The 214,198-nt window shown below is 47.8% G+C and overlaps 6 protein-coding genes and 1 long non-coding RNA gene across 20 annotated transcripts; 3 read left to right on the top strand and 4 right to left on the bottom strand.

Moving 5' to 3' along the window:
- Positions 1–885: 885 nt before the first annotated feature.
- On the bottom strand, positions 886–21,400 carry DAP3 (death associated protein 3). 3 transcript variants are annotated; one of them, XM_080984758.1, is made up of 15 exons: positions 21,273–21,400; positions 18,559–18,587; positions 18,483–18,525; positions 16,319–16,368; positions 15,252–15,374; positions 10,426–10,527; positions 10,043–10,151; positions 9,099–9,191; positions 7,480–7,610; positions 5,505–5,585; positions 4,352–4,510; positions 4,155–4,214; positions 2,567–2,656; positions 1,949–2,066; positions 886–1,066 (listed from the first exon to the last, which is right to left on the bottom strand). In XM_080984758.1, the coding sequence occupies exons 4-15, from the start codon at positions 16,358–16,360 to the stop codon at positions 981–983; spliced, it is 1,194 nt and encodes a 397-aa protein (XP_080840884.1). In that variant the 5' UTR covers positions 16,361–16,368; positions 18,483–18,525; positions 18,559–18,587; positions 21,273–21,400; the 3' UTR covers positions 886–980. The 3 variants fall into 3 exon arrangements, with proteins under 3 accessions (XP_080840884.1, XP_080840885.1, XP_080840883.1); XM_080984759.1 differs by having other exon boundaries at positions 21,268–21,388; XM_080984757.1 differs by having other exon boundaries at positions 18,483–18,587; positions 21,268–21,400.
- Positions 21,401–21,917: 517 nt separating this feature from the next.
- Positions 21,918–97,802, top strand: ASH1L (ASH1 like histone lysine methyltransferase). 2 transcript variants are annotated; one of them, XM_080984481.1, is made up of 28 exons: positions 21,918–22,295; positions 31,464–31,991; positions 42,812–47,636; positions 58,666–58,767; positions 61,803–62,505; positions 63,387–63,566; positions 69,723–69,817; positions 74,184–74,257; positions 77,517–77,562; positions 77,820–77,928; positions 78,620–78,826; positions 78,944–79,090; positions 79,931–80,039; positions 80,894–81,055; positions 82,203–82,297; positions 83,926–84,083; positions 84,660–84,812; positions 85,671–85,725; positions 85,857–85,989; positions 86,531–86,779; positions 87,628–87,714; positions 88,002–88,092; positions 89,347–89,485; positions 90,740–90,912; positions 92,978–93,144; positions 93,811–93,851; positions 95,483–95,787; positions 96,533–97,802. In XM_080984481.1, exons 2-28 carry the CDS (start codon positions 31,566–31,568, stop codon positions 96,622–96,624), a joined length of 9,123 nt encoding a protein of 3,040 aa, XP_080840607.1. In that variant the 5' UTR covers positions 21,918–22,295; positions 31,464–31,565; the 3' UTR covers positions 96,625–97,802. The 2 variants fall into 2 exon arrangements, with proteins under 2 accessions (XP_080840607.1, XP_080840606.1); XM_080984480.1 differs by having other exon boundaries at positions 90,740–90,916; positions 92,982–93,144.
- On the bottom strand, positions 50,425–50,720 carry LOC308465769. The gene is made up of 2 exons (XR_013980564.1): positions 50,684–50,720; positions 50,425–50,630 (listed from the first exon to the last, which is right to left on the bottom strand). It is a non-coding gene; the product is annotated as an uncharacterized lncRNA (long non-coding RNA).
- Positions 97,803–102,592: 4,790 nt separating the features above from the next.
- On the bottom strand, positions 102,593–134,372 carry RUSC1 (RUN and SH3 domain containing 1). 4 transcript variants are annotated; one of them, XM_080984515.1, is made up of 11 exons: positions 134,258–134,372; positions 123,972–125,679; positions 118,729–119,253; positions 115,649–115,747; positions 113,333–113,409; positions 111,323–111,497; positions 109,278–109,383; positions 107,296–107,342; positions 105,087–105,960; positions 103,995–104,126; positions 102,593–102,798 (listed from the first exon to the last, which is right to left on the bottom strand). In XM_080984515.1, exons 2-11 carry the CDS (start codon positions 125,587–125,589, stop codon positions 102,630–102,632), a joined length of 3,822 nt encoding a protein of 1,273 aa, XP_080840641.1. In that variant the 5' UTR covers positions 125,590–125,679; positions 134,258–134,372; the 3' UTR covers positions 102,593–102,629. The 4 variants fall into 4 exon arrangements, with proteins under 4 accessions (XP_080840641.1, XP_080840642.1, XP_080840643.1 ...); XM_080984516.1 differs by having other exon boundaries at positions 103,995–104,123; XM_080984517.1 differs by having other exon boundaries at positions 123,972–125,701; positions 134,258–134,357.
- Positions 134,373–136,559: 2,187 nt separating this feature from the next.
- On the bottom strand, positions 136,560–163,378 carry FDPS (farnesyl diphosphate synthase). 2 transcript variants are annotated; one of them, XM_080984776.1, is made up of 10 exons: positions 163,306–163,378; positions 156,633–156,784; positions 154,351–154,491; positions 152,855–152,935; positions 150,012–150,134; positions 148,513–148,601; positions 147,923–147,995; positions 145,656–145,733; positions 140,358–140,492; positions 136,560–137,722 (listed from the first exon to the last, which is right to left on the bottom strand). In XM_080984776.1, exons 1-10 carry the CDS (start codon positions 163,361–163,363, stop codon positions 137,522–137,524), a joined length of 1,131 nt encoding a protein of 376 aa, XP_080840902.1. In that variant the 5' UTR covers positions 163,364–163,378; the 3' UTR covers positions 136,560–137,521. The 2 variants fall into 2 exon arrangements, with proteins under 2 accessions (XP_080840902.1, XP_080840903.1); XM_080984777.1 differs by lacking the exon at positions 163,306–163,378 and adding an exon at positions 160,512–160,668.
- On the top strand, positions 160,978–180,656 carry LOC308465031 (uncharacterized protein). 5 transcript variants are annotated; one of them, XM_080984835.1, is made up of 7 exons: positions 160,978–162,098; positions 164,158–164,419; positions 169,761–170,096; positions 172,471–172,779; positions 175,306–175,431; positions 178,552–178,598; positions 179,567–180,656. In XM_080984835.1, the coding sequence occupies exons 2-7, from the start codon at positions 164,383–164,385 to the stop codon at positions 179,609–179,611; spliced, it is 900 nt and encodes a 299-aa protein (XP_080840961.1). In that variant the 5' UTR covers positions 160,978–162,098; positions 164,158–164,382; the 3' UTR covers positions 179,612–180,656. The 5 variants fall into 5 exon arrangements, with proteins under 5 accessions (XP_080840961.1, XP_080840964.1, XP_080840962.1 ...); XM_080984838.1 differs by lacking the exon at positions 160,978–162,098 and having other exon boundaries at positions 163,524–164,419; positions 169,818–170,096; XM_080984836.1 differs by lacking the exon at positions 160,978–162,098 and having other exon boundaries at positions 163,524–164,419; positions 169,764–170,096.
- Positions 180,657–187,958: 7,302 nt separating this feature from the next.
- Positions 187,959–210,508, top strand: PKLR (pyruvate kinase L/R). 3 transcript variants are annotated; one of them, XM_080984680.1, is made up of 11 exons: positions 187,959–188,095; positions 191,923–192,102; positions 194,296–194,387; positions 195,739–195,870; positions 198,257–198,443; positions 201,926–202,196; positions 203,488–203,638; positions 204,791–204,943; positions 206,488–206,654; positions 208,143–208,324; positions 209,585–210,508. In XM_080984680.1, the coding sequence occupies exons 2-11, from the start codon at positions 191,949–191,951 to the stop codon at positions 209,689–209,691; spliced, it is 1,596 nt and encodes a 531-aa protein (XP_080840806.1). In that variant the 5' UTR covers positions 187,959–188,095; positions 191,923–191,948; the 3' UTR covers positions 209,692–210,508. The 3 variants fall into 3 exon arrangements, with proteins under 3 accessions (XP_080840806.1, XP_080840807.1, XP_080840805.1); XM_080984681.1 differs by lacking the exon at positions 187,959–188,095 and adding an exon at positions 188,529–188,552; XM_080984679.1 differs by lacking the exon at positions 187,959–188,095 and adding an exon at positions 191,622–191,701.
- The last annotated feature ends 3,690 nt before the right edge of the window (positions 210,509–214,198 follow it).

Here is a 214,198-nt window from a genome sequence, read left to right as displayed (position 1 = left end):
GTTTTTCGTCTTGCGAGGCATTCGTCTTGCGGGGCACCACTGTACACAACATATATTAAAAGCACATCCCCCGCTGCAGGGGCCCTGGCAACTGTTGTTTACCCCTCATAGAAATGTAATTCCCAGCACCCTGGTTTCCTTTTTTTGGGGGGGGGGGAGTGCTTACACAGCTTGGTTAAATGTCCTAGACATCCTCCCACCTCAATTTCAGCACTCATTTATATGCTGACTTAACACACAAGGCGGCCACGCTTCTAAAAGTTTCTTTAATACAGTGGTACCTCGGGTTACATACGCTTCAGGTTACATACGCTTCAGGTTACAGGCTTTGCTAACCCAGAAATAGTGCTTCAGGTTAAGAACTTTGCTTCATGATGGGAACAGAAATCGTGCTTCGGCGGCACGGCAGCAGCAGGTGGCCCCATTAGCTAAAGTGGTGCTTCAGGTTAAGAATAGTTTCAGGTTAAGTAAGGACCTCCAGAACGAATTAAGTACTTAACCCGAGGTACCACTGTAAATGGATTTTACACAAAACAAGGTCTGAGTTAAGAAGAGCATGGTCTCCCATATTTGGTGCTCTGGGTTTCTGTGTTGCCCCATCAAACTTAATGCTACAATCCTGAACTGATCCACTTTTCTGTCTTATGAGCAGCTTCATTCCAACTGAGAGAGAAACCCATCTCCACTTAACTAAACTTTGACTCTAACTACCATCATCCTTGACCATTTGCCATGCTAGCTGAGGCTGATGGGAGCTGGAGTCCAAGAACCATGGGAGGACCACAGGTTCCCCAACCCCTGTCATATTGCTGCAGCAAGAAATACCCCCTGCCCCTTTCCTAACCCTATACATGTGTACACAGAGAGAGCATGCTAAAACAAAAGTGGCTTTCTGTTTGGTTTTTTATTGAACAGGAAGGAGTTCCTTGCGCTGTGACGCCAATGTTTTTGGGATGGGGGCGGGGAGGAGGGACACAATGTCACAAGAAGGAGCTGATTTGGTCAAGCAGTCCAGGGTTCTGCCCACTGAGAAAGCGAAGCTCCTTGCGGCCTTCATCTGTGCTGGCTGGTGCGGCAGTGTAAAGAGAGTTTGATTTCAAAGGCAAAAGAAGAAGGGGGGGGGGGATGGAGAGAATTTATGTCAGAATGGTTGCAGCTTGTTATGTACACACAACCAAGAAAGCAGGACATGCAGAAGCTACACTTCCAGTTCTGTTGCCTCATCTCCTCCCCCCTGCCCCATTATCTAGTTAGAACAATCTCTCCCCCCCCCCCAATGAGGGAAACATTCCCTTCATGGCCTAGGACCCTCGTACCTACGGGACCGCCTCTCCTGGTAAGCCCCATGGAGACCCTCAAGGTCCATAAATAGCAACACCCTAGTGGTCCCGGGCCCTAAGGAAGTTAGATTAGCTTCAACCAGAGCCAGGGCCTTTTCAACACTGGCTCCAGCCTGGTGAAACGCTCTGCCTCATGAGACCAGGGCCCTGCAGGATCTGATTTCTTTCCGCAGGGCCTGTAAGACAGAGTTGTTCCGCCTGGCCTTTGGCTTGGAGCCACTTTGTTTCCCTCCCCCTCTTTCTTTTTTCTTTTCCTTTCTCCCCCTGCGATGAGGCTACATTTTAATATTTTAATGTTTCAATATTTTAATGTTGTATTTTAATTTTGTTTTTAAGTTGTATTCATTCAACTTATTTTTATTATTGCTTGTTAGCCACCCTGAGCCCGGCCTTGGCTGGGGAGGGCAGGGTATAAATAAAAAAATATTATTATTATTATTCTCTGCAACCTTTCGGGATCCGCATGCTGGTGGCAGGTTGGACCAGAGGCAAAGGTGGGCAGAACAAGGAATGTAAATTGCACCTCTGCCAAAATATTCAGGATAGTTTCCATACAACCTGCTCTCTATCCTCCCATACTTCACTTAGCTCTCCCTTCCGTGACTCACCTTTTTCATGCTGAAGCCACTTGCGCTCCAGGTAGTACTGGTAGCAGCTCTCAAACTCCCGGTCATTGTAGTTGAGAACATGGATGGGGATGAAGGGGTCCAGGACATCAAAACCCTCCTGGGGTGGGGGCAAAAGGGGCAGAGGAAGAAGAGCAAATGGTTAATCATATGAGATCTGACAGTTCTGTTTCCCTCCGCTTATCCAAGAGTCTTGGGGGCATGGCGGGGTGGTGAGTTTGGGGAGAATCCCTTCAAATCAAAATGAGGCAGAATACAGAATTGAATAGCAATAAAAGGTCCTAAGCATGGGATTGGGGGGGGGGGACATGTGGGCATTCAGATGCTGCTGGACTTCAGCTCCCATCATCCCTGACAGTTGGCCATACTGGCAGAGGCTCATGGGAGGTGGAGTCCAACAGCACCTGGAGGGCTCCGCAGGGTCTTCATCCCTGTTCTAGACGCTGTACGGAACGTAAAAAGCACTACAGCTTCTGCTTTGAAGCTGTAGATCAGGGATAAGGAACCTGTGCCGCTCCAGATGTGGCTGGACTCCATCTCCCATCAGCCCCCACCAGCATGGCCAACTCAGAACTGGCAGCATCCCAGGGCCAGACTCACCTTTCCTAGCAATTCTTGGGGCCTGTAAGCTTTGCGGGGTTGGAACAGAGCGCCTGTCTGGCTGAGGGTTGTCACGATGGCTCCACCAGTCTTTATAAAAAAGAAACCACACAAAGAGAAAAAAACAGCACATCAGAAGAGGCAATCCTGTTCTCCTCTGGGGAGGGGAGAGACTTTCTGTTAGCCATCAGGCAATGGCCTCCACCTCCCTTGCCCCACCCTCCAGCCCAAGGAGCCTTCATGAGGGAGCTGTTTCCAGAGGAAGAACTGTGAGGGGAGAGAGACTCTGTTTGCCATCATGAGCTGGTTGGTTTCACCTGTGCTGCTCCACCTCCAGCCCTAGGAGCCTTCAGAACAGAGTTACAGGCATTATTTGCATGTGTCTTTTAATGAACTAAGTAAAGTGGAAGATTTCGAGTCATGGGGAGAGTGTATGAATACAACAGTGCTTAGTTTATTTTTTGGCTGCTAGTTTATTAATGTTGTTAATGTCGTTTTACACATTATAAATGCGCAACTGTCAACTTTTCCCTTTTCTTGCGAGGAATCCTATTCGGAATAAGGGAATGTCCCTTTAAAAAAGGGGAAAGTTGACAGCTATGTATAAATGCTCCAGTACTTGGTGAACCCTATATGCCTTTTGTTGCCATTTTGCTGTTTAGCTTATTTTTTCAGTTGTTAATAGTGTTTTTTATAGGTTATAATTGTTCTACCGATGATCTGTTAATTATTCTGTATGACTTATGTTGTGTTTGTGATTGTTCTTGCTATTCATCGTTTGTAAACTTCTTTGCGATTCATGTGAACGAAAAGTGGCATAGAAATGTGATAAGAGATCAATCAAACTAACCACCTACCCATGCAAAGTATTCCTTCTGGGAAAGTTTCCTTTATCCATCAACGGCTGCATGGAGGCAAGGATCCCACTGTGGGTTACTCAGCTTGGTGACAGAAGCAGGGTTGGAGATGTGGAACGTGTGTGACCCTCTAGATCAGGGACGGGGAACCTGTGGCCCTCCAGATGTTGCTGGACTACAGCTCCCATCATCCCTGACTGATGGCTGTGCTGCCTGGGGATGATGGGAACTGTAGTTCAAGAATCTTGTTGAGATGCAACTCCCATATACGTGGTTATTGGCCATACATATCCAACTTACGTTGGATGGATTTCCTCTAAGCACCAGTGACACTATGTTCAACGCCATAAAACCAGCCCCAAGCGTTCACACAGAGCTGCTTGTCAACTGGAATTGTCTGTGACAACAAAATGACTTGTAAGTGGATATGTGGTAGGCAAGCAATGGGCAAGAGGCAGTGCTCTGTATCTCCAGACATCTGCCTGGCCCTAGTGACCACTACCCTACTTCCATAACCAGCTCCTAACCCGGGGGTAGACAACGGCACAAATCTGGTTAGTGAGCTGGAGGTTCCCCATGCCTGGCTTAAGCAAACCATGGTTTAGCATTACATGCAAACCACAGCCCTGCCTATATAGCTTGGCTGGTCTGGGACCATCTCCCAAACAGCTTTATCAAGTCATTGGATTTCTACTGGGAAAAGAAAGGAACTCCAGCCTCTTCCTCCTCACCCAGTCATTAGTCACCATCTTCTTCAGGTTGTGGACCAGCGTCAGCTCCTCTGGGGAGACCTAAGGGCAAAACAGAGAATTGGACAGAAAACCCAAGAGTACCTTTCAGCTTTCCCCTTTCCCCCCATGTTTTAGGAGACAGGCTATGAGGCAGCCTCCCCCACCCCTGCCGCTCCTCCACAGCTTAGATGTCATACATTGCTCTTGTCTTGTTTCTTCAGCGTTGTGCTTCCCCAAAGGGCGTTGACCCCATCCACCGCCACTAGCAGCCTGAAGGACCCTTCTGGGCATTGCTGCTTCAGCTCTTTGAAGACCACTCCTACTACGTCGCTGGAGATTTTCACCCGAGTTAAACCCTAAAAAGTGGGGAGGGAGAGAAAGAGATGTGAGATCCTGGGGGTTGCAGCCCCATCCTGTTCATTTATTTCACTTTTTTCCTCCTCCAGGGAGCTCAGTGTGGCATACATGGTTCTCCCCCTCCTCATTTAATCTCCACAACAACCCTGTGAAATACGGTAAGTAAAGCTGAGAGGCAGCCCATCATGATAACAACAACAACAATAATATTTATACCCCACCCATCTGGCTGGGTTTCCCAAGCCACTCTGGGCGGCTTCCAACAAAAGATTAAAAATACATGAAAACATCAGTCATTAAAAACCTCCCTAAACAGGGCTGCCTTTGGATGTCTTCTAAACGTCAGATATTTGTTAATTTCCTTGATGGGAGTGCGTTCCACAGGGCGGGTGCCACTACCAAGAAGGCCCTCTGCCTGGTTCCCTGTAACTTCGCTTCTCGCAGTGACTTCTGACTTGAGTGAGGATTTGAACCTTGATCTCCCAGGCCCTAGTCGGACACTCTATGCCACACTGCCTAGCAGCTGTGACTGCCATACCCATCCGCCCCCAGTTCTCCCCCCTCTGCAGCTTCCTTGCTCACAGACAACGGACTAGATTGGGTGTGAGACGGGAACCTCTCTCAGCCTGAGGGCTGCATTCCCTTCTGGGGACAGGTGTGTGGGGTCAGAGGCAAAAGTGGGTGGAGCCAGGAATGTTAATTTTGCACAGTAGCTTCATTTCCACACATCCCTCCCTATACTCCATTGGGGCACTGGGGAACCTCAAGGATGTATTCCAGGCAGGCAAAAGCGCTTGAGGAGGGGGCAAAGCCTGGAGGGGTGTGGCCTGGAGAGAGCAGGTGTGGCCAGATGCAGATGCCTGGAAGGCCCTCATTTGGCTCCTGGGGGCCGAAGGTTTCCCCACCCTTGTTATTAAACCATGCTTCCTCCCCACACCCTAGCCCCACTGTCCAACTCCCCAGCGATCTAGGGCAGAGTGTCCGTTTCCTCACCTGCTCCACCACTTCTATTAGGGGCCGGCCTTCCTCGGTGCTGTCTCGTTTGCCCCACATATACTTCTGCTGCGTTTTGATCTGCAGTGTGCAAAGGTGACACAGGTTAAGAAGGGAATGTTGCTCCCACGAGAGGCAGCAACGGTAGCCACTAAATTGGATGGCTTTAAAAAAGGATTAGACAAATTCACAGAGGATAGTCAATAATAATAATAATAATAATAATAATAATAATTTATTATTTATACCCCAGCCACTCTGGGCGGCTTCCAATTGAGTGTTAAAAACAATACAGCATTAAGTATTAAAAACTTCCCTAAACAGGGCTGCCTTCAGATGTCTTTTAAAGATAGGATAGGTGCTTATTTCCTTCACATCTGATGGGAAGGCGTTCCACAAGGCAGGTGCCACTACCGAGAAGGCCCTGTGCCAGGTTGCCTGCAATTTTGCTTCTTGCAGTGAGGGAACCGCCAGAAGGCCCTCGGTGCTGGACCTCAGCGTCCGTTAATAATAATACACCTAAAGTGTCAAAAGCCAGGGTAAAGAGGTGTTTTTAGCGTTCATGGGAAGCTATACAATGAAGGTGCCACTGTATAATAAGGTTCTCAATGGCTACTAGTCCTCATGGCTATGTTCCACTTGTAGTGCTGTGCCTTTGAATACCAGCTGCTGGGAATCCCAAGTGGAGAGAGTTGCTGTTGCAATGGGTACCTACCTGCAGACTTCCCACTGGGGCATCTGGTTATCTGCTGTGAGAACAGGATGCCGGACTGGATGGGCCTTTAGCCAGATCCAGCAGGATTAGACAAATTCATGGAGGGTAAGGCTATTGTGGCTACAAGCCAATAAACCTTAACACTTCCTGGGGTTACCCTGAGATTCTGCTTGCTCAGATTAAAGAGCTGCCTTTGCAAGCTGCGGTTGTCTGGTTCAAGATTCTCGCTCAGATTGTCTTCACTGCCATGACAAATAGTGAAACTCGATAGGCTACGTACAGTGGTACCTGGGGTTACAAATGCTTTGGGTTACAAACACTTCGGGTTACAAACTCCGCTAACCCAAGCAGTACCTCGGGTTGCGAACTTTGCCCCAGGATGAGAACAGAAATTGTGCACCAAGGCATGGTGGCAGCAGGAGGCCCCATTAGCGAAAGCGCGCCTCAGGTTAAGAACAGTTCCGGGTTAAGAACGGACCTCTGGAACAAATTAAGTTCATAACCTGAGGTCCCACTGTACTCATATCCGCCAGATAATAATAATAATAATAATAATAATAATAATAATAATAATAATAATTTATTATTTGTACCCCACCCATCTGGCTGGGTTTCCCCAGCCACTCTGGGCGGCTTCCAACAAAGATGAAAAATACACTAAAATGTCACATATTAAAAACTTCCCTGAACAGGGCTGCCTTCAGATGTCTTCTGAATGTCAGGTAGTTGTTTATCGCTTTGACATCTGGTGGGAGGGCGTTCCACAGGGCGGGCGCTACTACCGAGAAGGCCCTCTGCCTGGTTCCCTGTAACTTGGCCTCTCACAGTGAGGGAACCGCCAGAAGGCCCTCGGAGCTGGACCTCAGTGTCCGGGCAGAACGATGGGGGTGGAGACGCTCCTTCAGATATACTGGACCGAGGCCATTTAACAAGGAATAACAAGGAAAGGACTATATCCTGTTTGAACACCCACTATATTGTGACAAAAGATAAGAACTTTTTTTCTAGGACAGGCATGCAAGTGGGCAGGATCCTGACTCCTGCCCAGCACATGCAGACGGAGGCTTTTGCGTGTGGGTAAGAAAGAGATCTTTTATTCAGCCAAGTAATGGTACAGGCTTGGCTGCAGACACAGAGTGCAGGAGCCACAATACAGGAGCTCAGGAGTTTATCAAGACATTCAGAACTGGACAGAAGCAACAACCTAGCCAACCCCTAAGTACGTCCCTGCCGACCGCACCAGCCATCATTGCCACTGACCTCTTTCAATAGGCGCTCGTTGGTGATTTTGAAGTTCTTCAGCCAAGTCGTGGCTTCCAGAGGCTGGTCAAGGCGCTCCTTGTTGTAGGAAGAGGGCAGCAGTTCTTTGCAATTCTTTACCCAGAGGTGAGCTGTAGCGTGAAGAGGAAGAGGCAGGGCCATGGGCAGCAAGCGTGTGCTATGCTCATTTTACAGTCTGAACAACAGCACTGGTTTCACAGCTTCAGCCAGGAACCTTAAGGCAGGGATGGGGGAACCTGTGGCCCCTTCAGGGGTAACACTGGACTACAACTCCCATCACCCTTGATCATTGGCCATGTTGGTTGGGGCTGATGGGAGATGGAGACCAACAACAGTGTGAGGATCAGAGGCTCCCCATTCCTGTTTCATTTTTATTTTTAAATTTCATTTCATTTCATTTAGACATAAGAAATACAACAGTTACATAAAATGAGAGTCAGAATAAAACAGCAGTACATGCTCAAATAAATGCCTCTGAATATACTGACAAAGTTGAGTCAAAGAATATACATCATAATTAATTACAGATGTGAAATGAACTATAATAATAATAATAACGACGTATATACTTAGATTGTTGTTCATTATTTTCCTTCAGTGACCATTTATTTTATGGGGCTTTATAGGAATTTATAGGGAGAAAAGGGAAAATTAAAATATATGCTTCATTCACACCAAATTGTGCTATAAACCATGGGTACTGTTCTGCCATATGCCTCATTATTCATATAATTAATAATGTTACACCAAATTGTGTTTCTTTTGATTTTTCTGCCAACAATGCAGTTTGCCAAATTGCACCATATACCATTGATCCATGGTAAATAATTGCAATGGTTTCCATGTCCTGGGAATGGTTCTTCTTGCAGCGGCTAACAGATGAGTTATGACGCATCCCTATTTTTTATACCACTTTAACTGCATCTAATAAATGCTCCTTAATGGGTTGGGATATGTGTGTCAGACAGGGGTGGAAAGGCAGGAAGTCTCTCCCAGCCCTTACTGGAGATGCCGGGGATTGAACCTGCGACCTCTGGCGTGCAAAGCAGATGCTCTGCCCCTGAGCTATGGCCCTCCCCGTCAAGATAAAGTAACAGTCCAGTCCTCATGGTTCTGAGTGAAGGGCTGATTTAACAAGGAAGCTGCGTTCTGCCACTGGGTCCATCTAGCTCAGCATTACATGCACTGACTGGCAGCAGCTCTCCAGGGTTCCAGGCAGGGGATACTCCCAACCCCACCTGGAGATGCCACCAGTGACTTAACCTGGGACATTCAGCATGCAAAGCAGTTGTTTCCCCACTGAGCAGCAGCTCTTCCCCTTACAATCTGAACCAAAAAGCCCCCTTTCAAAATATTTATACGCTGCCATTTGTGCCTCACAGCAGGCCCTCCCTGGCAACCTGTGACAAAAGGACAACGTTAAGAACACTCATTAGAAAAGCGTGGGGTTGGAATCGAGGCAGCGGGGATGGAGAGAGGCACTGGGAAACACACAAATGCTAAGTGTGATGCAGCTTCAACGATGCTTGTTAGAGACTCTGGCTGAAGGCCAGGATACAGACCGGCAGGCACAAAGAAGAAGACCCCTTGGTCCTTACCATCTGGAATGTGCAGGATGAGCCAGTCCTGCCTCGCACAGTAATGGATGGCGTGGCAGAGGGCCATGGTCTTCCCCGTGGTCTTTTCGCCGTCTTCAAATAAAAGCTGCTAAGGAGAACATGTGTATCCATGCACCCGCCCTAATACCCCCCACTGCTTTGTGACTCAAGTAAGAATTAAGGGTTGCCCTGTTGGGCAATGAACGACCGAAGGTACAAACAGCAAAACAAACACAAGTCGAGAAGGAATTTTGCCTTTAAAAACAACAACAGGGTGGGGTATCACAGGCCCAAGGGTCAAATGCAGCCCTCCAGGTGTCTCTGTCTGGCCTGTGGGATTCTCCTCAGACCACACCCCCTCCACCTAGGCCACACTCCTCACAAGCCCCGCTTCCCACTGTCCTTTGAACGTTTATGCATGGCAAAATGTCTGCGAATTCTGATCACACTTCTTTGCTTTGCCAGGACGGAAGGTAAAGGGGTTTGAGAGGGTACGTAGAAAGCAGGCTACAGTACGTAGGTAAAATTTACATTTGTTGCTCCGCCCACTACAAGCATGCGGCTCCTGGAAGGTTGTCCAGGCAGGAATGCGGCCCCTGGGATGAAAAGCTTCACGCTCCTAATTCTTAGGGAAGTTTCTAGTCCTCATGAATGAAGGTGGAGACTGGGTAAATGTGCAAAGGAGACACAAAGCGAGGGAGATTAGGGTCCAAATCCTTGGCTGCGCCTTTCCCCAAATGCCTAGGTCTCCCCTTTGCCAACCAAGGCCGCTTGAGCCTCTTTTCCCTGACGGTCTTCTCATCCCTGTTTTCTCTTGCTTAAATGAATTGATCAGGCACTCTGCTCACACTCTGTTTCATGAGGACAAGAACTTGCCTGTTACCAGAATGCTTAACTGCAGGGTGGTCTCAGGAGAACGAGTGCTGCCCTGATTCATAGGATACAGATGACATATCGAATGGCTGGATGAGCAAAGTTGGTTCGTTTTAAGCAGCTGAGGAGTTCGAGAGCGGGTTCCCTCACCATGAAACAGGCCTCGCCAAAGGTTTTAATCTGTCGTGAACAAAACAACAACAACAAGGAAGCAGTGAGATGCCTCACTGTGTTTTTGTATTTTGTTGGAAGCTGCCCAGAGTGGCTGGGGCAACGGGTGGAGTACAAGTAAGAAAATTATTTATTATTATTGCTGAGACAGAGAAGAGCTGCGTACAGCCTCATTCAAGGCAGAGAAAGAGGACTTTAATTCAGACGGGGACCCAATATTTTTGTCCCATCCCGCCTTGCAGCTCTCCCCTCCACTTTTAGGCCTGCAAGGAAGACACATAACCTGTAACTTGAAGCGTGCTGGGAGTCCGTGAGGAAACACCTTCTTCACCTCCTGGAGGGGGAGCGTGTAATATTGTCCCACGTGCTCTTCCGCGTGATTGGCCTGCAGTGTTGGGAGGGTGGGGGGAAGCACACACAATGCATCAAACAACCAAGTGCAACTGTAGCTCTGTGGGTACAGCACCTGCTTTGCATGCTGAAGGTGCCAGGTTCAATCAAAGGCATCTTCTGGGAGGGATGGGAAAGATTCCCTCCTGCGTGAATTTTTGGGACAGCTGCTGCCAGGCAAGGTAGACGATTATGATTATCCCTCAGTAGAAGGCAGCTCCCTGTGTTCCCATGACCCTGCTCTTTCTCTGGCCCACTTTGGAGGGTGACAGAAGCTCCCAGGTGCAACTACCAGCTTCTCCCCTGACTGAAACCCCAGAAAGCCCTTGCCAGTCACTGTGTAGACCAGGGGTCAGCAACCTTTTTCAGCCATGGGCCGGTTCACTGTCCCTCAGACTTTGTGGGGGGCCGGACTGTATTTTGAAAAATATATAAAAATGAACCAATTCCTATGCCCCACAAATAACCCAGAGATGCATTTTAAATAGAAGGACACATTCTACTCATGTAAAAACATTCTGATTCCTGGATCATCCGCAGGCTGGATTGAGAAGGCAATTGGGCCGGATCCGGGCCCTTAGGTTGCCTACCCCTGGTATAGACAATCTTGAGCTAAAGGAGCTAAGGCTCCAACACGGTCTGATGGCAGCTTCCTGTGGAAGTGACTGGGGGTTGGCATGTCAAGATGCCAACACATGGGAACGGCTTCTTTGCTGGATTTTGAACAGCAGGTGCTCCAAATCGGTGGGTGGGGAAGCTTTTTCGGCACCAGGGCCACATTTCTTCGTGTTTCACCTGGCCCATTTGCAGAGGCAGAGGAAAAAGCTTGGTCCCAGGCCTCAAAGATTCCAAAAAAAGCTGAGCCCCAAGTCAGAAAAGCTATGACCGCTTATATCTCACTTTGCAAACATTGTGAAATTTCTTTTTGCTTCTGCTCATAGTGGGGGTGGCGCCACAGTTACTGTATGCAGCACGGTACAGTATAAATAGCTAAATGGAGCCTCCAGGTCCAGGGGATGGGATTGAATAAGAGAAAAGAGCTGTTGCCTTTCGAGTTCTGATACTGGGATTCCCAAAAGCCATCAAGGATGGGGAACCCGAAGTCCAGGGGCCCTCTAAGATTCTCAAGACACTCCGGGCACACTTCACATAGGCCCTGTTTGTACCCTCTTTTGGTGTTCTTGCCTGGCTGGAATGTGTCCTTATACCCTGAACATGCCTCTTCCATGCTTGGCTAGAGGAGTGTGTGTCTCTCTGTGTGTGTAGAAACCAGCCCGCTGTACAACAGTAATAAAATAAATAAATCACACCCATTGCTCCACCCACTTTTGCCTCTGGCCCCACCTACCATTGGAATGTGGCCCCCAGAAAGTTGCCCAGAAGGGAATATGGCCCCTGGGCTGGAACAAAAAGGGCTCCCCCATCCCTGTTTTAAATGAAAGCCTGAAGATTCTCCAAAGGCGAAATTCCATAGGGAATACCCACATGCAAAACACCACGCCAAAGCAGAATTCCCCAAGTTCTTCCGAACCTTGCAGTTTAAGCAATCAGGTGCTGAACTGGGAATGCAGATGGGTGGTGGGCGGGAAGGACGGCAGGAGGTGTTGGAGGAAGGTGACATTCTTGAGTCTGCTTTCAGCTTCTGCTGCCTGAGCCCAGATTGTATATGTTGCCGTTGAACAAATAAGCCCAGAGGCCAGTTGCCTGGCAACAGCCACCCAGACTTGAGAGGGCAAAGGCAATCCCTTTGCCATCTGGGCATTTTCGGCACTGATGCTTGGCGGTGGGGGGGGGGACTGTCACGTGGCGGGGTCCGCCTGCCTGTTGCCGTTTCCATGGAGACCCCAGAAGAATCGGCAGTCAAAAGGCTCCCAGCGGGCACAGTAAAGCACCTCCGGAGGCCGATTTACCCAAACAATTTTTTGTGCCGTTGGCAGGGGGCGGGAAAGGAGAAACCGAGGCAGGTTTGAGCTTGTGAAAAAGGAAGGAGCCCCCACCAGCAGCCTCCTGAGTTATTTTACTTGAAATTTTTGTTTAAATGTTGATTGGTCTCTTTTTTTTGCTGTTGCTGCTGCAATGACACAAGCGATAGCCTCTTATGTTGGGCATTTGTCTGTGCCCAACACACAGCCCACCGTTCCTTTTCATCTGCATTAAAAAACAAAACCCAACAGTACAGCTTAGCAGCTGCAATGCTAGCACAGCTATGTCTGCTATCGAACGCTGATGATGATTAGCTTTCTTATGCACCCTTCGACACATGGCCCCAGGGAATAATAATAATAATAATAATAATAATAATAATAGCTTTTTTACCCACTCTTCACCTAAAAGTCACAGGGAAGAAGAGTAACAACAGCTTGCTTATGCACCCTTCCCAGGGTGGGTTACAGCAATGCAAAAATACTATCTTAAAAATCAGTTAAAACGATTTACATCAGAAAATTAGGGCAGGTGTTAAATATGTACATATAAGTTGTCAAAGGCTAGGGTGAAGAGGTGCGACTTCAGCATATGAAGTGGTGTTTTGTATAGAGAGGTATCATATTTGTGCCCAACACTGATCAATCAGGTGGGGATTCTTAGCTGACATTCAAAGTTGCCTTATAAGAAGACTTGCAAAGCAGAATTATATGCAGTCAATCGATCGGTTGACAATGATGGTTAACAAATGGGAATCCTTTCAATCCTAGGCAAACATTATTTCACAGCAAATGATATATTACATAGTAATTAAAACTGGAGTTCATTATTATTGCAATAACAACATGCAGGGTGAGCTCTAGCACAGGAATGGAGAGTCTGCAGCCCTCAGGATGCCCTTTGACTCCAACTCCCATCAGTCCCATCCAGCATGGAGAACGGCTGGGAATGATGGGAGCTGTAGTCCAACAACATCTGGAAGTCCTGACAGGCTCCCCTTCCCTGCTCTAGAACAGACTTCCCCAAACTCGGCCCTCCAGATGTTTTTTCAGAATACAGTTCCCAGCATCCCTGACCACTGGTCCCACTAGCTAGGGATCATGGGAGTTGTAGGTCAAAAACGTCTGGAGGGCCGAGGTTCCAAAATCCCAAGAGTTTCAAGGCTGGGGAAGTGCTGAGCAGCGCCCCCAACGTCACTGTCTTTCTCTATGAATATCTAATGAACATATATGAACATCTGCTTAGATCACCAGTGGCTCTCCATGAAGTCAAGCAGAGAAGGGTCTTTCTCATTAGCCATTTAACCATCCCTGCCCAGCAACTGTGCTCCTCTTGGATTTAGCACTGCCATGGGCCCCAGGAATGTGCTTAACTTGCACTGGAATCTGGCCTTTTAGTGCTGCAGGCCCAGCCCTCTGGAATAACTGACCAAAGCAAAATCAGACAGGTGTCTAATGTCATGATGCTTAGGCGTCTACTGAAGATATATTTTTATTCAAGGCGGCTTCCCTTGATGCATGGCCTAGTCACTTATGGAACATTGATCACAAAATTGTAGATATGGATTTCCTGGGTTTTTAGAGTTTTAGATGAATGATTTGGGGCTGTGAGTTTTATCCTACTTTCATCTTGTACTCCACTTAAATGGCCTCTGCCCATGATTTATAAATCTGCTAAATAAATCTAAGAATAATAGATTGACCAGAGATGCCAGGGACTGAACCTGGGACTTTCTCCAATCCAAAGAAGATGCTCTGTTGCCAGTCAGTGTAAACAACACTGAGCTAGAGAGCCGAATGGTCTGATTTACTATAAGACAGCTTCCTTTGTTCTGAATTTACCAGAGTACAAAAGCATTTTAAAGGTAAAGGTAAAGGTAAGGGGACCCCTGACCATTAGGTCCAGTCATGACCGACTCTGGGGTTGCGGGGCTCATCTCGCTTTATTGGCTGAAAGAGCCGGCGTACAGCTTCCAGGTCATGTGGCCAGCATGACTAAGCTGCTTCTGGCAAACCAGAGCAGCGCACGGAAACGCCGTTTACCTTCCCGCTGGAGCGGTACCTATTTATCTACTTGCACTTTGAGGTGCTTTCGAACTGCTAAGTTGGCAGGAGCAGGGACCGAGCAACGGGAGCTTATCCCATCACGGGGATTCAAACCGCCAACCTTCTGATCGGCAAGTCCTAGGCTCTGTGGTTTAACCCACAGCGCCACCCGCGTCCCTTACAAAAGCATTTTACTAGTCTGCTAAAAGGCGAGTAGCCTGCATTTCTATGCTCACTGCAGAGGAGGGTCTTCAGTAAGCTAAAAAATAAAAGCATTCTATGAAGCGGGTGCGAAGAAAGATGCAAAGTTCTGTTGCTTCTCTGCCATCCCACTCACCCACCAGCATAGAGTTCCTTGTCACCTGCAGCCACCAGGCAAGTTATTAAACACAAGGCTGGGCTAGAAGCACAAAGCAACATACTGAGTCAGACCATTGGTCTATGTAGCTCAGCAATGTCTACACTGATTGGCAGTAGCTTTCCAAGGTTTCAGACAGGGGATAATTCCCAGGCCTGCCTGGAGATGCTGGGAATTGAACCTGGCAACTTCTGCATGCAAAGCAGATGCTCTACCACTGAGCTACAAACCTTTCCCAGGTTGTACTTGATCCTTCAAGCAGTATGGTCCTGCCTGTCTCACCAAGTTCACATGCATCACCAAGACCACCACTACTCTCATTCTGTCTGCAGCCACCTTAAGACAGCTGCTTAGAACTCTCATATTTCTACCACCTTCCCGACAACAACTTACCGGGTCATTCTCGCTGGTGCGGAAGATTGCTCTGGGCTTTTCTGGTGCAAAGTGGGGATCCTGGATAGCAGCAGTGCTTTGCCAGTTCCTGGCACCGGCTTGTAAAAAGCAGTCATGTTCCAGCTAGGGAAAGAAAGAGCACCGTATATATGGCAAAACTTTGTAGTCTCCTCCGGCAGAGGATGACAGCCTCCAAGAGAGTGGCTTCTTAATCTGAAGAGTATTTGAGGCCACTTTTGTTGTGGAGGGATCTGCTGGACCTGTCTTTTATTTGTATAGATGTGTGGGGGGGTTTTTTAGGTTCTGATTTATTCCTTGTTTATCAGCCGATTGGTGGTGACAGCAAGCGGTGCAGAGATTGGGTGCGCTCAGGAGTTCCTGATTGGAACTTTAGAACGCACTCCTGATTCTTTCCTTTGAAGTTGGGTTACCTGATTTGAGGGGATTAACAACCAGGCATGTTTGCCCACTGGCCAAAATGGCCTGGGGGTGGGGCAGCTCAACATTATATACAGGTGGTATATAAATAAGATTAAGGAGGGCTTTCTCCTCATAGTCCCTGACTTACTCAGAAACCTTTGGTGAAGGACTCTTATTAAACTGAGAGATGTCAGGAACTGAAGCTGGGACCTTTTCCATGGAGACCAGGAAACCCTGCAGGTGAACAATGTAGCTAAGGCATAATGAATAGCAACCTCAGCTAAGACTCACCAAATACGAGCTAGGAAGTCATGCCACACATGGGAGGAGAAGCAGCCCTTGCCCAAGATCCGCTGCCAGCAAAGGCTGAGAGCCTTCCAAAGGCAACCTAAGCAGCCATAGGGTGAAACTGAGGCTGCCAAAGCCCATAAGGTGGAGCTGTTTCCACAGAATCTCCAGTCTTCTATTAGCTATTTGAATTGTGCAGAAACGCATTAGGTCAGGAAAGTGAGATTTCCTGTTTTTCCAGATGGGAGGAAAGAAAGGCTAAAAGAACTGCAGAAATTTGGTTCAGTTCCAGCTAGATATATATCCCAGGAGCTACATTTGTGCTGCCCTGACAGAAGGGGATGTGTGGGTGGGCTCACCTTGTATCCCCGACAAACGAGTCTCTTCAGATTCCTCAGCATTATTGCCCCTGGCAGTGAAAAACAGCAGAGCTTATTCGGAACAGAAAGCTGTTATGCATTTCTTAAAGTACTTGCATCTTAACTTTCTGAAAATTCAAGGTAGCTCTCTAAGAACATCCATTAAGAGCACATAACTGCCTTGCTGAAGTGGACCAAAGGCCTATTTTTCTTTCCAATAGAAGGCAGGCAATGGCAAACCAATGTGGTGCCCTGACCACTGTCCATGCTGGCTGGGACTGATGGGAGTTGTAGTATTTTAAAAGTGTGAATGTCAGCCTGCAATATTCTTTGTTGTTCTACCTGGTGTTAAGTTTAGTAACTATTCCACATCCTTTTAGGGCAGGGATGAGGAGTCTGTGGTCCTTCGGATCATGTTGGACTCCAGCTGCCATCAGTGCTAGCCAGCAGGGCCAAGGGTTAGAGATGATGGGAATGGAAGTCCAACAACAACTGGAGGGCCACAGGTTCCACATTCCTGTTTTAGAGAATACAAATTTTTGTCTTCCAGGCAAGAAAAAACAAATAGCAAGGTGAATGCATCCTAACCAAGAATTCTTGAGGTCATTGCAGAAACATAAAACTGAATAAATAAGGCATTCTCAGTACAGTGGTGCCCCGCAAGACGAATGCCTCGCAAGACGAAAAACTCGCTAGACAAAAGGGTTTTGCGGTTTTTGAGCTGCTTCGCAAGACGAATTTCCCTATGGGCTTGCTTTTCAAGACGAAAACGTCTTGCAAGTTTGTTTCCTTTTTCGTAAAACCGTTAAAACCCAAGGTGCATAGCTTGAAGAGGTGCAGTTGCGACTTGACTTCGAGGAGCAACTCATAGTACGCGGTGTGGTAGCCTTTTTTGAGGTTTTTGAAGACTTTGCTGATTTTTGAAGCTTTTCCAAAACTTCTTTTGCAGCCATTTGGTAAGTTAAACTTTTAAAACATTTTTTGGGGTTTTTGGATTTTGGGTTGGATGTTTGGAATTCAAGGACTTGGTGTTGGGGAGGGGTTTGCAAGAATCTGGAAGCTTGTGTGGTTTTTTTCTGCATTTTTATGATTTTTTGTGACCATTGGGCCACTCTGCTGTTTTTAAAAAAAATTCTGGGTTTGAATTTCTGTGTGGTAGGTGGCTGGGGGAACAGTTGAGGAGGGGTTTGCAAGAATCTGGAAGCTTGTGTGGTTTTTTTCTGAATTTTTATGATTTTCTGTGACCATTGGGCCACTCTGCTGTTTTTTTAAAAAAAATCTGGATTTGAAATTCTGTGTGGTGGGTGGCTGGGGGAACAGTTGAGGAGGGGGTTCTTCAGCAAGAAGCAAAGAGTGGAAGAGGAACCTTCTTCGAGTTGTCCCCCAGAGTCTTGGAAAATGTACTGTACACTTTGTTGATTTTTAAATGTTTTTCTGTCATGTTTAGAAACTTAATTTATTGTTCCTTCAATTTTTGAAATGCTCTTTACAGTATGTGTGACTTTAAAGAGCACTTAATAAACTCTTGTTGTACCAAATTTGGCTTTGTTTGGACTTTTTTTGACCATAGGAACGCATTAATTAAATTTCAATGCATTCCTATGGGATTTCGTGCTTTGCAAGACGAAAAATTCGCTAGACGAAAAAACTCGCGGAACGAATTAATTTCATCTTGTGAGGCACCACTGTAAAAATATGGAAATGGAAATCTTCTTCGTATACAATAATTTATTTCATAAAATTTATATACAGCTTGATTGTAAAAAAAGAAAACCTTAAATCTTCTTAGGGGATAATTCCCATTGAACTTAATTGAACTTGTGTAGGACTGAATTGCTTGAGATGTTATTTCATTTTTTTTTTTAAAGCTAGCAGCCATCACCACATCTCATGCAATGTGTTCCATTAGTTAATTATACGTCCCACAAGCTTCTTGGTGTAGATGGAGTTTTTAGTTTGTTAGTTAGTAGCCCACAAAGTGAGCAAGAAGTAAACCAAAGCATTTTTGGAGATACCCAAGTCATACTTGCAAGCAGACCCAATGAAATTAATCAACAGGCAAGTCCATTGGTTTAAATGGGTCTACTCTATGTGCAACTAACACAGGATATCAGAATTTGCTTCTGAGATAAGCCAAATTGTAATGGATAGCTTCAATACCAACCTTCCAATGAGCAGCAGAGTCTGAAAAAGCTTTCATTGACTCTATCTGTAAATGGAGGATATGGGTTATGATTGCTTTGGTATAGCTTTCTCTTCAGGACTCTTCCTGTGTTGGAAAACAACAACAAAAATAATTAGTTGGACACAAGGTCAGATTTCCCAAAAGTATATTTGACCATATGCAGCACACATACTCCCCAACCAATACAGGAAAACAATACAGGTTTGTCACTTTGAACAGGAATGCTATGAAGCTTAATTCCTCGCAGTTTGACTTTGTAAAGTGGGTTCATGCTTATGGACATTTTATCCTACAAATCAATTGGTTTTTGAGAAGCTACAGGTCTCGACTTTAATAATCCCAGCATTTAGTAGGGCAGCGGCACGTAATGCTTCCTGATGAAACTCAGAGGTTAGCCAAGTGATGGAGAATCTGTAGGTCTCCATGTTTGCTTGCTTATTAAATTTCATCCAAGGATGACAAGGTGGTTTACAGTCTAGAAACAGGTAACCTCCCATCCATCTGGTCTAGGGAACCCACCCACTCTCCCCATCACAACAACCCCACGGAGGTAGGTTGGTCCACGAGAGAGCAACTAGCCTAAGGTCACCCACAGGGAGTCTCAAGGGCTTCTTTGTTTGGATGTGCATGAAGAAAGAAAGGAAATTATGTGCTAAGCAGGAGAAGAAGGAAAAAGCTTCTCAGTCCTGCTCCCTTGCCTCAGAGGACTTCAGTGGGAACTGTTGCCTGGCAACTGTTAACTGTCAGCAAGGGAAGACTTGCCCCCATCACAGGCCTATAGAGGACATAGTGGGAGCATAGACGCTCAAGATGTTACAGAGCTTTCCATACTTTTCATGGTGGTGACACACTTTTTGGACATGCATCATTTCGTGACACAGTAATTAAGTTTTACTAGCAAACCGTAGGTTAAACTAACACATTTGCAGCCCCCGGTGGAGGGCGGGGAGCATTTGCACGACACACCTACACACTGCAGCCAACACACTAACGTGTCGCAACACAGTTTGGAAAGGTCTGTGTTAACTGTGGATGAGAGTCAGAGGTAAAACAAGTGTTCTGAGCCCTTGGTTGGCAGTTCTATCACAGGCAGAAGGGTGTTCCTCATTGTAAAGCCTACGCATGAATACATGGTTCTTCTGAATGCCCTCCTTTCCAGAAAAAGGTGTAGTTCTTCTCTTGGAGGCAGCCATTTGAAGCTAGTCTGGTCTTCTATAGAGTGGCAATGCCACTGTTGAGTGTTTTCAGCTCACAGTCAATGGTGGCCATCTTCTGTGAGTCATTGACCTGCAACAGGTTGGTGGATAAGCCAGGACATATGGTCCTGATGTCCCACCTTGCTAGGTGCAAGAGGATTTGTTTATTTTCTTTTTTGCCTGGTGCAGAAGTTCAGTCTGCTTGTTGAATGATACTCTGAGCTCCAAGCACCCATTGAGGCAGGCAGACAGTGGCAGGTCAGCACTTTATTGACTGGTGGTTGCCCAGCTTAAGGCAGGCAGTTGCTGACTAGTGGGTCACAATGATCTCTTGCACTGTCAAAGGCAACCTGTAGTGTTTGTATTTTACACCGATCAGGCTGAGCTTATAAATTGTAAGTGAGTTCTCCAGGGTGCAAGCCTGAGTAGTGTGTATGGAGATCCTGGATTGCTCAGACAAGACCCCTCACTCGGCTTCGCTGATGTGGTCTTTTGGCACCAGCTTGGCTGCAGGAGTTTCAGGAATGCGGCATGCAAAACACCATTACCATCCAACCACAAACACCATCCAACCACCTTAGGGACTCCACTAGTTCCCGCCCAACTCCCTTCTTCAGAGAACCCCTAATGGGCTCTGCTTCCTAGTAGGCAGAAGCCAGAGAGCAGCACCAAAAAGGAAGCGGAGGGGTAAATGCTACCTGAATGATGGTGGCAACGTAAGACCACCAATCCATATCTATTCCCAATATTAGACATTGGGTTGAATAAAACTAAGTTATACTCGGAAAAGGCCCATCAAAAATTAATGGACCTATGATAGCCATGTCCATTAATTTCAGCAGGTTTACTCAGATACAATACACTAACCCAATTTCGTTAAAATAAATTAAAAACATTTAAAAATGTCCAGTAGCACCTTAGAGATCAACTAAGTTTGTTCTGGGTATAAGCTTTCGTGTGCATGCACACTTCTTCAGATACACCACAAACGTGCATGCGCACAAAAGCTTATACCCAGAACAAACTTAGTTGGTTTCTAAGGTGCTACTGGACATTTTTTAATTTTTTCCCACTGCATCAGACCAACATAGCTACCTACCTAAACCAGTTTTGGTTGTTAGATTATTGTATGTTGTGAAATGAATGAGACTCAGTGTGATGGAGTAGTTGAAGTGCTGGACTAGGACCTAGACGACCAGTTAAAATCCCCTCCTCCTCACCTCCTGGGCCAGTCATTGCCTCCCAGCCTTACCTACCTCACAGGTTTGTTATGGGGATGAAGTGTGAAGAGGAACTATAAACACTACCTTGAGCTCTTTTGAGGAAAAGGTGGGATATAAATGCAATAATTAAATAACAGCAAAATAACACTCCGTTTTGGAACCCTCCCTGGGCTATGAAGCGGGATAACAGCCTTGTAAATAAACGTGAAGAGAAGCGACTCCGGATTAGAGAAATTGGAAAAAATTAAGGAAACCGGGGGTGGGGAGAGAAGCCGATCTCCCCAGAAGAGTACGCAGCTGGCAACTTTATCACCACAGACGAGAGAACCTCAGAAATGAACCCACCTCACCTCAACACGTTATAGACTTTTTCCCTCCACGGGCGCCGCCATGTTTATATATCTCTCACCGCACATATACGCCTGCGCGAAGGCTCGAGACTCAGCTCCCTAACGTACGAGTGCCCTGAAGGGACACACTTCCTCCAGAAAGCAGGCCGACTAAACCCGCGCGCGTATTGCCAGTCCGGCGTGCCGTTGTGATTGGCAAGCCCGGGGCGGGGAAAGAGTGAGGGAGTCACGCGTCGCATAGGCCGGCTGGGTTGATTGATCGGCCAGGCGCGCGGCATGGGCCGGTTTGCTTCCACTGATTGGCTAAGCTTGAGAGAGGAGGAGGAGGCGGCGCTGGAAGGGAGGGAAAGGAGGGCAAGGCTCTCGCGCTCCCTCCGAGATAGGAAACAGGCGAAGGTCGAACGCGGAGCAGAAAGGCGGGGGGGGGGGGAGAGAAGGGGGCGGGGCAAACCACACACACACACACACACAGGTAGAGAGAAAGAGAGGGAGAGAGGGGAGTGGGCGTGGTTAAGGCTCCCTCGCTCGCGCCTGCCTGTGAGAGAGAGAGAGCGCGCGCGAGAGAGAGCGCGAGGCGGCCGCGGCGCGCGAGCTTGACGCCTCGCGCACGCGCCGAGGCAGGAGCGCTGCTGCTGCTGCTGCTGCTAAGGCTGCCGCCGCCGCCGCGCCGCCGCCGCCACCAGCAGCACCAGCACCACAGCCGCTGCTACCGCCGCTGCCGCCATTTTGGATCCGCGGCCGCCCTCAGCGCAGCGCGAGGAGGATCAGGCTGGAATAAGACGACGACGAGGAGGCGGCGGAGGAGGCAGAGGCGGAGGCCTGCGCCCGCTGAAGCAACCGAGAGGGGCGAGTCTCCTGGGGTGGGAGGGGGAGGGACGTTGGTTTTCCCTCAGCAGCAACCGAAGCAGCAGCAGCAGTGGCGGGTCTCGCCCTGGCCTTGCCCGCCCGCGAAGGCGGGTTGGCCCCGGCCTGGGAGGATGAGGCGGGCGCGGAGGAGCCGGAGCCGGGCCTCGCTGTGACGCGGTGAGCGAGGGGAGGAGGAGGAGAAGATGCGGGGAGGGAAAAGGGGCGGCGGCGGCGCTTGGGGGGCTCTCGGTCCCTGACAGTCGGGCCCCTTCGCCTGGGCGCGGAGGGGGCTGAGCTGCGGAAGGGGCTCCTCTTGACAGGCCCTTTCCGTTGGCCGTGATCCTGGAAGCCTCGCCGGCTGTTTGCTCTCCCTCAGGGGGAGATCCTGACAGCCAGGCCTTGGAGGGAGGGAAGGGGAGATCCTCGCAGCTGCTTTTTAATTATTATTTTTTTGAGGGGGGGCGTGTTAGCGAGACAGTAAAGGGAATATCTTTTGCATGGCTGCTCACTGCTTTCGGGGGACTTGGGTTTCAGGTGCAAGGCTGGGTGTGTATGTAGACGCACGCAGCGCACAAAATCCTTGAGAGGCTGGTTGTTGCTTTCGGTGGGCGGGGAGAGGGGGATCCTTGCAGCTATATTTGGGGGAGCATGTTGGAGAGAGTAAAAGGCAGATTGCTGTGAGTTGGGTTACTGCTGTGAGGCGGTGGGTGGCTCAAGGTGCAAGACTCGATATGTACACACACACACACAGACGTGCAACGTTTCCCCTTTTGAAGAGAGGTCCTTGATCTTGTTATGCGAGCGGGTGGGTGGTGTAGGTGGCTGGCATGCTCTTGGAGCATGACTTCGGGGGTATGTGTGTGAAGGAGGTGTGTGTGTGTGTGTGTGTGTGTGTGTCTTGCATTTTTATTTTATTTTTTTGCAGCTTCGTTATTGGGTGGGTGTGTATTTGTAAACGTTGCACCCTCGTTTTGTGAGGTTTGCTGTTCAATCCTTGTGGCTTCATTTGTGGAGTTTTTGCAGCCTCCGTTTTGTGGTGGTGGTTATGTATTCTTGTAGAAAAACGACCACAAAAACTGGGAACCACAATGCTGAGCAGGGTGGGGAAGCGGAAGGGGCTCCAGGTGTTTGAAGGGAAAAATATTTCACATATATTTTTCTTCAAACATCCTTTCCTCTCTCCCCCGCCCCCCCCAATGTATTCGAGTAACTTCACCTTTTTGAGAGGGACGTTATGTATGGAGTTTTGTAGCTTCATTTTGGGGGCAGGAATAATACTTAGGGGGAAATCTTGAAGCTTCACTTGCAGAATTGTTACAGACTTGCTTCTTGGTGGGAACTCATGGATGGCGTTATTCAGCTTCATTTCCCTCCTCTGTGGCTAGGAATGAGGCAGATTGACTCCTGTTTAAAGTGAATGTTTGGTGTGCTGATACACTCCTTGTCCTCTATATTGGGATGGGGAATTAATTCCTCTCTTTTTTTAAGGGAGGTGCTTGATTGTTTCCTGTGTGTGTAGATTTCTGGCAAGAACCTGAGTGGGTTGGCAGCTGAAGGGGAATCCTGCTGGATGAGCAAGATGGGAATCCTGGTGGCTGCACCCTGGTAGTATGTGGGTGGGCTTCCTGACAGCTTGGCCCCTGCTCCCATAGCTGGAATCATTGACGGGAGGGTTGATGGATAAGGCTACTCTCCAGGAATGTTAGTTTGGTGTGCATTGAGACAGATCCATTTGTGTGTGTGAGTGAGAAAGTGATTGATTCTTTGGTACCGAGGACCCCCTCAGAGATGCCAAATTTCTTGCACAGAATGTATTCCCTTTGTAGGAAATCATCACAGTGTGTGATGATTTTTCTCATACACAAACACATGTGTTTGGCTTCATGTACCAGTGTTGTTAAACTCGCAGCCAATCGCTGCTTCTCAGCATGACTACACATGGCAATAGATCATCACACATGACAAACTACATGAGGCTCGCCATCTAATTTGTCTTTTCTGAATTGGCCTCTGGCTTCTATGAGGCGGAAAGAGGTTCTTGACAGTTAGGTCACCTCCTTAGAATGGCAGGTGAGAGGTTGAGGATACTGGACACGTAGTTTTGTAGAAACCCCATGTCATTGCGGACAGCTTTCAGTATCTGGGAGGGTCGTTGTCCCTTGCCTTGAGAAACTGCAAACTTTTCTCAAGGATTAATGCTTGGATAGCTCTTTATTTAACCCTAACCCTTCGCTCCTCACTTCAAATGACAAAAACCAAGCCTTAAGTACTTGTGCATATTCTTTCTATCTTCCTTACCTCCCCCACCTCAAATATATATTCTTCTGCCAGAATTTACACTGTCAGTTTCTCTGTACAGAGGCCTGTTCTCTCCCCTGCACCACCACTTTTTGTTTTAGTGTTGTATAAAAAAGTATTATCTCTGTAGAGAAGGCCTGCCTTAAGAGGTACCTCTTAAATTATTCCTCGTTTGTTTGGCAACTGCTGCGGTACCTCTCTTAGCATTTTGCGTATGAGCCCCCCTTTCTTTGATGTCTAATACATTTATCCTTTTATCCATTTACTTACAAGTTGTGTTGTGCTTGGGACTATAACTGCTTAACAGTCAGGTTTTATGTCATTTTCAACTTGATCTTTCAGACTTTCAGTTACAACTTTTCTGTTTGTAACTCCTCCAGGCAGAGAACATGCCCCTGCTGCGCTTTCTACAATGCCTGATGTAACTATTCAGTACCTGCTATGTAAGAGCAGCTGCTATAGCTCATCCTTCCACTAGAAAGCTTAAATGGCACTACCAATGGTCTTCTGTCCAGGCCACATTTCCTTAGAGTCATAATTGTTGTAGGATTAGGTGCTTCCAGCCCAGTTTCTGGACCCCTTGTTAGTTATGTGCCTTTCAGCAAATCTATAACTTCTGACCCTCTTAGGACTGCTTTTTTGTGTTGCTTTCAGAAGTTATGGCTTGATGTATGAATGTGTAATTTTGAAAAGCTAAGTGCATGTATCTGTTTCTGAGAGTTGAGTGTCATTCATACTTCATGTGCATGTGGAACTGAAACAGTGTTGTTTAATTACTGCACCTTCCTCTAAGGAGCTCAGGGATGGGTGTGTTTATCCCATATTATTCTTCAGTTGACTGGCAGGGTAGGGTAGACTGAGGTTTGAACCTAGTTCCAGCACTCTTGTCTTCCAATTGGACTTTCTTACCCCTTACTTCTATATCTCACCTGTAATTATAGAGGGATGCACTGGGTAGATGGCTACTCTTACCAACCGCTGATGTTGGTTTTCTGGAAAATTCTGAATTGGGAAATTTTCATATGCAAACCAGGGTAATCTTCATAGGATAATTTGCAGTGGGGAAAAATTTATCATGCCCTAGAGAGTAATCTAATTTGGCATGTTTATTTTACTTGTATTTAGTCAACAAAGCTAAACACGTTGAAACTGCCAAGCTTGCCTAATATTGTATTTGCAGTTGGCACCTATTCATTGTATCTAATGAACATATGACATGGGAAAACTTCCATGGAAAAAGAAAGCACTTGGAACGTTCTGTGTGTGCAAACTTTCCCCACCCCACATCACTGCTCTCAACCCTTATTAGCAAGATTGATCTATACAGCTCAGAACTGGCTCCTTTCCCATTTTCTATGATGGATAGGGGCCCACTAACATTAGCATGGCTTACTAACCAGTCATCATTTGTGATATGAAGAAGGTGCAAAACAGTGGAAGTCTTTCCTGCTGCTTGGAAGAGATTCCTGCAGTCTTACTCAAAAACATCAATAGAAATGAGACATTTGGTGTAAAGATCTGTGTGGTGCTGGGTCTCCTGCTTGCAAGAGGGCTGGGTGCACTTGCCTCTTGTGAGTTTGTAGGTAGATCTGTAGATGCCTGCTGGTGGGCACTAAAAAGATTTCATATTCCTACATCAATGTTTGGTGGCTGGAAAGATACTGCCTTTGTTCCACTTGGTACCTGCATGGCAGCATCAGTCACTTCTGGCTCATGCTGGCCCAAGGAATCCTAAAGGATCAGGTGGAATTGTCAAGGAGAATTGCTGATAGTGATATTTGCAGTCTTGATGGGGATATTCTATCCATAGAGTTTCTTGTGGGGGGGAGGCCTTGCCACAGACAGAAAGTTCCTCATTACTAATTTAGAGTGAACTGTTTGAAAAGTTAAAGAAATCATTTCTATCTTTGTGCTATATTTCAGTAAATGCATTTGGAGCAGGATTGTTAAAAAAAAAAAGTCTTAGGTGTGGGCCAGATGTGGAGCTGAGGGCATAGGAGAAAGTCTGAGATGGGGAAATAGTTTTGAATGGCAGAGGGGTTCCCATGGCATTCATTTTATTGCCTGCTCTAGATGGGTATTATACTCCCTTTGAAGGAGCAGGTTTGTAGCTGGGGGTTCTCCTGGATCAATTGCTGTCACCTGAGGCACAGGTGGTCTTAGTGATATGGAGTGAATGCCATCGGCTTAAACTAGTGGCTTAACTACGATTCTATCGGAATAGGGATAACTTGGCTGCAGTAATCTTATGTTCTGGGAACCTTAAGACTGGGCTGTTGCAATGAACTTTATGTAGGGCTGCCTTCGAAAATGATTTGGAAGCTTCAGTTAGTACAGAATGTGGCTGCCTGATTGTTGACAGGTTTGAGGCAAACAGATCATATATCACCAATTCTGTTATAACTACACTGGCTGCCTGTAATCTTCTGGGCCCAATTCAGAGTGCTGGTTTGATCTATAAAGCTATTTACAGCTCAGGACCCTAATATTTTTTGGAACATCTCTCCTGGTATGAACATAACCAGACCCTTACATATTTTACTCAGGTCCTTTGTGTGAGGGAGGATCAGAGAGTGGTGACAAGGGAGAGGACCTTTTCAGTTGTGACTCCCTGTTTGTGCAATATTCTCCCCAATGAAGTCCACCTGATGCTATTTTGGCTTCTTGACTCTTGATAGACTAAGATGATACTGTTTTGTTATTAGTGTGCTGCCAACAGTTCTTGTGGTTGTTTTATGGTATAGTGTATTTATATTCATGTTTTAAGTGCATTGTAAGTCACTAGGAGGCCTTCAGTTAATAAGCAACTAACAAGTCTAATGGTTCTGTGCTTGAACTGAGAGGGAATGCCAAATGTGTATGAGATCCTATGCTTGACCAAGGCTGCAATTTTGAGTACCGGCAGCTCCCCTGCCCCCCATTTACACATGTTCAATATGTGTGTGATTGCATCACACTGAACCCAGAAGTGACTCGAAAACTTCATAAAGACCTCACTGAAACGTCACTAAAAGGGTGGAGCGATGTGCTTCCAGGCTTTTTCAATGGCTTTCATTTATACGTGATTTCACTGATGTGCACGGTGCCTTGGAACATAACCCCCGTGTAAACGAGGGGCTGCCTGTATGTTGATAACCTTTTAATGCAATCCTAGGCATATTTATTTAAAAGTCCCTTTGAGATGATTGGGGCTTCTGTCGAGTAAGTGTGCATAGGAATGCAGCCATAGCCCTGCTAAAATAACTATTAACCTTAAAAACATCTCTGCAAAAGATACTGGTCCATTTTGAAAAGTATAACTGCCCCCCCACCTGCATTTTTTTGTTTTGTTTTGTTGATACAGGTGCTAGGGGGATCCTTAACTCTTTCAGCCTATTAAAGTAGAACTATCTGCTCACTTGAAGGGAATCCTTATTTGCCGTAGTTGCCCAGATAAATTTCTGTTTGTAAAAGCCTGAATTAGTGGTATGCATTTTTGGGGTAAAGGATTGAAATTGGTAATGCTCACAAGGTCTTCCCCATGTCTTTGTGAAAATAATTATAGACAGAGGTGCCTCCAGTGAGCACGTGTAATGGGGACTGAGAATCACAGGAAGAAACCCAGATGCCTGGTCACTTAGGATTTAACATTTGTCGCTAGAGGTTTGAAGTGTTCATCCGGCTCTATATGGGGCTGGCACCTTGAAAGCATATCTCAAAAGTAGCAGTAGCATAATAGCATTATTAAGGCCAACTAGAAAACCACAGAATGATGAACAAGGTCTTGAATTCCCCACAGCTCTTAATCCAGTTGTGGTGGGGAACTCAAAAGCTTACTTGCTGCTTCATAATACTTTTAGTTGGCCCTGAGAAATGCACTGCCCTGTCGCTATTTTTGGATCTGTTTTCTTTCTCTCTACCTCTCCCCCCTCCCAACATTAGAACTACATGTCTACCTGCAGTTTTCATGTGCTATTAGTTCAAATAACTATATTTCCAGTTTCAGCAATTGATCCAGAGAGCTGAGGACACAGATAGAGAATGGAGGAAAGAGTGGCTTGATTGGGGCATATGTGTATATACCAACTTTCCTCCGAGGAGCTCAAGATGGCATGCATAGTTCTCTGCTCTATTTTCTCCTCACAGCAACCCTGTGAGGTAGGTTATGCTGAGAGTGAGTGACTGGTCCAAGGTCACCCTGCGAACTTCATGGCTGGGTAGGGATTCAAAACCTGGTCTTGCAGTAATAGCTGTTAACAGTATTATGCAGCCAAGCTTGTAACTAAGGGGGAAAAGAAGTTTGGCAAGCCAGATTGATAGCTGCCTAAATAAAGGCATAGAAGCACGTTGTTGTGGTATAGAGCTGGCATAGTACAATGACCAAGAAACTGAAATATAAATTGGCATGTCCTCACCTCTCACCTCTGACATGAGCTCACTAGGTGTCATTAGGCAAGCCACTGTCTCTCAACCTCTTACAGTACTCCCAGTTTAACACTATGAAAGTAATAATATTGACAACTTGCTGTAATCCTTGCAGCTCTGTAAAGTAACACATGTGAAGCTCTTTGAACACTCAGAATCATAGCATTGTAGAGTTGGGAGGAACCCTGAGGGCCATCTAGTCCAGACAGATGGCCATCCAACCTCTGCTTAAAAACCTCTAAGGAAGGAGAATCCACCACCTCCCAAGTGAGTTTGTTTCACTGTTGAACAGCTCTTACTTGTCAGAAAGTACTTCCTGGTGTTTACCTGGAATCTCCTTTCTTGTAACTTGAATCCATTGGTTCAGGTCCTAGCCTCCGGAGCAGGAGTACCAGTATTAAATGCTATTTAAAAGACACAAAACGTCTGAGGGAACAACCGTAAATTCATCTATTTACGGGACTGCCTCTCCTGGTATGCCCCGCAGAAGACCTTAAGGTCCATGAATAACCATAGTTTAGAGGTCCTGGGCCCTAAGGAAGTCAGACTATCCTCCACCAGGGCTAGGGCCTTTTCAGTGATGGCTCCGACCTGGTGGAATGTTCTGTCCCATGAGACTAGGGCCCTTCAGGATTTAACCTCCTTCCGTCGAGCCTGTAAGACAGAGCTGTTCCGCCTGGCCTTTAATTTGAATTCAGCCTGATCTTTTATTTCCCTTCCCTTCTCTTCCCTCCCCCTCCCCTTTAATGAAGATTACCCACTCTGAGACCCCACAGCTAATTCTCCCCTGGCCTCCTCGCTGGCCCAAGTAGGACTAATTCAGCCAGCTAGCCCTGGTGATTATCTAATGCTTATTAGATGGATTTCCCCTAAATTGATTTCTGAACTTTGAATTTTATTGTTATTCATGTTTTTATACTGTATTTTATGCTGCTTTTACAATTAAGTGTTTTAAATTTGTTGTTAGCCGCCCTGAGCCCAGTTTTTGATCCTGGAAGGGCGGGGTATAAATAAAAATTTATTATTATTATTATTATTATTATTATTATTATTATTATCTATTACCAAATGTGCCTTGTATGTGTCAAAACTAGAATTCAAATAAGAATACATTCCAGGTGTTCCAAGTAATGCACCCCACTCCACCTCACATGCTAATCATAAATATTAAGAAATGTGTTCAGAAGGAAGCAGTGGGCAGGAGTTTGGAGCTGGAGAGGGGATTATTGGAGAAGAAGCAGTGACTGTGTCTTGTGACTTGGTTTTTGATGTGTAGCTCTAAGGCAGGCATAGGCAAACTCGGCTCTCCAGATGTTTTGGGACTACAACTCCCATCATCCCTAGCTAACAGGACCAGTGGTCAGGGATGATGGGAACTGTAGTCTCAAAACATCTGGAGGGCCGAGTCTGCCTATGCCTGCTCTAAGACTTGAGGTACTGTGGCCATCTCTGTTGTGTTGGAAATCACAGGGTTTCTGCCTCAGCTCACCTGGTGAAAAGTGATACTATAGGAGGAGACCACTAGAGGGCATCTCAGGGACTTGTGCATCAGAAATCAGTCTGGATGAATGAAGGAGGAGTGCCCTAGGCATTTAACAACAAACACTTAAATACCACTATAGAAACACTTAGATAGCAGTATTGCAATTACAGCTGTAACAGGTATTATGCAGCGGTCTTTGTAAGTTTGGCAAACCAGATTGACAGCTGCCTAAATAAAATAAGCTTTAGGTGGAAGAGAGGAAAGTCATAATTAGTGAGAATTTTCGTCAGATGTAAAAATACATGAGATGCAAATAGTTAACTGGGAAGTGAGGCATTTATAAGCCGTGTGGAAGCTCTTAACATTGGATGTCTTTATTTATCACATTTCTGCCTGTATCCTTCTTACTTCAAACATATCTCTGCAGCCACAAGGACAAGAAACTTGTTCTTCTTTTCTAAGCACCATTTAACATTATATGCTTGTCCTCCTATGCAATGGATCGGAGCCTGCTGTCAGTTCACCAGTTCAGGGAGCTCTTCTGAAAAAGTATTTCCCCTTTTATGTGGAAGTGGCTACTCTGTATGTACATATTAAAATATTTATTTCCTGCTTTTCTGCCCCATAACGGGACCTCCCAAGGTGATTTTCAAAAGAATGAATGTTTCAAACGTAACAACAAGAACTTACGAAACAAACTACACATGCCACTTGGAAATGTATGGAAGAAAGATGCCATATAAATTCAGTTTATAATACTTATTGCTGTACAGCTCTCACCCTTCTTCCCATATTAACAGAGCAACCTGCATTTGTTGGACCCCATGATAACATCATGGCATGTGTGTGCTCCAGACTGAGCTCATGGGTTGTTTGTTTATTGTAAATAGTCACTTACCTGGTCACCTGTGATGAATAAGAGCTACCTCCAGGCGACCATCCTGGGAAGCTTTACACTAGTGAATTTTTTTGGGGGGTGTATTGTAAATGGCTAAAAATAAATATGTATAGATGGGCTATTCACTTTGTGCGCTTCTTTGCAAGGTCCTGTGTGTTCCCTTCTTTCATTTCTGTTTGAAAACAAACAGCACAGAAACTGTATTCCTTTGGCTCTTGAATAGTCTATATTCTGACTGTCATCCCTTCCCTTTCTCCCACAGTGAGAAGATGATGGCTGCAAGATTCTGGAAGGATCTGTCCATGGACCACACAACCGATCTGCTGTAAAGTAATAGTAATTATTTGCAACTGCACGTACTGTAATGGACCCTCAGAATACTGCTATGTTAGGGCTGGGCTCTGGTTCTGAAGGGTTTTCTGGGAAAAGCCCCTCTGCAGTTGCCACAGGCGCGGCAGGAGGCAGGAGGGAGGCGGAGCTCGATGGTAGTGCTAAGGAGGAGGAAGAGAAGAAGAGGAGGAGCTCGGAGGGGAGCGGCGGCGATGAAGTTGGCAAGGATGAGAGTCTGTCGGATGCCCAGCAACAGTTTTCTGTGAAGGAAACAAACTTTTCAGAGGGGAATTTGAAGCTGAAAATTGGCCTGCAAGCCAAGAGAACTAAGAAACCCCCTAAGAACCTGGAAAACTATGTCTGCCGGCCTGCAATAAAGACCACTATTAAGCAGCCCAGGAGGGTGCAAAAGGTTGGGAAGATGATGGAGGAGAAGAGCGACCCTGGCCCTGCAAAGCAAGTGAGTCATGTTTGCAATTCTCAGATCTGGGAAAGGAGTGGGTGGGGGAAAACAGAACAAAAATGGTTACAGGTGCTGGATGCCAGTAGCTCCGCAGGCACCAATTATGCAAACAGAATTTGAAATCAAGGGCAGAATTTAACATCTGGAAAAACCTTCCAATTTCCCCCCCTATTTTTCTTTTTTAAGAGATGCGGAAGAAGAAAGAGAGCTCTAATGGAGCCTTCAATCTTGGGTCACCTTTAAATCTCAGCCTGTTGTGTGGGACCCATTTCTCTTTTAGGATGATGATGATTAGTGCAACGCCACACACCTTGCAACCAAGCACACAATGTAGCCTGTTCTACCTGCTACGGTAGAATGCTTATTTGAAGCCTAGTTTGCAGGGGCTGGGGAAAAGACCCTGTGGCTTTCAGGGAATGCCTCTAGGGATCCTGGTGTGCCTGTAGGCACTACAGTGGATGCCCTTGCCCTAATGAGTTTAGACCATAGCCTTTGCTAACTCCTTGTATTTACTGTGGCTATGTTAGTTTGGTAGTGACAGGAGTAGCAGCTGAAGCCAACATTCCATTTTTCAAAATGAGCGCAAAAGTTTGGGGAAACTAGGGCAGCCTGGCGAAATCTGCCATGTCTTCCCCAGCTTTTTGGCACTTTAGAATTAATTTTGGTTAAATTGCTTTCTGTCAGTCGTCGTCCTAGCTGATGTTATTCCATGTTAGCTGGGCCATTTGTTGCCAGCAGCTCCTTCTTCAGATTCTGCTACTGGATGTAGCAGAGTAGAGCCGCAACCTAGTCATTGTAGGAGGTCATTGTGGCATCTGTTTGGCTATTGTGAGCCTTTGGATTGATTTTACATTTTTATAAGAGGGCAAAATTCTTGGTTTCTCAGTTCTTACATTGTGGAGTAATTCTTTTATTTCCCCAGGGGTTGATTTGAGTGTTGGCCTTATAAGGGTAGCGCCAGATTAGGAATTGTGGGGAAAGTACAACTCTTGCACTTGTCCCTTGCTGGCTTTGTCTGTTCTTTCCCTCTCATTTGTTGAGATTTATGTAGTAAATTTTCTATTCTTGTACTCTGTGAGGCATCACGAGTGCTAATGATTGGGGCTGCAGAGTTCAGCCCATTTAATCCAGCCTCCCCCAATTTATGTAGTCCTCATTATTCCTGACATGCTGATTAGAGCCAGTGGGAACTGAAAACATCTGGAAGGCACTGCATTGAGAAAGGCTGACTTAAAGTTTTGATTGACTCAAAAGGTGTCCCTAATTAATCAAGGAGGAATTCTTTTAAAAAGGGTGCAGATGTTAAGGGTCATCTTAGGAAGTGATAGTCCCCTGTTTCTTGTGCATAGGAGGGAATACCTCTTTTATGATGAGACATGTGTCCATCACCTGAAAATAAAATGGATATTTTTATTTACATCTGTTGCGCATGGCTATGGAAACATAGCTGATCAATCAAAATTCATAGGATTGATCAAATGAGATCTTTAATTGGGCAACTGTTCTAAGAATAATGATTATAATTACCATATGGGGGATTTAGCATAATAATAAAAGACAATCAATATAAGAACAAACAAAATGCAAATTGAAAGAGAAGACAGAGATCTAAAAGGCCTGAGAAAGGAAAAGTTTTTATACTGATGTCTAATGGATTGGTTTGTGATCGCAACTTCCAGGCAGGTTGCTGTGAATATAAGTGATCATTTAGGAACCTGGAACCTAAATTGTTAATTACACACAGCTGCAAAGATCGGTGGAACTCCTTTTGCTTCAACTAGGTTGGAATTCTCTTCCAGATTTATAATCCCTGCACACACCTTTATACTGATCCTTTAAATCAGAGCTGGGGAAACCTCTGGCGCTCCAGAGGTTGTTGGACTCCATCAGCCCTGGATTGGGGAAGGCTGATCTAGATGTTGTAGGCCTATATTTTCCATCAGCCCCTAGCCAGCATGACCCAATGGTCAGGGATTCTAGGGGGTCTTAGTTCAGTGGCATCTGGAGTGCGTTCAGTTGAGGAAGGCGGCTCTATCAGGTAGATAACTATTCCCAGCATAAATTGGGAAGTGTGAGGTCAGACCTGCCCTGCCATGAAGATGGGTGAAGCAGCTGTCCCAAGGCTGTTCATTTTGGATGTCATGAAAAGACAGCAACTATCAAGTTGTTAGTGATATTTATTCCTGGGGGCATAGCTGTCCTGTTTTTTGCCTCAGGCCCTGAGGTGGAATTTCCTAATGAGGCTGGAAGTTGAACCCAGGGTTTGTGTGGTACAAAAGAGTAATTTAAAGGGAATGACATGGGCCCCTTTCAGTTTGTTTAAGATACACGTTCCAGTTCTGGTGAAGCAAGAGGTATGTTTATGTCTGATCACTGGAGGGGCCAGAAAAGCTGATGGAAGGAAGTATGTGACCTGCTGTTTCATTGTTGTTGTCCTTAATTGCTCTTGTAATAGTTACTCAAATACTGCATGAAGTTTTGCTCCTGGAATTGTTTTTTTAATGGATAACTTTGTCCAGGTGTATTTGTGCATGAACAATGATTGAAAGATAAAAGTGCCAAACTGCAGCATTTCAATACATTGCTTTGGGTTTTTTTTCCTGGCTGTGTGTTTAATATTGGAGCTGGCAGAAAATGGCGACAACATACCATAATTCTTCTTATTTTTTTTAAAGTAAGAGTTGATCAGAGTTGATTCAGACTTTGTGAGGGCTCATTTACATCATGCAGGAAACCAAGGCTGTTTCAGAGGTTTGGTATCTCCTGAATTGGTGTTGTCAGTCATCATCCGCTCTTGTTAACCACTTATGTGCACAGAGCATCTTGTTGGCAGGCATTCTGTAGCTACCTTCTGTGCAGTGGATATACCATTTATCCTAAGTTGTCAGGAATCCATCATTATTTGGGACTCTTTTCTTCACTAGTCCGCCTGGGTTAATCCAGTAGTTAATTTCTAAACTGGTCATTATTATGGTTCAAGCTTAGCTCTCAGCAACACCCTCTGATCTAGAAACCATGCCCCTCAGTGGGGACAGAAATATACTCTGTATATGCTTAGAAGTGCCCTCTTAGTGAGCCACATGTTACAGGCTGGGCCCTGCTTCAAAAAACTAGGACAGAAGCTGTAAGGCAAGGGCAATAATCTCCAGAGCACTGGCAGTGTGGTTCTTTCAACCACGAGGACTAGAAGCTTGCCTTTTTTAATAATAAAAATGAAAACATTACTCTCAGAATGTCGCCCATATTTGATGTTTGCACAGTGGGAATAGCTCATGTGCCCAGCCCTGTTTGTGCTTTTATTACAGTCCATGCAGGCTGCTTTTTAAATCTGTGTACCAATGCATCTGCCCAAGGCCTTGCAAATAAAAAGTAAAAAATCCCTCCTTTGTCTTTGTTTGTAACATGCTCAGCCACTTGGTAGGTATTGGTTGGGGTTGGATTTCTTTTTCTTTTTTTTTTTTTTTCTTTTTTTTTGCGCTTTCCTGGGAAATCAGAATCCAGAAGCTGCAGCAGCAGCAGAGCCGTTTGTTGCTCGAGGCGCAGATGGGCAAACACAGCCACTGGAATATTCTACCTATTTATAGCCAAGCAGCGTTGATACTATTCCGGTCTTGGAGATGATGTAGAGTCACGAAGGTGACAGCAACAAGCTCCACATTGACAGCTGTAGTGTTGATGCAGTTAAGACAATGGAACAAGATGGAACCTTTGCTTCTGTTCTCTCAAAGCTCTCCGTTTCCCCGAGAAACTGCTGAGCACAGGTATCCTTCCGATCCTTGCAGTGTCCTTGGCTATGCAGGTGAATGCTGCAGAAGGCTCTCCGCTGCTGATGCTGCTTCTAGAAAATTACAAGGCAAATGGTGGTGCCCATACATGAAAAAGGGACTTCTGTCCTTCAGCTTTTGTAGCTGCTGAGGGAAGAAGAGGGGGAGGAAGGCGTGAGTGGGAATTGTGTTTTATTCACAGCTAAAGCTCTGCCATGACACCTAAACAAAGATGGTTTGAGAGTTCTCTCTCTCTCTCTCTCTCTCTCTCTCTCTCTCCCTCTCTCTCTCTCTCTCTCTGTGTGTGTGTGTGTTTGCATACATGCATTCAAAGAGTCAGGGGGCAGGAAGATGCCAGGCTGTAATAAACTTGGACTTGTGCGCAGAGCTAATCCTAAAAGTGTGTTCTGTAGGATGCTGTAGATTTAAAGGTAGGCAGGGTGAGGCAACCATCTTGGGCAGCAGATGCTGGGTGCCATTAAGAGCAGCCGAGAGTGAGATACACAGGCCTGAGCCCAAGGGGCACGTTCTCCTGGGTAACTCTCCTAAGCAATCCCCCTTCATTTTAATATGGCTTGTGCGGCAGAATTTCCCCATGGTTGGTGTCTTATGATGGCATGAGTCTGGGCCCCAATTCAGATTTTCTGCCACCAGTACCAGAAAGCCCAAATTTGGCTAACACCCCTGTGCAGATTTCATTCCAATCCTGCTATTGACAGTTTAATAAAAAATAATAATAGTAATAATAATAGTAATAATAATAATAAAAACTTAGTAGTAGTAGCAGCAGCAGTATTCATCATTTAAATTACATCAGGACAGGGAAACAGCACTGATTAAATGGAATCATAGACTCCAGTATGTTAGAAGCTCAGAGGGGGCCACAGCTCATTTGCATGCTATTTCCATAGGGCTCCGTAGAGCTTTTCCTGGCATAGAAGGGAAGGGATTGCCTCCTTTCTCGATAATGCAGCTGAATATTGGATCATAATATTTCACACTTTAGAGTGTTAAATGTAAATTGCAAATGCTCCCTTAATTTTTATAGCAACCCTATAAGGAAGGTCAGTTTTGTTAATCCCTATAGTTTGGGACTGAGAATGAGAATATGTGTAGGTATTAATGTGTTTTCATCCTGCCCTTTCTCCAAGGCGCTAAGGGCACTCAGTGAGCTGCTTGGCCAAGAATCTGTCCCTCCCCAATAGCAGTCCAATAGTTTGTGCAATACACTGTGTTTTGGGGCACCCAGTGAGATCAAGTTGGAAGTTAGAAGGCTTCTAACTAGTAGAAATATGGGAATTGCTTTGCTGGATTAGACCTAAACACCATCTAATCTTCTAATCTGGGTTTTTTACCAGGGTGTGACCAGCCAGGTGCCTCTGGGCAGCAACAACCAGAGCATGGTGGTGATAACCCCTGTTTAGGGATTTCACATCTTTGCTGGCTATGTCACAAGCCATTGTTTTTCCACTCCGCCACCTGTCAAGCCCTGATGATGAAGGGAGTTTTCCAGTTTGGGGCACCACTGTTTGAAGGTGCCCCAACTGCCTTTCGGCAGCAGTATCCAAATCTCCTCCTGTCTACCTTTTCTACTGCAGAGCAGGAAAGGTTGCCAGTTTGCCTTCTACTGCCAAGGGCATTTGGGCTCCTTGGCCCACACAGCTGCCAAGCTTTGCATGCGGACCACCATACAACCACTGGAATGATCCCAGTTCACCACTGCAGCATCACAGAAGGTGGGAAGGGCTGGCCATCCACCAGGGGGCAATACCACACTCACCATGGTGAGGGTAGTTGTTGACACCCACCCCTCTTCTTTGCATCTGGCATTCAGCAGAATTCCATTGAGTTACTGTGGTTAAGAACTGTGATAGACTTATCTTTCATTAGCTTCTCTTTGGGAAACACTCCGCCCGCCACCTGCAGTTAGTTACTATAACTGAAGGTATTGCAGGTGGGACAGAGGGATATGAAGCAGGGGCCAGACAGATGAAGCAAAGAGGGTTTGTATGGAGCAGAAGTGAGGAGCCTCTGTCCTACATGTTGCTGAACTGCAGCTCCCATCATCCCTGGCCGTTGGCCATGCTTGTTGGGGCTGATGGGAGTTGCAGTTACGCACACATAGTGGGGGAGGCAAAGGGTCCCCCACATGTGACATAAATGATCACTGTGAAGGTGTGATGTGGGATTGTTTTCTCTGGTCTTGGGAAGAGTTATGGTCCAGGACTTTGTAGGGCAGAGTAGCTACCAGCCAGTCCAAGTGAGCCTGAAGCAGGTATGTGGTCCACTCCAAGGGCCATATTCTGGCAGCAGATCAGGAAGTTCTGAGTTCCAGAGTAGAAATCCCTGATGGGAGGCAGGAGCCTAGGCAGGCATTGCCCTCACACCAGTGATGGGTTGCTTGTACTGGGGAGCAAGTTCTGAGGATGGTGTTTATAGGGCTTAGTGGACTGGGATTGTCCCTAGGGATCAGCTTGACTTGAGCACCCAGGCAGGCTGGTAACAGCAGCCTTGACATTGCCCTCAAAGTATTGAAGTGCCAGCTATGCTTTCCATGGAAGCAGAATGCTGGTAGCACAGGAGGCAAGACACTGGAGCCAGACCACTAAAAGCCCCAGTTCCAGAGTGGATTCTGTTTGCTGCCTTAAAGGTGGTCCTTGGCTGAGTGCCTAATGGCATTAGGAATAGGTGGGGCATGGTTTCCAAGGCCTATGCATTGCCCATGTTGTCTTGGAGAGCTTTCTCCTCCCTCCCTGACCACAACAAGAGGAAGTAAAATATTCAATATGTGGCCCAGCTTAAGTCTGGAAGAAAAACGAAGCTGGGGGCTGAGAGAACACAGCGGGTAGCACTGCATAAAGGGGGAAAAACCTGTCCAAACAAGCTCTGGAGCCCCGGTCAGGATAGTGTTTTTCCCTTGGGAGTGTGCTGCACTCCGCTGAGCGCATTTACACCGTGCAGAGGCAGGAGCTTGAAGGCTTGTTCCTTTTGCCATGTAAGGGAGCCCCAAGCACCCTTGGTGGCTATTTTGGGAATGAGAATGGGCCCTTGCTTTTGACTCCAGTGCCGTAGGGCAGATTGTGGCTGCCTCCTCAGCTGCCTGTTCCATATGTGCACGCAAAGGAAGCAGAAACCCTTCTCTCTCTGCAAATGTAAGGCTCAAGCAAGAATGTACATACTATTGCAGCTGCCGTGGCAAAGCTGGGCTTGGTGCCAGACTCCTCTCCTCTCCTCTCTCTCTGCTACAAAATCCCTCCAGCGCCAGCAGCTTTCAAAGTAAACAACAGAGCAGGATCGAGAGGCATCCACCCTCTGTCTGTCTGTCTGTCTGTCTGTCTGTCTGTCGCAGCAGGGCCTCTAGTAGCAACTGAGCTTGGTTAGGGTTCAAGGCAAGCAGTTGGCAGGATGAGAAGGGAAGCCCAAGCTTGGGAGGAGATCAAAGCCTGCCATGTTCTAAAGGTTGTACGTTAATTGAGGTGGCTTAAGAGCAGCAGCTGTGAGCCCCCCCCCCCTTTTCCTGGGCAGCATCCCACCTCAGCCCCAAGACTCACTGGTGGCTTTAGGCAAGCTGCTGTGCTCTCTGCCTCCACTCCTCACCTGCAAAACAGGATCATAATGCTGGCTTACCTTTACAGCAGCCTTTCTTCAACTTGCTGCCCCCCCCCCCGATGTTGTTAGACTCCCAAACTCCCATCAGCTTTAGCCAGCATGGCGCAATAGCTGAGAGGAGTTGAACTTCTTAAAAAAAAACTTGTGGTGCACCAAGTTGAGGGAACCTGCGGCTGTAGTAATATAAAGATTGAGATTCTGTTCTGTGGAACACTCTGAATGGTAGCATTTATTATTTTTTGTGTTTTATATCCTACGTTTCTTCCACGAGGGCAGAGTACCTGGTTCTCCTTGGCAAACTCCTATCCAGGTGCTGAACAGATGCAGACCTGCTTAGCTTCAGCAAGGTTTTAGCACCATATTTATTCAGGCCATAACTTTGGCCACTAGCCTTTTCATGCTTTTGGTCAGGGACCTGCTGTTAGCTCCAATCTGCAGTAAGCCTAAGAGGTTTAAATTATTTAATTATTGTGTTTATATCTCACCTTTCCTTCAAGAAGCCGAAGGGCAGATTGTTAAAGTTTTTATATGGGCAGGTAAGAGCTCACCTGCTCCTCCAGGCCTTTGGTTTATTTTAATTCCTACCTGCTTGTGGGTTTAAAAAAATGGTTTAAATGCTTTCTGGTCTTCATGCTCTGATTATTTGTTCAGGTTTGCTTGTAATGTAACTATAAACAGTATTATAAGTGCTAATAACCGAAACATAGGGCCTGCATTTAAATTTCTTTCTGTAAGTGCCAATGTTTCTCTTGCCTTTTCTTAGAAGTCTTGAATAAGCAAAGCAGGTGGTTCTGATGCCGCTGGTGCAACCCGCTTCAGGCCAGTTGAAAACAGATGCTTGAAACCCCTAAGTGGTCCGAGTTCAGGGTACGTTAAGGACCACCCATTCCCTTGCAATACCTTGATCTCCCAGAGGCCCTGTGCTGAGTGTCTCTTGTTATCTGGGACAGGACTTTTCAGCAGTGGAGCTCCCTGGGGTAGTTTGTTTGGTCCCCTCTCTGTTGGTGTTTAGGTAGCAAGCAAAGGCTGCTTTTCAAGGGAGTCTTTATGGAATTCCTGAGCATGAGGGAATGCTCTGCCAATTCCTGCTTCTGCCTAGCTGTGCTGGTTTGTTTTATTGGCTTAATTAGTGACATGGAGGTTTTTCAAGTGCTTTTTTTTTTCTGTGGAAAATCTTCCATTTCGTAACAATGACTTGAAGCTGATTGCAAATAAATATAAGGCAGGCTTGGCAATTTCAAAGCTTTTAGCTTTATTAAATGCATGTAAAATAAGCATGCTGAATTAGGGCATCAGAATTTTTTTCTGCAGCAAACTGAATATTTTCCAATGCAAAGTACCCTTATTTGCATAGGAAAGTTTTCTGGAAGTCTTTCCAATTCAGAATTTGCTGGAAAACCCACATCATTGGGAGTTTTGTCAACTTTCTTGGACATTTTTTTACGGGAAGGAACTTTCCTCCCTTCATGTTCTTGCCCCACCCTGTTAACACTAAGCCTCCCTGCCAGGTGCTTAAAATTACCCCACAATGGATGCTTCCACTGTAGCCTTGTTTCATCAACATAATTACTTGCCCTTTATTTATTACATTAGCACCATTCCCAAGGTGTCAGATCAGCCTACATTTTGCTTTCCCATTTTGTCCTTGACCCCACTCTGTGCAGAAGGCAGGCAAAGCTAACAGGGAGTGTGATTTGGCAAAGAGCTGCTTATGGCCCAGTGTGGGATTTGAGCCTAGGTCTCCACACCTTGGGCCAAAGTAGCACCTTGCGGTGCTCCACTTACTGCAAGCACCTATTAAGCTGCGGGCCATTTAGATCATTCATGCAACAGAATCAGGAGTGTGGCAGAGTGCCGGGACCCATAGATTCAACCCTATTTCACACACAATAATAATTCTGTTTGTCCAAGCTTTTTGCTGAACCTGACAACCATTTCATATTTGATTCATCTCTTGACTTTGGTTCCTGGATCTGCTTTTCTTTAGTTTTTTTTAGCCAGTTTTATTATTTGTTGTAAGCCATCTTAGAAGGCCTAACCATAAAAGAATGGTGGTGTATCCAATAAATAACAAGCAAGTAGTCTTGATTTCCTGGGCCTCCCATTTTTTACTTTGACCTGGCAAGGAACCCGCGTCCCTTTTAATGGCCACTGTTCCATTAGCCAGCCCTTGCTGGCCTGCCTGCTTACCCTCTTAGTTGCCTATAAACGCCTGCAGCTATTAACCTGCTGCTGCTCTACCAGCACATCCACCCTAACTACACAACCATGTACCCTGTGTGTTTCCTTTCCTGGTCTCTTACACTTGCTTGCATATACTAAATCATGTCTCCAGTCAGCCGACGAGCTCCTTGGCAGAGCAGGGGCTGTTTCTCTGTGTGTTCTGGAAATCCCCCAGTGTGCTTGAGGTGCTGTGAATGAAAAATTAATTACTGAAATGTATGAATGGAAGAATTCCTTTGAGTCAATAAATTGTATGGTCCTAGTAATAAGGGATGGGCATGTTCTCAAATAGTGAGAGAAATGTGAAAAGTGGGTGGGGTGAGTAATGCAATTCTTAACCAGCATTGGAAAGGTCCCAAGTACTTGGTTTTCCAAACTTCTCAAAGCTCTGGTTGGCAGTTAGTGTGAGTGTGGGCAAAGGCTCTAACCCCTGTCTCCCACCCCAAAGTCCCCAGCCAAGGAGTCTGTTGAGCAAGAATGGGGAAGCCATGGCCTTATGAAGGCTGATAGACTGCTTCTCTCATCATCACTGACTGTCAGCCATGCAGAGGGAAGTCCAACAATTTTGGAGGGCCATGCCTTCCCCACTGCTGCTGAAGATAAGTTCTCCCTCTCTAGCCCCCTTTCCCTCCCTAAGATTGGCAGCTCAGGTGGAGGGGCCTCTAGTTGATGATTCCTGTTCTAAAATATCTGTAACACATAGTAACTGCAGTATTGTCTCAGCTCTGTACAGGCCATGGTACTTCAAATTTCTGTTCCTCTTTCTAATAATTTAAATCCTCTCTCCCAGCTGTGCCTGTGAGAAACCACTTAGATCCCCCAGGTTTTTGTTTGTTTTTTAAGATACTAGATGTTTGACTTGTGCATGTAGAAACCAAATTCCACTTTTCTTTGTTGGTACGATCCGTTTCCCCCCGTTCCCCCCATATTTGTCCCATCAATGCCTTTTTCCCTTGGCCCCCTGGTTTCCAGCCCTGCAGTACTTCACAAACAGAAATGACCCATTAACCAAATAGCAAAGGCCTGTGTCTGTGTTGCCAGTAGATGGGGTTGGGAAAATAACAAAATCGGATCCTTCTCCTGGCTCACACAGCGTTGGTACCTCAGAAATATTTTCCCTAGGCCTGCCAGTGCAAACCAATATGATACAAGGAATGCATCCTCCCTTGTCGATGCCTGGGTGCTTAAAGCTTTTCTCATTCTTTTTCTTTAAATGCATAGGACCCGTCAAAGCTGTACAAGAAGAGTGGAGAAGCCACAGCGCCGACTGACAGCTCTGCAGCCGAGGGCAGGCCGAGGGAGAGCAGCCCTCTTTCAAAGAAACTTTCGCCGCTGCGCTCCGAAGTGACCGATTATGGGAAGTCAGCACTTTCCACTCCGGCCAGTAGTCGCGACCCAGACTCAAAGGACAGAGCTCAGATTAATGGAGCACCAACGGTGACAGAAAAACTGGCTCAGCTTATTGCAACTTGCCCCCCGTCAAAGTCTTCCAAAACGAAGCAAAAGAAGCCCTTCATGGGAATTGCTTCTGGATTTGCTAAAGACTCCGGAAAGAAGCTGCCAGTGGTTGGGGCTGTGACCGTGCCGGCGAGCAAGGACTTTGTAAAGAAACAGCTTGGAAGCGGCACTGTGGGCGTTGCTTTGAGTAACAAGGACTTTGCAAGGAAGCCACCGGGGATTAGTAGTGGTGCTGGACTAGTCAGCAAGGACCCTGGGAGCAAAAAGCAACCAGGGGCTTGCCCCAGCATGCCTGGGCTAGTTAGCAAGGACTGTGGGAAGAAGCTACCAATCCTTGGCTCCCCAATGGGATTGGTCAGCAAGGAAATCGGAAGGAAACCACTGTTGTCTGGCATGCCAGTTGGGCTAGTCAGCAAGGATTCTGGGAAAAGGCTTCTGGGGACTAACAGTCCGGTTGGATTACTTCCCAAGGATTCTGGGAAAAAGATGCTGGGGACTGTTAGTCCACCTGGAATGGTTAACAAAGACACTGGAAAGAAGCTACCAGGACCAGGCGGTCCAATTGCATTTTTTAATAAGGATGCTGGGAGGAAACATCCAGGGTCAGATGGGCTGATCGGATTGGTCAGCAGGGACTCTGGAAAGAAGCTGCCAGGGCTTGGTGCTTCAAGCGGATTGGTGAATAAAGACGCTGGAAAGAAGCCTCTGGGGGCTAGCAGCCCAATTGGATTGATTACTAAAGAGTCTGGAAAGAAGCCACCGGGGGTTGGCATTCCAGCGGCCTTGGCTGCTAAGGACTCTGGGAAGAAAATGGCAGGGGCCAGCAGTCTGTGTGGGCTGGCCAATAAGGACTCAGGGGCTTTGAAAGCAGATGCTGCTCACCCTTCCGTGGAACCCTTCAAACGGTGTTCTGCGAATGTCATAAGTCACGAAAGTCCTTTGCCGCCAGGCCTCTTGAAAGACAGTGTGGGCAGTAAGCCTTTTGAGAAGCATGTTGCAAGGCAGAGTAAAGAAAGCATCCCGGAAAAGGTAACAGTTCAAAAAGAAGCGTCAGGTGGAGGCAAGGAAGGGGCCTGCAGTCAGCAGGACAGCTCCTCGTCCAGTGAAAGGGGCACGTTTGAAGCACCCAAGCATGATAAACAACTGCCCGTGTATTGCACTTCCCCCGAATTCAGGACTTCAGGAGGCGCTTCTGATGTATCTACAGCCAAATCTCCATTCAGTGCTGTTGGGGAGGGGGGCCTCCCCTCCCCCTCCCCAGCCGCCTCTGTCACTGCTTTAACGCGTAGCCCCACAGCAACCTTGGCTCAGTTAGCTTCCAACCCTCTGCATTTAAATAGCACGCCTGAGCTCTTAGAAGGAATTTCCGAGCAGAGTAGCAAGACCCCGTTTGCCTCTGACAGCACGCGCTCAAGTATGAACCGGGTGCCGAATCCTGGCTCGCACGCTGCTGGCAAAGGGGTCGGCAGGGAATTAAACGGTTCCAAAGCTGTGCATGCCGATGACCCCAAACCGAGCCCCACCTTAGGCAGGAAGCCCAGCCTGGCAACTGACTCTAACACCCGTGCCACTGTTGCCCCTTCGGTGGTTAGCTTCTCCAGCTTGTTCAACAATAAGCCCTTTCTAAAGATTGGTGCCATGGCTGCATCAGGTAAACCCTGCCAGGGGGTGGAAACTCTGAGCAGCAGTGGCGGCGGCCCGCAAGCAACACCTCTGAAGAAAAGGAAAGGAAGGAAGCCGCGCTGGACTAAGGTAGTCTCCAGGAGCACTTGCCGGCCTCCCAAAGGTCTAGAATTGGGGAGGCCTGAGCTTTTCAAGAACATTTCTTGCAGCGTGCTGTCAAACAGTAGCCTAGATCAGGCCAAGCTCTTCAAAAGCGCAGGCCCGCCTTCCTTTGCCCAGCACGAGTTTGTCAAGCGCCAGTTGCCAAAGCTCAGCAAGTCCAGTAGCATACAGTCCCTCTCTCTGCTCGGCAGCGTCGAGAAGGAGCCGAGCAAATTTTACAGCCCCCACATGCAGGCTTCCGTTGGGTGCATCTCGGACGACCTGCTGCCTGAAATGTACAAGTCCAAAAGGGGCAGGTCGAAATCCAAAGAGATGCCTCACCTGGAGGGCCCCCCGAAGCGGACCCTGAAGATCCCTGCCTCTAAAGTGTTTTCAGTGCAGTCGAAGGAAGAGCAAGAACCTCCAGTGTTGCATCCGGAGGTGGAGATCCCGTCTTTTCAGCAGAGCCTCACAGAGCAAGCTTTCCCGAAGAAGAGGGGCCGTCCGAAGAGGCAGATCAGATCAGGGGTCAAGATGAAACCCCCTGTCCTCTCCGTGGCGCCCTTTGTCACTGCGGACAGTTCCAACAAGCTGGATTGTGAAAGCGACCAGCGGCAGAGCGAGGATTTCTTTGAAGTGGCAAGCCCGTTAGAAGGCCCCGAGGAGCCTGGGAAGGCAAGCGCCTGCAACATGACTGACCTTGAGGTAGAGCCGGACCGCAAGGAGAGCAAGCGCAGCAATGGGCAGCTGATGAAAACCATCATCAGGAAAATCAACAAGATGAAGACGCTGAAGCGGAAGAAGCTCTTGAATCAAATCCTCTCGTCTACTGCGACAGAACCAAATAAAGGGAACGTGCAATCCAAGCTCCACACGACAGTGTCGACCCTCGCTGCCACGTTTGGCTCGAAACTAGGCCAGCAGATCAACGTCAGCAAGAAAGGAACAATCTACATAGGAAAGAGGCGAGGCAGGAAGCCGAAAGCTGTCCTGAATGGCATCTTGGCCGCTAATGCTGACAGCTTGACTCTTCTTGAAAAGTCTGCCCAGCAGGCGACGGGGACGACGCTCGGACAAGCAGTGGCTCCTTTGCTCCCTTCAGCCACAAATAACCCTGAGATTCTTCCTTCACCCGTTTGTTCTCAGTCATCGGGGGTGAGCGGAGGGCAGAGCCCTGTCAGCAGCGACATGGGCTTTGTGGAGCCCAACTCGGTGCCCTATCTGCACCTCCACTCCAGGCAGGGAAGCGTGGTTCAGACCCTGGCAATGCGGAAGGCCTCGAGGGCCCGGAGGAGGCTCTCCCCGCCGACTCTTCTCCCCAATTCCCCATCCCACATGAGCGAACTCGGCTCGCTGAAGGAAGCCACTCCGTCGCCCATCAGCGAGTCCCACAGCGACGAGACGATTCCCAGCGACAGTGGGATCGGGACCGACAACAACAGCACTTCCGACAGGGCGGAGAAGTTCTGTGGCCCGAAGAAGCGGCGGCACTCCTTTGACCACATCTCCCTCGTCCCCCCCGAGACCTCGACGGTCCTGAGCAGCCTCAAAGAGAAACACAAGCACAAGTGCAAGCGCCGCAGCCACGACTACCTGGCCTATGACAAGATGAAGAGGCAGAAGCGGAAGAGGAAGAAGAAGTACCCGCAGCTGCGGGGCAGGCAGGACCCCGATTTCCTGGCGGAGCTAGAGGAGCTGATCAGCCGCTTGAGCGAAATCCGGATCACCCACCGGAGCCACCATTTCATCCCCCGGGACTTGCTGCCCACGATTTTCCGCATCAACTTCAACAGCTTCTACTCCCACCCCACCTTCCCTCTGGATCCTTTGCACTACATCCGAAAGCCCGACCTGAAGAAGAAGAGAGGCCGGCCACCCAAAATGCGTGAGGCCATGGCGGAAATGCCCTTTATGCACAGCCTCAGCTTCCCCCTCTCTGGCACTGGGTTCTACCCCTCTTACGGCATGCCTTACTCTCCTTCTCCCCTTGCGGCCGCTCCCATCGGCCTGGGCTATTACGGGCGGTACCCGCCGACCCTCTACCCGCCTCCGCCTTCCCCTTCGTTCACCACCCCGCTGCCGCCTCCGTCATACATGCACACCGGCCACTTGCTCCTCAACCCCGCCAAGTACCACAAGAAGAAGCATAAGCTGCTTCGCCAGGAGGCCTTCCTCACCGCCAGCCGGGCGCCCCTCCTCTCCATGAGCACCTACCACCCCAGCGTCCCACCGGAGATGGCCTACGGCTGGATGCTGGAGCACAAGCACCGCCACCGCCACAAGCACCGCGAGCACCGCTCCTCCTCAGAGCAGCCGCAGGTCTCCCTTGACAACTTGGCACCCAGCGGCCCTTCCCGAACCGTCCTGGAGTCCCTGAAGCGCTACCGTTTTGGGAAGGAGGCCGTTGGCGAGAGGTACAAGCATAAGGAGAAGCACCGTTGCCACATGGCCTGCCCGCACTTGTCCCCTTCGAAAGGCCTGCTTGGGAGGGAAGAGCAGTGGGTCCGGAGGGAGCCGGCAGAGCCCAACTCCTCCCTGGCTCTGGGGCTACAGACGCCACTGCAGATAGACTGCTCAGACACTCCGCCCAACCTGCCTCTGGGGAGGTTCACTCCCAGCTCCGAGCCAGTCAGCAGCGACGAGCACACAAACCTTTTTACCAGTGCAATAGGCAGCTGCCGAGTCTCCAGCTCTGCTGCCACCGGCGGGCGCAAAAAACTGTCTGATGGCTCCGGACTCTTTGGCCCCCAGGAAGCCTCGCTCAGCCGGCCTCTCCGGAAGGAGACGTTGCCCCCTATGGAGAAGGCAGGGCCAACCTTGTCAGGTAAGAGACCTCTTCTCTTGTATGTGTGTCAATGCAATCTTTTAACAGCACCTGGAGTTAGCAAGGCTGAGCCTGCCACCACTTCAGCATGTCAGGTGGGAGGAAAAAGAAGGTTCTGGGGTTATGAGCAGTTGTATGCAAATCTAGACCTGCCCGGGGGTGGGGATGTTTTCCAGCCTGTGTTCCCAGAGATCTGGAGCTTTGAAGTACATCAAGCAGAGGGGTCTGACCTGCTGACCAGGTGTGTCCAGGTTCAGAGCAGCCTAGTTGATCCAGAGGCTTCATGCTCTCTGCCAAATGAACATAAGAAACTGCTGTATACCAGATCAGACCACTGGTCCATCTGAAAAGAGAGGAGGAAACTCCCCATGTTTGTTGTGAGTTTAACATAATGGTTTTTTTGGAGGGGGAGGGGGAAGAGATCTTTACTCGAGCACATTTTTAGCAACAAAATATTGCAGTAACTCCTGTCCCCTGGTCATCATTTCATCTTCTTTTTTTCTTTTTTGCTTGCCTATGATGCTACCCCAGTTTTGTGTTTGGTCCTTGTTGGTTCATCTAGCCCAGGGGTCTGCAACCTTTAAGACAAAAAGAGCCACTTGGACCCGCTTCCGAAGAAAAAAAAACTGGGAGCCGCAAAACTCGTCATTATAAAAGTAACTTTTTTGTCACTTTTTTATTATTTCTTTGTTTGACCCCTCAGAATTACTTCTCCTCATAGAAATAAACGTTAAATTAACAAGTTACCTTTTTTTGTGTGTGTGTTCTTCACTCCCCTTCAAAACAGTGACCAGCTTACATGCCCCCTTTCAATGCAGTGACCAGCGTACATGCCCCTTACAATGTAGCGGGCGGGCGGGAAGGTGACGTCGGGACAGTGCGTGACTAACGCACGCACCGCCCCATGCGATGTCACAGCCAGTACAGCGCCCGCCACAGTGGGGAGTGTCGGGGCGCACAATGCGCCTCCTCCCCTCGCTAGTATCCGCCCCGGAGCCGCGGCAAAGGTGTAAAAGAGCCACATGCGGCTCCGGAGCCGCGGGTTGCAGACCCCTGGACTAGCCCGTTACTCTTGACTTACAGTGAGCCACACTTATTGGTCCACTACTGCCCACACCAATGGGCAGTGACTTTCCAGGGTTTCAGACAGGAAATCTTCCCCAGCCCTACTTGGAGATGCCAGAGATTGAAGCCTGGTCTTTCTGCATGCAAAGCAGCTGCACTAATACTCTGATTGGCAGTGGCTCTCCAAGACTTTTGTTGCATTTATGCTTTAACAATATTGTTTTAGATTGCTTAGATTAAAAAAAAAACCTATATTAAGCAGTTTTAAAACTGTTTTTGTATAGATAAATAAGATTAAAATATTGGGGGAGGTATTTCCCCTTTACCTACTACCTTAGTCGGAGATTTAACCAAGGCAAAGTAGAAGCTCTGCCTCTGAGCTGCAGTGCCGCCCCCCCCCCCACAAAAAAAAATCAGGTCATTTGTGTAAGGACCAAGGCTACATGTCCCTCTTTCCTGGTGTGCTGGCAGCGGGATATGTTCTTAGCAAAGGAGAAAAAGGCCTGATTCTGTAGGGGAGCCAGTGACAACTGGAGAGAATCCCAGGTCTTTTATAATCCTGACACCATAAAAATGTGATTCCATCTCCTAGTAATTGGAAATAATTATGTTGAATGGCCAGTTGCTATTTCTCAAGATCATGCTCTGTTTTTAGAGGGGTAGCTATGTTAGTCACTTGTGGCACCTTAAAGGCTAAACAAATCATTAAACCTTTGTGGTCTACAGCCCGCTCTGCTAGATGCAGGAAGTGTTAACCTGAGTTGCAAGTACATATACATACATAATGGGGCAAGGGAATTGTAAACAGTGACATCAGAAGGGGATTAAGTGTGGAAAGTACAAGGACAATGAGAATGTGCAATAAACAGTGGTAATTAGCAAAACAGTCGCTGATGACACAGACATCCTGGCATTGGTAAACCAATCGACACAGGCAGTGTGCTATTTTGATTAATTCCACATGTGATAGCATTGAACCCTTTTATACGGTGTAATTCGGCAGTTTCATAGTGCAGCCTCCCTTTGAAAGTCCCTTTCTTTCAGGGTGGCTACTCTAAGGTCCTTTACATCATGTCCTGGGAATGTCAAGTGTGTGTGTAAGAAATGGGTTGAATGTGGGATTTATACATTAGATAAGCTGTTACATTCAGATGGAGAATTTTTGTCATTTTTTTATGGTATAAATATTATTTGCCAGTGAGTGCTGAATGACAGTCTCTTCAGTTACAGCATCTGTTGGTGTCTATTTATGGGTGGTTTGCTTTGTTGGAGGAAATCACTGGAGTTTCTCAGAAAACTAAATTCACAATTCCTGTATATAAATGCCTATTTGACCTTTGTAAAGGAGGTCTTCAGGTTGTGGAATAGGGAATTAGGATGTGCTGGACAACCTAAACAATGGGAAATTGCATTAAAATCGATACAGAATGTTTCTCTGGATTTGAAATTGAGACTGATCCAGCAAAAATTGTTTCAGATACATTGGACTCCACTATATTTCCGCATGAAGGTACTGCTTAATGATAGATCCTGGAAGTGTAATGCTGAAAAGGGACATGATTCAGGCATGTCCAGTGATGTGTTCTTTTTGCTCTGAAGCTGTGTATACATTTTGTACTTATGAAGTCTTTTATGTTCCCAAATGTTCAAGTACTTTAAAACTATATATTTCTGTAGTACAGTGGTGCCTCGCAAGACGAAATTAATTCGTTCCGCAAGTCTCTTCGTCTTGCGAGTTTTTCGTCTTGCGATGCACGGTTTCCCATAGGAATGCATTGAAAATCAATTAATGCGTTCCTAAGGAAACCGCCTTCAGACCAGGTCCGGGGACAGTCTGTCCCCCGACCTCTTCTGAAGGCTGGGGGGGGGGGACAAGGGCTTTTCTTCCCACCCCCAGCATTTTAAAAAACCCGGGACAGCGGAGGACTTCTCCGCTGTCCGGGGCGATCTTAAAATGCTGGCAGGCGGCATTTTAAAATCACCCCGGGACAGCGGAGGACTTCTCCGCTGTCCGGGGCGATTTAAAAGCCCCTGGGAAGGCGGGCAGGGGGGACAAAGACTTTTGCCCCCCGCCGGCCTTCAGAAGGTGTTCCTGCCCCGCCGCCCGGCTTCGGAGGAGCCTTCTGAAGCCGGGCGGTGGCGGGAGGTGTTCCCGGACCTGTTTTGAAGCAAGGGGTGGAGGGGAGAAGATCGCTTCTCCGCGTTGCCGCCCCTTGCTTCAAAAGGGGTCCAGGGAGAAAGGGGAAGACGCGTGCCTTTCCCTCTGTCCCCGGACCTGTTTTAAAGCAAGGGGCAGCGGGGAGAAGATTGCTTCTCCCCGTTGCCTGCCCCGCAATCTCCGAGGGGCAGAGGGGAAGACGCGCGCCTTCCCCTCTGTCCCCTCTTTTGAAGCAAGGGATGGAGGGGAGAAGATCGCTTCTCCGCGTTGCCGCCCCTTGCTTCAAAAGGGGTCCGGGGAGAAAGGGGAAGACGCGTGCCTTCCCCTCTGTCCCCGGACCTGTTTTAAAGCAAGGGGCAGCGGGGAGAAGATTGCTTCTCCCCGTTGCCTGCCCCGCAATCTCCGAGGGGCAGAGGGGAAGACGTGCGCCTTCCCCTCTGTCCCCTCTTTTGAAGCAAGGGGCGGAGGGGAGAAGATCGCTTCTCCACGTTGCCGCCCCTTGCTTCAAAAGAGGTCCGGGGACAGCGGGGAAGATGCCAGCATTTTAAAAAACCTCGGGACAGTGGGGGACTTCTCTGCTGTCCAAGGCGATTTTAAAATGCTGGCAGGCAGCAGCGAAGCCTTCGCTGCCGCCCGCCAGCATTTTAAAATCGCCCCGGACAGCGGAGAAGTCCTCCGCTGTCCCGGGGTTTTTAAAAAACCTCTCCGCCCCCCCGCCAGGCTTCGGAGGAGGTCCGAGGACAGTGGGGAAGACGCGCTGCGCTTCCCCGCTGTCCCGGAGATTTCCCTATGGGCTTTCGTCTTGCGAAGCAAGCCCATAGGGAAATTCGTTTTGCGAAGCGCCTCCAAAACGGAAAACCCTTTCTTCTAGCGGGTTTTCCGTCTTGCGAGGCGTTCGTCTTGTGGGGCACCACTGTATTGGGATTAACAGCAGGACAACAAAAGTGGATGTTGCAAACCCTTGTGCTCGTTATGAGTCTTGTAAGTCAAGCTTGGAAGTATAAAGAGCCACTGCCTATTACACAATACATTTAAACCTATATTTTTCTAAACACCAAATTTGTTTTTTGACACCTGGAGGGCTTATATCAATTTACATGTTTAAGTTTAGTGGAAAGTATTGATGACTATAGGATTCTCAATGTGAGCTTTGTATTGTATTTTTCTTCCCACCCCCTTTTTAACACATATCTTTCTGTTTTTGTCTTCTTTATTAAATTGGATACTTAAACATATTTTAGTTTTTAAAAATGTCCTGGGACGTTGCAATGTTCCCTCATCAGCTCTTGAATAGTGCCATTTCTGATGTCAGAGTTTTGTCCATTCTTTTGCACAGAGACCGATTCTCTTTGTTCTTGGTAGAATGCAGAAGGGCATTGCTGGCAGATGATGGCACATTGGAAGATGAGCAGGTGACTGAACCCCCAGTGTTGTGGATGGCATTATTAGGCCCTGTAATCATGTTGCCTTAGCAGACATAGGGACAAAGTTGTCATATGAGTCTCCTGCAGGGGCTGGTCTCTTTGCCTCTGTCTCTGTTACATGGTCTGTTGTTGATGGTGAGTAGCTGTTTTAAGTTGGAGAGTTGTCTATAAACTACTACTACTACTACTACTATACTATTTATATGCTGCCCATCTGACTGGGTTGCCACAGCTACTCTGGGAGCTTCCAACAACTATAAAACCACAGTAAAACATCAAACATTAAAAACATTAAAATACAGGGCAGCCTTCAGGTGTCTTCTAAACGTCATTGACATCTGACAGGAGGGCGTTCCACAGGGCAGGCAGGACTGCTGAGAAGGCCCTCTGTCTGGTTTCCTGTAACTCACTTCTCGCAACGAGCATCCAGGCTGAATGATGGGGCTGGAGACACTCCTTCAGGCATATAGGGCATTATATACAGATCCACCACACAAGGCTTGTGAGTGAAGTGTCAAGTGTCCAGCATGAGCTGTACAGTATTAATGCTATGCTTGAGTGTTTTCAGCTGGTAACTCTGTGCATAAATGGGTACAATTCTGACATCGGAGATGGCAATATTCAGAAGCCAGTGGAGGAACCTTTCAACCTTCCAGGACATTTTTTTTAAAAAATTGTTTTTTATTAAAGATTTTCCTCATTCACAAAATCACATGCATTGTCTCTTTCTTCAGGTTGCGTTTTCTACAGATCAGTTACATTTGTCATGAGACATTGGTGTTATATGCAATATAGGGTTGGGCAAAAAAGAGGGGGGGCAGGAGAGAGGGGGTGGGGTGGTAAAGCTTCTGTTCTTTTACTTAGTGTATATGTGGAGTTTTGCGTCAGTGTCACTTGGATAGGTTCTTTTTCTATTCACTTTTTATGTTTCCTTGGTGGTAAGAGAGGTTGGAGTGGCCTAGGGTGTGGTTGATTGTCTTTGGTTAGCTGCAGTAGGATTTGTTGGGGGGGGGGTTGTTGGGTTAAGTTAGCTATATTCAGTTGTATGCTGTCAGTGGGTTTGTGTTGTTGTCTTGTTGGACTGTGTATGTGTTAAAGGGGAGCCATACCGGAGTCTTCCAGGACTTTTTGCAAGTGACCTTAAAGTGGACTTTATGGAACAAAGGAATTTCAAAGGCAGATTGCATCTTGAAACTGCTGAATTACAATATATCAAGAGGTTTAATGGTTTCACAAGTGGAATGAATCAAGACAATGGATTATTAGCACATTATATATGTTAATTGGCTTACCATTGCCGAAATGTGCCTGTCTTCAACAACTGTGTTGTGAATTACCACCGTTTCTTATGTAACCATCACCATTTCTACTTTTCTGCATTCGTTTTCGCTCTGACCTCACTGTTTACAATTCTCCCCCTCTCAAAAAAAAAAAACATTAAAGAAAATCCCAACAACCCACCCACACACCATGTGTAACTGTAACTGAGGATGACACTTCATTCACCTGATGACTGTAGACTGCAAAAGCTTATGCTGTAATAATTTTTTTAGTCATGAAGGTTCCATGAAACTCTTCATGGTTTCTTCTCTAGGCCTGGTAACCGCACTGGTTAAGCAAACTGAGTGACTACAGTTCCCAGCATCCCTGACCGCTGATTCTGCTACCTAGGAATGATGGAAGTTGTGGTCCAAAAACAGCTGGAGACCCAAGTTTGGGAAACCCTGTTATAAACAATTCTGTGGGCTTGGTTACTGGGTTGAAACACCAAAGGCACAAGTCAGTTTCTTGGGTGGTTTAAAAAAACCAACAAAAAAACTGTGTTGATAACATTTCTATACAAAACAGAGTCTTGTGGCATCTTAAAGACTACCAGATTTATTGAGGCTTACGCTTTCATGGTTCTCCACAAATGTTTATGCTGTAATAAATCTTTTAGTCTTTTAACTGCCACTAGGCTCCGTTTTTGTTCTTGCCGTAATATACTACTAACACCATTACTCCTCTAGAATTTGCCAGGTTTGCTACAGACAGTCTGAAGTTTTTGTTTTTTAACAAGCAGGTAAATATTCAATTTTAGTCATCCTTTTAGTAACACCCATGGATGTCAGTGGACTTAAGAGTGCTTAACAGTGTTTTTTTAAAAAAAGTTTGTTCTGCAAGCTAATTTTTACTCTGGATCCAAAATCAGGCTTTTAGACCTTGCTGAGAAGCCTCCACATCAATATCTAGTGGCACTCTTGCTGCCCTTCTTGCACCTAAAATACCCCCAGATTTGGCTTGTTACCCCTCCTCTTTTCCCACAGGTTAGGTACCTGGTTCCCCCCAAAGCCCCCAGTTTAGCTCCCCTCTTAGAGGCTGAGTGCGACATCCTCCCTCAACGGGTTAAGTCTGAAAAGCAGGAGGAGAAAACAGGTTGTGTTGGTTAGTGCAGTTCTGGGAATTTCCCGAGGAATTCCATTACCGTGAGTGAGCTGACTTGGATTTGATGAGAAACAGCCTTAATTAGAAGGAAAACAGACATTTTAGGCCGAAGCCTGCCGAGTGCCATCTCTGAATCATTGCGTCTCTGCTAGTGCATTTAATTGGTGAGTCAGATGAAAATGTATCGCTTTCAGTAAGTGCGCTTCCCACAATTGAAACCAGCTGTTTTCATCTGAGAGCAGCTTTCAGCTCTGCGCTTGGCTCGTTCACCTTTCCTTGCCACATCTCAGGCATGTTGTGCAGCAAAGGCCCTGGAGGGCTGTGCATTTAAGTAGCGCCGAGATAAACACCTCTGGAACTTTCCTCGTTTGGCCTGCGGCACACACACACACACACACACACACACACACTGTGGAGGCCGTTGCAAGCTTGATCGCCAAGGCTGCGCTTGGTTTCCTGACAAGCGTGCCTATATAACATCCGACGAGACCCATAATTTCACGTGGTGCTCTTTGCATCACCACCATTCACTTAGCCAGAATTAACGCAAAAAGAGAGAGAAAAGCGTCTTCAAGTTTGCAAACATGCCCCCACTTAAAGCATCGATATACAGTCTCCTCTGTAATGAGGTTCTGTTTAATTTATTTATTTTGTTTGTTCAGTTATACTTAATAGCCTACTTTTCACGAATGGTCCAAGGGCAGGTTGCAGAAATGTCCCAATTAAAACGATAAAACAGGTAGAAATTATATTAAAGCCATAAGATAAAATGACAGAACTGAACTAGAAACAGAATTAGCAAAAGAGCAGCACTGAACAGTGCAGCAGGAGGGAGTAACTAATTTTACTTTCATAGAATTGTAGAGTTAGAAGGGACCACGAGGGTCATGTAGTCCAACCCCCCTGCAGTGCAGGAATCTTTTGCTCAATGTGGGGCTCGAACGTTGGTGTTCCTGCTGCCGATTGGGACTGGTAGAGCAGAAGGCAGAGATCCTGCAGTAGGGGGAGCCAGAGCCAATGACAGGCAGAGCCAACTAACTTTGGTTTTGTCTCCAATCCCCTCCTTGCTTAGTTGTACAATGGGCAACACTGAGATTTAGGAAGAGGGAGCCAGTTCGGCAGCTGATTGAGAGCAGATTGAAGCTGGTGGGGCAGTGCTTCATTTGCCGTAATTGGCCAGCCTCCTCTGGGAAGAAGAAATTTGACTTTTGGGAAGAAGAAATTTGACTTTCACAGCCATGAAAGAAAAAAATAAAAAGCCTACCGTTAAGGGTCAAACTATGGGGGGGGGGGGTCAACCATGGTTTTTGTGTTGTTGTTATTATTTTTAATTTCATTTATATCCTACATTTCCTCCAAGGAGGTTAAAGTGGCCTACATGGTTTTTCCTTTTCCCCATTTTAACCTCACAACAACCCTGTGAAGTGAGTTAGGCTGAGAGACAGTGATTGGCCCAAGGTCACCCAGTGAGCTTTGTGGGGCGAATGGGGACTAGAACCGCAGTCTCCCAGGTATCAGTCAAACACTCTAACCCAGGGGTCAGCAAACTTTTTCAGCAGGGGGCCGGTCCACTGTCCCTCAGACCTTGTGAGGGGCCAGACTATATTTTGGAGAGAAAAAATGAACAAATTCCTATGCCCTACAAATAACCCAGAGATGCATTTTAAATAAAAGCACACATTCTACTCATGTAAAAACACCCTGATTCCCGGACCATAAGCCGGCCAGATTAAGAAGGCGATCGGGCTGGATCCAGCCCCCGGGCCTTAGTTTGCCTACCCATGTGTAACTACTACACCACACTGGCTGGCCGTTGAAAAGCAGGGGCTAGACTCTTCATTTTTGCAGGAGAAGCTGACCCCTCCCCAGCTTTCTCCAGGGAGTGTTCTCCCTCAGCCTGGCTAGATGAAGAATGTTTGTGATAACTTTAAATAGGAAGGTGAGAGGGGAAAGTTCAGCTCTTCTCAGACACCCACTCCTTTAGACCCTCCCACCCCCTGCTTTATACATGGGGGGGGTGACTGCCCTCGCAACATCTATTTTGCCTGTCTAGACACCAGAAACGATACTTATGAAAGCAGGGAGTGTGTGAGATAGCAAGTTTCTGTCCCATTTATCTTCCGCAGTACTCTCGATGTGCAACGGTGCTGAAGGAGAGTTACCGCGCAGCCCGAAGACAGATTATCCTTATTGGGAGCATTCAGAAGTTTGTTTGTCCAACCTCCCTCGCCAGTTCCACGGTCACCCTATTTATAACAGGGCTGGGGAACCTGACTCCCCCTAGAAGTTTTTGGACTACAACTCCCATCAGCCTCAGCCAGCGCAGCCCAATGATCAGGGATGGTGGGGGTCCAGCACCATTTGGAGGGTCACAGGTTCCCCCATCCTTGTTCTGTATGCACCGCCATGGATTCTTCCCTTTACAATATGCTTGAAATTACTGTAGATTTCAAACAGGAACTCTGTTTTTTATTTATTTGGGTGGAAGAACCCAAAGACTTGGAAGCGAATGCAAACATGTGCAGCACTTCCATTCTTTATCAAGCTCAACCGCAGTTTACATTAAGGACATGAATGCATTGATCTGTTCACTCAGTGCAGAATATTGTTCTGCTTGGTATATTTGCAAAGGTTTGATAAAGGCCTTTTATTTTAGTAAAAAAATACTTTCAAATAACGCACAGTGTTGGAGATACTGTCCCTAGGTATTACTTAGCTTTTTGCTACTTAGAAGGAGGGAGAAGAAACAAAAGCTGAAAATACAAACCATCAGCATGGCAATAGTATTATCTGGGCTTAAGGGGGGAAAGTATGTAGACATCAGGATTATTATGCAGAAATGGAAAGAAGTTCATATTTTTCGAGGAAGAATCTCAGGCTGCTGTTTGTGATAAGCTGGGGAAAGGATGAACAACGTGTGTGTGTGTATCCAAGTTCTAACATGCTGTTGTGACACTTAAATACTCTCTGGTGTGTTTCCCTCCCCATTCCCCCAAAGTTCCAGGTGGAAGAGTACAAGAGACACTTAGAGGTGGGGGATAAAAAATGCTGTGCGTGGACTGGGGTGGGGTGTTGAACCAATTTCTCTGGATGTCAGTAGAGCAGTGGGAAAAGGAAAACTGAGAAATCGAATTTCATTAAACCAGATGTGCCAGGTGTTCCTTTCAGTGGAAGGATGGATGGGACAGAAGGGAGTGATGGAGAGAGAAAGCAGCCGTGGAGAGCTCCTCTTAAGTGGTGGTTGGAGCCTTCTGACATGTTTTTGTAAATGCTGCCTCTCACCTGGTGGTCTTTTAGATCGAAACATTTCCTCTTTCTCAGCTGCAGCACCGGAGTCCAAATAGAACTTGTCTGCTCTATATTCCATTTTGTGTTCTCCCCCCCCTTTTTTTTTTGCCTATTGTTGTTGCCGTTATTAGACAGATTTTTTTAAACTTCTGTTCCCCAGAAGGATCCAGTGTGGGTTACAGCAAAACAAAATACAGCATTGAAAACAGTTAAAAATAAAGTCACTAGGATGGGTCTTGAATATATCTCAAGTGTCAAAGGCCACTTTGTTATTATTGATGTGCTTGGACTTTAGAAAAATAGCACAAGATGCAAATGGAGGGGAGCCAGGTCTTTGCCCCAAGGTGCTTACAGTTTAAAAGGTGGGGGAGGAAGAGGAAGGAGGAAAGCAAGGGCTGAATGCATACCTAGGCTTCATTTCAGCTGAACACAAAACCACAGGGGTTCATCTAGTGTAGCGTTTCCCAAACTTGGGTCTCCAGCTGTTTTTGAACTACAATTACCATCATCCCTGACCACTGGGGATGATGGGAGTTGTAGTCCAAAAACAGCTGGAGACCCAAGTTTGGGAAACGCTGATCTTGTGGTTCCTTTTGATCCTTTTCTGACATTGGTAAGCACAGCTTAAAAACCTTCTGTTTCTTTTTGACACGCTTTTCTCCTTTGCCAGGAAATCTTCCAGCACAAGACAAACCCTTGCAGAGGCCATCGGAGGGCACGAGCTGCAGCCCCTCCAGGAAGAGGTCTTCATCCGAGAGCACATCTTCTACAGGCAAATAAACCTCCTGCTGCTTCTCAAATGAGGATAGCGATCCCATGGGCTTCCAGATGCTGTTGGACCAGCTCCCATCAGCCTCAGCAGCATGGCCCAGTGGTCAGGCATCATCTGGAAGGCCACAGATTCCCCATCTCTGACCTACGCCTATGCCCCAGCCAATCTGGGATCTCATATTAAACGCACTTAGAGAAGTGTATAGTAGGTGTGGGGAACCTGGTGACCCTCCAGATGTTGGATGTTGCTGGACTCCCATCAGCCCCATCCAACATAGCCACTGGTCATAGATGATGGGAGTTGGCATCCAGTATCATCTGGAGGGCTATAGGTTCCCCATCCCCACTCTAAAATTCTATGCTGTGCTTGTTACTCTGCTAGATAATCTAGAAGGGCTGGTCATGGATCCTTTGGGCACAATCTGGTTCATGGGAGGCAATCAGCTTTCCGTCAATTAAAAACCCACCACGTTGGAAGCCCAGCAGATGCACAGGAGTTGGATTTCTCAGTAGCCGCTGTATTAACTTCAATATGTCAGCAGTGCGGCTGCCTTGGGTGTTGTCTTCAAATGAGTAAAAAGTGAGGTAGAAATTATAAAATAAATGGGGAGTCAGTAGGCTTGTGACTCCTTTTGGAACTTGGTGCTGAAGAATCACAGAATCGTAGAGTTGGAAGGGATCCCAAGGGCCAGCTGGTCCGATTCCCTGCAGTGCAGGAATCCTGCCCACAGCCATCCCTGGGTGGGCTCGAACCACCAGCCTTCTGGTTAACAGCAAGATGGCAATAGATACCGCTCCATGGTGAAAATTCTATTCAGAGTGCATCAGGGAGTAATACAGAGCTCATCAATTAATCCGACTCCTGCACCAGTTGAGTTGTTGTTACTTGTCTTCCAGCTACCACCTTCACTTTAAGGTGTTTTCAGGTGTGCCACTTTTTAGCAGACTTTATGCCAGGTGGGCTGAGTAAAGGTTAATGCTGCATAGGAAGAGAAGAGGAAGTGGGTATGGTCACTTTTGTGGTTGCTGGGCAGCCATGGATGTGCCCTATATTGCTCCCGGGTCAACCACCCAATCAAGTTGCCTAGCCAGTGGCCTTAAAAAATGCACTTTTAGGGTCACTGCAACAGGGAGACATCAAAAGGTCCTTCTGCTTGTGTCATTCTTCACAGGAGGAAGCTTGGAAGAAGTCTTATCTATTATTAATAATAAATAATAATAATTTGATTTATTACCCTTCCCTCAGTTGGTAGAGCATGAGACTCCTAAGCTCAGGGTTGTGGGTTCAAGTCCCATGTTGGGCAAAAGTTTCCTGCATTACCGGAGGGGGGGTGGACTAGATGACCCGCATGGACCCTTCCAACTCTACAAGTCTATGATTCTCCCCTTCCCTTCACCCCTAATGGCTCGGGGTGAGTCACAGCAATTAAAAATGCAACACTAAAAACAAATTACAAATGTACGTATTTATAAATCTGTCTCAATTGCTTATTTTAAAAATCTCTTAAGCAGTATGCAACAGCAGCACAAAAAGCAATAAAACGGCATAAAAACTCTGTTTAAGCATGTGAGTAAAACATCATTATATAAAAAATTGTAGAAACAGCAACAATTAAAAACAGGCCTAAGAGTGTCCTGTCTTACGGATAAGGGGAAGTCCCAGGTGGGATTCTCCATGAACTTTAGTCCACATCTGTGGTCATCTTTCGGTTCCCTCAAGTGATTAATGTGACTCCTACTTTTTATTCATTTTCATTTATTCCTGATTCTCGTCTTCATCCCCACCCCATCCTTACTCTAATTAAACTGAAATAACCAAAGGGGGTTGGGGAAAGCTTATGTTGTGGCCTAAAGTACCGTTGTGCTGCCAGTGTGGCTGGGCTACAGCTGTCGGCTGGTACAGAGAGGCTGAGCCGCAGCTGGAAAGATAGCAGCAGGTGGCATTTTAAGCAGTTGACACCATGTGAGACAGATGAGGAGAGTGAGGTTAGGTTGAGACAGTGTTAGAATTGGATTGCGGTCGGGAGGAAGCGATGTAGATTGGGAGGGGTCAGAATGCGATAATGAAAGCTGCTGATGTTGCCCATCCTCACCGTGAAATCCTCCCTAGGCACCGTAGCCTTACGAAAAACTTCCTTTGTTAATCAAATGCTCTCTGGTCTTCCCTGCCTAGCGCTGCAGCTGTTACCAGGCTCATGCAGTTGGGGTTGCCTGGATCCTCTTGGATCGTTTCCAAAAACGGGAGCACCAGTTCAAGGGCAGACTATCGAGACTCAGCATCTCCCCCCCCCCCCCCAAGCCATGTTGTGTAGCTGGATTAGCATCGGTTAGTGCAGCTGCTTAGGCCCCTCTATTTCCTCAACAGATGGCGTGCTTGCGAGGAATCCCAGATAATTTCACCCTCCTCAAAGGAGCACAGTGTGAGGATGGCCATACACAACCCTAAAAAATCAGAAAGCTTTTAACCAGCTTAGGCTGGCTTACCAGCTGCACCCTTTCTTGAAGTAGACCTCACTGCTATCATTCAAGCATTTGTAATTCCTGATTAGACTACTGGAAAAGAGTCGGGAAACTTCAACTGGTCCAACTCTGATACTGCTGGAATTTGGAGTGCAGCTGGTTGGCTGGAGCACAATGTTGTTCCATCATCATTGGCTAGTTAGTTAGTTACTTGCTTCTGGGCTCAGTTCAGGGTACTGGTTGTTATTTCTAAAGCCCTAGATCCTTTTGCTACCTGCGTCAGGGTGTTATCGGTCATGGCTCCATTGTTGTGGAAAGTCCTCCCCAGAGAAGCCCACTTGGCCCCATCACCTACAGTCATGTGATTAAAGGCCTGTCTTTTTCAGAAGGCTTTTAATTATTGATTCTGCTTTCTGCTGCTGCTGCTGCTGCTGCTAAAGTTGGAGGGTGTGTTTGTACTATAAGTTATCCTATTTCATCTGCTCAAACCGATGTGGCATATATGTATTTAAAATAAGTGGATAAATGAAAATCCGAACCTGCTTATGCTTCCTGATGTTTCTTCTCCTTTTCCAGTGGCCGCGCTTCCTTCACGAAGTACAAGGCTCGGGACTGCAGTGGAAGATCCTGTGGATAATCTACTGCAGCGCATGGCTCAACATGAAAGCCAGGGTGCCCTGGACAAGACCCTTGAGGCCGTCATGACGCACACACCTGTTCTGCCCTCAGGTAGCCCCAGCCGAAGCCCCAGCAGGGAGAAGAGCAGCGGGCTCTTGATTCCGGGCAACGCAGGTGGCGACGGCATCTCGCTCCTTTCAGACCGGTTGTTGAGCGGCTACTCCCCCCATCACCTCAAGAGGAGCATGGTGGAAGCCATGCAGTGCCAGGCGAGGAAAATGTGCAATTACGACAAGCTTTTGGCCACTAAGAAAAACCTGGACCACGTCAACAAAATCCTCAAAGCCAAGAAGCTGCAGAGGCAGGCGCGGACTGGCAATAACTTTGTGAAGCGCCGGCCCGGTCGGCCCAGGAAGTACCCCTTGCCCTCAGTGGTTTCAGTCCACGCCCTCCAGGTGAGCCGCTTTGTCAGCCAAGAACTGGACGGCGGGGGCCAAGGCTGCTTGCTCCACTGCAGTCCTGACACGGTTACTGATGCCATAGAATCGGTGGTTCAGGGGGTTAATGTGAAAGGCTGGAAGAGGAAGAGGTGGCTAGAGGAGGAGCAGGCCAGGAAAAGGCAGAAGCCTCTACCAGATGACGAGCAGGAGAGCAATAAAAGGTAATCCCTCTACGTGTGAACACTACTGGTTGGGCTTCAGCTGCACCAGGTGTGGGGAACCTTTGGCCCTCCCAGAGTTTGCAGAGCTACAACTCTCATCAGCCCTAGCAAGTATTGCCTGATGGCCAGGGGTGATAGGAGTTGCAGTTCAGCAGCAACTGACGAGGCCAAAGGCTTCCCGTATCTGAGCTGCACAGAATTGTTGTAGCTGTGCATAAAAGTTTCTAGTCCTCGTGATCCATACAGTATAAAATAAAAACAAAGACAGCATCATGACCACTGAAGAAGGGAATTATGCACCAGCTGACCTTTGAACACACAAAGCTGCATCAGACCATTGGTTCTTGGGCCCAATCTTGCCTACTCAGGCTGGCAGTAGCTCTCCCAAGATGTCAGGTAAAGGTCTTTTCGACAACGGCTGTCAGATATTGAACCTGGTATCATTGGCAAGTAAGGCCTTGGCTATGACTGCCGTACCTGACCAGGTGTCCTCCAGATGTTTCTGGACTATAATTCCCTTGCTGGCTGGGACTGATGAGAGTTGTAGTCCAAAACATCTGGAAGGCACCAGGTTGGGGAAGCCTGAGCTGTTGGAGCTACTCTGGGCACAGTTTTGTGCAGAAGCAGCATACAGATGATGATGACTGGCCCATCTAGCACAGTATCATCTGTTCTGACTGGCAGCCACCTCTCCAAGGTGTCTGGTAGGCAACCAAGGTTATTTGAACCAGAGATGCCAAAGACTGAACCTGAGACCTTCTGCATGCAGAATGCATATTCTGCCCCTGAATGATGCATACTCCATAATTTTTTTCCTGCCATACTTGCTGCTGGTCTGCTTACCTTTCCTGGTTTCTTCCCCCCTACCCCCACCTTTCCAGCTTTTCTGAGACAACAACAGAGTCCCCTCCTCCTGATGAGGCGATAGTGAAGCCGCGTGAGCTGGAGAATGTTGAGCAGCCTCTGACTTCCCTTGTGCAGCGTGAGAAGAAAGCTCCGCGCCCCCCAAAGAAGAAATATCAGAAGGCAGGGCTCTACTCTGATGTGTACAAAACCACCGAGTAAGTCGGACCTGCTGAAATGTCATAGCCTCCTAGGTCAGTCCATTACCTCCCCCTGAATTAGGACGCTTGGAACCATAAAAATTGAAAATGCAGGCCTGCAATGACACTGCAGACCTTCCCAGGTAACCCTGGTCTGAGAGAGACCTCTAGAAGTCTTGGCCGTGTTGCTCAGTTGCCATCCTTGAAGGAGCTCAAAGTTATAAAGCACATTAAATTTTTTTTTTTTTAAAAAAATTACATCTACATTTTAAAACTTTTCTTTTCTTTTTTAGCAATAACAATCTCCGCAGCTACCCTTCTCTGCCCTTTCAGATCAAAGATTAGATGGAAAGAAAGGGAAGATAGTAGTGGAGATAAAAGCAAATTGGTGCCGGGGGTGGGGAGCATTTAGCTCCGGGATTGGAAACTTTTGTGAGCACATCTGGAATGCTGAGAGTGCCTTGGATCCATATTTTTCTACCATGTTATTGATGGAAAGCACTGGCACTTTGGGGGCCATTTTGCCCAGGATGCCTCACTCTGAGCAAAGACCCCTGTGGCCCTTTCTCAAAGTGTCACAGGAGGAGGAAAGCCATGCAGAGGCATTGCCAAGGCAAGGCTTCTGTGGATATCTGGTAGTGGTGGGGGAGGCATGTTTGAGTGCCAATTTGCTGTGACTTCCACCTGAGACAGTTGTCTCAATTTGCCTTATGGTTGGGCAGGACCTGCTTTCATTGCCCTAGAAGACTCATTGCATTCAGAAGCTCAGTTATATAAACTAGGTGGCAAATGGCTCCTTAAACCAAGGTTACAGTTGCCAAAGCAGAATGTCTAGTTGCAATTTTGGGTCAAGACCCTGCTAAAGTCTTATTTTTCAAATGATGGACTGGCTGGGATTGAATCTCAGCTAAACATCTGGCTAGTTCAGTGGACAACCTTGAGCTAGGTTAAGAGCTTTGAGAACTTAAAGAAGAAAAGTCGATCCAGGGACAGTCCACATATTTATTGGCCTATTATATGACCTCTTTTTCTTAATGGTGACTGTTCCTGCTCGGTCTGGTTCCAGAAATTCATTTTGATTGTGCAGATAATATATAACCGATAGAATTCTACAGGGTGGGGTGAAATTCTACATGGTAGTGTGTGAAAACAGTTCACATCCAATGATCCCCAGGCATGCACCTCCAGATGGTGAAGATCTCAAGTATTATCCTGGTGCCTAGGCATCTTCACTTGATCACAAGTGGTCAAAAACCAGGTGCAAAATTCGCCCAGGGCCTGGCTAAATTCAGATACTGCCCCTGAGTGTCCCACTTTAGCAAACATAATGCTGCACTCTGATCCATTGAGAAAATGAGAGTGGGGTGTGGTTGTAGCATGTGGAAGAAGAATTTCACAAGGCCACAGGGACAGTCGTGATCTTCTGACCGTGTAGCTTCATGTGCTCATCCTGGCCAGATGGCAGACTGATATTGGGCTGGTTAGTCCAGAGAGACACGAAAGGGGAAGCCCCTCTTTATGGTTCTCTTGAGGCAGGTTTTGGGAATCGGCTGCTTCTAAACAACTGCATAAAGGGGCACTTGGAAATTGGAGTACTTTCCTCTCTTTTTTTTTTTTAAATGATATTTATTAAAATTTCAGAGAAAAAAGGAATTACACAAAAACAAAAAGTAAAAATACAAGAAAAATACAAAATACAGAATAAAAGAATAAAAGACTTAAAAAGAAAAAAAAGAAAAATGGATCAATCTTTCCATAGTTTACATTCATATCCTTGTTTCCTTGACCTCCTCATACCTCCCTTTTTTGTATTCCAGTTCAATTAGCAATTTCTTTCCCTCTTTGTTTTCTCATGATCCTTTAACTTAATATACTATAACTTTAAATTTTCATCTGTTATCAATCCTTTTTTACATACACCTTTATAGCATTACTGCTTAAACTACCTAGCTTCATTCCAACATCATTCTAACATTCATTAATTTTGCAATATTTCTGTAAATAGTCTTTAAATTTCTTCCAATCTTCTTCCACCGACTCTTCTCCCTGGTCTCGGATTCTGCCAGAGTACTTTCCTCTCAGTCCTATTTAACCGGTTTCCCGAACAGCGCATAGCAGTGCAGCCCCGTTGAGTGACTGATTTGCCCAAGGTCCCATTTTCAGGAGGAAGTGGGCTGAGGCCCAGTGGCAAATCCTGTTGCCGCCGGGTGTGTGCTTGTAACATACCTTGAGAACATAGGGAAACCATTAGAATATGATTCACATCAGCTTGGCACGTTTGGACCCCACCATCCCCGCAACATGAGTTGCTGTAGTTTTCATACACCAGTTGGCACAAACCTTGGTTTTTTTGAGCATGCATTAGCCCAAGGGAGACAGCCAGTGTAGGCATGCCGTCGCTCTGGGATGCAATCTGATGCAACTTTTCGTCTCCTCTCTGGAGCCCACACGCAAAATTCCTGAATGGTAGCCAAGTTAAAGAATACTTTGCTCACAAGATGTGTGACTCATCAGCATTTCCTTTCCTTTTTTGTTTAAAAGACGGATTGGAAGCATCTCCTCTTAAGACCAGGGAGCGGCTTACTCTCCTGAGAACCCTTTTGGCAGCTCTATTCGCTCTCATAAATTGCTTTTCCCCAAGTGAGGAAGAATTTTGCCACTTGGCCTCTGATTGTTCTTTGGCGATGGCAGAGTTTTCAGGGAGAAAGGTGTTCCATGGGAAGTGAACTGAGTCTGGGATGAATTGTTCCTGCAAAAGTAAAAACACAGGGAGCTTTTAGCGGTGCATTAACCCGAAAACATATTCTCCTTTTGTGAAAGATATGCAAATTGGAAATTCCTCAGGGTTGCATTAAAAGGAAAAACAAACCAAAAACCATGCACTTTGAAATCACATCTCCTTAAAAAAGATCCTAACATTGAAATGACACATTATAGACACAGACATTCATAGAAATAAAAATACCAAATCTTTATCAGTCAGCCTTCTGTTTCCAAAGGCAACTATGTCAGCATTTCACAAACACTTGAGCAGAATTCTGATATTTGAAATGCAAATCACTGTATTTTTAAGTTATTGATGAGGATAAGTCTCATCAACATGATATTTATGGCTCCTGATGAAGAGTGAGTGCCGGGGAAGCTCTCTTTTCTTTGGTAAAATGAGCAAACCTAAGGCAGGCGCTTTCCATGTGTTCACTTAACACTGATATGTTGGAGGTATCCCCAGCATTTATAGGTAGGGCTGGGAGAGACCCCTGCCTGACACCTTGGACAGCCCCTACCGATCAGTATAAGAGACAGTGCTGAGCTATTTGGACCAGTGGGTCTGTATCTGGATAAGGCAGCTTCCCATGAGATAGAGCTCAGCATCACAAACGCAGACCAGAAATGCTGTTCAGTGGGGATAATTGCGGGGTGGGGGGGTGGAAACAGGCCTCTTTGCTTGAAAGTAAGGCTGTTGTGTAGATAAAGAAATATTGCTTCATTGATTTTATTTGGTTATCAGATTTATTACCTGCCATTCACATTAAGATCACAGGGCGGGTTGCAATGGCACAAATAATGCAATTCGAAACCAAATAAAAACCTGATAAATTAACAATTTGTAGGTAGATAACAGAAATACTTTTCAGCTGTCAAAGGCCAGGATAAAGAGAGATGTCTTCAGCATGCAATAAAGCAGAAGAACGATGACACTAGATGTAGCTCTACAAGGATGGAATTCTGTGGTTTTGGCGCTGCCACAGAGAATGCTCTCTTGCTGGCTGCCAGCCTCTGAGACTGGGAAGATGACAGGGCAACTGTGAGGGTCCCCTCCTGCTGATGTTAATGGCTGGGAAGGTCTGCAGGAAAGGAGGTGGTCTCTCACATATTTGAGACCTTAAGTCAGTCATCTCTGTGAACACCTTGAATTGGGCTTTGAAACGAACAGGCAACCAGCAACTGCTGCTTTAAAACAGGAGTTCTAGATGGCACCCCAGCCTGTAACTTGGCTGCTGCGCTCTGGACCAGGGGACAGCCCCACGTAGAGCACATTACAATAATCCAGTCTTGAGCTTACCAGAGCCTCGAGTACATTGGCCAAGTCAACCTGTCCAAAGCAGGCTACAGCTGGCAAGTTAGCTGGACTCATTTGCAGCCACCAAGACCAGCCGGCCCAAAGTTGGGTTCCAGAAGTACCCCAGTTCTCTGCACCCACTCCTTCCAAGGGAGTGCAACCCTGTCCAGAGTGGGGCTGCGAGTTTTAATCTACCGGTCAGCAAATTTGTGGAGAGCTAATAATTAAATGATTTTTCTGAAGGGGGGAAATGTGCACATGTGCCACACCAGCCACTGGTCTCAGGAGAGGTCTATCTTCCTCCTAAGAGAGGATGGTGTCTTGCCACTGGAGAGTTTTGCAAGTACAGTCACACCTTGGAAGTTGAATGGAAACCGTTCTGGAAGTCCATTCGACTTCCAAAACGTTTGGAAACCAAAGCTCGGCTTCTGGTTGGGTGCAGGAAGGTCCTGCAGCCAATTGGAAGCCCCGTCGGGACATTCGGATTCCAACGTTTGCAAACTGGAACACTTACTTCCGGGTCTGCGGCTTTCGGGAGCCAAAACGTCCCGAGTACCAAGGCGTTCAGGATCCAAGGTACAACTGTACTTCTGTTAAAAACTGTGTGCGTTTTGGTGCCCTCTGAAAAGCGTTTAATAAGTGTTGTCTATTCAACCTTGAGGCCCTCCTTAAAAGCTGGGGTTTTTTCAGACTGTCGGAACGGAACTTCATAAATGGTTTTGCCTGCTGTGCGAGAGGGCGGAAAAAGCTGCCGTGGGTGGGTGTGACCTCCATCCCAGTCAGACAGAGGTTGTGATGGTGCAAAATGGGGCCCTGATCCCTCTCAGGACGTCCAGAGCAATGTACCCCCCTTGGCCCTACCAGTGTTTGCTTCTTGTTTGGGGTTGTGCTGGAGAAGTTTTGGGCCTGCACACCTAATTATTACAATGGTACAGTACCCTCTTGTGGCAGTACAGTTTACTGCTGCACAGGCGGTATAGAGGCTTGTTGAAAGTAGGTCAGCAGAGGGCAGTTCTATCAGCCAGTATGTGCTGCACACACTGAAAATAAATTAAGAGCTTTAGGACCACTCCTAATTTGCAGGTTTTAGTTACATGCGGCTGGCTAAATCTGCAGGCCTTTTACCGTGAACGTGCCAGGTTGAAGTTAGTGGACGTAGTGCCCTGTGGCTGTACAGTATTACCATTTAGAGAGTGTTTCTTTAATAGATTATGAACCTGACAATGGAATGTCGAGGTTAGGCTTGGTTTATTTTAATGTCAGTTTGCTCCTCTTTCCTCTACGAAAATGACCTTTGCACATTTCTCTGTAATCATTAGCACTGGAAGCTTGTGATACTTTGAGGGTTTTGTTGTTGCTTTTTAAAAAAAAGAGAGAAATTCTCATCAGTTGCAGAGAGGTATCGCTGCTCTAAGTTCCAGTCCAGCTACTAAGCTCCCTTTAGCCATGTCAACTCATTTATGACAATGGTCGCGTTTTGAGCTATTGCTTTGGGCTGTAGCAGAACGGCACTGTTCCACAAGCATTTAAACCCCTTCACCAAAATTGAGCTTGGCTGTCTTTGGAGTGAGTCTTGAGATTGCTCAGCAGTAGTTATTACCTCACCCTCTTACCCTACCTGAGAGAATAGCTTACCTATAGCCAGTTGTGGCTGGTGCCCATTGGGACTGGTGGGGAGGAAGGCAAGTGCCCAGCAGGTGGTGGAACCAGTGCCAATGACAGGCAGAACCAGCTTACTGTAGCCTTGTCCCCATCCTCCTCCCTGCTTAGTTCTGTGGGGCAACACTGAGGCTAAGGAGGAGGAAGCTGACGGGCATTGCCACCCATTGATTGTAAGGAAGAAGGCAAGGCCAGGTGGTGGGGATAGCTGAGGTCAGACCGCAGTTGGTGTGGCAGTGCCCCTATTCACATTAATGGACCAGCCTCTGCTGCCTAAAGCCGCAAACGGAATTCAAAACAGAGGGAAGATTCCAAGTGGAGATTTGCGGCTCACAGGTCACGCTCTCCCCTGTTGTGCTATGTTGCCTCTGGAATGTGGTGAAGGGTGCAGACCCCGGTGACACAGCATGATCTTCTACGATCACTCAGTTGCTTCTTCTCTCTTCCATCCCCAGCCCCAAAAGCCGACTGATCCAGTTGAAGAAGGAGAAATTGGAGTACACTCCTGGGGAGCACGAGTATGGATTGTTCCCGGCACCTATCCACGTGGGTGAGTGGGTTCTCTGTGCATGCTTTGAATGCGCCCTGCATGCGTCCTCTCAGCCAGAGGAAGTGAATGGCCCCCAGGTTATCATTTGGGTACTTGCGAGACAGGGGGTGGGTGCCTGAATCAACCCCCAAAGGAGGAAATTCCTAGTATGGGTTCAAGATCCTTGTTTCTGGGCAAACGGGCAACCACTCATTTGGGGAGGGGGGTTGTGAAACCCTCCTCTAAAATGCTGTAGGTCATGTGCAGTCGAGAGGGATTTTAGAGACTGCATTGTAAAATAGCTTATTTACTTTCCTGGCTTGTCACTTTAAAGTCCTAGGGGTGCACCGCTTTGCTTTCTTGAGAACAATGCAAGCCCATACTAGTCCAATATTTGTGTGCTTAGATTTGTGCTGGAAATAGGATTGACAGTTGTACCATGCGCTGTGGAGTTCAGCTTTCCCACCCCATTCCTGGTCTGCCGCAAGACGGTGGCTGAAGTTACCTTGCACTTTTCAAAGCTTGCTTTGCAGGCGTGACAGCTGAAACTTGGGAACATTTTGCACTGTAGTGGTGATCTTTTTGTTTTCCAATGCATGTCTTATCAATAAAAAAATTCACTGTGGTGTGAACAAATTTTTATTCTTAAAGTGTGGCCCGGAGAAAAAAGTTTGAGAACCATTTCTATAGCAGGGTAGCTGTGCTAGTCTGTAAAAGCGAAAAGGCAGAAAGTTCAAGCATCTCACTTGTTTGTGGAGAGACTCGAGGAGAAAGGTTTATTTAGTTCCTTTAACTTGAGCAGCCTTGTTAGTGATCCAGCTTGAGCGTATTCCAACCCCAGGGACCGTTTTTTCCTTATTTAAGGGTTGAGACTTGTTTGTGACTTGGGCTTGCACTCCTTCCCCGCCCTGCCCCCCCAATCCCTCGCCAGGTCACGGCCCTCCAGTTTATTTGCGCCAGGAGACACAAACAAACATGTCCTATTAAGATAAGGCAGCTTTAATGACTCTGCCTGGCGTAAAGACAGAGCAGTCTCGCCTCCCCAATCATGTTAGGAGGATTATTTCTCTGCTGGGCTAACTCCTTGTCTGGGTGCCTCCTTTTATTGAGGTGGGGGGAGAGGGAGGGAGAGAGAGAGAGCACTCCCTACTCTCTGGGCTGGCTGCCAGGCCCTTGAAAGAGCCTTTTGTTTTAGCCAGTGAGGTCATAGAAGTGAAAACAGATTCCCAGTGGACTTTGCTGCTTCCTGGAACTCGCCAAGCACAACTTGAGGCTTTGAAAAATAAGAACAAATTTTAAGAGCAAGTTGTAAAGACAACATGACAGCTGCTCTTCTCTCCCCACCAGCCTACCCCCCCCCCCGCACTAAAAAATAGTTTTTCAGAAGCGAGAAGAAGTGCCTGCAGCATCAGAGGAAAGCCAAGGCCAGGGGCGCCCTGCTGACCCCTCTGGGCTTTGCTTGCCTCCCTTTGCTCCCCTTTGCTGTTGCATCCTAACAGAGGGTGAAAGGTGGCTCTCTCTTCTTTTAAGGCTTAGCAGTTTGTTTTTGTTTGAGCTCATTTGCCTTGCTTATCTTGGCATGGTTCAAACACCGTGAAACTCCTTGCCACTTAATGCCTGCTCAGACAAGCTTACATGTGTCTGTTGTCTTGAAAACATTCAGGTTACAGCTCTGGTGAACCTTCAGAGGAGGAAGCTGGGTAGTTCAGTTGGTTGGAGCGTGGAACTGATGAATGCCAAGGTTGCAGGTTTGATTCCCGTAAGGAACAGCTGCATATTCCTGCAGTGCAGGGGGCTGGACCAGATGATCCTCAGGGTCCCTTCCAACTCTATGATTCTAAGTTAGGAGCTGTAATCTCTGTTATCATTGAAGCTGGGTTGTCTGGGACTTTGAGGTCCGAGCTGAGAATGTCCTGGTTGGGGACTAAGGCTGTGTGCACAGCATACATTTAAAGCACATTCCCCTCCACCTCAAAAAATCCTGGGAACTTAGTTTGTTAAGGGTGCTGTGGATTGTAAACTACGGTTCCCAGGATTATTTTCCTGGGAGGGAGGGAGAATGTGCTTTAAATCACATAATTGTTGAGCTGGAAGAGACCCCAAGTGTTCTGTCGTCACAACCACCTGCAATGCAGTCATCACAGCTCAATAATCCTTGACAGATGATCCTCCAAGCTCTGTTTAAAAACCTCCAGTGGAGGAGACTCCACCACCTTCAGAGGTAGTCAGTTCCACTGTTGAGCAGCTCTTACCATCAGAATCTCCTTTCAGGACATTTGAATCCATTGGTTTGGGTCCTACCTTCTGGAGCAGCAGAATACAAGCTTGCTCCATCTTCTGTGTGACAGCCTTTCAGATATTTGAAAATGACTATCATGTCACCTCTCAGCCTTCTCTTCTCCAGCCTAAATGAACTCAACTCAACCATTCCTTAGAATGTTTTCCATATCTTATCATCTTGGTCGCCCTCCTCTGCACACCTTCCAGCTTGCCAGTATCCTTGAGCTGTGGTGCCTGGAACCAGACACAGCAGTGTTGAGCACAGCCTACCAGGGGTCAGCAAACCTTTTCAGCAGGGGGCCGGTCCACTGTCCCTCAGACCTTGTGGGGGCCCCGGACTGTATTTTGAAAAATAAATAAATGAATGAATTCCTATGCCCCACAAATAACCCAGAGATGCATTTTAAATAAAAGCACACATTCTACTCATGTAAAAACACTAGGCAGGCCCCACAAATAACCCCAGAGATGCATTTTAAATAAAAGAACGCATCATACTCATGTAAAAACATGCTGATTTCCGGACCGTCCACAGGCTGGATTTAGAAGGATTGGGCTGGATCTGGCCCCCCGGGCCTTAGTTTGCGTCTCTGCAACTTTCAGGGCTCTCTTCAGGGACAGCGGGGAAAGGATAGTGGCACCCGGGCGGCATGAAGTCTCTGTATCTGCCAGGCTTGTTATAAATAACTAGGGGTCGGGCCTCCAGTCTTGTCTGATCAATACAGTGCATCATATTATTTTCCCTGGCTTTGCTAGCTATCAGTTCAAGTGCCACTTTCTGGCAAGCAGCCTCTGGAAACGTGGGCTGGAGCAGTGGAGCACACTCTCCAGGTCTTAGATTGCGAGATGGCTGCTCATAGCCCAGTCATTGCTGAACAAAGTGCATTTGCTCAGCCTGCAGGAATGTGGACGCTGGTTCTCAGTCCAGGGCTCAGCTGCTCACAAAACGGCACCTTGGTCTGTAAGAAGCCAGCATGGGTCATAGAAGAAGATCAGCCCTATGGAAAACTAACTCTCAGTGCTGTTGTGGTGTTGTTCTGTCTAGTTTAGAAGCAGGTGTGGATATCCTCTTGCCCTCCAGATGTTGCTGAGCTACAACTCCCATCAGCCTTCGCATGCATGGCCAAGAATGTTGGGAGTTGAAGTTCCACAACATCAGGACGGCCAAAGGTCCCCACACCTACTTTAGGGGGAAGATGGCTGCAGAAAGGACATGATAGAGCAGGGCTGAGGAACTTGTGGTCCTCTAGACATTGATGGACTCCAATTCCCATCTGTGCCAGCTAGCAGGTCCAGTGGCCCAGGGACGATGGGAGTTGTTGTCCCATCAGCATCTTGGAGGGCTGCAGGTTCCCCAGCCCTACAATTAGAGCTTTTCAAAACCGCACAAGGCAAAGGGAGAACTTAGTCTTCCCTTCTCTCACATATAGTGCCTGTTCTTTAGGGTTCCCCAGCGAAACCCGCAGGGGAAAAGTGCTTATTGACATTGATGTATAGACTTGGCTGCTGCCAGAGATAGCGATGGCTCCCCACTTAAATTGAAAAGGTGGAATAGGGAAAACTGTGGAGATGGAGAAGCCCCACCCCATGGCTGCTAGCTGGGCTGTTCTTATGAGTACATGGGTCCTTGCAAAGGATTATAAAAATCCACAGGGATAGGCTTATCGGTGACCATTTGTCACCAGGGCTAAAAAAAGCATCCACATTCAGAGACAGCCCCACCATATCTGAATAGCCATTGGCTAAGGGACAGGAGAGGACTGTTGCCTTGATGCCCTGCGCTTTCCCAGAGGCGTCTGGTAGGTCACTGTGTGAGGGAGGATGCTGAAGCAGGTGGTCCCGTGGTCTGATCTAGCCAGGACCGTTCCGTTCTTCCACTGTTCCTCTTCATTTCAATTAAGAGCTGCACCAGGACGAACTTCACTGGTGCATTTTACACCTGGTTAATTAGTATGTGTGGCAGGGACCTTCGTATTTTCTGCCTCAGTCGCCAAGACGTCTTTGGTCTGCTTCTGCCAGTCAAGCTCTGTTCATGGTGCGTGTGTTTAGGAAAGAATAAATGCACGACTTTTGTATTTCTTCTTCCCTCCCCCTCCCCCCACTGCAGGGAAATACCTACGCCAAAAGCGAATAGACTTCCAGTTGCCTTATGACATTCTTTGGCAGTGGAAACATAATCAGGTAGGGGACTATCTTTTTTTAAAAAGTCACATCCTTCCAAGGCTGCATTCCAAGATGCTTGAGGAGAATCAAATGGTTTCTGCTGCTGCTGCTGCTGCTACACTGATACTAGCTGTGCATTCAGGAGTCTTTTGCTGATGTTGCAGCTGAGGGAGGAGGCTGGGTGGGTGGGAATCCTTGAATATATATCTAATGCAGACAATTTCCATTGCCTCCCTCCATCCTTCTTCGCCTGCACACACACATGCACACACAGAGAGAGCGCTGCTTTCAAACTAGCAGCAGTTTTGCTTCTCAGAAAGCGTCCACCCTTAATCCTACCGGGGACTCTTATTCTGATAGTGCCTGCCTGCTTCTGCTTCTGGGATCTTGTGTTGTTTTTTTTGACACGCCTCTGGAGAATTCAGATGTTCTGCCAGCAGTGCTGAAAAATTTCAGGCCTTATTTTTCTTGGACCCAGTCCCGAGCAAAGAGAGTAGAGGTTTGGTTTATTTTTGTTATTGTTATTATTATTGTTATTATTCCAGTTAGAAGCTGATGTTTGGGGGTCAGAAGGAACGCACTGAATAGCCCGCCTTGCGTTCTTTCTAAAGAGCTCCCTCATTCGTCCATGGGCTAGGCTAAAAATAGGGTGGCGTTCCTTCTGACAAAAGGTTTCCACCAGAGGTTTTGCAGTGGGATTTTGCCTAGCCTCTGCTCTTACTCCAGATCAGTGGACTTCAGTGGGCCTAAACCAGGCTTCCTCAACCTCGGCCCTCCAGATGTTTTGAGACTACAATTCCCAGCATCCCTGACCACTGGTCCTGCTAGCTAGGGATCATGGGAGTTGTAGGCCAAAAAACCTCTGGAGGGCTGAGGTTGAGAAAGCCTGGCCTAAACCCAAGACCCACCTTTGACTCACAACCTGCAACATGGGACCCACTTTCACATTTTCACTTTTGATTTATACATAATGATGCTGATGCACATTATTAATCCTAAAATGGTGATGCACTGAGAAGCATACCACAGCATTACTACTAAATGAAAAGCAGCGCTCCAGCTCAGGGTTCCAGCCAGCCCTGCCCTCTCCCACTGGGCTCCACACCTGCATGGTGGGGTTAATAACACCAGCTTCCCTTTGAGGACTATTTTTAGGATTACTGAGGACTAGTGGATGTGGAGCACTTTGAAATCCAGGGCTGCGTACATACCCCATGCATTTGAAAGCACATGGCTCTCCCCCACAAAGAATACCAAGAACTGTAGTTGGTTGAGGGTGCTGGGAATTTTAGCTTGGAGAAAACTGCAGTTCCCAGGATTCCATGTACTGGGCTGTATGTATGCAGTCCAGAAGGGACAATGTGTGTTATAATTAAGCATCTGCTTTTTCCTGTTGCCCACTTTATTTAGCAGTATGCTATAGAAACAAGGAATTGTTCCCACCCACCCCATTCTGTTCAGTGATTCAGCCCCCTCTCTAAAAATATATATATATTTACTAATTGCAAAGCTTGCATGGTTTACAGTTTACATTTCCTCATTTCACATTCCTAACATGTTGCACGGAAACTCCATAATGAGATCTACAGGCATCTTTAAGTATTGTCAAAAGGAGCAGATAGTAGCTGGTTCCAAGCACGTCTGTCTCTGACAAAACTGGTTTTGGATTCTGCTTCTTCTTTTTTAGAGGGAATGATGTCTTTGCCCCAAAATAGGCCGTGCTGATTTTAGTCAAGAAGCTGCATATTTGTTGGATTCTTTGATATGGCGCTCGAAACGAGTATAAGCGTCTGTCTATTTTTTTGCTGAACTGCTCCAGAGGTGCTTTATACTAGGGTTGTGAGAAAGTCTTCCCCATATAGACAAAGCTGCGAGGCTTTGGGAGCCCCGTGGATACTCTGGGACCACCTGGTCCTGCAACATTTCTGAAACTGAAGTTAGTATAGAGCTGGTTGCTCTCTTGGATTGGGGAGCCCTACAGTTAAAATAGGGAAATGAACATTGTGGCTTGGGTCCAAAGATCCTCTTCAGTTGGCATTAAAGTCTGTTCCACTCCCGTAGCTCATGGGGGAGCATTCAGAATCCTGGCATCTCCAGGTAGGGCTGCTTGAAACCTTGGGGAGCTGCTGCCAGTCAGTGTCCTAGATGGACCCGGTGGTCTAACTCAGTGCAGTGGTACCTTGGTACTCAAATGGCTTGGCTCCCAAACAAATCAGCTCCCAAATGCCGCAAACCCAGAAGTAAGTGTTCCTGTTTGCAAACGTTTTTTGGAAGCCGAATGTCCAACACGGCTTCCGCTTGAGTGCAGGAAGCTCCCGCAGCCAATTGGAAGCCACGCCTTGGTTTTTTAATGGTTTCGGGAGTCAAACGGACTCCCGGAATGGATTAAGATTGAGAACCAAGGTTCCACTTTGTAAGACACTTGCCTATGTTCATAGAAGGGCTGCCTCCGTGCATTGCCAGAAAAACGATGACAACCCAGAGAAGCTCCTCCACCCGTGCAAAGTGTTGTGGAAAACTTTGCACATACATAATTTTATTTGTAGACCGCCTTTCCACAGTTGAAACCGTGTTCAAGGCGGCTTACAACATGAAACAAATGCATGACTACAACATAACAAAAGTGGTCATAAGCAATAAATAAAACGTTAAAAAAATACACAACCAAACTTAATGGTTTCCATGTGAATCACAACAAGATCTAAAATAAAGATACAAAAGAACAACAGCAACATCTCTCTCTGCAACAGCAACACCTCAGAAAACACCCCAGCTCACGAGTCTGCTCAGCAGTCTCAGCTTTTTGTAGCTGGAGTCGGCCAGGGCTCTCGCCTCCCAGGGCTGGTGGAAAAGGCCTGCCAGGCAGGGAGCATGTCTTCCAGGATTCCCAGCCAAGATGTTCTCACATGCCCTTTTCAACATCATCTTAATGGCCCCCTGGATTCTATGTGCCACACCTTTGTATCTTCTGTTTTCCATCACAAGTGTAACACACTGAACTGTGGCACTGAACTGCATGAGGTTTTAGAACAGCGCTAAGAAATGTTCTCCTTCCCCTCGTGGCTCTTTGGATCCAGGCCAATAAATGTTTTCATTTTTAAAAAACAAACAAAAAAAATAAGATCAAAACCTTTCTCTGGTGCTCTTGTAACAAAGGCTTTTCTTCATTAGGCTCTGTCAGGCATAAATCAAACCTTCCTTTCTGGGGAAAATGCTAATTTTTATTCTGCTGTTGTCTTGCAAAGCGATAAAGAACACTTATTTCTTTTCTTTCCAGTTGTATAAAAAGCCAGACGTCCCGCTTTATAAAAAAATCCGTTCTAGTAAGTAGCTTTGTGTTTATATAGCCCTGGTTTTATGGTTTCCTCAATTGTGGAGCCTTGCCAGCCTTTTATCTCCACTTGACCGCACCCTCTTTGACCTCCTGGCAGTAGCCCCGCTCCTATGCTGCCGCCTTTTACTCTTTTCTCTATGGACTGAGGTCAACGGGGTGGGCGAGCCGGGAGAGAGGTTTGTAGACTGGGAGGAGCTCTGTTTCAGAAGTTGATAGATACTTTTCACTCCTCCTTTCCCTCTGCAGACGTCTATGTGGATGTGAAGCCTCTTTCTGGTTACGAGGCCACGACCTGCAACTGCAAGAAGGCAGAGGATGGCAACAGAAACGGCTGTTTGGATGACTGCTTGAACAGGTGAGTTGCAGGGCCGCAACATAATGCTGCAGCCGAAGACATGTCCGTGTGCACACACAGAATCACTGGAAATTAAGAGACCTTCTTCTCACACGTAGCAAGGTGAGGCAGCATCACGCACTGGGTGCACTATTTTCAGACTTCAGGGCCCTACATAAAAAGCCCTGGGTGTCCAAACCCTCACTTCAGCCTTAACTTGCACACTGCTAAGCCCTACTCACAGTAGAATCATTGAGATTAGTGGGCAGGTTTAATTTAGGTCCATTAATTTAAGCTGGGAACATTTTTCAGTTGGATACAAAACTGCATACCTGGCCATGGCTAATTGTCAGGGTTTTGTTTGAATGCAGTCCTCCTCCTCCTCCTCCTTATTTATTATTTTTATGCCACCCATCTGATTGGGTTTTATAATTTCCAAAAAATCATAAAACCACAGTAAAACATCACACATCAAAAACTTCCCTACACAGGGCTGCCTAACCTACCTCGCAGAGTTGTTGTTAGGGAAATATGGGTAGCAGAGAACCATATGTACGGTGCTGAGCTAGTTGGAAGGGAGCGTGGATAAAAACGGTTTTTTAAATAAACCCTGAAAATGAGCCTCAAGGTTTGTCGGAAAGGCGGCCCCGATGTTCCTGATGTTTCCCTGCGCCCACGCTGACATGCCAGCCTGCCCTCCCTCTGCTTTCAGGATGATCTTCGCTGAGTGCTCCCCCAACACCTGCCCCTGCGGGGAGCAGTGCTGCAACCAGCGGATCCAGAGGCATGAGTGGGTGCAGTGCTTGGAGCGCTTTCGGGCCGAGGAGAAAGGCTGGGGCATCCGCACAAAAGAGCCCCTGAAAGCTGGGCAGTTCATCATCGAGTACTTGGGAGAAGTGGTCAGCGAGCAGGAGTTCAGGTAAGCCGTGGGCAACGCGGTGGGTGGAGGAGAAGTGTTCGTGGCACAGCCCTTGTTCAGAAGAGCAAGAGGACGGGGAGTATTTCACCAGCTGCACTGTCCCACGTTGTTCTTTAGGAACCGGATGATCGAGCAATACCACAACCACAGCGATCACTATTGCCTCAACCTCGACAGCGGGATGGTGATTGACAGCTATCGCATGGGCAACGAGGCGCGCTTCATCAACCACAGCTGCAACCCAAACTGTGAGATGCAGAAATGGTAAGAGCTTCCAGAGGGGGTCGCCTTGCTAGTTTTCATTGCTTTTGCTATGGCAACAACGGAGCCTTTTAGTACCTTTATAAAACTGATGGCCTACACTTGTGTCCAGTCCCTAGGTGTGTGCATCCGTGTGTACAGTACTTGGTTTATTTTAAAGTGCTGCACACAGAACTCTAAAAGAACAGTGTCTGCCTGAAGGTTGGGGTCCCTCTTCTTTCTCCCCTGCCTCACTCTCTGCCCCAGTTCTGAGTAGAGCTGTCAACCCGTTTAGAGGGTGTAGACCAGGGGTAGGCAACCTAAGGCCCCTAAGCGGCCCATGGGGGTTTAACTGGCCCCCAAGCCGCCCCCGAACCGAGCCGCCCTCTCGGCGAGTCCCCGCGTGCTGCGCTAAACCGGCGCAGCGCAGGGACTCATTTCCGTGGTGCCGGAAATCATGTGTGCGTAGACACCAGAAATCGTGGGGGCGTGTGCTCACAATCCGGCCCCGCAGAGGGATCTCCGCTGGAGTTAACCAGCCCAGGCGAGGTAAACCTTGCCAACCCCTGGTGTAGACGGACGCCGTCTCTCATTCCAGCTGGCCATCTTAAGAACAGCTGTGTAACTTTTTAAGATCTGATGCCTGCTGCTCTGTCAGACCCAGGGAAGCCATGGTTACAAGCGAACTGAGCCACAATTCCAGCCCCTTTCCTGGAGCACCGTTTTGGGGGTGGGGTGGAGGAGACATTGGTTTCCAACTGAGGTATAATACGCTTCCAGGACCTTGGCGGTGCTGAGACAGCTGTTGTGCCTTCCTGCCCTGCCCAGAGTTGCAAGCACATCCTCTTCCCTTTCCGCCTGCAGGTCCGTCAACGGTGTCTACAGGATTGGGCTGTATGCATTGAAGGATATGCCTGCCGGCACCGAGCTAACTTACGATTACAACTTCCACTCCTTCAATGTGGAAAAGCAGGTGAGGGTTGCATCATCACTCCCAGGAAGGCCTGGGGGAGAAGAGCACAGCCGCATTTTTAATTCTTTAGGCTAGTCCCTCCTTATTGGTACAAGTTGGAGGCGCAAATGTATGAGATGCCCCGTGAGATCACTTTGATCACCTGGGAAATTCTGTTAATAATAGCGCAGCACCCTGCAGACTTTCAGGAGACGCTTGCCAAAAAAGGGCCCCTCAAATTATAGCAGCCAGTATACCAAGACACCTCATTTAAGCAGATGTAGGCACCCTAGATGCCCAGCTTGACCCCGCTGTTGGCCCTAACATCTGCTACTGTCGCCCTGCCAGGAGCAAGCAGTATGGTGGAGTCGGGGAAGGGCAAAGGTGAGGCAGAGGTGCTCGCCCAGCAGCAGCAACGGCAGAAAGCTTCTCATCTGAGAGAAGGAGCCCCAGTTTGCCCATATGCAGAGTGGGCAGGCCAAAAGCCCAGGAAATTAAGCACACCTAGCACCATAATACATGCCTCTTATTTGAACACAGTAACGGGGTCTTAGCTCACAGGACAGTGGCCATGAGATCCCCGCATACACTATCCTCCATGCGTGAAGGATAGATCCACTCCGGTTGCCAAATTGAGACAGCAGCTCCAGCACAGTAAACAGAGTAGTCATCACAAAAAAGGAGGCCAGAAAAAAGGAGGCAGAAACACAGAGGCGCCAACAAGCCCATTCATACATTGGCCCCTGCGGTGTCCCATCGAATGGATGGGACTGTATGAGCAGGCAGGAGTTGTTGATGGGTCCTATTGGCCTGGGTTGCAAGCTTTGCCGAGGGGGCGTGTTTCAAGGTGGGTGTTGTCTCCTTTCTCTTCCAAGCAACTCTGCAAATGCGGCTTTGAGAAGTGCAGAGGGATCATCGGGGGCAAGAGCCAGCGCGTGAACGGCCTCCTGAGCAAAACCAACCAGCCCGTCACTGCCCAGAGAAGGCCGAGCCGGTCCAAAGAGAAGAGGAAATCCAAGCACAAGTTGAAGAAGAGGGTGAGTGTGCACAGAGCAGGAGGCAGGCCACACTCCATGCCTACAGTTGCTGCTTGGGTCAGAGGGGGTGAGCGTGGTTGAGAGCTCGTATTTGGCGTGCAGAAGGCGCCAGGTTCAATGCCCGACATCTCTGTTTTAAAAAGCCTAGTGGGTAGCAGTGGTTTCATCTAGCGCGGGACCACTTCATGTGCTCAGTTTGTTTGACTTTTCTTTCAGTAAATCTGCTTGCTACTTGTGGCAATGATCTAACGCAGGGCGGCCCAACTTTCCATACCAAGTGTGCCTCAAGAGTACTTGTGACATGGAACCCATGGGCCGCACTCTGCCGTGTTGTGTTCGGAGGGCAGGAGAGAGCAAGCCCAGAATTCGGTGCCCCCTCCCCAGCCCTCATGCAGCCTTCCCAAAGCTGGGTAAACACTGCACTTGGCTTTAGGGAGGTCTCTAGGACCCTGTCTGAGCCCTCACACCTCCTTCCTGAAGCCCAGTGCCTCAGTTACCTGGCTTTGGGAAGGTAGTGTGAGGACTTGGGAAGCATCAAACGTTGTCAATGACCTCCAAAAGAGGCTTGAGGGCATTGGACCACCCTGATATAATCATGCAGGAACAGGGAACTTGATACTCTCTCAGGGGGGCGCGGGACTTGTGCTCCCCCTTCCACGACATCTCTTCACTCATGTTAATGTTGACCATCACCAGCTGGGATGCTTCTGTCCACCATGAATGTGATCCCCATTTCAGCAACTCTTTCAGATTTTACAAAATGAGAGTGGGATGGGATGCGCATATAACACGTGCTTCCTGTTCTGCAGGCTTCTCCACCCAGACCCAAATCAACCTCCTGTTGGTAATGAGGGAACAGCATGGACATGCCCGTTCCAATAATGGTTTTGAATGAGAGGAACAAAGTGGGGGCCCCATCTTGCTTCATGTACTTACCTTAACTTCCACCCTCCCCTCCCTTCTTTATTATAAACATTTAAGCCCTGAAAGGGAAATAATCTTGCCTGTGTTGGGCAGCTCAGCTATACACTGAGTAGGAATTTGAACCTGCCTGACCCAAGTTCAGGATTCTAACCACTGTCTTTTCGCAGTTGGCTTTCTTTGTTCTTGGATTCTCTTCTCAAGAAGGGTTTGTTTTGTTTTACAGAAGGGTCATGTTCCTGAGGAGCCCAGTGAAAGCTCAAGTACCCCGACTCGGCTGACACCGCAGCTCCAAATGAAGCCCATGTCCAACAGGGAAAGGTGAGGAAGAAGGGCAGCTCCATTCCCTTGTCTCTTCCCAGCAAGTTTCCCTCCCTCCTACTTTGGGCGCAGGGGGCATGAGCTAGGTCAGGCTTCCTCAACCTCGGCCCTCCAGATGTTTTTTAGCCTACAACTCCCATGATCCCTAGCTAGCAGGACCAGTGGTCAGGGATGATGGGAATTGTAGTCTCAAAACATCTGGAGGGCCGAGGCTGAGGAAGCCTGAGCTAGATCTCCCCCAAAGCTTCATTTTGGCTCAGTTTATTTCATTTTGATTTAAGAAATTTCTGCCCTCCCTTTTGACATCAGAAAGTAAGAAGAGCCTATCATTAGAATCTTTTCCAACTCTGAAATTCTATGATTCTATGAAACTACCACAGGATGGTTTGCAACATAATAACATAAGCAACTTTATTTGTTAGATATTTTTTTACCCACACTTTATCATATATATTTTAACAAAATATATATACCACTTGATTGTAATGATACCTTGTAAGCGGTTTACAGGAAATATTGAAATTATGAGTAAAAACAATAAATTATCAATAAAAACATTTAGAAAACTGTTAGCATCAACAGTAAACTAAAGAGAGATTGAAACACATCATCATCCACATTTAGACTTGCCCAAACAAAAATGGTTTCAGCAGGTCTCATAAGGTCCCAGGGCAGGTTACAGCAATAAAGTGCACACTTGTAAAACAAATGAAATAGTTACCACAGTAAAACAAGAAAATTGTAAAAACAAACTGAAACAGTTCCATGTATTGAAAGCAGTGCAAACATTTAAAAACAATTCCATATATAAGAACAGTTAAGATAGTCCCAGTACAGATGCAGACTGTTTGCAAATACAGGACAAAAATATGCATGCAGTATTCTCTCTCCCTATCTCTACATAAAAACCTGTATATATAATTTAATAATTATTGCTGATAATAATCAGTAATACATGATATCCGGTAATGCACAGTGGTACGTAATACATGATGGGCAATACTTAACAAGCAGCTGTGTGAAATTATTCACACCTCATGCCATCCCACAATTGAGAAAGCTTTAGCTATGACTTTGCACAATGTTCTAAAACATGGTTTGTAAACGGCTGGCCAATAAGGATTTTTTTAAAAAGTGGTTTGGTGAGATGTTAGAATTGACAAGCCACAGACTTGTTGCTGCCTCCCCAGAGACAACTGCGTTATATAAAAGCTGAATGGGTGGGGAAATGGAAGCAGACAAGCAGGTCTAAATCATGGCTTTATTAAGATGCTCAGGCTGTGATTATGTGTTCCAAATCACGATCAGAACGAATCATGGATTGGTAGGTCTGAGTCGAGCCTTTCTACAGAAATGGCCCAACCCTTGCTTTTAACCTGTGTCTCCCTGGCATCTGTCTGATGCTTCCCCTGCTTGGTCTCTATTCCTGACCCTTCCTCCTCCTCCTCTTCCCATTCTCATCTCATGTAGATTCCAACCCCTTAGGGCAGGGATCTCTCACTACTATGCTGTGGCGATGTGCTGCAAATATCCCGCGGCAGCCAACCTTGGAAGGTGAAGAAAGCCTTTTATTTCAGCACCCACCTCTTCTCTTCCCCATCCCTCATCTTTATTTGTGCTTCCCCAAGGAATTTTGTGCTGAAGCATCATGTTTTCTTGGTGCGCAATTGGGAGAAGATCCGGCAGAAGCAAGAGGAGGTCAAGCACGCCAGCGACAACCTTCAGTCCGCCTCGTTATACACCCGCTGGAATGGGATGTGCCGGGATGATGGCAATATAAAATCTGGTCAGTGCCCCTGTTGCAACCGGTGTGAATCTCCCAGCCTTTCTCCATGTCTCCTGGATAAGCGATAAGCATTCCGTGAACCTTAACCTTTCTGAAATCAGTCTTGCAAAAAGTTGCCATCCTGTCTGTCTCAGATATTTGTGACCTAATGAACCAAGCTTGAACCTCCTTTTCCAAGTCGCCTAAAAGCGATTCTGCCTTGCCACAAGCAATTGGACAAGCAGTGCCCTGACCACATTTTACCCTTTGCGTTGCATTCAACTAAAATTTGATATCCAGCAGCAGTGGCATGATATATTCAAAGCCCCCACTCTGTACAATGAGAGTTGCTGGTTTTTAAGTCCCTCAGACATACATGTTGTTCAGAGGAGAGGAAATGGGAAGGTAGCTCAGTAGCAGATCAGGAAGTCGCAGGTTCTCTAGTTAGCTGCCTCCCAGTAGGGTTGAGAGAGACGGAAACCCTGGAGAGCTGCTGCCTGTCAGCGCAGACAAAACCAAACTAATTGGGCCGGTTGCTTCCTGTGTTCCTGTGGGCTTTGACTAAAGAGGCATCTCTTCCTCCCCTCTCTTTTTCAGATGTCTTCATGACACAGTTCTCTGCCCTGCAGACTGCCCGCTCAGTGCGGACACGGCGGCTGGCTGCGGCCGAGGAGAACATCGAAGTGGCGCGGGCCGCACGCCTCGCGCAAATCTTCAAGGAGATCTGCGACGGGATCATCTCGTACAAAGGTGATAGCTGCCAAGGAGCTGATCATTTGACAGGCTCCACAATCCTGTGTTGCTGGGTTTCCAGAGGGAGGAGAGCTTGAGTGTAGGATTTCAGGGGTTCAGTGATGAGTGGCTCATGGGTGAGAGCAGGAGCTACTTTGGGGGAAGGCTTTGCATCCCTGGCATCTTCAGATGGGGCTGGGAAGGACCCCGGTCTGAAAAGCTGCAGAACTGCTGCCCAGCCAGCATCAACAGTGACACTGAGTGAGGTGGACCCAGTGGTCTGATCCTGTATTAGGCAGCTTCCCATACACTTCCTTGGCTTTTGCAGTATTTGCTCCGTTAAACTGTGGGGTGGCCAACCTCTGTCTCTCGTCCGTCACCCATGAGGACTGTCAAGTGTTTGATACACATGCTGCTCCCACCTCCTTAGTCTTGAATTGTAAAGAGCTGTAGCAGAAGGGGCTCGAGGTCTAGAAGTAGTGGACAGAATTTGAGGGAGGGGGAAAGGGAGTACACAGCAGGTGGATAAAATTCACCGGAACACCAGAAGAGCCTGGCTGCTGGATCAGACCAAAAGGCCCATCTGTCTTGCCGTGGCCCCACCTGAGCCCCCAAGAAGGGCATGAACTCGAATAGCACTTGCCACAAGGGCCCCTTCTAAGAAACTGTAAATTGCATTGCCTCTTAATTTCGGCTTGTGATGTAGCTGTGACTTAGGCAAGTCAGGGTCTAAGGGGCATGTGTTTCTTTCCCACATATAGTTCCTCATAATTTCTCCTGCCAAATAACGCCCACCCACCCCAAAAACTGCCCAAGACCAACCACACTGTAAAACCCCTGTGGCAACTGCTCTTCATCCTTCTGCTTCCGTTACAGATTCCTCCAGACAGCTGCTTGCAACTCCTTTGCTGAATCTTCCCCCGAAGAAAAAGTAGGTTTTTAGCATTCTCAAAAGGGGGAGTGGTGGAGAATCTGTGATTTTACAAAAGAGGTTTCATGTCATTCCTCAAATACGGGCTTATCAGTAACCTTACACATTCCCCCCCCCCCCGCCTGGTTTAGAAACGCAGATTACTATGAGAAGATCTCCGACCCCCTTGATCTCACCACCATCGAGAAGCAGATCTTGACAGGCTACTACAAAACTGTGGAAGCTTTTGACGGCGATATGCTGAAGGTCTTCCGCAACACTGAAGTGAGTTTGCTGTTGTGTTGGGAGAGGAAGGCACTTGGTTCTAGCCGAGGGTCCCAGCTGGTCCTTTGAGAGTCGAGATGTATTTATTAATTGCCTTGCATACAATTCTCTGAAATGCTCAAGTTCTGGGCTGGAGGCCTTGCGACACCAAATAACACAGTAGAGGAAGGGCCTCAGGAGAGTGGCAGAGGAGGAGAGATGTCCTTTTTCCTTTCCACCACCCCACTCCTGAGAACCCCACCTAACCCCAGTGAACTCATACAACTCCCATTCGAGGCTGGGCGGAGTCTTGAATCAGAAGCCACCGCCCTTGCATCTTGCGGATATGCTGTAATGTTCCGTTGCAGTGCCCACTTGTTACTTGCAGTGGAAGAAAATGAACCAAGCTGGGAGGGACTGGTGGGTAGGAAGGAGAAATTGATGGCACCGGGGCAGGGGGCGCCTACGTCAGAGTTTTATGGCGGCAAAGATTGAAGCAGAAAGGGCATTTCAGTGGGGCTGGGAAAGGCTCTGAGTTTCTGGACTTTTGTCTCCTGCTCAGAAGTACTACGGCAGGAAATCCCCGATTGGGCGGGACGTCTGCCGGCTGCGGAAGGCCTACTACAACGCCCGCCACGAGGCAGCTGCCCAGATCGATGAGATCGTCGGAGAGACGGCGAGCGAGGCGGACAGCAGCGAGACCTCCATGTGCGAGAAGGAGAGCGGGCACGAGAAGGACGAGGACGTGATCCGCTGCATCTGTGGCTTGTACAAGGATGAAGGGCTCATGATCCAGTGCGACAAGTGCATGGTGAGGGCAGGTTGTGCGCTCCTCTCCCTCACAAGACGGGGCTGCGTTCTTGCTGCAGATGAGAAACGTGCTCACATGTAGCCCCTGTACCTGGCCCTGTTCTGTCAAAAAGCAAGGTCCAGACCAATGGCTGGATTCCCTCCTCTATAGCAGCCTGGTATTGGTGGGCCAGAGGAATCCGAACCTATTAGAACAGGAGTGGGCCCCCTGAGGCCCTTCTTCATGTGCCTCCTCCACAAGAGGGCTGGAGGGTAGCAACACGGGAATGGGCCTTTTCTGTGGTGGCTCCCCATTCGTGGAACGCTCTCCCCAGGGAGGTTTGACTGGCACCTTCATACACCTTTAGGCGCCAAGTAGAAATTTCCTCTTCAACCAGGCCTTTGGCTAATTGACATCCGATGCCCTTTCAAATGTGTTGTGCGAGGGAGCATTATTGGTTTGTTGATGGTCTTACCTTTACTATGAATTTTGTAGTTTTTATATTGTAATTTTATGTTGTGAACCACCCTGAGATCTACGGGTGAAGGGCAGCACATAATAATAATAATAATAATAATAATAATAATAATAATAATAATAATAAATAATATAGAATGAGTCAGACCACTGGCACATATGAGTCAGTATTTTCTACTCTGCTTGACATTGACTCTCTGGCATCTCAGGCAGAGAGCCTTATCCATCCCTGATAATCTCTGATTTTAAGATGCTGTTACATTGTTTTTAGGCTGCATTATTTGAGTTAAAAAATCTTAAAACTGTTCAGAAATGCTTTAAAATAAATAAAACTCATCTTCTGATGCTTTGGGGTGGATCTCCTTTTCTGATGTGTCTATTTTCTCCTGTAGGTCTGGCAGCACTGTGACTGTATGGGGGTGAACTCTGACGTCGAACACTACTTGTGTGAGCAGTGTGAACCTCGCACGGTGGATAGGGTAAGCCACCTTCGCTTGCCCAGAACTGGGCAGGGTGACTTTGAAACCCTCACGCCATTGGCCTCTTTATTTTTCACACAGCCGGGCTGTTTCAGTGGCTTTCTCCTCTAAGGAAGCCTGGGAATCATAGCCCTCCAGCGTTCAAGTGTTCTTCACAAAACCACAGTCCCTAGGGTTCCATGGAGGGTGCAGGCTTTATTAGTGCTACGTCCGCGTTCATCTTGGTTTCTAAGCGTAGTCAGGATGACAAGACTTGTCAACGCCTTTTGCCTTTTTCTTTCTCGCAGGAGGTTCCTATGATTCCCCGACCTCATTACGCCCAGCCTGGCTGCGTTTACTTCATCTGTCTGTTACGGGACGATCTGTTGCTACGTCAAGGTGAGTGTGTTGACTTCCTGGGGGGCGGGAGGGAAATTCATAATATTCAAAGTTTTTAAGAAGGCAGCCAAAACAGGTTGTAGCCAAGCAGAAGCATAGGAACATAAACTATACATAAAAATAATACATAAAGATAAAAACTTGACCTATACAATAAATAAAGCTTACATAAAACAGGAACCTTAAATCTCAAGGGCAGTCACATAGATTGTCTAATTTTAGCAGCCTTCTCTGCAAATTTAGCTGCGTTGAACATTACAGACTAGTCCGAACCAGACAACAGATACTGAATCCTATCCATATTACTGAGGATTGGAGTCGCGGCTGAAGATTTCTAGGTGTTTCATACAATTCACAGTATAGCATAGAGTGCCTGGTGCCTTTTCCCCTCCAGGGACTACCTCAAACACAAAAGCACTAATTCTGGGGATTTGGATTAATTAAGAGGCAGCCGAGAGAGTCCTTTGGGACATTCATCCCCTCTCTCGTGACTGCTGTTTGTCAAGGTGCTTGAGCCTGCCTTGCTCACTGATTCAGGGTATCAAAATTAAAGGTGAGACATTAAGCGAGTTAGAAATCTTGGGCCACCTAAGCACTGGGGCCACCTGGTCCGACTGGCAGCAGCTCTCCAGGTTGTTTCCTCAGCCTCAGAAATCAGGGCTCTGTGGTGGTAGTTTGGTAGGAGGAAGAGAATTAGGCAGCTTTTATGGAAAAGTCATGGTATTAGAATCTCAGAATCGTAGCGTCAGAAGGGACCCCATCTTGTCCAGCCCCCTTGCAATGCAGGAATCTCAACTAAAGCATCCATGACAGATGGCCATCCGACCTCTGCTTAAAAACCTCCAAGGAAGGAGAGTCCACAACCTCCCGAGGGAGACTGCTCCACTCAACAGCTCTTAGCCACAAAGACTAAATGGGCCACCCTTGTTCATTGGCAGGATGTCTCTGAATGCTTAATTGTTCAAAACCAAACAGGGGAGACCCATTGCCCTTAAGCCCCTGCTTTGTGGGCTTCTACTTAGCCACTAAAGGAAACGGGATGCTAGACTGGACAGAAGCTTGGTCTGATCTAGCCGGCTTCCTAGTTGGAGACGCCATTTCAGTGAACCTGGCAGTTCTTCTTGCACGCAGCCCATGCTTGCAACTGCTGAGCCACCTCTGCTACCGCCACTCAGTTTGTTAGGCTTCTGTAAATCCACCCTGCTGGGGTATGAGAAAGCCGCTCTGATATGCCCTTCCTCACCCCATCAACAGGTGACTGCGTGTACCTGATGAGAGACAGCCGAAGGACCCCGGACGGCCACCCTGTCCGGCAGTCGTATCGCCTGCTCTCCCACATCAACAGAGAGAGACTCGACATCTTCCGTATCGAAAAGCTCTGGAAGAACGAGAAGTAAGTCCCAGCCCCACCTTGCTTAAAAAAAGCGGAGCTCCATCTCACTGACCTTTGGTGGGAGACCAGCCACATTGGACACCGTCAAAAACGTGTCATCAGAGAATTTTCCCATCCCCGTCCCTCCCATGCATGAAAGTAGCAGGTGGTGGCAGTTCATGAAGCCGTAAGATTTTCCCACCTCTTTTCCTGTCGTGAGCAAACTAAAGAGGTGGGTAACCTATAACTAACACACACACACACATCAAATGTTGCTGGACTCCCATGATCCCCAGCAAGAATAGCCAGCTGCAGTTGTAAGCCAGCAAGACCTGGAGGGTTGGAGGGCATCATTCATTGGGTGACATCATTCTCCTCCTTTGGCGGATGTGTCCAGTGCAGACAGGAGGTTCAGCTAAGCCCTGTCTCCAGAGACCAATGAGAGGTTCACAGGATGTCGTCATGCTCCTCCACTAGTGTGCTCTTACTGCGTTGAGAAATGGCTGCAGTTCAGATCTTTATCTTCAGTCTTAGGCTTGGCTGGTCTGAACTTCAGCACTCATCACCCATAAATATATTTGTTATTTATAATATATATTTATATACTTATGCCACCACACACACACACACACACACACACACACGTGTGCCATCAAGTTACATGAAATATTATGGTGCATGTACAACAATCTATACAAGTTCAGAAAAGCATAAAATGCCATAAAAGCCAAATCATTAAAATGAATGGCTAATCAAGAAAGTTTAGACAGCTGTCTAAATCATTCAGCATAAAAACATCTTTGAGAGATGCCTAAAAGCTGAAAAGTAGGGTGCCTGCCAAATCTCTGCTGTAAAATTGCGTTTTTCCGCATGGCAATGATCAATTCCCAGCTTCTAGTTGAGGCCTGGCAACGAGTACACACTTAAAACTTAATTATATTTAACAGCGATCGTATTAAGCTCCTCCGTAAACACAGATTCATTTGCAGGCAACCAGGAGGGAGAGGAATAAAAGCCAAGCTCCCTTACTGAGGTCACCTTGGGTCTGGCTGGGACTCTCATGAGTCAGTGCTCCATCGTCAGCATCCAAACCACCTCTCCTCTCAGCTCACCTATTGTGTCCGAATCCCAGGGCTTGTGGCTGTCAGCCTAGCAAAAGGGAGCAAATTCTGTAGAGGAGGAGGAGGAGGAAGAAGAAGAAGCGTGTGGGTGCGTTGGGTCCGTCATCTCAGCTCCAATAGAAACACCTCCTTCCTTTTTTCCTCCTTATATCAGGGAGGAACGGTTTGCCTTCGGCCACCACTATTTCCGTCCGCATGAAACGCACCACTCCCCGTCCCGGAAGTTCTACCACAACGAGCTGTTCCGGGTACCGCTGTATGAGATCATCCCCTTGGAGGCCGTGGTGGGCACCTGCTGCGTCCTGGATCTCTACACCTATTGCAAAGGCAAGTCAACACTCCCGGCGGCCTGGAGCCACTTGGTTTTTCTCTCCAGGGGGACCTATGATCCCAGGCTGTTGTGCTCCCCAGCACACAGTGCCAGGTGTAAATAGGTAAAAGCTCCTGTTTGAGCCCTGAAATACCCCTTCGGCAGCCTGTACACACTCTTCACAGTTCTGGTTGTGTCCTGTCTAAAAAGGAGATGCTCGAGCTGGGAAAAGTGCAAACCATAGAACAATAGAACCATTAAGAGTCATCTAGTCCAACCCTCTGCAGCGCAGGAATATTTTTGCCCAATATGGGGCTTGAACCCGCAACCCTGAGATTAGGGAACAACAAAGAAATGATTGGGGCAAAGATGAGGATGATCATCTTCCTCACAAGGAAATCCAAAGCGTGTTTTTTTTAACGGTCAGAGAGGAGGCTCCATCAGAGGTTTATAAAATTATGCAGTGTGGTGAAAATGAATATAGAGAAGTGTTTTTCTTGCCCTGCTGCTTCGAGCTGCAGAGGGTCACACATTTAAATCAATCTTGATGGTAAAGGCCAACGAAGGAGGATTCTGGACCAGACAGGCGGTATCCGCCTAAAATTCACAGGAGGATCGTTGAAATTAGTGGAGCAAAAGCTGTTCATGCCCATTAATTTCAGTGGTTCTGCCACCGTATCTGGTGATGGATGGTGGCTCTCAGGTGACATTAAAATAAGATGGCTGGTAGACCTCTGTGAAGCTTCTGTCAACAGCTGCTTATAGCTGTGATGATTGAATGGAATCGCTGAACGCCAGTTGCTGAGAAGAGGGGGTGGAGGACACAGCCCAGAGGTTGGCAACCTAAGGCCCATGGGCCAGAAGCAGCCCATGAGGGTCACTTAACTGGTCTATGAGCCACCCCCAAACTGCTTGGTGAGTCCCCACGCGCTGTGCTAAACCGGCACAGCGTGGCATGGGGACTTCCTTCCACAGCTCCAGAAATTGCTTCTGCGCATGCCCAGACGCTGGAAATCGCTTCTGCACAGGCGCGATTTCCGGTGTCTGGGCATGTGCAGAAGCAATTTCTAGCACCGTGGGCATGTGCAGATGCGATTTCCAGTATCTGGGCATGCACAGGAGCAATTTCCGGCGCCGCAGACATGCGCAGACGTGATTTCCGGCGTTGCACTGCACCAGTCCGGCTCACGAAGGATCTCCGCGGGAGTGGTCTGGCCCATGCCCAGTAAGCCTTGCCAACCCCTGACACAGCCTTTTGCCTTCAAGCTCTGCCTCTGGTCTTCCCAGGAGCGTCAACTTGGGCCTCTGTAGAAAACTGGCTGCTGGGCCATGCGGACCCTTTTGGTCTCCTCCAACAGCACACGCTTAACTCCCGTTCCCTGTAGAACACAGACCACAGAAAGCTGCCTCACGCCGAGTCATTCCTTTCTGCATCTTACTCAGCGTTGTCAACCCGTTGACTGGCAGCATCAGCAGCTCTCCAGGGATTCAGGCAAAAGTCTCTCTCAGCCCTACCTGGAGATGCCAGGGATTGCACCTGCAAAGCAGATGCTCTGCGACTGAGCTGTGGCCCTTCCATACGTGTATCTGTGCAAGGTTCACTGCTTTAGCCTAGGCGCCAGCACCTGCAGGAGGAAGGCAGTCCTTGCTGCGTCTGTGTGCTGAGGGCTAAGTGAGCCAGTTTTAGCTACTCACCAGGCAGACACACAGAGCAGAATTACCTGCCCTCGGATGTGGCTAACCTGAAAGTGAATTGTGCTGAAAACCAGAAGGTTGCCCCCAAATTCTTCACCACTTCCACATGCTAAACCTTCATTTGGAGGTAAGAATAAAGAAGGAGTTGTTTTTCTTTTTAAATGCGGGGACAAACATTTGCTTCCATCCAGGGAAAGTTACAGTAACAAGGATTAAAAGGACAATATCCTGCAGTTTTGCGAGGGTGGCAAGTTCCTTTAGTTTTTAAAAACCCTCTCCAGCCCTGCCAGGAGGAATTTGGAACAGCTAAGCTCCGTAGTCGTGCTTATTTTGATTCTTGGCACGCTGCCTCACCTGATATTCTTGCTGTGCCAAAACTCCCTACAGGAAGGCCAAAGGGGGTGAAGGAGCAGGACGTCTACATCTGCGATTACCGCCTCGACAAGTCAGCCCACCTTTTCTACAAGATCCACCGGAACCGCTACCCAGTCTGCACCAAGTCCTACGCCTTCGACCACTTCCCCAAAAGGATGACGCCGAAAAGAGACTTTTCGGTGAGCGGCTCCACGACTTCTCTCTCTGGCAATGAGGGGAATCCTAACCCACATGCTAAAACTCTGCTTTCATTTAGTTTGTTACAAGCAAACATCAGTAACCACAAACTGGTTGTTCCTACGGACACAAGGGTGGAATAATAAGGTTAAGCCACAGGCAACTCCAATCAGAGCATCTCTCTTAAGTTGCCACCCTTTGCAGGAAGCTGCCATCTCCTGGATGAATTCAGACCTGATTTCCTTTGACTTCAGATCTGATTTCCTTTGCAGCAGTGGCAGAGTGGGAGGCTCTTCCAAGCTGTACATTGATAAGCACCTGCATTATAGCATAATCACATTCCTCCCCCCTCAATTCCACGTATTTTCCCACTGAGCTTCAAGTAAAATAACCTAAGATGCCAGCTCTCATGCTGCTAATATATAGGGTGGAATTAAAGAGGAGCATGGGAATCTGCCCTCTACCGTGTCAGATGATTGGTTCAGTTGTGATTGGTTCAGCTGTGTTGACACTGATTGACAGCAGGTCTCCAGGGAGCCTTTCCTAGCCCTACCCGGGGATTTGAACCTGGGACCTTCTGCAAGGAAAGCAGGTGCTATTTCTCTGCGCTTACAGCATTAAGCCTCCTCTGAACTTTCACTTGGTTCTCTTTTACTCCTCCATTGCAGCCTCATTATGTACCAGACAACTACAAGAGGAATGGAGGCAGGTGAGTCGCTTTAGCTTCTTTTGGCGCCTTTTTTTTCTTATTCTCTTTTTTAGGGCCTTCAGTGTGGTGGGTGCTTCTGCAGAGACCTTTTTGGAGCTCCTGCTCTCAGTTGCTTAACTGCAGCACAAATGGCACTTCCCTTGCCTTCCTTTGAGTTAGACAGGATGGGAGCAAGAGCAGCTTAGCTTGCCTGCGACACTTAAGCAGTACAGAGAAGGCATCCTGCAAGGCCGCTAGCAGAAGGCTGAGACAGCATGCAAATGGAGTGTGGTGCTCCCTCAGTAGAGATGTCTCTGGGCAGTTCAGGGACAGGATCATAGAAAGAGGGGCTTTGTCCCTCAATCCCCACCCCCTGCAAAGCTGATAGGATGGTGGTAATAAAGTGGGGCATGCCATAACCTAGGATTCCCACAACTCCCAGAACTCAGGGTCACCAGTGGAACTTGGCAGCAAGTTGACAGCAAGCAAAAGAAGGTGTTTTCACTATACTTGTTTAAAGGATGTTTGCTCTGCTCTTGAGCAAATTTTAAAAAAAACTCCGAGAGCAGTAGTGAGGCAGCCACTCTCAGAGGTCTGGAAAAAAAATCACTGCTCCAAATGGAGCAGAAGTGACACGTGTGTGTGTGTGTGTGTGTTCGTTCCTCCAAGCCCCACTCCTCAGTGTGGTGTTCCTCTGAGGATCAGCTGCCGCCTTATACAGAGTGAGACCATTGACTCCTGTAGCCTGGCATTGTCCACAAGGACTGGCAGTGGCTCTGCCAGGTTTCATGCAGGGGTCTCTCCCAGCCCCACCTGGAGATGCCATTGGGGTTTGGAGTGTTTTCAATGCAAAAGCCCAGAGTGCTGTACTAATAAATAATAATAATAATAAGTTTTATTTATACCCCACCCTTCCTGGTCAGGGACGTGGGTGGCACTGTGGGTTAAACCACAGAGCCTAGGACTTGCTGATCAGAAGGTCGGTGGTTCGAATCCCCGCGATTGGGTGAGCTCCCGTTACTCGGTCCCTGCTCCTGCCAACCTAGCAGTTCGAAAGCACGTCAAAGTGCAAGTAGATAAATAGGTACCGCTCCGGCGGGAAAGTAAACGGCATTTCCGTGTGCTGCTCTGGTTCGCCAGAAGCGGCTTAGTCATGCTGGCCACATGACCCGGAAGCTGTACGCCGGCTCCCTCAGCCAGTAAAGCGAGATGAGCGCCGCAACCCCAGAGTCGGTCACGACTGGACCTAATGGTCAGGGGTCCCTTTACCTTTACCTTCCTGGTTCAGAAAACCGGGCTTAGGGCGGCTAACAACAAATTTAAAACACTACTGAGACACACACACTGCTCACAGCCTGAAGTAGTGCAGCCCAGAATTTTGCCGCTTCATTTCTGTGCAGTGCCTTGAAAAGGTACATTCTTGATTGGATTCTGTGACCTCTTATGTAGGAAGACTGGGGGTATGTGGCAGGGGGATTGCCTCCCAAACATGACCCTTTCAGAGATCTAGAGAGGAAGGACAGGGAGCCCTCAGCACAGAAGGAGTGCAAGCTGCAGTAGCAGTGTGCATCCCTCCCGTGTGTGAGAGAGAGAGGGAGGACCATGTTGGAAAGTTCTCCCCCTGACATGTGGCTTGACATCTCCTTTCTCAGGTCATCTTGGAAGTCTGACCGTTCCAAGCCCCAGAACAAAGACCTGAGCCAAGAGGAGGACCCCCTGCCGCTGATGGAAGACGTGATCGTGAGTCAGGACCAGGCTCCCAGCGAGCCGGCGCCCAGCCTGGAGGAGCCAGAGAAAGAGGCGCCTCCCCAGGAGAGTGGCGAGGTAGAGAAAAAGGTGGAGGAGAGCAGCCCCGTCCCCAGGCGGCCCTGCACCCCGGAGGAACGCAGGCACATGCAGCGAGAGAGGCTCAACCTCATCCTCCTCACCCTCCTAGAGAAAATCCCAGGGAAAAATGGTAAGAGGCGAGAGAGCAGCCCCCCTTCTTCTCCCCCCCCCATTCCCCTCTCCAGAAACCTCTTTTAAAGTTAGAGGATTGTTAGTAATGTGTAGCTCCCAACTTTTTTGGGAGCAGGGGAGCTTGAGTAAAGCAGTCCAGATAATCATCACACCAAAAGCTAGCCCAGCTGGTGGTAATAATAATAATAATAATAATAGTAATAATTTATTTATACCCCGCCCTCCCCAGCCAAGACCGCGCTCAGGGCGGCTAACAACCAATAAGAAAAATAATTTGATTAAAATACAACTTTAAAAACAAGATTAAAATACAACATTAAAACATTAAGATGCAGCCTCTTCACAGGAGGAGAAAGGAAAAAAGAAAGAGGGGGGAGGGAATCAAATTGATTCTAAGCCCAAAGGCCAGGCAGAACAACTCTGTCTTACAGGCCCTGCAGAAAGAAATCAGATCCCGCAACGTCCTGGTCTCATGAGACAGAGCGTTCCACCAGGCCAGAGCCAGTGTTGAGAAGGCCCTGCCTCTGGTTGAGGCTAATCTGACTTCCTTAGGGTGTTGCAATTTACGGACCTTAAGGTCCTTTGTGGTACAGAGCAAGGCTGGTGGGGGGCATGGCCTGAGGGAGAGAGGCGTCTGCCCTCTGGGTCTGAGGTTCTTTACCAAGTAGCAAAGCATCTTTCTTTGGTTCCAAGAGCGTTAGCTCTCTAAGTCCACACTGTTATTTTTCTTTGGTCTCTTCCAGCCATTGACGTCACGTACCTGCTAGAGGAAGGTTCGGGGAGGAAGCTGCGGCGGCGCACTCTGGTTCTTCCGGAGAGCAGCTTTCGGAAGTGACGCTGTGCCCTGGGGACAGAGGCTGCGGCCTGGAGTTTTCCGCCGTCGGATTGTGCGTGAGACGGACTTGGACGGGCGAGGCTTTGCCGCCTTCCTGTGCCTCTGCAGTGTGCGTTGAGGGCGTCAGATGGGCAAGAGGAAACTGACACACACACAACCCCCCCCCCACGGTTCTGTAGCACTTAGAAGAAACGGTTGGGCAGGCGCGCCACCCTGCCCCTTCACCCGCGGCCTGCCTGGCAGTGGTCTTACGATGTGTGTGGTGTTGGGCGTGCCTTGTTGTCAATGTTGAGGTACTAAGGAAAAAAACACACCTTGTGGTTCTTTGTCCAAGATGGTCAAATTTTAGTTTAACTTATTCCCCTCCACCCTCCCCACCCCAGTGTCCCTGCGCCAGAGGGAGGGGAAAGTGGGGTGTAAAGGTGGGCGGGTTGGTGAACCGGTTCAGAACCACGCTCTTTCCGAAGGAACCCACATCATTTCTCCTTCAGCTGGCGCAAGCGTCTGATTTCGGAAGTTGTTTGGGAGGGCGGAGGTGACGGCGTGAGGAAGTGTCCGGGCCCTGAGGGGCTGAAGATACGGGGGGGGGGGGGCCGAGATCTTCGATTTTGCGCAAGATGCAACAGAGGAAGTGTGGCGCTCTGAGCGTGAGGGGGCTGTCGGACGTTCTGCGTGGAAAGCGCCCCATCGCCACGGAGGCCACGGACTTGAAATGAAAGCACTTGGTTCTGCGTTCTGCACCTCGGGGTGGGGGTGGGGGTGGGGGTGGGCGGTCAAGGAGAACAACGGTGGTTTTAATTTCTCTCTCTATCCCTCCCCCCCCCTTTTATTTTGCTGCAGAAGATTTTTTATAAAGCCAAGTCCACCCTGTTTTACTTATTTTTCGTTTTAGTGTTTTCGGTTGGGTTTTATATATAAATATATATATATATATAAGAAAAAAGAAAAAAATTAAATAAGCTGTGGTTCTTGTGTGTCCAGTGCATTGTGAAAACTTTCAAAGACAAAAAAAAAAACAAAACAAAACAAAGAAAGGAAAACTGTCAAAAGGCAAACAAACAAAAACCAACCTTTCACTACACGAACCGTCAAGCAGTATTTTCTGAGCGCGTATTTGTTGTGAAACTGTAGACTATTATCCACTGATTAACACTACTCTTTGTGTTTCTTTTTTTTTTTTAAGAAAAAGAAGAAAAAAAAATATAAAACCTGTACAGCTTAAAAGCGTCCCGTCTCTTAAAGAGACAGTGTATTTTACTCTTCCCGCCTCTCTCTCTGCCCTTAATCCAAGGAGGGGGGTGGATTAAAAAGACACAAGTGTTAACTCTCGTCGGCTGCAGCGAAGGAACCGTTTCCTTGCTTTTGACGCAGTAGGGTGTTCAGCGGCCCTAGTTGCTGTCGTCCGGTGCCAGGCCCAAGGGAGGGGCATCACTCCGTGATGACGTACCACATGTCCCCTTCCCTCCGGACACCAGCAACTCACGGGCAGATTCACGGGCAAAGGGAGCTGGCAGGCATACACTGGCCCTTTAAACGTGGCTTTGCTCTCAGTCTCTCTTTGGCGTTCATATGCATATTATGGTCCTGTTTTAGATGTCCTTACGAAAGAATCCCGTTTTTAAATGTGCCAAGTTGTATATATCTTAAATCTTCCTCTCTCTTCCTCCCCCTTCCTTTGCTGTGTGGTTGTAAAGCAATATGGTAGCTCTCTCTCACAATCTCTCTCCGTGTTCCTTCCCAACGGACCAACCTTTGTCCTGATTGTACATTCTCGTTGACTATATAATCCTTATTTTACTCTTCGTTTGGAACAATAACAACAACAAAAGGGTCCATTCCATTCAAATTTTAACCTGGCGATTTAAAAAAAAAAAAAAGTTTGGGGTGGGGGCGGGGGTCAAGAGAGGGGTGGGAAAGAGGAGGAGGAGGGGGGGAAAGCATATTTTATTAAAAAAAAGAGAAGACAAATAAGAAAATAGTTTGGAATATTTTCTTACTGTAGAGAAGCATTGTACAGGAGAACCCTGAGTATTAAATACTCATGTGTGTCGTAGGGGGAAAAAAAGTTTTAAAAAAATCGCATGTCTGAAAAATCTTTTGAGTCGCTCCATTTAGTTCAAAACGGGGGGGAAATCGTCATCTCAAAATGGTGTTAAACACTAAAAAAAGAAAGAAAGAAAACCATGAGAAGTCCTTTTAAAGAAGAATAATGAAAAGCTTGCCCTGATGCGAGACACTAGCTCTGCCATTTTATCTTTCTTTCGTTGAAAGACTAAAAACAATGTTTTTTAGACAATCAAATTCTAGGTAAGTGCGAAGAATTTGTTGGTTTGGGGTTTTTTTTAAGTTTTTGGTTTTGTTTTCTTACTGGTGTAGAAAATTACTGACTTTTTAAAAAAAATTCTGGGTGGGTGGGTGGCTTATTTTGTATTAACTGAGGAGACTGGCAGCGTTTCACCTGATCGCTGATGGAAGCCCAGGAAAATAGGGGAGGGGAGGGGAAAGCACTACGTTTGTTGCAAATATAGATACGAACTCTTTTTAGTCTGCATGGGGATAGGCCGTGTGGTTGCTGAGGAGAAATGCTGCTAAGATATTTCCTTTTTACAAGAGCATATCTAAATAGACCATTGTTTTGATGTTAATCTTTGTAAATTATGTATTACCAATTTTAACATTGGATGTAATTGCATAAAAGGCCTGCATCTCAAATACTGAGAGATTCTAGTATTAAATGGAAAAAAATGTTTCCTATTCAATGGCTTTGGTGTTTTTCTTTTTCACTTGTTCTGCACTTTTGTACACAAACATATCTTCCTATACACATAAAAATGTAAGGTTGTTGTCACGTTTCAGTTCACACAGCTGCCAGTAGGTGGCACATGACTCATCATGTTACATCCCTGGCCTTGTGTGGAGAAATGCTTCCTTTTTTATTTGCTTAATTGGTTTCATTAAGTACACATATCTAATTGGCACAGAGAGTCACATCTCCGAAGCTCAGATTTCATCTAAGCCTTTGTCATGTCTTCACTCCCTGGATTTTATTTTATCTTTCTTGATGTATTAAGAAATCAAACAAGCCTCTTTAATATTTTCTCATTAGGGAAACAGGTGGCACCTTTTATGGATTTTATTTTCCCAAAAGGAGAATCATAAAAGTATGTACAATAGAACTCCACATTTTTTGAAGTTTTTGTTTCAACATATGACCACAAGGGGGAGGTTCTGGTCTTTTGACACATGTCAATACTGTACTTAAAAGTGCATCCAGTATGTTCATTGAGCTTTCCATCTGGATTTGTTTGCAAGACGACGTTGACTATTCAATGCACATTCATTCTGGTTTGCCCCAAAGGGTGGATGCTGCAACATCAAAACAAGCGTGTCGTTCCATGCTCTCCAGTGTGTTCCTGCCTGAACTTTCTTTCCTGCAACAATTCCAAACTTTTGGGGAAGCTGGTTTGTTGTGCAAGACCCTCCCTGCATACTAGAATTGCACAACTTGGATTGGCCAGTGTGTAATTGAATCCTGCCCCTAACTAGTGACCATTCCCCTTAGTCTTCCTAGCTCAGCTTTGGAAGTGGCTGTGACTACAAGATGTTTGTGTTTAGGTCTGCTAGAGCAGGGGGAATTGGGTTGATCTTTATTAAAAGGGGTGCCCAACAGCTCCAATTATATACCTGGCAAGATGCAGGTCACAGAAAGGAAATCTCGTAGCGTAGAAAGAATAGCCATATGTGGCTGGGAGCCTAGCAGGCCTTGATTCACCGTTGGCTTATTGGGAGGGGAGAGGGAAAGTGGGGTGGGCTGTAGCTCAGTAGTAGAGCATCTGATCTGAATGTAGAAGATCCTAGATTCAGCTTCCTCCATCTCTAGGTAGTGTCCCCTGTCTGAAACTTTGGGGATGATCAATGGGAGAGCATTTGTTTAGCAAATAGAAGGTCTCGACACACACATACCCCTCTGGATCCCCGGAGAGCTTCTGCCAGTCAGCATAGGCAATACAGAGCTACCTGGACTAAGCAGTGTTTCCCAAACGGGTATCAGTTGTTTTTGGACTACAACTCCCATCATCTCTAGCTAGCAAGGATGATGGGAATTGTAATCCCAAAGCAGCTGGAAACCCTAATTTGGGAACACTGGACTAAGAGTCTGAAGTCTGCACAGTATAAGGCAGCTTCTTCCTAGATCCGGAGTCTATTTCTATCCTGTCTAGGCGCAAAATGATCCCTGCTGGATCCAACCAAAGGCCAGACTCTCGCCCCATATAGAAATGGAAAACCAGAGCATGAGAGCATCGTTTCTCTCCTACTCTTGCTCCCCAGCAACTGGTGTTCAGAGAAATGATGCTCTCAAACTCTGGTTTTCCATTTCTATAAGGGACTAGAGTCTGGCCTTTGGTTGGATCCAGCAGGGATCATTTTGCAGGCAGAAAAATGGGAGCTGATTGAGGGCAGATCGAGGCTGCTGGGACAGTGACCCATTAACTCTTAAAGGACCAGCATCCTTTGAGTAGCAGCTGGGGAACTCAGAACTACAGTTCAGAAAGGTTGGGCAAAGCCAGTGTGGATTTCTGCCCACACCATATTGCAACCTGCTTGAAACTCGTTTCAAAAGCCACTTGCCACACAGCACTTTGGGGAAGGGGTCAGGCAAAGCTACAAATTGGATCCAAACTACAAGAAAGAAGATTCCACCTAAACATTAGGAAGAACTTCCTGACAGTAAGAGCTGTTCGACAGTGGAATTTGCTGCCAAGGAGTGTGGTGGAGTCTCCTTCTTTGGAGGTCTTTAAGCAGAGGCTTGACAACCATATGTCAGGAGTGCTCTGATGGTGTTTCCTGCTTGGCAGGGGGTTGGACTCGATGGCCCTTGTGGTCTCTTCCAACTCTATGATTCTAAAGCCGATCAGTGTTGCCCGACCTCCTGATGACAGCTAGACTCACTATTCCTTGCCTCCCACCCAGCAAATTAAAATTGCAACCCTCACCCACACTAACCGCCCATGCATCCTTTGGCCTCGCTGAATGCCAGATGTCTTGGTGCAGGCTTGGGAGCAATGGCAAGGGGGTGGGGGGTAGAATGGAGTATCCTGCGAGAGGGCTGCAACATTTCATTGGGGCCCCCCGCTTGCTAACCATTCTTCCTCACGCCGCACCCTTTGGAGACGTGCAGCCTGCAGCAATTCAATCTCACACGGTGACGCCTCTTTGCTTGTCTTTTCTCACAACCTTTATTTCCCTCCCTTCTGCACAATCTCTTAAGAGAGCCTAGATGGTGCCCGTCTTCAGACAGGAGCCGTTTCTGCCATGGTTTTGGGGCTGGGTGGATGTTCAAGAGGGGGCCCTGTAGGGACAGCCATTCCAGACGGGTCCCGATCCACTTGGCTGGTGACCTATACCGCAGGGGGTTGGACTAGATGCCCCTCAGGGGTCCCTTCCAAGTCTCCAGTTCTGCAATCGACATCACTTCAGGGTGGGGAGGGGAGAGAGACGTGAGGATCGCCGGCAAGACAAAAGCAGCAGGAAAGGTGAAATATATAATATTATATATATATATGTATATCTACACAGATATATGCAATATACAAATGAGAACCATAGTTTGGCGGACAGCGTGTGTGTTACACAATCGTGGAAAGCAGCAAGCATAAGCGGTTAAACGTGTGATTCGGGGCGTGGGAAGAGCAGAAGGGCAGTTGGCCAAGTCAGGCAAGAGGCAGGAGAAGAGTTCGAAAGAAGGAAATTGTGAGACGGTGGGAGCCCTGCCAACCCCCTGCGGCAGAATTTGCACCCACAGCCGGAGGGGAGGGGGGAAGAACAGAGACATCGGTTTGGGGCTCATGAGGATAACGGGGGTGCAATCTGGGGGGGGGGGCTAGGCACCCTCAGCTTCTTAGTGTCCATGTCATTTTGTTGAAATTCCTTCAGCGGTGCGTTTATAAAGTGTGTTTGTGTGTTCCCCCCACAACAGCCGCAGCCTTGCCATCTCCCTGCGCAGTTCACAGGATGAGAGAGGTGTAGCCGACGGGGACTAGGCCTCGGCGGTCTCCGTGGCAACACTGGATCCAGTCTTCGTCCACCGTGTCCAGGACCCGCAAGACGTCGCCTTTGCGGAAGCTGAGGTGGTCGTCCCGGCTGCCGGCGTGGTCGCAGAGAGCGCGAACGGCCCTGGATGGAGTCAGAGGGACGACACAGACTGAGCGGGGGGCGACACACGACGAAAACACAGACGGGTCTCCTTTCAAAGTGCACATCCCTTAGGCAGCGGTTCTCAACCTGTGGGCCCCCAGATGTTGTTGGACTACAACTCCCATCATCCCTGAGCTCTGGCCTTGCTAACTAGGGGTGATGGGAGTTGCAGATGTTGAACAACATCTGGGGACCCAGAGGTTGAGAAAGGCTGCTAGGGGAAGGGACAGGAAACACCACCATTGCATGCAGAAGGTTCAGTCCCCAATGGCACCTCCGGATAGGCCTGCCTGAAACCCTGAAATGTCACTGCCAGCCCGTGTAGCCAATAATAATAATAATAATAATAATAATAATAATAATAATAATATATTTATACCCCGCCCATCTGGCTGGGTTTCCCAAGCCACTCTGGGTGGCTTCCAACAAAACACTAAAATACAATAACCTATCAAACATTAAAAGCTTCCCTAAACAGGGCTGCCTTCAGATGTCTTCTAAAAGTCAGATAGTTGTTGTTCTCTTTGACATCTGGTGGGAGGGCATTCCACAGAGCGGGTGCCACTACCGAGAAGGCCCTCTGCCTGGTTCCCTGTAACTTGGCTTCTCGCAATGAGGGAATCGCCAGAAGGCCCTTGGCGCTGGACCTCAGTGTCCAGGCAGAACGATGGAGGTGGAGATGCTCCTTCAGGTATACTGGATGAGGCCATGGTCTGACTAGATATGCATCAAGCTTCTTGTGAGTACTGTTGCTTTAAGTACCCAATATGGCCTCTCAGAAGAATTGGCAGATTCAGGGAATCTAGAGTTGGAAGGGACCCCGAGGGTCATCCAGTCCAACCCCCTGCAATGCAGGAAACTTTTGCCCAACGTGGGGCTCGAACCCACGACCCCGAGATCAAGAGTCTCATGCTCTACCACACCAAAGTCTTTGCAGAAGTACCAAGAAATGTTTAGGAAAGGAAAGGAAAATCCGAAGGAGGACACATCTCCCTCTTCCTAGCCCAAGGAGTACCGAGCATGCTCAGTGGGCACAGACTACAGACTGAGGGGCGGACTGGTGGAAAACCCAGAGTGGGAGGGGTAATAGAGTGGCGTGCCTGAAACCCCCAGCAGAAGCACTTCATGCTGCAACACTTTGTTGCAGCCCTGGGCACGGAGAGAGGATGGCTCACCTGTATGGCTGTTGTGGGCTTGGTGGGACGTCTTCCCATGATTCCTCTGGCCAGCTCTTCTCGGCCGGTGCCCCCTTCATCACCAGAGCCAGGATATTCATGGTGGGCGGCAACCAGCTTGACGGGCGTCTGCTTGGATAGGAAAGAGAATATACCTGACTCATGAGAAAAACCCACTTTTTTGCTGTTGGGGGTACAATTTTAATTAGAGACATTTAGGAAATACTGCCTGAAAGTTGGGCACTTGGTTGGAGTATTAGGCAGGGGACAGTCCTAACTTTTGAGTCTAGAAGGCTTGGGTTCGAATCCCAGTTTTTCAGGCAGAGCGGTGTCTTTGTCCCTTCCTGCAAACCAGGAGTTCGCTGGGAAAAATTAGGGAGAACCACGCTGCCTTCAGGGCACAAGTCTGTCTTACTTGGCTAATTCTGACTGCTGGCAAGGACTAAGTTCGCAAGCGGGAGATGGCGGGAATAACTTGCCTTATATATTTCCTAGGGAGCTGCTACTTCTGACCAGATCGCTTTAAACTCAGGGGCAGAGAAGCTGTTTCCAGCTTGAGGGCCACATTCCCTTCTGAGGGCAACCTTCCAGGGGCCGCATGAAAGTAGTGGGTGGGGCCAGAGGCCAAAGTGGGTGGAGAAACTGATGTAAATATTTCCTTTGTACGGGAGATTAGTTCTCAAGGGGTCCCAATTTCAGACAAGCAAAAATGCTCTAGGAGGGTGGGAAGCAGGGCTGGTGAGGGGTGTGCCCTGGAAGAAGGGGTGTGGGCTGAGGGATAGTTCCAAGGGCCACATAGAAAGGCTCATAGGGCCGCATTTGGCCTGCTGGCTTCAGGCATAGCTGTCAACTTTCAGATTTGAAAATAAGGGATCAGCAGCCTCGAAAATAAGGGATCAGCAGCCTCACCTGTCCCGGGGAGCCTCGAAATTTAAGGGATCAGCCGCCTCACCTGTCCTGGGGACAGTCTACGGGATATCTAACAATCCGGGATAGCAACGGGAAGCGGCTCTGGAATAAGGGAATTTCCCGCAAAAAAAGGGAAGGTTGACAGCTATGGGCTTCAGGTTCCCCCGCTGGCCATCCACTTACCTGGATTTCGACAGGTGAGAATCGGCCTCGTTGGCGCATCCTGGAGCGGCTGCTCCGAAGAGCCACCCTAGCCAGTTTCCCTTTGCAGTTCCAGTGCCCTCAAGCTTTTCGGCTGCCTCCTGGGCATCAGGCAAGCAGGTCGCCTCTGACTTCCCTGCAGCTTCCCCTATGGGTGAGTTGCCTTCTTCGCAGACAGCGGGTGCCCGCCTTGGGTTCTCCACTGAGCTGCTTCCTCTGGGGCTGGGCGCTTGGGGCAGCACGTCGGGGCTCACGCTGGCTTCTCCAGCCCCGCTGCGGACCGCCTCCACAGCTTCTCCCAGAGCCGCCCTCAGCTTGGTCCAGTGGGTGTGAGGGAAGCCCTCCTGCTTCGGGGGCTCGCCGTAGACCCCCGAGGCCCGGCTCAGCTGCTCCCACCAACTCTGCTTATTCTCCTCACTCTCCTGGCAGCTCCCTTCAGCGCCCGCCTCCGCCTCGGGGGCTCCCTCGCCGCCTCGGAAGGTGTGGCTCAGCCGGTCACCCCACCGCAGGAGTCTCTGGTGCAAAGGCGGCCCGGCCTGGGGCTCATGGAGCGGGCTGGATTGGGCCACGGGCCCTTCCGCCAGGCCGGCGAGAGGAGGCGGGCGTTTGGGCAAAGTGACTCGGCTCCCTCCCCGAGCCTTCTGGGAACCGGCCAGCAGCTCAGTCGGTGGGGTGGGACGCCGGGGTGGCGGCCGGACGTCGAGTGGCAGGTGCTGGTGCTCAAAGAGGAGGTCCAGCTGGAAGGTCAGCATGGAGAGCGGTTGGAGCAGCAGGAGGAGCTCGTCGGCCCAGCGGCGGCAGAAGCCTTGGCTGAGTACCAGGAAGGCGGTGGGCAAGTACAGCGCCGAAATCAGCTCTGTGGGGTTGGGAGATGGCATGAACAGGTCAGAAACGCATCCTTCTAAGTCTGTCTCAACTTTGCTGTTGGATTACAAAGCCACTTCTGACCTCAGGAGGAGGTGGTGTTGCGAGCTCATGACCCCAACACCCGCGCAGCGCAGCCCGGGATCTCCCTCTTTGGCCGCTCAGCTTTATAGGTTTCCCGCCCGCCTGCCCTTCAAGGTTTCCTTTCTGACCTTGCTCTGGGCCTCGGTTGGTCGCCCTTAAGGGGTCTGGTAGGAATTTTTTCCACTTGGCAAATTGGCACTGGCCATTTGGTTTTCCGCCTACCTCGTAGCAAATCGTCACAACTTCCTTGGTTTTGGCGGTTAGGCATTGGTAGGGGTATTGTTATGTAGATGTGTTGGGGGGGAGGAGCGCCATCACCTCCCCCAAATATTGAAGGGTAGTCTGGTAAAGGATTCCGGGGGTCGTGGCCTCGTCCGAAGCCTATGGAGGTCAGGGCCTAAAGCGCACCCCCCGAGCGGTGACCCCAGGGGAGTCCCTAGTTGATGTGCATCAGCAGGGCTCCCCCTGCTGGTGTTAACCCTTCCCGGTCTTCAAGCAAACAGGCTGAAGCCGGAAAGTCGGTTAGGACCAATGCCTAAGCCAATACCGCTCTTTACCTATAACCAATAAAGCTGTGGCCTTTTTTAGCCCATTAACCTAAATACTTGTGTCACGTGTCGTTATTTCCTACTGATGGGAGGTGGGAACTCGCCACGCAACTCCCAGCATCCCCGGCTACCAGGACCAGTGGTCAGGGATGATGGGAGTTGTAGTCCAACAGCAGTTGGGGACCCCAGTTTGAGAAGGGCTGGCCATGCAGGGAGTTGGACTAGGTGATTCTTGGGGTCCCTTCCAAATGTACAATTCTGTGATTTTCCAGGAGCATTGGGTGGGGGAGAAGGTAGAGGGTGTGATACCAGGGAGCAGAATTAATCTTCCATTTTCACTATTTAAAAGAACCACCACCACCAAGTTTCTAATTCTTGTGTATTTAAAACCCCCCACAAGTGAACCTAAAAAATTTAAAGATATAAATAAAAACCAGAATTCCCTCTCCCTGCCCCCTGCAGTTCCAAATATAAAAGCTTATATTAAAATACGTGCCTGGGTTAAGATTCCTGCATTGCGGGGGGGTTGGACTAGATGACCCTCGGGGTCCCTTCCAACTCTATGATTCTATGGTAGGCGTGCTTAAACAAAAATGGGTTTTAGCAGGCACCAAAAAGAGTAATGCACAGGCACTTGCCTAATATCAGTACGTCGTGGAGGTGCTAATAAAAAACGTGGGGTGCCCCAAATTTACCTGAGTTCCGCTGCAGGTTGGCAAACCACTGCTCCAACTGCTTCATGCTACGGAGATAAGATAGATGAGATAAAACTTTATTCGCATTAGCCAATGGCCATAGCAACAGTAAAACACTACAGTATACGCAGAAAAGGAAATGTGATATAAGAGCACAATTTAAAGTCCTGAATCAGCAGTCAGTTAGTGGCCCTTATTCTGATTGCCCCTGCTATGAACCTAGCAACCTTTGCTGTTATCTGCTCATTTTAATCTGATAGAAGAAAGGACATTGTGGCAGTGCTTGAGCGCCCTGGGATGGTTAGTACAAGTGGGGTGATGATCTGGTTCCTCAGGTCTTTGTAGAGCGTACAGGACAGGAGGACGTGTGCCGCTGTTTCAGTGCTACCATTTCCAAGGGGGCAAAGGTGTTCCTCAGGCGGGATCTTTTGGAATAGACCCTCAAGTACCGCAGATGGCAAAACATCCAGTCTTGCAAGTGTAAAAGCACGTCTGTATTTTGGGATAATAAGTTTGTGCAGATATGGGGCCAGAGAATCAAAATGGAGAGGTGGAAAATGAACATACCAAGGGCAGAATTTCCTTATAGTGGCCAGGTCGTTCTGATGCTCGATATCTTTTAGACTTTGACCAATTAGACTGTTTGCTTTAGTAGGGCCCATAGTGAGTAGGTGCTGGGGGGGATAGGCCACAAGAGTGAAGTTTTTGATAGACAGTTTTAAGCCAGGCACTTTTATGGGAGTCTTGAAGTACTAGGGATAGTAAACCGGGGGGGATTTGAGTTTTGGCGGAGCCAGAAGTTAAGAGTTCTTTGCCAAGTCCGTACTTCTACTAAAGGGAGACTTGCCTCCAGTCTCAATGATGCGTTTGGGACATCATGCTACGGACGAACAGGCCAAGACAAAGGGTTTTAGCATCAAACGTAGCAATGCCTGAAAGCTGCCTTGTAGAATCAGACCTTTGAGTCTACCTGGCTCAATACTGACCGGCAACAGCTCTCCAGGGTTTCGGGTAGGGATCCTTCCCCCCTCAGGGAGGTTGCAAAGGTTGCAGCTGAGACCTTTGGGCATGCAAAGGAAATGCTCCATCACTGCGCTATGGGCCTTGGCCCTAAAAAGAAAGCAAGACCCTAGTCCTCATGGATTTGAGTAAAGGGCTGATTTAAGTTGCCTTGCAGGACGAATCCGCCTGCTGGACAAATTCAGAGGCTGTTAAATATAAATGAAGGATCGACACTGGAATGTTTCGTTGGAATTACCTGGATGAATTAAGGAATGCAGCACAATGTGAGATCATCATTCCCCGAACTTCAGAGCATGGGGAGTCAACCAAAGATTTATAAAAAAGTAAAGGTAAAGGGACCCCTGACCATTAGGTCCAATCGTGGGCAACTCTGGGGTTGCGGCGCTCATCTCGCTTTATTGGCCGAGGGAGCCGGCGTACAGCTTCCAGGTCATGTGGCCAGCATGACTAAGCCGCTTCTGGCGAACCAGACCAGCGCACGGAAACGCCGTTTACCTTCCCGCCAGAGCGGTACCTATTTATCTACTTGCACTTTGACGTGCTTTCGAACTGCTAGGTTGGCAGGAGCAGGGACCGAGCAACGGGAGCTCACCCCGTCGCGGGGATTCGAACTGCAGACCTTCTGATCACCACCCGCGTTATAATTTGGCATAAAATTTGGACTGTTTGATTGCATTATAATTTGGAATGTTTCCAAAGTGGCTTTTATTGGCTTGTTAAAATGGAAAACATAATAAATATTATTCTTAAAAAAAAAAAAAAGATTTAAGTTGCCTTGCACCGTGTGATATGCTTGGTCAATATTGTCCACACTGACTGGCAGCAGCTCTCCAGGGTTTCAGGCAGGGGACATTCCCAGCCCGACCTGGAGATGCCATTGGGGACTGAACATGCGGGAACCTCCTGCATGTAAGGCAAATGAGTTACAACAACCCCCCCACCCAATGTCTTCTACTCACTTCAGGAGGCCCAGGATGAAAGCGTGGAAGCGCTGCTGGTTGCTGCGAAGGGGAGCCAAGCGCGATACCCGCCAGTACAAGGCGTTCAGCGACCGAGCGTGGGGGCCTGGGCGAGAAGCACATGGAGAAACACCAGCAGATGCCTTCACTTAGTGCCACATCCCAGCTCCCCGCCCCTGCCCCAAAAGACCCACAGGAATGAATGAGCAAGCCACGGCTGCCCCAAATACGAGAGCTCACGAAATCCTTATGGACCAGGAGTGCACCTAGCCAGAAAGAGCCTGCCTCAATCTCCCATTTCTATTATTTCCCTGGTTCTCGAAGACTCAACCTGTTTAGACAAGCGCGCACACACACACACTCCGATCTCCTGACATGAACCTCCTGCTTTCACTGTTTTAATTGCAGCGTGCTTTGTTCTATTTATTTAAAAGCATTTCTCCACCGCTTGACGTCTCGAAAAACATCTGAGCAGTGTGCAGCTTGAAACAAACACATGGCACAGCGTGGAAACAAGAATGCCACCCGAAGAAACCAGGAAAGCAGCTGTATAAAAACACATAAAAATAAATGAATAAGGAAATAAAACATAAATTTCAGAAGATTCAAATGTGTACGAAGAGTAAGCTATATGGTCCTTAAGGCTGCTTAGGTGGGGTGGTTGAACTTAAGCGTGCAACATCACTTTTCATCCCGTCCCCTGGGCCAGAAGAACCCATTCATTCATTCATTCATTCATTCATTCATTAAAATTTTTATAACACATTCATTCATTCATTCATTCATTCATTTCTATGCTGCTTTTCACTCCCACGAGTCACAAACCGGATCACAAACAAGATATAACAATAGCATAATAGAACATCACAATTACAACACAAATCGTCTAGAACAATTAATGAATCATCTGTAAAACGATAGCTCAGTTGGTTAGAGCGTGGTGCTGGTAATGGCAAGGTGGCAGGTTCAATCCCCATAAGGGGCAGCTGCATATTCCTGCATTGCAGGGAGTTGGACTAGATGATCCACAGGGTCCCTTCCAACTCAACATATCAGCAATAAAACAACCACTCTCTATAAATTGCTAAATGAAAGAACTGAAAAGATCCACGCGACGGTCACCTCCAGACTTGATTATTGTAACTCGCTCTACGTGGGGCTACCCTTGAGACTGACCAAGAAACTCCAGCGGGTGCAGAATGCCGCAGCGAGACTCCTTACGGGGTCCTCGCTGCGGGATCACATTCACCCACTGCTATACCAGCTGCACTGGCTCCCGGTGGAGTACAGGATCAGGTTTAAGATGCTGGTTTTAACCTTTAAAGCCCTATACGGCCTAGGTCCCTCGTACCTACGGGACCTCTTCTCCTGGTATGTCCCACAGAGGACCTTAGGGTCTTCAAACAAAAACATCCTGGAGGTCCCAGGCCACAGGGAGGTTAGGCTGACCTCAACCAGAGCCAGGGCTTTTTCAGCTGTGGCTCCAATCTGGTGGAACGCTCTGTCACAAGAGACTAGGGTCCTGCAGGACTTGACATCTTTCCGCAGGGCCTGCAAGACAGAGCTGTTCCACTAGGCCTTTGGCCAAGGCACAGTCCTTTGGTAATCCTCACAGAACTCTAGCCCAATGGTTGCCATGAATTTGATTTTGAATTGATTTTAAAATGAATTGATTTTAGAATGTTGTGTTACTTATATTGTTGTTAGCCGCTCTGAGCCTGGCTTCGGCTGGGGAGGGCGGGATATACATATATTATTATTATTATTATTATTATTATTATTATTATTATTATCAGCTAAACGGCACAACCACAGCAAAAGATTCACAAATCACTACCATAGCACTCACAAGCCACAAAACAATATTAGCGACATGAGAGAACTAACAACCAACCAATTACGCAAAATAAGCAGATTTATCCTACCGGCTTTAACCAGGAAGCTCTGCAAAATGTGGCCTTTAGGGCTGCAGAATCAAGATTTTTGGAAAGGAAAACGACCACCAAACAAACCCACCTCCTGCCTATCTGAGGCCTCCTTCCTACCTGGCTTGGCTGAGGCTTCCACAACGCTCCACGGGGAACTCGGTCTCTGGCCCGTGATGACATCTTTCTGAAAGGGCTTCAGGCCGTCGCCCACCAGGGCTCGCAGGGCAGGGCACAGAGTGGTCAGGACCACGTAGCCGATGTCTGGGCTGAGGCGGCTGTCTCCCAGCTGGGTCTGCGCAGGAGGGAAACGGCTGGGTGTCAGCTGCTGGCAGGCTGGGGACAGAAAACAACCAAAGCCGCCCCCCTCCCCTTGCAAATTGGTAATTAGCACTTTCTAATTAGACCCTCGTAAGCGCAGAGGGCTGCTCCTACTGCAGCTCCTTGCCAGGAAGCCTTTCATACGCCCCCCAAACACCCACTTTTTATCTCTCTCTTTTTTAATATATATTTTTATTAGTTTTTTAACATACCATTCCCAACAATCATTTAACATATTATCTTATACAATATTTTGGACTTCCATCGGCCACATCTGAAGATTTTTCAATCTTTATCACTTTGTCTACATTTCTTAATTTCTCTATTACTTTTAATCATCCTTATAACTCTCTTCATAGTCTTCATTGCAATATTTCGCACAGCCCTTCTTACCAATCTTCTTGCAGTCCTACTTGCGTAATCTGTTTATTACAATTGCTTTTCAAATTGTTCAGATATTTACTCCAGTCCTCTAAGAATCTCTGGTCCCGCAGGGTTTGGATCCTTCCTGTCACCTTATCTAATTCTGCATTGTCAAAACCTCTTTTGTATCTCTGTGTCAGTGTGGCATAGCGGTGAGAGCGCCAGGGACCAGGAGAAACCAGGTGTCGTGGACTGGTTGGGGCGCAGAGGAATGGTGGGAGGAACCAGCTGGGGAACCCCCAGGGGAAGAAGGCTCAGAGCCCGGGGAGTGGTGGTGGGACAACGATGAGTGGTCAGAAGGAGAACAGGGGGTGTTGGAAACTGAAGGCAACAGGGCTTAGTGAGCGGGGAGAGTCTGTGGCAGAAAGAAGCCCAGAATCAGATGCAGAAGCTGAAGAAGGGTGGAGGGAGACCAAGGAGCAGAGAGGATCTGGCTGGCGAAGAGTCACGGGTGTCTCTCCCTCCTGCTGCGATAAGCTCCCCTCCACCCCCACCCCCAGTCTCCCAAAACTAGGCAAGACACCAGGAAGAGGGGCAAGGAGAAATTAGCATCATGCAGGTACAGTCTCAGATTGCTTGGGGGAAACCTTGCAGAGGAAGGTACTTAGACAGCAGCAGGAAGACAAGCACCTTCAGTCTCTGCAACTGCTCCATGGGGGCAAGGCCTGCTGGAGATGTTGCTGTCCACATTAGGCCTGACACCCCTATGTAGATTGTGTTTTTGCTAAGACACATTTAACTCCAACTAGCTCAGTGCGATTTACTGCTGGCTCGCTCCTGACACCGGGGTTCAAATCCCCAGTCTGCTGCCAGCTCACCTTGGGGCAGTCGCTGCCTCTTAGCCTACCTCACAGGGTTGTTGTGGGGGTGAACTGAAGGGGGGGAAGAACCACTATGCCCCTTTGAACTCTTCGGAGGAAAGGGGGGGTAATAAATGCAGGGTGTGTCTCTCTTCCACTGCAGAATCTGAACCCGCAACCAGCTGCAAGGGTAGTGGCAGAGGAGCAAGAGCCCTATCTATGCTGCCTTTAGCTTATTGGAGGAAAGGGGGGGGATATAAAATTAGTGGAAGCTAGTTTGTTAGGGCAAATGGGGCAGCGGCCGACCAACGCTCGGTCTGCGTTCAGCCAGCCCCCACCTTCCTGCCCTCTTTTCTTACAGCCAGACCAAGGGGTCGCCCCTGCTCTCAGCTTCCTCCTCTTCAGTCTCAGTGTTGCCCTTACAGAAATCAGCTGGGGGTGTGGAGAAAGATGGGGGGGGGGACCAACAAGGAGCGGGGACTGCCCATCATTGGCTCTGATGCCGCCTGGGCTCCCTGCCTTCCGCCCCACCACCCACAATGGGGCACCAGCTGCCGGCTGCATAAAATGTAACGTCAAAACAAACCTTCTGAACGAGGTTCCGGGCTGTGCTGAAATGAGCGACGATCTTGTCCACGGAGGCACTGACTGCCACGAGCAAAGCTGGAGGAAAGCCGAGAGAAGAGAGAGGATTACCGGGGGGGGGGGCATTGTTTGCTTGCGCTTCGGGGGCTGCCATCCAGAAGTTTTGATTTTGAATTGATTTTAGAATGAATTGATTTTAGAATGCATGTCAATTAATGGATTGTGATTTTATGTAAACTGTTTTACTTTTATTGTTGTTAGCCGCTCTGAGCCCGGCTTCGGCTGGGGAGGGCGGGATATAAATAAAATTTTATTATTGTTATTATTATTATTATTAAGTCCTTTCTGGTTATGATTTAGGCTTATGGTAGTATTGGGGCAGTTGCGAGCGATCATGCTGCTTGCACCTGCAAACAATATCAGGGCAGACTGCCCGCTTCTTTTCCAATTACAGTGGTACCTCGGTTTTCAAATGTCTCCGTTGACGAACATTTCAGTTTTCGAACGCCATAAACCCGGAAGAAAATACTTCTGTTTTCAAACGCACCTCAGAAGTCGAACCAAAAACACAGCTTCCATATTGAGTTTTCCATATTGAGGCTTCCGTACTGAGTTTTCAGTTTTCGAGCCTTTCGGAACCTGAACGGTCTTCCGGAACGGATTACATTAAAAAACCAAGATACCACTACAGTATACAGTACACATGTCATAGCTTCCTGCTGAAATACTAGCACCATCAGGGAGGCTTGCCTGACACCATCATTATATATGATATATTTAGGTGCCAGGCAAAAATGTTCTTCTATAGCCAGGCCTCTGGCTGATAAAATTGTCAGTTTGCTTTTATTATGTATTTTGTGTTCTCGTTTTGTATTTTTATGTTGTGAATTGCCCTGTGGTCTTTGGATGTGATATACACATTTAATCAGTGCTTTTTTTCTAAAACAAATGTTTAGGGGTACTCTCATTTTCCTTCTCATATTGAAATACTTGCCCTCAATGAGGCCAAACCTAGATTCACAAAATGTTTAGGGGTATGTGTACTCCTGCGTCCCCCCAGGAAAAAAAGCACTGCATTTAATTCATCATTATCATCATCATCATCTTAGCTATACATTCAAAGCACTACACAAATCAGGAGTGGGAGTCTTTAAGGAGGTTGGATGGTGCCTTGTACACCTCCAGCAACTCCTGCAGCCAAGCTGGTGACAAACGTCTTGCTCTGCTTTCCTTTGGATCATATCAGCGAAGCTGAAAAGGGGCCCCAGGTCCCAGCCTTGCACCCCAGAAAGGTCACTTTGGTGCCACTAACGGGGCAAAAACAACATGGGAGGCAGCAGTTATGATTTCCCAGACTCTGCGGCCACAGCAGGAGCTGCGATTCGCCACCCCCAGAGGCACACTCCTTTGTCTCTCGAGACAGACAGATGCCAGCAACAAAAACATTCAAAGCGCTATTATACCACTCTAAGTAGCCGCGGCTTCCCCCAAGGAATCCTGGGAACTGTAGTTTGTTATGGGTGCTGAAAGTTGTGAGGAGGCCCCCTTTCCCCTCCTAGAGCGACAATTCCCAGAGTTTCCTAGGGAAAGGAATTGGTTGTTAAACAACTGGTAGCTCTGTGAGGAGAAGGAGGGGGTCTCCTAACCCCTCTCAGCACCTTTAGCAAACAGTATCTCCCAGAATTTTGGGGGGGAAGCCATGACTATTTAAAGTGTATTGCTGTGCTTTGAATGTATAGTGAGAATGGGGCCTCACTTTCTTTCTCTTTTAAATGAAAGATGGGGATCTGGAAACTTATGTTTGCCCCCCTCTCCGCTGGATGCCCATAGGGGTGCAGATGGAAAAGGAGGTGGCAGACCCTCCCTGTCTCTCTTTCTTTTCAAATCTTCCTGGGGTTTCCTGTGAATAAAACACGTTTCCATGGAAATCCTCATCTCTTTGGCCTCCCTTCAGGTTTTCAAGAATTAAAGGTGCCAGGAGAGACATGGGTTGCCATGGGAACGAACAAGGCCTGAACAGGAGTTGGGAAGAGTTCCCAGATATTGAAGGTGTTTGGGTGGCTCTTTGCATCTCTCCCCCCTCGCCCGTGTTTCCCTCCTTCCTCTCCTAAGATGTCCCCCACCCCAACCTCTAAAGCTGAACACTTTTGTCTAATTTGTTAACACCATGAGGCTAGACATTTCCTAGCACTTCGCAGGTAGTAAGCTCAGTATTGTCAACAATGAAAAATAAGAATTAATAACCAATCCTGATCAACAATTATTGATGATCAATAGTGACAGATAGATAGATAGATAATGTGTTTTAAGATTGTACCTTTCTTTTGTTCTCGAAGTTGGGCAAAGACTCGATCAGCATCGGCCCCCCACAGATGGCTAGTATTTGGGACCCCGCCAAAGGACTGGGAATGTCTGACTGGAAGAAGATGGGACAGAAAGAAGGGAAGTCAACATATGGAGGAGGAGAAGCTATCTAGCTTCTCTGTGGATGCCAGGATTTTCATTTATTTATTCCAGTTATTAGCCAAGCCCTCACAAAGTGAAACGAAGAAAAAGAAATCTTTTTTTAAAACACACACACAGAGAGAGAGTATGAAGTATTGGGCAGATTCAGACAGTCGTGGCTTGAATTAGATCACCTAAACCCTAATAATAATTATAATAATAATAATTTATTTGTACCCTGCCCATCTGGCGAGGTTTCCCCAGCCATTCTGGGCGGCTCCCAATAGAATATTAAACACATGACAAGACATCAAACATTAAAAACTTCCCTTTAGGAAAGGGATAACTGCAGGTCCTGGATCTCAGCTGAGATGAAGATCCTGTGCCCCTCCAGGTATTGCTGGGATCCAGCTTCCATCAGCCCCAGCCAGGATGGTCAGAGATGATATACACCTGGGACAGTTCAACTGGTGCAACATGAGACTCTCCATCTCAAGGACATGAGTTGAAGCCCCATGCTGGGCAAAAGATTCCTGCATTGCAGGGGATGGGAGTGCATATCCCTTGTGGTCCCTTCCAACTCTATAATTCTATGAATATATGGACCAAGGGAACCTTTCAGTGATGGAACAGCCTCAGCGCACCCATCGAACCCAGGTTGGTGCTTGCAGACCAGACCTGGCACTCAGATGTTGGGGAGCAAGAGGGTTGCTTCTACAGATGATTTGAGAGATCGTGCTTTGGCATGACAACAAGGAGGGATCCACCTTACTCAGGCAGATGTGTGTCCCCCTCTCGTCCCTCTTCCTTTCCAACACATCTCCCAGCTCCCTGCTCCCCCCAAAAGCAAGATACCTAGATCATTTCGCCACCAGGCCCTTGTGGAATGCCACTTAAAACCAGAGCTTAGAAAGGTTTTATGATTATTATTAAATGAACTTGTTCTAGTTGAAGATGTCCACACACACACACACACAAAAAGGAACTACATCCCTGTTCAGGTTCATCCTTTTACAAAACAAACTAGTTCAGTTCTCAGTTTGAGTACATTCAAGTTATCCACATCAAAAAGAGAGGGGGAAAAATCAACATTCAGAATGTGGCAAGCTGCGGTGCTACGATATAGAACACACTGTACTTTCAAAGAGGAAGAAAACATCAACACACAAAGCAGAATGTGAATGGTTTCATTTAGTTTCCCCAACAATATATACATACACACACACACACACACACACACACACACACACCATATTTTTCGCTCTATAAGACGCACCAGACCACAAGACACACCTAGTTTTTGGAGAAGGAAAACAATAAAAAAAATATTCTGAATCTCAGAAGCCAGAACAGCAGAAGGGATTGCTGTGCAGTGAAAGCAGCAATCCCTCTTGCGGTTCTGGCTTCTGGGATAGCTGTGCAGCCTGCATTCGCTCTATAAGACACACACACATTTCCCCTTACTTTTTTGGAGGGAAAAAGTGAGTCTTATAGAGCAAAAAATACGGTATATAGTATATGTATATATGTATGTATATGTATATGTACACAGACACGCTGTATATGCGCCAATGAAGCTGTGGGCAGGAGGCATGCAGGTATGGTTTCCCATCAGCAGGAGGATGAACTTTTGTGGTCCCTCTCTAGCTCTTTGAATTGCACCCTCCTTGAAGGAGCTCTCCCCCTGTATTTTCCTGGCAAGGTATATATCCTGACTTAGGCAACCAGTCTGGACTGGAGATGATCAGAAACACGCGACTATTAGCCTCCTCTCAGGGTGATTAATTCTTCTTCTAGCACAGGTGGGGGAAACCTCCAGTTGTTGCTGGACTACAACTCCCATCATCCCTGGCCATTGTTTACACTGGCTGGGGCTGATGGGAGCTGGAGTCCAACCAAGTTATTTGTCAAAAGCATTTTTTACCCAGCTCTTCAGCCCCAAAACACCTCCCAGAGCGGGTTGCAGTGATCAATAATAAGAGAGTCTAGAGAGCATTGGTTCCCAATGTGGATGGTACCACCTCCTGGGGGGCAGTGCCATTACTTGTGGGGTGGATGCTAAGAGGCAAGAGGGAGATGTAAATGATGATCAGATTTCGAAAAGCTCGTATCACTGGATGAAGTTCATCTATTTAGTTGCTTTAATCTAAAGACAGAGACCAATTTGCTATGTTCTGGACCCCCCATGCAGGTCACCGGAGCCACCCCGCCCTGTTCTGCCCCCCTGTCCTGTTCCATCCCTTTTTACGATGTTTTCAGGGCACTTCTGGGTTCAGCACAATGCACATGTGCGCAATAGCACACATATCCCCTAAAACAGTCGCTGCCTGCAAATAGTTTTCATTCTATTCTGAATAGACGAGATGGTTGGATAGTGTTCTCGAAGCTACAAACATGAGTCTGACCAAACTGCGGGAGGCAGTGGAAGACAGGAGTGCCTGGCGTGCTCCGGTCCATGGGGTCACGAAGAGTCGGACACCACTAAACGGCTAAACAACATTCTGAATGAATGTGCAATTGATTGTTACTGTTTTGAATTTCACTGTGTTATTACCCCCTTAGCGGGCCATGCAAACCGCAGTTCTGCGTAATGCTTTTTAGAGATGGGGGGTGGGGGACCACTGGAGCTGAGTTTATAGAACCGAGGGGGGCGGTGGCACAAAAAAGTTTGAGAACCACTGGTCTAGAGGACCTCAAGTCCCCTGTCCAGTTGCACACACCTGATGCCAAAGGGCAGGAATAGCCGTACCCACAAGAACCTGATTGGATGAAGCCAGAACGGCAACTCGCACAGAGTTGCAACGGGCAGCCTCTGTCTCTGTGCGGACAGCTGCTTTGGCCTCACAGCCTTCAACCAAACCCCTCAAGGAGGTGCACAGTTTGGGGGACAGGTGACGGAGGCAGGGAAGGTGGGAAGGAGAAGGAGGGAGAATGAGGGGATAGGCGGCTTACGTTGCTTGGGAGCTCCCGGCTCTCTGGCTTCCATACTGCCCCAGGGCACTCTCCCGAGCCCTGCTCCAGCCTGGCTGTCAAGGGGGGCGCGGCGGGCTCCAAACGGCCGCTCGGGCACCTGGCGGGGTGGGAAAGCTAAGGCGGGGAAGGTGCGGCTGCGGGGGAAGAGGGGTGAGAACAGCACAGCCAGGTCGGGGCTCTCCAGGAAAGGCAGAACGCTCCTGGCAGGGGGGGAGTAGGCCCCAATGGGGGAGAGGCGGATGGGGAGCAGCTCCTCGGGCGAGAGGGTGCCCAAGACCTGCCCCTGCCGCCCGGCCAGGAGGCAGACCTCCTCACAGGACAAGGTCTTGAGCCTGGGGCAGAAGGCCGGGGCAGGAGGGGCAGGGGAGCTCAGCTCCACACTCTCTAAGCCAGTGCAGAGTGAGGGGTGCAGGGGTGCCGGGCTGTCCACCACAGAGAAATGGACCAGGAGAGGTGGGTAGGGCAGGTTCTGAGGCCTGGAGGAGCGGGCAAGGAGGGCGTCAGCTGCAGGCCAGAGCGAGGGCAAGGGGGCCAGAAGGTCGCGGCAGCAGGACCAAGGAGAGAAGCCAGTGCAGAGCGAGGGAAGGATGGATGGGGGAAAGTATGTGAGGTCAACAAACCAGTGAGAAATGCATGGAAGCCAGACGAGCCAGACCAGCGTGATTGATTGATTGATTGATTGATTGATTGACATGGGAAGCGGGACAGGGGTGTGGGAAGGGAAGCCAGAAAGAGGTTTTGGGTGGGGGTCAAGAGCAAGGAAGGAGAGGAAGAGGAGAGAATATGAAACAAAACAAAACAAAACAAAGTTATTTCCAGAAGTCACACAGCAGACAACGAACAAACATAATGGTCATGAGACACGCAACACAAAACAATCCTGTCGCCAAAAACACCCAATCTCGTTTGGAGAAGCTGCGTGTCTTCAGCTGGGAAACGCAGGACCCTAATCCAGAGTTGGGGGACTCTGCCCCACTCGCTCCATACATGAGATACCATTTTAAACATTCATGGCATCCCCCCAAAGGATTCTGGGAGATAAAAGTTCATTAAGGGCGCTGGGAGATGTCAGGAGGCCCCTGTTCCCCACCCAGAGCTCCCATTCCCAGAGCGGTTTTAACAGCCAAGCCCTTTTCGTGGGGGACTCTGGGAACTGTAGCTCTGGGAGGGGAATGAGGGGTCACCCTAATAACTCTCATCACCCTTAACAAGTGACAGCTCCCAGAATTATCTGGGGGGAGCCATGACTCTTTATAGTGCTTTAAATGCATGGTGTGAATATGGCCTGAGAAGCCTTCTGTTTGTTGCTTGACTTCCAGCTCCCATTTTCCCTGACTGACTTGGGCTGAGGAGGGTTGAGAGGCCAACAATGTCTTGAGGGTCACAAGCTTGCCCTGTCTGGTGTAGGAAAAGCCCTCAGGCATCCAAAAGAGACAATCTGCCCCTGCTATGTTTGGATACAATCACACACCATTTTGAATTAAGATGGCAGAACTGAATCTTTCAAAACTGCACTGATTTTAACCACAGATGTCAAAACTGTGCTGATTTGTTTGTTTGTTACAATCCCCGGGCGATTCCAGGTATGAGACTGCTAATGCTTTCTAATCTTAATTTATTTAACAAAATTTATAGACTACTTGTTTGTAGTAAAGCCTCTCAGTGGTTTACGAGAAGGTCCCAAGTTCTCAACTCCCAGCATCTTCAGGTAGGATTGGGAAAATACCCCCTTGCCTGAAGACCTGGTGTGTGCTGCTGCCAGTCAGTGTAGACATTACTGAGGTAGATGGAGAAGTGGTCTGATCTATAAGGTAGCTCTCCGTGTTCTCCAGGTAGGACTGGCAGTAGACACTGTCTCAAACTCTGGGGAGGGCCATAGCTCAATGGCAGAGCTTTGCAAATCGAAGGTCTCTGGCTCAATTTCCAGCATCTCAGGTAGGGTTGGACTGCCTGGAGAGTGGCTGCTGCTGCTGCCAGTCAGTGTAGACAGCACTGAGGGAGATGGACCAGTGGTCTAACTCAGCAGAAGGCAGCTTTCTATGTTCCAAAGCCCCCAATCTGGAACAGAAACTTCCCCACCCTGAAATTTAGCAATTTTGGCTTGAAGTCTCACAAAGTAATCCACATTACAGTGGTACCTCTGGTTACATACGCTTCAGGTTACAGACTCTGCTAACCCAGAATTAGTACCTCGGGTTAAGAACTTTGCTTCAGGATGAGAACAGAAATTGTGCTCTGGCGGCGCAGCGGCAGCAGAAGGCCCCATTAGCTAAAGTGGTGCTTCAGGTTAAGAACAGCTTCAGATTAAGAACGGACCTCCAGAACGAATTAAGTACTTAACCCGAGGTACCACTGTACTATCGGAAGAGAGCACACAGACCTCAATCCACAAAAGACTCTGAAGTCCAGAGTCTAAAATTTCCTAAGTGAACCGCTGCCACGGTGACGTGGGCCGTTGAAGTTACATTACCTTAAAAAAACAAACAAATGATTCTCTCCGAACCAGGAAAAGGCAGCCGATTATAGCTCCACAGTTGCCCCCACATCTTGCCCCGTTTTAGGGGTGGGTGGAGTGGAAGGGGCAAGGATCCAGTTTGCTTCCGGGGAAAGAGAAAGAAAGGGAAAGTACTGCAAAGGTTGTCAGCCCAGGAAGACAAATGCAAAGTGGTTATCTGCTTCCTGCTTCCTCCTGCGAACAGAAGTGCATGAGTGTGTGTTGTTGAGGGAGGCAGGCAGCAGGGGGAGGGAGAAGTTCCCTAGCTCCGACTGACAACCACTTTAACCAATCAGAGCAACTCCTTTTGGTTATTTATTAATTTTAGGCCAGGTAACCAGATTCAAGGTGTGCCTTAGAGGCTGGCGAGAGAGCGAGAGGTGCATTGATTTCTTCTTTCTATTAAAGCAAAACAAGAAACCAACTAAAAACTCACAATAGCAGAGCAGAGATGTAAGTGGAGCGTGCGTGACTGTCAGACGCCACCCTGAAGAAAAGCACAAGATGTCCCTGGAAATGTGCTAATGTTTGTGCAAAAAAAGGACTGCATCTGCGCTGTGCAGTTTGAAGGAAACCTGGGAGCTGTTGTTTGTTAAGGGTGCTAGGAAACTGCAAGATTCTTTGGGGGTGAAGTCCTCTGCTTTAACTGTGCTTTGGGTGAATCGAATGTACACAGCCAAAGTATACACTTGTTCATTTGTATACCTCGACTACTTGAGCGCATAGGTGGCACACTCTTTTGAACACAATAAGGGAGCGCCCCAGTCACAGACCACATTCCTGCTTTGAAACTACCTTCAGCACTCCAGGAAAAACAAATAACACATTGTTATAGGTTTGGGGGGTGGGGTTCAGTCTAGATAATACCTCTGGGATTATAATTTATAAGAAGACACCTGCTGATCTGGTCAGACAAGTTTCTTTGTAAGATCATTATCTTAAGAATACTTTCTAATGGCCTGTTAAGTGCTGCTATTTACATGTCCAAAGAGGTTGCCCTGTTGCCATGGAGACAAATGGATGGCCTTTTCCCCAATTCCCCACATGGGGAACAATAGCCCAAAGTAGGCTGGGAGTGCGGTTGGCTGATACTGGAAGGTGCTTATCTTGCTCTGTGTTGGGCCCATAGTTGTGGCTTGGAGATCTCCCTGGGAATTTAATGGAGTGGGAAGATCTAATGGAGTGTTAATGCTGTGAGAACTGTGTTTCGATGGAGACTCCACACTCTGCTTCCATTCTTAATCCTAGCTTTCCATTTAGGAGAATATACAAAGTGGTTGTGGGGAAACACCCCATTTTACCCCCACAAGAATCCTGTGAGGTAATTTAGGCAGAGAGAGCGTGAGAGACACACACAAAGAGTGATTGGCCCAAGGTCACCAGCTGTGCCTCACCTTCTCACCCCTTGCCTTTTCCTGTAAGACCCATTACAGTCGTTAAGAGTCGTCAGCAGGCTCATCCCAGCTATCTGCCAATCTCCCATTCCCACCACCCTTCTGAGTAATACCCCTCCCCACCTTCTCACTATATAGAAGGATCTGGCAACTTCTGTTTCAGTGTATATGAAGAAGTGTGCTTGCATATACCAAGTGTTCTTGCTCATACCAAGAACTAACTTAGTTGGTCTTAAAGGAAGGATTTTTTTTAGGAAGAGTGGAGGATTTGAACCCACACCATACATTTCAAGTACTAATATACCACTTTAACAGTCATGGCTTCCCCCAAAGAATCCTGGGAATTGTAGTCTGTTAAAGGTGCAGAGAGCTGTTAGGAGACCTCGAGTCCCCTGCCAGAGCTACAATTCCCAAAGTAAAACACATGTAGATATGAAGTTTGAGGAGAACAAGCACCCCACCCCCACCCCGAAGATATATTCCCCCTCTTAGTCAACCACATCTTTTACAATCCCCATACCACACACACAGGGAGTCATAGGGTTATATGGTATTTGGTAGGCTAAGGCTTGTTGGTTGGTGTTTTGGGGAGGGAAGCGGTTAAAAGGCACGTCAACTTCCATTTCCTGACTGAGCTCTCTTTCAAACTTTTGTGGAAATAAGGAACTAGGAACCACTAATGTGCTTTAACCAGTGCCTTCCTGCCCCCATTAGTTGCCTCCGTGGGCCACATCTACACAATACTTGCAATAACCGCTGTGTGAACAGCCCTGAAAGGGTACGGGGTGGTATACAAATTTAATAAGTAAAATAATAATAAAACGGCTAGGATATTTCCAAAGCGATGCAGGGTCTGGTGTGATTTCAAACTAGATGGGGGGGCTGCATTTTGAGATTCCTGCATTGCAGGGGGTTGGACTATACAATCCTCAGGGTCCTTTACAACTCCGCAGTCCTATGATTCACTTTAAACAGTCATGGCTTCCCGCAAAGAATACCCTGGGAAATGCAGTTTGTCTGAGGTGTTGAGAGTCTTTCGGGGGCCCTTGTTCCGCTCACAGAGTCACAGTTCCCAGGCTGATTTATCAAGCAGGGAATTCTGAGAACAGCAGCTCTGGGAGGGAAATAGTGTCGGGGGGGGGCCCTCCAACCACCCTCAGCACCCCAAACAAGCTGTGTCCTCCAATATTGCTTTGGGGGACGCAGCGATTGTGTAAAGTGGTACAAAAGTGCTTCAAATGTAAGGTACAGATGTGGCTCTGTTTTCAGGCACCAGGTCCACCCACTCTCCAAAATCCGAGTCTCCACATCTGGGGAGATCATCTGAGCCTTACCCTCCACAAAACTCCTCTCTCCTCTGTCCTCCTTCCCCGGCATCCAGGGGTCCCTCCTCCCATTGGATGGGCCCTCGGAGCTTCGATCAGACGCCTTCACCTCCATCCTTGCGTCCTCTCCTTCTTCAAAGCCTCCCTCCACAATGGGCTGCAGCCCAGGGCGGGATTTCCTCCTCCGGGGCGGGATTTCCTTTGGGGGCCGGAAGGGCCCGCTTGGTGGTGGCTCCACGACAACCTCTGGCGGAGCGCTCCCGTCGGGAACCCCCTTCCCGGGATCTACTTGCCATGGGGTTTGGGTGTCCATCTTCACGGGCGCTTGGGCCTTCTGCTTCCGGCAGCGCAATTCCTTGAACGTGGTCACCCCTCTTTGGCCGGCGGGGTTGGCTGGTGGCTCTGAGGGTGGAGTCGGGGGCCCGGGTGTCTCCCGGCAAGGGGCCACGCCACACGTCAGCTCATTCGACGGCGGCAGCTCGGTGTCAGGGGAGAAGACGATCAGCCAGTCGCTTTGGTCCTTCCTCGTCTGAGCTGGGGGCCCCACCGACGCTGCGGCCTTCTTCCTTTTCTGCGCCAACTCGTGGAAGGAAGTGATGTTCTTCCGGCTGCCCGCGGCCTGCGGGTCGCCATGGCAGGGCGGCAGGCCTGCCGGGGTCACCGCAGGCTTCCCTGCTTCGCCTCGCCTCAACCCCTGAAGCCCCCTCTTCGTTCTGGGGGGCACCGGCGGAGGGCCACTCAAAACACGAGGCCTCGGCGGAGCAGCCTGGTTCGAGTTGACGTCCACTAAGAGCTTTCCGGGCTCTGCTTCCCAGCTCGGGAGAGCATTGCAGTTTGAATCCAGCTCCGGGCTGATTTTGGGGGCTGGCACGGCTGGGGGAGCCCTGAAGGGACGGGTCGGGGGCGGTACAGGCAGGGGAGCCCTGCAGGAATCAGCGAGGGGCGACTTGACCGGGCTTTCCCCACACGGAGAAGACATGTCAGGCGTGGACCCCAGTGAGCTACCGCTGCACAAGCTGTCGGGGCTGTCCCAGACACGGGACGGGCGAGGCTCGTCGATATGGGTGTTGAGGTTCAAGCTTTCGTCTTTGCGGTCAGCCAGGGGAAGGATGCCACGCGCATCTTCCAAGGGGACAATGTTGGGCTGGTTCTCAGGACTCCTTGGCTCCTCAGCAGGAAATTCTCTGCAGTACACAGATACTGGGCTCTCGTCCAGGCTGATATCTGAGGAGCTGCTAACTGATGAGGAGCCCAGCTCCGACGGGGAACCTGCCTCCTCCTCCTCTTCCTCTTCTTCTTCATCCTCCTCTTCTTCCTCACGTTTCAGAGCCAGGCAGTTGGGCAAGAGAGGCTGACCCTGGAGGCCTTGCTTGAGATCCGAATGCAGCGTGTGGCCGTCGCAGCAGCGGCAAGGCAGGGACGGGTTGTTGGAGTTGGCGTCTACCAGCTCGTGGGTGTTGCCGCTGTGGCCGCGGCAATCCTGGCAACCCACCCGGTCTCTCGGGGGCGCCAACGTGTTGGCATCCTCTTGGAGTTCCGGATGGCGCGACAGGTGGAGACCCAAGGAGACATGCTGCAGGTGGACATGGTTCAGGTTACAGATCAGGCCCTTTTTGGGAGACTGCATGGTCCCGGAACGCGAGAGGGGGAAACGGGTGGCGCTCAAGTCCGTCGGCTCTGCCTGGATGTCACCCGCCAGGGTGCCCTGGGAAGTTCCCTGTGAAAGGCAAAGCCAGCTTCTGAGTGTAGGCAAAATTGAGGAAACAGGAAAATAAGGAGAGCACATAATCATAACAGGGTTTAGCTTTATCTTAGGCCACATCTGCATGGTGCATTTGAAAAGAGTATTATACTACAGCGGTCCCTTGGTTTAAGAACAGCTTAGTTTATGAACAACTTGGATTAAGAACGCTGCAAACCCGGAAGTAGGTGTTTTGGTTTGTGAACTTTGCCTTGGAAGCAGAATATGTTCCGCTTCCTATTGAGTGTGTTCCATTTGTAAATTTAGTCCCCCGCTGCTATGGGAAAGAACGCCTTGGTTTCGGAAAGCTTTGGTTTGAGAAAGGACTTCCGGAATGGATTAAGTTCGTAACCTAAGGTACCACTGTACTTTAAGCTGTCATGGCTTCTCCCAGGGGATCCTGGGGACTGTAGATTGTTAAGGGTGCAGAGCAATGTTAGCAGACCCTTATTCCCTTCACAGAGCTATAGTTCCAAGTCCCCTGGGAAGAAAGGCTGACCGTTGAACTACTCTGTAACTTGTAGCTCTGTGAGGTGAACGAGGGGCAGAGGGGAGTCTCCTAACAACTCTCTGCACCCTTAACAAACTACACTTCCCAGAATTCTTTGAGGGAAGCCATGATTGTTTAAAGTGGTACTATACTGTTTTAAATGTACAGTGCAGATGGGGCCATACAGAATTGTCTATCTAATTATTGTTTTTGTTGTTATTTCAATTTACTGCTTACCCTTCACCATAAGGCTCCAGGGCAGGTTAGGTGGGTTCTACTATGTATATCTCTCACCTGACAAGGGTACTGGTTTCTCACATGCATCTGCCTGACCACTGTTGAGAACAATGTGACGGACTAGATGGGCCTTTGGCCTGTTCTAGCAGGCTATTATGATGCTTTTATTGAAGGGTAATGAGGTGGATCTTCAGCATACAATGGAAACTACAACATGAAGGTGGCTGGTGGGGAGGAAATTCCATGGCTGGTTGGGGGGAGCCATGGCTGTTTAAAGTGGCATGGTGCTGGTTTAAATGTGTAGTGCAGATGATGCCAAACTCATACAGGACTAAAGAGACCGCTGGGATTATCGAGCGACACATTGCCACAGTCAGCTTATGGAACCCTCTGCCACAAGATGTGATGGCGCTAAAAGGTGGGGTTTTTTTTAATAAGGTTTTTAAAATAAATAGGGTTTTAAAAATAAGCTAAGGTGACAGAACAGCCACAAACGTGATACGCCTTTACATTTCATAGAATTGGAAGGGACCCTGAGGATCATTTAAGTCCAACCGCCTGCAGTGCAGGAATAAAAAGCTGTCCCATAAGGGGATCAAACCTGCAACCTTGGAATTATCAGCAGCATGCTCTTAACCAACTGAGCTATCTAGGCTGTGTGAGAAGATGGGTCTATCAGTGGGTATGAGGCATGGCAGATAAATGGAATGTCCAGATGATAGGGGAAACAAAGTCAGGGTTTGTGTGCTTCCTGCAGGCATGTGGTTGCCCACAGTGAGACCAGGATACTGAACTGGATGAGCATGTGGCCTGATCCAGAAGAGCTTTTCTTGTATCCTTTTTTTGCAGCGACGGTGAACCTGTGGCCCTCCAGATGTTGTGGGAGTCACAGCTCCCATCATTCCTGACCGATGGTTAGAGTCCAACAACAACATCTGGACGGCCTCAGCTTCCCCCATTCCTGTTTTGTTGTAATGAAACAGAGACGGGTCTGTTAGAATATAAGTGCACAGGAACCAGAACAGCGTCTCCCTGTAGAGCACAAATGGTTTTCAAGAGCTCCTCCCTTTCATCTCAGAGAATTCTGGGAAATGTAGTTTTTCAAGAGGCAAATCTCTTAACAGAGCATTCTAAGTGCTTCCCTGGGACTGAGGAGGGGCACTTACACACAATTGCCCAAACAGGGGGGAAAACCCGCCTCACTTCCCCATGGACGGAAAGAGGAAACCGCATGGGCATAAAATGTGCATATGCTGTTCTATGTGCGTAGATGCAGTTCAAATTTCAAAACAAAAATTCAGCCTGGATAGCTCAGTTGGTTAGAGCGTGGTGCTGATAACGCCAAGGTTGCAGGTTCGATCCCTGTAAGGGGCAGCTGTATGTTCCCGCATTGCAGGGGGGTTGGACTAGATGACCCTTGGGGTACCTTAAAGGTAAAGGTTAAGGGACCCCTGACCATAAGGTCCAGTCATGACCGACTCTGGGGTTGCAGCACTCATCTCGCTTTATTGGCCAGCATGACTAAGCCGCTTCTGGTGAACCAGAGCAGCGCACGGAAATGCCGTTTACCTTCCCGCCAGAGCGGTACCTATTTATCTACTTGCACTTTGACGTGCTTTCAAACTGCTAGGTTGGCAGGAGCAGGGACCGAGCAACGGGAGCTCACCCTGTCACGGGGATTCGAACCACCGACCTTCTGATCGGCAAGTCCTGGGCTCTGTGGTTTAACCCACAACGCCACCCGCGTTGGGGTCCCTTCCAACTCTACGATTCTATGATTTTTGGTCCACAAGGATTAAAACTTTATCCCAACTTCCAAATTTCTGGCCAGTGAGCATGAAGGCACTGGGATGAAGCCGGACTGCTCTCCTGGATCTGATTGAGGCTATCTTTCAGTTTCCAAAAACTGCCCCTGGGAAGCCCACAAACTGGGCGTGAAGACAACAGCCTTCCCTTGCAACTGGTATTCAGAGCGAGGCATAGGAAGCGGCCTCATTATGCTCAATATTGTCTACACTGACTGGCAGCAGCTCTCGAGGGGTCTCTCTCCCAGCAGCCCTACCTGGGGACTGCACCTGAGACTTTATGCATGCAAAGGAGAGATATGTCCCTTGACTGACCCTTAACAATGCTTGATGGACCAAGCCCTGTTAATGCTCTGTTGGGTTGGACCAATGGGCTGTCTGGCCCAGCACCGTGTCTCTAATCGTGACCAATCAGATGCCTCTAAAAGGCTCCCTGGCAGAGCGTGATGGAAACAGCCCACTCTGCTCTCTAAATATGAATATTCCATTCCCCTGTTGTGGCTAAGAGATGTCAATATGATTTTTTTAAGGAAGAAATAAAGTCCATGTGCTTTCAAAGCCAGCACTCCAGGAAACTGCATTGGGATGGGGGGCAAACGATCACAAACTGAGTCCAGGTCCCTTGCTGCAAGGCAGATGGTAGAAAGGATGGAGGATTTGCATCTGCTCTCTCCTTCTCATCGTACGTTAACCATCAATAATTCAGAAAGAGAAATTAAGTTCTCATGACAACGGGGGCTGTCACATGGCGGGGTGTTCCCCCTCCTCTCTATTCCCCTTCCCCACCTGCCACCATCCCTGCCTTTTATATCTTAATACCCTTCTGCAGAAAGGAAAAGGGAGAATATTTTTTCAAAAACAAAACACCAGACGCTCAAGGACAATGCAGGACTTTCTCTGCAGAAGCGGTAAGAAGAAGATCAAAACATGTATACAGTATTTCACATCCAAACTGGATGCAGTCCTGGAGAGGTTTGGCTCGCCAACGGCATCGGTTCTCCTGCTCAAGAGGCGAGGGGACAAAGAAGGAAGATAGCTCAAGGTTGGCGCAGGGAGATTTCTCACCTCCGAGTCATTGCCAGTTCCAAAAAGAGAGGTGTAATTGTTTCTGCTTGTCCAAAACCTCTTTCTCTCTCATTCCAGTGCCGCATGAGGAGCCTGAAGGAACTCTGTGTAAGTTCAGAGGCACTCTTTACCAAGGAGGTTAAAACAAAAACAGGTGCTGGGGTCAAATGCCAGTCAATTCTGGATCTGACCTATTTCTGGGAATGGGGGAGACAGCAGTCGGTTCCCCAATTTTAGGAAAATATTGGCACTCAGCCAAGGGAGGGGTGTTAGGTGAGGAGACTAGAGTATGGGTAGGCAAACTAAGGCCCGGGGGCCGGATCTGGCCCAATCGCCTTCTCAATCTGGCCCACGGACGGTCCGGGAATCAGCATGTTTTTACATGAGTAGAATGTGTGCTTTTATTTAAAATGCATCTCTGGGTTATTTGTGGGGCCTGCCTGGTGTTTTTACATGAGTAGAATGTGCCCTTTTATTTAAAATGCATCTCTGGGTTATTTGTGGGGCATAGGAATTTGTTCATTTTCCCACCTTCAAAATATGAGGGACAGTGGACCAGCCCCCTGCTGAAAAAGTTTGCTGACCCCTGGACTACAGCATCCAACCTCGCTTAAGTCCAGCCTCACTGAGCTATGAAAGGGACATATTGAATAGAAGCCCATTTATCTTTCCCCCCTAAGTGGTTACTATCCAATACAACCCCTTCTTATTGGGATATAGGAAGCTGCCTTATACCGAGCCAGACCATTGGTCCATAGAGCTCAGCATTGTCTACTCTGATTGGCAGAGGCCCTCCAGGGTTTCAGAAGGGTTTTTTTTCAGCTACCCAGCCTGGAGCTACTGGGGTTTGAACCCGGGGCCAAGGCAAGAGATGTACCCCAGTGACAGAGCATCTGCTTTACATGCAGAAGGTGCCGGGTTCAATCTTTGGCGTCTCCAGGAAGCCTGAAACCCTGGAGAATCATTGCAAATTAGTCCAGATTCAGCTCAAGGGACCAGCTGCCCCCAAAATCAGGATTTTGACTCTTTCCCCAACAAGAGGAGAGCCCTGTTGGATCAGAACAAAGGGCCCATCTGGTCCAGTTTCCTGTTTTCACAGATGCCTCTGGGAACCCTGGAAGGGAGACCTGAGTCCAATAGCAACTTTCCTCACATGATTCCAAGTAATTGGTTTTTATAAGCATGGTGCTTCTGAGACTGGAAATAACATACAGCTGCCATGTCCGGTAGCCGCTGGTATCCTCCATGAATTTGTCTAATCCCCCTTTAAAGCCACCCATGTCAGCGGCCATCAAAACATCTGGTGGCAGAGAGTTCCACAGTTTATGTACAGCATGAAGAATCGCATCCTTTTGTCTCCTCTGAGTCTTTCAACGTTCAGTTTCATTGGACGGACCCATTGGGTTCTAGTGACAAGATTCAGGGTTAGGTGACATCACTGACACCAGGAGAGCAACCGACTTAAGTAAATCTCACTTATCTGGACTGTATGGCCTAGTGGTTAGAGCTCGACCATGAACTTAATTGGATGTGACCTTGGGCCAGTCACTGCCTCTCACCCTACTCTACCCTATAGGGTTCTTTGGGGATTAAAACCCTGTATGTCCTTGGAGAAAAGGGTGGGATCTGAATGCAATAAACTATACTAATGTGGTTTTCTCATAGAGTTTGCCTAAGCTTATTCTGGGTGTAACTGAACCATACCAGAGGAACGTGTGTGTGTTTCTGTGAGAGAGGACGAGGGAGAAAGAACCGAGGATGGTATTACAGTGAATCACATTGGGGTGGCTAAATCATAGATTTTCAAGGAAGCCTAAAGACAATCTCCTTTAACCCTATCCCTGATAGGTGGTTGTCCAGTCTCAACTTGGGGGGGAAACATGTGTATGCAAGTGGTCTTTATATATAATCTTGGCAGCTTGAATAGTAATTGTGACTCAATGGAAAATAGCCCCAAATCTTACATTAGATGCTTAGTATCACTCACTCTGGAATATAGCAATAATGGAGAAAGTTACACATAATTTGAGATTTGGGTAAGGACAGAAACCTCCAGACAGTTTTTATACCATTTTCAAGGCAACCTTTATCACAAGCTTGGCAAATTCTGGGTCCATACTTCTATCTAAACAGGGGTCAGCAAATGCCTTGCAATTCTGAAGCAGGGCAGGATGGGAATATCTTGCCTAGTTATTTCACAGGTAGCATCTTGAAGGCCATGGATATGGATGATCCTTTAGATGCCATTTGCCACCCAGCTCCCATCAGTCCCCAGCCAACATGGCTAACGGTGATGGATGATGGGATCTGTAAGCTACCAGCAACAACTAGAGGACCACAGGATCCTCCTTTCTTATCTAAGATAGGCAGGGATTGGGGAGGGGATGCCGAGGAAACGTTTTATTTATTTCCAACACACCTTTAAAGCACATGGCTCCCCACAAGGAACTCTGGGAACTGTAGTTTGTTAAGGACAGATCCACCAAATGACCCTGTTTTTCAGGGATAGTCCCGGTTTCTGATTTGATCCCAGAAAGTCCCACTTTCTCTTAAAGGTAAAGGGACCCCTGACCATTAGGGCCAGTCGTGGCCGACTCTGGGGTTGCGGTGCTCATCTCGCTTTATTGTCCGAGGGAGCCGGCGTACAGCTTCCAGGTCATGTGGCCAGCATGACTAAGCCGCTGCTGGCGAACCAGAGCAGCGCACGGAAACGCCGTTTACTTTCCCGCCTGAGCGGTACCTATTTATCTACTTGCACTGCATGCTTTTGAACTGCTAGGTTGGCAGGAGCAGGGACCGAGCAACGGGAGCTCACCCCATCGCGGGGATTCAAACCGCCGACCCTTCTGATTGGCAAGTCCTAGGCTCTGTGATTTAACCCACAGCACCACCCGTGTCCCTCCACTTTCTCTTAGGACGTCCCTATTTTCATCGGAGAAATGTTGTGGGGTATGAAGTTATGCGACCCCTAAGCCAAGGAGATAACTAACTATACAACCTTTAGAAGACACCTGAAGGCATCCCTGTGAAGGGAAGTTTCTCACTTTTTAATGTTTAATTCTGTTTTTATAGATGTTGGAAGCTGCCCAGAGTGGCTGGAGCAACCCAGTCAGATGGGCGAGGTATAAATAATAAAATTATTATGATTATGATTAGGGAATAGAATTTTCCTGTTTTCATCGGAGAAATGCTGCAGGGTATGTAAGGAAATTGTAGCTCATTGGGTGGCAATGATAATTTCTAGAAATTTGGGGGGGCGGAATCATGGTGATTTAAATATAGGCTATGGATCTGCCCATAGTTCACTCTTTCCTGAGGGGCTCAAGATGGGTCACAACACGAGTAAATAAATAAAAACAGCAAAAGCAGGTGAGGTTTTTTATATAAAAAAAAAGAAAACAAAAACGTTAAAAATGGCCACCAGCCTGTCCTGAATCAACCCAGAGGTCTGACGTACATTTGTGGGGGAGGCGTGGGCAGAGTTGATGCCAACCAGTGTAGGCAGTATTGAGTTAGATACTCAGAAGAAGGCAGCTTTCCATGCTCCCCATCCTACCCCGGATTTACCACTCGTGGGGTGGCCTTGGGCAACATATTCATGGTCTCTTAGCCCTAACCTACCATGCAGGAATGTTGTAAGGGTAAAAATGAGGCGAGGTCTCACGTACGCCTCTCCCCAGAGGACTGGGCCATAACTGGGAGGGATAAACGGATACAGAACGGCAGTGCTAAGATGGAATTTGCACCCAACAATTGGCTCCTGGCATCTGTTTTCAATCCAGGTTTAGAAAAGGACAAGACAGAGCGTGTGGTCTCTGAGACAGTGCAGAGTGCCTTTCCTCTGGCAAACGGCAGACAGCCCTAGGAATGCATGCAGAACCCCTGTACCCAGTCAGAGCTTTGCACCATCCACCCAGTATTGTCTGCACGGATTGGCAGAGGCTCTCCAGCGACGTGATTCTTTAGGGAAGCAAAGAGCACCCCACAGACGGGAGCGAGATGGAGTATCCCGTGGCTAGAGAGAAAGAGAGACGTGAGGATCTGTGCGTCTCTGTACAAACCTAGACGCTGCCCATCCCATCCTCCAGCCATCACAGCCGCCACCGGCCCAACCCTTCCTGCAGGAAGAAAGCCAAATCACTGCAGAGGCTGCGTGGGGCTCATTGGGTGGGTGGGCAAACGAAAGGTGCACCCTCGATGCCAACCATCCTGTTAGCAATGCAAAGGGAGGGAGCCAAAGTGTGTGTGCATTTTAGGGGGGGGGTCACCTCCATGCCTACTGTGGTGGTAAACAAGTCAGGAAGAAAATGGGGGGGGGGGAAATGATGGAGGGATACGGCACAGACGCCAGGCTCAGTGGTCACCCCTTGTTGGGGTGGGGGTGGGATTTCCGCCGACCGTCCCCCCACCCCGCCACCTCCCAGGAACAAGGGGCAAAATCAAGAGTACCTTTTGAGCAACACCACCTATTTCAATATATGCAATTGTTTCGGGTTTGTTTCCATTGTTCTGCACATCGATCAGAGAGTGTCTTGCAGGAAAGCATTTAGTGATAATTGCGAGGAAAGCTTTTGGGCAGGGATTTTTTTTTCTTCAAAAAAGGGACACCCTCCCTGTTGCCTGGATTCAAGACATTTCCTGGATTTAATGGGAATTCAGAAGGGTGGGTCTCCTGCAGTTCAGGTGGGCACAGGTCTCCAAAACAGCCCGGATAAGGTGGACGGGTGGGGCAGAGGTTTGCACCCCCAAGTGCGATCGCATCCTATTATTGGGCATTGCAGGTTTCTGGAGAGGGAGGGGGCTGGAAGGATATAATAGACAGCTCTCCCTGGTCATGGGATTCGCCCCAAAACCTCCTCCCTCCCTCCCAGAGACATCCATCAACACATTTATGCTGACCGCCCCCACCCCAAGCGGTGCCCATCACAGCTGCATCTGCAGCGCTAAATGCACTCACCTGCCGCCTCTCTGCCTCTCTTTAGACTCTGCTGCAAGACTTGGTCCAGCCCCCAGTGCTATAACGCTGCGGCTCCGGGCAGCCTCCCTGGCTGAGCTCACCCCAGTCCGGGTAGGAGGAGCCAGCGTCCATCAATGCCTCGCCTCTCCGCCTTAACTCTTGTCGTGCCAATGGGCTTGGGCTGGAGGGTGGCGGGGTTGCAATCCTTGGGAGGAGTCTCCAGAGGTCATCTGGCCCAACCCACCATGCTCAGTACAGGCGTCTGGCAAAGTATGGATCTTGGGGACAGGGCCTTACAGAGCCAGGCAGAGGGCCGGGCCAGGTAGATAATGTGCCCCCAACCTTTTATTTTTACCCTGGGGATAACTGAAGTCTTATAAATAAGTAAGTATATAAATAATTTTCACAAAAATTATGCTGACAAATAATTTTAAGGCTTGAACCATATCTGCATATAATGACAAAATGGAAAATATAGATATATAATACAGTGGTACCTCGGGTTAAGTACTTAATTCGTTCCGGAGGTCCGTACTTAACCTGAAACTGTTCTTAACCTGAAGCACCACTTTAGCTAATGGGGCCTCCCGCTGCCGCCACGCGATTTCTGTTCTCATCCTGAAGCAAAGTTCTTAACCTGAAGCACTATTTCTGGGTTAGCGGAGTCTGTAACCTGAAGCGTATGTAACCCGAGGTACCACTGTGGTGCTTTTTAAAAATACATAGGGAATGTATGCTGACCAAGACCCCTTTTGGAATTGGAGGCCCGGGCCAAGTGGCCCATATGCCCCCCCGTCTGGGTCTGCTTGGGGGTACTTCTGGGTCCTGTGCTGTCCCTTGGGGCTCAGGTATCCCAGCTGTGCCCTTATCTGGACAGGGATAGCCCAACGACTGATGTCTATGCCGTGGTAACCTCTAGGTTCAACAACTGCAACTTGTTATACCTAGGGCTGCCTCTGAAGACGGTTCGGAAACTTCAGCCGACGCAGAATTCAGCAGCCAGGTTGCTCATCCGGGCAAGGCGATGTGAGCATCTTACACGGATCCTGGCCCGACTGCACTGGCTGCCAATTAGTTTCCGGGCCCAATTCAAAGTGCTTGTTTTGACCTATGAAGTCTTAAATGGATCAGGACCACAATACCTCAAGGACCACCTTTCCCCATATAAACTGACCCGGACCCTGTGATCATCATTTGAGGCCCTTCTTTGTGTGCCTCCTCCATGAGAGGGTGGCCACACGAAAATGGGCCTTTTTTGCAGGGGCTCCGTTTGTGGAATTGCCCTACCCAGGGAGGCTCACCTCGCACCTTCATTACATATCTTTAGGCACCAGGTGGGCACTTTTCTCTAATGTTCTATACTATAGCCTTTTAAATGTGTTTGTGGGATTGGGGTCATTGGTTTGGTTTTTATGTTGTTATGCATTTTGCGTTCTCATTTTGTGAACTGCCCTGAGATTTAGAGATGTATGGTTGGTATATAAATTTAATAATTAAGACCTGAGAGCCTAGGGTTCAAATTCCCACTTGGCCGTGAAGTTTAGTGGGTGATTTGGGGCCATTTACTGTTTCTCAGCCTAACGTACCTCATAGGAGGATTAAGTGAGGAGGAAAACCATACAGTGGTACCTCGGGTTACATACGCTTCAAGTTACATACGCTTCAGGTTACAGACTCCGCTAATCCAGAAATAGTGCTTCAGGATAAGAACAGAAATCGTGCTCCGGCGGCAGCAGGAGGCTCCATTAGCTAAAGAGGTGCTTCAGGTTAAGAACAGTTTCAGGTTAAGAACGGACCTCCGGAACTAATTAAGTACTTAACCCAAGGTACCACTGTATATGCCATCTTAAGCTCCTTGCAGAAAAGGGATTTTAATTTACAAGTTGGACTTCTTTATGTTAGTTTCTTTCCAACTCTGAATTTTATTGATAGACTGAATGAGTATTTCATGTAGACGGCTTAGAACACAATTTCACAGGGTGGGTTGGGGGCTTTGGGCCAAAAAACTGTATGCAAGTAAAAGCGTAAACATACAACAAAGGAGTATACAAAAGTCGCTAAAATGAATATAAACAAGAGCCTGGTTTCAAAATAATTTATTGCTCCAGCCTGTGCATTCCATTATGATAGGATGCTTGATACTACCCCCCCAACATCATTTTCACCCCTGGGTGCTGCTTCAGAGCACTGGGGGGTGGTGGTGGCAGGAGGGGGTCTTCTTCATGCCCCCCCTCCCCAAAATGGGAACAGGTTTGTTTTGATCCAGGTGAATCGTTCTCCCTCCTGAGAAGCTATGTCAGGACATACAGTCAGCAACATTTACTATAGATACACTCGCTGTGTGTGTGTGTGTGTGTGTGTGTGAGAGAGAGAGAGAGAGAGAGAGAGAGATTAAAAGCACATCACTCCGCTCCCCCCCCCCCCCAAATATTGATAACTGTAGTTTTACCCTTTCACAGAGCAACAATTCTCAGGGCCCTTAAACCACAATTCTCAGGTTGTTGTTTTTCGGAGGGGTGCTTTAAATGCATGGTGCGTATTGGCAGAGATGATTACATTCAGCTATGGATCTTGTCTTCTTCCACAAACAAACAAAATTGTAGCAGCCTCATCCCCTTGCTTAGAGGCTGGGAATGGGAGAAAGAGACTGAAGGAAGAAAAATCCTTAGCCAAAAATGCTCTCCTCATCACCACAGGACAGCTCACCCTGAGGTAAAACAGTTTGCATTTAAGAGGCAAAAAAAACCCAACAACCCCAAATTAAACCCCCATGCGCTTCATGGGAGGATTTTTAAATTTTATTTTAAATAGGCAGCCATCAGCTGTTTCTGAGAGTTGCGGCGGGGGGGGGGGGAGGGGGGATAAAGACTCACCAACAAGGTTGGGTGAAGTGGCCAGAGCACTGCAGGACACTGCTGATGCCAGCAGAACCAAAAAAAGGAAAAACATGGGAACTACATGGGCATGTTTTCTTGGGTTAAGCTGGACACTACTTGGTTTTAGCCCAGGGAATCCTGGGAATAGTCAGAAGTTTAAAGAGCAGTGAGAACACTTTGGATAGAGTGTGCCTCAGCCTTTCGGCCCCTTCAAACCACCACTCCCAGTGTCAGGGAGTTAAGAGACGACTGAACTAGGTTTCAAAAACAGGTTTTAAAGCAGTTCTACTAATCAATGCCAGGAAAGATGGGGGAAACCCACCCTCCCACACAAACACACATGTGACAAGTATTTATACGCTAGTTTCCTTCTTGATAGCCGAGTCTGTCATTTCTGCCTCTTGTAGATCTTCTGGGCCAGGCCAAAGAAGATCTGGCTGGGCAGACGTACAGCATGCTGGGAAATAAGGCCTGATAAGCACTGGTAGCTGCTCTCCTCATAGTCCTGGTAGATTTTCTTCAGGCCCAGCTCCTCATAGAGCTGTTTCACATGTGCAACTTTGTCCAGATCCTTTTGTCCATAGTTCTCCTAGAGGGGCAGAGATTTATTGATTTAAAAAAGGGAGTGCTGCGAGGGCAGATTGAGGCTGCGAAAACACACCATGGCTTCCCCCTGAAAGGATGCTGGGAAGTGTAGTTCACTCCTCTCACAGAGCTACAGTTCCCAGCACCCTTCACAAACTGTGGTTCCCAGGGATCTTTAAACAAGAGGCCCACATTCTACTCCAGTGACAAAAGTAGAAGAAAATGCATCACCAAAAAAGGTGGGAGGGAGGACACATAATTGCATACGTGTAGATGCATAGATGATAGGGACACAGGGGGCGCTGTGGGTTAAACCATAGAGCCTAGGGCTTGCGGATCAGAAGGTCAGCGGTTCGAATCCCCGCGACGGGGTGAGCTCCCGTTGCTCGGTCCCAGCTCCTGCCAACCTAGCAGTTCGAAAGCACGCCCCCAAAAAGTGCAAGTAGATAAATACTTCCCGCTTTGGCAGGAAGTTAAACGGCGTTTCTGTGCGCTGCTCTGGTTCGCCAGAAGCGGCTTAGTCATGCTGGCCACGTGACCCGGAAGCTGTACGCCGGCTCCCTCGGCCAATAAAGCGAGATGAGCGCCGCAACCCCAGAGTCGGCCACAACTGGACCTAATGGTCAGGGGTCCCTTTACCTTTTAGATGGCATAGATGCACATTTAGCAATAATGACTAATGTTTTGGGGGCAAATGTTTTGGGTGGAATAATGTTTTGGGTGGAGAGGATTCTGGTGGGGCAGCTACCAGCATTCCTGGGTGACACCAATCATTTAGATCCCTTCTAATCCAGGTTCAGGCCTGGCCATGGGACTGAGTCATCCTTGGCGGTCCAGATGGATGACCTTTGCAGAAAGTGGGACAAGGGGGAGTGTGGCCTTGCTCCTGCTTCTTGACCTCCTCTTTGGCTTTTGATACCATCGACCATGGCGTCTTCCTGGACCAGCTCTGGGGAATGGGAACTGGGTTCCAGTCCTACCTCCTGGACCAAATTCAGAAAGTAGCATCGAGAGAGTGCTTTTTGGCCCCCTGGAGTTTACGTTATCCCCGGCGCTATCTAATATCTGTATGAAACTGTTGGGAGTGGCCATTAGGACTTCTGGGGCAAGGTGCCTTCAGTATGCCGATGACACTCAGCTCTATTTCTCCATTGCATCTGAATCAAGTTACAGGGAACCAGGCAGAGGGCCTTCTCGGTAGTGGCACTCGCCTTGTGGAACACCCTCCCACCAGATGTCAAAGAAAACAACAACTACCAGACTTTTAGAAGACATCTGAAGGCAGTCCTGTTTAGGGAAGCTTTTAATGTTTGATGCATTACTGTATTTTAATATTTTGTTGAAAGCTGTCCAGAGTGGCTGGGGACGCTCAGCCAGATGGGCGGGGTATAAATAATAAATTATTATTATCAGGTCAGGCTGTGCAGTTCTTAGAGCAGTGCCTTGGGCGCAGTTGGTGAGATGGATGGAGAAAACAAGCTGAGCCTGAATCCTGGCAGGGTGGGCACTGTGGGCGAGTGGGCGAAATTGGCTAGTTTTCTACATGGATGGGGTTCTGTTCCCTTTGAAGGAGCAGGTTCACCATCTGCGGCTGCTTCTGCAATCCAGCTTTGTCACTGGAGGACCAAGTAGGCTAGTTGGCTAGAAATGCCTTCTACCAGCTGCAGCCGGTACAATAGCTATCGCCGTTCCTGGACCAGGAAAGCTTTGACAGAGCAGTTTCTGCGTTCGCTAGTTCAATACCATATGATTATTAGTAATTATTCCACCTTCCCCTTTAAAATGCTCGAGTGAAACACACTTTAGAAATGTCAGGAGGTGCAGCCTCACTAATCAGGTACAGAGTTTTATAGCACCTTAACGAACAGATTTTTCCATCCGTTTGTTTGTTCTTCAATTAATGGCGTGGATGTTCAGGTGTCGTAACTTGGCGAGGAATCTGATTCACCAGGGACATTTTGAGACACTGTATCAGGTTCCTTTGTTATTCACTTATTTCATTTTAATATTTGTTAAAAGAGGAACAGGTCTTTTTTCCCCTGGCATATTGTCACCTGCCAGGGAAATCTGGCATTTTAAGTCTGCTTTATGTTGCAGTTTATTTGAGTCCGAGTTAACACAAACTTCAGTACAAGTTACTTTGATACTGTCAGGCTTTTGCAATGGCTGGATGACTAGATACAAATAAATAGATCTAAACTAATTTATTATGATTCATCTTTCACCAGCAAACACAAAATTAACTCTTCTCACTGTTTTATCATGTTAAAATACTTCTTTCAACTCTCTTTTAGTGTTCTTGTGCCTTTGGGTGTTTCCCCCAAAAGGTAGCTTAGAAGAATGAAAAAAGAAATTGTCTAAAAAGTGGTTATTTGTCTTTACCAATTTCAATTGACTTCTGCACACTTGCTGGTGTTTTGCCGTAACTTGCATCAGGGTGTAAACCGGATTTTTTAAAAATCCGTTTTGGCACCTGATGAAAAGCAGCTAAGCTCTTTTTCGAATCGCTGCTTGGATTTCAAAGAGAGATGGAGAAATCCACAGGTACCAACCAGCTTCTGGTCCCAGTGGGACAAAGAGGGATTATGGCTCCCCTCCCTCCCACGCTAGCAGGGCATGGAATTGTGAAGCCTCTTTACCTCTAGAAGTTGTCTCTGTTCTGCAGAGGCTCGTTTCAAGCACTGCACCACCAACCAGCTGCATTTGTTATCCTGGATGTCCGTTCCAATCTTCCCGGTCATTTCAGGGTCACCAAAGCAGTCAAGGAAATCATCCTGCAGGCAGAGAGAGTGTTAATGCAGTGGCTTGACATTACCTGCACCGCTGGGCCCAGAGAAATTGCTAGAGAAGACAAAGGCGCCAATAGCATAATGGCACATAACACCGGTCTTGAAAGACCTACATTGGCTCCCAGTACGTTTCCGAGCACAATTCAAAGTGTTGGTGCTGACCTTTAAAGCCCTAAATGGCCTCGGTCCAGTATACCTGAAGGAGCGTCTCCTCCCCTATCGTTCTGCCCGGACACTGAGGTCCAGCGCCGAGGGTCTTCTGGCGGTTCCCTCATTGCGAGAAGTGAGATTACAGGGAACCAGACAGAGGGCCTTCTCGGTAGTGGCGCCCACCCTGTGGAACGCCCTCCCATCAGATGTCAAAGCGATAAACTACCTGACATTCAGAAGACATCTTAAGGCAGCCCTGTTCAGGGAAGTTTTTAGTGACATTTTAGTGTATTTTTGGTCTCTGTGGAAGCCACCCAGAGTGGCTGGGGAAACCCAGCCAGATGGGCAGGGTACAAATAATAAATTATTATTATTATTTATTATTATTCTTATTCTTATTATTATTATTATTATGGCAGATTCTGAAGTGCAGGGTCCCTTCATGGCCCTCACCGCCATGCCCCATCACCACCACGCCACCCTTTATAAGATTATGTAATACAGTGGTACCTCAGGTTAAGAACTTAATTCGTTCTGGAGGTCTGTTCTTAACCTGAAACTGTTCTTAACCTGAGGTTCCACTTTAGCTAATGGGGCCTCCCGCTGCTGCCACACGATTTCTGTTCTCATCCTGAAGCAAAGTTCTTAACCCGAGGTACTATTTCTGGGTTAGCGGAGTCTGTAACCTGAAGCGTCTGTTACCCGAGGGTACCACTGTACTCCTAAAAACATATAGCAATAATTAAGGAGGCTTTGCAACGCTCAGTGCAGATCTCCGGATGCTGTCTTTCAGCTAAGATCTGCTAATCTTTCTGCATGCACATGGGCAAATGATTTGAAGTGCTCCAATACCTTCTTTTGTAACGATTTCCCACGGCATTCTGTTGCGCATAACAGAGCTCGCTCCATCGCCCCTGCTGCTCTCTTGCACGGGGCCCTTAGAACTGAGGGCCCCTGTGAGCAGGGAGGCGGGATCCAGCCTAGCTGGCGAGAGGGGCAGCATGTGGCAGAGCCAGCTCCTCACTGTCTGTGGTTTGGGAACACAGGAAACTGCCATTGGCCCATCTGGCTCCATTTTGCCTATACTGGCTGGTAGCAGCTATCTGAAGGTGCCTGGGATTGAACCTGGGACCTTCTACATGCAAAGCAACTGCTCTACCACTGAGCTACGGCTCTTCTCCTTCTCGTATTCAGGGGCACTCTGTTAAGGATAATGGTTTAATTTCCTGAAATGGGAATGTTTACTTAGGTTGGGTTACTGTGTATTTTTAACATGGGGTTTCCCCCCCGCTTTGGCAGTAGCCCTCGTATGATTGGCTGATTCACATAAGAGAGGCATTCCGTTCCGTTGTGACTGTTATTCCAGCAACTGTTGTTTTTAACTGCTTTCTGCTTCTCTGTCTGTGAGGAGAACGGCTGCTCTGCTGGGGACAGTGTTGTGTCAGTGTGATCTGTCTGAAGTGAAACAGACAGAGGAAGATCCCTAAAAGTTAATAGGAGGAAACCTGTGCATGAAATTGTAAATATATTCTTCAGTGTTATATGTTTATGAAAGTAAGGTTCTGGACACTGTATAGTCTTTACAAAGAAGTTATCAGTTACCTACAAGAGTGATTTAGCTTCCTTGCTGTAATCTACTCTGTTACTTCCCATATCAACAAAAAAAATTATAAATATATACATATATTTACACACACACACACACACACACACACACACACAGAAAACATATACTGCCTTGGATATAGAATGTTTATACTCTTCCCCTGCCATTGATCTCCAGCAACAGGTTACTCAGTGGAAGGACAAAAAAAAAATATGCAAAGATATCAGACACTCTCAATTATGGGCATTCAACAAGGTTCCAGCAGGAAGCTGCCATAACATGGGTTCCTGGTTGCCATGACGACCAAAGCCAGCCACCCTTGAAAATTGGCAGCAGAGAGACTGAGGAGAGGCAGAGGCTCCTAGATTGATCGCGTGGAGCAAGGATGGGAAACCTTGCACAGAGTGAGGGCCACATGTCAGTGGTAGCTGGGGCCAGGGGCAAAAGTGGGCATGTAAGCTTTGGCTTTGTGCGGTAGGCTACTTTCTACACACACACCAGGCAAGCAAGAGGAATGAGGTTCTGCCAGGCAAAAATATTTGAGGAAGGTGGAAGGCTGAGCTGGTGTGCGGCCTGAGGAAGAGACCTGAGGGCCAAAGAGGGAAGCCTGGAGGATTAAAATATGTCCCCTCAAGCCTGATGTTCCCCACATTTGAGCAGAGACCGTAACTTAAATGGAAACAAGGTCATGAAACGAAAGCCCCATCCACTTGATACGTTTAAAGCAGTATCATACCACTTTAAACACTCATAGTAAGATAAAGGGACCCCTGACCATTCGGTCCAGTCGTGACCAACTGGGGTTGCGGCGCTCATCTCGCTTTACTGGCCGAGGGAGCCAGCGTACAGCTTCCGGGTCATGTAGCCAGCATGACTAAGCCGCTTCTGGCGAACCAGAGCAGCACACGGAAACGCCGTTTACCTTCCCGCCGGAGCGGTACCTATTCATTTACTTGCACTTTGACATGCTTTCAAACTGCTAGATGGGCAGGAGCAGGGACCGAGTAACGGGAGCTCACCCCGTCGCGGGGATTCAAATTGCCGACCTTCTGATCAGCAAGTCCTAGGCTCTGTGGTTTAACCCACAGCACCACCTGCGTCTCTTAAACACTCATGGCTTCCCCCAAAGGATCCTGGGAAACTGTCTTTTGTTCAAGTTGCTGTGAGTTGTTAGGAGGAGGCCTCTATTCCCTTCGCAGAGCTGCAGTTTCTCAGAGTGGCTTAACCACTGATCCCTCTCCCCAGGGAACGCCGGGAATTACAGCTTTGTAAGGGGAACAGGGGGTCTCCTAATGTCTGGACATGTCTATAAGCTTGACTCTTTCTCTAAAAAAAGACATACTGCGCAGGCTTACGTGCAGTTCCTAAGTACCCTCACAGGTCCAAGCCTGCTTGAAACTATGTTGGATGTCTAGATCATCCCAAACACATTAATGATTGGTTTCTAATCTATAACCAAAGGACCATCCTGCACCGAGGGAAGAAGAACCATTAACAGCTTTTTCTAAATAAATAAAAAAATTCACAAGACAACTTGCTTAAGTGATGCTTACTGTTGTAATAATCCTATGTAAACTGCTTTATGATGTCTGCCCGAAAAGCAGCATATTTTACTGCAAATGAATGAATGGGGTCCAATCAGTTGGAACCAAATACAAGGATAAGATATGACTTTGAGTTACTTTGATAAGCTATCACCGCATTTTTCTGTGTATAAGACGCCCCATGTATAAGACACCCTCTATTTTTGGGGACTCCAAATTAAGAAAACACCCCTCAGCACTACCCGTGTATAAGACGAGCCCCAATTTTAAACCTAATTTTTTTGTTAAATTAGGTCTTATACACGGAAAAATACGGTTAGTAACTCTCCCTGACCCTGGCTTGCAAAAGCAGCGTACACCATTTCAGTTACCCTAAGGACTGAAGTTTTAAAACTGCATTCTTCTGGGGAAAAAACCATAGTAATTTCCTTCTTCCTATTCTTTCCCCACTTATGCAACTTTTAATAAGAGGAAGGAAGGGGGAAAAAAGGGTTTTAGGCAAAATATCAGCTAGCCTGATCTAACAAGTAGTGCAATTTTGGGTTTCCTGGTTCAAACCTGTTCCATGTTCCTTCAGGGTAGTTACTTGACAAACGTCAACTCAGAAGTCAAGTCCAGCTGCGAGATGTAACCTTGTCTACTGCTAACTTTGTCTACACAAAAGTATGTCCTGGGGTTTAGTTAGAAATGCAGCCTTGAATCATGACAGATAACCAGCAACAACCAGGCTCCCTGCCTGATTTAAAATAACAGGAAAGGTGCTGGTCCTCATGGAGCTACCCATCGAAAGAATGGAGAGGGAGAGAAAGAGAAGAAGAACAAAAGTATGCACAGGGAAAGGGTCCACTGCAGTTTTGCCTCTGAACCCTCATCTCCTTGTTGAAGCAAAATATTACATGTGCTGAGTATTTGGCAAATTAAGGCCATATCCACATGACTACAGTGGTACCTTGGGTTACATATGCTTCAGATTACATACGCTTCAGGTTACAGACTCCGCTAACCCAGAAATAGTACCTCGGGTTAAGTACTTTGCTTCAGGATGAGAACAGAAATCGTGTTCTGGCGGCGCGGCAGCAGTGGGAGGCCCCATTAGCTAAAGTGGTGCTTCAGGTTAAGAACAGTTTCAGGTTAAGAACAGACCTCCGGAACAAATTAAGTACTTAACCCGAGGTACCACTGTACTGGGAGCTGATCAGAGAACTACAGTTCCCAGAGTTCTGTGGAAGAAGCATTGACCGCTAAACCACTCTGAGAATTGTAGATCTGTACAGGGAATTGAGGGGTCTCTTAACAACTTGCAGTACTCTTAAACTACAGTTTCCAGAGTTCTTTGGGGAAAGCCATGACTGTTCGTGGTACAACACTAACGGAGTGCATTACTTCCGGGTTTTGCCGCTCGCGCATGTGCAGACGCTCAAAATGACGAACACGCATGCGCGGAAGCAGTGAAACGCGGCCTGCAGATGCGCAGTCATGTCTTACGTTCGCTTCAGGATGTGAACGGGGCTCCGGAATGGATCCCATTCACATCCAGAGATACCACTGTATTAAAAACACAATACAGCATTAAACATTAAAAACTTCCCTAAACGGGTCTGCCTTTAAACTGTCTTTAAAAGTAAGATAGTTGTTTATTTCCTTGACATCTGATGGGAGGGCGTTCCACAGGGCAGGTGCCACTACCGAGAAGGCCCTCTGCCTGGTTCCCTGTAACTTCACTTCTCGTGGTGAGGGAACCACCAGAAGGCCATCGACTGAATGATGGGGGTGGAGACGCTCCTTCAGGTATACAGGACGTTGTAGATGTGGACAGAGATCTCCATAAGTAAGAGAAGAAAAACACACCTGGATCTGGAAGAACTCCCCCATCTGTAATAGGATGGTCCTCGCATGAGCATGTTCCTCTTCACTGTCTATGCCAGCCTGGAGAAGAGAAGACAGACAAAACATTAAAAAGTTATGTTGGGAGCCATTTCTCCTGGGAAGCCATTACCAGAGCTCTCATGAAAACTACATTTACCAGAATTCTCTGGGGGCAGGGAGGCTAGAGTCATTAGTATTTCCTTCTGTAAAAAACACCCAGGCACATCAAGGCTACTTTTGAAGGCCTTGCTCCTCATTTCTTCTGTTGGAGGGGTCAGTGCAGGACAGGGGCCTTCCCACTGTCTGCAGTAAGCTTACAAGATTTGTTCTTCTATTAAGGCTGCCCTTTCTCCATCCTTTTTAGTACTTTGGCAAAGACAGCTTTGCTTCCGCAAGCATTTGGGATCCAACAACCTATGAATAAATAACCTATTTGATGGCCGGAGGCTTCTTAGATTTTTTAAAAAATTTGCTTTGTTATTTGATTACCATATTTGTTTTTTTAAAAATATATATATATAATGTTGTTTTGTGTGCAGCTGTGTGGCTCAATGAATACACACTATTGTTAAACAGATTTACCCAAGAGAATGACTTGCTCAAAGATTCAAATAAAAGATTCCAAATGCATACATTCTCCCCTTTAGGAGTGGGAACCAAATGACAACTTGGGTCCCCGCAAACCCTTCTTTTTTTTTATTTATTCTCACTGCATTTTTGCAGACAATTGCCTGAGCGGCTCACACCAATTAAAAATGAAAATGAGGGAGAGAGACTGAGGGAGTGGGGCCCAGCTCTCAGTGTTACAAATTAAAGCACACGGCGCACAAGGGAAAAAGGGAAGTCGAGGGGAAAGGTAGAGGAAGGAGTTATTCCAAGAACAGAACAAAGGAGCGTCTCCACTCCCATCATCCAGCCCGGATACTGAGATCCAGCACCGAGGGCCTTCTGGCGGTTCCCTCGCTGCGATAAGTGAGGTTTCATGGAACCAGACAGAGGGCCTTCTCGGTAGTGGCGCCTGCCCTGTGGAACGCCCTCCCACCAGATGTCAAGGCAATAAACAGCTATTTTACTTTTAAAAGACACCTGAAGGCGGCTCTGTTTATGAAAGTTTTTAATGTCCTGACGCTGTATTGTTTTTGATATTTGGATGGAAGCCGCCCAGAGTGGCTGGGGAGACCCAGTCAGGTGGGTGGTGTATAAATAATAAATTATTATTATTATTATTATTATTATTATTATTATTATTATTACTATAGCTATATGAGGGCAGTTATATCCAGTTCAGGGCAGGCTGACCTTTCCTTGCAGGTGTTTTTGTTTGAGTAGTGGTTGATAGCTCTAGGGCCAGGCTGTTCTTCCCCCTTGCTGCTCTTCCTGGGAGGGAGGGAATGCAACCTCAAAGGGCCCTTTGCCCTCTGGCTTATGGGCTGGGATCTGAGTGTCCGCTTCTGTTGCTTCCGGGGAAACTAGCAGTTGGAGCTGAGCCATAGCTGTCAACCGTCCCTTATTTGGCGGGAAAGTCCCTTATCCCAGCGCCGTGTCCCGCTGCTGTCCCTTATTGATGTCCCTTAAATTTCCCGGGTTTCAAAGGAAGCAGCTCCTCTCCCTCCCTCCCTGCCGGCCAGGGAGGAGGGAGGCTCCAACTGTGTTGCTTGGCTGCGTTGCTCACCCAATAAGGAGTCTAAGAATGACTGGGGGGTGGAGCTTGCATGCCTTGTGCCGATCAAATCGGCCGCGTTGCCTAGGGACTCGCCTTTGCTCAGCGTTTCCCAGCGGAGAGGTGACGGTGGTTTTCCTTGCTGCATCCCCTTTGCCGGGTTGCTGCGCTGTGGGAACCACCGCTTGAGGCTTCGTTTGGCTGCTGACAGGGCTTTCTGCCTTTGGCTCGGAGGGGCTCAGAAGTCGAACATACCTGTGCTCTGAAAATCCCTTATTTTAGCTGCTGAGCCCTTATTTTCGAGGCTGCTGGTCCCTTATTTTCAAATCTGTAAGTTGACAGCTATGAGCTGAGCGTTCTTGCTAGCAGGGAGGAGGAAAGTCTTTCTCTGGCTGATGGATGGGGCTAGGTTGGCGGCCCCCTGGCCTTGCTATTCCTGGGAGCCAGAGACCCTAGGACTCCTAGCTAAGGGCAGAAGCCTGAACATGCTTGCCCTTCAGCTCTCCAGCCCCAGGAAAACTTGTTTTTGCCACACCCTCCCTCCCTCCCTGCCAAGCAACATTGATATTGCAAAAGTCCATTCACTCACCATGTACATTGCAGCCGCCACTGGGAGGTAGAATGAGTAGAAGGCCGTCTTGTATTTGACAATCGTTTTGTACCTGCCAGAGAAGGGCACCCGCAGTTCAAGGTTAGAGCCGGTCATGACTTGAAAGGTTTCCAGCTTTGAATCAAAGATATGCAACACACTAGGGGCTGCAACTCCTGCTTGCATCGCTCACCAGCATAGCTGTCAACGTTCCCCTTTTTTTTAAGGGAAATTCCCTTATTCCGAATAGGATTCCTCACAAGAAAAGGGAAAAGTTGACAGGTATGCACACCAATTCTGTCTACCCAGCACCCCCTTTGCCAACCCTCAGCAACAACAAAACCTCACAGCTTCCCTTTATTATAAAAAAGGGTCAGGTTGTGTTCAAGTAAGTTATACACTCAGAACAGAGCCACAGAAATTAATATATCCAAGCTAGGTCATGTCCATTAATAGCAATGAGCCAACTCTGAATAGGACCAACAATGGATGTTCTTTTTGTAGATTTAATTATCAATAACCATCATTGCGCCACTTTTTTTCTGGGCCGAGTCCAATACTATTTCCTTGTCATCTCAATAGCTTCTCACCTCTGTTCTGTGAAGCGGTTCAGATCCACCTTAGATGGGGGAGCAGTGATAAGATCCAGGGCTTGCCCCAGTTCAGTCTGGTATGATGTCTGGGGGGTGGGGAGAGCAGAAACAGGATAAGAGCAGAAAATTAAGATTGATAAACTATCAGCTCCCTGCTATTCCTATGAAGAAATGTTGCAAAGTGTCTCATTTTTAAAAAACAAGCCCGATCAGGGTCGTCTGCTACATCTTCACAGACCTCCCTCACCAAAGCGCAACTTAGATATATGTTAATTAAAGGAATAAAGAGACGGCACTGATGTTATTTTCCTACCCAAAGGACACAGCTTCTCAACTAATGGCAGTAGTAGAGGATGTGATCGAGATTTCCCAACTTGGTGAAGGGGAAAGATTCTAGTCTTCAAGATTAACCTTTGAAAGCAGAGTGAGAAAGCATGTGCTGCCATGTTTGGGGGGAAAGGGCTGTTTTTTTGAAAGCAGTGCAAGGTTTGCAAAAGTAAACTGCAGAAGAGGGGGCTCAGGGCTTCTTTGAGGAGTTCTGGGCCCCAGGGCAGGCCCTCCAGTGTACTTCTCTCACAAGGGTGCTTTCTCCATTAGCCATATACCTGAAGGAGTGTCTCCACCCCCATCGTTCAGCCCGGACACTGAGATCCAGCACCGAGGACCTTCTGGCGGTTCCCTCATTGTGAGAAGTGAGGTTACAGGGAACCAGACAGAGGGCCTTCTCGGTAGTGGTGCCCACCCTATGGAAAACCCTCCCTGCAGATGTCAAAGAGATAAACAACTACCTGACATTCAGAAGACATATTAAGGCAGCCCCGTTCAGGGAAGTTTTTAATGTGTGACATTTTATTGTATTTTTGGTCTCTGTGGAAGCCACCCAGAGTGGCTGGGGAAACCCAGCCAGATGGGCGGGGTACAAATAACAAATTATTATTATTATTATTACTATTATGGCTGCTATAATGGTCAAAGGGTGAGGTTAGGACCAGGGCACAATTCCCCAACCAGCCATGCAGTTCATAGGGTGACCTTCGGCCTGTCAAGCCTAAGCAACATAACAAGGTTATGTTGTGGGGATAAAATGGAAGGGTGGTGGGGTAGAATTTTTTTTAAAAAAAGCTTATGCTATCCCCAAAGATGGGTTTAAAATAAAAGAGCGAGAAAATATTTTCCTGCTGATTAAATCTGCAACAAGCGCTCCCTCAGACCTTTCTGTGGATGTGGGAACAGGGAGTGCCGTGAAAAAGCAATGGGGGTGTGTGCAGTCTTCCTTTTGGTCAGGGAGTATATTCTCTGCAGGTCAAAATGGCCTCCGCCACACTCAAGCCCGCAAATTCCCTCCTCCCCTCCATGAAGCGGAATCAGTTTCCGTGGCAACAGAAGGACCTTCCATCAGGGGCAAAGGCTTCGGCCCCGTCCCCAGCATATAGACAGTGTTGAAAAACGACAGTGTTGAAACGACAATAGCCTGTCACGGCAGGGCCTAAACCCACCTCGAGAAACAGTTCCAGCAAGTTCAGGTAGTACGGCTGACCCCGGCAGTATCGCTTCAGCAGGCGGTAGATGGTGGACTCCAGCAAGAAAGCGTCGTTCACGGCATCCAGGCCGATTCCTTCCTGGGAGACAGAAAGAAAGGAAAAACAGTTCAATACATTAGTGACTAGGCACACACTCCAGCTCACCGTCGAGGCTGCAGTCCTAGGATGCTTACCTGGGAGTAAGCTCCATTGGACTCAGTGGAATTTACTTCTGAGGGGACTGGCATAGGATTGTGGCGTTAATTACTTAGGAGTCTGTAGAAGTTTTGACCCTGAGAGGGGAATGGATTATAACCCATCTAAAAATGTAAGCATGGGACGCGGGTGGTGCTGTTGGGTTAAACCACAGAGCCTAGGACTTGGCGATCAGAAGGTCGGCGGTTCGAATCCCCACGACGGGGTGAGCTCCCGTTGCTCGGTCCCTGCTCCTGCCAACCTAGCAGTTCGAAAGCACGAAGTGCAAGTAGATAAATAGGTACTGCTCTGGCGGGAAGGTAAATGGCATTTCTGTGCACTGCTCTGGTTTGCCAGAAGCGGCTTAGTCATGCTGGCCACATGACCCTGAAGCTGTACGCCGGCTCCCTCGGCCAGTAAAGCGAGATGAGCGCCGCAACCCCAGAGTCGGTCACGACTGGACCTAATGGTCAGGGGTCCCTTTACCTTTAAAAATGTAAGAAGAGCCTGCAGGATCAGGCCAATGGCCATCTAGCCTAGCATCATGTTCTCATGCAGGATCCAGCCACAACAGCGCTCTTTCCTCCCGCGGTTTCCGGCTGCTGATATTCAGAAGCATTACTGCCTCTGAGGCAGAGCGCAGCCATCACCGCTGGCAGCCATTATCCGCTGTGAATTTGCCCAATCCTCTTTTACAGGTGTCCAAGTTGGTGGCCTTCCTGTGGCAGGGAGTTCCACAGTTTAACAACACGCCAGTACACACCCACCTGATTGCGCATTTATGTGCACTAAAGTGGCACGCGATGGTCAGCCTGGCGATTCACACATACTGTACTGGATCTAATAATATATGTTTTTGAACGGCTGGTGGTAGCTAGTTATCTCTCCACCAAAATGGCATCTAAAAAAATAATGAGTGGAGGATATTCTATCAGGTTTTAAGAGAGGGAGCCGTAAGGCCTCTCCATCAGTTTTGCCGAAAGGCTAGCAACTTTTAGCTCCTCTAGATTCCCTCCTCCCCATTCACTACAAGATCTCTGGGCTGCACCCAGCTAACTTTTATTCAGTATAGTCCCATTGAAATGAATGGACGTAAGCTGGCCATGACCATTCATTTCAATGGGTCTATTCAGAGTAGGACTAGCACTAAGTCCTACATTCCTCTGTAGCCAAGTAATTAAGCTTGCTTTTCTCACCTTCCCTCATAGTCCCGTTTCCCTTTTGTGTTGTGTCTCTGTTATTTCCTTGCATCAATGATATTTGCATTTAAAATGCTGATCATAATCAACAGCACAGAGTGAATGAGCACAGCAGACAGACAACAATAGGCAACAGCGAAGACGTGGGGCTTGATGCAATAAAGAAAAGTGTTACTCGTTTTCTATCTTCAAAATCCTGGCAAATATGAGATGAAGGGAAAGGGTTGGGATCCAACTAAGTTCTACGTGGAGCAGACACACTGAAGAAGTGAAGAGTCATGCTTATTAATTTAAATGGTTGTGTTCTGAGAGGGACGCAGGTGGCGCTGTGGGTTAAACCACAGAGCCTAGGACTTGCCGATCAGAAGGTCGGCGGTTCAAATCCCCGTGACGGGGTGAGCTCCCATTGCTCGGTCCCTGCTCCTGCCAACCTAGCAGTTCGAAAGCACGTCAAAGTGCAAGTAGATAAATAGTTACCGCTCCGGCGGGAAGGTAAACGCCGTTTCCGTGCGCTGCTCTGGTTCTCCAGAAGCGGCTTAGTCATGCTGGCCACATGACCCGGAAGCTGTACGCCGGCTCCCTTGGCCAATAAAGCGAGATGAGGGCCGCAACCCCAGAGTCGGTTATGACTGGACCTAATGGTCAGGGGCAGTGGCGTAGCGTGGGTTGTCAGCACCCGGGGCAAGGCAAGTAATTTGCGCCCCCTAACCTGTGGATTTGCGCCCCCTAACCCTAACCCCCAGATGTTGCGCTGGGTGCGGCCGGCCCCCCCTGCACCCCCCACGCTACGCCACTGGTCAGGGGTCCCTTTACCTTACTCTGAGAGTAGGACCAACATTGGCTGCAACCAGAAGACTCCTAGATGAGAAGGTGTCACGTCCAGGGGCTTAAGCCCCTGCACCTATAAATGAAAGCAGGCAATGTGGACCCCATTCCCCAGCGCTCAGGACATTCAATCACTGTCACCCAGAGCTGCTCTCGCACAACCTAGTGCCCTCCAGACATTGTTGGATTACAACTGTCATCCCTTGCCACTGGCCACACTGGCTGGAGCTAATAGGAGCTGGGATCCAATAACATCTGGTGGACCAGGTTGGCAAGGAACCTACCATCTTGTACACAGACTCAACAGAACCAGAAGACCAGGATCCAGATAAACCACCCAATTCACAAGCTGCCTGGCCAATGAGAGATTTCAGGCTGGATCCTGGAAACTGGACATCCTCCTTAGGATAGGGAGCCTACAACCCTCCAGATGTTGATGAACAGCAAATCCCATCATCCTTGATGACCACACTCGCTGGGGCTGATGGGAGTTGGAGTCTTGACAGCATCCAGAGGGCCACAGGTCGCTGTTCCCTTCATTGTAATGGCCGCCCCATGTGCCACAGAGGTCAGGCAATCCCTAGAAACCATCGTCCCTACCTTTTTGTACCAACAGGGATGGCCCCGGCGGGTCTCCGAATAGTCCATGATGTCGTCTGCCACCAGGAAAAAGGCCTGCAGCTGAAATCAAACCGGATACCACCCCCATATTATTATTGCATACTGTAATACTAGGGTTTGTCACACCGGCTCGCTCCCCTAGCCAGCACTAGATACCCCTTTGCCCATCTTCCATACCTGCCCAACCCCCTCCCTTTATTCCTCACCTATCGCCCCATTCCTCCCCCATAGCTCGCCTGGAGCCCCACCCCCTTTAAAGGCATGTTCAACAAAGGAAGACGCTTCACACAGACTCTGCTAAATTGCTGTGTGAAAGGCAGGTTTAAAAGAGGAGGGAGGCACCTCAGAGCCTCCCCTCATGCTTTTTAAACAGCTCACTTGGGCCGGTCAGTTGGCCATTTCTCAAGCTGCAAGATTGTGGTAAGGTGGTTGCCACGGTCTTGCAGCTTGAGAAATGGCAGGCCTTCCTATATATGGGAAGATAAAGGCCAGATAACAATGAGGGAATGTTTTTTTCAAATGTAGTGGATGTGTAAAAAGCCAAAGGTTTGGGGGAAATGATACACAATGAAATGAATATTTTTTTTAAAAAGTCTAAACTGGTAATTCCCCAAAACCTGAGGCCTTTCTTTTAGGGATAATAGGGTCAGAGACCCCCAAAAAGAGGATTAACTTATTTATGTATGCAACAACAGCAGCTTGAATCTTGTATGCACAGAACTGAAAAGAAGAGAAAACACCAAGGAAAGAATGGATTTTAAAGCTAATGGACTATGCAGAACTGGCGGCACTAACAGCAAAAATAAGAAGCCAACATGACAGAATATTCATGACAGAATGGAAGCCCTTTTTGGAATATCTGAAAATATACCATAATCAGATGGAATCGCGAGCAGGATTTGAAATATGAGCAGTGGTAGAAAAATGATAGTCTATGATATGGAAGGCTATGCCTTAGGCAAAATGTTTATTAGAATGCAGTCTGGAAATGGGACAGGACTAAGAATAGCATGGAGGGAAAGGCAGGAACTCAATGTTTAGAGAGAAATGTGTAACAAATTTGAAATCTGGAATTTCTATGTAAAGATTTTAAAGTCTAATGAAAATTTGACACAAAAGAAGGTAACAAGAGCCCTGCTACAGCTGGCGATGTAGTCCAGTAGTCACTGCAGCCAATCACATGCCTATGGGAAGCCCAAAGGCAGAACCAGAGTGCAAGGGGAATTATCCCAACCTGCAATTCCCAGCCATTTCAAAAGCATGCTTCCTCCAAGATCAGGAAGCAGAGTACTGCCACTGTGACTAGTAGGTCTGCTCATCTCAGAACAAGCACAAATTGTATTTCTCAAGCATGGGTGTCACATCCACACAAAATGAGATTAGACATAAACCCGGCCAGATATGGCAAGCCTGGGGAAACACCCTTTTATTTCCACATCACCAGATAACAGGGATAATGTGTACAAAACACCCACCAGTTCAATGCACCATCCGACAGCTAGAGCACGTTGGAAACTTTTCGGATCCTGTTGCTCTGGTGCAGCCAGCTCCCGGAAAGCAGCCACCACCGTCAGGCCCCGGTTATATTTTCCCCCGACGGCATTGTATTCCACGACCTGCAAGGGAACAGGGAGGGATGACAGTTGCGGGGACACTCACCCCCATAGTTACAGACTCCAGGATAGAGGAAGCTTTTTGCTACTGAAAGGAGGCTCCGGAACAGAGATGGAAGAACCTGTGGCCCTGCAACTCCCATCAGCCCCATTAGCAGGCATGGCCAGTGGTCAGAGATGGCAGACGTGGTAGTTCAGTAACATCTGGTGGGACACCGGTTCTTGCCTCCATCTTAGACCAGTCATGTCCCAACCAGTCAGGGATCACATATTAAGTGAGGTGTAAAGCGGGTGGTGCTGTGGGTTAAACCACAGAGCCTAGGACTTGCCGATCAGGTGGTCTGCGGTTCAAATCCCCGCGACGGGGTAAGCTCCTGTTGCTCGGTCCCTGCTCCTGCCAACCTAGCAGTTCGAAAGTACGTCAAAGTGAAAGTAGATAAATAGGTACCACTCCAGCGGGAAGGTAAACGGCGTTTCCGTGCGCTGCTCTGGTTCTCCAGAAGCGGCTTAGTCATGCTGGCCACATGACCTGGAAGCTGTATGCCGGCTCCCTTGGCCAATAAAGCGAGATGAGTGCTGCAACCCGAGTTGTGCACGACTGGACCTAACTGTCAGGGGTCCCTTTACTTTTACCTAAAAGCAGGGATGGGGAATACCCGTGGCCCTCCAGATGTTGACTCCAGCTCCCATCAGTCCCAGCCAGAACGGCCAATGACCAGAAGTTGTAGTCCTCCCACCCTGTAAAGCAGTGTTTCCCAAACTTGGGTCTGCAGCTGTTTTTGGACTGCCCATCATCCCTAGCTAGCAAGACCAGTGGTCAGGGATGATGGGAATTGTAGTCCGAAAGCAGCTGGAGACCCACGTTTGGGAAATACTGCTGTACGAGGATTTGCTATTAGGTTGTGAAACAATATCCATTGCACACATACATTGCACACACAATTGCTAACAGCAACAACTCCCTACTTACGATTTCAACAGACATTCAGAGGCACACCACTTCCAATGCTGGAAATAATATATAGACGTAATGGCTCACAATCACTGACAGGCTTATTTGCCTAATCCCATTTAACAGCCATCGCTAATGTATCATAGAAGCGGATTCCATAGCTTAATCAAAAGCCTTGTGAAGTCCTCCTTTTTGTCTGTCCTGAATCTTCCAACATTTGGCTTCACTGAATGGCTCCTGACTTCTATGACGAGAAAATATTTTCTATGTCCACTTTTTCCACACTTTGCACCATTTTATCCGCAGCCGGCACATCCTCCCTTACTTGCTTTCCCCCACACATTTAAAGCACAATGATACCACTTTAAACAGCCACGATTTCCCCCAAAGAACTCTGGGAGATGTAGTCTGTTAAGGGTGCCGAGAGCAGACCCTTAATCCCCTAACAGAGTTACAACTCCCAGAGTTCCCTGGGAAAAGTGAAACCACTCTGAGGCAGAAAGACAGGATAGGCCCCAAGCGCCATGAAGTCACCACCTTGCTGAAGCCTGGATGTGCCTGGGAGCCAAATGTAAACAAATGGAACAGGGAAGAAAATGAATGTAATAAATGAGACAGAAGAACAGCACAATTTGCCCTTTAGATAAGGCACATGCCTTAGGGAGATGAAACTGCCCCAAATATACAGAACCACAGCTTAAGGCAGGGTCACTAACCTTTATAGGCCTGAATGCCTGTCTTAGATCATCATGTCCCAACCAGTCAGGGATCACAAAAGATATATTTGGGTTTTTGGGTGTCTGCCCTAGATAGCCCCCTTCTGGTCCCTCTCCCAGAAAGAACATACACACAACACACACACACACACACACACACACACACACACACACTTTACTTTTTCTAATGGATGACGAAGTTGGATGAAGTTGAACAAAAAGCCCATAGAGCCCAAAGAGCAAGTGGGAAAGAACATCACTCTCCCAGCTTCCTTCTTCATCTGTTTTTCTCAAGGAAGAAAGGTGATGACCCTCTATATCTCATGACCAAGGGGGCAGAGAGTTGGGGGCTCAGAGGCTTTGTGGACAAGCAGAGGAAGACCTGAAGAAGGCCGCTGTGCCCACGAGCACCATGTTGGCAACCACCAGCTTCAAGTTTCCATTAAAAGCCTTTCCAATCAAGCTCACGCCGTCACCTGCTTCAGCCTGGCGACAGCATCAGACACCTCCGCGTTGTGGAGGTCATCTTCCGTCAGATCCTTCACAACTTGGGGGAAGAACCCCACAAACTGGTCCTTGTCTGTGGCCGCCGCCGCCGCCTCCACTCCATTCTGGCTCATTCTTCTATCTGGAAAAGAGAAGCGCACGGCCATGGAATTACACAAGGCAAGGCACCCACACACATTGTGATATGTCTACACACAAGGAAACTGGCATAAATCTCTAGAGCAACAGAAGGCAGCCTACACCCAAGGCAATTGCACAACGTGGGGTGAACTTTTTTTGGGAGTTCTAAGCAAGAACCCGACCCAGGAGGTCCTGGCTCCATTCTGCTCCCTCCTAAGAGAGTCTTCTTCCCCCATTCCATTCATTTGCTCTAATACAGGGGTAGGGAGTCACTTTTGGTCTCAGGCTACCCTCCCTGATGGGAAACCTTCTGGGAAGGCTGCGAAGTACTGGGTTGAGCCAAAACATGGACGGAACAATGAATTTTAATTTTACAGATACACAGCACTGTGGTGGTTCAGGTCACGGGGGTGCGTCAAAGACCCAATACTATTTCTGCACCAGAATCTCAATTTCCAGCATCCATCCAACCAGCTTGATCAGGGAACTTTTTAGCCCCTGCATGCTCCTAAGTTATTGTTGCTATTATTTATTAAATTTGTATACTACCCTTCATCCGAAGAGCACAGGTCGGTTCACAACATAAAAATACAAAATGAGAACACAAAAATACATGTAATAAAACCAAAACAAACCAATAACCCCCCCAAACATATTTAAAAGGGCATAGAATATTAATCAGGCAAAGGCCTAGTTACAGAGGAATGTTTTCGTCTGGCACCTAAAGATATGTAATGAAGGAGCCAGGCAAGACTCCCTGGGGAGAGCAGTCCACAAAAGGGGAGCCACTGCAGAAAAGGCCCTGTTCTCATGTTGCCACCCTCCGTACCTCTCATGGAGGAGGCACTCGATGAAGGGTCTCTCATGATTACCGCAGAGTCCAGGTTGGTTTGCATGGGGAAAGGCAGTCCTCGAGGTATAGTGATTCTGAACAGCTTAAGGCTTTATTGATCAAAACAAGCGCTTTGAATTCAGCCCAGAAACTAATTAGCAGCCAAGGCAGTTGGGCCAGAATGAAAGTAATATGCTCAAACTGTCTTGCTTCAATTAGCAACCTGGCTGCCGAATTCTGCACCAGCTGAACTCTCTTCAGAGGCACCCCTATATGTAACACATCACAGTAATCTAACCTAGAGGATATCCAGAGCACAGATGGCAGAAGTTAGGCTACCCCTGTCCAGATAGGGGCACAGATGGGCCACCAGCCAAAGCTGAGGATAGGCACTGTGTGCCACTGAGACCACCTGAGCCTCAAGTGACAGCAAAGGATCCAGAAGTACGCCCAAGCTACGCGCTCGCTTCTTCAGAGAGAATCTCATCCATCCCATTACCAAGGTATGACAACGGTCTAGTACACCCACTGCAACAACCGCAGATGCATACGAGAAGCAGAGCCATTAGCATATTGCCGACAACATAGTCCAAAACTCTGGATAACTCCGCTCAGCGTTTTCATGTAGATGTTAAACAGCATAAGGGGATAAAACTGAACCCTAAGGAACCGCACATTGATGGCTCCACAGGACTGAAGAGCACCCCCCAAAATCACCCTCTGGAAACGACTATCCAAGTAGGACAGGAACCACCACAAAGTGGTGCTACCCTCCTCTTGTCAGGAGTGCGTGCAGGAGCCAGGCCCTGTGACCAATAGGACTTTGCAGGACTGGGGCCTTCCTAAGTTTGTTCTGGAGAGGCAAGGCGCAGCCCCACAGGTGAGTCCGATTGGTAACTCACAGCATCTGGTGGCAAGAGCCGGGAAGGGATATAAGGTCAGCATTTCCCTTCGGCTCTTTGCCACAGCAACACGCTTCCTGCCTCGCTGCGTTTGGCTTCTTGCTTCCTGATCCTTGAACCTTGGCTTCTTGAAGAAGAGTTTGGATTTGATATCCCGCTTTATCACTATCCGAAGGAGTCTCAAAGCGGCTCACAATCTCCTTTCCCTTCCTCCCCCACAACAAACACTGAGGTGAGTGGGGCTGAGAGACTTGAAAGAAGTGTGACTAGCCCATGGTCACCCAGCAGCTGCATGTGGAGGAGTGGAGACACGAACCCGGTTCACCAGATTACGAGTCTACCACTCTTAACCACTACACCATACAGGCTCTCTTGACTCCCTGCTTCTTGACCCTCGGACCCTTGACTTCTGGACTCCTTGCTTCCTGACCCTCGGACCCTTGGCTTCCTGACTCCTGGCTTCTGGACCCCCGTTCCTGCTCCCACCCCACCATCTTGCCCCCGGTCCTGACGTTCCCTTGCTAGGACTTCGATCGCCCGTGAACTGGACCGTGACACCTCTAAAGCCCTGGCCTGAACCCCGACTGAAACGGATCTAGAAAATTTGTTTCCTTGAAGAGCCCCTGGATCTGGTCCACGACAACCCACTCAAAACCTTGCTCAATAAGGGGAGATTGGCAACTTGCTTGTAGTTACTTAGATTTTCTTTATCCAGAGAGGGTTTCCTGAAAGGAGTGGCTTCATCGCCATGTACTTAAGCAGGCAGGGACCACCCATCTCATAAGGAGGCATTAATCACCTCAGCTGACCGATCCAAGCACATCGCCGACATCCTTGAGTTTTACTAACTTAAACTCATCTAACACAACAGGACGAGACAGTGCTCTGGACACCCCTCGAGATTCATCTGCTGTAACAGCAGAGTCAAAATCCCAGTGGATGCAAGCAATTTTATCCTCAAAATTCTTTGCAAAGAAGCCACAGCGAGCTATGATCAGTTTTGCCACTTCCTTCAGGCCAGGTTGTAAAAGCCTCCACACCTGGAAAAAGCTCTGTTGGATGGCACAATGAGGATGCAACGGAGGCAGCAAAGTATGACTTTTTTGCCACCTTCACTGCCACTAGGTAGGCTCAGCAATGAGTGTTTGATTGCATTCCACCGGAATGAGTGTTTGATTGCCGGAGTTTTCCTCCACATTATGCTTGAGTCACCTTTCATCTTGTTTCCTCGCCCTAAGCTCTGGACCATACCAGGGAGCCAAAAGGGCTCCACGAAGCAGGAGAGGGTGCTTGGGGGTGAAAGTTAAGCATTTAGGAACACGGAGAACATGATGCTTCTGTTTCAAGAGAAGGGCGTACACGTTCTGTTACGTACAATGGAACTTCAATAAAAGCACAACTTAAATCACGCTGAAGGAATATACTGGAGCGCTCCAAATCATTTCCCAAGTATGTGCACAGAAAAACTGTAAATTCCTATGAAAGCCAAAACCTGGAGATTTGCATTGATCATTGAAATGCATCCATTATTATTATTATTATTATTATTATTATTATTGCATTGTCTTAGAAGGGGCTATGGTTTTAACTATCACTTGTGAATTTGCTACTACGCTATTTCAGGTATGTGTTGGAAGGTAAGATAGCAAAACCCCTTGAGGACTAGTGACTTGCATTGTCAACAATGTCCTAACCACACTCACGTTTGCAGGGAAACCGGGAGTCCACCCCGCCCATTCCTGTTTAAGGAACCCTTTTGCCTTTTCTCCCCGCGTCTAGGCTGGGTAATACACACGCAGCCCTCGGGTGGGTAATAAATGCAGTTTCCAGTGGGATAGCCGTGCTAAGTCTATTGCAGGTAAATCAACAAAGGAGTCTTGTGCGCCTTAAAGAACTTGTATTTTTTTTAGGCTCCCTGTTGATTTTATAATATAACATTATAAGGGAATACGAAGGAAAGGAAGATTTCTACCCCTCCCCGCCGGCTCTCTCACCTGATCCTGTTTCTCCAGGCTTCTCTGCGCCACTGAGCCAGAGTTGCAGGCAGCATTACTTATAGCGATTCCTATTGCGCCGCGGTGCATTCAGGGCTTTGTAGTACTCGCGCTGTCAGAGCCCCGAGGAACCCAGCGAAGGTTTGCCGGCTGGCGGACTACAACGCCCAGAATGCACCGCGAAAGAGGTTGGCGGTTCCCTTGGTAAAAATAGACCATAGCAGCGCCACCACCTGGATTGGCTTTCTCCATCGTATGAGGACGGGCCATGGGGCGGGGAGCCAATCAGGAGGAGTGAGCAGAGACGCTTGAACACCACGGGAGCTGTGGATTGGCTGGCGGGGGAACAAAAGGGGTGGGAAGAGAAGGTGGGAAACAAACCAGCCCATGGTGGGAGGGAATAATGGGAGGGAGCGCTGCCGCGAAGGAGTATTTGCTTTTAAAAGTTTCGCAAGCCTTCTGACCTCACAGGGTTCTTCGTCAGGGAAATATTGTGCCGTTAAGACTTCGGTTTTTTATCTTGTTGTTTCTGAAGCGAAGCTGGTCTGGTTTAGATTTGTTGCCTGTTGGAGATAGCAGTGTAGATTTGGTTCACGAAAGGAATATCAACCTGGGGGGAGGGAAGACTCACGGTATAACAAGCAGTTTTTTCACCCTCCATAGATTCATGGAGAGACCCTTTCATTTCATTGCAGTAGAATGTGCACACCCACCCAACAGATGGCCTCCACCCAAAAAAAGACTGAAGAGAATGCAACCCACAACCCCCACAAAAATGTTTCTCACCCCCTGAGAGACACAGAGTTGCAAGAAGCCCTACCGAGTACTGTAACGAAAGTGGTTGTGTTTAATACAAGCCGTCTAAAACTTAGCACGTAAAAAATACTAAATTCTGAGGTGTGTTTTCTTTCTTTGCCTCTTCCCTTCTTCCGCAAAAAAGGCAAACTTTTACCAGGACAATTTTACTGTGTCTGTTTCTTAAATGAAAAGCACTCTTTCTGCCATTCCTCTCTCTTTTTCTCTCCTTCAGCCACTTCTCTCCCAGCCTTTTTCCCTCCCTCTCTTTCTGTCACCCCTACGGCCACTAGTTGCCCAACCCTGGCCTAATGATTAGCCTAATTAATCAGGTACGCCTTGTTTATCTATAAATTATTTTAAAATTAATTTAATATAACCCCTTAATAAATTAAACACTGCAACCTCGTTAATAGTAATAATACTGTGCAAATATCATTTCATGTTTTCCAAACGCAGACTGCCCAAAGGCTTTGGGCTGATCATTTTAAGCCATCCACCCAAACAAGAAGCAGTATAACTTTAAAAAGAAGACGAGGATGTCAGTTCCCTGAGGGATCTTCCTCCTAAGTATAGGCCTTGCTTTTTGCTTTGCATCCCCTGCAAGGAAGAAAGCGAAACAAAGGGCAAAGTTAATCTATGTTGCCTTGCGTAAAAGCTGGCTGTAAAGGAAAGGTCTTAAAAATGCCATCACCTTTGGCACAGTGCTTTCTGGAGAGCGAGATCAAGGCTGGAATAGTCAAGAGGAGGATGGCAAAACAAGGGACTCCAAAATGTAGCCCAGGACTATAGGTAAAGGTAAAGGGACCCCTGACCATTAGGTCCAGTCGTGGCCGACTCTGGGGTTGCGGCGCTCATCTCGCTTTACTGGCCAAGGGAGCCGGCGTACAGCTTCCGGGTCATGTGGCCAGCATGACTAAGCCGCTTCTGGCGAACCAGAGCAGCACACGGAAACGCCGTTTACCTTCCCGCCGGAGCGGTACCTATTTATCTACTTGCACTTTGACGTGCTTTTGAACTGCTAGGCTGGCAGGAGCAGGGACCGAGCAACGGGAGCTCACTCCATCGCAGGGATTTGAACTGCTGACCTTCTGATCGGCAAGTCCTAGGCTCTGTGGTTTAACCCAGGACTATACTTCCCTGCAAAAGGAAAAGAAAGCGGAGAGAGAAAAGAAAGATGGGTGGTAATGCCAGGCACGCCAAATGCACATTTCAAGTGCATGACTCCCTCCAAAGAATCCTGGGAACAGCAGTTGTTGTTTTTTAGATGCTGGGAATTTTAGCTCTGCAAGGAGACGTCAAGTGTTTTAACTGTATGGTGTGGATCTGCCGTAAATTATTTGTTAGCCACCATAAACAACAAAAGCCTCAAAGCTACTTCATATCTAATAAAATTTATACACTGCTTGATTGCAAACACAACACCCTATCAAAAGCAGTTTACATGAAGATAAATTCCAACTATCTATTTTAGATGCCAGGCAAAACAAAACCAAACACAAAAAACTATACTTCTTTTCCACCACGCTGTTAAATTATCTGTGGCCTCCTTCAGTGAGGAGGATGTTTTAGGCCTCCCTTTTCATATCAATATGAATGTGTTTTAGCATTTATTCTGTAGGTGCTGGCTTTTGGTATGTTGCTTCTCATAAAAAAATGACTAATAAGAAAAAATCATCCTCGCTATTTTATAGAAATGGGTGGGATTCACCTAATGAGGCCCATGAGTGGAAGCCCTCCCCTCTGTGCCCCCCCCCAAAAAAATTACCTCAAGGGGGTTAGGGAACCCCCCACCCCAGGACAGATAAGAGAGGGAAGAATTGTTCCATCTGGCAAGCAGAACTATTGGAAGAGCGCAGCCTTGAATTCCACCCAATAATAAAAAATAATCCATAATTTCCATTAATTTGTTAGTTTTTAAAAAACTACATTGCGCAACTACAGTGCGAAATTCACGACAAGGGCAAATCTTGGAAGACGGCTGTGTTTTAGGTCTCACCTGGTTCCAGATATTGTGAATTTGATAGATTTGCCTTCAGATGTGAATTGAATTGCATTCCGCCCGCATCCCTACTGGGGAGACAGAATCCCACCCCACCCCAACTAGTGTTGGCATCTGTTCCGTGATGCGGCCCAGCAAATTGCAAGACCCAAAGCCTTCACTGTGTCCGGGGCCAGATACAGGTTTGATGAGGCCCTAAGCTACTGAAGGTAATGGGGCCCTTTATATGTCCAGCTGTCCTTTGCCAACATCAAATTGTCACTGTTTTTTTGTGTTGAATATATGCTATATGGTAATTTATGAACCAAATAGGTATCTAAAGCCATTTGCACATGTTGTCCTGCAACCAGTCCATGCAGAATGTAGGCACCCTATATATAGAAATGAACAAACCAGTGATATTTTAGGGAGCAGGCTAGCAGGCAGGGGCCATGACTTACCTCACAGGAGCCTACACAACACAAAACACTGTTGTTGCATGTAGGTTTTATTTTATTTGTTTTTTATCTTATATTTTGGAAATGTACATCCAGTTTTCCCCCCTTTAATTTTTTGGGGGGCCCCCAAGAAAATGGGGTCCTAAGCTATAGCTTGTTTAGCTTATACGTAAATCCAGTACTGACTGCGTCCAAGCCCTGGAACCAATCCACATTCAGCAAATTACTACAGTGGTACCTCGGGTTAAGTACTTAATTCGTTCCGGAGGTCCGTTTTTAACCTGAAACTGTTCTTAACCTGAAGCACCACTTTAGCTAATGGGGCCTCCCGCTGCTGCCGCGCCGCCAGAGCCCTATTTCTGTTCTCATCCTGAAGCAAAGTTCTTAACCTGAAGCACTATTTCTTTATTAGCGGAGTGTGTAACCTGAAGCGTATGTAACCCGAGGTACTACTGTACTTGTGAAGCCACACTGTTATTCCGTTCAGCCACCTGGTCTCAAACTGTACCACCCACGCAGAGGCTGAGTTTCTTCACAAAGGAAATGGGGTCAGGATGATCTCAGACCCTTTTTCTCGAGAGGTTGCCGTTTCAAACGCTGGCTCGGGGCTCCTGGGCGCAGCTGACGACTTTGGGGGATGCAGTTCCCGCAGTGCCTCGTTTTGATCTGCACAGGTAATGACTTATGCGTTTCATCTGAATCATTTAATTGTTATTAATCTGGGGGGTGGGATCAGGGTGTGTGTGTTGAATGTTCTCCCAGGATACCCTGCTGCAAGGCTGAAAGTTAGTGTTCTCCATCCAATCGGCAAATTCGATCATATTAGTTTAGGACTCGGTTGAGACAAGGGTTCTCTCTCCCCTTGTAGCTGTTAAAGCATTTATTTATTTGATTTCATAAGATTTATATACCACTTGATGGTTTTTAAAAAGCCCTCAAAGTGGTTTACAAAGAATTATTGGAACACAGCTAGCAGAATAATGTTATCTCCTATTGCTGCTGTTGTGAAAGGTCATTCGGTTTATCTTGTATTTATTTGAGCTTTGCATCAAAAAGCAATAGACTAACTCTTCCATTTCATTACCTTTTCACCCCACTCTTCAGATTTCTCTGTTCTCATCTCCCCCTCTCCGAGTATAACACTTGATGAACTGTAGTCCACAAACCCTTTTGCCAAAAAAACCCTGTTAGTCTTGAGAAACCACAAGATATATACATTTCTTACAGTCATAGCCTATGCAGAAGAACTGCTTAAAAACGAAACAAAACTTCTTTAAAACTTTGGACCTTAAGGTACTTGAAAAAATATTTATCAAGATTCTGTACTGCTTAATTAAAAGCAATATAGTTTACGTAAAATTATAAATTAAGCAATGAAAATAGACTTTTGAAACAGTAGGCATAATAAAATTATCAAAATATTGATAAAACCAGCAAGTGTTTTTTTTAAAACACACACACACACACACACACACACACATAAATGTACAAGACTGGTTTTCAATGGTTTTAGGTTGTTTTTAAGGGCATTCTGAAAACATTAACAACAGCAGGTGGGGTACAAATTTCCGAAATAAATACAACTAATGGATTTAGATCAGCCCTATTCAACCTTGCACCCCCAGGTATCATTGGACTATAACTCCCATCATCCTTGACCATTGGCTGAACTGGCTGGGGATGATGAGATCTGTAGTTCAGTGTTCTCTGGGGAGCCAAGGTTGACGGATTCTGCCTAACAGTACAATCCAAACCCAAGATCGACTGGGATTAGAGAATTTCGGTTTGGTGGAGCTTGCGCTTTCCTGACTGAGCTGGTGTAAGTTTTTCACCTCAGCAGATTCCAGTGTTGTTGTTTTTTCTGGGGGTACACAGGGGTACACATACTCCTAAACATTTTGTGAATCTTTGTACTTTTGTCCATTTACTGTATTTATGTTTCCTGATTTGAACTATAAAATGGTGATTTTCTTGAGTCAAAATGAGAGTACCCCTAAACATTTTTAAAAGAAAAAAGCACTGGCTAAATCAGAGACAGACTATTGCCCTCACCCCAGTTCAGCCGACATTCTTATTTTTATTTTTTTTAATAATATTTATTAAAATTTCAAAAGAAGAAAAATCACATTAATAAGAATTTTAACAATAAAAAAGAAAGATACAAAATACAAAAAAGAAAAAACAGTTAAAAACAATTCCATCTTTTCTTCACTTCTTTTACATTTACTTGTTTCCCGGACCTCCTCATACCTCCCTCTTTTGTATTCCAATTCAGTATGTTAATCCAGCAATTCCTTTCCCTCCTTTTTAATCCTAATCTTTAATCTTGATAAATTATAACATTAAATTTTTACATATTAAAAACCAATTTTTCCATATTTTTTTATACCATTACCGCTAGAAACCGCTTAACTTCAATCTGTCATCATTCTAACATTCATTAACTTTACAATATTTCTGTAAGTAGTCTTTAAATTTCTTCCAATCTTCTTCCACCGACTCTTCTCCCTGGTCTCGGATTCTGCCAGTCATTTCCGCCAATTCCATATAGTCCATCATTTTCATCTGCCATTCCTCCAGTGTGGGTAGATCTTGTGTCTTCCAATGCTTTGCAATAAGTATTCTTGCTGCTATTGTAGCATACATAAAGAAAGTTCTGTCCTTCTTTAACACTGATTGGCCGACTATGCCCAGGAGAAAGGCCTCTGGTTTCTTCAAGAAGGTATATTTAAATACCTTTTTTAATTCATTATAAATCATCTCCCAGAAAACCTTAATCCTTGGGCACGTCCACCAAAGGTGAAAGAATGTACCTTCAGCTTCTTTACATTTCCAACATTTGTTATCGGGCAGATGGTAGATTTTTGCAAGCTTGACTGGGGTTATATACCACCTGTATATCATTTTCATAATATTCTCTCTTAGGGCATTACATGCCGTAAACTTCATACCTGTGGTCCACAACTGTTCCCATTCAGCCATCATTATATTATGTCCTACGTCTTGTGCCCATTTAATCATAGCAGATTTCACCGTTTCATCCTGAGTATTCCATTTCAACAACAAGTTATACATCTTTGACAAAGTCTTAGTTTTGGGTTCTAACAATTCTGTTTCTAATTTTTATTTTTCCACCTGGAAGCCAATTTTCTTGTCCAAATTGTATGCCTCCATTATCTGATAATAATGAAGCCAGTCTCGCACTTTGTTTTTTAGTTTTTCAAAACTCTGCAGTTTCAATCTATCTCCATCTTGTTCCAAAATTTCCCAATATTTCGGCCATTTAACCTCCATATTAAGCTTTTTCAGAGCTTTCGCTTCCATCGGTGACAGCCACCTTGGTGTTTTATTTTCCAATAAATCCTTATATCTTATCCAAACATTAAACAGTGCTTTCCTGACAATATGGTTTTTAAATGCTTTATGTGCTTTGACCTTATCATACCACAAATATGCATGCCATCCAAATACATTGTTAAAACCTTCTAAATCCAAAATGTCAGTGTTTTCAAGAAGCAGCCATTCTTTCAACCAGCAAAAAGCTGCTGATTCATAATAAAGTTTGAGGTCTGGCAGGGCAAATCCACCTCTTTCCTTTGCATCTGTTAATATTTTGAATTTTATTCTGGGCTTCTTGCCCTGCCAGACAAATCTAGAAATATCTCTCTGCCACCTCTTGAAACAGTCCATTTTGTCCACAATTTGCAATGTTTGAAACAAAAACAACATTCTAGGCAATACATTCATTTTAACCGCAGCAATACGGCCCAGCAGTGAAAGCTTCAAATTTGACCAAATTTCTAAATCTTTGTTCACTTCAGCCCAACATTTTTCATAGTTATCTTTAAATAAATTCCCATTTTTTGCTGTCATGTTAATCCCCAGGTATTTAACTTTCTTAACCACTGTTACACCTGTCTCATTCTGAAACCTCTCTCTCTCTATTGGTGTTAAATTTTTCTCTAAAACCTTAGTTTTTAACTTATTCAATTTAAACCCTGCAACTTGACCAAATTCTTGAATCAATTCTAAAACCCTTTTGGTACTAGATTCTGGCTCCTGTAACGTCAGTACTAAGTCATCTGCAAATGCTCTCAATTTGTACTGTTTGGCTCCGACCTGTATACCTTTAACCAACTGGTCCCTTCTAATCATGTTCAGCAAAACCTCCAGGACCGAAATAAAAAGCAGTGGGGAAATTGGGCAACCTTGTCGTGTCCCTTTTTCTATCTTAAATTCTTCCGTCACCACATTATTTACAATTAATTTAGCCTTTTGTTCTGAATAAATTGCACTTATACCGTTTTCAAAGCCTTGGCCTACCCCCATACCCTGTAGGTTCTTCTTCATAAAACTCCAAGAAATGTTGTCAAAAGCTTTCTCCGCGTCCACAAATATTAAAACTGCTTTAGTATTTATGTTCACTTCTAGTTTTTCCAAAATATCAATTATATTCCTCAGATTGTCAGACAAGTGTCTTCCCGGAAGAAAGCCCGCTTGGTCTTTATGAATCTCTTCCATCAACACTTTTTTCAGTCTCTTAGCCAAAATGTCTGCAAAAATTTTGTAATCCACATTAAGTCAGCCGACATTCTTAAATTTACTCTGGCTTAAGACTCCCAAAAAGGTGTTTTCCAGTGATGTGGCTGTTCAGGACACACCCCACAATCTGGCAGAACTTCACCAGCAAAAAAAGGTAGTATAAGTCAAATTCCTCCTGAATGGAATTTGGAATAGGGGTAACCAGCTTTCTATACTTTTTAAAAATAGTCTTTATTTTTTAAAAAAAATTCTTTATGTGCTACTAAACAAATAAACAGGGGAAGTACATATAGCGTCTCCACTTTCGGTTCATAGAGCCTTTTTCACAGATCGAATGAGTCACTATTGTCATAGACATTGCGGGGGAAAGAGTGTGCAGCTAAATATCGTAACTAGACACTGGGAAGACCGATAGGATGGACATAGACCACTGGTACTGAAAGACCTACACGGGCTCCCAGTACGTTTCCGAGCACAATTCAAAGTGTTGGTGCTGACCTTTAAAGCCCTAAACGGCCTCGGTCCAGTATACCTGAAGGAGCGTCTCCACCCCCATCGTTCAACCCAAACACTGAGATCCATCGCCGAGGGCCTTCTGGCGGTTCCCTCGCTATGAGAAGCCAAGTTAAAGGGAACCAGGCAGAGGGCCTTCTCGGTAGTGGCATCCGCCCTGTGGAATGCCCTCCCACCAGATGTCAAAGAGAAAAACAACTACCAGACTTTTAGAAGACATCTAAAGGCAGCCCTGCTTAGGGAAGCTTTTAATGTTTTGAAAAATACTCGGAGTCGAGAGTGGATTTCATGCTCTTTATTCAGCTCAAAGTGATGAGGAGGAATGGAAGTTCCCCCACAATATCTGGTTTATATACATTATTTACACAATGGGCTACATGTGATTGGCTAATTCCGGGATTCTCCTGTAGGCCAATCAGGTTGTGGATTCACTTCCACCTGAAGCTGGATTGGGTGGCTCCTGCGGACCAATCATACTGCTGCATTGTTCTAGGACCAATCAGACTGCTGCATTCTGAATCCTATTGTTCTAGGACCAATCAGACTGCTGCATTTTGGATCCTATTCAACTCAGTACATAACATGTTTAATAGACTATTGTATTTTAATATTCTGTTGGAAGCCGCCCAGAGTGGCTGGGGAAACCCGGCCAGATGGGCGGGCTATAAATAATACATTATTATTATTATTATTATTATTATTATTTATTTATTTATTATTTATTATGAGAAACCACCCTACTAGAAAAGATAACCGATAAACTTAAACTACTGGTGTGACTCCCCTTTATCACTTATACAGCAGAAGAAGACAATGACCTCTCTCTCCCCACCCCCCAAAAAGCCTACCAGCTTTCTATACTTAGGATTGCTTTTGTTCATTAGGGAATCTCCTTTTGTGTGAAAGGAAACAAGACCCAACTGCAACGTTCCTTCTTTCATCATTTCTCCCCTCTCTCAGCAGTATTACCAGTCCAGTTACTCTTATTGTATCAGACGGAGCCGTTCCATTTTGTAGATACCGGGAGCCCAGCCCAACTTGAGTGCTTTTCTACAGAAAGCGTGGAAGACAAAGGCTTGTCCTTCAGCTGGTATAAAAGGAGAGAGGATGGCACACCCCTTTTCATTAAGAAATGCTCAGAGAAGGAAGATGGAGGCAGGTTTGCTTGCGAGGCAAAAGGACAAAATCTGGTCTTGGCTATCACCAAGGCCCAAAAGGAAGATACTGGCCTATATATGTGCGCCAAGAGAAATCCCACCTTGACTTTCAGCAATGGCTCCTCGCTGGTTGTTGGAGGTAAGAAAGCAAAAAGACTGAGCTTTGGAGTGTGAGGGGTATTGAGTCTCTTCTACCACCACAGTCCTCCTCCTCAGTTCAAAGCCTATACTGTCTCCTTACTAACAGTGGGCGAAACCTATCAATCTGTTTTAAGTTCAGCTGCCTTGTTTGTAATTTGTTTTTGTTGGAAATACGGTCGTACCTTGGATCCCGAACGCCTTGCAAGTTGAACGTTTTGGCTCCCAAACGCCGCAAACCCGGAAGTGACAGTTCCGGTTTGTGAACTATTTTTGGAAGCCAAACGACCAATGGAGCTTCCAATTGGCTGCGGGAGCTTCCTGCAGCCAATCAGAAGCCGCCGCTCTTTGCTTTCCAAACGTTTTGGAAGTTGGACAGACTTCCAGAACGGATTCCATTCAACTTCCAAGGTTCGACTGCAAGTCCCAATGAGGATTCATCAGCATTTTAGTGTCTTTTTCTCCTAACACACATATTTTTGCATCTAACTTCCCCTAAGGAAGTTAGTTTTTGTACATTATTGCCTCATATTTATACATTTTTGTGCACAGAGCGCGTTACCTCTGGGTTTCGCCGCTCGGGCATGCGCAGATGCTCAAAATGACGTCATGCGCATGCATGGAAATGGCGAATCGCAACCCACGCACAGGCAGACGCACAGACGCGGGTTGCGTTCGCTTCAGGATGTGAATGGGGCTCTGGAACGGATCCCGTTCGCATCCAGAGATACCACCGTATACATAAAAAATATAAGGTTAGCATCATGCTGCAGTTGGCGTGGCCACCAATAGGTGGCCACACCAACAGCAGTGAGATGTACAGCAAGTGAGTGAAGAAGCAGTGCAGGGTGGCAGGCAACCCGGGCGAACTGTTTAATGGAGGGGAAAGGTGGCTCACACAGCGCCTTAGCAAGCTGCTCTGTCAAACGCTTCCTACTTCCTTTAAGAGGGGTTGAGAAATCTGTGTGACGAGGGGCTTAGGGCAAGCTGTGAGGCGGTAGGTAAGGTGTAAAAAAAGAGGGAGTTGTCAGGTGTGGGAGAAGGGCAGTTGGAAAATGAGCAGGTGTCTTAGTCTCATTGCTGAGCAACCACGTGCAGAGGTCAGTGGAGAGGAAGGCCAGACAACCAGAAGAGTCTCTGAGGTGTGTTTGCCTGGAGGCAGACTCAGCATCTGAAGTCAGGTCAGGTCCAGCCTTAGGGTCAGGCAAACGGCATGCCCAGATAGTCCAGGGGTCAGGGAATCCGATTACCATGGGGTCAAGGATCAAGATGAACAGGAAGCAGCAAGATTGGGCCAGGAACTGCATTGTTTCCAGCATCTGACTGCTGCTGGGAGCTCTGCTTAAGAAGACTGAAGCCAGCTGGTGTTCATCGGTGCCTTCTCTGTGTCCTTAAAGGTTGATCAGCTGCAGGGTGGAGTCACTCCGCCTTCTCCCCCTTCAGGCTGCTGTTCAGCAGGCGAAGCTGCCTCCTGGCACATGGCACCAGGTTGAAGAGCACAGCAAGCAAGAGGAGCAGCCCTACGCACTCTCTTTTTGTACAGTCCACACTTTTTTGGTTGTAGAAATCCTCTACAAAATGTAGATCCTCACGGGGTCTCTGCCATGGGAGCATATTCACCCAGTGCTTTTCCAGCTGCACTGGCTCCCGGTGGAGTACAGGGTCAGATTTAAGGTGCTGGTTTTGACCTTTAAAGCCCTTCACGGCCTAGGACCCTCGTACCTACGGGACCGCCTCTCCCGGTATGCCCCACAGAGAGCCTCAATGTCCATAAATAGCAACACCCTAGAGGTCCCGGGCTCTAAGAAAGTCAGATTAGCCTCAACCAGAGCCAGGGCCTTTTCAACACTGGCTCCGGCCTGGTGGAACGCTCTGCCTCATGAGACCAGGGCCCTGCGGGATCTGATTTCTTTCCGCAGGGCCTGTAAGACAGAGTTGTTCCACCTGGCCTTTGGCTTGGAATCAGTTTGATTCCTTCCCCCTCTTTCTTTCTTTTTTCCTTTCTCTTCCTGTGTTGAAACTCCTATTTGGGGACTTCCCTGGCTTTTTTCTGGCCCATGTAGGACCAGTCTGGATAGTTGGCCTTGGTGAAGACTTAACGTTTTCATCCCCCAAAAAGTTTTTGATTTGAGTTTCCACTGAAATGAGGCTGCATTTTAATGTTTTCATGTTGTATTTTAATCTTGTTTTTTAAGCTGTAGTTTAATCTTGTTTTTTAAGCTGTATTTCAATCAATTGTTTTTATATTTGGTGTTAGCTGCCCTGAGCCCAGTCTTGGCTGGGGAGGGCGGGGTATAAATAAAATTTATTGTTATTATTGTTGTTGTTGTTGCCGTTTCCTGAACTCTCGGCTTCGTTCCCTACAACACACACAGATAGCTACACCCAGAGCACCTGGGTGAAGCTTTTGCAGTCCGCTCCTCGTGAAGCATCTCGAATCTTGCAGAGCAACAAAATGGCTTGCGTGGTCCACGGCGCTTCCGGCTTCGTCCAAGTGTCCTGGGACGTTCCTGGACATCTCTGGCCAGAGACGCTGCTGATGAGAAGCAACCGCAGTTCTTGGACGTTCGTCAGTGTCCTTCACATCCCCCTGGATTTGAACACGAGCGCTGCGAATTTCACGTGTGAGGTCAGGTTCAACTCCTCGGGCGCCGCTGTCAGGATGAACGCCGAATTCCCTGCGGGTGAGTGGTGGTGTGGCACGTAACCCTCTGCCCTCGTCGACAAAATTGGCTGGTCATCTTCATGTGTTGGTTCTTAGGAATAGAGGAAGCTGCATTATGTTAAGCCATAGAATCAAAGAATCATAGAATTGCGTGGTGAGTTTCCGCCCCCCCAGTGGAAATAAAGACACATGACACAATTATTAAGGATAGTGCTGTGGGTTAAACCACAGAGCCTAGGACTTGCCAATCAGAAGGTCAGCGGTTCGAATCCCCACAAGAGGGTGAGCTCCTGTTGCTCGGTCCCTGCTCCTGCCAACCTAGCAGTTCGAAAGCACGTCAAAGTGCAAGTAGATAAATAGGTACCGCTCTGGCGGGAAGGTAAATGGCGTTTCCGTGCGCTGCTCTGATTCACCTGAAGTGGCTGTCATGCTGGCCACATGACCAGCTGTACACCGGCTCCCTCAGCCAATAAAGCGAGATGAGCGCCGCAACCCCAGAGTCGGTCATGACTGGACCTAATGGTCAGGGGTCCCTTTACCTTTACTTTAAGGCCACAACTTTATTGGTTACAGGTGATGAGCAGTATTGGCTTAGGCATTGGTCCTAACCGACTACAGTGGTACCTCGGGTTAAGTACTTAATTCGTTCTGGAGGTCTGTTCTTAACCTGAAACTGTTCTTAACCTGAAGCACCACTTTAGCTAATGGAGCCTCCTGCTGCCGCCAGAGCACGATTTCTGTTCTCATCCTGAAGCAAAGTTGTTAACCTGAGGTACTATTTCTGGGTTAGCAGAGTCTGTAACCTGAAGCGTATATAACCTTAAGCGTATTTAACCCGAGGTACCACTGTATATCCAACTTCAGCCCGTCCGCTTGAAGTCCGGGAAGGGTTAACCACCAGTAGGGGGAGTCCTGCTGATTCACATCAACTAGGAACTCCCCCAGGGTCACCGCTTGGGGACGTGCCTTAGGCCCTCACCTCCCTAGGCTTCAGACAGGACCACGCCCCCCGGGATCCTTTATCGGACTACAATATGCGGGGCAGGTGATGGCGTTTCCTCCCCTCTTCCAACTACAGAACAATACCAATGCCTAACCGCCAATACCCAGAAAGTTGTGACGATTTGCTACGAGGCAGGCGAAAACCAAGTGGCTGGTGCCAATTTGCCAAGTGGAAAAATTCCTACCAGGCCCCTTAATGGCGACCAACGAGGTCCATAGCAAGGTCAAGAACGAAAACCATAAAGGGTGGGAGGGTGGGAAAAGCAGGAACAGCTGACAGGCGGGGAAAGAGGGAGATCCCCGGCCGCATCCTGCCTTAAGTAGGGCAGGCCACGCCCCCAGAGCCAGCCGATTGGCTGGCCAGGGGATGACGCGGCCGGGAATCCCCCCAATCGCGCGGGGCTGGGCTCGTGAAGCCCGCAACTCCACCACCTTCAAGGGCGGAAGTGGCTTTGTAGCTCTGGAAGAGACCTCAAGGGTCATGTAGGCCATACAAGAATCTTTTCCCAGTCCTACCTGGAGATGCCAGGAATTGAACTGGGGTTTCCTGTATGTGAAATAATCTACTAACTCTCGTTTTGATTGTGTTCTAGATTTCCGAAAGAGGGCGGAGAAAAATAAATGGCCTTTGTTTGCATTATTCTGCGCGATGCATCAAATTTATAGACCCGTGCACTACGCAGAGGATGTAAATAGTGGTTTCTTCCTTCTTTCCCCATAAAACTAGACACGGACAAATGTTTCAATATTGGTTTCTGACAGCTTCTTGTTATTCCAGTCATAAGTCCAGTTCCTCTCACACATTTATTAGTTTGCATTTTTAAAAGAAATTCCTCATTGAAATTTGCCAGCGTTTTAGTGTGCATTTTTCCTAAGATGCACATTTTTGGGGAAGCAATTCCCTCAAAAAATGTGCTGCATTTCCTTGAGATATTCCCACGAACATATGCTTCTTGTGCATGCTTTTCTCTAGTATGTACAGTGGTACCTCAGGTTAAGTACTTAATTTGTTCCGGAGGTCCGTACTTAACCTGAAACTGTTCTTAACCTGAAGCACCACTTTAGCTAATGGGGCCTCCTGCTGCCGCCGCACCTCCGGAGCACGATTTCTGTTCTCATCCTGAAGCAAAGTTCTTAACCTGAAGCACTATTTCTGGGTTAACGGAGTCTGTAACCTGAAGCGTATGTAACCTGAAGCGTATGTAACCTGAGGTACCACTGTATGCACATTTTGGGCAAGCCATTTCCCCACATATATTTCCTTCTTAGACATTGTTTTCACAAATATATGCTTTGAATGCACGCTTTTCTCCCAACGTGCCTATTTTTTCGGCTGGGGAATCGCATTGCAAAATTCAGGAAAGTATGGATTTTGCAGAATAGCTTTGCTTCTTCAGTTCAGGGAATGCAAACCCCACCCCTCCTCCAGTAACACAATGAAGCAAAATATAAGTGATGGGGTTCTTCTGGTCTGTGTCAGTGACAGCAGTTGCTAAGTAATGTCTGCCTGTTCCCTCCCTCCCTCTCCCTTTCCTTTTTACAGCTCCCTCTGCAGTCCTAGACAACCAATGTCTCAGCTTCTCAGTGTCCTTGTCTGTCCTGGCTGTTCTGACACTGCTGATGCTTCTCTTAAGTTTCCTTTGGATTCTACGCAGCCGCTTCAGGCTAGGTAATATCAGCAGCCATGTCCTAAGAAATCAACAACAAGTGTTTAAATTTTATTTCAGGCTCTCTTAAAGTCAGGCATTACTTAGGAACCTTTTTTTTTTTAAGTTCAAGGGCCACGTTTATTTTTATTTTGTTGTTTATTTAATTTACCGTATTTTTCGCCCCAAAGGGCGCACCGGCCCATAGGGCGCACCTAGTTTTTTTTTGGGGGGGGGGAAATAAAGAAAAAGAATTATTTCCCCCCCAGGTGCGGGGCTGGGGCGGGGGAAGCCCGAGCTTCCCCCGACCCCAGCCCCCAGAACAGGCTGCTATCAGCAAGCCGTGGGAGACTGGCGGGAAGTCGCGCTGGTCTCCCCAGGCTTGCGGATATCTGCCCGAAGCCCGGGGCATGCTACTCAGCGCGCCCCGGGCTTCGGGATGCAGGCAGCTCTCCGGAAGCCTTGGGAGACCGGCGGGAACTCCCACGGACTCCCAAGGCTTGCGGATAGCTTCTTGAAGCCTGGAGAGCAAGAGGGGTCGGTGCACACCGACCCCTCTCGCTCTCCAGGCTTCAGCGAAAGCCTGCATTCGCCCCATAGGACGCACACACATTTCCCCTTCATTTTTGGAGGGGAAAAAGTGCGTCCTATAGGGCTAAAAATACGGTATTACATTGATAGACCACCTCTTCCAATGAGCTGAAGGCAGTGCTCATGACTCTCTTCCTCTTCCTGCATCCTCACAACAACCCTGTAAAGTAGGTTAGGCTAAGAGACGGGGACTGGCCCAAGGTCACAATCAGTGAGCTTCACGGCTGAATGGGAATTTGAACCCTGCTCTCCCAGGTCATAGACCAACACTCTAATCAGTGGGGCTTTTTCAGCCTGAGTGCTACATTTTTCTTGCTGGGCAATATTCCGGGGGCCACTTGCAAGCAGTGGGAGGGCCAGTGGCAAAAGTGGCTGAGCAACGAATGTACCATTTTTTTCCGTATATAAGATGCGCCCTATTTGGGGGGATTCCAATTTGAGAAAAATTCCCCTCTGCACTATTCGTGTAGAGGGCAAGCCCCGATTCCCCCCCCCCCTTTTCAAAGAACTTTATTTCACATGATACCGCCATCACGCCCACAGCTGTATGGAGCAAGTGGCACAAAGCCTTTAAGCAGAATGTACAATGCATCCAGAGGGACGCGGGTGGCGCTGTGGGTTAAACCACAGAGCCTAGGGCTTGCCAATCAGAAGGTTGGTGGTTTGAATCCCCATGATGAGGTGAGCTCCCGTTGCTCGGTCCCTGCTCCTGCCAACCTAGCAGTTCAAAAGCACGTCAAAGTGCAAGTAGATAAATAGGTACCGCTCCGGCAGGAAGGTAAACGGAGTTTCTGTGCGCTGCTCTGGTTCGCCAGCAGCGGCTTAGTCATGCTGGCCACGTGACCCGGAAGCTGTACTCCGGCTCCCTCGGCCAATAAAGCGAGATGAGCGCCGCAACCCCAGAGTCGGCCACGACTGGACCTAATGGTCAAGGGTCCCTTTACCTTTACAATGCATCCAAGGAGCCGCCTTTACCTTTACAATGCATTCAAGGAGCCGCCAGCCCTCTTGTGACCCAGTATCAACACAGCGATGAGCCCCACATGCATACAAAAAAGAAGGTGCTTTGTTTCTGCACTCTCCTTGAGTCCCCCACTCCCAAAGTCACAGTAATGGCAGAAGTGGGCAGCTCAAGTTCAGAGGATCACAGGCTCCCGGATGCTGTTCTGCCTCTTCACCACAAACAGCTTCTGACCAGAGAGGGTCACGAGGAAGGAGTGCTCCCCAAACACCACAGAGATACACCTGAAGGGCACCGCGGGGCAGGTGGAAAGTGCAGGCCGTGTTCACCAGCTCTGAGATCACCCCGGCTGTCCGCTCGGCATTCTCCAGGTTGGCCGAAGATGCCAGCACCGTGCCATCGCAGATGACCAGGTAGCCGGTCTGGTTGGGGACGCGCCCCAGCCCCTGAGTCAGCACCGCCGTCGCCACCATTGCTGCCACCGATGCTCCGTCCCATGACCAAGCCCTCCGGTGCCTCCTCGAACAACTTCCCCCCAGCGAGCCCCGATTTTGAACATTATTTTCGAGTAAAAAAACCCATAGTCTTATACATGGAAAAGTACGGTAATTCCCCCCCGCCCTTTGCATAGTAGATGAGTTTCTACACAAACTCACACCCCACCACCATCCACCCAGGCATGATCAGAGTTCAAATTACACATTCCAGATAGGCAAGTTGGTAAGGGGTGTGGCCTAGAGAGAGAGGGCGTGGCTAGGAGGAGAGCCCAAAAGCCAGGCAGAGAGGCCATTTCCTCCCCGTACCCGAGGTCCCCTGGACTCGAGTGTTTTAGCAGTGGATTTTTAGGCAGGAATTATGTTCCAGGGTGGAGCCACGTAGGTGGCGCTGTGGGTTAAACCACAGAGCCTAGGACTTGCCGATCAGAAAGTCGACGGTTCGAATCCCTGTGACGGGGTGAGCTCCCATTGCTGGGTCCCTGCTCCTGCCAACCTAGCAGTTCGAAAGCACGTCAAAGTGCAAGTAGATAAATAGGTACCGCTCTGGCGGGAAGGTAAACGGCGTTTCCGTGCACTGCTCTGGTTCGCCAGAAGCGGCTTAGTCATGCTGGCCACATGACCCGGAAGCTGTACGCCGGCTCCCTCGGCCAATAAAGTGAGATGAGCGCCGCAACCCCAGAGTCGGTCACGACTGGACCTAATGGTCAGGGGTCCATTTACCTTTATGTTCCAGGGAAAAGCAGCAAGGAACCACAAATGGACTGACCACATTTTCTGTTGGTGGGATTCTCAGTGGGATCTGTTAGGTCAGTGTAAGAACAGGAAGCTGCCCTAGACAGGTCTCCCATGATGCATTCTCAGCTGTTATTCTGGACTTTTCCTGAGTTCCTCCTGGGAGGTCCAGTCACATGGTGGGGGCATGCCCACTGTTTTGGGAAATCCAAATTAGGTAGGTTTGAACCGAACGGAGTGTCTTCCCTATCCCTTTTGCAGTTGGCAAAAAATATTGGCCCACACAGCAGCAGCTGAAGAAGAATGGCCCCTCTATCTCTTTTATTTATTCCTAATAGTCTCCTTTTCTTTTATTCCCCAAGGATCCCAATACCAGGACTCTGAACCTCCATCTTCAGAGGTAATAAAGGTATGACTCTTTCTTTGGAGATGGCGAAGGGGGGACTTCTCCAGATTTCAAGGGTGCTTTCATATGTGATATACATTGTAGGGACCTCACAAGGTCATCCAGGCCAGCCCGTCAATGCAGGAAGCCCACTGCTATAGCGCCCCCAATAGGCGGTGCTTTGAATTGCACCTGGACATGAACTGAAGCGAGTGCAACTGGGCTGAGGAGGAGGCAGTACAGGGAAAGCAAAGGAGATTTTACAAATTTTTGACATTTCAGCCTAGCTTAACTTGCTTGTGAAGAGAGGTGATGATGTTCCAGAGATCAGGAGCCTCATACCTGAGGTCCAGATGCGGCCCCCCAGACCTCTGCACCTGGCCCCCAGGACTCTTCTCAGAGTCTTACCCCTCCCTAGTCCTGCTTTGAATCCTCCTTGAGCATTTTTGCCTGGCTGAAATGTGTCATTGAACCCAGACAATGGCTGGATATAGACACATCAAGGTAGCATTGAGAACGTGTTTTAAACTTCATATGAGAAATCACGTTGGCAAAAAACGGAACTCCACAGCGCCATCTGGTGTCACACTGTTATAATGCATATACGCCCCATATAAAACTATTTTTCTTTACCAATCTAGCTGAGTCCAATGTCTGAATAGAGAATAGAGAGGGGCATGTGTGTGTAGAAAATAAACAAAAATAAAATTTGCATTTGTTGCTCCACCCACTTTGGCCCTGGCCCGCCCACTACAAGCATGTGACCCTCAAAATGTTGCCCAAAAGCAGCAGAGGCTGGTATATTTGGGGAAATGGCCCAAACAGATGTGAGACAGTGTCAGTGAGGGGATTGGCCTTGGGAAAGGGGGTGTGACCAGAGGGGAGGCGGCGTGGCCTGAGGAGATTTCTGAGGGCCGTACAGAGAGACTTGAAGGGCCTGAAGTTGGCCACCTGTGCTCCAAATAACAGTTTCTCCACTCTTTACGAAACAGGAAGGCACTTGCTATGCCCAGCTAAATCTTGCTTCAAGGACCTAAGAAAAGAACGAGGCAGCGAGTATCAGAAGTGGCTGGGGTCTGGGATCAAAAAACTTTAACCTGCTGCGGCAGCTTTTTGGATTCTGATCTGCAAGGCTGGAAGGATAGAAATGTCGGGATCTCTGCTCGGCCAAGCTGATAAAGCTCATCTTCCAGAATCACCCTCCCGACGAATAATTAACAACCTGAGCCTTTGACGAGGCTCCAAGGCACGTTCCCCCATACAGCAGCGTTTCCAGCAGCATGCGGAAGTGATGAGATTTATGGCTACATTGCAAAGGGTTTTATTTCTCGCTACGCAGACAGAAAAGACACCCTCTCTCTGTGAAAGCACAGAGCAACCGAAAGAACAAAGGAACAGGAAACCACTAACGTCACATCCTGTCTCCCATCTCGCGTGAGACTTCCAGCAGCCTGGAAGGTCTCTGGAATGTAAACAGAGTCCTGTGACTCTAAGCAGCTACTCAGTGGCAAACAGAAACTAACAAGAAACACCAGCTCAGCTTCTAGAGCCAGCAAGCGACATCAGCAAAAGGTCCCTGTTCCCCATACTTCAAGCTGGAAGAAACAGTGACCTCCTTCTCACAGCTGTTGTGGAAATGAATTGTTACACGGCGCCCCAATCTCCGAGGGCTGCGAGATTCCGCTTGCCCAGGGGTCGTGTTTCCTTTGGAAACGAGGCACAGCGGAGACTGTGTTGTCTTTATGCTATATGGTTTATTGACACATATATACGTACAACCTGAGCCCACGGTGGACGAGTTTACAGCAATAGCACCCCAAGAAGGCCTTACTTCTCCCATGGACACAGTTTTGGATGCCAGCAGAAATCAGCCCCGGCCCTCTGTCCCTCTCTGCCCAGCTTGTTGCTTTTTACAGACTGAAAGCTTTCACTCCCAGAACACGCCACAGCCAACTGCAATGCTCAAAACTTGTCTCCTTCCAACCCTCGTCTTTGTCCTAACTCTGGCAGTTGATTTCTTTTCTTTTCTTATTATTATTTTAACAAAGTAATAATAATAAATAAATAAAAATGTGCACCCCACCACCGAAACCATTCCTTTGTAACTATCCAACCTCCCAAAATTTCAACACCTCTCATGATGGTTTGACCCCTTTCTGTTTTAACAGTACAAATTCTACAAATACCTTCCATATCTCCTCAAAATAATTTCTCCTGCATATTCCCCATCTTACCTTAATACCACATGTTCATTTAACATTAATAGGTATATCCCAAACCTCTTTATACCATTCTTCCATTTTATACTCACCTTGCCCTTCCTACTTCCTAGCGATAATAACTCGTGCAGCTGTCAATCAATTTGTGAGCAAGTCCTTCATGGCCTGCGAACCTTCTTGATAACAATGCTACCTCTGGACTTTTGGTCAGCTTTAACCCAGTGATTTCTGGGTTCAACTCTCTGACTTTTAGAAGAGACATCTGAAGGCAGCCCTGTTTAGGGAAGATTTTAATATTTGATTAATTACTGTATTTCAATATTTTGCTGGAAGCCACCCAGAGTGGTTGGGGAAACCCAGCCAGATGGGCGGGGTATAAATAATTTATTATTATTATTATTATTATTATTATTATTATTATTATTATCACCTGCCTTCCCAAGGAACGCTGGGAATTGTAGCTCTATGAGGGGGAACAGGGGTCTCCTCACAACTCTCAGCTCCCTTAGCAAATTTCAGTTCTCGGGATTATTTGAGGGGAATCTGTATCAGTTCAGAGGCAGCCATAGTGAGAGGAGGCAGAAATGCAAATGGCCGTAACACCATTAACTCCTCACCTCTTTTGTAGCGACTTCTGATGAACATAGGGTGGCAGGAGCAGTTAACAATGGAAAATATTGTTGTCACAGACAGGAAAGCGACATAACCAAGTTTGCTCTCGGGCAACTTTCGGGCCTTGCCTTCTGCTCAGAAATATTTAGGCAGGTCTGACGGGAGGCGTTTGTGGCGTCCAGCCTCAGCCAGCTTTGCTGAACTTGTGGCTCCCTTGCACAACAGAGGAAAACCACACCAAGAAAGATGTTTGGTTGTGATATTTATGCCTTTCTGAGTAACAGAGTGAGATGGAGGAGAAATAAAGTATCGTTTCCTCAGTGGCCAAGTATACCTGGTCATTCTGTAACTGGAAAATTTGACTCACTAACTGTGAGCCACTAGATTTCCGCCCCCCCCATCCCAGTTGGTATCTATGTACAGTGGTACCTCGGGTTACATACGCTTCAGGTTACAGACTCCGCTAACCTAGAAATATTACCTTGGGTTAAGAACTTTGCTTCAGGATGAGAACAGAAATTGCATGGTGGCGGCGCAGCAGCAACGGGAGGCCCCATTAGCTAAAGTGGTGCTTCAGGTTAAGAACAGTTTCAGGTTCAGAACGGACCTCCGGAACGAATTAAGTATGTAACCAGAGGCACCACTGTATTAGATTTGAAATGGTTTTTATATATGAAATTCTGTGTGCGTGTCTATACATCAGGGGTCAGCAAACCTTTTCATCAGGGGGCCAGTCCACTATCCCTCAGACCTTGTGGGGCCAGACTATATTTGGGGTGGGTGGGGAATGAACGAATTCCTATGCCCCACAAATAACCCAGAGATGCATTTTAAATAAAAGGACACATTCTACTCATGTAAAAACACGCTGATTCCCAGACTGTCTGTGAGCCGGGTTTAGAAGGCGATTGGGTCGATCCGGCCCCTGGGCCTTAGTTTGCCTGCCGTATTTTTCACTCTATAAGACGCACCAGACCATAGTTTTTGGAGGAGGAAAACAAGAAAAAAAAAAATTTTGAATCCCAGAAGCCAGAACAGCAAGAGGGATCGCTGCGCAGCGAAAGCAGCGATTCCTCTTGCTGTTCTGGCTTCTGGGATAGCTGTGCAGCCTGCATTCGCTCCATAAGACGCATACACATTTCCCCTTACTTTTTAGAAGGGAAAAAGTGTGTCTTATAGAACGAAAAATACGGTACCCATGCTTTAAAGCTTCGTTCAGGGCCGAGAATATTTTAGGTGCTCTGTTTATATTATCTTCCATCTTTGTCCTCATCATGAAGACACAGAGAGCATTTTTTGGGGGGGGGGGTGAGCTGGAGCTTGAAAATCTGTAATCACATCATTTAAAGGGGCTCATCTAGAGAAACACAGCTTGACATTTATTCGCAACCTGCCCTTTTTAATAATATTATTCTTTATCGATTAAAAATGTACATATCTATACAAACAACATGTGCTATCTCTTTACATGTGAGGAAAAAGAAAATTAGGTAGAAAATAGAAAATTTATAAAGGAATAAAAAAGAGGAAAAGAAAGAAGGGGGGAATAACAAAGATACAAAATAAAAAATCAGAAGAGGAAAAGACAAGACAATATTATTTACACAATAAAAGTGTTCATCAACACAATCCTTCCCATCCTTCTCATTATACTGTAATATTGTAAACATTCTTTTTTAACACAGATTTGTATTGTATAATATCCTTTCTTCCTAATAATTCCATATTAGCAGAAACTGAGTGATATTTGTAAAGAAAATGATTAGAGGAATATATACAAAGCAGAAAGAAACGCCATTTTTCAAATTAAGAAAGGGTGCAGGAAGTCAGATATCATAGGTGTTCTTTGAAGACTAGAGTTAGACGGTGACAGCCTGTCTCTGTGGGTTCAACAAGCCCCAAATACCTCACAGATATCTGCTTCTGAACTAACAGGCTGCTCTCTGAGTCAAATGTTTCCGTTCCTACATCTGTATTTGCTGTGTGTTTGTTTTGTTTGAAACAGGAGTAAACGGGAAACTTTTCGAATGTTTCCATGACTTTGATTTTTCTTATAGATACCCCCATTACTTTAGTGACGAAAAGCAGGGACATAAGATAATATAAACAGAGCACCCCATACTCCCCACCATAAATGGGACCTGTAACAAATTGTTGCAGCGTGAAGTGCTCCTGTTTGGGATGCCTGCCAGCCATACCCTCTGCCAAATGGCTCCATTACATCCAGGGCTGGATTCAGGTTTGATGAGGCCCTAAGCTACTGAAGGTAATGAGGCCCTTTATATGTCCTGCTGTACTTTGTCAACAACAAATGGTCGCTGGTTGTGTGTGTGTGTGTGTGTGTGTGTGTGTGTGTTGAATATAAGCTATATGGTAATTTGTGAACCTAATAAGTATCTAAGGCCATTTGCACATAACAAAATAGGGATTTTATCAAAGTAATTGTTGAACTGAAATTCAGTTAAGAAGTATATTAATAGTGAAATAATTATTAAGCTCTAACTTAAATTTTTTTTTTATTCAGAACAAACTTAATAATGCAAACACATTGGCATTTGGCAATAACAAAAGTTCCTTTAGAATTGTAATCTAGTCTCTAGAAACTTGCTATAACATGAAATAATAATAGGTGTAAATATATGATGCAAACTACAGTACTAATAATTATAAACAGCTTTATTATAATTATAACCTGTACAATGCAATTGTAGTTGTTACAATGCATTTTTAAATATAATATCAATATCACCTTAGTAGTTCACTAATGGGTGGGGCCCATGACTTACATCATAGGAGCCTACACAACACAAAACACTGCTACATCATAGGAGCCTACACAACACAAAACACTATTGCTGTGTGTAGGTTTTATTTTATTTCTTTTTTATCTTATATTTTGGAAATGTACATCCAGTTGTATTTTTTCCTTTAAATTTTTTTGGGGCCCCCAAGAGAGTGGGGCCCTATGCTATAGCTTGTTTAGCTTATATGTAAATCCGGCACTGCTACATCTCTCCCTAATTAGCCATCAAGCATTTTCTAAGTGGCCTGTACATTTTCCAGAGATGGTCCTCACTCCTTGCCTCACAAAAGCAAGAGCACTCAAGTTCATCCCCAACATGGTATAGTTTGGAAATCTTTTTTGGCTACAGAAGGACAGATCCTTATCAGGAACAGCCTTGCAGACCAAGACTGGCAGGTGGGTTGGTGGGTGGGGCAACCACCTGTCAGTCACGTGGTGCCATGACACGTCCAACCCACATGTCAAATTATTGCTTAGTGGCGAGTTCGAATGTGCGAGAGAACTCCCTGCAGGGGGAATTTGCACACCCAAACTCTGAAGGGTCACTCTTTCTCTCAGCTGGCGATGGGTGGGAGCAATCCTGCTTAGTGCTGAGTTCTGTTCTGGTACAGAGCTCCCTGAATTTGTCCGGGGACTGAACTAATTTGGATTCCTGAACCACTGCCTATAACAAAGGCAACTTTCAGTAAGACACTGCTGGTAATGGGGGAGGAAAGTTGTTCAGTTTGCATTTAAATGTAAGTCAGGCATGTCCAATGTCTGGTTTTATGATCGCCGAAGAATGGATGCTTTTGAATTATGGTGCTGGAGGAGACTCTTGAGAGTCCCATGGACTGCAAGAAGATCAAACCTCTCCATTCTGAAGGAAATCAACCCTGAGGGCTCACTGGAAGGACAGATCGTGAAGCTGAGGCTCCAATACTTTGGCCACCTCATGAGAAGAGAAGACTCCCTGGAAAAGACCCTGATGTTGGGAAAGATGGAGGGCACAAGGAGAAGGGGATGACAGAGGACGAGATGGTTGGACAGAGTTCTCGAAGTTACTAATATGAGTTTGACCAAACTGCGGGAGGCAGTGGAAGACAGGAGAGTGCCTGGTGTGCTCTGGTCCAGGGGGTCACAAAGAGTCGGACATGACTAAATGACTAAACAACAACAACAACAAATTAATAGGGGTCAAATCCCCCAAAAAACTCAACAACCTCAATCCTAAAAAAAGCTCAACAACTCAACTCATGCATGTTCACTTCATCAAATCTGGCTCTTTAAAAAAAGTTTGGGCACCCCTGCAATAAGTGGACTGAAAACATGAGCTATCCTTCAAGATTTTGCAAATTCAATTGTATTCAATAATGCATACTTAAGGGCTAAATGTGCATAAAAATGCATTACGGTAATGAAAGTAATATACAAAAATGTATTGTATTAGAAAAAAATGCTTTGCAGAAATGTGTATATTAGGCAAAACTGAATTTAGAAATGTGTACATGGCCTTAAATTCAGAGTTTGCAACATTTTCAGACTGCTTTTCTTTTCTTTTCAAAGATCCTCACAAAAATTCGCCAGCATTTTAGAGCGAACGACTCCTCTCCCACACATATTTGAAAAAAGCAATTCCCTCTAGTGTAATGCATTTTGTATGTCATTTTTGCTAACATATGGAATTTATGTGCAGGCTTTAACCTAATCTACGCCTTTTGTGTGCATTCTTTGGTGGGAGAATTGCACTGCGAAACTTAGAGAAGAACGGTTGTGCTTCAGTTTGTTTGCGGTTCCTAGAGGTGCTCATAGGAAATTGCAAAGCAAACCAAATTTCTCTTCCACACCTCCTTGCGCTCAGCTAATAAGGCGGGGGTATGGGAGGGGTCTCCAGCTGTAGACTAGAAATGGTTTTGGTGGGGTGAGGGGAAGAAAGAAATCTCTTCAGGCTTCAACCACAAGAGGGAGCAGCAGTTCGCTGATGGAATTACCATATTTTTCGCTCTATAAGACGCACCAGACCACAAGACGCACCTAGTTTTTGGAGGAGGAAAACAAGGCAAAAAAATATTCTGAATCTCAGAAGCCAGAACAGCAAGAGGGATTGCTGCGCAGTGAAAGCAGCAATCCCTCTTGCTGTTCTGGCTTCTGGGATAGCTGCGCGGCCTGCATTCGCTCCATAAGACGCACACACATTTCCCCTTACTTTTTGGGAGGGGAAATGTGAGTCTTATAGAGCAAAAAATACGGTAATTTAAGGCTTACTGAGGCCACATTCACACCATACATTTAAAGCCCTATGATGCCACTTTAAACAGTCATGGCTCCCCACCCAAAAAAGTATTATGGGAACTGTAGTTTTTTAAGGATGCTGAGAATTGCTAGGAGGCCCTTAGTCCTCTCTCTGAGCTACAGTTCCCAAAGTGCTTTAACAATTAAAACCTCTATCCCAGGGAGCTATGGGCTCAGTGAGGGGAACGGGGATCTCAGCACCCTTAACAAACCACAACTCCCAGGATTCTTTGGGAGAAGCTGTGATTATTTAACATATTTGCATCCCCTGGCACCAACTACAGGAAGCCCTGGGGGCCCGGGCACCCACATTTTTTTGTTGGTGTGGGTGCCCAGCACCCACCCCGCAGGGCCTCAGACACAACTTCTGGGACAGCGAAGGTCATGTTTGAGGCCTCACAGGGTGTGTGATGTCATGTGACATCACAATGTCATGTGACATGTGCCACTGGGCACATAATCCCCAGTTGGTGCCAGTGTTTGTATCTGATAGAACAGGGGTCAGCAAACTTTTTCAGCAGGGGGCCGGTCCACTGTCCCTCAGACCTTTGGGGGGGGGGCGGACTATATTTTGAAGGGGGGGGGGAATGAACAAATTCCTATGCCCCACAAATAACCCAGAGATGCATTTTAAATAAAAGGACACATTCTACTCATGTAAAAACACGCTGATTCCTGGACCATCTGTGGGCTGGATTTAGAAGGCGACTGGGCCGGATTCGGCCCCCGGGCCTTAGTTTGCCTACCCATGTGATAGAGGAAATTAGGGACAGGGGGGAATTTATGAGCCAAGAAGCTACCAACTCAGTCATATAGAATGCTGCGTGTGTGCCTTTTCCCTTCCTACTGTACTTGTGGGTCCTCTGCAGCTTTCCCATAATAAGCTGTGGTGAAGATGAATCTACTCGAGCCATTTAGACTGCATTCCTACTATGCCTTTTAAGCACTACGATGCCACTTAAAACTGTCATGACTTTCCCCCAAAGGATTCTGGGAGCTGTAGTTCCAGTTCCTCTCATTTTCTCACTTTTCCAGCCTCAGGTTCGGGTCTTCAGATTTCCAGGTCATTCTGCAATATTCTTCTTTAAAACAAAGAATCTTCGTGAAAGTCAATTGACAATTTAGTGCAAAATTCATCTTCACATCTTTAATGCAAATTTCCCTAATATGCTTTTTTTGCAAAGCCATTTCCTCTAATGTAATACTCCCCCTTCTATTTTCACTTACGTATGCTTGGACTTCCTTACCCCCTGTGTTATTGTACACACTACTCTGCAAGAGAAAGGCGCTGCAAAATTCAGAGGCGTGCTGGTTGCAAACACAGGAGGAACTCTTGCAACTGCTGCCGCTGTCGTGGGGCAGCCTGGAATCTTGAGATCTAGCCCTGGGGCCAGAAAAAAAAAAAGCAGCCTTTCAGGAAGGATGTGAGGCCTGGTTGTTTGGCGCAGTCTCCAGCAGGGTGTGGCTGCCGGTTTTGCTGCTGGGGCTGAAGGCCTCCCCACTTTGAAGGGGCTGGCCTAAAGCCGTCGCAAGCCAAACAGCCTCTCTTCCTCGTTCTCCCTGCAGCTGCGAGCAGAGGCCAGAAAAAAAAGCTGAAGGAAGAAACGGCAAGGAGGGTGGGTATACAACGTCTCTCCCGCCCTGCTCCGGTCCTCGGCCCTTGCGAGGCCTCACAGTCGGCCTGCAGGGGTGTTGTCCGGAGGCAGGGAATGTGCAGGAGATGCTCTTATCTCCAGAGGAGGTTGCCCAAGGCCTAGTCTACTTTTGGGGAGCTCAGTGGGGGAAGAGCATGGGTAGGCAACCTAAGGCCCAGGGGCCGGATCCAGTCCAATCGCCTTCTAAATCCGGCCCACGGACAGTCTGGGAATCAGCATGTTCTTACATGAGTAGAACGTGCGCTTTTATTTCAAATGCATCTCTGGGTTATTTGTGGGGCATAGGAATTCGTTCATTATTTTTTTCCAAAATATAGTCCGGCCCCCCACAAGGTCTGAGGGACAGTGGACCGGCCCCCTGCTGAAAAAGTTTTGGGCTAGAGCATCTGCTTTGTATAAAGATCTCCATCGTCGCCAGGTAGGGCTTGGAATTTGTCCCTGCCTGAAACTCTGAACAGCCGCTGCCCATCAGTGTAGCTCGTTCTGAGCTAGATAGACCAACCGACTATGTCGAACGTGGCTTCCCGGGTTCCTGTTTAATTCAGAATCACAAGGGCAGGAAGGACCATAACTCAGTGGGGGAGAGGGCATGCTTAGCATGTATAGAATCGTAAAATTTAGAAGGGACCCCGGGGATCATGGAGTCCAACCACTTGCAAAGCAGGAATCTCAGCTAAAGCATCCAGGACAGATGGCCATCTAACCGCTGCTTTAGAAACCTCTGAGGAAGGAGAGTCCACAACCTCCCGAGGGAGACCTTTTCCATGATCAAACAGCTCTGACTGTCAGAAAGTTTTTCCCCTTATGCGTAGTCAGAATCTCCTTTCTTGTACCTTAAAGTCGTTGGTTCGAGTCCTGACCTCTGGAGGAGCAGGAGAGAACAAGCTTGCTCCCTCTTCCCTGCGACAGCCGGAGATATTTGAAGATGCAGAAGATTCCGGGTCCTATCTGTATCCGTAGAAGGCAGCTTAGGCCTTTAGGCAACAGCAGCTCAGGGCTGGGCCCGGGATATTTTGTGCCTGAGTCATCAGGGAGCAAATACAGTGGTACCTCAGGTTAAGAACTTAATTCATTCTGGAGGTCCGTTCTTAACCTGAAACTGTTCTTAACCTGAGGTACCACTTTAGCTAATGGGGCCTCCCGCTGCTGCTGCCCAATTTCTGTTCTCATCCTGAAGCAAAGTTCTTAACCTGAGGTACTATTTCTGGGTTAGCAGAGTCTGTAACCTGAAGCGTCTGTAGCCTGAGGTACCACTGTAGTGGCTCCCTTTTTACACAATGCACACAGGTCTAAAATGCAATGCCCTAGCACCCAAGGCTGGCGAAGGGAGCTGGAAAATCCCACAAATATTTCTCTCCCTCCCTGGTGGTGAAAAAAAATGCAGCAATGTGAAGAGAAATAGCATACCCCTTCATGACTAGCTGTGGGCGGGGAATTTGATTTGCACCGTAAGGCAAATCTGCATAATTTGCACTTTCTGAAAGAATCCGATATTTATTTATTTCCTGGCACCGTGTGGGGCAATGTCAGTACAGTTGTACCTTGGCTCCCGAATGCCTTGGGAGTTGAATATTTCTGCTCCCGAACGATCCAAAACTGGACGTGAGCATTCCAGTTTCCAAACGTTCTTTCAGAAGCCGAACTTCTAACGACGCTTCCGCAGCTAAACAGAAGCCGCGCTTTGGTTTCCGAACGTTTCGGAAGTCAAACGGACTTCCGGAACATATTCCGTTCGACTTCTGAGGTACGACTGTATTTTATGCTGTTATTTTTCACTGCTCGCAAAAAGTCTGGGAAGGGTGGGTTTACTGCGCAAGAGCACTAAGCAGCGTTGAAAGCATGACGGAACATAGGAAGCTGAGTCAAAGGATAGGTCCATCTAGCTCAGAGCTGTCTGCACTGACTGGCAGCAGTTCTTCAGGGTTTCAGGCAGGGAATCTCCCCCAACCCTACCTGGAGAGGCCGGGGATTGAACCTGGAACCTTCTGCACACCAGGCAAATGCTCTACCACCAAGCTATGGGCCTTCCCTTTCATTAAGCCAATACAGTGGTACCTTGGGTTACATATGCTTCAGGTTACAGACGCTTCAGGTTACAGGCTTCGCTAACCCAGAAATAGTACCTCGGGTTAAGAACTTTGCTTCAGGATAAGAACAGAAATTGTGCTCCGGTGGTGCGGCAGCAGCAGGAGACCCCATTAGCTAAAGTGGTGCTTCAGGTTAAGAACAGTTTCAGGTTAAGAATGGACCTCTGGAATGAATTAAGTACTTAACCCGAGGTACCACTGTATTTGTTTGACCTCACCCCCCAAAATAAGCTGCAGTCTGGAAGCAGTGGATAATAATAAAATAGGCTATTGTTGGCATCCATCTGTCTCAAGAGACAATGGAGTGTGCCTCTGGGGGTGAAATCAAACCTCTGCAATAGCAGCACTGAAGAGAGCTCTCCAGGGTGGAAGCCTAGGCAGTGTGCATGGAGGTCCTGGGCTGCCCAGATGACAAGACCCCCTTCTTAGCATCGCTGATGTGGTCCAAAGGAAAGCAGAGCAACACATTTGGCGCCATCTTGGCTGCAGGAATTGCCAAAAAGAGATGTGCAAGGCGTCATCCAACTGTCTTCGGGAGTCCACTCTGGATTTGTGTAAGGTTAATTCCTGAGCTCTTTCTTCACCCGAAGACATCCCACAAGGCAGGAGAGGTTTAGGATCAGAGTTTTCCTTCTCCTAGGTGGGCTCCCATCCCAGGTTGATGATCCCCACCTTCCCTAACTCACAAAGGGTTTGAGACCCATTGGCTGCCCTCACTTGGTTTAGCCGGCCAGTCGAAGCCGTTCCCGGGGTGTGGTTCCTGTCGCATGCCAACAGCTTCTAGGAGCAGGGCTTTTTTTCCAGCTGGAACTCACCAGAACTCAGTTCCAGCACCTCTCAGGTGGGCTGAAAGAAAGAGGGAGGTGTTATGGTGAGTTCCAACACCTCTTTTTCTGGAAAAATAGCACTGCCTAGGAGCCACAGGCTGTCAGGCCCCATCTGCCCCTCAGTTCCCTCTAGAGCATGCACAGAAACCACCTTCTTGACTGTTGGACCCGCAATCAGTCTCCTCAGCTCAATCTGCCAGCACCTGATAATACAGTGGTACCTCGGGTTAAGAACTTAATTCGTTCTGGAGGTCTGTTCTTAACCTGAAGCACCACTTTAGCTAATGGGGCCTCCCGCTGCTGCTGCGGCGCCAGAGCACAATTTCTGTTCTCATCCTGAAGCAAAGTTCTTAACCCGAGGTAATATTTCTGGGTTAGTGGAGTCTGTAACCTGAAGTGTGTGTAACCTGAAGCCTATGTAACCCGAGGTACCGCTGTAATAGCAATAATAATGGGGAGCAATTGCTGGCTTTGTACACCAACCACCACGCGGATATTGTGGACTTAGAACTGAGCTGGTAACTCTTTAACCAGGGAGAGGGGTGGGGTGGCTGGGTGAGGGGAGGCCTGGAGGCCTGGCAGTCGGGGCAGAGTCTACCTGGGCCTGGAGCGAAGCCGGGAAGCTTTGAGAGGGAGGCGTGTGAAGATGGAGGGTGCGTCTGGGCTAGGCCTGGGGAGGAAGGGATGGGTAGACGGGGGCTGCTGGCCAGGCCTCTCCAGCAGATGGAACGGAGGTGGGTGTGGAGAGTGCATCATGCTCTGACCATGAGGCTGCGCCGTGATCTGCAAGCGCTACCGTGACGCGTCCGTCTGCCTTCCTGCCCAGAGCTTGCATTCAGGAGTGATTCTTCCTTCCCCCACCCCCTGCACGCAGGTAGCATCTCGATTCTCCCAGACGACATGGCCAGCCTCACCCAGGAGCTGGGCACTGCTTTCTTCCAGAAGCACCAGCTGCCAGCATCCATGGCGGACACCTTCCTGGAACACCTCTGCCTGCTGGACATCGACTCGGAGCCCATCGCCGCCCGCAGCACAGGAATCGTCTGCACCATTGGTATGGCACCGCTCCTTAGCTGCTGACGAGCTTCTCTCGCCCGCCCTGCAGAAGCGCTGCAGGGAATCTAGTGAATTCTAGCAAATTGTGAATATAGGATTGGGTGTACACGCACCCGGCCTGTTGAAATCTCACAAGCTCAATAAAATTTCTATAGTACAGTGGAACCTCGGTTTTCGAACGTAATCTGTTCTGGAAGACCGTTCGACTTCCGAAACGTTTGAAAACCGAAAACTCAGTACGGAAGCCTCAATACAACAGGGGAACTCCAAACAGAAGCCACGTGGCATGTTCAGCTTCAAAAAATCATTTGAAAACTGAAGCAGTTACTTCTGGGTTTTCGGCGTTCGAAAGCCGAAATGTTCAACTTCTGAGACGATCAAAAACCGAAGTTCCACTGTATTTAGCATCAGGTTTGGTCTGCTGTATAAGGAATCATCCCTCCCTGGGGATTAACAAATTTAGAAACACTTTTGTGAAATAGGAAACGGTAGGATAAATTATGCTAGAGGGATGAGAAATAGGTGTGTGTGTTGAATTTATCAGCGTTTAAAGCTGATTGTTTATTGTTGCGAAATGTGTGTTATTTTGATGCAGAATAGATGATAGATAGATAGATAGATAGATAGATAGATAGATAGATACTGTAGATAGGTAGGTAGGTAGATGACAGATAGATATAGATAGATAGATGATAGATGATAGATGATAGATAGATAGATAGATAGATAGATAGATAGATAGATAGATGATAGATAGATAGATAGATAGATAGATAGATAGATGATAGATGATAGATGATAGATGATAGATGATAGATGATAGATAGATAGATGATTGATAGATAGATAGATAGATGATAGATAGATATAGATAGATATAGATAGATATAGATAGTTAGATAGATAGATGATAGATAGACAGATAGATAGATAGATACCGGTAGATACTGTAGATAGGTAGGTAGATAGATAGATAGATAGATAGATGATAGATAGATAGATGATAGATGATAGATGATAGATGATAGAGATGATAGATGATAGATAGATACTGTAGATAGATAGGTAGGTAAACAGATATATAGATAGCAATGGCTGCTAGCCATGATGTCTATGCTCTGCCTTCTAATGCTTCTAAATACTACTTGCTGGACACTGCAGGAGGGGAGAGTGGTCTTGTGTTCGGATCCTGCTTCCAGGTTTCCCACAAGCATCTGGTTGGCCACTGTGAGAACAGGATGCTGGGCAAGATGTCTCTCTGGCCTCTTCCAACAGGCTCTTATTCTCTTATGTTATGCTCTTCTGTTTTTCATTTAAGGGGAGGGGGGGCAAGATTCCTTGCGATCAAAAATAAATACCTCCGCACTCAACACACCCCTAACTCCTGGAATTTACTGCCACAAACTGTGGCGGTGCTTTAAGCGAAAAATCGGACCAATTGATGATAGAAGAGGAGGCAGAAGAGGAATGCTAACCAGCACAGCAAAATGGAAAGTCCATAGCTAGAGGCAGCGAATCAGAGAATGAGAATTATTGGAAAAAGGGAAACATTGCCTGTGAGCTTCCTGGCAGCATCTGGCTGCCCTCTGTTGGAAACAGGATATTCAGCCAGAAAGGTGGTCCCTATGTACTTATGTGCACACTTAGCACCCTCACTTCCCCTGGGGCGTTTGGGGAAAATGAACGATTCCTGTTAAAGACTGAGTTGGGTCATTTGACAGGACGTAGCCTGGCTAGGGACACGGGTGGTGCTGTGGGTTAAACCACAGAGCCTAGGGCTTGCTGATCAGAAGTTCGGCGGTTCGAATCCCCGTGACGGGGTGAGCTCCAGTTGTTCGGTCCCAGCTCCTGCCAACCTAGCAGTTCGAAAGCACGTCAAAGTGCAAGTAGATAAATAGGTACCGCTCCGGCGGGAAGGTAAATGGTGTTTCCGTGCGCTGCTCTGGTTCGCCAGCAGCGGCTTAGTCATGCTGGCCACATGACCCGGAAGCTGTACGCCAGCTCCCTCGGCCAATAAAGCGAGATGAGTGCCGCAACCCCAGAGTCGGTCACGACTGGACCTAATGGTTAGGGGTCCCTTTACCTTTACTTTAGCCACTGGCTTGGTGACACTGGGTGCAAGACCTGAGGGAGGATGTGTCAATACGGTTCTTTGTCCCAGTGACCCAATGCTCCCCGTCTCCTCTTTCAGGCCCTGCTTCCCGCTCGGTGGAAATGCTCCGTGAGATGATCAAGGCTGGAATGAACATTGCACGGCTGAACTTTTCGCACGGCTCACATGAGGTATCAAGTGGGTGGGGATGAGAGTAAGCCATTTCCTTCCCCAAGAGGGTGGGGTGTCATGTCCTGGTCTGATGCTGGATCCCACAGGGAAAGCTGAAGGTTTCTGGACCAATGGATAGCTCCGAGTTGAGCCACTTGCGCCAACAAATCTAGGACATGGACTGAGGCGTTTTAGGCCTCGGCCTCCAGATTCCTTCCTTGACAGGAGCGAGCCAGCAGTAAATCACACTGAGCTAGTTGGAGTTAACTCTTTATTAGCAAAAATGGGATCTGCACAGGAGTGTCAGGCCTAATGAGTGCAGCAACTTATCCCTGGCAGGTCTTGCCCCCATGAAGCAGTTGTAGGATGTGAAAGACCAGAGCAGTCAAGTACAACATTCCTAGAGTGAACATGTTTGCACATGGGGAGGAATCTTTGTCCAGCCAACAGGAAAGCTTCCTGTTTCCTTCTGGCCTGGGACATACTTCCTCTGCATGTGACTAGAGAGTGGGTGTGGCCTCACCTGTGCAGATAATGACAAAAGCACAGGGCAGGGCAGCCATCTCTCTCTCTCTTTCACCACATGCATCAAAGAAACAACATCTACTAAGCCAAAGATGCCCTCTTGGCTTCCAGCCAAGAGAGGACAAAGGGACTGTCTTCTTATGAGATAGATTCCAAGTGTATGTTACTACATTAAGCTAAGTCTGCCTTCTGAGATCTGATTGTGAACTGAATGTGAGTAAACTCTTTTTATACTTTTATAGAAGACTGTGTTATGTCTTATATTTTATGAGGGAATAAGGGAAAAATACCAGAACAGTTATTATAGAGGCTTTAGCGAGCCTGAGCAAAACACATCCGTTGCAAATTTAAAAGAAGGGAATGTTACTCTGCTGAAATTGTGGAACTTGTTAACACAAGTTGGATAAGGATATAATCAGACAACATATCCTCTCCTGCATCCCTGAACATTCCCACAGCAGTTGCTGAGACTGAGAGTCCCCACCTCCCCACAGCTGCCGAAGCCCCCTCCTCTCCAGAGTTTTCCCCAAACAATTGGAGACTGTGCCTGTGCAAAGCCAAACTGTCCTCCACCCTTTTCATGCCTCTTCTGGTTCTGGGGAACTGGGGGAGAGGGAAGCTTGTGGCAGAAGGAGGGGGAGACCCCTGTGATTCTTCACCAGCCTGACCCATCTCTGCCTCTTGGCCCCCCCCCTTTCCAGCTCTGAGCCCTGACTCAGCTCCAGCCCTGCATCCGGCTCTACACCTTGGGTGCCGCGACTCTGAAGTCAGATTCCCCCTTCTTCAGTGAATGAGGAAAGGATCCACTGACTCCCCCACCACCACCACCACTGTTTTCTCTTTCAGTACCATGCAGGATCCATTGTGAATATCCGGAAAGCAACGGAGAGTTTTGCCTCCAACCCGCTCTTCTACCGACCGGTGGCCATTGCCCTGGATACCAAAGGCCCAGAGATCCGCACCGGTGTGGTCAAAGGGGTAAGATTGGGAATGAGTGGTTCAATATTTGGGTAGTTGCCCCATGAAATAAATGTTTGCCATTGGCTGTCTTGGTTATAACAGACTAGGCTGTTACAGGGAACCAGGCGGAGGGCCTTCTCGGTGGTGGCACCCGCCCTGTGGAACGCCCTCCCACCAAATGTCAAAGAGAACAACAACTACCAGACTTTTAGAAGACATCTGAAGGCAGCCCTGTTTAGGGAAGCTTTTAATGTTTGATGCATTACTGTATTTTAATATTTTGTTGGAAGCCACCCAGAGTGGCTGGGGAAACCCAGCCACATGGGCGGAGTATAAATAAATTATTATTATTATTATTATTATTATTATTATTATTATTATTATTCCTGTCTGGCCTGTTGCTCAGCAACATGCAGGACTCTACTCAGGTGGGGTGTCAGAGAGGGAGGTGAGCCTGCAGGACTGGGACTGCCCTGCTGCTGGGTAGAAGAGCAACTTCTGACTCATCTCTCTCTGAGTCTGTGCTCACACTGAGACTCTCAGCCTCCAGCGCTGTCCTGGGGCCTCCTTCTCCTGACCCCCATTAATCTCTCAAAACCTGCTCCTTCTAGCACCTCCCAGCTTGTCCCTTCCCCTGACTGTTCCCCAGTGTCCCACCACCATGACCCGGTGTCAGGGAGTCATGATAACAAACGGGCGTAGTTAATCAAGAATAAGATTTATTGCAAAAACAGAGTTCACTGGAGCGGCCATCACAGCCGTCCGCCTATAAATCAAAGATGTCCCTTCTAAGGAGGATGTTTCCAGAGAGACCAGAAACAGCCGAACTTCCTCTTGTGACATATTCTGTCTTGAAGACCCCCCCATACGCCTAGACCTTGGACTAAGGGGGTCAGCTCCCACCCCTTCCTCATTCTCTGAAACAGTACTTCCGTGGTCCTTCCTGCTCTCTGAGCTACTTTCGTATCTAGCCCCTGCATTTTGTCCGTCGCTGGTGTGCTGGCAAGCTGCTGGCTGACTCTCCACCACTCTGCTATCAGTTGACATTCCTGTTTTGCAGTTAACCCTCTCTCTTCCTGGCTATTCCCTTCACTAGGAGCTGGTTGCAAACTTTCCCTGGGAGCTGGCTCATTCATGACAGCCGGGGTCTAAATCTTCTTCTTCTGTGTCCTCCCTGGGGGGCACTTGGGCAGGCAGCACCACTACTCGTACCTAGGTCTCGTACCTATGGGACCGCCTCTCCTGGTATGCCCCACGGAGAGCCTCAAGGTCCATAAATAGCAACACCCTAGTGGTCCCGGGCCCTAAGGAAGTTAGATTAGCCTCAACCAGAGCCAGGGCCTTTTCAACACTGGCTCCGGCCTGGTGGAACGCTCTGTCTCATGAGACCAGGGCCCTGCTGGATCTGATTTCTTTCCGCAGGGCCTGTAAGACAGAGTTGTTCCGCCTGGCCTTTGGCTTGGAGCCAGTTTGATTCCCTCCCTCTCTTTCTTTTTTCTTTTCCTTCTCCTCCTGCGATGAGGCTACATTTTAATATTTTAATGTTTCAATATTTTAATGTTGTATTTTAATTTTGTTTTTAAGCTGTATTCATTCAACTTGTTTTTATTATTGCTTGTTAGCCGCCCTGAGCCCGGCTTTGGCTGGGGAGGGCGGAGTATAAATAAAAATTATTATTATTATTATTATTACTCATTCAGCCAGTCCCTGCCAATCTGCTCTGCATGCAGAAATCCCCAAGTTCAATCCCCAATGACTCCTGACAGGGCTGGAAGTATTCCCTGCCTGAATCCCTGGAGCACCCTAACGGCAGAGCTGGTTCCGAAATAAAAAATTGCAGCCCTAATCAATAGTTTAATAGTAGTAGTAGTAGTAAATTTTTATTTATACCCTGCCCTCCCTGGCTGGAGCCGGGCTCAGGGCAGATAACACCAGTAAAATTACAATAAAATAATTAAAAAACCACTTTAAAATACAGGTTAAAATATAATTTAAAATGCAGCCTCATTTTAATAGTAGCCCAAAGATCAAAACCATAAGGGGAGGGAAACATAAGGGTCAGACTGAGTCCAAACCAAAGGCCAGGCAGAACACCTCTGTCTTGCAGGCCCTGTGGAAAGATGTCAAGTCCCGCAGGGCCCTAGTCTCTTGTGACAGAACGTTCCACTAATTGGGGCCGGTACTGAAAAGGCCCTGGCCCTAGTTGAGACTAATCTAACCACCTTGCGACTTGGGACCTCCAAGGTGTTGTCATTTGTGGACCTTAAGGTCGTCCGTGGGGCATACCAGTAGAGGCGATCCCATAGGTACATGGGTCCTAGGCCGCATAGGGCTTTAAAAGTCAAAGGTGTTCCCTTTGTTCTTAAGAAATAACTGCTCACGTGGGTGTGGCCTCTTTCTGCAGGGCGTGGACCAAGAAGTGGAACTGGTGAAAGGATCGCGGGTGGTGGTTACGACAGACCCAGCCTTCCGGGAGTGCTGTGACCAGAACACCGTCTGGCTGGATTACGTCAACTTGCCCAAAGTCATCAACATCGGAGGACGGATCTTCATTGACGACGGCCTCATCTCCTTGCTGGTCAAGGAAATCCGTACGTATGCTTCTCCCCTTTCTGCGGTTTGGAAGCCCACCCTTTCGCCTCTCGCTGCTGAGGTGGGTGGTCTCCATCTTTCTTTTCCCCCCAATGATATTTATTATTTTCAGTAAATAAACATTATAAAAAAGAAAAGACAAACAAAAAATAGGAGAAAAAGAGAAACAAGAAAAAAGAGACATACAACGTATTACCACTTAATTAATTAAAATTAAGTGCCATCCATCTTCATAGACATAGTATTTGACTTCCTCGAATCTCTTCCATCCGAATTTCTTAGTAATTATATGTAGCAGTTTCCAATATCAGTGTTTCAAAAGACCATATCACAGTCCTAATCATATTACATAGCTTTCCTTATCGTACATTTTCTTCTTTATAAATTTAATTCCATTTTAATCCTAGGCCTAATTGTTTCTTTCAAGTGGTTACATATCTTTGGTCTCCATCTTTCTTATGCCTCAGACTAGCACCTCCTGTCCAGGAGCGGCCAGTGGTGTCAGGAACCGCCAAGGAGAACAGGGCATTTGCAGATCAGAGAAAGATAGTAAACACCGGCTAACTTACAGTTAGTTTCTTTATGAGGCAAGCAGACCAGAGAACACGCAGAGACTCCTAAGGGTTGCTCCTGTGTAGATGAAGCAGTTGAGCGGACTGGCTTGTAACTCCCCCCTCCACTCCTTATCCCTCTGTGTCAGGCCCCTCCCTCTGTCTACAGCAAGCCCAAGTAATAATAATAATAATAATAATAATATAATAATTATTTATTTGTATCCCACCCTCCATAGCTGAAGCCAGGCTCCTCAGAGCGGCTAACAACAATAAAAGTAACACAGCATTCTAAAATCAATCCATTCTAAAATCAATTCAAAATCAAATTCATGGCAACCATTGGGCTAGAGTTCTGTGAGGATTACCGAAGGAGGGGGTCAGACTGTGCCTTGGCCAAAGGCCTGGTGGAACAGCTCTGTCTTGCAGGCCCTGCGGAAAGATGTCAAGTCCCTCAGGGCTCTAGTCTCTTGTGACAGAGCGTTCCACCAGATCGGGGCCACAGCCGAAAAAGCCCTGGCTGTGGTTGAGGCCAGCCTAACCTCTTTGTGGGACCATCTCTGTTTCTGCCTGGCTCTCTGCTCTGTAAAGTGCAATAGACGCCTTGTTCTGGGAGTGGGGGCCTGCAGGCTGTCAGTAGAAAAAGCTGTCAGGGTGGCTCTGTGGTGGAGCGGCCGAGTCTGAGTCCCATCTCTGCCCTGCTGGGGAACCTCCCTGTTTCCTTCTCTTCATCCTCCTCCAAGTTCCCAACCTCCAGTACTTCCCAGCTCTTCCGCTGGTCTGGGGTGTGGCACGTTTCCCATCACCAGAATCCAAATCATTTCTCTCTGTGCTTTCCCTGGGGGGGGGGGCTCTTGGTCAGGCAGTTTCCACCACTCCTCCTCATCCTGTATACCTGAAAGAGCGTCTCCACCCCCATCGTTCAGCCCGGACACTGAGGTCCAGCACCGAGGACCTTCTGGCTGTTCCCTCATTGCGAGAAGTGAGGTTACTGGGAACCAGACAGAGGGCCTTCTCGGTAGTGGCACCCTCTCTGTGGAACACCCTCCCTTCAGATGCGAGGGAAATAAGCAGCCATCTTATCTTTAAAAGACATCTGAAGGCAGCCCTGTTTAGGGAAGTTTTTAATATTTAATGCTGTATTGTTTTTAACACTCGATTGGGAGCCGCCCAGAGTGGCTGGGGAAACTCAGCCAGATGGGCGGAGTATAAATAACAAATTATTATTATTATATCATTATCCAGCCACTCCCTGACAAGTGGGTTAGGTGGGGATAGGTACCTGGCATCCCAGCAGCAGCATCACGGCTGCTTGCCAGCAGGGGGAAGGCGAGGCGGCAGAGAGGCTGTCTCTGTGTGGTTGCACTGTAGGGAGCATTGGGTTTGATCTGCAGTTGCACCTGCGCCGTGCTTCCCTTCTTGCCTCTCTTCTTCCCAGGAGGCCAGGTGTGCAGTGACACCTGTCTCTGCTGGCCGCTCCTGTTAATTCAGCACCCTGGATAGCACCCTCCCGGATAAGGCCTGTGGGCATGTCCAAAGTCTGTTTCAGGGACCGCTTCTCTTGGTCTGCCCCGTGAAGGACCTTAAGGTCCACAAATGACAACACCTTGGAGGTCCCAAGTCGCAAGGTGGTTAGATTGCTCTCAACTAGGGCCAGGGCCTTTTCAGTACTGGCCCCCACTTGGTGGAACTCTGTCACAAGAGACTAGGGCCCTGTGGGACTTGACATCTTTCCGCAGGGCCTGCAAGACAGAGCTGTTCTGCCTGGCCTTTGGTTTGGACTCAGTCTGACCCTTATGTTTCCCTCCCCTTATGGTTTTGATCTATGGGCTATTATTAAAATGAGGTTGCATTTTAAATTCTATTTTAACCTGTATTTTAAATTGGGGGTTTTTTAATTGTAATTTTACTGGTGTTAGCCACCCTGAGCCCGGGTCTGGCCAGGGAGGGCGGGGTATAAATAAATTTTTATTATTAATCCGACCTGCTGGTCGGTTTAATCTGGCCCCGGTGGCAGTTTGTTTGCTGGGGTAAAAAAACCCTCAACAACTTCAGCCCTAAAAAAAAAGGCTCAACAATTCTGTGGTAAAAATCATAAAAAAGCTCAGTAACCTCAAACCTGAAAAATGTTCAGCAACTTTGGTTGGTCCTTTGGTTGGCCCTCACGGCTCTGCACTTCATCAAATCTGGCCCTCTTGGAAAAAAAATTGGACACCTCCGATATAGTGGCTACTGGGCAACAGATCCTTGTTCCCAGAAACAGCAATTGAGGTAGTTGCATAAAGTTAGGGTTGCCATACTTCTGGAGTTTCCTTGTAACGTCCGGAATTCAAACAGCATCCGGGGGAATTTCGGCAAAACCTCCATTTTTGGGGGCCAACAGAACCAGGGAATGTGTTATGGTTCCCTGTTCAGCATTGTTTTGTATAATAATAATAATAATAATAATAATAATTATTATTATTATTATTATTATTATTATTATTATTATATTAAAAACACACTAAAACATCAAACATTAAAAACTTCCCTAAACAGGGCTGCCTTCAGATGTCTTCTAAAAGTTAGATAGTTGTTTATTTCCTTGACATCTGATGGGAGGGCATTCCACAGGGCGGGTGCCACTACCGAGAAGGCCCTCTGCCTGGTTCCCTGTAACTTGGCTTCTTGCAGCGAGGGAACCTCCAGAAGGCCCTCGGCACTGGGCCTCAGTGTCCGGGCAGAACGATGGGGGTGGAGACGCTCCTTCAGGTATACTGGGCCGAGGCTGTTTAGGGCTTTAAAGGTCAGCACCAACACTTATTGTGCTCGGAAACGTACTGGGAGCCAGTGTAGGTCTTTGTACAGAGTTTCTTTTGGACTACTGGTTATTGATTGAGTGATTTATTCAGTCCTGGTATGAGCCTTCTTTGTCTGACCCCGTCTCACAGGCCCCAACGGCTGTATCGCCGAGGTGGAGAATGGTGGGATGCTGTGCAGCCACAAGGGGGTGAATCTGCCGGGGGCCGAGGTGGACCTGCCGGCGGTCTCCCAGCGGGACATCCAGGACCTGCAGTTCGGCCTGCAGCAGGGCGTCGACATCGTTTTCGCCTCCTTCATCCGCAAGGCCAGCGATGTGGCTGCCATCCGGAAGGTTCTGGGAGAGCAAGGCCGCAACATCAAGATCATCAGCAAGATCGAAAACCACGAGGGAGTCAAAAAGTAATTTCCAGCTTCTATGTTTTCCTGGCCCCGTAGACTGGAGGGGCAGCCCTCCAGACCTCTGTATCTGGGCCTTAAGACTCTCCTCAGGCCACAACCCCCCACTTGCCCTGCTGTGTTCCCTCCTTGGGTGATTTTGCCTGGCTGAAAATTGCCCTTGAACTCTGATACTCTTTCTTGCTTGCCTGGATAGAAAATAGAAAAGGATGTGGGAATAAACATTTGTTGCTCCGCCCACTTTTGCTTCTGGCCCCACCCACCACTGGAATGTGGCCCCCAGAAGAACACCTGGAAGGGAATGTGGCCCTTGGGCCAAAAGGGGCTCCACACCCCTGCCATAGACAGTCTCATGGGTTAGATTTCTGCCCCTGAGCCAATTTCCAGCGTATTTTAGGCTAGCAGAATAAAGCCGTCTGTGGTGTGTCGGGAGAATAGGAGATTAACCTGCTTTCTTGGATCAATCTTCACTTTAAAAATACATATCACATGGGACATTTTTGTTAAGAGGTGAAGTATTCCTTATTCTCAGGGTTTAAACATAACGATGTAGATTTATATTCCTCTCTACAGATCCATGGGACGTGGGTGGCTCTGTGGGTTAAACCACAGAGCCTAGGGCTTGCCAATCAGAAGGTTGGCGGTTTGAATCCCCGTGATGGGGTGAGTTCCCGTTGCTCAGTCCCTGCTCCTGACAACCTAGCAGTTCAAAAGCACGTCAAAGTGCAAGTAGATAAATAGGTACCGCTCCGGCGGAAGTTAAACGGCGTTTCTGTGCGCTGCTCTGGTTCGCCAGAAGCGGCTTAGTCCTGCTGGCCACATGACCCGGAAGCTGTACGCCGGCTTCCTCGGCCAATAAAGCGAGATGAGCGCCGCAACCCCAGAGTCGGCCACGACTGGACCTAATGGTCAGGGGTCCCTTTACCTTTACCTTTACAGGCCCATAAATCAATCAAACCAACACAAAGGTTGCTATCTGGTATCGCATCTGCCATCCTGTGAATTAGCAGCTTTCGTTTTACATAAAGGGAGCACGTTCCTAGTCCTCATGACTTTGTAGAAAACCTTGAGCACTTGCAAGCATATTTTTTAAATGGGGAGGGGGTGATCTGGGGGGCCTGGAATAAAACACCCCCAGTAGTCTGAATCTGAATCTGAATCAGGAGCTACATACATCACTTGATGGTGCAACTATGAGAGAAGCTAGATTTCTCCATGCAGGAGAGTCCTCCTTGTATAACCCCTGCTATCGCTTGTATTTGGCCTCATTGCAACCTCTCTTGCTTCCTGGCAGGTTTGACGAGATCCTGCAAGCCAGCGATGGCATCATGGTGGCGCGTGGAGACCTGGGCATTGAGATCCCCAGCGAGAAGGTTTTCCTGGCTCAAAAGATGATGATTGGGCGATGTAACCGTGCAGGGAAGCCTGTGATATGCGCCACTCAGGTGAGCTGCTGAGAGCAGGGGAACTGGGGGTAGACTGCCTCTGAACATGGGGTCTCCATGTCCAAATCAGCTGCCTCACCAGGCAGTACCCACAGGGAGTTCAGTCAGATACTATCTTTTCTATCCATTAGAAAAGAGTGGTTTAAAGTGGACCACTTCTCACTTTGGCTCTCAATATTCTTTAAAAAAAGGGATGAGGACTAGATGGGCCATTGGCTTGATCCAGCACCATCTTTGGTCCTTACACCTCACCTCCAATGTTGGAGGCAGCATGCTGGGAATCACAAGTGGCAGAAGAAGGATTCCCAAAGACATCTTGTTGGCTTTTGTAAGAACAGGATGCTGGACTAGTATTGGTTGCAAGGGAAAAATATGGAGAAATGAGAATTCCTAGGTGCCAAGATCCAAGTTTGGGGCAAGTCCTCTTCGGTGAGGGAACCCCAGCAGAGATTTAAAACTGCAAAATACCCAGCAAAGTAAAGTGTGGAAATATAGGCTGTTGGATCTCTAAAATATGCGCTTGTGATTTCTAAATTCCCCACACTTGGAAAGTTTTAAAAATGGTTTACTTACAAACTTTCCAGAGGTCAGATTCATGTGCTTCAGAATAGGTTGCACAGGCACTAAAAGTTAGCTGTTACAAAGTGGTTAAAGTTCCTAAATTATTGGTATAGGAAATTGAGAATGGCTTGTGAGAGCCATGTGGTCTGAGCTTGGAGCAACCAGCTCAGACCTCTTGACGTGCTGAGCTTCTCGGGTAGACTGGAGGGGATCAAAAGCTTGGTTATTTAGTTCCTCCCAAAGTTTGCTAAGCATGCCGGGACAGCCTACTCTATGGTCTTAACCCCTACATGCATCAATTAGGCTTAAGCATGCTGGTTATATGAGGCTTGGTTATCTCACAATGGGTCTGGCCTCATCCAACCACTGTAAAAAACAGTGGATGCTGAACAACGAAATATTGGCCTAATCCAGCAGCCTGGCTCTTCTTATGTTCTTATTCATTTAAAAAATACTGATAAATGCAAAGTTGGCACAACTTTTTCAAAAATCAAAACAGAAATAAAATGGGTCATGTTAGAACAAACACATATAATGAAGGGACCTGTGAAAAGGGACACGCTTACAGTCTCCTTCCTCTCTCCCGGGCAGATGTTGGAGAGCATGATCAAGAAGCCTCGCCCCACGAGGGCAGAGACCAGCGATGTGGCCAATGCAGTTTTGGATGGAGCTGACTGCATCATGCTGTCTGGAGAAACCGCCAAGGGGGCGTATCCTGTGGAAGCTGTGCGGATGCAGCATGCGGTATGTATCCAGTTCTTCCTTTCAATTACTTCTCCCCATATATATATGGTAGGCTGGCTGGGTGGGAACATGACAGAACAATAAACAATACCAGAATCTGCTAAGAATTAGTGGTTGTGGCAAGCGAGATCTGCAACAAAATATTTAGAACTTTTAGAAGACATCTTTTAGAAGACAAACTTTTAGAAGCCATCTGAAGGCAGCCCTGTTTAGGGAAGCTTTTAATGTTTAATAGGTTATTGTATTTTAGTGTTTTGTTGGAAGCCGCCCAGAGTGGCTGGGGAGACCCAGCCAGATGGGCGGGGTATAAATAATATATTATTATTATTATTATTAGAGTGTGGAGTGTGGAGTTCAGGGTTCTAGCCAGTCAGCCAGGCCCTGCTCTGTGATACCCTTACACTTGAACTTGGAAGGATAAACATCCCCCATCCATTACTCTGTGGTCTGAATCAACTGCTGCCCCTTCCACGTTTGAACTTACGTCTTATAATCGTCAATCTTGTTTGGATATCTGTGCTGACTGATGGACTGCAAATGTACGGGGGTTGTGTTCTGGGTCATCACGCATGATGGTGGAGCATGCATAAATCCATTCCATCCTGTTCCACCCTCTTCCGGCCACTTCCGGATCTCCGCGAAGTATGTGTGCATGTTTGGACATCAATCGGATGTACATCGATCGGCCGTTGCCTGTATGTAGTTATGTGCATGTGTGGATTGGTGGATGATTCAGAATGTTAAGATAAGCTGATGTTGCTTATTTTTTCTTTGTTATATCTGCAAAATAATAATGATGATAATAATAATAATAATAATAATAATAATAATAATAATAATAATATAATGTGCCTAAGGCAGCTCAAAGCAACCTGTCCATTGAGTGTTCATCCTTCTTTGTTTTCATAAACCTTGCAAGGAAGTTATGTGACACCCGACGTTCACTATGGGGCAATAGTTCAAAGGGTAGATCACCTGCTCTGTATTTGGTCTGCCAAAGCTACCAGGATCAACTTCTGGCATCTCCAGTTTTCAAAGGTAGTAATTAGGGACGAGGGAGCAGTTTGGTACAGTGTGCATGTAATCCTGTACTTTTTGAAAGAATATGCAAACCAGATACACAGCCATCCTTGAAAATTCACATTTCTCCGAATTTCTTGATGCGGTTCTACCCCCCCAGGCAGTGTTTACAAAAATGCATGTTTTAGCGGGAGGTGTGCACCAGAGGGGAGAGTCTCAGGAAAATAACATACAAGAATGCATTAGGTATGGGGAAATGGCTTGCCAAAAGGTGTGCATTAGTCAAAACTGCACAACAAAATGTGTCTGCTGATGAATTTTCATGTGGGTCGTGAAAAATAAACAAACTGCAAATTGTTGCAAAATGTATGACTGGGGGGGGGGAATAGAAATGAAGAGTGTTGAAATGGACAAATCCTTCCGTCCCCAGCAGTGAGGGATGGGGAATATCTTCCTCTTGAGATGCTGCCTGCCAGAGCAGACAGTATTGGGCCAGCATGAATGTCAATGTCCCTCCTGCACAGATTGCTCGAGAAGCTGAGGCCGCCATGTATCACCACCAGCTCTTTCAAGAGCTGCGCCGCCTGACCCCGCTGAGCCAGGACCCCACGGAGGTGACAGCCATCGGCGCTGTGGAGGCTTCCTTCAAGTGCTGCGCAGCTGCCATTATCGTCCTCACGACATCCGGCAGGTGAGGTCAAGGGTGGGATGCTCGAAGGGGCTGGGACCCCAACCTGTCTGTCAAGCAGCCTTGTGCAACCCAGATCCCATCGCCTTAATGCAGAGATGGAGACCCGGGGCAGATCTACACTCATGGTGTTTAACGTTAAGGAAAGGTTAAGAAATGGCTTTGATAACCACATGGCCACATGACGTTATGCTTTTAACATTCATAATTATGTTATTAAAATGTGACACCCAAGGCCGCTTCAGAGCAACCAGCAACTAGCAGTAGGCAAAGTGTGTTTTGAGGGAGGTAAGAAATGCTTTATTTTACAAGTCTGTCGAGTAATGTTTCAGAACGATATATCTAATATCGTTCTAATAACGTTAAACAGGCCCGTGTAGATCCAGCCCTGGTGTTCCTTCTTTGAGTAGACCTATTGAAGTTAATAGACATGGCTAACATAGATCCATTAATTTAAATGGGTCTACTTTGTCTAGGACTTATGGCACATTCACACCATAAATTTAAACAGTCATTGCTTCCCCCAGAGGATTCTGGGAGCTGTACTTGAAGAGGGCTGAAAGTTGTTAGGAGACCCCCTAGTCCTTTCACAGAGCTGCAATTTCCAGAGTTTGCAGTGAAGAGGGACTGATAGTTAAACTACTCTGATTAAAGCTTACACCTGTTGTTCAGCCACTTTCGCCTCTGCCCTGGCCCAATAATAGTAATAATTTTATTATTTATATGCCGCTCATCTTGACTGGGTTGCCCCCAGGGTCTTGCAGAGCCAGGCAGAGGCCCGGGCCAGGTAGATAATGTGCCCCCCCCATTCCACGCTCCTCTGCGGAGCCAACTGCAGGCCCCACCCCAGACGCTGGGGAAGCTTTTCTCTCGTGCTGCCAGCCATGGCCCCAGGGAATCCGCCCACTGCCGCCGCTGCCTTTGCGCCTCCTTGTTTGCCCCAGTGCATCCCCTGCAATTGTGAATATGCTGACCGAGGCCCCCTTTGGAATCGGAGGCCCGGGCCAAGTGGCCCATATGGCCCCCTCTCTGTCTGGGCCTGGTTGCTCCAGCCGCTATGGGTAGCTTCCGGAAAAATATACAAACGTAATAAAAGATCAGACATTAAAAGCTTCCTGAAGAAGGGCTGCCTTCAGATGTCTTCTCGAAGTCGTTTAGTTGTTTATCTCTTTGACATCTGACGGGAGGAAGTTCCACTACCGAGAAGGCCCTCTGCCTGGTTCCCTGTAACCTCACTTCTCGCAGTGAGGGAACCGCCAGAAGGCCCTCGGAGCTGGACCTTCAGAAGGCCCTCAGAGCTGGACCAGAAGGCCCTTGAAAAGTCATCCAGAAGGCAATGTGGCCCTCAGGCTGAAAAAGGTAGCTGGTCGTAGAAGCATAACTGTGAAGACCACTCAGGAACCCTGAATGTTGGCAATGACAGATATAAGGAGTCTGAATACTCCCAGATTTGCTGCCTCACCCTTCCGCCTGCTCCCTTCCTCAACTCAGGTCTGCTCAGCTGCTGTCCCGCTACCGGCCCCGGGCCCTCATCATTGCCGTGACCCGCGATGAGCAGGTCGCCCGCCAGGCCCACCTCAGCCGCGGTATCTTCCCAGTCCTGTGGCGTGGGGCCACCCAGGAGGTGTGGGCGGACGATGTTGATCGCCGAGTGCAGTTTGGCATTGAGATCGGTGAGTCTGTAGCACTCCACCCTGCCCAAGGATCTGCCATCTTTTCTTCTCCCTGATGGGGCTCCTGGGAGTCTTTTACCTGCTCTGTTGCAGGCAGATATCCAAATGGTGCAAGCCCCTCTTGACGCTGCAAATTCTCATCGGGAAATGTGGCGCCTGTTTAATGGTAGCTTCTCACGCATTCCCCTTCGAGGGCCTCAGCGAAAGGCAGCGGCCCTAACTCACTCCTTGCTTATGCAAGAAGGGTGTGTTTGAGAGGACAGCTCCTTCAGGAAGCGGTGGGAAATCTGTGGCCTCAATACAGCCCTCAGCCTAATGTCAGGGGGCCTTTGGACAGTGGCAGAGAAAGAGGGTGGCATGCACAAACAAACAAACAAACAAACAGTGCTGTGGAATCCTGCAATGGGCAAACCTACCCACTCACTTTCCATTCCATTCTTCTCCAGTATGCAATGAGACCGTCAGGAGCTGGAGTCAGGATTAGCTCAGTAACGAAATACCTGGTGTCAGTGAAGTTAACTCTTTAGTCAAAGAAAAAGTGCAGGCCTAGTGGTCACAGCAACCCACCCTGGTAGATCTTGCCCCAATGAGGCAGTTGCGAGGACTGAAGGTCCCCACCTGCCCACTGCTCCCTAAGACTTCCTCTCTCCGAGTTCCTTCCCTAGCAGCCTAAGACTGCACTGTCTTGTCTCTCTTTCCTCCCCCCTCTTTATTTCTCTGTGGGTTCTGGGGGAGCAGGCAGAAAGGGAGCTGGTCACACAGCAGGAGGGTGAGACCCCCTGGCTTCTTCAGCAGCCTGGCCACCCCCTCCTCTCCAGCCTCCGCTTCTACCTCTGAGTCTGAACCGCTCTCTGCCACTGCATCTTCCTGCTCACTAAACCCCGTTCCCTCTTCATCTTCAGACACTTCCTCCTCCCAGCCTGCTCCCTCTGGCCAGTCATCGCCATCCCAGCAACACTCCCCTAGCTCTGAGCCTTCTGCCCCTGGTTCCCTGGGGGGGGGGGGGTCCCCAGCTCCTCTGCATCCAAGCCAGCCCAAGACAGCAACTCTGTTAGATCACCCTCTCCCCTAGAGTGTGGAACCCTTGGGTCAAAAAACAACACACACACACCCCAGCTGTGTCTCACAGGAACATCCAGAGCTCACATGACCTGGAAGGGGATGACTGCCCTCCCCACAGTTTCGCAACGGAACCTCTGGCTCTCCTTACCCTTACCCTTCATCCTTTTCCTGATCCTGTCTTCCGCTCTCCCTTCCCAGGCCGAGTGCGAGGTTTCCTGCGGTCCGAGGACTTGGTCATCGTGGTTACAGGCTGGCGGCCTGGAGCAGGTTATACCAACATCATGAGGGTGCAGCAGGTTCCGTAAGCACAGCGAGAGGCACCCCCCAAAAAAATCCCCTTCAAGAGAGATGCCCGTGCCCTATGCCATTTCACAGCTGAAAAATGGGGACAAGCTTATAAAGTCCCTGTGCTTCTTTCTGGCAAGGGTTACTTGCAGGTCATACAAGCTGCCTCTTGCTTTCCTATATATGAGTGGTGTCTGTTCTCTGCCTGCTGTTTCGGCTGACTGTGCACCAACCCTCTCCTCCTCTAAAAGCCAAGTGGGTGCTTCATCTTCAGTTAAAGATATATTTGGGGAAACACTATTGTCCTTCAGTCTGTTGTCGACTGTTCCTAAGATGTAGAGACCTCGGCGGATGAGGCACCTCTAAGAAATTCTTGGCTGCAAGCGCTGCAGGTGTCTTAGTGTTTAAGCCACTTAGTGGTGGCAGAACCTCAGGCTTGGGTGGCAGAGGGCATGCGGCCCTCCAGCCTCTCTGCCTGGCCCTTGTAAGTGTCCACAGGTCACACTTCTCACTGGCCTTACACTACACCCTGAGTGCTTTTGCCTGCCTGAAATGGGAACTCGGATCGTGCCTTTTGCTTCTCTGCATGGAAGCTGGGGAGAGGCAAGTGCTGGGGTGCGGGAGAAGCCCAATTCAGTTCACATTTGAAGGCAAATCTACTAAACGCACACTCTCTGAAACAATACACAAACCGGAACAAACAGCAGCCATCTTTCGAAATTTGCACCCATCTGAACTTTGCGCTCAGAGTTTTGTGCTCAAATTTGCACCCCTCTGAATTTTGCACTCTGCCTTTTGCACTCCTGTTAAGAAAAAAATATAAATGTTGGAGGAAAATGTGCTTTGTATTGTGCAAAATGGTCTGTTAGGATAAAGTCATACTGAAATCCTCTTCGAGGCCAACCTGGCAAACATAAACCCATAAACAAACAAACAAACAAACACACACCTACCCTCTTCCTACCCCTCATGGGCAATCATTTCCTCCTCTTTCAAGAGATGCTGCCTCTGATCTTTCTGCACAGGGAAGCAGGAGACAAAGTCTCTCTCCCCCCGCCCTTCCTTCCCTGATTGCCAATCTGTCCCTGATCTGCCATGATCCCGTAATCCCATCTAAACCTTCTTTAATCAATCCCAGAAGCGCACCCATTAATCCTTCCCTCCAACCAGTGGTGGCCTCCCAGTCTTTGGTTGGGACTACCACCAACTCCGGGCCTCTCTGTGTGTCTGCGTGTGCTTGTGCAGATGGAAGAAGCATTGTTGGCTCCCACTCAGAAAAGGAGGGGCGTTGTGCTCCGTTACAAGTCCCTGGGATAGCTCAGTCGGTAGAGCCACGAGACTCTTAATCTCAGGGTTTGAGCCCCATGCTGGGCGAAAGATTGCGGCATTGTACTAGACAATGCGGGGTTGTCCTAGAATATGATCCTCGTGGTCCTTTCCAACTACAGTTCCGTTATCTGATTCCAAGCAAATGCATGCAAGAGCAGGAGAACAGTGGCAGCTATTGCCCATCTGAACTGGTAGGGCAAAAGGCAGGGAGCCCAACAGTGGGTGGTGCCAGAGCCAATGACAACAACAACAACTTATTATTTATACCCCGCCCATCTGGGTGGGCTTCCCCAGCCACTCTGGGCGGCTTCCAAAAAAATATTAAAATACTGTAATACATCAAACATTAAAAGCTTCCCTAAACAGGGCTACCTTCAGATGTCTTCTAAAAGTCTGGTAGTTGTTCTCTTTGACATCTGGTGGGAGGGCATTCCACAGGGAGGGTGCCACTACCGAGAAGGCCCTCTGCCTGGTTCCCTGTAACTTGGCTTCTTGCAGTGAGGGAACCACCAGAAGGCCCTCAGCGCTGGACCTCAGAGTCCGGGCTGGACGATGGGGGTGGAGACATTCCATCAGATATACTGGACTGAGGCAATTTAGGGCTTTGAGCTAGACAAGGGACAAGGGAAAGGCAGACCCCAGTCATTTTTTAGAACTGCAACCTCAGGAGCTGCTTTGAGTGGAGTGTGTTCCCTGATTAGCTGGGCTTCCTTTGCTCTTTTTCTTCTTCTTTTTTCTTTTTTTTGAGAGCTGCAACCTCATGGGTGACTTGGGGAAGGTTGGTCAGCGTAGCCTGCCCCCCCCCCGCCCCTCATCATCAGCTCAGATTCTCTGTTAATCTGACCTAATCAAATTAAAAAGAAGCCCTTTAATCGCTGCTGATCCCTGCACAAGTAAACAGAGCCACACCAGGCAGGCCTGGTGCCAGGAGAGCCTTGGGAATTCTGCAGCCATGGCTAGCAAATACCCCACTCTCTCCATGCACCCCAAGGCCAGCTTGTATCGCATACGACTTCACATACCTGGTGGGTCAAATTCCTTTTAATAAATGGGACCTGGCAGGAGCTGCTCGGTTTGTAAATAGCTCCCTCAGGCGTCCAGCCACTGAACTGTAGGCCATGCTCTTCTTGGCGAAATACCTTTGGGCCCTGGAATGACTCCACCCACTGGGGCTGGCTATGGGCTACTTCTGGGCAGGAAGGTGTGTGAAAGTCTGGCCTGAGCAACGTGGTCTTCCTGAGTGCTGGCTAACTCCACCTTCCTGGTTTGTCCTGCCTTCCAGCTTGCCCTTCAAGCCCCGCTTCCTGGTGTGACATTAAGAAGGCTGGTTCATGGGCATAGTAATCTGGGCCTATTGCATCTGGTAGGGCAGAAGGCAGGGAGCCCAACAGCAGGTGGCGCCAGAGCCAAATGATGCTGATTTCCCCCCCACTTTCCTCCCTGCTGAGTTCTACACAAAGCAACACTCAGACTTAGGAGAAGAAGGCGAAAGCTGGCAAGCAGGAGCCCTTCCTCGACTGGATACAAGTCAGGAGGCAGGCGGGTGGGAGCTGGCCCAGTGCCCCATTTGCCCTAATGGACCATCTAACCACTGGCAGGAGTCTAGAACGAGCCAGGAAGTTAGGGCTGGTGAGCAAGACCAGACACCAGAACAAACTGTCCCTGAGACAAGAAGCCTTCTTAAATTACCAGATTTTTTTCAATGAATCCCGGACACTTTTTTTTTTGAAGCTGAGTAGCAACAGGGAGTCAGTAGTGGGGATGGTGAGGCAAAAGACCCTGGGCCCAAGCACACATGCATATTGTATAAAGGTGCAAAGCCCTTCTATTGCACCCTGTGAAACATAAATGCGCAGAGTTTTAAAAAAACTGGGCAACGGCACACCGCCCGCCAATGACCTCTGAGCCTCCCTCGATCTCCTGCCCGCTTCCCCCTTTGTTTTGACAGATCGGGGGAGGCTTGGGAGTCGCAGGCGGGCGGCTGTTGCCCAGGAGGGGCACAAGGCGCACGGTTTCTCTGCCAGGCAAGGTGCAAAGCCCTTCTTTCGCACCCTGTGAAACATAAATGTGCAGAGTTTTTTTTTAATTGGGCAACGGCTGCCCACCTGCAACTCCAGAGCCTCCCCTGATCAGTCAAAACAAAGGGGGAAGGGGGCAGGAGATCTCTATCGCCGGACATCCACAGTTCCCCTTCGGCAGTGGCAGTCAGCAGCCCGGAGCCAGCCTGGTAGCACAGTTGGCTCTGGCTGGCTTCAGGAGCTGCTCGCTGCCGTGGCACCTGCCATTTTGCCTTGCTGGAAGTTCCGGCAAGGAAAAATGTCGGGTGCCACGGGCAGCGAGCAGCTCTTGAAGCCAGCCGCAGCCAACTGCACTACCAGGCTGGCTGCAGGCTGCTGAGGCTGCTGCTGCCATGTTTCCCGGGGGCAGATTTGCAAATCCGGGGACTGTCCCAGGGACCGGGGACATCTGGTAACCCTATTCTTAACACTCCTTCCTAATAGCCCATGGCCAGTGCAGAGGAGCAGAGTCAGTCCAGAATGTTATTTCCTGAGAAGCTGCAGTGTCACAGCTTGCCATATGGTGTGGTGGTCAGCAGCGAATAAGAAGGCAGGTGGGTGGAGGCAGATTGAGGTTGGTGGGGCAGTTCCCCCATCCCCCATCCACCTCCACTGGTTTCCCTCTCTCTCAGGCAAGCTACTGATTGCATCATCTGTTCTGGATTTTGGAGGGCCTTTGGGCAGAGATGCCATTGGTTGGTCTTCTCCTTAAGCACTCTCTCTCTCTCTCTCTCTCTCTCTCTCTCTGGGCCCAATCAGTTCACTGCCCAGAAAGAGCAAGTCAAGTCCACTTATTGCTTCTCAGGGAGGAGAAGCAAAGCCAAGTGATGGCTGGTGTTCACTGAGACAGGTAGAGCAGAAAGCAGGGAGGTCTAGGGATGGGCGGAGCCAGAGCCAATGACAGGCAGATCGAGAGCCAATAACAGGCCAGCCCCCTGGCTTTCCAGTACAGTGCCACCTAGTGGAGATTACTTATATTTATGTAAATGAATTGAACGGCAGAGAGGAAATGTATTTACCGCTGGTGGCTGGTAGGGCAGAAGGCGAGGAGTCCAACAGTAGGGGGAGCCAGAGCCCACGATAGACGGAGTCATCGAATACCAGTTTTTCCGTCATCTGCCTCTTTTGCTGAGTTCTCTGA

This window comes from Podarcis pityusensis, assembly GCF_964106645.2.
Source record: "Podarcis pityusensis genome assembly, chromosome: 16".
NCBI classification, from domain to species: domain Eukaryota; kingdom Metazoa; phylum Chordata; class Lepidosauria; order Squamata; family Lacertidae; genus Podarcis; species Podarcis pityusensis.
The sequence above is the reverse complement of the archived record's forward strand: the minus strand, read 5'-3'. Positions and strand labels throughout refer to the sequence as shown.

What these genes read in the sequence shown, in the direction of transcription:
- DAP3 (XM_080984757.1), bottom strand. Translation starts at nt 16,360, where the DNA reads ATGCTGAGGAATCTGAAGAGACTCGTTTGTCGGGGATACAAG. An exon ending in ACGAGCGCCTATTGAAAGAG is followed by an intron (nt 5,586 to 7,479) that starts GTCAGTGGCAAT and finishes TGCACACTGCAG; the next exon opens with ATCAAAACGCAGCAGAAGTA. An exon ending in AGATGGTGACTAATGACTGG is followed by an intron (nt 2,657 to 4,154) that starts GTGAGGAGGAAG and finishes TTTTTTATAAAG; the next exon opens with ACTGGTGGAGCCATCGTGAC.
- ASH1L (XM_080984481.1), top strand. Translation starts at nt 31,566, where the DNA reads ATGGACCCTCAGAATACTGCTATGTTAGGGCTGGGCTCTGGTTCTGAA. An exon ending in CGAGAGCACATCTTCTACAG is followed by an intron (nt 58,768 to 61,802) that starts GCAAATAAACCT and finishes CTCCTTTTCCAG; the next exon opens with TGGCCGCGCTTCCTTCACGA. An exon ending in CGATCTGTTGCTACGTCAAG is followed by an intron (nt 88,093 to 89,346) that starts GTGAGTGTGTTG and finishes CCCCATCAACAG; the next exon opens with GTGACTGCGTGTACCTGATG.
- RUSC1 (XM_080984515.1), bottom strand. Translation starts at nt 125,589, where the DNA reads ATGCAGTCTCCCAAAAAGGGCCTGATCTGTAACCTGAACCATGTCCAC. An exon ending in ACTTCGAGAACAAAAGAAAG is followed by an intron (nt 113,410 to 115,648) that starts GTACAATCTTAA and finishes GCTTTCCTCCAG; the next exon opens with CTTTGCTCGTGGCAGTCAGT. An exon ending in CCCGGAACCTCGTTCAGAAG is followed by an intron (nt 111,498 to 113,332) that starts GTTTGTTTTGAC and finishes CCTCCTGCGCAG; the next exon opens with ACCCAGCTGGGAGACAGCCG.
- FDPS (XM_080984776.1), bottom strand. Translation starts at nt 163,363, where the DNA reads ATGCAATTCAATTCACATCTGAAGGCAAATCTATCAAATTCACAATAT. An exon ending in TCGGATGGTGCATTGAACTG is followed by an intron (nt 152,936 to 154,350) that starts GTGGGTGTTTTG and finishes GTTTGATTTCAG; the next exon opens with CTGCAGGCCTTTTTCCTGGT. An exon ending in ATCCCTGTTGGTACAAAAAG is followed by an intron (nt 150,135 to 152,854) that starts GTAGGGACGATG and finishes TCTGTCTCCCAG; the next exon opens with GAAGGAATCGGCCTGGATGC.
- LOC308465031 (XM_080984835.1), top strand. Translation starts at nt 164,383, where the DNA reads ATGCAGTTCCCGCAGTGCCTCGTTTTGATCTGCACAG. An exon ending in CCTCGTTTTGATCTGCACAG is followed by an intron (nt 164,420 to 169,760) that starts GTAATGACTTAT and finishes CCCCTCTCTCAG; the next exon opens with CAGTATTACCAGTCCAGTTA. An exon ending in GAACGCCGAATTCCCTGCGG is followed by an intron (nt 172,780 to 175,305) that starts GTGAGTGGTGGT and finishes TCCTTTTTACAG; the next exon opens with CTCCCTCTGCAGTCCTAGAC.
- PKLR (XM_080984679.1), top strand. An exon ending in TTTCGCACGGCTCACATGAG is followed by an intron (nt 194,388 to 195,738) that starts GTATCAAGTGGG and finishes TTTCTCTTTCAG; the next exon opens with TACCATGCAGGATCCATTGT. An exon ending in AACCACGAGGGAGTCAAAAA is followed by an intron (nt 202,197 to 203,487) that starts GTAATTTCCAGC and finishes GCTTCCTGGCAG; the next exon opens with GTTTGACGAGATCCTGCAAG.